Source organism: Heloderma suspectum, chromosome 3 (genome assembly GCF_057233095.1).
Source record: "Heloderma suspectum isolate Gila_16-S chromosome 3, 16-S_ref, whole genome shotgun sequence".
NCBI lineage: Eukaryota > Metazoa > Chordata > Lepidosauria > Squamata > Helodermatidae > Heloderma > Heloderma suspectum.
In genome coordinates, this window is record NC_139460.1 from 167688823 (window position 1) to 167977180 (window position 288358).

General features: G+C 42.5%; 1 protein-coding gene across 2 annotated transcripts; it reads left to right on the forward strand.

Moving 5' to 3' along the window:
- The first annotated feature begins 42905 nt into the window (after window positions 1-42905).
- Window positions 42906-216284, forward strand: DIAPH3 (diaphanous related formin 3). Of its 2 annotated transcripts, XM_084844874.1 has the most exons (28): window positions 42906-43309; window positions 53648-53680; window positions 57930-58106; window positions 65060-65164; window positions 72548-72678; window positions 74826-74900; window positions 75007-75076; window positions 80517-80653; window positions 81088-81193; window positions 90941-91051; window positions 91414-91532; window positions 92375-92491; window positions 94822-94940; window positions 96138-96202; window positions 98175-98243; window positions 103114-103413; window positions 105226-105340; window positions 108360-108452; window positions 111164-111258; window positions 114571-114672; window positions 116294-116533; window positions 117635-117764; window positions 123359-123483; window positions 128419-128583; window positions 129595-129730; window positions 134905-135000; window positions 136749-136808; window positions 214761-216284. In XM_084844874.1, exons 1-28 carry the CDS (start codon window positions 42926-42928, stop codon window positions 215018-215020), a joined length of 3735 nt encoding a protein of 1244 aa, XP_084701000.1. In that variant the 5' UTR covers window positions 42906-42925; the 3' UTR covers window positions 215021-216284. The 2 variants fall into 2 exon arrangements, with proteins under 2 accessions (XP_084701000.1, XP_084700999.1); XM_084844873.1 differs by lacking the exon at window positions 136749-136808 and having other exon boundaries at window positions 42915-43309.
- Window positions 216285-288358: the final 72074 nt, after the last annotated feature.

Genomic DNA, 288358 nt, shown 5'->3' on the forward strand with positions numbered 1-288358 from the left:
TCCGTGGCGGAACTTTCGTACATCCCTACTGTGGACAAGGCAGCAGGAGGAACTGGAAGCCTGTCCACCTCCCCTCTCTCATTGGGTGGTGTGGGGGAGAGGGAGCGAGCAAGAAGTGGTTGCGGGCTCGCTTGCCCTTCTCTCATGGGGCGATGTGGAGGATTAGGCTAGTTGGCCCCAATCTCCTCCACACTGTCATGCAGAAGCAGAGTGCAGGTGAGTGTGTGGATGAGGCAGCTGTTCCGTTGATGTCCAACCCAATGGCAGGGGTGCAGAACCAATTGTCTCTGCTGTGGTTCCCACAGACCATGAGCAAGAGTTTATTGTTTAATAGCCTCTCCTCACCCAGTTGGCTACTTTCCCTTCAAAAAGGTGGCACCTTTTTTTTCATTTATGTGAAACATGCTACTTGTAGTTAGGCCCTGAGAAAGGGGCATACAGCAACCCCACAATATAATCCCATGATACTGTTGTCCCCATGTTGCAGCTTATGGAAGCTCTGCAATGTAGCCCATTCTTAATATTACAGTTAAGAGGAAGGATTGGGGCTGGTTTGGATTTCCAGCCAGAAATCTGTATACACCATCCCTCAAATTGCAATAAAGGTCATTCTACTTAAATTGCTCCCTTGGACTTCCACCCAACCCAAATCCAGTGTTTAGTTGCATGTAGAAGCAATGTGATTCATTGACACATGCAGACAAGTTGCATTTTTACTCATTAAAAAAAAAATGTTTTATACAGGCTACCATTAGACCCAAGTTAGAATGAGCAGGAACTCTTGTCTCTGCCTCCACCTTTTGTTTGGCAGTGGGGGGGACGACACAAAACTGCTGGCTACAAAACCTGACATCTGTATACAGAAGTGAAGGGTATAGGCCTACCATGGATGGGCAAGTACAGCAGCTGAACCATGGCAGTTATGGGCAATAAGACAAAGAAAGCAACAACCTGCCCACTAACTGGCAGGAATCCCTAATCATGTCTCACTTTTTAACAGTTTCATTGGAAGTTTAATGGAACTATGTACAAAACATTGTTGTACTCAAAGCAATCATTCATGTCTGTGGATGACAAGATTATTAACACCTATGACCTCTGCTCTACTCCTCCCACCCCACCTCTGGAATACCAGTGAGGCATATACATTTTTCTGTTTATGTACTTCCTACAAAGATCAATATAATCTCATAAGTAATAATTTCAACAGCACTGTATTCTGTTTAAAATATGAATGAAATAAAATATAAAGAACTAAATAAAAAGCACTAAATATTATATATATTATATATAAATCCACAACAAATAATTGAAAATTAATGTTTTATTATGCTATTGTGTTTTGTGGTTTTAAGTTTTGTTTTGTGAACTACCCAAAGAGCTTCAGCTGTTGAGTTGTATAGAAATATAATAAATTAATTAAGTTAAGGAAGGGATCATTTCTGTCATTAGCAAAATAAGGGGCATACTAAAACAAATGACAGCGAATGGCTATTAAAATCTCCCCCCAAATAATCCAGAAGTAAATTCCAGAGTCCAAAGTGTTCTAATTTACTTCGGAAGCAATCCTATGTGGACTGACAGTCGCCTCCGACCCCAGGGGTGACCACATATCCAGTGCAGGGCAGGAGGAGTGAGGAGCGGATTTCCTCCTCCCTTCCCCACCCTTCTTACATGGCTAGACAGCTGATTTCAGCTGTTTAGATGTGGGACCTCAGGGTGTGGGAAGTGGTGGCCAGGCAACACATAGGACGTGTCGTACCAGCATTTCCGACCTCTCTGCCCTGGCCTGCCCCCGGGAACGCCCCGTTTTTGCTGCTCCGCACTGCTCTTATGAGTGTGGCGCACGGGGCTGATCCGTGCTGCCTATGCGGCGGCATCGGACAGGGTAGGGGTCAGTTCTCTGGGAACCAACCTCAGAGCACAGGCTCCAAGGTCAGTTCCTGGGAACCGACCTATCCTAAGGCCGTCTAGCCACTGACTAGCGGCCATAGGATTGCGCCCTTCTTTTCTCATCAACTAACTTTGTTTCTATTGCCAGGTCCACCACTCGCACTAAACACACGTGGGTTGAGGACATGTTTTTAATCTTTCCTCACCCTCAAAACTTGGTCTTTACTGTTTGAGCAATCAAATAGATAAATATCTATGTACAAGTAGTTTCAATTTGACATCTATTGCTGCATTCAGAATCAGAAGTTTTCAGTTTAATCTTTCCATAGTTAATAAACAAATTTACATAATTCATAGCACGTGCACGAAATGAAAACACAACCCAGAGAATCTCCAACATGCTAATGGGTAATTGGATTTTCTATTCACAAGTTGCTTAGATGTCCAATAAGTTCTCACATAATCAAAGCTTACTGAGGATGCATATGCATATCATACATATGGAATCTATTTCTTGATGAATTTGTTGGAGGTAGAGGTGATACCCTCTTCCTCTATAAATTAAAGATCTCTGATTCTTATCCATGGATTTTGTTGTTTTGCTTTTTAAACTACTACTTTAATCTTATTTTAAAATTAATCTTTATAGGCAGCTGGCTTAGAGCAGATCAAACTGTCCATTTAGCTCAATATTGTTTACTCTGATTGTCAGCAGCTTTCCACAGTCTCAGGCAAAGGTCTTTCCCATCACCTGCTACCTCGTCCTTTTAACTATAGATGCTGGGGGTTGAACTGGGGCCTTTCATTTATTTATTTATTTATTAAATTTATTAATCGCCCATCTGACTGGTCACCCACCATAAAACAATTTAAAACAATAAAATTTTACCATAATTTTTTTTTTTAAATACCCTAGCCCACCCCAAATGCCTGCCTGAACAACCACGTTTTTAATGTGGCCTTCTGCATGTGCTCTACCACTGAGCTATAGCACATCCTCTGTTCACTTGCATCTTGTTTTAAATTAAATATGCCAAATACATATTAATAAAAATCTATGCCTCGTTGAATTAGAGCAGGGAGAATCAGTACACTCTAGTCATTTATGTTAATAATGTTGATGTTAGCCAGTATGAAATTGTTTTCATTATGATAATTGTTTGTAAATTGTTTCTTTACACCTCAAAAAAAATTAATAACAAAAACAAAATGCAGTATGCCTGAATGCATGGGGTGGTATTCTCCATGGCATTCTTTCCTTCTTAAGCTGTCCAGTCACAGTAAGGGTATATGTAATATCTACATGTCACAGAGGTCACAAGGTATCACAGTCATTCTTTCACCCCAAGGAACTCTGGTAATTCTAGTTCCGTAAAGAGTGGAGGCCATTAATCTCGAAGAGGAGTCACCAAATATGATTTCCAGGATTCTTTGGAAGAACCATGACAGTTAAACCACTGCTTGTTTTTGTTTAAAAAATTCACCTTTCCATCATTCCCGATCCACAAGTCAGCCAGTACAAGAGCCAAAGAGGGTTTTGCATCAGGTACACACGCATGGTTAAATGGCTTCGGTGTTCTCTGTAATATTCTCTCAGCTTTGGTGCGAAGGATTTTAACATGACCACATTGGGAAAATGTTAATTCATCTTTAAGGGAGTCAGTCCTGTCAATAGCTACAGGCCAGTTTTTAGGTGGATGAAGAAAAAGGTTTAGAGAGCTAATTTGAATTTTTATGTGGAAATACTGCTTTGAAAGGCAACATGTAGAATATTATTTATACACCAAACGTAAAGGCAGGTGGCCTTTAGGTGCTTTGTGGCAGTTTTTGAATGTTCTGCCTTGAGGGTATAATTTTGTCATTAATTATTTTCTTGCCTGGCTGTCTATACATGCAGGACAATGAAGTGGTAGGATGTGGAGGTGGTAGCATGGGCTGGACCATTTTGGTCTGTGGTGGGGCCCTGGGGAATGGGGGAGGAAGAGCACCATTATTTTGACAGCTTCCCTGCATTTAAAAACTCCATGCAAACAGGAAACTGACACAGCAGGCAAAGGGCTGGGTTAGATCCTTCCTCCACCCCTATGTGCTCATTTGGCGGGAGGTTTTTTTGTTTTTACATGGCAGTCCAGTCAAAGGTGACACCCCCCCATTTGTAATTTGAGGTGCTATCGTCCATTCTGCCACCTCCTTCTGCCACATGTTTAGACACAGCCTTTAAAAAAATATTGATTTTATTTTATGTTACACTTGTACAAACTCCATTTTACTTTTGCTGCTTTTCCCTCAGCCCTCCCACTGCCCTTTATATAGATTACAAAAGTACAAATTTTAAAAACCTATATGTATGTATACTGCCCAGAGAGCTTTGGGTATTGGGTGGTATAGAAATAAATAAATAAATAAATATAGAAACTCCATTTCCATCTTCTCGTATCAGTCTTGCTCTGTGACTCACCAATACAATGTTTACTCTTACATTTCCATAAAAGTTAACCTGGTTGGTTTTGATGGGATTAATATACTTCCAAGTAAGTATGCATAACATAGCAACCATAGCCAACATGAAAAGTTCCCAGCCGAATTACTATAAATATTGAAGTTATATGAAAAGGAACAATATTTATCATTTAGTTAGTTTGGAGTGTCTGCATGTCACAGGAATCCTTGTATCTGTGCTCGCTCTTATGCAGTTACCACATGCGCTTTTTAGCTGTAATTGCTGAGCACTGCTATATTTGTCACCTCGCTGAGATGGGTTTTGACAGGTTAAGCTCAAAAAAGCAATAAAATTAATTTAGAACTGAAAACAAGATTTGCTTTTGATTTTATCTGTTGCCATATACATTGTAGCTTTCTTCAGATGTCAAATATGATCATGTTAGAAATGCAGGAACTCATGCATATTTACTTAGGAGAAAGTCTTACTGTGTTTAGAGGGGCCTGCTCCTAGGTACAGGTGCATAAAATTCCAGTCTTGCAGCCCAATCCCACGCATGCTTAGTTGTAAGTACGATGACTGTGGAAAATGGGACTTATTCCTAGGTAACCGTGACATAGCTCAGAGCACCTGCTTTGCATGCAGAAAGTCCCAGGTTTGATCCCCGGCAGCTCCAGGTAGGGCTGGGAAAACTCCTGCCTGAAATCCCGAGGAGCTGCTGCCAGTCAGTGTTGACAATACTGGGCTAGATGAACCAATGGTCTGACTCAGTATAAGGCAGCTTCCTAATGTTCCTATGTCTTGAATGAATTGCAAATTTGTGCCTTCCTGTCTTCAAATGTGAACATTTCAGTTAACATAATTTTATTTAATTCCTCAGGATATAGTGTATATAAGTGGGCTACTTGAAACCTTCAAGAAACAGTGAAAGCAATGCAAACATTTTACACGTTGATTGAACTCTGCAAGACTGGTTTCACCTACTTCTGTCTCTTGATGTTATTTATTTATTTCATTTCTATACCGCCCAATAGCTGCGTTGCCCTTATTTTCGCCGTAGTCTACGTAAATCTTTACGTAGACTAGACGTGTCAAACTAAGGAACGCTAATGGCGGCGCCCATGGGCCGCTGCCATTTGCGTACGTGCTTTTTTTTTTTTTCCCCCAAAGTCACCCATGATAGGCTACGTGACGATTTACGTAGCCTATCACGGCTGACTTTGAAAATCTAGCCGTGATAGGCTGCGTAAATCATTACGTAGCCTATCACGGGGCTTTTTTTTTTTTTCTTTTGAAGTTCGTGGCCAGGGAGATGGGGTGCTTCTCCCCGGCCTGAATTTCGGCCGGGCGAGGTGGGAAGCCTCCCCCCCCGGCCTGAATTTCGGCTGGGCGAGGCGGGAAGCCTCCCCCCCTGGCCTGAATTTTGGGGGGAGAAGCAAAGCGCCTCCCCCCCACCGCGAAGCAAGCTGCGAGACCAGGTAAGTGACTTTCGTACATCCCTAAGCAGCAGCAGCAGTAGTAGTGCAAAAGAGAAAACATTTTAGTCCAGCAAGGATCCTTGTTGCCTATGGCGGGGTGGGGGTGGGGTTCCTATGGTTTTATACCAAAGGGAGTGGAAGGGGGAGAGAAGAAGAGACTGCTGACCTCTTGACTCTGCTGGTTTTTCTTGGCAAGAAAGGAAAAGAAAATAATGTTTTAGGCCAGCAGGGTCCTGCTTCCTATGAAGTAAGGGTGGGAATCTATTTTAGGGAAAAGGAGTGGTGGAGAGAGGGTGAAAGCCATCCCCTCCTCTGCCTTACCTCCCTGTACTCTGCTTTGAACCCTGCTCTGCTGTACCCTGTGCTTTGAACTCCAGTGGTCTCCATGCTTAACTCAAGAAATCTGCATTCAAAGCAGCCATTTATTTGTTCTTGTTTAAAAACACACACAGAAATTGCAGGGGCTTCCTATAGTAAGCACCTGAGAAATTTGAAAGTGGAACAAAGAGCCTCAGTACTCTCCTGCTGCTTTCCTAGCTCTCCTGCTCCATGGAAGTCAGAGAAGGGAGAGGTTGAAGTGGCCATGCAACAGGAAATACATGGCAAGCAACAGAGAACAGTGGGACATCTCCAACATATCATCCCTGCCACACGGAGCTCTTCCCACCCAGATCCTCAATTCCCAAATGGGCAGAGAGATTGTGCTGCTATTCCATTCTCCCCCACCCCTGTAACAACATCGGATGAAAAAAAGGCTGATGAAGTACAGAGAAAACACGGTGGATCCATTATTTAATGATGACTTTGTGTGGTTGCCCTGTAAAAAGTGAGTGAACAAATCATAGCTGTTCCAGAGTAAACCGCTAGTGTAGAAGCAACCATAGAAACTGCTCCCAGCATCTTCTTTGTAAACAGTGAACAGCCCCTTCTAAAACTACTAGTTTTGGAGTCAGATGTCTTTTCTGTTTAAGGTCTATTAATCATCAGAATATAGATATTTACATTTCAGGCAGCCATCAATCACCAGTGACTAATGAGGCAGGAAATAGAAGAAAAACAACAATGAGGACACTTTGAAAAATGGAAGGGGTGGGGAAGAGCTGAAGATGAGGCTGAGTATGGAAGGACAGACAGAAGCAGATTTGTCTGGGGACAGAGCATGTGAATTATGGATGTGTTGCAGGAGGAAGGAAAGAACAAACATCAAAGGAAAATATGAAGTATTGGTTAAAGCCCAAATCAAACAGCACTTAAGAAAAGTCATGTGATGGGAGCAAAAGGTCCATCTAGTCCAGTATCCTGTTTCCTACAAAATCAATAGCCCTCTCCTATTGTTGTTCCCTAGCAACAGGTATCCAGAGGCATTTCAATGCAGCCGAGCCTGCATTGGATTAAAAGTGAAACATCTGAGCTTCAAAACAGAGGAGATTCCAGAAGTTTGATATATGCACTGGATGAAGCAGTGTAGGCTTTAAGGAAACATCCAGAGGTTTCAGATTTGAAATTAGGCCCCCTTTAGTTAGTGAGTCATTAAAAAAAGGTCCACCATTATAAGCCTCCAGATGGAGAGGATGGAATGCTGGGATGAGCAAAGATGACCCGCTGCCTTATGAAGCATCTGAGCCTTTCTGTGTTGCAGTTCAAAACATCTGGAGGGCACCAGGTTGAGGAAGGCTGGTTTAACTCATGCTGCCAGTTACTGAGGTAAGCAACAAACAGGTTTGGTCAACTCACAGGAGGACTCCTCTAGAAATACAGTGAGGCTCAGGTGCGTTATAAGGCAATACAGGACCAGGCAGTGCGTCATCTTTGCTGGTTCCAGGCACTCCATCTTCCCCATCTGGGTTGCAGGCTGAAAGACCAAGGAAAAGCATGGGTACATAGAGAGTAAGTTCTAAACACAATTTGTGACATTGCACAACATCATCACCAATCCCAGGGCATGCCTGTTAAGGCATTAAGCTACCAATTTCCAATCAGCCTTAGCTTCCCATTTCCTGGCTTTGTGGAGCTTGAGCCAACATGAGATAGCCTCAACTCTGGTCTTAAACTGGCAGGGGTTTTGATTGTTGAATCTGCAAGTTGGGGCTTGTTCCCTCTGGCTCTTGTGTGTTATGCTATTTGTCTTCTCAATAAATTGCAGTTGAAGTTATTCAAAGGAAACCTAGTCCACTCAAAATTTTGCACAACCATTGAATCTTAAGCTGCTGTCCTCAGCATACATATTTTGAACTAAGGTTCCCTACACACACACACATACACACACCACTGAAGAATGGGAACTGCTTCCCTGTGATACGATCATGAGCAGCACAATAAGTGTGCAGTCACAGTACATTTCTGGGCAGTGCAACCATGCCGGTTGAGTCAGTCACAGTTCCCCATTTGTCACCTTTCCTTCTGCTGGGGGAATAACTGGATGTTTTCCACTCAATTATGCCTGCCCTACATGACTGTTGTGTCCTACCAAAAGGGAAGTGACATCTATGCAGCTGTGGGGTGTGTGAAGAGGGATTTGTGAGCTCCTGAAATCAGTAGATTTTACTCCTGATTAAATGCATTTACTGTTAGGACTCCAACTGAAAAGCTTTCATTGTCTCATGTGATTTAACAGTTCATTCATAAATAGCACATTTAAAAACAGAGTTTTAATTCACTTTTAATTATCCAAATGGAACATTAATCAGCACTGATGGCCCTGCTGCAAACAATTTATGCATGCCATCTATATCTGCCAATTTGTTTAGGATGACTTGCCAAACAATAAATAGTCTGTGTTAGTCAGGAGAAACTGTTAATAGCCTCAAACTATCACCTGCATGAGATAACTGATTAACTTATGTAATTATCTGAAAAGTTTAAATTGGCTGAAATAACTGACAGCTTGCTTCTCTAGGACTGTCAACCAATTAAAATGTTTTTAGTTGATTATTTGCCTTTTAACTAATTATTAATAATTCAAATTAAATTGCATATTACAAGACCTCTGTATGTGCCCCTGAAACACCAGAAAAAATATATTAGACAATGTACAATTTAATACACAAATACTACCACATATTAAAAATAAAGACTACCTTTCAGTAACACACCAGAAGCAACATAGCTTCCCCTCCAAAATGTCCTCATGAGACAGTGACTCTGGGAGGGCACCGGAACCAGTCCCTGGTCCTTCTGAAGGGGGCCTACTGCCTCATATCCCAAGTCTTATTCATGCTGAACCCTAGGAGGTGCCACTGCCCTCTTACGCTGAGGAGTGGACTTCAGAGTCCTCTAGTGAACAGCAAGACTCTGAAGAGCAGTCCCCAACTGGCTCCTCCAACCTTCATTCCTTAGAAGAAGCCAGTGTCTGCAGGAAAAGGCTGCTGGCCCTTTAACAGTCAGATGAAACACCTGAGGGATGGCTGTCCTGGCCTGACTGTAAAAGCCTGCTGGTTGCTTCCAGACAGGGCTGGAGTAGCTTGTTCTCTACCTCCAAGATCGCTGACCAAGGTCCTGATATGACTCAGCCGTCTTGAACACATCATGCCTCCTCTCCAGACGCCGGGTTCTCTGATGCAGTACGACAACTAGAGCTCTTCAGTGCTGTTGATACATTGCTTTTCATAACTGGCTGGAAACGAAATTAAAATGGAGCAATTAATATAGCACAATATTATCCAGCAAAGGATAATTTGGCCATTATCTTTCTATAATGTTTACTCACAACTACATCCCATTCAGCGAAAGTCCTTTCCAATGTAAATGACAAGTTTCCTGTTTGTAAGTTCTGCCCATTTTATTGCTTCTTGTTGATCACAGCTGTGGAATCAGTGATTAATAACCTCTTATTTGCTGCAGTGTCCATTTCTATTCCTGTGGGTGTAGGGAGCTTTACAAAGCAATCCTATGCACCAGCTATGCCAGAGGGAGTATGATATGCTGCCTCTACACCCAGGGGTTGGCAGAAAGTAGATCTCCAGATGTTGTAGACTTCAATTCCCAGCATTCCTGACCACTGGCCATTCTGACAGGGGCTTCTGGGAGGTGAAGTCCCAAACATCTGGAGATGTACCTACTGCTCACCCCTGCTCTACATCAGTGGAATGGCCACTATATCCTATACTTACCCAGTTTAGGAGGGGATACACACACTTCTCAAAGAATGGTGGGAAAATACCAGACATGCCCACAACATCCATCAACAACAACAACAACAACAAAACATTTCTATACCACCCAATAGCCAAAGCTCTCTGGGCAGTTTACAAAGATTAAAGACATTAAAAATACAGTATACAGTGGTTAAAAGCCATTTACATAGAAAACACATGAACAGACAATATACCCAAGAGAACATATATCTAAAACAACTTCAAGCAAGCAATCTCAAGTAATCAACTATATAACCATAAGACAATCCAGGATCGATTAAAACTCATCATATGCTGCCAAATGCCTGGGAGAAGAGAAAGGTCTTACCTGGTGCCAGAAAGATAACAATGTTGGCACCAGGCAGGCCTCATCGGGGAGATCATTCCATAATTGGGGGGCCACCACTGAGAAGGACCTCTCCCTTGTTGCCGTCTTCCAAGCTTCCCTTGTAGTAGGCAGCTGGAGGAGGACCTTATATGTTGAGTGTATGGGTAGGTTCATGTCAGAAGAGGTGCTTCATCAGGTATGGTGGTCCCAAGTTGTGTAAGGCTTTATAGGTTAACTCCAGCTCCTTCAATTAGGCTCGGAAACATACAGGCAGCCAGTGCAAGCAGGCCAGAGTTGGTCTTATATGTTCAGACCTTCTGATCCTTGTTATCAATCTGGCCACTGCATTTTGCATGAGCTTCAGCTTCTGAACCATCTTCAAAGGCAGCCCCACGTGGAGTGCATTGCAGTAATCTAACTTGGAGATTACCAGAGCATAGACAACTGAAGCCAGGCTATCCCTGTCCAGATAGGGATGTAGCTGGGCCATCAACTGAAGTTGGTAGAAGGCACTCCGTGCCACTGAGGCCACCTGAGCCTCAAGTGATAAAGATGGCTGAAGGAGAACCTGCAAGCTACAAACCTGCTCCTTCAGGCGGAGTGGAACCCCATCCAGAACAGGTTGAGCACCCTCCATCCAGTCAGAAGAACCACCTACTAACAGCATTTCAGTCTTGTCTGGATTAAGTTTCAGTTTATTAGCCCTCATCCTGTCCATTGTCATAGCCAGGCACCAATTTAGCACATTCACAGCCTCACCTGAAGAAGATGAATAGGAGAAATAGAGCTGGGTGTCATCAGCGTACTAATGACAACACACTCCAAAACACTGGATGACTGCACTCAACAGTTTCATATAGATGTTAAATAGGATGGGGTACAAAACCAACCCCTGTGGAACCCTGTACTGGAGAATCCACAGAGCCAAGCAATATTCCCCAAGCACCACCTTCTGGAGCTGACCATCCAAATAGCAGTGAACCCACTGCAATGCAGTGCCTCCCACTCCCAGCTCAGACAATCATCCCAAAAGGGTATCATGGTCGATGGTATTGAAAGCTGCTGAGAGATCAAGGGGGATCAACAAGGTCACCCCCCCATCTCTCTTCCAACATAGGTCATCGTACAGGGCAATCAAAGCTGTTTCCATGCCAAAACCTGGCCTGAACCCTGACTGAAACGGATCTAGATAACCGGTCTCATCCAAGAGTGTCTGGAGCTGGTTGGCTCCATGGAACATCATCATCATCATCACCACCACCACCATCAGGAGCAAAAGAGGCAACACATACACCTGCCATGTGGAAACAGAGGGAGTTAATCATGTCACCACACCCCCAACACAAAAGAAACACAGAGAACCTGTCAACGGATAGAGGTACAACCAAGAGAACTCCATGGTGCAGTCTGCAAAAGAGGTACAAACATAAGTTTCCCATGAGTGATGGTTCAAATCCTCCCAAGGACAAAACATGTTGCTCTTGCAGATAAACATACAACCAGACAGCGACAACAAGCAAGGGAACACCATTTGTGCAGTCTGCGAAGCAGGCACAAATACAGGCATGAACTCCTAGGGTTGCTGGTTCAAATCCCCCCTGCCTCACAAGGGGAAAACATATTACCTGACTATGGAATTGGATGCTAATTTCAGATCCACAAAAGCAGTATAAAAGTAGCATGTGCTTTTCTTGGAGTATTTATTATTAACTGAGTTGCCAAAATGCCAAATATTATCCAAGATTCAGTTCTAAACCTTTTTGCACCTCAGAGATAATGTTACTTTACAGGCCCAAACTTCTGTTTTAGTGAGCAAATATTTAGCATACAATGTAGAAATAACATTTATTACAATAATGGGCCTCTAATTGCTAGGTCACATTCTATAGCCCTTCTTGTAAAGATAGATAAGAATATAAGTGGCACATCCATAGGGGTTTTACTAGAAAAGCTGATAGCATCAAAATGTTTAACAATCAAAGAAACCCACAATTCCAGGTAATTTTTAAATAATTCAGGAGGAAATCTATCTTTACCAGAAGCATTATTTTTGGCCAAAGAGCCAATTAAGCTTTATACCTCCTTGACAGTTTTAGAATCAGGCCATGAATCAATTGTCTTGATTTCAAGACAATTAATATGAGCTACAGAGGCCTGAGCTTCACTATGGAATACAGAATAAAAATTATTCCTCCAGACACTATTTGAGACTATATATCATTTATCCTCAGTTTGCATAATACGTCCTGGCTGCAAAGAAACAGGCAACTACTTCAACATGCCCAAAGAATATTGGACTTGATTTCTTAACAGCAGCTGTCCCCCAACCCATGCTGCCAAGGCAGCTCCCTTGAAAAACTTGAGGGGAGATTTTAAAGCAATCTGTGATATGGCATGGCAGGACAATCTGCTGTTCAACGAGGTGGGAGAATAAATGAGCATTCCCAAGCCTTTGGTTGCATGTAAAATAATTCTTTACTAGGGATGGTAACAGAATCTGCTTGAACTGGATTCCGCCCTGGAGTCTGTAGCTCTGTACTTATATAATGGTTTCTGATCAGAACACGACAGGTGGAATCCAGTTGGACTGCAGAGGAGTGTTTAGAAATTTTCCCCAGGGACAACCTGAACAGCAAAATGTTGAAATAAATGCTTGCCGTATTTTCCTCCTGTTTTTTAAAACTTGCAACTTTGTGAAATGATGAACCATTGCACAATTTTGCAAATTAAAAAGAAAGGATATGGGAATGAAAGAAGCTTTTATTTCAACATTATTTTTATTCAAGGTTTCCAGAAAAACCAAGCTCACTATCTGAAGACTCACTACCACCACCACCAAAAATAACTGATGTCAAAAGTTCAAATGAGGGAGAGTCAGATATTTCCACAATTTCACAACTGCACAAATGCTATATAGATTTTTTTTTTTTTTTTTTGAGAGAGAGAGAGAGAGAGAGATTTTGTCTTTAGGTAATGGTGCATTTCAACTGGCTGCATTCTGGAATCTGAATTTCCACCTAGAATTAAACTGGGAAGGAAGTAAATCAGGTGTCAGAATCCCTGAACAACTGCAGAATGGAATATATTATTCTCATTAATTCCTCTGAATTAATGGGGGAATTCCTCTGAATTTTCCCCATTTTGTGGGAATGGTGCACATCTGTGCATAATGAAGGTACCACAAAGCAAAACAAATAAAGTGAAATCCACCTGAGTAAAGAAGATTCCTTTTTAAACCACTGCATGTAATATTTGGAAACCAAGACTATTATCAGTATGAGGAAACAAGGCCATTGTCAGTATGAGTAAGCTTTTAAGAAGACAAGAACAGAATAAGTCATCTTCTGTAAACAAATAAACATAAAAATAGGAAGTAGTGGCAAAAGGTCAAGGGGAAGATACTGATAGATCCACATGAATGTAGAAGGGCCCAGGATCAGTCCCATGCATCTTTAGAAGGACCTCGGGTAGTAGGTCAATACCTAGGATGACCATGTGCCCTCTTTTACAGAGGACAATCCTCTATTTCATGGTCTGCCAGAGGATTGACCTTTACGTTGAAAGTGTCCTCTATTTGAAGAGCTGTCCAGTCCAAGGGGCTGTCTTCACAAGCAATTTAGTACAAAGTTAGAGCAGTCTGAATTCCTTTGCAACAGATGATGTCACTAATCTGCTGCCAACCAGCTGCTTCCCTCTTGAAAAGCTGCATTTTCTGAAACTCCTTTTGCTCTGACTTTTTTTTTTTTTTTTACTGAAAGCAGCTCCCTGGTAGTTTTACCACAGTGTACCATGTCCCCCCTGCCCGCATTAAATCCTGGGCATGCCTCTGCGACCTGGCAGTGACGTGGTCAAGGGGTGGGACACCCCATTCCCTCTTGTTTTCCTAGTTGAAGTAGTTTTTTCCATTGAGAAAATCCCCAGGAGTGCAGCAGTGACCCCTCACATTACCACAGTAGTGGGGACACTAATTCACCTTAGCTAGCCTGCTTTGAATAATTAACACATCCCCCCCTTCTCTGCATGTTTAGTCAGAAGTAAGAAATAAATCTTGCTCCCCAGCAGTGAAAGGGTTAAAGGCTAACTTTAGTAACTCACCCTAAAGCGCTCTTTTGTTTCTCCATTGTTCTCTTTAATCATTGTTGTGATGTTGTGCTTCTTTGATGTGCTGAAGTTTCTCTGATGTAAAGTCATTTCTCCGTTAAAGTCCCTTCTCCACTTTATCCAGTAACCATCTTTCAGGTTTACAGGAGCTTCTCGTTGTGAGCAGGAACAAGGAGAACGGGAGAAAAGGGGGTTGGAAGCAATAACTCTGGGGCAGAGTGCTGGAATGGGGCAAAATTGAGGGGCCGAGTTGCTCCCAGTGGGGGCCTTCAGATGCTGCACTGGAGAACTGGGGATTTTGGCTTCTTCAGGAAAATCTGCACACATGAGGAAAATTAGTTGCTCTCCATTCATAGTAATGAAGTAGCAGGGGGGACCCTGGACAGGGGCAGGAAACAAGCCTCTCTCATTGGTTGAGCAGCCCCTGCCAGTTTGATGATGTTCAGTTCTACTCCCCCCACCCCACCCCACCCCACCTAGAAGTATAGTCCTTCCAAGTGCTATGTGACTCCTGAAAACACTTGGCTTATTTTGCTTCGTGTGTTCCTGACAGACCAAAGGTGATTCCATAAAATCCAGGTAATAGTCCAACGTGCTTCTCATTCCATTGTCATGAAGATTCTCCCTGTCCCCCCCGCCCCAGTCTCTGCCCAACAAGTGTAATACTTGATCCACTGTGCCACACTGGTGATAAAACTATGCAATGACAAGGCCTTGAGTGGAATATTAGTGAAGCTGCATAGTCCTAAATGGAATTATTTGAGTGACAAGATGCCAATAAGGCTGTACTCTTGTGCATACTTACTAGGAAATAAGCCCCACTGAAATCACTGGAATGTAGTTCAAAAATAACAATGTTCGGTTATTTATCAATTAAATGTATGTCCCACCTTTCCACTACAAATACTGCTCAGGGCAGCTAATCATTACAGATAAAATAACAACAGTATAGTTACAACATTAAAATGCATCAAATAAAACACGCAATTTAAAAACATCAATAAGAAAGCAATAATGGCACCCACCAGATTAAAATCTACTTCAGCAGCAAATCAGCTTAAATGTCAAAAGCCTGTCTGAAAAGAAGCCTGTCCAACCATCTTGGCCTGTTGGGGGAAGAACAAGAAAGATGGAGCTAGCCTGGCCTCCATTGACTGGTTGTTCCAGAGCCTGAGAGCAGCCACTGAGAAGGTCCTTTCTCGTGTTCCTGCTAAATGTGCCTCTGGTAGTGGTGGGACAGAGAGAAGGGCCTCTCCTGAGGAACTTAAAATGCAGGCAGGTTCATATTGGAGAATGTGGTCTTTCAAATACCCTGGTTCCAAGTCGAGTAGGGCTTTATATGCTAAAATCAGCACTTTTAGCTATGCCCAGAAACTTAAGATGCTTAGTCTTGCATGTGGGCTACTTCATACATCATCATAATCGTCATCATCATTATTTAAGTGTATATTTCATTTTAAATGTACAATAAGAAAGCAATAACAGCACCCACCACATTAAAACCTACTTCAGCAGCAAATCAGCTTAAATGTCAGAAGTCTGTCTAAAACCCCCCCAACCATCTTGGCCTGCTGGGGGAAGAACAAGAAAGATGGAGCTCAGCTAGCCTCCATTGGCAGGTTGTCATTGACCAGTTTAAGTGTACATTTAAAGTATTTTAAATGTAAATTTGAAATTATAAAGTATGAACGACATGTGACAACTCATGTTTACAGGCAGTTGTATCATACCCATACATTTGTAAGGAACCCAGGGTTGGCTGTGGCTCCCTATCATGTACATCTCAATGGCAAACCCAAGTTTGCCACTGTTAACATGTGAAATGGCTCTACAGATATCAGTGGAAGGATGGGGGTCTAAGCATGGCAGAGTCTTTAGTGGAATATTAGCAGAATGACACAGAGCTGAGTGGAAAACTCAGTGGAATAATAGGAGGCTTGTGAAATCTCACTGAATAGATAGGTCAACACCAAAGACTAGAGCAAGGACAAAAATCAAGGGTCAGGAAGGCCAGTGTGTACCCAGCATGGGGCTGCCTACAAGCAATTTAAAATGTATCTTCTTACTGAATATATAGGCCAGGACAGATGTTCCCTGGTTCAGCTCCTTGGGAACACACACTTTCCTGCTCATTGTAGCTTTCTTCACATGGAGCTTTTATCCTGGGATTGAGATTGCTCTGTCACCGATGTTTGTGGGCTCTTTACATGATGCCATGACCTTCCAGGGCATCTCCTGTACTAAATGACTTTGTTCTGTTTTAAAATAGATTGCAGATAATGAGCTATCAAATTACTCCATTGTGTTCGGCTTGAGATCCCTCCATGAAAAGAGGAAAAGTGGCAAGAAGAGGAGTGAGATCAATGATAGATAATGGAAGACTCAGATATGCAGAGAAGGAGGGGGAAAGGGGAGGGGGGAAAGGAAGCAGGTGAAAAAGGGAGTTATTGTGATCCTGTATTTAAAGCGGAAGCAGAAAGCCCTGTTTTAAATGCAGGATTTTAGGCTGGTGTAGAGATGCTCCCCCTTCATGGATCACTGCCTTGTCGTGGCGAAGGCGCTTGCATAACTCAGTGAAGCCATAAGCTATGTCGTGCAGGGCCACCCAAGATGGACAGGTCATGGTGGAGAGTTCTGACAAAATGTGGTCCACTGGAGAAGGAAATGGCAACCCACTCCAGTATTCTTGCCAAGAAAACCCCATGGAACGTAACACAAGGCTAAAAGATATGATGCCGGAAGATGAGCCCCTCAGGTCAGAAGGTGTCCAATATACTACTGGGGAAGAGCAGAGGGAATTTCCAAGTAGCGCCAGAAAGAGTGAAGCAGCTGGGCCAAAGCCGAAAGGACACTCAGCTGTGGATGTGTCTGGTGGTGAAAAGAAAGTCCGATGCTGTAAAGAACAATATTGTTTAGGAACCTGGAATGTAAGATCAACGAATCAAGGTAAGCTGGAGGTGGTCAAACATGAGATGGCAAGATTGAACATCGACATCTTGGGAATCAGCGAACTAAAATGGACAAGCATGGGTGAATTTAAGTCAGATGACCTGAATATCTACTACTGTGGGCAAGAATTCCTTAGAAGAAATGGAGTAGCACTCCTAGTCAACAAAAGGGTGGGAAAAGCAGTGCTGGGGTACAATCTCAAAAACGATAGAATGATCTCAGTACGAATCCAAGGCAAACCATTCAACATCACAGTAATTCATGTCTGTGCCCCAACCACTGAGGCCAAAGAAGCTGAGGTTGATCAGTTCTATGAAGACCTACAACACCATCTAGAACAAACACCAAAAAAAAGATGTCCCCTTCATCATAGGGGATTGGAATGCTAAAGTAGGAAGTCAAGAAATCACTGGGATAACAGGCAAGCATGGCCTTGGTGTACAAAATAAAGCAGGACAAAGGCTAATAGAGTTCTGCCAAGAGAACACAGTGATCATAGCAAACACTCTTTTCCAACAGCACAAGAGGCAACTGTACACATGGACATCACCAGATGGTCAATATCGAAATCAGATTGATTATGTCCTTTGCAGCCAAAGATGGAGAAGCTCTATACAGTCAGTAAAAACAAGACCTGGAGCTGACGGTGGCTCAGATCATGAGCTGCTTCTTGCAAAATTTCGGCTTAAATTGACGAACGTAGGGAAAACCACTAAACCATTCAGGTCTGACCTAAATCATATCTGTTATGAATATATAGTGGAGGTGTCGAATAGATTTAAGGGATTAGACCTGATAGACAGAGTGCCTATGGATGGAGGTCCATAACATTGTTCAGGAGGCAGCAACTCAATCCATCTTGAAGAAAAAGAAATGCAAGAAAGCAAAGTGGCTGTCTGATGAGGCTTTACAAGTAGCTAAGGAAAGAAGGGAAGCAAAAAGCAAGGGAGAAAGGGGAAGATATACCCAACTGAATGCAGAGTTCCAGAGAATAGCAAGGAGAGACAAGAAGGCATTCTTAAATGAACAATACAAAGAAATCGAGGAAAACAATAGAATGGGAAAGAGTAGAGATCTCTTCAAAAAAATCGGAGATCTCAAGGGAACATTTTGTGCAAAGACGGGCATGATAAAGGACAAAGAAGGCAGGGACCTAACAGAAGGAGATGAGATTAAGAAGAGGTGGAAAGAATACACAGAAGAACTATACAGGAAAGATCTTAATGTCCCTGATAGCCATGATAGTGCGGTCACTGAACTTGAGCCGGACATCCTCGAGAGTGAAGTCAAGTGGGCCTTAGGAAGCATTACTAACAACAAAGCTAGCGGAGATGAATCAGAGGAACTAGAGATTAAATCGCCAACATTCGCTGAATCATGGAGAAATCAAGAGAATTCCAGAAAAATGTCTATTTCTGCTTCATTGACTACGCTAAGGCCTTTGAGTTAGTTGTGGATCACAATAAACTCTGGCAAATTCTTAAAGAGATGGGAGTACCAAACCACCTTACCTGTCTCCTGAGAAACCTGTACAAGGGTCAAGAAGCAACAGTAAAAACCGGACGTGGAACAACCAAATGGTTCAAAATTGGGAAAGGAGTATGACAAGGCTGCATATTGTCACCCTACTTATTTAACAGAATACATCATGAGAAACACTGCAATCACAGGTCGGAATTAAGATTGCCAGGAGAATTATAAACAACCCCAGATACGCAGACGATACCACCCTAATGGCAGAAAGCGAAGAGGATCTGAAGAGCCTCTTGTTGAGGGTGAAAGTGGAGAGTGCAAAAGCTGGTTTGAAACTCAACATTAACAAAACGAAGATCATGGCATTTGGCCCCATCACTTCCTGGCATATAGAAGGGGAAGAAATGGAAACAGTGACAGATTTTATTTTCTTGGGCTCCAAGATCACCACAGATGGTGACTGTAGCCATGAAATTAAAAGACGCTTGCTGCTTGGGAGGAAAGCTATGGCAAACTTAGACAGCATAGTAAGAAGCAGAGACATCACCTTGCCGTCAAAGGTCCGTCTAATCAAAGCTATGGTTTTCCCAGTAGTAACGTATGGCTGTGAGAGCTGAACTATAAGGCAGGCTGAGCGCCAAAGAATAGATACTTTCGAATTGTGGTGCTTCTGAAGACTCTTACGAGTCCCCTGGACTGCAAGGAGGTCAAATCAGTCAATGCTAAAGGAAATCAACCCTGACTGCTCATTGGAAGGACAGATATTGAAGCTGAAGCTCAAATATTTTGGCCACCTAATGCAAAGAGAAAACTCACTGGAAAAGACCCTGATACTGGGAAAGATTGAAGGCAAAAGGAGAAGGGGACGGCAGAGGATGAGATGGCTAGATAGCATCACCAATGCAATGAATATGAACATGAGCACACTCCGGGAGAGAGCGGAGGACAGGAAGACCTGGCGTGCTATGGTCCATGGGGTCACGAAGAGTTGGACATGACTTAACGACTGAACAACAACAAGAGATGCCCTGTGACTTCCTCCCACCATTTGGAGGAGTTTGAGCCAGGATGATCTGCCCAAGGCTTAAGACACTGGAAGGCACTTGTCCCAGAGTAAGAAACATCTGGGCACCCTACCCTTTTTCTCTGCAAGGGACACTAGTCAGCTCATTAGCAGTTTGTTGAGTGGTGTCAGGTTTCCCGATCCCCCCAGCAAACACTCTCAGGCAATCTGACACCGGAGACCCAAATCAATGAGTTTTCCTTATTGCAGGAAATCTCACGGCAAAAGCTTAATGGTTACACTCTTCAGAAATCATATAGCTGATATAGTAGGTATAGGCTCCATGTAATTCCAGAACAGTCCAAAACTAACGCTACTACCGTGACCGAGATCCTCACCAGCTTGGTTTCCCCATTGCCATCTCCACGGTTCTGAACACAAGGGATTCCTAGTGTATCTAACCCTGGCAATCTAAACACAGGGTTCCAACCCCAGATAAGGAATGGGAATGATTCAGCAATCAAGGGATAAATTCTTGAGAGGCCTAAACAAAACCACACCCATAGAGAATCCAACTTTGAATCTTTTGTTGATAACTCCAGGCTACACGGTCGAGGACTTTCAAGATCAAGGGAAGGGTAAACCCAGACACACAAGGAGTTCCATGCCACTGCTTTTGCATTGGTAACACCATACTGCATGCATCCAGGCAGAGGAAAGCCCAAAGGTCATAGATGAAACCCAGCCTGCCAGTACGCTGGAGCTGACAGCAAACAAAGACACACAACCCACAGCAACAAGAGTTGACATCTATGTAAAGCCTCACGGTACTTTTCATGGCATGTCTTTAGCAGTCTAAAGTTCCAAGTAAGGGAGAATCCATGTGCAGAGTGCCTCCAACAGCCCAGATGATGATGGATCCTAACAGAGAAGGCTTCGGGCAATGAAGATGAGATGTTCCTAGCAAAGACTCTTTGCCTTTGCATCAGCTTAAAAGGGAAGGCATGACTGCAAGACACCCCCTCCGGATCCCTTGACATACAAGGGCCTTTAGCCTTTCAGCAAGGCCCCTGTCTACACAGAGTGTCACTGCTCAGCCCTCCAGCATGGACACTTCAACCTGGGTGACCCTCCTGCAAACCCCACCCCATCTGTGTCAGGATCTCACAGACAGCTTCCAGCCTCCCTGCTTGCCAAGGCCAAACCAGCAGGTGGACAGGGAGTTGGGCGACTCCCCCTGGCTCCACTCTGGGAACACTGGCAGAGATAAGCTCACACAGACTCTGACATTCCAGAGGCTGAAATGGCCCAAGCCCTTCCAGGCTACTTCTAATCAAATCCTGGCTATAACCTACAAGGCCCACTGCAGTGCTGAAGCTGGGCCCTGCCAAGTGGTGCTGTTGGCTCACCTAGGAAGTGGCAACATCCACTGATTGCTGAGACCTCCAGGGTACCAGCACTGGGATGGCTGAGATGCTGGTGGCCCAGCAGTGAACATAAGAGCCTTCTTCATAAGACCAAACGTCCATCTAGTCCAGCAATCTGCTTCTAACAGTGGCCCACCCAAATTACCCTGGGAAACCAACAAAGAGAGCATAAAGGGAATAGCCTAACCCTGTTGCTGCCCCCTAACAATGGCATTAAGCAGCATACTGTTTCTCATCAGGGAGATTCCATATTGTCACATTCTGTGGGTACTTGAGGCTTGCAGGAGAAGCTGGTAGCATCTGATCAAGGCAGATAAAGAGAGAGTGAGATCAAGGCAGGTCAAGTCCAGTCAAGTGGACAACGTTAAGTCACAGAAGGCAAGTTCAGGTCAAGCAGATAAAATCTGGTAAAAGTAGATAGGTGAAGGCAGACAAGGTCAGACCAAGTCAGAAAATTGGTTAAAATAGTTAAATCAAGGCAAAGGCAAGGTAAAAGCCCTCTTATGCGCAGGACAGAAAACAGGACCTTGGACAGCTCCAGATACGCTCTGCTGGCTAAAGCTCTCTTGTACTACAACAATAGGAGAATGTTGTCTCACCAGGGAGCTACAGCCAACTGAAGCTTTATGTAGGCTGATTTGACCTGTAGTTTGGCCATCTCCATCCCCTCGTCTGGAGGAGCTGACTGGACTTGCCTGATTTTGCAGTCTTAGACTTCTGTGAGGCTGGGGAGATTCTGCCAGGACTGATCTTCTGAGTCAGGGGATAGTGGCAGAATTTGTCCTCTGGCTGGGTGGGCCCTGAATAAGGTACAGCCCGTCCTTCCCCTGAGGAAGCAACCTGAGCCTCGTTAGAGACTTCTGCTGCACGCTGAAAGGTCTGAGAGCTAGGGGTCATGGCGCATATAGCCATCATAACTAATAGCTATTGATAGAGCCATCGTCCATGAAAGGGCTGGATGCACCTGATCCTGAATTATCTTGGAAGCTAAGCAGGGTTAGCCCTGGTTAGTACTTGGATGGGAGACTGCCTAGGAATCAGGCTTCCTGCATTGAGCGGGGGTTGGACTCGATGGTCTTGTAAGCCCCTTCCAACCCTACGATGCTATGATTCTATGAATAAGTCTAATCCCATCTTTAAAGCCATCTAAGCTAGTGGCTGTCACCACAGCTTGTGGCAGGGAATTTGATAAATTAATTAGGTGTGGTGTTTTTTGTCTGCCCTTCATCTTCTGCCAACCAATTTTCATTGTGTGACCCCCACATTATGAGATGGGGGAGTTCACAAGGACTATCTATTAACCATCCCTGGTATAGGGAATACTTAGGCATGCATGTATGTAAAAGGACCCTTGCAAATGCTTTACTTGGGGAACAGAATTGGAAGGCAATACTTCTATTTCTTTATTCCACGTTCTCATAGGAGAGATTCAAGGGTAAACACTATAAGACTGGACTTGCACCAACATTATTACTACTGCCTCCCAGAAGAGCCTTTTCTAATGAGCAGAACAAGTTAACCAATCTGGCAGATGCTATGCTGAAAAAGGAGCATCTGCCATTCCTAATCATTACTTGACTATCTAGGCTTATACAATAATTGTTTTGTTCCACGAGTCTCACAAACCTGTCACATACCAAACATCAACATTTGGGGGTGGAAATCCCACTTGTTCAAATTTCTTTGACCAAGATGTTCTTTTCCTGCTAAATTATACTTTTAAAACATCTGATTACATAGTAGGGAGAAACATGTTTCAGATTTTACATTCCACCCTCGATGAGTTTCAGGTGCATCATACTTGCAAGGCAGATGGCCTACAAAATGAAAAATCTTAACCTACTGTTCAGGGAGAAGAAAGATAATACTGTGGAATCATGACCATGTTACTTGTTTGTGTAATATTCTACAGACCGAAGCCCACATAGCTCCATGTACAACTGTTGCGATAAGATACACAGAGGTGTGGTGCTGATTGTACTGACTTCCCTCCTCGCATTTCATAACTCTGTTAGCATCTACAAACTTTAGACCACCTGCACACTGTATCTCTTTTGTATGTGTGAACAAGCACAAGGTTGCCTTGTTAATTCAGAATCTATAACTCAGCAGTGTTAGGGTCTAACCATAGCTCAGTGGTGGAATACATGCTTTGTATGCAGAAGATCCCAGGTTCAATTCCCAACATCTCCAGGAAGGGCTGGGAAAACTCCTGCTTGAAACCCTTGAGAGCCACTGCCAGTCAGTGTTGACAATACTGGGCTAGATGGAACAATGACTCAGAATAAGGCAGCTTCCTATATTCCTAGCAGGCTGCTTGGTGGTAGGGAAGGCACTATAGGCTGCCATGATAGTTGGTAACCATGGCAGTGGTCACCTCTGCCTAAGCAAAGCTAGGTAGAGGTGGGAAAAGTGAAGCACAATGGGATCTTGCCTAAACCCCATGCAGGTCACCTACTTCAGGCAGCACCAAGCTAATCAAAACTACATATATTTGGGAGTCCCTAGATCTCGCAAATGCTAATTTAATTATGCATGCATATGCCAGCCCTGAAATTATCTCCCCAGGTATGATTAAATCAGTGGTGCAAGACTGGAAATTCCTTAACTTTTGGAAAGTCACAGTTTTGAATAGCTGTAGGCTTAGTACATCATTGATTGGTTTGCCCATCCCAAATGGTCTCTTTTGACACTCCTGATAGCTCCGGCCAAAAGTTGTTCCAGCCCTATCGTTTCAGGGGGAAAGGCTATTGAAGCCATCTGGGAATCATTTGGGCATCGTTCCTCTAACCTCTTTGTGTTTTTGTCATGTCAGACCTGGCCCTCATTGTGCCTTTGAAACCTTTGTTTAAATGGTGTAAGAATCAACCAACTGGTATTGAAAGGCACACTGCTTCTGATACTGGAGGTAAAATACAGCCATCATGACAAGTAGCCAGTCATAGCCTTATCCTCCAGGAATAGAGCCAGGGAAAAGTTCCCATAGCACTTGAGCTAAATTCCAATCAGTCATTCCTATTCCGGAAGGGGCTTATTCCCTGAACACTGAGAAGTAGTTTGCAGAAGATCTGTATAGAGACACATGTCCTGATCATTGCACTCAGTGAGACTTACTTCTGAGATTTGTACTGCAACAGTAGTTTCTGAGGTTCTCTTAGCGCTCTGCAGTGCCCTTTGGCCTCTCCCTCCTTCAACGTCTAGTTCTCTCCCTTGATTGTTAGAGCAGATAGGGATCAGAATGATGTTCATGAATACAGCCTATAAACTTTAAAAAATAAACATGACCACAAAATGGCTACACATAGAGTCACTTAAAACTGGATACAGAAGTTACCCAGCACCAAGGACTACACAGGAAATACATAATGAATATATGTTTTAATTTTATGAGGTTTTGTGTGGAATCTGGATTCTACACTGTCCACCCCTGATTCTGAAATGATAATGATGCGCATTACCCAGAGTCAAAGATGAAGTAGCAAAATTAGGCCAAACTACTGACTGGTAGCTTATTGCTTTACAAATGTTCATTCTGTCATAATGACCCACGCTGTGCTAAACCACTTCTAATTTTTACAGTGTAATTCATAAGTATTAAAACAGATTATCTCATGATTTTAAAGAGTACAGAAACTGTGAGTTAGATTGGTTTTCTTTAAACTTCACACAACCTTTTAAAATTATTAGGAAGAGAGCTTTTTCCCACCCCGTCTTTGAAATAACTTCTCTTGTACATGTACCAAATCCACATATAACTCAAACATGCAGGAAAAGAGATGAAAGGGCAGATGCGTGCATTTAATGAAACTTTGGCACAATATCTCCACTTGTAAAATGTTGCTATGGATTTCTCAGTTTGCAGAATGCGAGCCAAGAATTGGTCAACCTTGCGACAACTAAGAATTGCATACAAAAAGTTCCTCAGAAGTTTTAAAATGATAAAGCCTGAGGTATGTTCTGCTTCATGTAATTTCAGGAAACAAAACTAATACAAAGCTGCTTTTAAATAAGCAGAAACTAAATTGATATTTGGCACTGACACTCTTAACAGGAGGAAACAGCACTTCCTAACACCTTTGTCTTTTAATTTTGCTTACGTAATGCTGAAGTTCTTCATATTTGCACCCTTGAAGCCTATGTATAGTTTCAAACCTGATTGCTAACAGTAGTATCTAAAGTTAGTCCTACAAAGAGTCATTTAAATCAATGGGACTTAAGTTAGTCATGACTAACTTAAGGCCTATTCATTTCAATGTGTTTACTCTGTGGAGGACTAACATTGGATACTGCCCTAAGTTTGGTCCCATCAGTGGTGTGTACGCTCCTATACCAGTATCACTCATCTTGATGCTGATATGGGAGGAGACAATGTGATCAGCATGGCCCCATATAATTCAAAGCTTTGTAGGTTACCGCGGTAGTGTCTGACTGAACCACGGGTAGAATTATTTATTTAAAATGTTCTATTTTGATTTTCAGCCCCAAATAGTGCCCAGGGCAACTTTCAAATTAACAGTGCAACCCTATGCCTGTCTAATCAGCAATAACCACATTGTGCTCAATGGAGCTTACTCCCAGGTAAGTCAGTAATACAACACAATAAAAAAAACTAAGAATATTACATCAATTAAAACAGCAGCAAGGAGGGACCATAAAAATGGCTCAGTGCATAAAAACGAAGATGTAGGGCTGCTGCCTTCACACCTTTCTTGTGGGCTTCCCAGAAGCAACTCACTGGCCAATATAAGAGACAGGATGCTGGACTAAATCAGTGATGTGGAATCTCCAGCCCATAGGCCAGTGTCAGCCACCAGCCAAAGCCCCTCCACAAAGCCACACCCATCAGAGAACAGTGAGGAGAGAGGTTATGCTGGTTTAGTCAGGATTCTTCTCCAAACTCTGAGAAAAGGGGTCCCCTTTCTCTGTGCATGGAGAGGAAATGCAGCCAGCTGATGATCCAGGAAGAAACCACTCTCTTCCACGATCATCAGCTTGCTGTGTTTCCCAATTGGCTAAGCAGTGGCAAGGAAGAGATAGTTGGTTTTAAGGAGGGCTGTTGAACCTCTTTCAGCCGAGGGTGAATTCCGGGGGTGGGGGGGGGGCAGGGAGGAAGCTCTTGGGAGCTGCACTCCAGTGGTGAGTGGGGCCAAAGGCAAACAAGGTGGGGCCAAAATACTAAAAGTACCAGCATATTTTAGCATATAGCTCTTACTGCTAGTGTCTAAACCTTAGGAGGGGCATTTCATTCTTTTATAATGTGTGTGGGGGGAAAATGTGCAAAAACTGGAAAACCACCAAATAATCGGCGGTTAGGGGAAAGGAAGCATAGCCAGGAAAAGGAGTGTGGGCAACTGAGGAACCCTGGAGAGCCAGATAGGAACCCCAGGAGAATGAAGCGCATGTGTAACCCACTAGTATATTTTTCTTTAAGAATTCTGAGTGGGAATATTCCTGCACATGCTCAGTAAAGGAGTGAGAGAGGGAGCGGCCACCATTTTAGGAAGTTACCAAAATACAGTGTGGAAGAGGCTTGTTTTCTCCTCCCTGTAAGATCCTGAACCCTTGAGACAGGGCTGTTTTACAAAGTTGTTCCTGTGTTGCTGGATCCTGATCCATTTTGAGAAGATTGACGGAGCTGGAGTGAACTGAGTAGAAACTAGTGTCTTTCTAGTTTCTTCAGCCAGCAGAAAAATCAAGCTTCAGGGAGTTTTATTTATATATTTTTTGTTGTGGACTCCAGCTGACAAAACTTTGGGAGGGCTGTGCTCTGTTTTATTGGTTTGGTGATAAGGGAATTGTTATGCATGCAAAATTATTATATGTGCATTATTATTGTTTTTAATTAAGAAATTAAAATGATATATGTTAATTGTCCCTATACAAGGCCTTTGCTGTGAGTCCCTTTAGAGACCCTGAAGAAAAGTGTTACACATGGGCCCAAGGTTCCCCACACCTGGTTTAAACCTCCTCTCCCACGATCTCTGCTGCCCCCTGCATTGTCCAGCTGGTTATATATGTGTGCATGAATGGTGAGAGAGTGTGGGGTGGCCCATTCACTGCCACTGTGCCCACTTTGATTTTGGCCCTATCCACCTTAGGCAATGGTTCCACTTATTGCTGCCATGGAGCCCCTGATAGTCTTCACCAAGGCAATGTGGCTCTCGGGCCAAAAAAGGTTCCCCATCCCTGAACTATATGGACTGGGCCTCATGTGGACCACAGACTGTATGCAGCCCCTGAGCCCCCCTGCCCATGCACCCTGAAATGAATTTTTAAAACAAAAACACAAAGTAGTGCTCTGTAGTGGCTACAGAATGCTAAAGTAGACAGATTTAGGTTGAGAACAAGCAATACTGAGCACTACCATTCTGGTTTTTAGAAGTTTATTTTCCTCTCCCAGTGCAATGGTGGGGGGGTTTCTGTGGGCAAAAATGGCCTTGGACCTCTTTTAGTTGCTCACCCCTGACATGGACCCTTGTCCTCCTTCCATCTGGTTCTTCATATGTTCTTATAATTAATCTTTGGGGAGGGAAAAATCCCCCCTCTCCAAAATTTTGTAGGGAGATGCTTCAACAATTGTTTTGCTAGAACTTTGCCTTGGATACACACAACGTAGGGAGAACTTTGATATATAGCTTCCACAGCAGTTTGTCTCTAGTTCTTTCACAGTCTGCCTCCCTGTGCAATTTTTCTTCCAGGATTGTGCCTTGATCCTCTGACCTTGAGCTTCCATTAAAGCTATTGACTTCAAATATAAGTTTCAGGCTCCCCCATAAGTTGAAAAGAATAAGTGGAGTTTCACTTGCCCACACATTGTACAGCTTCACTTGTTCAAGAATTTATTGTGTTAATATCTCAAATGTCTCACAGCTTATTATTAACCACTCAGAATACACATTTGTGATTTGGCACTCATTTATAATGCTTTGGGGCATTTATTTAACAAGAACCACTCAATCTTATAAGAAGAGTGTTTAATTTCCTTCAGTGAAAGAAAATAAATGATAAAAATGGCTGATAGGGGCTGTGGAGGAATTCTGAGCATCTCTATTGTCTGAAACACTTTGCAGACTAATAATTGGAAACTGATCATTATAAATGCCAGTGCAGAAACAAAAATAGCACATGCATGTGCTGAAAGGATGGTAATACTGTTATTTTTTTCATAACAAACTATATATGGGAGGTTATTTCGACAAACGCTTCACAAGTTTTTAAGAATCTGCACAAACCTTCCCCAACCTGATGCTCCCCAGATCTGTTAGACTACAACTCCCAGCATCCCCCAGCCAGTTAAAGTCCAATACATCTCGAGGGCAGCAGGCTAGGACACACTAACCTAGAGCATAGTTCAAACAGGATTTAAGTGAATTCCAGTTTTACTATGCATAGCATCAAGTTGATATCAATAGAGCTTTAAACAGAAGTTACCAATATGTAAATATGTAGTTTGTTCTAGGCCAGGAGTTTCCAACCTTTTTTGGTCAGAGGGTACATTTGGAATTTTGGGAAACTGTTGTGGGTGTTTTAACAAAATGGCTGCCATGAGGGGGTTTGCCCATTTATAAAATAGCTGCCATGGAAGACATGGCCAGCCATAAAATGCTCATTTCCCAGAAGGCAGGCTGATGAGGCTAAAAGAAAAGTAACTAGCCCCCAAACCTAAGTACAAGCCAGAAAGGGTCTGACTTCCAAAACACAAAACCACACTTTGATCCCAAATACAGATGATGCTGGAGGGCAGAACTTTACTTTGCATCCACCCAGTTAGAAATAAATAAAATAAATCTTAAGGAATAAAATTAAAATCAGGAGGGGCAGGGAGCCAGGTCGGGGCCAAGAGTGGTGTTCATCCGCACACATGCTGGAGACCCTGTTTCTAGGCTGAAGCCCACAGAGGGGAGACTGCCCTTTGGGAGGAACTACAGCAGGGAGTACCTAAAGTCCATCATGAGGCAGATTCAATAGTCAGCAGCAGTGTGAGAACCCAGTGCTTGTCTAGGATGACTCACATCTGATCAGAGCATTGGAACCTGGAGGCAAGGCCTATGGCCTGTAACTGCCAAGCCAAGCCAGGTGTGGACGGCACAGGATGTGAGCTGAGATACTGTTGCAGGGAGTCATATGTTCTTAGCCCCACCTCCCTAGAGAAGTTCAGCTCCCAGTTAAAAAGGAAGCACTCTGTTTCTGAGCCATGCACTTCAGTGATGCTAGTTGCTTGCTGGCATTGCTGGGACACTGGCATGGTGGTGAATGTGGGAAACCACGAATGGTGGGGGGATGGGAGATAGGTAAGAATCATTATCACAGGATTTGACCAGCAAGATATTTTCAGGGGCACATCATCAAGAAAACATGGTGCTTGGGGGATTCCACTCTACACTCTTTGGAGTTTTCAGCAGGAAAACCCATGGCTTCATTCTGAAGTCCCATTTCAGGATCCTTAGTGTTCCCAGGCATCTCCAATGCAGAGATTGGCATGTTCTGGGTCATGACACACACACATACACGTACCTTCAGGCAATAGACACACATGTATATACACACAGAGAGAGACCTCTTTCAAGGACAGTCAGCATTTCTGTTCCTGTCTTCTTAATCCTTCCTTCATATTGGCTGAGTTTGAGAAAAGGAACTTGTTGCCACAAAAGACTAACATGGTTACCCTTCTGGAAAATATTTAGAGATGGTACTAACATGTTGTAGCTTGATCTCTGGGTATATTGAGATCATTTAACTCAAACCATGTAGCACCTGTTGCCATAGTATGCCAGTTATTATTGCGGTTATTGTTAAAAAAAGGAGCCTGAAAAAACTCCTAATAAAATAAGCATCAGATTCGGTACGTACAGATAAGCGATAAGAATTCTTCTGTAATACCGTACACAGCAAAGTAGAAACTCTATTCTCATAAACAGAAGGTCTAAAAGGTCAGAACTGAAGTTGATGTGTAAAATATGAACAGTTAATTGACAGGTTTTTGAATATGTGCATGTATTTAGCTAATTAATATGTATTTACAGTCTTCATGCCGTTAATAGTGCTTGCTTTGAGATAATATGCAGTTACACTGTGTCAAGCAGACAACCGAGACTCCCTTGCATGTGAACAAAAGCTCTATTGTTCTGCCAGTTCTGAAGTAAATGATAAAAATTATAAACTAATTTGCATAACAGGAGATTAGAAAATTATCCCTTTATCCTTATTAATATATTTGCCCTTCCTAATTATAAAGATTCAAATCTTTCTAGAATAACTTCACACAAAAATATTCTTGGATATAAACCGCACGTCAAGCTCAGTTTTGGAAGATAATTTGCATAATGAAACAAAAGAGATAAATGGCTTCTGTTTAATAATAGCTAGTTTTAAGAGAATATCTTGCCAAAATTGGAATCTTTGGGAGCAGAACTTTCCCCCTGAACTTAATTATTGAACTTTTCAACTAGATGTTATTATTTCCAAAGATACTAGTCAGCATGGAGAAAGAGTCATGAACCAGGCCTATCTTTGCCATCAGTTCTAGGGCCTGGTCTGCATCCATTTTAAAAAAGGACCAGATTACACACTCAGTTTTTATTAAACTCTGTGTGTCTCACATACATAGCAAAACATCCCTGCCTTTGACTCTCTGTCTATCATCAGTCATTGCTGAGTGTCATGTAATGTTCAATACTAGAGGAATTCCCTATGTGGGGAACGTTGAAGGAAAAACATGGAATTTGATAGATGTTGGTATGATTGAAATGTGGGGTTCATATGGTTGTTGTGTCTCATCTGAAGATTGTCTAACAAGAAATCTCTCTAGAATACAATCCTATGCATGTTTAGACAGGAAAATGCTGGGGAATGCTGGGAGTTGTAGGACTTTTTTTTCTGTCTAAACATGTATAGGATTATGTCCTTATAAGAGTGAGTTGTATTAACCTCTTTATTCAACCCCCTTTCTAGCTCTCGATTTCCTAGCTGCCTTTACTTCCCGTAGTCCTTACACAGACAGCTGGGAACTATAATATTGCAGGAGTATCTATAAAGTGATTACAATACAGTTGTTGTGAAGATATCAAAAGCAAACTTGCCAGACAAGCTCCACAAGCGTTTGCCTGGATCACCATCTGTGTGTGTGCGGGTGGGGAGGGGAGTGAGTGAGTGAGAGAGTGAGTGAGTGGGTTTGTTGCATGTAGCAGAGTACACAGAGCCCAGTGCTTCTTGGGACTATCTCTGTCTCAGGACAATGGCTGCTATCCAGAGGTGGGCAAGCACCAAAGTCATTCCTCTGTCACTTGTGTCTTCTCTGCTCACCTCCTGAACTTGGACCAAGTGACCTGGTATTTGGTGGTTCAACATGAAAGTTGCTCTACAAGAAGCAAAACAAGCACCAGTGGCTGCAAGCATCCTATATTATATCAGCCTATAATAGCATATTAAGCAATCCCACCATCCATCCACCCACCCACCTCAATAGCTATCATCATCATTGTCGTCATCACCACCACCACCACCATCATAATCACATAAGAATAGTGTTACTAAAACTCAGGGCTACCCTATGAACTTGACTGGCAGACGATTTAGGACAGACCCCCAAAAGTACTTCTTCATACTAAGCATTCATATAATTCACTGCTACAAGCTGTGGCTGTGGCCATAAGCTCAGGCAGCTTTAAAAGGGGTATTAGACAAATTTATGAGGGTAGGATGATTGGCAGCAATATGCCATGATAGCCAGAGAGAAGGTGCACTTCTCAATGTCAGTGTAGAAAACGAATAGCTCCCTAGAAGCATTTAGGTGGCCATGATTAGTCAGAGGATGCTAGGCTGGATGGATCTTTGGAAACTGTGGCTGAGGTAGGGTGGGTGGAGTTTATATCTTTAAGGAATAAATAAATAACATGAATGTTCTTCTAAGAACATTTATATCACACTCTTTTGCAATTCAATATCTACAGACCCATTCAACATCACAGTAATTCAAGTCCATGCCCCAACCACTGATGCCAAAGAAGCTGAGGTTGATCGGTTCTATGAAGACCTACAGCACCTTCTAGAATTAACACCAAAAAAAGATGTCCTCTTCATCATAGGGGATTGGAATGCTAAAGTAGGAAGTCAAGAAATCACCGGGATAACAGGCAAGCATAGCCTTGGTGTACACAATGAAGCAGGACAAAGGCTAATAGAGTTTTGCCAAGAAAACACGCTGATCATAGCAAACACTCTTTTCCAACAGCGCAAGAGGCGACTCTACACATGGACATCACCAGATGGTCAATATCGAAATCAGATTGATTATGTCCTTTGCAGCCAAAGATGGAGAAGCTCTATACAGTCAGTCAAAACAAGACCTGGAGCTGACTGTGGCTCAGATCATGAGCTTCTTATTGCAAAATTTTGGCTTGAATTGAAGTATGTAGGGAAAACCACAAAACCATTCAGGTCTGACCTAAATCATGTCCCTTATGAATATACAGTGGAGGTGAGGAATAGATTTAAGGGATTAGACCTGATAGACAGAGTGCCTGAGGAGCTATAGATGGAGGTCCGTAACATTGTTCAGGAGGCAGCAACTCGATCCATCCCAAAGAAAAAGAAATGCAAGAAAGCAAAGTGGCTGTCTGATGAGGCTTTACAAGGAGCTGAAGAAAGAAGGGAAGCGAAAAGCAAGGGAGAAAGGGGAAGATATACCCAACTGAATGCAGAGTTCCAGAGAATAGCAAGGAGAGACAAGAAGGTATTTTTAAATGAACAATGCAAAGAAATGGAGGAAAACAACAGAATGGGAAAGACTAGAGATCTCTTCAAGAAAATCGAAGATCTCAAGGGAACGTTTTGTGCAAAGACAGGCATGATAAAGGACAAAGAAGGCAAGGACGTAACAGAAGCAGATGAGATTAAGAAGACGTGGAAAGAATACACAGAAGAACTATACAGGAAAGATCTTAATGTCCCTGATAGCCATGATAGTGTGGTCACTGAACTTGAGCCGGACATCCTAGAGAGTGAAGTCAAATGGGCCTTAGGAAGCATTACTAATAACAAAGCTAGCAGAGATGACAGTCTTCCAGCTGAGCTACTTAAGATCCTAAAAGATGATGCTGTTAAAGTGCTGCACTCAATATGCCAACAAATTTGGAACACTCAACAGTGGCCACAAGACTGGAAAAGGTCAGTTTACATTCCAATTCCAAAGAAGGGCAATGCCGAAGAGTGTTCAAACTACCATACAATTGCGTTTATTTCACATGCCAGCAAAGTTATGCTCAAAATCCTACAAGCTAGGCTTCAGCAGTATGTGAACCGAGAACTACCGGAAGTACAAGCTGGGTTTCGAAGAGGCAGAGGAACTAGAGATCAAATAGCCAACTTTCGCTGGTTCATGGAGAAAGCAAGAGAATTCCAGAAAAGTGTCTATTTCTGCTTCATTGACTACACTAAAGCCTTTGATTGTGTGGATCACAACAAACTCTGGCAAATTCTTAAAGAGATGGGGGTACCAGACCACCTTACCTGTCTCCTGAGAAACCTGTACGATGGTCAAGAAGCAACAGTAAGAACCAGACATGGAACAACCGATTGGTTCAAAATTGGGAAAGGAATACGACAAGGCTGCATATTGTAGCCCTGCTTAATTAACTTATATGCCGAGTACATCATGAGAAATGCCGGGTTGGATGAATCACAGGTCGGAATTAAGATTGCCGGGAGAATTATCAACAACCTCAGATATGCAGATGATACCACCCTAATGGCAGAAAGCGAAGAGGATCTAAAGAGCCTCTTGTTGAGGGTGAAAGAGGAGAGTGCAAAAGCTGGTTTGAAACTCAACATTAACAAAACGAAGATCATGGCATCTGGCCCCATCACTTCCTGGCATATGGAAGGGGAAGAAATGGAAACAGTGACAGATTTTATTTTCTTGGGCTCCAAGATCACCGCAGATGGTGACTGTAGCCATGAAATTAAAAGACGCTTGCTCCTTGGGAGGAAAGCGATGGCAAACCTAGACAGCATAGTAAGAAGCAGAGACATCACCTTGCCGACAAAGGTCCGTCTAATCAAAGCTATGGTTTTCCCAGTAGTAATGTATGGCTGTGAGAGCTGCACTATAAGGAAGGCTGAGCACCAAAGAACCGATGCTTTCGAACTGTGATGGAGAAGACTCTTGCGAGTCCCCTGGACTGCAAGGAGGTCAGATCAGTCAATCCTAAAGGAAATCAACCCTGAGTGCTCATTGGAAGGACCGATACTGAAGCTGAATCTCAAATATTTTGGCCACGAAGAGAAAACTCTCTGGAAAAGACCCTGATGCTGGGAAAGACTGAGGGCAAAAGGAGAAGGGGACAGCAGAGGATGAGATGGCTAGATAGCATCACTGATGCAATGAAAATGGACTTGAGCACGCTGCGGGAGAGAGTGGAGGACAGGAAAGCCTGGCGTGCTATGGTCCATGGGGTCACGAAGAGTCGGACACGACTGAACGACTGAACAACAACAATCTACAGACGAGTCTCTGTTTTTTCTGTACTTTCCTTTTCAGCAAGCCATTTTAATGACTACGATACGGTGTGTGCCAACAAATGCCTTGATATGCAGAGCAGGGATAAAATGAAACTCCTAGAGTACATAACTGATGTAATGGCATAGCTTATGACAGATGGATATTGCTGTTATGCCAAGAAAATTGCTGCATAAATATAAAAGGAAAGTATAGTATTTGGATATAAATCATCTTCGTATTTAGAATTCAAGATATGCTTTAAATGGCTAATGCAAGAATAATTTTCTGCAGTCTAATATCAACTCAAGTACAAACTAAGCTTCCCTCAACTTTGACAAATGATATAATATTCTACCCACCCACACACCCCAGTAAAGTAAAAGATGGAAACAAAATTAATTGTATGCATCTTAGAGCAGGGATGGTGTGTATATAGAGATACATTACATCATGGGCTTAATGTAATAAAATTTTCATCTTGCAATGAGATAAAGTGGGATGCATCATCATCAACTGATAGCACATGAGACTTATCAAGTGATGAAAAAAAAACCCTTTCGGAGTCCATCCTCAAGGTCTTAGTAGCAAATGTAAGAAACGCATGTGACTAATCATCTATTATAGATATCTGCAGTATGGAGATGATTACACTGTCCTACCTTGCAGGCTTTTTGTAAGGATTACTAAGAATGTGTGACTCACTTTTACACACTTAGAATCTGCTATATAATTTACAAGTGGGGCCTGCAAAAAAATGTTGCAGTGCTTCTGTTCAGAGTTCCTCCCAGCCAGACGTGCCCTTTTCCAGGATACTCTATTCCATTCCCCTTCCCAGCCACATACCCCTCCGGTTTTCCTCCCCCCACCCCCCAACAATCAGTCAACATTTTATGGTGGTCTTTGGGCTGTCATCATTGGGATGTTTTGGAGTTCGCCCTTAGGGTTTTTTCCCTTAAAGATGTTTGGTATTTCTCCAAGCCTTATAGGTTCTCCGAGCTTGCTTATGTCTTCCTCTTGTGTGTGGATGGTGCCAGTTTGGTTACATAAGGATCCATACTCTGAGAATGAGTTTGATGTTAATATTGCTGGGCTCACTCCACTTCTCTGAGCGCAGTGCTTACCTGGTTTGGTTTTCTTTGGACAGAGGTCATGGGAGGCATATTGGTATTTTGTTATATTTATGTTTATTTTCAAATGTACAGGATGAACATTGGTGGGGGCACACAGCTTAAACACTTCAAAAGACAGCAGAGGTCTACTGCTCCCACATCACATCTCCAGGGAGCCAGCAACACCCTATGTTGCTTACAGAGCCAATACTCACCTTTCTGTTTCTTCCTATGTGTTTGACTCAAATCACATTCTGTTGTTGTTTTCACACCTTGCCCCTTTCCCTAGCTAGAGGGTGGGGGGATCCAGAAGACTTTTTTCTGCCCGTCACGAAGACTTCTTAGCTCCTAGAGAGACGTATCATCACCAGAGCATCACGGGTTATCAACACGCCTTTCTCAAGTCCAGGTATTGCCTTAAGGAAACCAACACTGATCACCCTATGCACAGAAATCTGAAAGGAAATGTGTAACCAGATTAGTGATCTGAGTTTCACACATCCAAGGGTTAATTTCACAAGGAGCAGCCCTCTTTCTCCCCATTTCACCCTGTACACCCAATTGCTTGCTTTAAAAATAGAGAGGAAAAGCAGTTTGAGAGATGACATAAGGCTCTGCTGCTTAAAGTTAGTCAAGTAGCGCAAGGTTCATAAAAATCCTTGGGCATGCCCAAAGTAGCCCTTTGGATCCTGACCAATATTCTCAAGCACAAATCCTTCTCAGTTCCAGCTTTTGGAACTCCTTGCCACGGGAGGTTTGTTTGGCTTCCTCTCTGTTGTTCTTTGGCCTGCTTTTGTTCAAGCAGGCCATTGGTATGTAAGCTGGTCTGTTGGGTTGGGTGCCGTTTTTATTCTTTATTGTTGCATTTTCATTGTATTTATTTTATGATTGTTTAAGGGCGCAATCCTATCTAGATAGGTGGCAGCCTCCGAACTCGGAGGTGACCGCCAATCCAAAGCGAGGCAGGAGAAGCATGGGGGGATCATTCCCTCCGCGCCTCTCCTGCCCTGCTTTTTCTGTTAGACAGCTGTTTTCAGCTGTTTAGCCACGGGGGCGGGGGGAGCGGGAGAGGAGGCTGCTGTATGACATATAGAGTGTGTCGTACATGCAGATCCGCTCTCCCCACCCCGGAACGCCCCCAGCCTTGCCCCTTTTCAGCAACTCTGCACTCCTCTTCCAAGTGCAGAGGACAGGGATTCTCTGCGGTGCCTCCAAGGCAGAGCGGACGTGGGGGAAGGTCAGTTTTCAGCATATCCTATGGCCATCTAGCTTCTGTCTAGCAGCCATTGGATTGCTCCCTTAATTATGTTTTTATCTTAATTTTTGTCTTTTGTTGTTGTTAGCTGCCTTGAGTGCCATTTCCTGGTAGAAAGCTGGGGTATACATTAAATTAATGAAATAAATAATAAAATACCTTCATTAGTATAATCTTTCTTAAAAGGCATTTCCACATTCAAATGTATGCATCCTTCAGTTTCTTAAGCAATAAGTATTTTGTTGTTGTTTTAATTACACACACACACGCAAAGAATACAGTGAAATCTTATGCATGTTTCGTTTCACTTCATTTCTTATATTTCTATATTGCTCCATAGCCAAAGTTCTCTGGCCAATTTACAAACATTAAAAACCACTAAGAATACGTTATACAAAGTGCAAAACTATTTACATAAATACATATAAACAGACAGCACATGCACAGACAACATATATCCAAAAACAATTTTTAAACAATCAACCAGAAACAATCCAAGACCTGATTAAAAACTCATTTTATGCGGCCAGATGCCTGAGAGAAGGCAATTTTAAGCTAGTGCCAAAAAGATAATGTTGGCACCAGGTGGGCGTGGGCCTCATTGGAGCAATCATTCCATAATTGGGGGGCCACCACCAAGAAGGACTTCTTCCTTATTGCCATCCTCTGAAGGGAATCCCACTGATTTCAAAGAGGCTTTGAAGTTTGCATTGGCTTGCAGAATGAAAGTAATTTAATTTGACAAACTGTTGGGATAGGTTCACACTTGAAGAAATAGACACCTTTGGCTGAAAGGTGGTCTGAATTTTTAGAATAAACAAACAAGAAACAAACACCATTAAAAATGCTCTGTGGGTATACATCAGGAACTGGAGATGGTTGGGTCAAATGGACTTGAAGATGTATGGTTTATGAATTGAAGTGGAGGAGGTGTCCTTTGCTGCTGTTGCTCTAAAGAAATGTTTGAATTTTTTATTTTCATATCTTTTATATTCCATACTGGGTGCTGAAATGTTTGAAATTTGGACAAACATGAATGAGAGGCACAAGAGAAAACTATGAGAGACAAAGGTTGAGATAATATTGGAAATAAAAGTGGAATAGAATTAAGCTTTTAAGGCCGCAATCATATGCATATTTAGACAGAAAAAAAGTTCTACTTTTTTAGTTCTACTAAAAAGCTTTCCCCCCGCCCCCAGCATGGCTTGCTGGGGGATGCTGGGAGTTAAAGGACTTTTTTCTGTCTAAACATGTGTGGGATTGTGCCCTTAGTCACTTTTAATTTTTCTCTCTACAAAACATATATTCTTCAATTTTTTAAATCTCTTTTATCGCCTGTGAGATGAGGGGGGAAAAAATAAAAGGAGCAAAATGGTCAAAAAAAAAGAAAGACACATAGATAAACATGAAAAATAATGAGGTACCATGTTTCAGGTTGGGGTTTAAGTTAGTCCTTGTGTCTGGAAAGCAAGTTCTAGTACATACATGTCAATAATAATACCCTCTGTCAATATGCTGAAATACAGCGGCAGTTGGTGCTCGTCTGAAAATAAGACGTTAAATGTGCAAACTATTTGCCAGATTGTAAAAATGTTAATAATGTAAGACCAACCCCTTGCAATATTGTGTTTATGTTGCAGTGCCATTTGCTGTTTAGTAGAAACATTGAAAATGCTTGTGTTCCATCTGTTAGAAAATGTAAAGACAAACACTTTGCAAACATGGCAAGTAGCTTCCTGGCAAATTAAGTTTAATACAGCCCAAACATAAAGCAAGATTTACAACTTTTTGGTTTCTTTTTTTTAAACTTTAATTGCTCCACAGTTTTGAGTAAATACATAAATAAAATGCACAATTTTACATTTAAATGACTGCCTTATGAGAATGAAATATACATATGTATGCACAAACAATATAAGCGATAAAACAGAAAATAAAACAATATTGCAGCTGTGAATCACTGCAATGTGCTGCCGAGTGTGTGCGTTAACCAGTTGCAAAGGCATGTTTTTGTATTGGGACACAAATATGAAAAGTAAACAGCAAGTGTATAGTGATGAGCTTTACGACAAAGCAAATCAGTTTTAAGACCATTGTTTGCTCCGGATGATATCATGGATCATACTGTCAGAGAAATTCAAACAATAAGCATACTCATAGATTTGGATTGCCCATCTGGCTAAGGTGGAATGAGAACAGACATAGCCAATTTCAAGATATCAAATGCTTGCAAGCCACATGGTGGACAGCAGCTGGGCAGGTGGCATGCAGGCAGGCCGAAGGTCAATAGTCCAGTGACGTAGAGAAAAGACCTGATAACTTCCCTCAGCAGCAGGTTGCCCAGACTGAGGTAAGGAGCAATCAGCCAATGACACCAGATAGGCCCTCTGCTGTCTGGTCCAGAGGGCTCTTGCCTTGAGCCTGGCAGCGCCTGGCATATAGCACAAAGGAGTGTATGTGGGTGGAGGTGGTAAGCTGTTGTTGAGTTTTCTTACATAGACGGAGACACTCCCCCCCCCCCCAGAAACAGAGCTTCTTGATGCTAGCACTCAAGAAAAATGGTCCTTGAATGTTATGAAGCTACAGTATACTGAATCAGACCACTGGCACACCTAGCCCAGTGCTGTCTCCTCCAACTAGGGTGGCCACTCATAAATCACCCCCGAAGAGGAAAGGCATCACCCAAAAAAAGGTAAAGGTGTCCCCAACCAGTCGTGTCCGACTCTAGGGTGCGGTGCTCATCCCCGTTTCTAAGCCGAAGAGCCAGCGCTGTCCGAAGACGCTTCCGTGGTCATGTGGCCGGCATGACTGAACACCGAGGTGCACGGAACGCTGTTACCTTTCCCGCCGAGGCGGTGCCTATTTATCTACTTGCAATTCCTTGCTTTCGAACTGCTAGGTTGGCAGGAGCTGGGACTGAAGATGGGAGCTCACTCCGTCACGCAGCGCTCGGGTCTCGAACTGCTGACCTGCCGACCTTCCAGTCTGCAGTTCAGCGTCTTAACCAATAAGCCACCGCAAACAAGAGGACAAAAGAGGATGCTGGTCTGCATGCTATTTGTATCTGATCATTTATACATATAGATGCAAATTTAGAAATTATTAAAATTTAAATAGACATACATAGTATGGAAAACTGTGATCTGTGTGCCTTGCTCAGTCTGCTGTCCTGGTGCTGTCGATGGGCAACTTCAAGGCCCAGCTCTTTCTTCTGATGATTTTTTATCCTGCAAGCAGACTGAGTAGAAATTCCTGCTCCTCCGTGGAGCCCTCTGACTGCCAAGTAGCCAGAACTTCATTCTGCTCGCCAGTTGCCAGAACAGGAGCCAGCAAGGAAACAACAAACAATTAATGTGTCCTCAGTGTTTTTGTTAATTCTCTACTTTACATATTTCCCAAAATAAAGTAAGGGCGCAATCCTATGCATGTTTAGACAGAAAAAAGTCCTACAATTCCCAGCATTCCCCAGCCAGCATTTTTTTCTGTCTAAACATGCATAGGATTGCACTCTAAAGGTACTTGCTTTTAAACTTTTTTTTTTTTTTAACATCCTTGTTTTCCTGAAGGAAAAGGCAATCTATGTATGCTTGGAAGCTATCACCCTGGTGTGCCAGAACTTTGAAAATACACGTTGATGACTGTTCTCATCAGATAGACTTAGGCACGTCACTATCTCCTGCCTTAATCTAATTGAAGTCACACAGGATAACCCTACATATGCTGCCCCGAGCTCCTTGGCAAAAAGGCAACATACAAATGCAACTGTCAGATAAACAAGCTTTACAACTTACGACTCCCCTTACCCTTTAATTAAAATTACACATCTTGTGAAGGTAACGGACATTTTATTTCTCTGCTTTTCTGAGAAAGCTCCTACTGCTCCAGCTAGTTCTGTGCAATTTGTCTGCTCTCATGATTTAACTGGCAGTGGGTCGGAAATATAGGGTGGTATCCGACTCTCATGGTTACAGAGTGGTGCCAATAATGATCCCACGCCTCCTCGTGGCCCCGCTGGGTGAGTCTCTTCGGAGACTTGGCAAAGTGAGTGATCGCACCCCCCCCTTGAAGGGAAACTGCCCCCACTTGGAAGAGTGGGGGAAACTGTCCTCCCATAAATGGGTAGGACAGTTCGGACATGACTTAACGCTATAAGCTGGACTGAGATTGGCGAACATACATCTTGTGGGCCCCGATCAGACCCGATATATCACGGTCATATGAGAGAGACAAGTGATGGTGGAAGGTGACCGGATGTGACTATTTATTTTGTTGATTTGTTTTATTTTCTCCTTTCTCAGTGGGATACAATCTTGGGATGATTACCTCCCAGTGCGTCTCGGTATATTCCATCATTACCATAAGAGATGCCAAGAGCATGTGACGTTCACAATGCTATGACTTGACCATAAAAACGTGGGCGGATGGGCCGCTGGGGTGCTGGTCACACCCCAACAACTCAAAACCAGCTCCCTGCAAAGGGAGTGTTAAAGCAAGCCCTCTTCCTTTCAATGTGTCTACTGCAAGTGGGACTAACATTACATACAATGCTTGGAACTCAACAGGCACTGTGCTACGCAGGAAGAGCTAGGGTGTGCACAGGCCTTATTCGTCCTTCCGCAGCCTTTATACCCCTTTATTTCCGAGTTCTCACAAGGTAAAAACAACAAACCCGCCCCCGAATCTCTTCTCTCCAATTAGCCGCACGCAATGCCTGTCTGTGTGCTATCATCTGTCCTGGTGTTGGAGGAAAATGCTGAGAGTGCCTTGGACTGCAAGAAGATCAAACCAGGCCATACTCCAGGAAATCAAGCCAGACTGCTCACTTGAGGGAAGGATATTAAAGGCAAAACTGAAGTACTTTGGCCACATAATGAGAAGACAGGATACCCTGGAGAAGATGCTGATGCTAGGGAAAGTGGAAGGCAAAAGGAAGAGGGGTCGACCAAGGGAAAGATGGATGGAGGATATTCTGGAGGTGAACGGACTCGAGCTTGGGGGAGCTGGGGGTGGTGATGACCGACACGAAGCTCTGGCATGGGCTGGTCCATGAAGAGTCGGAAGTGACTGAGCAAATAAACAACAACAATCATTTCCTTATCCTGGGGGCTGTAGTTCTGCAAAGGGAGCTCGGGATCTTTATCAGAGAATTCTGAGCAGCCTCAGCAAGCTTCAGTTCCAAAGATGCTTTGAGGGAAGCAACGTCAAATTAATATAAAGTTAATATACATTGTACCGTAGCGCAGAGCTGCCCTAAGCATTCAGATCGGCATTTACAAGTAGGTTACCCAAGTTAAGCCAATTAACAATTGATTAGTTCCAGATGACTTATAGATGATTTATCTTGAAGGGATCAAAAGCCATATATTTAAAAGCTAAGATTTTTGTTTGTTTGTGGAAATTGCTTGCAGCTGCGATGTATTCTTGTAGATTCCATGCAGTCACGAAGAGTCGGAAGCGACTGAACGAATAAACAACAACGACATGGGGAGAAACGCCTGTGATCCCCCTCCCCACGCTCCAAATTACGTTGCACTTCGCCCAGTTAGGCATTCTCTCCCAAATAATCATAGCTGGGCGTTACCCACGGACTTCAGTTTCTACAACTGAGCATGCTCGCTCCTTAGCAAGCCCGGCGCTTCCAACGGGGTCGCTGCCAGGAGTTCTAAGCGTTGAAGAATTGCCGGATCCTACGGCCGTTGAAACTGGCCTATGAGAAACAACTCCGCCTCGATCGACAGCGAACGCATCTAATAAAAAGGCGGGATCCCGTTCCTGCGGCCGCGGATTGGCTGCGCGCAGAGGGGCAGGGGGCGGGACGGCCGTGGCGGGAGGATTTGGATGCAGGCTGGGGGCTGGGAGGCGTTTCGGCGGCGGCGGCGGCTCCAGCACCTCTCGGGGGGCGCCAGGGGAGAGAAGGGCGTGAGGGGAGCGGCGGAGGCGCGCCAGCGGCCCTCGGCGGCCTTAGCCGAGCGTCGGGCCAGGGCTAAGCGGGGGATTAGTGAGGAGCTTCCCGGGCAAGTCCTCAGCCCGCCCTGCGACCTGCTGGCCGCCATGGAGCGGGGGCCGCCGCTCGCTGCTCGAGGGAAGGCCAGAGCCAACAAGCCGCTCCACAGGAATCCTGTCGTGGGAGGCAGCAACGGCGGGAACGGGCCCGGGTGGGAGCCGGCGGCGGCGGGTGACGGAGCCGGCGGCGGCAGCAGCAGCAGCAAGAAACCTAAGTTTGTGAGTATCTGAGGCAATCCTAAATCGTTTAACTGGGAAATTAACTTCCTTGTTTGTTTGTTTTTAATGGATCCGATTATCTCTCCTCCCACCTCAGTTCCCATATAGCAGCTTTTTCCCAGGGTGCGTTGGGCTGCAACTCCCATAATTCCCAGCCGCACTGGCCATACTGGCTGGGGATTATGGGAGTTGCGGTCCAACACATTTGGAGGGCGCAAAGTTGGGAGGCTGCCATATAACAATAGGGGTCAACAAGCTGGATGAGCTTACTTGTGGTTCTCCGAGAGGTACCACCTGCCTGCCTTGCCCTGTTGACTGATATCTCTTACAGCAACAACTTGGTAACTTAATGGGCCTGCTTGACCCAGGTCCAGATCAGTCAAGCTCTTTTTCCAGTCATGGGAGGGTTAAGCATGGGATGTAAACTTGATTCCACGGGGTCCATCTATCAGCGAACTGCTCAGCACTTGAATACATGATGTCACCCTTTCCTCTCAACGGTCACTTCACAAGCTAATTTAAATATCGCAAAATCCGAATACTAAATAGCCTGGTCAACTTGTTCTCCTGAGTTTTCCATTGCCCACAATTGTGGCTACTGATGCCTCTGATTAGGAGCTTCTGATCATACTCTCATGAGAACAGAGAATTGCATTGTACATGCTTCAGCAACAGTGAGTGACACTGAGAGGAAGTATTAGTCTTGTAAAGACACTGTTGTGGGTGGGATAAAGGGAAGTGTAGAATTTACATGTGAGACCATACATCTGAGAGGGTCCAACAATCACAGTCCCTGGATAGCATTACTAAATCTAAAAGTATTATGGAAAGCAGTAAACCATGTTTCTAGATAATCAATAGGATTTCTTTATTTTAAATAACAAATACAGGCTGATTTGGAACTGAAAATTGACATGCATCTCATTGCCATTGCTAGATACTCCCCAAAGGTGGATTTCGTATTTGCACCCTGAGAATGTTGAATGTTCTACAAAAAAATAAGAGCAGCCTGCTTGGCATATCCAGTTGAAACATCATGGGAATTGTGATTCATAGACCATCTGTTCACCACAGGCTTAATCCATTTTGCCTTTCTTGGTTTGGGAGTTTATCTTGCAGTAAATTTTGGTTTGGTTTATCTTGCAATAAATTTTGCCCGCAAGATAGATTCTTGCTCTGAGGTACTCTGGATCGCTTTTGCTAGATTCAAATCAGGCCGGATTCTCAAGAACCCAACCTGCGAAGTCTGCAGTGGACCGCCCCAACTCACCTCCGGGTCTGTTGGATTCCTGTGGGGTGGCTCTCCTCCATTCTAAGTGGCGCTGGGGCTAGAGCACTGGGGTGCCGCTGAGGCTTCTATAACAGCGTGGCCAGCCCCCATGGAGGAGAGCCACCCTGTGAAATCTGACAGATGCAGTAAGGCTCCAGGGAAATCCACGAGGCCCCAAGCGGCCTGGATTTCCCTGCTGCCCCCTCCCTCTGGACTGGAAGTCACGGGGTTTGTACACCCCTAGTTGTGCTTGCTGCTGCCCAAAATTTATTTATTTATTTATTACAGATCTATGCCACCCAAAGCCAAAGAATAGCCGTTCTCTGGACGGTTCACAAAAATTAAAATGCCAAAATACAACATGATAAAATATAATATAAATCCTTTAGAACAGAATAAAACCAGAGTAAAAGCCAGCAGTGGGGAAAGATCTAAAAACGCAATAACACATTTAAAAACAAAAGGCCTGGGAAAATAAAAGGTCTTCCCTGGTGCTGAAAACACAGACACTATATATGCCAGGTGAGCCTGAGGAGGGCATTTCAAAACCAAAAAGGCCATCTCGACTGGATGTGCCGGATCTCGGAAGCTAACCAGGGTCAGCCCTGGTTAGTACTTGGATAGGAGACTGCCTGGGAATTAGACTTCCTGCACTGAGCAGGGGGTTGAACTCGATGGTCTTGTAGGCCCCTTCCAACCCTATGATTCTATGATCGCCTTAGTCACCTGTCAGAATTACCAGCCCTCCACTGTGCAACTCACTAGGCAGAGACCTGATCTTCAAGTCAATAGACTTTTAATATGGTAATTGCTAGTCTTTCAGACAATACAGGCTCAGTACTTGCCCCAAAGTGCCTTGGGCCTAATTAGCTAATTTTGAGTTCTTTAATAAAGACTTCAGTGGAGTGAGAGAGAGTTGCTCCTAAACTAACATTAGGTGACCTATACAGAACTTGAAGGTCTTCCTCAGTCCCTCCCTCAGGGAGGATTCTCCCTCTGTTGACTCCAGTGAGTGGGCTAATCTGGCAGAGCTGTCTCAGTTCTCTCATATGCTCCACCCTCTTTGAGTGATGGTGTGCTCTTGCATCTTCCAAGTCTTGCTCCTCCACCTCTATGAGTTGCTGGTTTCCCACAGAAGGGAGAAGCAGTATCTGTGCCTGGCCCAACTGCTTATGCCCCTGGGAAGATTCTTCCCTGACTCCTGGAGTCTCCTGGAGAATTTCCTCCCCTGCTTCCTGACTCAGCCCTTCTCTGAACTCTGCCTTTGAATCTGATTTAGAATATCCAGACTCCACAGGGAGCCTGGGCCCAATTCTGACATCACCTGCCTGTCCTAAATTGGGTCAGAACATTTTCTTTGAGAACTGGAAACTATAGTTAGTGCAGAAAATGGTAGATTAGTTACTTACTGGGAAAGGGCATATGGAACATACCTCACCAGTTTTGAAATGGCTAGACTGGCTTTCAGTCAGTCTCTAAGGTAAATTTCAAAATCATAAAGCCCTTGTTATTGCTTTATGTGTCTTTGTTTACATATGTATGCAAACTCACATATGCAGTTGTACAAGAATACCAGAAAATATTAGGTCTTTTGCAGAGGTTTGCACTGTTCTAGATTATAGTAGGGAAATTAGCTCAAGAATACTGATGAAGATGAGGTTAAAATCTTGTTGGTGAGGGTGGGTGGCTGGGGTGTTTAACAAACCACAGCAACCCTGGGTTCTGGGTGGGTTTGCTACACACTCTTTCTGGGTGCTCACATAATGACAAGCTGTGCCTGGCGAGGGTAATTAGGGAGCCTGGTGAGGGTAATTAGGGAAATCGAGTGGCACACATGCAGGTGGTTAATAAGCCATGGTGTTGTCTGAACCAGGCCAATAGACGATTTCCTGAGGTTAATAAAAGTCTTCTACTCCTGGCTTTTTGATTGAATTTGGGCTGGCTGACTAAACATTACAAAAGCCATGCTTCAGAGGGAGAAACAGGTAGAGATTCCCAGAACACAAAAAACTGCAAAGGATAACTGGTGCTTTAACCTACTGATATTTCTGGAGGTGAGGTTGCTTCAGGATTAGATCATATTTCTTGCCAACACTTTAGATTGGCCAGTTTAAGTTACCTTCATGGATTGCTTGACTAAGGTGGTGACCTGGAAGTCAGGAAGGTGTTTGCATATATCCAGAGTTCGTATTGTTTGCATATTTATATGTGGGCAACTCTTATTAACATTGTTACAGTACAGAAGGGGCAGGTCATGAACATTAAATACACCAGGTGTTAGTAGTATGCACATTTCCATCAGGCTCCTAGCTCCCATGTGACCTTTCTGGAACAATAATGCACATTAGATAAAGATGTCAACAAAATACTTGTGTAAAAGCCATCCTGGCTAGGTGAGCTTGTCAGTAACATCCTAAGCAATTTGTGGCCAGGGCAATTTAAGGATCACCATCTCTTGCATGAAGATGCCCAGGTACTGAGACTGGCCTCTGATGCCCTGCTCAGTGTCCCACCATTGTTTGAGGCAGGGGGTGATTAGAAACAGGGTCCATGTTCAGACGATCACAGTGGGGGGAAGAAGTCATTGTGGCTGCTCCCATGTGTGCCGCACCTGTGCCTACCATTTGCGGCACTACTGCATCCCCCCCGCCCCACTACCCGGTTTGGACATGCCAATCTACGCTGCAGCCCAGGGGATAATGCAAATGGCAGTCATGTGCATAGCACATGCGGTGGGAGCAGCCATGATGGCTTTCCCCCCACTATGATCATCTGAACCTGGTCATGGAATTGAAACTGTGTCCATTTGCAAAACTACCTCCCCAGGGAGGTCCAACTGGCACTGTCTGTGGGGTTTTTTGATGTCCTGTGAAGCCCTTTTTTTATTTGCCCAGGCCTTATAGATTCTTGGTTGCTTGTGATGCAGTATTTATCTGCTGTGCTGCATCTTGTTTTGTTGTATATTTTTGTCATATAGTGGTGATTCTATTACTCTGAGCTCCTCTGACAGCTTTTACTGAAGAGCAGCCTATAAATACACCAAGAGAGCAATTCTATGGTCCTTGGGCAAACATTCTAGGGACCATAGGATTGTTCAGATTCTCCCTTCTAAGGTCAGAGATAGCACTCCGACCTTGGAAGGGACAGTTGGAGATCCGACCTTCCTCCCCTGGACCCTCACAGCTGGCGTGGAAAGAACTGCACCGGCTGCCCTCTGAGGTCAGGAAAGCAACCTCAGAGGAGGAGGAAAGGCGACATTCTGGTTGGCGGGGAGGAGAGGAGACTGGAGAGGCCAGGATATGAGTTATCCTGAGCCTCTTCCAGCCTCCTTCCCTCTTCCCATGGAGCGCACTCACTAGCTGGGCTGAAAAGCCTGTCTAGTGAAATCTGCAGGGGAGGAGGATGGGAGATGAAGATCACCGCTGCCTCTCCTCCCACCCAGCATTGGATGGTCGGAAGCCTCAAACTTTGGAGGCTTCTGAACAACGAGGGTGTAGTTGATAGGATTGTACCCAGAATAACAGTAAATAATTATAGGGCCTCTTAATGCTGTGAAATTGACTTAGCGTGCAGTCCTATGCATGTTTGGTCAGAAAAAAAACCCTACAGCTCCTAGCATTCCCCAGCCAGCTATGCGCTATGCTGGCTGGGGCATGCTGGGAGTTGTAGCATTTTTTTCTATCTAAACATGCATAGGATTGAACCCGTACTTGCTATCTTATAAAGGACAAATTTAGTAAATGTCTTGAAGTAGCTGTTACATCTTTCATAATCTCTACTAGAGGAATTATTGCTATATCCAGTATTTGAGAAGCGAAGAAAATCTGGAAGAACTGTTGTCTGGACAATGCTCCTCAGCTTATCTCTCCAGAGTTGGTGACCTTTCAGGAAGAGATGAATATTATGCTCAGATCTGTGTGTTGCTTTGCATGAGTGGAGGAAGTGAAAGTTTCAACAGAAGCTGTGACATTTGATATTGTTAAGCTAAAGTAAAAGCCTGGACAATCTTAGCTATTGACTGCATGTAGAACTCTACAGCTCCATATATATCCCCTTCAGAACTACTGGGTAGGGTAAATGAATACTGAGCTGAAGGTTGCTGGATTTGTGACCTTAAGAGTTTCATGAGATAGAAATAGGAAGAAAACAGGATTTAGTAATGTGGTATATCAAAGAACCAAGTCTCAAAGTGAAAACAATCTGCAATTGTAGCTAAAGGAAAAACTAGCTTAAATCTTGGGATTTAAAAGTGATGCCCAGAAGCAGTTGTCTAGGTGTGTTTAGGGAATGCAGTTGGAGATGGTGACTTCATCCTTTTTGCTACAGGCACCAAAGATGAGCTATGAGACAGTGGCTTTTAAAGGGACTTGTTGGGATTGTTTGTCATGTAGTTGCTATATAGTTGTCATGCTATGTCATGTAGTTGTAGTCATGAGGTACTGTATATTCATGTCCTGCCTCAATATGAGGTATTTAACACAGCTCTACAATTGATCAAAAATACCTAAATATATCCATTTTGTTCAGGGGTCTACAATTCCAGTTAACACACCTGCCATGGCAAGGGCCCCCCTCCCCCAAGAGCATGATGAGCCCACCTTTCCTCTCAACTATGGAGGTGGAGAGTGGGTGAGATATTACCCCCATAGTAGCACTTTGTTTCCAAGGTATTCTGTGTCCCAGAACCAGATTGAGACAAGCACATGCTCCAGATCTCCTCTATGTCTTGGAGCTTGAGAGAGGAGTAGATGATTATCCCAGCAGTCAGACTAAAATTCTGAGGGCCTCAAATTCCCAGCATAACCACAGGGATGACCCAGTCCTTCTTTCCCACTCCAAGCTCAAGAGAGTAGCTGGGGCTTGTCCCTCTTGCTCCAAGTGCCTCAAGAGTACTGCATCTCAGATGCACAGCATAACTGTGGGAATGATCCCATGCTTTCTTCCCCAGCTCCAAGTTTGGAGCTGGGAAAGGAAGCAATGAACTGTCCCTGACCGTGTGCTGCACTTTGGATGTTTACACCAGCCTTCCCAAGTTTGGGAAACACAATAGTGAAGGTCCAGATGTAGGAAGTTGAGGTAGGACCATATGATCGTATACACTTAGAACTATTTACCATGTTTTAAAGTTCTAAAATCAATATGAACAGAGATTAGTTGCTCAGTTGCCTGATGCAACACTTCTGTAGTGCAAGTGTTTTTTTTTTGAAGGGGATAGCAGTTCTGTATACCAGTGAGAGGAAGCAGAGGCAAGGATCCAGACTCACAATATCTAGACAAATAAACACTAGTGTGCGAATGGTTGTGTTAACATCTAGTATGGCCTTCATACAAATTTTCAAATCTTTCGACATGAAGAACCAGTGGGTTTGACCCAGACTAAATGAGTCAAACTTAAGTCTCATTGATTCGTATGGGATGTGAGTTAATCATGATTAACTTTTCACAACAGATTTCAATGAGACCCAAATTTGACCAACTGGTCCATTCTAGTGTGTTTTCCTTTACATTTTTTCATGAACATCCTGCAGAGGTATCCTATGATTAACCCATGGTTGGTCATTATGTGCAAACTGAGTCACTATGTCATTTAAGTGGTAAATATATTCTTTAAAATAATGGCATAGCTCAAGTCCCACCCACGCATCATTAAAATAAATCTGGAAGATCCATAGTTTCTTATAATAAGAGTTGTTAATACTGGGCCTTGGAGAACAAATTTTGAAATATCTAGTGGGGCTGAATTTTCATATAAACTCTACTTGGAAGATATTAGACTTGGAGACTTTGATATGGCATTTACTGCATTGCATGTATTATGTTCCCAACTTAATTGCTACCATCAGCTTGGCACATCAGAAAAAAATATTGTTAATTTTGAAGCAATTTCTTGTGTGTGTGGTTACTTGTATAAAAACTTAATTAGATGATGCTAATTATTAAAACAGATGTTGCCAGAAACACCTTCTTGAACTTTGAATAGATAGAAGCATGAAACCTGTATTTTTGTTTTACTTATATGTCATTCTGGTGTCAGTGTTTCAGCTTTCTATATATTGCTTTATAAACTCTTGCAAATAAGCACACTTCATGTCAAAAAATAATCTTAAATGAATGTTCAAATTAACATCTTAAATTTTCAGGGTTAATTTGAACAAACTTACTCAAGGATAAATTTTCTATGGCTTTGAGACACACTTCCTCTCTGGATGCAAAATGTTGTCTGATTTTAAACAAACAGTGTAGAAGAAATTGCTTATTGTAGTTTCTCTGGCATCAGCGATGGGATAAGACATTAATTCGAAGTGGATATGGTTGCTAGAAGCACACTAATTTGATGGTTTCATATTGTGTCTAGTGATCTAGATGAGAGAGAAAAAAGGCCAGTCACTTTGTAGTAATACTTCAAAGAAATGGTAATGAACAATACATTGTTTTCAGACTTGGAAAGGTATCAATATATTCAAAATCAAACTGGAGTAAGGCTGCCATTTTGGGGCACCAGAACCGATTTTTTTTTTCTGAGTGTTATGAACTTAGAGCCTCTGAGGTTGAAGACTAACATTAAACCTGGTCAGGAGTCAGGGAGATCAGACTATGGAACGATTGGTTATAAAGCCATGGTGGGTTGTTGTCTTATCTGAACCCGGGGCATTTTCTGCAAGAGTGGCTTATTTTTTGGCAACAAGCGACACTGAGAACCCATGGCTTGTTGTAGGGTTATTCTTGGCTACGATGGGTTGTTGTGTCATCAAAACCTGGGAGACTGATTTTATCATGGATTACAGTGATCAGCAATAGAACCACTCCGCAAAAGTGGCAAAAAATCCAATGCCACTCCCTTTTTGTGATCTTGCCAGCCACTGCCGTTCCACTGATGACAAGATGGCACTCTGGAAGTACTGTCACTTGTTCCCTGGCATTTTAAAATTTATTTTTCCGTTCCCTAAAAATGCGCAGTTGGGGTCGTATTTTTTTTAATTATTATTTTTGTCAGTCTGTCAAAACACGACTGTCCCATATGTGTATTATTATTATTTCTATCCTAGTCCTTCACAGCTTTACGCAGATACGCCTATATGCAACATCGTCTTGTAAATGTCCTTGTATGTTACCTATTTCACTGCTCCCTTTGACAGCTGAAACTTACAAGGAAATTGACCAGGCAAGACCACATATCAGAAAGCCACAAGAGCGCAGTTGCAAAAGACTGACAAAATAATAATAATAATAATAATAATAATAATAATAATACTTTAAAAATAGTTGTGACCCCAGTTGTGCATTTTTAGGCAACAATTTTTTTTTAAGAGCTGGTGAACAAAAAGCAATAACAATTGGAGCAACCCCAATTGTGCATTTTTGAGGCACCGAAAAAATAACTGGGGAAATGAAAAGGGGTAGCGATTGGAGCGGGGGTGTGGAGACAAGACAGTTTTTACCACAAAGTCCCCTGGGGTAGGTGCCGGAGCCAGCTGGAGGACTGAGGGGGAAGGAGAGGGAGAGCAAGCGTGGCAAGCCTGATCATCTGTTGGGCGTACTGTGGGTTCTGCGAACAACCAACCTATTTGCTTATTTACAGGATGGGTTAGCGTGATGTGCAAACCCAACCATTGAGTCCATGGACGTGTTTGGATGATCACAGCAAGGGAAGAAGCCATCGTGGTTGTTCCCCCTGCCCATGCTGTGTGTGCGACTGCCATCTGCATTCCCTGTGCCTCAGCACGGGTTGGTGTGTCGTCCAAACCCAGCACACGATGTGGCGGGGTAGGCATCATACCCATCCTACAATCTCTACTGCTCATCGCAAGTTGTAGGGTGGGTACGACGCTCGCCATGTGCCAGGTTTAGATGACATGCCAACCCGTGCTGCAGCTCAGGGAATAATACAAATGGTGGTTGTGTGTTGAAGGCAGCCACAATGTCATCTTCTCCCTGCTGTGAACGCCCGAACCCACTCAAAGCGTACATTAATGCTAAAGTCTTGCATGGTTGCAGGAGAATCTTAGCACTTGCATGGAATCATAGAATAGTAGGGTTGGAAGGGACCTATAAGACTGTCGAGTCCAACCCCCTGCTAAATGCCGGAATCTAAGTCAAAGCATCCCTGACAGATGGCTGTCCAGCCTCGTCTTGAATGCCTCCAGTGTGGGAGAGCCCACTACCTCCCTAGGGAATTGGTTCCATTGTCATATTGCTTTAACAGTCAGGAAGTTTATGTTCCAGCTGAAGTTTATGTTCAGCTGGAATCTGGCTTCCTGTCACTTGAGCCCATTATTCCGTGTCCTGCACTCTGGGATGATCGAGAAGAGATGCTGGCCTTCCTCTCTGTGACAGCCTTTCAAGTAGTTGAAGAGCGCTGTCATATCTCCCCTCAGTCTTCTCTTCTCAAGGCTAAACATGCCCAGGTCTTTCAGTCTCTCTTCATGGGGCTTTGTTTCCAGTCCCCTGATCATCTTTTTCGCCCTCCTCTGAACCCTCTCCAGCTTGTCTGCATCCTTCTTAAAGTGCGGTGCCTAGAACTGGACACAGTACTCCAGATGAGGCCTAACCAGTGCTGAGTAGAGGGGAACTAGTACTTCATGGGTTATGGAAGCTATACTTCTATTAATGCAACCCAAAATCACATTTGCCTTTTTTGCAGCCACATCACATTGTTGGCTCATATTCAGCTTGTGATCTACAACAATTCCAAGATCCTTCTTGCTTGTAGTATTGTTGAGCCAAGTATTCCCCATCTTTTCACTGTGCATTTGGTTTCTTTTTCCTAGGTGCAGAACTTGGCATTAATCCCTGTTAAATGTCATTCTGTTTTCTGCCCAGCACTCCAGTCTATCCAGATCACTTTGAATTTTGTTTCTTCCAAGGTATTAGCTATCCCGCTCAATGTTGTGTCATCTGCAAATTTGATCAGCATTCCCTGCACTCGGGAGTTCTGATGGTGGCAGGAAAGTGAAGTGAAGACTGTCACTTGTATGTTGAAAGTATGAATAGAATTGCTTTGCTTCAGGTGAGATTTTTAGTAGACTTTTTGAGCCACCTTAACTGATCATTTGTTTCTTTATTTACAGCACTTGCACATCAAGACACTGACAGATGATGTGGTGAGATTATTTTGCTTTTGTTCTGCCGTGGATTGATATAAAATGGCTAACAATGACTTATTTTGGAATACAATGCTTTGCTTTTTGTCATTCTGTTTACTGAAATGGTGTAGCTCACTTCCAATATAATGCCAAATAATGGTTCCTGCATGAACTTGCCTCGGACTCATATGTTCCCTCCTCCCATCATGCCATCTTCCACTTCCTCTTCTGTAGCAAACTATAGTTTGTGTTACATGAATCAACCTGGGGTTGCTTCAGGCTCATGCACTACTTCCCTTCTCTCATGGCATTGCTGGGAGGAGGAACTCAGAAGCTTTCACCAGGGTTCTCAGTTAACCACAGTTTAGCATTATGTTCACATCCTAAGTTGTGATTAATCAGCTATGGCTTATTGAATGAAACAAGCCAGTTTCATAAACTGCAGTTTTGAAGCTGTCTTGCTTCAGTACGCTATAGCTAATACTAACTACAGATTGTCTGAATTTGCACATAATGCTAAACTCTTAAATGGAAGCAAAAGCTTCTGATTTTTTCCTTGCAGCCATACTGGAGGCGATGGGGAGAGGGGAAGGGTTAATTGCCTAATGCTGATTTGCCTGATGCTAAACCATAGTTGTGCATTATGTCTGAATGAGGCCCATGTCTCTTAGTAGGACTGGTAATTTCACAGGGAGGTGGTAATTTCTGCTTTTCTCTGTTAGGAAACAAAAGATTCCCAGCATCTCCAGGTTGAGCTAGGAAAGAAATTTATTTATTTGTTTATTTATTTAATTTCTATACCGCCCAATAGCCGAAGCTCTCTGGGTGGTTCACAAAAATTAAAACCAAAAAGTACACAGTAAAACCATACTGCCTGAAACCCTGGAGAGCTGCTGCCAGTCAGTGTGGACAATACCGGGCTAGATGGACCAATGTTATAACTCTGAATAAGGCAGCTTCCTATGTTTCTATAAGTTTTATTATCTGGGCTTAGAAACAGTTTGCAGATCTTGCCATTATTATGCAGTTAAAGGAAAAAAAGTCATTCTCATTTATGGACAAATGCTTCTTGGCTCTTTCAGGTATTTGTTCTTTAATTATATGCATGTGTATTTTCAGTCATCAAGTTTATTTCACTTGATGTAGAAGGTAGAGGAATCTGAGGCAAGTGAGAAGCACAAGGAGTCGGTGCTGTACAACGGCCTTGCTACCATGTTGTAGAAGCAATATGCCTGGCAGACTCCCAGTTTACACCAAATACCTGAAGATACATGAGGAGGCTTTATTCACCAACAACAAAAGAGGGTGGCTGCACAATAGATACTGTTTCCAATGTGATGAACTCCTTGAAACATATTGGGAACTACATATGTTGTGGATTTTTCTATGGCTGTTTTGTCTCTATTCATGTCCTTTTTCTTTCCCATTCATGCCCCCACCCTGGGCCTCCCCATCTCTAAATGTGGATGATAGAGAAAACGTAAGACTATCTTTGCTTATTGGTGAGAACTGTATCTAGTTGATGGTGCTTTTGAAGATCTCTTATAGCAAATGGCTCTTGAAACTTGAAACAAAGCCATATGGAAGAAAACAAGTTCTGTACCCACACACTTCTTTGATATACTTGCCATAAGTAGTCAAACCTGCATTACCTTTTGTCAGGGATGAGCCCAACCCCCTTGAGATTTCTGACGACTGATTCTAGAGAACTTCCCCCAGAGCTCCAAGACTCTGGGAGAGATTCTTCCCAAGGCCTTGACAAACAGATGGCCCAGACTGAGTTGTTGCCTCCTCCCTCCCTGCCCCCATATGAATTCAAGTTTCCAAGGAGGGGGAAGAGGGATGTGACTTAAGAAATGCTAGAGAGCTCTGCAAGTCAAAGTGGGAGGAGTTAGGGATGGGGCTAAGATACTCTGCCGGGATAGCCGCTTTTAGAAGCCAATGTAGAAGGGAACTGCCCTAAGGGAGGGGCGTCATTGGGAAACAAGTTGACCTTGAGTGACCCTCTGAATCGTCTCCCCTAATAGACATCTCAGATTAGTCCTTTAGAGCCAGGGGCAGCATACAGGCTTCCTTTAATCTGCATGTAGAAAGGCTTGTTCAGTCGTTAAGTCATGTCTGACTCTTCGTGACCCCATGGACCATAGCATGCCAGGCCTTCCTGTCCTCCGCTCTCTCCCGGAGTGTGCTCAAGTTCATATTCATCAAGTTCATATTCATTGCATCGGTGATGCTATCTAGCCATCTCATCCTCTGCCGTCCCCTTCTCCTTTTGCCTTCAATCTTTCCCAGCATCAGGGTCTTTTCCAGGGAGTTTTCCCTTCGCATTAGGTGGCCAAAATATTTGAGCTTCAGCTTCAGTATCTGTCCTTCCAATGAGCACTCAGGGTTGATTTCCTTTAGGACTGACAGATTTGACCCCCTTGCAGTCCAGGGGACTTGTAAGAGTCTTCTCCAGCACCACAGTTTGAAGGCATCAATTCTTCGGCGCTCAGCCTTCCTTATAGTCCAGTTCTCACAGCCATACGTTACTACTGGGAAAACCATAGCTTTGCTAATATGAATCTTTGTCGGCAAGGTGATGTCTGTGCTTCTTACTATGCTGTCTAGGTTTGCCATAGCTTTCTTCCCAAGCAGCAAGCGTCTTTTAATTTCATGGCTACAGTCACCGTCTGCGGTGATCTTGGAGCCCAAGAAAATAAAATCTGTCACTGCTTCCATTTCTTCCCCTTCTATATGCCAGGAAGTGATGGGGCCAGATGCCATAATCTTAGTTTTGTTAATGTTGAGTTTCAAACCAGCTTTTGCACTCTCCTCTTTCACCCTCAACAAGAGGCTCTTTAGGTCCTCTTTGCTTTCTGCCATTAGGGTGGTATCAACTGCGTATCTGAGGTTGTTGATAATTCTCCAGGCAATCTTAATTCTGTCCTGTGATTCATCCAACCCGGCATTTCTCATGATGTACTCTGCATATAAATTAAATACGCAGGGCGACAATATACAGCCTTGTCATACTCCTTGTAGAAAGGCTAGTCTTTAGCATAGAATCATAGAATAATAGGGTTGGAAGGGGCCTACAAGGCCATCGCTTCAAGCTATTACAGTATAATAAAGCTGTAATAGCTTGAAGCTTTGGTGTTGATTGCAAAGGGGGAGGACAATCAATCCTGATGTTTTTTTTTTTTTAAAGAAAAAAGTTAAATACTATAACCTTTCCAGGTTAAAGGGGGTGAGGGAGTTAATCCTCGTAGTAAGCTCTATTACTTGCTGCTTTTTCAGCATGAGTAGCAGTTGCTGTTCTGTGAGGACCTGAGTAGCAAATTGAACCAGACCCACCCTTCCAACCCTACTATTCTATGTTTCACCTAGGGCAATTATCTTCCTTTCCTAGTCTTGGAGTTTAGCAGGAGAAAAAGCTGAACCATGTAGTTTTGTGATAGTGAGGGGAGCAGATGGTGGGCAACTGCTCCCGAAGAACTCGTTTATATGGTGGCATACATTTCCAGGATACTAAAAACAAGAAGTTATAAGTAGCTGTGTTGCTTTTGAAAGTTTAAAGAGGTATGACCACAAGCGCAAACAAATTTAGGAATGAAAGTGTGTTGTGGTTTAAAGTGTGTTCACTGTTAGTTGAGGGAATTAGTGCTGAACATCTGATAAGATATATGATGCAGGGAACTTATGTATTTATTTTTGTTAGGAGGCATATACTTAAAAACATGTTGTATAAAGTGTCACATATCGGGCAGCTGAGTAACTAGTAGTAATATCTTCAGAGATGACTGCTATATATCAGCTGCTGGAAATACTACATGGATGAGCAGGATTCAGAAGAAGGAGACCTAGTAGATAAAAACATCTTCTTAATTACTAAAGGAAAGATGGCTAAGGGAATTTCTCCTAACTCCAACTTCAGATGCAACTGTGAGATTGCTGTTCAGTCATACATCAAACGAGGGTTTTTTTGTATCTGCAGCTTGTATATTCCATTTCATGGTATCCTTAATAATCATGATTGTAAACATCAGAACAAGATGTAAATTGGCTATTGCTACTGGGTACACCAAGGGCAACTTCTTTCTTTGAGACTGGTGGAAATAAAATTGTGCTAGACATACCATCTATTCAGCACTTTGGCTTTTAAAGACTGTTGATCACATGTGAGAGCTATTTCGGTGAGTGTTCTCCCTCATGCACACTATACATATCTATGTTGGAGATTAAATATAAACTTGTTGAGACATGCTCATTCTTGTTTTTTGTTCAGTTTGATAGATTTTCCAGCATACGGATTCCAGGCAGCAAAAAAGAGAGACCAGCACTACCACATCTGAAACAATCACATTCCTCAACTAGTGACTGGCCTACCTCTGCAGATGTAGATGACTTCATCCCTACACCCTTGTCAGACAGGGAGGTTCTTGCTCTATTTGAAAAAATGATGGTAAGCGTTGTTGAATTTTATTTATTAAATTTATTAATTGCCCATCTGGCTGGTCACCCAGCCACTCTGGGTGATGTACAACAATAAAAACAGTTTAAAACAATAAAATTGTACATTTAAAAACATCAGATTTCTAAAAATACTCTAACCCACCCCAAAGGCCTGCCTGAACAACCACGTTTTTAATGCATGGCAGAAGCTCATTAAAGAGGGGGTATGGTGGAGTTCCCTAGGGAGGGAGTTCCACAGAGTGGGGGCCACCACAGAGAAGGTCCTTCCCTCGTCCCCACCAGTCTAGCTGTCCTGGCTGATGGGACAGAGAGAAAGCCATCCAAGGCTGATCTTGTTGAGCAGCCTGTCTGGTGTTGCTGGAGGCGCTCCTTGAGATAGGCTGGGCCGGAACCATATAGGGTTTTAAAGGTCAAAACCAACACCTTGAATTTGGCCCGGAAAACAACTGGTAACCAGTGCAACTCCTTCAGCACTGGAGTGATGTGATCCCACCGGCAGCTACCTTTAATCAGGCAAGCCGCCGGGTTCCGTACCACCTGCAGCTTCTGAACAGTCTTCAAGGGTAAGCCCACGTAGAGCGCATTACAGTAGTCTAAACAAGAGGAGACCAGGGCATGTACTACCAATGGGAGCAGATGGTCAGGAAGGAAGGGGCGCAGCTGCTGTATCGGATGGAGTTGGAACAGCGCTGTCTGGCTCACAGCTGACACCTGAGCCTCCATGGACAGCTGGGAGTCTAAAATGACCCCCAGGCTGCGGACCTGGTCTTTCAAGGGTAGCCATACCTCATTCAACACCAGGTCAACATCCCCCAACCTCCTCTTGTCTCCCACCAAAAGTACCTCGGTCTTGTCAGGGTTCAGCTTCAGCTTATTCCTCCCCATCCAGCCACTCACCGTCTCCAGACATTTGGACAGGGATTCTACAGCCAACCTTGGTGAAGATTTGAATGAGAGGTAGAGCGGTGTATTGATGACACCGCACCCCAAACCTCCTGATAATAGCCCCCAGCGGCTTCACATAGATGTTAAATAGCATCGGGGAGAGGATGGAACCCTGTGGCCACAGGTCCGAAACCTCCTCTCCCAGAGCTACCCTCTGGTACCTGCTGGAGAGGAAGGACCGGAACCACTGTAATATGGTGTCTCCAATGCCCAACTCCTCCAGGTGGTCCAGGAGGATACTGTGGTCAACAGTATCAAAAGCCGCTGAGAAGTCGAGGCGAACAAGTACGGAGCATTCACCCCTATCCAGAGCCCTCCTCATATCATCCACCAAGGCCATTTCTGTCCCATGCCCAGTCCTGAAGCCCGACTGAAATGGATCTAGATAATTGGCTTCTTCCAAGTGTGCCCTCAACTGCATCGCCACCATGCTGTAATGATTTCTTAAATGGAATACTAAAGTTTCAATTGTGCTATGGGACTTTTCCTGAAAAATAACAGTACGGATAAAAATATATCTGTACGCCAGGTCATCAACTTGACGATTAGGACCATAAGTGAATTGAAATAAAGAGTCATGTCCAGTTATTCACTAAACACCACAAATCTGATGCAAGTTTTAACTCCTGCCCTTGGTGGTTCTATTGCTTCCACCTTATTGCAGTTTTGTTCTTGTTGTTCAGTCGTTAAGTCGTGTCCGACTCTTCGTGACATCATGGACCATAGCATGCCAGGCCTTCCTGTCCTCTGCTCTCTCCCGGAGTGTGCTCAAGTTCATATTCATTGCATCGGTGATGCTATCTAGCCATCTCATCCTCTGCCGTCCTCTTCTCTTTTTGCCTTCAATCTTCCCCAGCATCAGGGTCTTTTCCAGTGAGTTTTCTCTTCACATTAGGTGGCCAAAATATTTGAGCTTCAGCTTCAGTATCTGTCCTTCCAATGAGCAGTCAGGGTTGATTTCCTTTAGGATGGACTGATTTGACCTCCTTGCAGTCCAGGGGACTCGTAAGAGTCTTCTCCAGCACCACAGTTCGAAAGCATCGATTCTTCGGCGCTCAGCCTTCCAGCTCTCACAGTCATACGTTACTACTGGGAAAACCATAGCTTTGATTATACGAACCTTTGTCGGCAAGGTGATGTCTCTGCTTCTTACTATGCTGTCTAGGTTTGCCGTAGCTTTCCTCCCAAGGAGCAAGTGTCTTTTAATTTCATGGCTACAGTCACCGTCTGCAGTGATCTTGGAGCCCAAGAAAATAAAATCTGTCATTGCTTCCATTTCTTCCCCTTCCATATGCCAGGAAATGATGGGGCCAGATGCCATGATCTTAGTTTTGTTAATGTTGAATTTCAAACCAGCTTTTGCACTCTCCTCTTTCACCCTCAACAAGAGGCTCTTTAGATCCTCTTCGCTTTCTGCCATTAGGGTGGTATCATCTGTGTATCTGGGGTTGTTGATAATTCTCCAGGCAATCTTAATTCCAACCTGTGATTCATCCAACCCGGCATTTCTCATGATGTACTCTGCATATAAGTTAAATAAGCAGGGCGACAATATACAGCCTTGTCGTACTCCTTCCCAATTTTGAACCAATCGGTTGTTCCATGTCCGGTTCTTACTGTTGCTTCTTGACCATCGTACAGGTTTCTCAGGAGACAGGTAAGGTGGTCTGGTACTCCCATCTCTTTAAGAATTTGCCAGAGTTTGTTGTGATCCACACAATCAAAGGCTTTAGCGTAGTCAATGAAGCAGAAATAGACGTTTTTCTGGAATTCTCTTGCTTTCCCCATGATCCAGCGAATGTTGGCGATTTGATCTCTAGTTCCTCTGCCTCTTCGAAACCCAGCTTGTACTTCTGGTAGTTCTTGGTTCACATACTGCTGAAGCCTAGCTTGTAGGATTTTGAGCATCACCTTGCTGGCATGTGAAATGAGCACAATTGTACGGTAGTTTGAACACTCTTTGGCGTTGCCCCTCTTTGGAATTGGAATGTAAACTGACCTTTTCCAGTCTTGTGGTCACTGTTGAGTGTTCCAAATTTGTTGGCATATTGAGTGCAGCACTTTAACAGCATCATCTTTTAGGATTTTAAATAGCTCAGCTGGAATACTGTCATCTCCACTAGCTTTGTTGTTAGTAATGCTTCCTAAAGCCCATTTGACTTCACTCTCTAGGATGTCCGGCTCAAGTTCAGTGACCGCACTAGCATGGCTGTCAGGGACATTAAGATCTTTCCTGTATAGTTCTTCTGTGTATTCTTTCCACGTCTTCTTAAACTCATCTGCTTCTGTTAGGTCCCTGCCTTCTTTGTTCTTTATCATGCCCGTCGTTGCACAAAACATTCCCTTGAGATCTCCGATTTTCTTGAAGAGATCTCTAGTCTTTCCTATTCTATTCTTTTCCTCCATTTCTTTGCATTGTTCATTTAAGAAGGCCTTCTTGTCTCTCCTTGCTATTCTCTGGAACTCTGCATTCAGTTGGGTATCTCTTCCCCTTTCTCCCTTGCTTTTCGCTTCCCTTCTTTCCTCAGCTACTTGTAAAGCCTCATCAGACAGCCACTTTGCTTTCTTGTATTACTTTATTACTAATCACCCACCTTCCCTGTTTAAACTGATTTCTTCCCCTCTAAACAACTCTCATCAGCCCACACCATTGAATATGCTGGTTATTTATTTATTTACAACATTTGTATACCGCTCCACATCTAAACAGCTTCCGGAGTGGTGAATAACAAGAGATAAAATGAACAAAAGATAAAAAGAAGAAACATGATATTAAGATTATTTTTTAAAAGTCAGAGTGCCAATAAAACCGAGGCTGGTTAACCAAGGAAGGCTTCCTGGAAAAGAGCTGTTTTCAGGAGGTGCCAAAAACAACCTAGTATTGGCACACACCTGACCTCCAGAGGCAGGCTCTTCTCCAGGTGGACTCCAGTTGGTCTCCTAGTGGCTCCATGTGGAACCACTAGGAGCATGCCTTTTGATGACTTCAGTGATTGAGCAGATTGGTAAGGGAGAAGGCATCCGGGTTCCAAGTTGGTTAGGGCTGTGTACACTAGTACCAAAACCTTAAACCTGGCCTAGTAGCGAATAGGCAGCCAGTGCAGTTCCCTCAGCAAAGGAGTTGCATGTTGAAAAGGGGCAGCTCCTGATAGCAGCCGAGTTGCTGCATTATGCACTAACTCCAGCTTCCGGAGCAGCCCCACATACAGCACATTGCAGTAGTCCAATCTTGAGGTTACTAGTACTTGGACCACTGTGGCCAGGCCACAGTGTCCAGGAGAGGCTGTAGCTGGTGAACCAGCCAAAGGTGGTAAAAGGCACTCTGAGCTGCTGCAGCCAGTTGGGCCTCCAGCAACGGTGATGGATTTAGAAGTAACCTCAGACTACCAACCTGATCTTTCAGAGGGAGTGCAATCCCATCCAGAAAAGGTAATGAGCTGTCTCCTGGATCTGGGAACCACTCACCCGCAAACACTCACCCGCAAACACTCACCCCATCTTGCCAGGATTCAATTTCAGTTTATTGGCCCTCATCTAGCCTATTACTGCATCTAGACACTAATCCAGGACTTGCACAGCCTCACCTGATTCAGATGTCACAGGGAGAAAGAGCTGTGTGTCATCAGTGTACTGATGGCATTTGGCTCCAAGACCCCTATTGACCGCTCCCAGTGGTTAAGGGTAATGGGAATTATAGGCTAAAACATTGGAGAGCCACAAGTTGCCCACCCCTAGTTTAAGTCTTGATAGCTGCTTTAAAACATTTTATGCCACACCTCTTAAGGCTCATATTTAAATTGTCTGAGTAATATATAACAAGTAAACTTGAATCACCAGATGATTCCTGTACACATGTGTGAAGCTGTAATACATTCTGCAAACAACCTGCTTCTCTGCACTCCACAGTTCCTTGAGAGATCCACTATGTGGATGGTAGAGAAACAAACTGCAGATGCTAAACATTAGCAGAGACTCATAGCTTGTATGGATGTTATATCTGAACTGGCTTTAAGTAGCAAGGGTAGTTTAGATACATAGATCTTCCTAGACAACAGTTCTATTGGATGCTTAGCAAGGATGGGGTAGTGTTGGGGAGGGGGCCTAGAGGATGACCCTCCTCTTCTTTTAAAAGGGTTATTTACACACTTGCTGTGGGCTTGGAGATGTGTTCTCTATATAATAATATTTTTGCATAGTGCTTTCAAGTGTTCAAAGAACTTTACCTGCATGATTTATTTGTAATCCTTAAAACGACCCTGCAAATTAAGTCAGTAGTAGTATCCCTCATATTGCAGATGGGGGACTGAGGCTGAATGTGTGGCTTGCCTAAGCTAGCAGGTCAGTGCAGAAGTGAGATTTGAACCAGGGACTTTCTAACTCATAGCTCAGTCTCACTAAATGGAAATAAGTTTTGTATTTACCTTTTCTTAAAAGAGAATACATTCTGGCAATATGTGAACAGGTTATTGGTAAAGGTTTAGAGAATTTGGAAGATGTCTTAGTCAAAATACTTGGAATATTTAAGTTTTGTGTGTGGGAAGGGTGTGTGAATATGGAGGCACTGTATGAGGCCAATGTCAAGTTGATTCATGGGTGGTTTGTATCAAGGGAATAACACAAGTGCTTAGCTGTTTTCTTCTTGATCCAGATAAATGAGAAAATATGGGTGAAGGGTATAGGATTTAGCCTTAGGGGGATTTTACATCAAGTGGCTAGATAAAAGAAAATAATAAGATTAATAACCGTAATTTTCATATGATGTAATAATCTCAATGTTTGGACATGCATGTTTTCCCAATTTAACTGTATCAGTTAAGTGTTTTTGGTTTGACTCCCTATTCAAAACGTACACCAGTGAGCCCTTAAATGATTAATAGTGCAGTCCTATGCATATCTTGCTCAGGAGTAGGTTCCACTGACTTTATTGTATGTGAGCAAGGGGCACTTACTGACTTCTGAAGCTCAATAATGCATTGCTTGAAAGGGAGTATCCAGCATCTTTGGATTGCAGTGGAAGTGTGCATGTGGTACTGTTAAACAAAAGGTTCCCCAAAGTATTTTATGTAATGGTTATGATTTAGGATACTGTGCACTTTGACAGTTACAAGAAGTTGCTCATATCTTTATTTCCTATGGAGTTTCCCCAAAGCTGAAGCCTGGGATTTTTTCTGGAAGCAATTCAAGGCATTATTTTGGCTTACACAAATACTGATGCTGGGGATAAGGAAGGGCCTTGTAAATCCACAAAAGTTACTAGCCTGCAGACATCTGTACTATCAAGTGAAGAGGCTTGTATCTTGTGTTGCCTTGTTGACCATAGAGGAGGGGAAGCTGTCACCCCAACAGCCAGCATGGAAATGCAATATACTTGCCTCTTAGTGGGCAGTAAAAAAGTTGAGCTTTACCAAACAGGCTGGGAGAGGAGGGATGGAGCTGAGGGATGGGCTTCTCTACCTCTGCCAGGCAGCATGAAAACCAAGAGGACTGGTGGAGTTGGAATGGAGTGATCTGACTGTCCTCTGCCAGCCCATTCACCTGCATGGAATTCTGTGTTATGTTCTGCAAAGAATTCCTGCTTGCCTGTAATTACCAGGCAAGTTGTTAAATACAAGGCTGGTTTGAAATAAACATATCCTAGATATTCTACCTCAAAATAACCATTTAGTCTTTAGCCCCACTAGAAAAAAAAGCCTTAAATGTATGTAGCTGCATTCATGCATATTCTTTTATGTTTACCTTGCCCTTGTCTTTTGCTATCTCTACTCCCTTTTCTTGTTGAAATTCAGATTGTAAGCTCCTTAAGGGAAGAGACTTGTTTTTCTTTGGTACTGTGTGAAATGCTATGTATGTCAGTGATGCTGTAAAATAGGGGGGGGAAGATCTTGTCCTTTTCCTGGCTGCTCTGAAGTAGTTTGCAGTAAGAAGTGATTTTGTTCATAGAAGAGGGATGTCATAGGTCTGGAGTGTCTAATATCTGTATTGCCTTTTTTTCCTTAGGAAGATATGAATTTAAATGAAGATCGAAAGGCTCCATTGAGAGAAAAGGACTTCAGTACCAAAAAGGATATGGTTATACAGTACATTAGTACTGCTTCTAAAGCAGTAAGTACCCTTGGAGAGGGGAAATTAAAAGTATCCTACACATTATTGAGAGAAACTGATACAAATCGGGAAGAAAAAATGTACAGAAAATAAGCTCACCTCAAGCTCTTCGTTGATTTTCATCAGCAGTTGCCTTCACAACTCTGCAGACGCAGCCCAGTTCATGCCAATCTGCATGTGGTTGTATACATGATACCACTAAGGAACATGGCAGAATGACCCAGCTTATCTTACCATTGTAATGTTTATGTCTGTGTGAGTTTTGCTTTCAAACTGTTCTCTGTAATTACCAACCTGATTCTCCAGCATAGTGATATGTGGACCCCACATTCTTTTAGCCTAGTGTGGTTTTGATAATGAACAGGAAGCACAACTGGAGTGGTTGGCATATGTGTCACATGTTGGGTTCGGTGACTGAAGTTAAATGAAGGCTTGTACCTATTTTCTGGCCCTGACTTTGTGCTGCCTTTTGCATCCTTTGGAAAAGATGAGGAAGCCTACAGTAGCTTAGAGCAGCTGTTGTATGGGATGCAGGAAAGGGATGAAAGGCTGACTGTCAGTGGGGAGAAGCACCTAGATGCGAACCAGTATTTTGTGTTATTTCTTGCCCCTTCTCAGCATTGCATGCTTGCCCATACGCAGTAAAACTCTGCTGGCTGTGGGATTCCAGGAGTTTTACTCCAATACATTTGGAGGGCACCACATGGGGGAAGGCAGCTTTAGGCTTTTTCTACATGTGCAGCACTTTTCTGTCATGGCATTTTTTCCTCATTTCATGGATAGACTTCAGCATTTACATTTCTTAAAGGCAGGGGAGCAGTCACTTCTGGGAAAGCTCCTTCTCCTGGACTTGGAAGGCAGGTTTAGGGTGCAATCCTATGCATGTTTAGACAGGAAACAGGCCTACAACTCCCAGCATTCCCCAGCCAGCCATGTAGGACTTTTTTCTGTCAAAACATTCATAGGACTGCATCCTTTATTCATAACTTGGTTGATCAGGCTTTTTTCCAATTAACTTACCACCTTTAATGGAGGATTGCATGGATATTGAGCACCATTTTCTTGGTACAAAGGTGACGTTTACATCAAATGAATGAATAAATAAATACTGTGTAGAAGGAAATGCCTATCAATGATATTGAAGTTAAGGACTAACAAGTAAGTGTATGTATCTTCACTACTGATATTTGAACATGGACAAAAAAATGATTAAGATTCTTCATATAACTTTGTTCAAGTTGTCCAGGGACAGGCTGTATGGTAGAAGGAATGGGAAAGGTTTTTTGAAGGTTTGTTTGAAAATTACTGTTCTAGAATAATACAAACAAATAGCCCTGCATTGAACATATGGTAACGTGTCATTTAATTTTCATTTCTCTATTTTAAGCATCACCTTTTAATCTCGTTGCACTTTAGCAGTGATGCAAATAGAAGCACCTGTCTTGGAGCAGATCACATTAACCATTAGTTATGTCATCCATATAATTAACCCTGCTTGGACCAATTGTTGGTTAAACAATTCAATTGGTTCAATGTTGTTGAACCAATTGGACACAGTGACCACAGTGCTGTCAGATTTAATATGTATTGGAGTGGAAAATTGCCCAGGAAGTCCAACACAGTCACATTTGACTCCAAAGGAGAAATGTCCCTAAAATGAAGGAACTGGTGAAAAGGAAGTTGAAAGGGGGAGTCAAGAGGGTTAAATCCCTTCAAAATACTTGGCGGGTACTCAAAACTGCAATAAGAGAAGCTTAGCTAAAATGTATTCCACAGGTTAGGAAAGGTAGCACTACGTCCAGGAGGTCACTGGTGTGGCTAACGAGCAGTGTCAAGGAAGCTATTAGAGAAAAGAAGGCTCCCTTCAGAAAATGGAAAGCTTGCCCAAGTGTGGAAAACAAAAGGGAGCACAAGCTTGCACAAAGGTGATGCAAACAGACAATAACAGATGTAAAAACGCATTTTGAAAAGCATATCACTAACGATATCAGAGCCAACAATAAAGAATTCTTTAAATATATCAGAAGCAGGAAACCAGCTAGGGAGGCACTTGGACCATTGGATGACAACGGAGTTAAAGGAGTACTGAAGGAACACAAGGAGATTGCAGAGAAGCTGAATGAATTCTTCTCATCAGCCTTCATTGCAGGAGATAAAGGACAGATACCTGTGCCTTAAGTGATGTTTTTAGGAAGGGAGTCTGAGGAACTGAGGGAACAGTGGTGACAAAAGATGATGTACTCAACCTTATTGATAAATTGAAAGCAAAAAAATCACCGGGCCCAGGTAATATCCATGCTAGAGTTCTCTTCTTTTTTGAAAATACTTTTTATTCTATTATCTTTATAAATGAAATAAACAATACCAACAACCTAGTCATTATCTACAGTTTCCAACAATACAGTATCCTTAGGAGGACACAGCAATAATGAAAAAGAAAAACAGCAGGAAAAGGAAGAAGAAAGCAAGCAAGAAAAAGGAAAAATATAAAGAAGTTACTTAAAAGGATTAAATTTAAACTCCATTACACACAAACTTCAAATATCATTCTACTTAAAAGTTATACCTATAACATTGCCAATATTACAATTCATTACAGCGTAGATTATCAATCTTACATTTCAGTGTCATATTATCAGTCTTATAGCAAGGGAGCAAGCCTACAATTCATTTCCAAAAACCATATATTGCCCTTCAGTTAACATATAATAGTAATGCTTAACAATTTAACCAGCTATTACTAATCAAAGTCTCATAATAATGATAGTAATAATAATAAAAAGGAAGGAAATTAAAAAGGATAAGAAATAATAACAAATCACTAATAAATTTTATGCTATCTATAATGATAGTGTAATTTCTAAATCTATAGATGTATACATATCTATACACACACAAACAGGAATGTTATTATACAGCATATTATGTCTAATATAAAAAAAAGAGGAAGTAAGAAAAAGAGAAAAGGGGGATATATGTAAACAGTCTTCTGGACTGGCATACTGCCCGGACCTTATAACCCAAACAAATCTGAAAAACAATAATTGAAAAGTTCCCAGCTCATGAGTCTGGGGAAGATGTCTCCCGTGCCTTACTTTGAACGCCAGCTAGCCAAGCCTCCGCCATTTCATGATTTAAAAACTTTTTCATCTGGCCTTCAAAAAGAATGCAAAATATAGCAGGGTATTTGATATGATATTGCAGATTCATTTGTCTTGCCTGATTTCTCGCCTTGGTAAATTGCATTCTTTTGTTAGCAATTTCTTTAGTGTAATAATTGTGTCTCGTGTTGGCCCCCCAAAAAGTTCTCCCACTTCTCTTGACAAACACAAAATATGATTTTTTTGTAGATACTCTTGCAAATTGAACTATAACAGTATAGGCAGTCCCTTTGATGCCACGAACTGGACCTGGAACAGGGTATGCATGCTCAATATCGAGTAAATAATCAGATGGCAAAGCGAGTAGGTCACGCAGAAATTTATCCAAGAATTTAGACAGACTTATATCAGCAGGCAGATCTTTGATACCAAGGATACGCAGATTTGCTCTATGAGTATGTGCCTCCAGTTGGGAAATTCTCGCAGACAGGATATTATGGGAGGCATGCACAGCCATCCCTTGCGCAGACACCTGGTCTTGGAGAGCATTAACCTTCAATTCCATCTTTTGCAAAGAGCTATTAATTAAATCCACAGCCCCTTGAAGGTTAGTAATAGAATCTTGGATTGAATCCAGCCTCTTAGCCTGTTCTGCTAATTGAGAAGACAAAGTTTTTATCAGAGCCAGCAACTCCTCTACATTTCCGGCATCTCTAGAAACCTTTGCCAAGGGAGGGTTGGGGGAGTTGGCGGTGATCCCGCGGCTTTTTTCCTTCCCCTTGATGCTGCCATCTTCCTCTTCCGTAAAGAAAGCAAGTAAGTATAATTACAAACAAACAGTCACTTCAACAGATTTTGCAGGTCCTCAGGTATTGTTGGTATTTTTAATTCATAAATACTTTTGGAGCTCGTCAGCCCTGAAATCTCCTAATTACATAGGAGATTCAAAACAGCTTTGAGTAGATGATGCTCTGGAAAACTGACCTTAGAGACCAGCTCTTCTGCTGCTCCTCAAAAGGAGTGGTTCTTCCAAGTTCTTATCCAGATGGTACTCTAGCTTCCCCTTTTAATTCCAGGGGAAGATTAAAAGGTTTCTCAACCTTTTAAAAGCTGTTTGAGGAGGCGACCTGCGGAGCCTCTGCAGGACGCATGCCAGGGTGACATGGCTCCTACTGGAAGTCCATGCTAGAGTTCTCAAAGAACTCAAATATGAAACTGCTGATCTTTTAACCAAAATATGCAACATGTCCCTATGATCAGCCTCTGTACCAGAGGACTGGAAGATAGCTATTCTACACCAATTTCTTTAAAGGGATCCAGGGGGGATCTGGGAAATTACAGGCCGGTTAGCTTAACATCTGCCTCTGGTAAATTGGCTGAAAGCATCATTAAAGATAAAATTAGTAAGCATATAGAAGGACAAGCCCTGCTGAAAAGGAATCAACATGGCTTCTGCAAAGATAAGTCCTGTCTCACTAACCTTTTAGAGTTCTTTGAGACTGTCAATAAACATGTAGACAGGGGTGATTGGGTAGACATTGTTTACTTGGACTTCCAAAAGGCTTTGATAAAGTCCCTCACCAAAGACTCCTGAGCAAACTTAGCAGTCATGGAATAACAGGAGAGGACCTCTTATGGATCAGTAACTGGTTAAAGAACAGAAAGCAGAGAGTAGGAATAAATGGTAAATTCTCCCAATGGAGGGAAGTAAATAGTGGGGTCCCACAGGGATCTGTATGCTTTTCATCCTATTCATAAATGATCTGGAATTAGGAGTGAGCAGTGAAGTGGCCAACTTTGCGGATGACACCAAATTATTTAGGGTGGTTAAAACAAATAGGGATTGTGAAGAGCTCCAGAAGGTTCTCTCTGAATGGAAGAATGGGCATCTAGATGGCAAATGTGGTTCAATGTAAGCAAGTGTGAAGTGATGCATGTTGGGGCAAAGAATCCCAACTTCTAGTATAACCTGATGGGATCTGAGCTAGCAGTGACCAACCAAGGAAGAGATCTTGGAGTTGTGGTGGACAGCTCAATGAAAATGTCAACCCGCTGTGTAGCTGCTGTAAAAAAGGCAAACTCCATGTTAGCCATAATTAGGAAGGGGATTGAGAATAAATCTGTCAATATCGTACTGCCCCTATACAAATCTGTGCTGTGACCACACTTGGAATACTGTGTACAGTTCTGGTCACCACACATAAAAAAAGATACTGTAGAGCTGGTAAAAGTGCAGAAAAGGGCGACTAAAATTATCAAGGGGCCGGAGCATCTTTCCTATGTGAGAAGCTTGCAACAGCTGGGATTGTTTAGCTTGGAAGAAAGGAGGGTAAAAGGAGACATACAGGTGTACAGAATTTTACATGGTATGGAGAATGTGGGTAGGGAGACATTTTTCTTCCTCTCTCACAGTACTAGAACCTGGGGTCATCCCATGAAGCTGACTGGTGGGAGATTCAGGACAGAAAAAAGGTAGTATTTCTTCACACAGTGCATAGTCAAACGATGGAATTTGCGACCACAAGCTGTAGTGATAGCCACCAATTTGGATGGCTAAAAGGGGGCTAAACAAATTCCTGGAGGAGAAGGCTATCAATGGCTACTAGTCCTGATGGCTATGTGCTGCTTTCAGTGTTAGAGGCAATAAGCTGATGTACACCAGCTGCTATGGAACATGGGGGGAAGGTGCTGTTGCACTTGTGTCCTGCTTGTGGTTTCCTTGTCGACAGCTGGTTGACCACTAAGTGAACAGAATGCTGGACTGGATGGACCCTTGGTATGATCTAGAATGGCTCTTCTTATGTTCTTATAACCATACTGTTTGATCTCTTGCTTTTTTGTTCGCAATTCCTTAAATTTAAAAAACTAGCAGTTGCCTGTGATCTGCAGTACTCTTTGTAGCCTGAAAGGACAGCTTCATTAGGCTCAAGGGCCATCCAGTCAACAGCCTGTTCCCAACAGCTGCCAGCCAAATGCTTCTGTAAAACACCTCCCCACCCGCTGCAGTTTGTCTTCCAGCAAATTGGAGGTGTTTATTTATTAAATCCTCTGAACTTGGAGATTCCTTTTAACTGTCATGGCAAATCACCTTTAACAGACATATCCTTCGTGAATATGTCTGATGCTTTTTAAACCCAGCTAAGCCAGTAGCCTTCGCCACATCCTGTGGCAGTGAACTCCAGCAGTTAATTATGGGTCTGACCTGAATATGCAATATTATCCATGTACTTCTTAACTGCTAGTAATGATGATCTTTCTGAGGAGGTATTTTGGCACCACCTTTGTTTTGTCGAATCCTACCATGTCAAGAAGGCTTTGTGCTTCCCACCAAACCCTTCAAGTAAAAATGATGGATGTAGGAAAAGTTCAGGGGAGGTCTGCATGGGGAGAGAATCTCTTTGTGCAAGAACCATCAAGAGTCTGTGGCCTTGCCAGTTGACTACGATGCATGGATGTTAATGGAACCAGCTGATCAGTACCTTTTTGGATTATTGTGTTAAGGGTGTATGTATTGATTTTGCCACACTCTATTAAGGGTATACTAACTGATTTTGCAATAAGCATTGGAAGATTTTAATATAAAGCTAAATAAAGCTGCTACATTGCCTAGAAAGGTACTGCCAAACATGTTGCTTGTGCAATCTTCATAGCTTTTGCTGCAGTAGTCTATTATTTAGTGACAGGAAATGACAAGTCCAAAACCCCAATGGGAGGATGGAGCCAGTCACTGGTTCTGTGGTAGTGGCCACTGTGTGTTAGACCATTATTCAGGTTAAAGAAGTGTGGGCTTTAGTATGCTGGTATTCATATTCAGTTTTAAATGGTATTGTATTCAGTGTGCAGATGGGTGATGGCATGTTGGAATTGGTTGCTGTATTACAGTCCCCTTCAGCATGCAGAGCTAGTACTTTTGTGAGAACGTATTACTTCTGCAGATGTAGGGAGTTGTACAGTGGGAGATAGTGCAAAAAATTTAGGTTCCCAAAATCATATTAATGGATGTACAATCCTGTGAGACACAATGCCCTGCAGAATGCTTGAATAAGCTCTTGCTACTTGTGTATTTGCTTCATTTTTATTATCAGCCAGGCATATTTTTAAGATGGTTATGTTGTACATCCCTTATTCTGGATTATGGTTTAGAAAACGTCATATGTTGATGAAGTATTGGATTGGTTTGCAATTAAAAATAACTGTTCAGTGAGATTGCCACCGTGCTGAAAGGCAGTGAACTGAGAGATGTGAGCATAAAATAACAATAACTGTGACTGTTGCCTTTCAGGGAAGCCTCAAGAGTACCAGGCAGATTTCACCACAAGAGTTTATATATGAACTGAAATCCGGATCAGCAGATGAAAAACTTGTCAGTTGCTTAGAATCCCTTCGTGTGTCATTAACGAGTAACCCTGTCAGGTAATTCAAGTAGTTAAAAAGGGTTGTTTTGTAAGGAGCTCTAAGCTTATTTAACAATGTTTGTATATTACAAAGTTCCTTCTTTGTTCCTTAAGAATGTGTTAGGATTTTACAGGGTGTTCTATTTACAAGGTGATTATTGATTATCTCTAAATGCAAGTGTTCGTGATGGTCACTTTTGTCTAAATGTCTGTCCTAGGTGTCTTGATCCCCCCCCCCCCCCCCCGGTATGCCCAAGTTTACAAATGATGTATATCACTTCACAGAGTAACGTCTCATTCATTGTGTTATAAATAACGTCTTACAATCCTAATAATTTTGTGTAAGGAGATAGTAGAACTGGCTTTCAAGATGGAATAAATGGCTACCATTTGTGCTGTAATCAAGAGAGACGATTTAATTTTTGTTTTATAGCAGCTCAGTAAGGTGCTGTCATGTGTGCATTACTATGCTACTGGTGTACTTCATCTGTGTTGCTCATTCACTTGTTGCTAAATTAATCTCCATATCATTATGATGTTGCCAAAAGGTCTCTTGAACTAAAATTAGAATTTGATTAAATCAACAATTAATATGAGCTGTAGTGTTTTATGGCAATGTCTACATATAAATTGCTTACATGAGTTTATGAGCACCAAATGTTCATACATTTCATAACTTACTCTCTAGCATTATCTAAAGAACTAAGTAAGGCCTTATATTCGAATGTGTGCACTTTTGTTACCTGCTTCTTATAGGGAACACATACTTATGGTGCTGGAGATGCACCCTTTTGCAAGTGGGAGTAGAATACTATAGTGGGGAGCTCTAATACTAATTAGGTATTATGTTCTGCAATCTTAATAAATGCTATAAAGAAGGAATACAATGGAGGCAAATATTTTGTGGCGCTAATCTATGTACAAATCATTGGCTACCAAACATTAATATATGGGCAACAGATTTCTATTCATCCAAAGTGCTATCCATGATACGTGTTGTGATCAGACAAAAGCATTCACTTCCACAGTTCACTGTTGCTAGAAGCTGTAACTTGCCCAAGGTTAGCAAATGACTTTGGGTCAAACTAGATGTGATTGGAACTCCCAGTTTTTTCTTGCACAAAACAAAGCTGTGGAGGCCCTCCCTGGTCCAGATAGTCACTGTGCCATGGGAGAGGAGTTTAGCCCTTTGTCCTGCTAAAAATAGCTTTCCTGCAGCTGTGTTTTGCCCTGATTAGAGCAATATATGTCCATCAGGGTTAAATAGCGGCTCTGAGTGGAGGGGGTGAGCGTAAGCAGAAAAATGGTGCAGCCAAAAACATTAACCCCGATCCCCTGTGCCACAGTCCCAATCTGGATTGGGTGTTCCACAGCTTTTTTAAAAATTAAAAAGACATTCAGTCTGACCTTTCTGTAGCTGAGTTGAGGGGTGTAAACCTAGGTTGTTGTATAAATGTATATGTCACCTTTCTACCAAAAATAACACTCAAGTTGGCTAACAATAAAACAATTAAGATTAAAAGAAGAACGTAATTAAAAATCAAAACACACATTAAAAAAACACGAATAAAACAAATAGACAGCAACCAATCAAATGAAAACCCCCTTAGCAGCAGAGCAACTAACATGCCAAAGGTCTGCCTGAATAAAAGTGTCTTTGCCTGCTGGCGAAAGGACAACAGAGAGGGAGCCGACCTAATCTTCTTCAGACAGGGAGTTCCAGAGCCTGGGAGTGACCACCGAGAAGGCGTTCTCTCATGTCTCACCAAATATGCCTCTGCTGGCGGTAGGAACCAAGAGGAAGGCCTCCCTGGTAGATTTTAAAACCTGGGCAAGCTCACTTGGGAGAATGCAGTCTTTCAAATAGCGTGATCCCTAGTTTTATAGGGCTTTATAGGGCACAACCAGTAGTTTTGGCATCCTAATGACAATGGAAGAGTGAAGTATATTGTATCTGAACTAAATATAGGTTAAGTTGGGATTGTTTTTATGGAGTTCATTGACAACCAAAAGCCAAGGGGGTAAGTTCTGATTCCTTCCATGTGAAAAGAAAGACGCAAAGTGATGCCAGTGTATGGATGTGCTCAGTAACCCAAGTGGCTTACAGGCTTTGACAGGCAGGATCAAAAAACCTATTTTGTTTAACAGTAGGTTTTTTTCTTGCAGTTGGGTTGAGAACTTTGGACATGAAGGACTTGGCTTATTATTGGATATTTTGGGAAGACTGGTCGAAACAAAATTGTAAGGATTCTCTCTCCCACCCCCATATAAATATAAAATGTTCAGTAAGAGTAGAAGAACCTGTGTTTATGGTATACATTTCTTGCCCTTAATTTCTTGCATTTAGGGAGGACAAAATTCTGAAGAAGGTACAGCATAAAATCATACAGTGCTTGAAGGCTTTTATGAATAACAAGGTCAGTAAATTCATTTGCTTAATTATTTAAGGCTGCAAACTTATACCCAGTTATCTTGGAGTAAACCCCATTAAATCCAGTAGGACTTCTCAGTAAACATGCATAGGTTTGCACTGATATTTTGCTAGATCCAACCTTGCCTCCCTGAAGGGAAGGACCCCTCCCATTTATAAAAGGAATCTGGATTCATTGTAGGCTTCCTACTTGAGGAAAGGCATGGGTTGGTGTTTTTTTGCTGATGCTTCTTTGCCCCAGTGCCATTTCCTTAGCAGTCATGCCTGGATTTTTTTTTTTTTTTTATAATCAGATATAGGTGATCTCCAGGGGCACCCCGTCCCACAATGCCTGGCTCTGAAGAAAGACCTCTTCGAGCCAAGTATTTGGGCCTGGCCAGCTCCCTGTAGAGCCATGCCAGTTGCTTTTTTGGATTGATGTGGCTTTTCAGAGAGCAGCTATAGGATGGGAAACATGGCACCAAAGGGGTGAGTGGGCAGGGAGGGAGGCTGACGGGTGGGTGGGGAGGAGTGAGACAGATGTGGTTGTGGCAGTGGGTGGGTATAGGAGTAGGATGGACATGGCTGGCGGGTGGGTGGGAAGATGGGGGGAGGCAGATGCGGCAATAGCAGGCGGTGGCAGCATGTGTGTGCTCTCCTGCCTCAGGTGGTGGGACCTTGTGCCAGCATTGGTTGTTGGGAGCACTTTTTTTATTAGAACAAGGTGAGTGCCCCTTACACACCTTGCTTTAAATTTAAAAAATGCAGCCAAAAATTTCAGTGGTGGAGAGTGCCTCTTGGTGGGTTCCGGAGGGATGAAATTGGCCCCCGGACCTTCTGAAGTTGCCCATCTCTTGTATTTTTTAAAAAAACATTTTATTTATTTATTCATTCATTCATTCATTCGTTCATTCATTCATTTCATTTCTATACCACCCAACAGCTGAAGCTCTCTGGGCGGTTCACAAAAATTAAAACCAAAGAGCACACAATAAAACAATATAAAATATATAAAGCATTAAAACCACAGTATAGCAATACAACCAGAATAACACCTAGCAGCAATGCAGAGATTTAAAATACAGATTTCAAACAGCAAAGATAAAATTCTAGAAAACTAAAATGCTAAAATGCCTGTGAAAATAAAAATGTCTTCACCTGGCCCTGGAAAGAATACAACGTAGGTGCCCAGCGAACCTCACTAGGGAGCTCATTCCACAGCCAGGGTGCCATAGCAGAAAAAGCCCTCCTCCCAGTAGCCACCTGCCTCACTTCCTTTGGCAGGGGCTCACAGAGAAGGGCTGATGAGGATGGTCTTAAGGTTCGGGCAGGCACATATGGGAGGAGGTGTTCCTTCAGATATCCTGGTCCCAAGCTGTTAAGGGCTTTGAATGTTAACACCAGCACTTTGAATCGGGCCCAGAAATGGACTGGCAGCCAGTGCGGCTGGAAAAGTACCGGCATAATATGAGCTTGTTGGCCAGTCCCTGTTAACAATCTTGCTGCCCTATTTTGGACCAGCTGAAGTTTCCGGACTGTTTTCAAAGGCAGCCCCACGTATAACGCATTGCAGTAATCCAGACAAGAAGTTATCAGAGCATGGATACCTGTAGCTAGGCTATCTCTGTCCAGAGAAGGGCGTAGTTGGTATACCAGCCTAAGCTGATAAAAAGTGCTCCGTGCCACTGAGTTCACCTGTGCCTCAAGTGACAGTTCTGGATCCAAGAGCACCCCCAAACCACAAACGTGATCCTTTAGGGGGAGTGCAACCCCCTCCAGAACAGGTTGAATATCACCTAGCTGGGCAGACGAACCACCCACTAACCGTACCTCCGTCTTGTCTGGATTGAGTTTCAGTTTATTGGCCCTCATCCAGTCCATTACCATGCCCAGGCACTGATTCAGAACAGCCACTGCCTCACCTGGCTTTGATGAGAAAGAGAGGTAGAGCTGGGTGTCATCTGCGTATTGATGGCACCTCAGCCCACACCTCCGGATAACCTCCCCCAGCGGTTTCATGTAGATGTTGAACAGCATGGAGGATAAAATAGAGCCCTGTGGAACCCCATGGCATAATTGCCATGGCACAGAGCAATAATCCCCAAGTACCACCTTCTGGAATCGGCCATATTAGGAGCAGAACCAGTGCAGTGCAGTGCCTCGAACTCCCAACCCAGAAACCTATCTTGAAGGATATCATGGTTGATGGAATCGAAACCCGCTGAGGGGTCCAGGAGAATCAACAGGGTCGCACTCCCCCCTGTCCCTCCCTGCAGAGCTCATCCCACAGGGCGACCAAGGCAGTTTCTGTTCCAAAACCAGGCCTGAAGCCTGATTGAAATGGATCTAGATAATCCGTTTCATTCAAGAGTGCCTGGAGTTGCCCTACAACCACCCACTCCAGCACCTTGGCCAGGAAGGGGATGTTGGCCACCGGCCTATAATTGTTAACATCCTCCAAGTACAGGTTAGGCTTTTTCAGGAGTGGTCTGATTACCGCCTCTTTTAAAGAGGCGACATCACTCCCTCTCTCAAAGAGGATTTACAACTTCCTGGACCCAGCCAGACATCCCCTCTTTGTTTGATGTAATAAGCCATGAAGGGAAAGGGTCAAGCACAGAAGTGGTTGATTGGACTTGGCCAAGCACTTTGTCCGCATCCTCAGGCCTCAGTAACTGAAACTCATCCAATAAAACTGGACCAGACGGTGCTCTGAACGCCTCTACCAATGGAACTGCATTAATGGTGGTGTCCAATTCATGACGAATCTGAGCGACTTTATCTTCAAAGTACCGTGCAAACTTGTCACAGCATGCAACTGAGGGTTCCACAGTCTCTCTCCCAGGCCCAGAATGTAACAGGCCGCAAACCACTCGGAAAAGCTCTGCTGAACGACAGCGAGAAGATGCAATGCTGGTGGAAAAGAACTGTCTCTTTGCCACCCTCACTGCCACAGAGTAGGCTCGATAGTGGGCTCTTACCTGTGTTCGGTCAGACTCAGCACGAGTTTTCCTCCACCTGCGTTCTAGCCATCTCCCCTCTGGCTTCATTGCCCTCAGCTCAGGTGTATACCAAGGAGCTGGCTGGGCTCTGCTCAGAGGGAGAGGGTGTTAACCACCCGAGTCCTCTCTGCATTCCACAGAGCAACCTGGGCTTTGACAGGAGCACCAGCCATACCAGCAGGAAAATCCCCCAGAGCCTTTTGGAATCCATCGGAATCCATTAGCTCTGGGGGCAGACCATTTTAATAGGTCCCCCACCCTTGCCGAGGGGGAAGGCTGCCAGGAGTCGTAAACAGCAGCAGGAAGTGATCTGACCATGACAAAGGGACAGATGTTAATTCCTCCACTTTCAGATCACCATCCTCCTGCCCAGTCGAGAAAACCAGATCAAGCATGTGTCCTTTTATATGTGTTGGGCCGATGACATGTTGGGTCAGCCCCATGGTTGTCATGGTGGCCATGAAGTCCTGAGCTGCCCTGGATACAGCGGCCTTGGCATGGAAGTTGAGATCCCCTAGGACCATCATCCTAGAGGTCCTCAACACCAAGTTTGAGACCACCTCTGTGATCTCAGGCAGGGAGTCTGATGGGCAGCAGGGTGGATGGTACACCAACAGAATCCCTAATCTGTCCCGGGTACCCAACACAAGATATAAGCATTCAAGATTTGCACTCGAATGAGCAGGAAGCTTAGAGAGAGGGATTGGATTCCTATAGACTACGGCAACCCCCCCTCCCCAACCCTCAAGTCGGTGTTGGTGCTGCCTTGAGTACCCAGGAGGGCACAGCTGGGAGAGAGTAACCCCTCCCAGTTCCCCCACCCAGGTCTCAGTAATACATACCAGGTCAGCCCCCTCATCCACAATCAAATCATGGATGAGGGAGATTTTATTTTGGACCGACCTGGCATTCAGCAACAGCACCACTAGACCTGAGGGCAAGCTGGTAAGGCCACCAGGAACCTTCAGGTTGGGGGAACTACCAGAATTGGGGATAGCTATAAGGTGCCTAGCCCCTCTTCTCCTCAGCTGGCCTGTTAATCCCCCAATGCCATACCTCCTCCTATCTGTGACTACGGTTATGGTGACACCTCCCCGGCCCCCTGAGTTGCTCAATGGACTTCCCAGGCACATATTAAAATGTTAAGATGTAAAATATAAAACAGTATAAAATAATATAAAAGAGCAGCAGCTAAGAAGAAGCAGATAAGATCTGCGTTTGCTCCTTTCTTCCTGGTCTTTAAAGCTGCTGTCCTCTGCTGCTGCTATTTGCTGCTAGTAATATTTTTATTATATATCTAGAAAACAAAAAAGAGAAAAAACCCAAAGACAACATAACAATGAAACCCCCGTGAGAACAGTCCCCTAACAACTGTGGCACAATGGGTTCTTACCAGAAACTTAGTAATGCAATTAATATAAAAAAATAAAATAAGTAGGCTGTATAATTTTCATTTAGTTGTTATAATGTCCACATGCTCAGGGCAGAAAATCTCTGCATTGCTGCTAGGTTTTATTCTGGTTGTACTGTCATATTGTGGATTTAAGCTTTCATATTTTATATTGTTTTATGTTGCGCTTTGTGATCTTAATTTTTGTGAACCACCCAGAGAGCTTTGGCTATTGGGCGGTATAGAAATGAAATAAATACAATAAATAAATAAATAGAAGCAGGCATATATTATTGTAAATCCGATTGTGATGTATGTTGAATAGAACTCCATATGGCATAAAATGCTAGCAGTTCTGACTTTTCTTGAATCAAAAGTAAATGGTGAGTTATTTTTCTGATATTGTCATAGACTATATATTCTAGTACCATGCAGGTAAGTTCAAACTGTCCAGTTTTTTTTACCACTGCTGTGCAATTGTCTGGTGAGCAGCAATTAATAAGAATGATGCAAATCTTTACAGTTAATAGTTCCATTAGATCCTTTATATAACAATAATAAAAAAGTTCTGGATCATATACAGTCGTTTCTCTGGTAATAGTCATTATTTCTCTATGTACCAGCAACCAAAATCCCTGTGTTTGTGGGCACGTCCACCATAAGTGAAAGTATGTGCCTTTTGCCCTTCAGCCCCTTCAACAGAGGGGGCTGCACGTTGAAGTAATGTGTGCCTGCTGGATTGGCATGCGATACCATCCGTGCAGAACTTTCAAGGAAGTTACTTGGATAGAGGCTGATGCTGATCTAAATGCATCATTATGCTAAATGCAAATTATGGTCTGTTGTCCCATAATTTGTTCCAACTAGTACTTTCTAGTTCCCTTCCGAAATCACCTTCCCACACTTTCTTCAAGCCAACCACTGAACCCATCTGGGCATCTATTACGATGGTGTAAAATAGAGATACAATTCCCTTCCCTACCCTTGTATGAATGAATCTGGCTTACTGTCGCCTTCTGCTTTCTGTTAACCTTCGTTTCTTGTTTTTTTTTTAGTATGGTTTGGAAAGAATAATGGGTGAACACAGAAGCTTTTCATTACTGGCCAAAGCAATTGATCCCAAACAAATCAACATGATGACAGATGTAGTTAAGCTTCTTTCTGCGATATGTATTGTTGGAGAGGAAAACATGTAAGTACAGCACTGAATGCGCAAGTTGTCCATGAACTTTTTTTTTTTTTAAGAAGGAGGTGAGAATTTTAATTGGAAATAATTTGAGTTAAGAACCAAAGCCTCAAGCTTAGTCTTGAAAATACTAATGGTGTTGAAACTGTGTTTTTTGTTTTAGTATGTGGGCAGTTTGTTTAACTGGCACCTGTGTATGTTGGAGTCTTTCACAAACAATGGGTTGTCCAAGCTTACAGAATAAAGGCCTGCTTTACCAGCATCTGTGCAACCACAAGGGCTAAAAAGGCTTTACAAAAGCGATTCCATGCTTGATTGCATGCTTTGTGTAGAATTCTGTGGATATGGATGTGATCAAACATGAGTGTAAAGCTTAAGCATACATTTCTATTTACCTGTCAAAATGATGTGTTTTGGTTTGGTTTCCTTACCTGTTACAGTCTTGAAAAAATTTTGGAAGCGTTGACTACAGCTGCAGAAGAGAGGAACATTGACAGATTTTGTCCCATTGTGAAAGGCCTTCAGGGGAATTCAGTCCATTTGCAAGTAAATGATACTTCTGTGGCATTTTATAGCAAACAAGTGCAATATATCTGCTGTGTGTTTACTTGTGGAAAAAAATCCTGGGATATACACCTCAGTTCTGGATGGAGATGGATATGCAGAGAAATTTCTGCAAAATCAATTATGTTGACTTTGTATGGCTCTGTATGTTTATGCCTGTTTGTACAAATAGTATCAAATCAGGCTTTAAATGTGTGTAAACATTAGACATCTCATTTGTGTTTAATCTATTGTACAACTCTGAAAACATTTTTCATTGAGAACAAAGTCCAGCTGTAGTGGATTTAAAGAACAGCAATTTGCTCATATTTTGCAGCGTGTTGTAGAGTTTAGATGGTCTAGACTAGGGCTGTGCATTGCTTCGGTTCTGAATCCCAAAGCGAATTGGGGCACTTTGGGTGTGCCTTGGTGCGATCTGAAGCAAATCAGACTAGCGCTGAGGTGCTCTAAAGCAAAGCGGTTCACAACAAAAGTGCCTTGGTCCGCCTTGGAGATTCAGAACTATTCTGATGCCTTCTGAAGCCTGACAGCCTGTCTCCAAAATGTATCAACTTAAGAAAGATCAGGGAGGGGAAGAGGAGGAGAGGAAAGGGGAGAGGAAGACGAGGAGGGAGGGAGCTTTGGCGAATGGCAACTGTAGTTGCCAAATTAGGGCTGAAGGTAACCCAGCAGTCTCCAATCAGTGACAGTGGTGGAGGAGGGTGGGGGGAATACTGGATATATCGGCCATCAGCCTGTGTTCGTTTTCTTGTGAGAAGGAGAGCTGGTAGTTACAGTTAGAGAGAGCTGTGTTGGTTAGTTGGCTAGATCTGTGGGGTGTGTGTGTATTTGTTGCACTTCAGCTTTGTTCTTATTTTTTTCCCACCTCGTCCTTTTCAATTCAACTATTCCCTTTCTTTCTTTTCTAGATATTTTATTTAAAAAACCAAAACCAGTTTCTTCCTTTGCTTGCCTTGTTCTTTGGCTACACCCCCCCTTCTGAATTATTCAGCCATTCTTACTAGTTCTTTCTTTCTTTCTTTCTTTCTTGATTCTTTTTTTCTTTTAAAAAAGAAACATTTAAGAAGTAGTTTTAGTTCCCGTACCTTGCTTTGTTCTTTGACTCTTCTCCCCCCTTTCTCAATTCAATTCTTTCTTTGCAGTTTTCCCTGTCTTTCTTGCTAGATCCTATAATATATATAGATAGATAGAGAGAGAGAGATTGAGAGAGAGAGAGAGAGAGAGAACTTTCCTTCCTTCCCTTGATCTTGGCTCTCCTCGCCCCCCCGCCCCTCTCAATTCCTGTATTTCTTCCCATTTTTGGACTCTATAGCGTTTCCCTAAAACAAAACAAATTAAAAACCATTTTCGTTGCTTGTAGATAGTTCTGTATTTGCTTTTCTTTTGTGTGTGTGTATGCTTGTGTTGTGGTCAAGCAAAGCACTACACACGTCCACATTTCAAAATAGAGTGGGCAAAGCACTACATGCATAGGATCTATTATCTAAATAATACTAGACTCTGTGGCAAAGCAAGCCCAATATGAGGCATCTTCGGGGTCTTGGCATTGTGTCTGTCTATTGCCCAGATTTCATGCACTTCTGTGCAACCAGTGAACTCTTCGCTTTGAGAGTTTGCCAGCCTGTTTTCCCAGGTAATATGTGTATTCCATTCAGCCAAGAGAGCCTGTCATCCACTGTGAAGCTGAATAGGAAAAAGGAGAGGGGTTATTTGCACCTCAGAGAAACCTACAGTAGAGAGTAGGTAGTGACCTCCTCCTAATGACTGCTTAATCACCTAACTTCTCTGATTATTCCTTTAAGACCTTTGGTTTGAGTTTCTGAGAACAGCACATTTTATCTGTGTCTAGCACAAAAACTACTGGCCCAAACTGTCTGAACCTTGGCAGATGGAATCCCCTCCATGGGGGCTGACAAGTCCCCAAATTTCATGCACTTCTATGGAAACAGTGAAAAGTTACAGCGCTTTGCTTTGAGAGCTTTGTTGAAAAAATCAAATTTTACCTGGCAGGTAGAGTCCCTGCTATGGCGGCTGACATTCCCCCCCAAATATCATGTATTTATCATGAAAACTGAAAAGGTCATGGCCGTTTCTGTTTTCCAGTGCATGTGGGAAATCGGAAAATGTCAAATCTGAATAATTCGGATATCTGAATCTCGCTTTGATCCGAATCCAAAGCAATGTGAATTGGATCCGAATCAGTCTGAAGTGAAGTGCTTCAGGCCTGAATCGACATCTGAAGGGAAGCAGCTGGTCTGTGCACAGCCCTAGTCTAGACCAGTGGTCTCCAAAGTGTGGTGTGCACACCTGAGGGGGTACGCAAGACGATCCACTGGGGTGTGCAGGCTGTCTCCCGCTGCTCCTACGTGCTGCCCTTGTGTGCAAGGAGGATGGCAGCAGTGGTGGCGGTAGCTGAAGGAAAGCAGGAAAGAGCTTAACCCTTTCCACTCTCCTTTGGCAGATTGAAGCCTAGAAGGAAGCGGGCATTTTCCTCATCCTGCCAAAGGAGAGCGGTAAGGGTTAACAGCCCAGGCCAACCCACCAGTTGGCCAAGGAGTGGGGACTCTGCACAGGGTGTGGGGCTGGCACCCAGGACTCCTGGCTGTGGCGCAGGCAGGAGCCCAGCCAAGCACGCCTTTCCCCTCCTTGCAAGTTGACAGTGGTGCCCTCGCTCGATCGTCAGTGTACAGCAACGACATGTGCACAGTTAAGTGGATTTACAGATTATATTAATAATAATTTTTTTAAGTGAGAGCAAAAAGAGCTTTTGTACCCTTGATAAATTTTAAAAAATTAAAATATTGTTTTTCATCTTTATCTCACCCTGGTTAATTTTTTTTATGTATGTTTTATAATGTACATAATATATTAGTACAGTAGTACATGCATATAATTTATAAATAAATATGCATATATTGGAGGTGTGTGCTCAAAATTCTTTCACTGATGGGGTGGATGATCAAAAAAGTTCGGAGACCACTGGTCTAGACTACTGTAGAACATGTGTACTGAAAGACCTACATGCTGCTACAACATATTCTGCCTGGAAAAAATAAATCTCTGGGTAGTGGTCGGGCTCTCCATCTTGATCTTTTAGGCATAATGGTTCTCAGCTGCGACTTAGGGCGAAATCCAATGCATGATGAGACAGAAAGAAGTCCTACAACTCCCAGTAGTTGTAGGACTTTTTTTTCTGTCTAAACATATATAGGATTGCACTTGAATTTTTTCTTCTTCTTGGTGTTAGACTATTTCAGTGAATGATGTAATCAAATAATAGTGTTTTCTTGTGCACTTAAAACCAGGGGTGGGCAACCTATAGGCCCCATGTAGCCCCCAATGCAGCTCATGCTGTTGAAATTCATGGTGGCAGCAAAAAAAAATAATTTTTTTTTTAATGGTTTGCTATGGAATTTCGGTGGCAAACTGCTATGGAAGGCTAAAACGGACAAATCTAGGTTGAAAACATTCTGTATTTTTGGTGTACTTGGCTGTTTGTATTTTTGTTGTAAGCTGCTGAGGAGGCAATGCTGGCTAACGCCCCCCCCCCCCCCCGTTCAAATATAATCTAAAATATCCCTGATACAGATATTTTAGTTCAAATGAACCCTCATGTCATATTTTACAAGAAAATGAACTTTCCTTTTACAAGCCATGTTGAGATGTATCATGGTTTTCACTGTTATGTAAATCTCATATTGAAATATAATTAATTCTAGATATCAGTCCATTGCATTTTAAGATAATATTAAGGCTTCTTCAAAGTTAGTACCCTCGGTTCATGTCCATTACTGGGCATTTACAAATCAGGCCCATTACTAATAATATATCTATCAACTTCATTCTGAAATGAAACTTGTTCCAATCAAGTCAGATAAAGAACTTTAAAATAACTCAACAGCGTGCGTGCCTATCATCCATCCATCCATCCATCCATCCATCCATCTATCGGTGTATACAAACTACAGATTTTTTAAATGCAGCAGTCCAATCCAACAACATAAAATTTTAAACATCTCAAAAGCAGTTGTTGACAGTATAATGCTTGGGAAGCCTTAAGCGAGCTTTATTTTAATTGGTACATTGTTCCATGGGGCTTCAAATCAAACCCCTACTTCTGAAAAGTCCATTTTGGTTGTAGTGTGTTAACAGCGTAACAGGAAATTAAGCAAGCTTCTACTGTAACTGAGTGGTGGCTTTTGTTACACTTTCAGTGTTGCACACCACCACCTCTATTGATATGCAGACTTATATAAATTAAACCCTCTATTAAGAGAAAGATGAATAATCAAATTAACTCTTGAATTGATGCACCAGTTCTTATCTGTCATCTGAAGCAATACAAATGTGGCCTGGTGAGTGCGGCAGTAACAGTGCCATCACTGAAAATATACTACTTCCTGGGTAAAATGAAAGAACCCAATGTGAGGCCTTTCATGTAGATCTTACAGCAAAGATTCATGTGCGATGAGGTATTCCCACCGCCCCGCCAATGAGCCCAAACTTTTTGTGACATTGAAGGCAATAGCCAGCAATTGGACAAGGGCCATGAGCCCTTTGGAAGCCAACTAATTTGGTCAAGAGTTGTTCTTAATGAGTACCCTGCACTTTGGTCGGAAGCCAGGGAGAAGATTCCTGAACTAGCTGAAGCATTTCCACAGTCTTTTAGGGCAGCTCCACGCTGAATATATTGCAGTAGTCTATTCAGGGGTATGGATGGCAGTGAACAAGTTCTTATTGAGAAATGGATGCAGAAGTTGTGTTGCTTTCAATTAATATAAGGAGTCCTATCCATAGTCTGCAAATCAGTAGTACGAGCACACTGCAAATCTCTTTCTTGCACGGGGCAGGGAGTGCTACTCTGTTCAGAGCAGTGAATATCACTACTTTTAAGTGAACAAACCCCTGACTTTCCTTATTTCTGTGTCTTCTAGATTTTGATTTTCACTCTGTTAACCTTCATTTAGTTCTTAATAGCAGCCAGACACTGGTGCTGGAGAGTTTCAATTGAAGCCTCATCTGGTGACTGAGGACAACTGAGTTAACCTAGCTTAACTATGCTGTTTGGAAACAAAAATACTCCCTAGGGTTTTTTCAGGATAAGGCTCAAATTACCTCTGCCATGAAAAATTAACAGTTACTTTGTCAACTGTTGATGTCTCTTTGCGTTTTAACCATGAAAGAACTCAAAGAGGAATATTTAAGCAGACTGTTTCAAGCCCTGCCATGAAAAATTGCTTTTCTTGTCAAACTAATAAGCTAATGCTATTAAGCATGCCATTAAGAATAAGGCTATTAATTCTTACCAGGCTATTAAGTGGGATGTGCTCCATCCAATCATGGTGAACCTTTTTTTGAAGCAGGATTAAAAATTGACAAAATCTTAAAAGAGAATATTCTGGAAAATGGGTTTTTCTTGTTTTTGTCTTTTACTATTGCTGCTTGACCCCCTTACAATACTTTCATTTTATTCCAGTTACATAAGACTTTGGTTTATTTTCCTAATCAAAAGGAAATCATTGGTATTTTATAGATATAAATTTGCATTTCTTCTGAGAAATATATTCCTAGATAAATATTGTAAAGCACTTTATATTGTTAACACACTTACAGAGCAATCGTATGTCTACTCAGAGGTAAGTCCCATTGAGTTCAATGGGGCTTACTTTGAGCTAAGTGGGTATAGGGGAGTATAGTGGCTATTAACAGGCCTCTCTGCTCAAGCTAATAATCCAAAGATGGGAGCAGAAGAAGCAAGGGAATAGCCTACAGAAGAAAGTAAGCTTAGTATCATGGAGAAAATAAATCTTCAGCAAAAGTTGACAGCAAGGGAAGAAAGGGAAAACATGATATAGAAGAGATCCAGGTTTTAAGTAGGTTGGAGACAGTGTGGAAAAAAGATGGAGAAGCAAGACCATGAAGAACTGTAGGAAGTAAAAAAATAAATGAAATATGGGGAGGAAAAGGAAGCAAATGAAGGTTTGTGAGTTGGGGGAGTGGGGAATAAGAAAGAAGGTCATTGTACTGACTAAGGAGAGTGATTGCAAATTTGTCACAGATATGGAAAGTACAAAATCTAGTGAGAAAATGCTAAATCTAAACACGAAATAAGACCCTGAAATTTTTCTTTTAATTAAAATCTGACCCCCTCCCCCTAGCACACATACATTTTGGAAATAATGAATGAACTGGCAAGTGCTAGGAAAATGTACACCAAAAGGGAATAGATGAAAGAGAGGAATCAAAATACTAGGATTATATGAGGTGAAGAAGGTGAAACTGAATTAGCAGAAGAAGAAAAGGAATGTTTGGAGGGAAACTAACATGTGTAACTTCAGACAAAGATTGATTTACCACATAGGTGAAAAAAAGGGAGAAGGCAGATTAATAAGGCCATTCTTATAATGGAGGGCAATTTGAAATAACTGGATAAGATTACCAAGGAATCTCATAAATATTAGGGAAGAGGACTGAGAACCAAGCATTGTGAAGAAGTAATAGAGAGCAAAATGGCAAAGAAAGAGCAATCTAAACTTATAAACAAAATCTGGTAAGAACAATACCGTGACAACCAAGTGGAAAGAGAGAGGTCAGCTAGAGTAGAATTATCAACTTTGTGTAGTGCATCTGATAGGAACAGAGGAAGCTGCCTAATACTGCCTCAGACCATTGGCCCATCTAGCCCACTATTGTCGACACTGACTGGCAGCAGCTCTTGAGGGTTCCAGGCAGGATTCTTTCCTTGCCCTACCTGGAGAAGCCAGGGATCGAACCTGGGACCTCCTGCATACAGCGCATGTGCTCTTTCACACTAAGCTATGGCCCTTCCCTGATGAGCAAGATCAAGAGTAGAAGAGACACTAGGTTGGATTAGTCGTGCTTGGAATAGACCCGCTGAAATCAATGAGACTTAAGTTAATCATGATTCAAGTCTCATTGACTTCAGTGGGTCTACTCTTAGGATGATTAAGTCTGGATCTGACCCAATGAGATTAGCTTGGAGAAGGTCCTTGATAAGTTGTTTTACATGGAGTGCAATGGATGGAACCCAGGCATACAAGGATCAAACAGAAAAATTTAAAATCTGATTTAAATGTTTAAAATCCATTTTTTTTTATTTTTTAAAACAATCATTGACTTTTGTGCAACCTGATCCCTCTTCTGCTAACCTGCGCACTTTGCATGCATAGAATTCTCTCATGTCTGGCTACCAGGAGAGTTGTTAAATAGAAGGCTGATGTACAAGATGTTTCCTGCATCTCTCACAGGCAAGGGTTTCTTTTTTATTGTAGCTGTTGCACAGTATTGCTTTCTCCTTTAAGGGTAGGAAAGGCATAAAGGTTTATATTTTTCTCTGACAAAAGGTAAGGCCAATGAAACATGACTTCTGACTGCTGAGGAGAATGCTCCTAGTTCATGACTCTGCATGCCCGGTCAGAGGAGCAGTGACTTCAGACGAAAGGGTTTTAGGTCTGCAGCCTCTGCACACAGGTACAAATGCAGAGAGAGAACAAGGAAAATACTATTTTCTTCCACACTGTTCTTGTTTCCCAATATATTTTAGAAGCAGTGGAAGAGAATAGGTGCCATAGGTTGACTGTGATGGATCTGGACATTTTCCTTTCACTGTCCCACCGAATTCTGGGCCTTGCAGCTCCTGCAACTTGGTGGAGTTGTTTTCTTTCTACCTGAAGCAGCCAGTCACTTGGCATGCTTCCTCTCCCCCTTCCTCTTTCTGCTTAGTCACATTGCAGTTTTTAGGCACAACACCATGTCTTGCTCTGATTTGCTTCTCAGCCAAGCCAAAGAGGCTGATAGTTCAATATTCAGTTGGTTTATATCCTACTTCTTTTCAGTGGAGCTCCAAGGTGGTGTACTCAGGGTTCTGTTCAACAGGACAGATGGCCAGCTTGGAGGTATTTATTTAGGTAGGGTAAATTTATTTGTTTAGGTAGGGTAAATGACTCCTGCCAGTCGACTGTACACTAGGTCCAGAGTCAGGAATAGCTCATTGGTTATTGTGGTCCTGACAGAGCCAGGAGCACAAAGTCCTATCGCCAGTTAGGAAGCTGTTGAGGTTTTTGAAATAGATCAGCCACATCACTGTTAGGGATGTGGTGGTCAAATTCCATAAGTGTGGGGGCAGCCACACCCACAAGCACAAGTGAGAATTGTCTCACTTTTCAGGAAATTTCTCATGCTTTTCCAAATCCAAGCATAGAGCCTAAAGGGGTTCCAAGGATGTCAAAACCTCATTGTGCTGTAAGTCAGCTTTCACCAACCTGATGCCACCCAGATGTGTTGGACTACAACCTACATCATATTTAACCATTGGTTATGCTAGCCAGGGTTGATGAGAGTTGTAGTAAAAAAAAAAAAAAAAAAGGAGGGGGAAGGATGCTGTAAGTGATCCTGAATCCTTATGGCTGGGGACTAACTTTATATGTGGCCTAGATCCTGTCGATCAAGTTCTCCCATCTGGCTCCAAGTTCCTGGATGGTGGTAGTGGGGAGTCTAGGAAGTGGAGACACCAGTGTATCCAAATTGACTTCAGCTGACAGGGTGGTGGAGGTTGGGGAAAAGTTCCAGAGTGAGCAAATAATCCTTTTCCAGTCAGTCTGCACAAGATGAAGGCAAACTCTCAGAGGAAGGGAAGTGTAGTCTTTCTTCCCACTTATGAATAGATGTTTCCAGCCTGAGATATTCTGTATCATGTTATCCATGGCTGTTCATATGTAGCACCTCCACAGCAGGCTCCCCCAAGACTCCCTCCAGCAATTTGCCCCATGGAGCCTCAGACATTTTCCCTTTCTCTACCCAATCTGACTCTACCATTTTCCTCTAGTTTTCCAGAAGATCTTGACCCAAGAGTGGCAAGACCTGGCTGGGCCTAAGATTCCCAGAAATGTAGCCAAAAGCTTCTACTGTCTTTCCTTTGTCACCATGTACAACATATTCTCCCACTGAATCTCAGTGTTGCTACCCTTTATCCCAGGATCGCATACCAAGGAGTGTGGAGGAACTACCCAAGATAAAAGCATCCATGTCTTAAACTACTGATATGTTACTGCCTAATAATGCTTACATCTGAACAGTTAATTTTAATAGCATAGGGTCTTCAGGTTTTGTGTATTATATTGTGTTTTGAATAGCTAAGAGAAATTCATTTGAATCTTGCAGGGTGAAAGTATTTATGTAGCTTAAATATTTTGGATTTGAAATAACGTATCGACTGTTTTGGCTGTCCTGTTCCTCTTTTGTTCATTCTAAAACTTAAGTTATAAGTTCTTAAGTGGTATACATTTCTTGATATGTTGATTGTGCACAATTTGAGTTTCTTTTAAAGACTAAAATTTACTTAATTGTCCTGAGATTTAGATACTCTCTCTTTAGTTACAAGATTTAACATTAACACGCTAAGGTCCGGTTCGAACATCACAGTGGCAAATTATGGTTTAATTAACTAATCATAGGTTAGCTCTGGGTTGTTTAACTGATAAACAACCCAGGGTGTTCATATTCCTACATCATACAACAGCCTATGAACGGAGCATTGGTTGTTTTTCAAACCGAAAATGGCTAGTGTGATCCGCATGGACCCATCAAACCATGGATTAATTAACCCACAATTTTCTGCCCTAACATACAAAGAACATAGTTGTTACTAATGTCTCTGACATAAACAAATGAAAGCTAAATGCTGTAGTAGAAAAGTATAATCTCTTGCAGGTAGCCTGTATGCAACTTATCAATGCCCTAGTTACATCTCCTGATGATTTGGACTTCAGACTCCACATTAGAAATGAATTTATGCGCTGTGGATTGAAAGAGCAATTGCCGGTAAGTGCTCTGTACTGTGTGTGTAAATGAATATTTAAATTAGAAGGTTTACCTGAGTTGAGAGGAAGTTGAATAAAGTCCCGTCTGGAATAATTTATTAAGATGGAGAATGAAAAGTTGCATATAAAAATTTATTCACAAATGGATAGCTTAACATGAAATAAAGATAAGCAACTTCAGTACCAGATTTGTTTTATGTAATGTATTCTACTTTAGCTTGAAAATATATTTTGTGTATTTGAATAATTAATAGACATTCTCTGAAATATATACCTTGCTATGTTAACAATTGGACTGTTCAAAATCATTCATTTTAATATGCAATTATTAATTAGGCACTATTGTATTATTTTCCTCTGCAGCAATTGAAATGCATAAAGAATGATGCTATGGATATCCAGCTCAAGGTGTTCAGTGAGCACAAAGAAGAAGATATGATTGAATTTTCTCATCGTTTAGAAGATATCAAATCAGAGTTAGAATATCCTTTGAAAGAAGCCAGACTCCCCCCACCCCCTTAGACCTGGGGTTGGCAACAAGCATCCCAATTGCGTGTTTCACTGAGATGCATACTAAGTTACGTGGGCAATTAACATCCTTTACAGCTAGTTCTCATTCTCTTGGGGTGTTTAAAAGTAGTAGGAGGTCTTGATTTGGAAAATGAGGTGTACATATTCTCAGCAATACTGGGAACAGGCAATTTGGGCAAAATGCATGTGGCCACCATACATCTTTGATCCTAGATTAGTTTGTTTTTAAATATAGTAGATCTGTGCACAAATGGCGTCTTGAAATTCTCCGCTTTACCTGTGGGCAGAGAAACTGGGGGGACAATTTCCCTGAATTTCTCCAGAGGAAGGAGAAATTCTCAACAGTTTCTCACAGATAGGGGTTGTGGCACAGCTTCTTTCTTTTTTTCCTAAAGGGTTTGGGGGGCTTTGTGTTGTCACTGCAAGTGGGAGCAACATTACCTGTTGGCAGGCTGGCCCCCATTTTGCATCCACCACAATGCAGGTGTGAGGGGGGCAGTGTTGTGTATAGTTCCAGGAAAGAGGTGGTAGTGCTGTGCCAATATCTATCCTCCAATTCCCTGAAATTTAGTCATCTGAACCCAGCCCATGAGTATGTCTCCAAAAATTTCTTTTTCTTTGAATTTCTTTTCAAAAGCAATTTCTTTTCTATCAAATTGAGTGAGAATGGTCAAAAAATGTGGGAGAAATTTTCAGCACAGCACTAATAGTAAATATGTAAATTCTGTTCTGGAAGCATAAAATACTTGTGACTTAGAATGGAAATTAGTTGTATCATCCTTGACTTGATTACTGAAGCCAATGATGTTTACAATGTAGTGTGGAACACTGTCAAGGACACAAGTGCAGAAGGCTATTTCCTTTCTATACTTCAGCATCTCTTGCTAATACGAAATGACTATTTTATACGGTAAGGAAAACTTGCAACAGCTCCTGCTCAGGTATTTATTATAAAAGATTGTATAATGTTGATCAGTTCAATTTTTTTTCTTGGAGAGAGTAACTGTTGGTGAACTGATGCGAGTGAGTTAGTATTAATAGGAGGAAGGACTCTAAGGGAACCTGGAGTTTATCTAGAGCATCAAGGTCATAATGGTGCACAAGCTTGCCAAGGAACACTGTCTTTGCTCCTAAGATGCATCAAATGTTGGAGCGAGCTCCCCCTTGTAAATCAGGGTACATAAGATTAATTTACTGATGTGAGCAATGTAATTTTGGAGGTGGCTTTTGAGAGGTCTCCCCTCCCCTTTCATAATTAAAAATAATAGTGTCATGGAAGAAGAGCTGATTTCTGAGAAGTACCCACTTCTGGCATTACACTACTTACACAAGTAGATTATTTCAATCACCAGTTATTTGTAGAAGGGATCTGGCTCCAGTAGCACATAAACTGGCTCTTAGATTGCCAGTGACTCTGAAATAACTCATGACACTGTAATACCAGAGGTGTAATCTTTTTCTTAAAAGAGTTAGGAATGTCCATGTATTGGCTCATTGTTCAGGTGGAAGTGTAAATATTCACTCCTGGATGTTTGTCACACACATGTTCTCTTCTGAAAACTGGCATAAAATAGTTCTTTATTTCATGTACTCATTTTTATTTTCTTTCTCTTTGAAGTGATTTTCTACACAAATATTTAGCCTTGGTATGGGCATTTTTGCTAGTACAATTGGAAGCTGAATGACAATATAAAATATTGCAGGGAGAAATTAGCAGAGGAGTGTGTTTTTATATAAACATTTCCATTATGCCTTTGAGGTCTAGCTTATGTAGTTAAGGTACATAATGACAACCCAGAGTATGGGTTGAATCGTGGGTTGTTCTTGAATCGTAGGCTATCATTACATGTGAACCCTGCACTATGGTTTAACTATGGGTTGTTAACCATAAACAACTCAGTTCACAAGCCAACAACAAACCATGGGTTGTCTTCCTGGGTTGTTTGTGGTTAATGACCCACACTTAAAACTGTAGTGCAGGGTTCACACATAATGACAACCCACTATTCAACGGCAACACATACTCAGGCCATACGCTGGGTTGTTGTTATGTGCAAACCAGTCCAGTGTAACACTAACCTTGAAATCTGTCCCAGTTATGTAGGTTTTTATGTTTCAAAAGTAAATGAAAACAAGGAAGAGCTAAGAGATTTCTGCTCAGTGGTGAAGAGAACTTGAATTCAAAAATCTATATTTGTGTAATACCTTTACTTGGCCAACTGATCACAAAAATATATAAGCTTTCAAGATCTCCAGATCTCTTCATCAGGCATGATGTTACAAGATATTTGTAACACCTTACCTGAAGAAGAGATCTAGAAAGGTTGCAAGTTTTTGGTAATTTTTTGGGTTGGCCTAATAAAGGTATTATACTATGGATTCTGGAATTTTTCTTAAGGTTAACATGGCTACTGCTGCAGGTTTTTATTTAAATTCAAAGGGAAACCTAAGAATACAAGAATATAAGAACGCAGGCCCTACTAGATCAGAGCAAGCTCCATCTAGTCCAGCATCCTGTTTCCAGCAGTGACCAGCCAGTTTACAGGAAAGCCACAAGAAGGGGCAGGAACATGACAGTCCTAATAACATAAGAAGAGTTGTGCTGGATCATACCAAAGGCCTAACTAGCCAGCATCCTTTTAGCCACAGTGGCCAAGCAGATGCCCATGGGAAGTTCCCAAGAAAGACACAAGGACAACAGCTCTCTTCCACTGTTGCCCAGCAACTGGTATTCAGAGGCATATTACCTCTGATCCTACTAGTAACGTACAGCCATCAAGGCTACTTGCCATTGGAGCCTTAGCTTCCATGAATTTGTCTAATATTGCAGACAGGACACAGTCTGCCCCATAACCATGGTCAAGGGATAGGAAGTGGGCAATGGGATTCCAGACTCCCATTCCACTCAAGCATGAATCCTCTTCCCTGCCTTAACAGGAGATAAGTGCTATATCAGTTCAACAACTTGCATTAACCAAGCTTCAGTCTTGACGAGCTTTTGATGTAGGTTTCAAATCCTGGTTAAAATCAAGCCTGGATTAGCATCTGCATGTATGAGGCAGGATAACAAGCACCATTGTGTCAGAATTTTTTAATCTTCAAGAGCACTATTTTCCGAAATGAGGGAGTTGTTTTAATTTTCCCCACATAAAATTGTAGCATCAAATGTTTGCTTCTCTTGCTTGTTCATAGAGCAATTCTATAATAAATACAAATTTCCCCCCTCCTCCACTTGTGTAGGCCCTTGTATTTCAAGTTAATTGAAGAGTGCATTTCACAGATAGTCTTACATCGAAGTGGAGTAGATCCAGATTTTAGTTATCGTAAAAGACTGGATGTAGACTTCAGTCATTTAATGGGTAAGTTTTTTCTATTACTACTTCATACAAAAAGCTATATTACAAATAACATTCCAGCCTATACTCTGTTATCCATAGAGCTGTCTTTGGTTTCCTGTAATCCATTGTTGTTGTTCAGTCGTGTCCGGCTCTTCGTGACCCCATGGACCATAGCACGCCAGGCTTTCCTGTCCTGCGCTCTCTCCTGGAGCGTGCTCAAGTCCATATTCATTGCATCAGTGATGCTATCTAGCCATCTCATCCTCTGCCGTCCCCTTCTCCTTTTGCCTTCAGTCTTTCCCAGCATCAGGGTCTTTTCCAGAGAGTTTTCGCATTAGGTGGCCAAAATATTTGAGCTTCAGTATCTGTCCTTCCAATGAGCACTCAGGGTTGATTTCCTTTAGGATTGACTGATCTGACCTCCTTGCAGTCCAGGGGACTCGTAAGAGTCTTCTCCAGCACCACAGTTCGAAAGCATCGATTCTTCGGCGCTCAGCCTTCCTTATAGTGCAGCTCTCACAGCCATACGTTGCTACTGGGAAAACCATAGCTTTGATTAGATGGACCTTTGTCGGCAAGGTGATGTCTCTGCTTCTTACTATGCTGTCTAGGTTTGCCATAGCTTTCCTCCCAAGGAGCAAGCGTCTCTTAATTTCATGGCTACAGTCACCATCTGCGGTGATCTTGGAGCCCAAGAAAATAAAATCTGTTACTGCTTCCATTTCTTCCCTTTCCATATGCCAGGAAGTGATGGGGCCAGCTGTCTTTAGTGGGCACTGCCTTAACCCCAAACTTGGCTATGAACTGACATCAGTCTTTATTTATTTATTTTATTTATACCCCGCCTTTTTCCCTCTTGCAAGGAACCCAAGGTGGCTTACATTATCCTCCTCTCCATTTTATCCTCACAACAACAACCCTGTGAGGTGGGTTGGGCTGAGAGTGTGTGACTGGCCCAAAGTCACCCAGTGAGCTTCCATAGCCGAGTGGGGACTAGAACCCGGATAGAATAAGAGAAGTCTTATTCTTCAAAGGCAGAGAAGTAAAAGTGGGAAGCTGAATCACTGTTAGGCATACTTCCATCCATCTTCAATTGACTCCACTGAAAGAACCCTTTGGGAGGGATGTGAGGGTAGTTCTGTACTCCAAGACTGACTGGCTGTTGAAAAACTTTTTAAGACCTGGAAAAACCAACCAACCAACTTGGTTTTCTACTAGATATCTGTATTGAGCAGAAGAAAATAGAAGAACTTGAAGAGAGAGCTTCAGAATTTTCCAAAAAGGTCAGTAATTTTAGAGCAGTTTTATTCACAAATATGTAACTTTTGACATATGTATGCATGACTTTCAGTCTGTTCTGAGACATGAACAATACAATATCTGTTAGGAGGAAAACAGATATAATGCACATGGTCCATGACTGGATCTCAAAATTTTAGTTTTAACTTGACTTAAAAAGCAGCTTCATGGTCCCCAAATTAGATTGGAGCAGTGGTGTTGTGGCAGAGTGGTTTTAATCCACCCCATGCCATTTTCCCAATTGGCACCCCCCTCCCCAGCTGCTTTTAGCCCCACTGTGGAAAAAGATGGGTACTTGTATCATGCTTGTCTTTATTTTTCCCAGCAGGGCTGATAGCAGCTGAGGAAGATTTTGACTGGGAAAGTGAAACAGGGGCAGGGGGGGTGTTAAAATCTCTTTTCCCCAACGTTGCTGCTCTGATCCAATTACAGAACCCATAGTTGCTTTTTAAATGTCATGAGATCAGACCACAGATTTTGTGCATTACATCTGTGTGGCCCATAGTGCTGTATGTTGAGGTGTAATATTGTAAAAAAACATATTTGCGCATCAAATAAAATTAAATTAAAAACGTTCATGCTTGCTTGCTTGCTTGCTTTTAATTGAAGCAAAATAAGGTGGTGGCATTTCCTTTGAGGAAATGGCGTGAAGATGTCTGGACTGGTGCATCTAAATATTATACCTAACTGTGGCAAGTAACACGGAACCATCCAACAATATCCTGTCCAATTTGCCATTAAAGCCCTGATGTTTGTCAAATTCCAAAGTGTTGTGTTTCATCAGTGCAAGAGCATCAGGCCTGTGTACTACATCAGAAAAGCAGTACCAATGTGGAAGTGCTAATAGCAGCTGCAATGCTATGGCTGGAATTGCTGCAGGATAAATTGTGTTCTCGTTCTGTCATTGGCATCCTTAAGCTACGCCCTATGTGGTCCTGTCTCTGTGCATCAGTTTATAAGATAGGCTGTAGCCATCACTTATCTAGTTCTATATTTTTCCTGGGCAAAGGAAAACTGGCTAGTGTGACCATCTGCAGAGGTCAGCACACCTTGTACATTTTGAAAAAATGAAAACTGCATACCTAAGTGTCTTATTGAAGCATGTGTCTGTGCCTTGGGGAATTACCTGTTTCCTATATTTGATTCAGTATCATTTTAGAAAGTGGTTGAAGGACATTAAAATCAGTGGCTTGAAAATGGGAATCTGGGTGTCTGGGCTGTCCCCCATTTTTAGTTCTACTTCATAGCAGTCGTTTTATGAGAAAAGAACTGAATTAAATTTAATTGGCTCTTTCCCAGTTATAGTAGTAGTTAGTGGAGATGAAAGGGTATACTATACTGTAAAGATCTAATCAGTTAAATATGAGCAGAGTTTTGGGAAATGGTCTGTTCTTAATATTTCATTCTTTTATTTTTTCTTGGTCACTTTTCTTGTAGCATTTCTCTCATTGTAACTTAAATTTTAGCTCTTAATGGTGCAATTTTGTATATGTCTGCTCAGTTGTAAGCCCTATTGAATTCAGTGGGGTTTACTCTCAGATAAGTGTGTATAGGATTGCCCTTCTGTTGGTGGAGTGGAACTGGGCCCTGGAGGCCCCAATTATATCAGTGCATAATATGGGCGTAGCTGGTGGTGGGCTCCAAAACAGGTCCTTGGATCCACTGGATTCATTCTATCCATCTCAGAGGCCCGAAGACCAGGATTTTCCATCTACACCAGCCTGGAGCTGGCATAACTAATTTCCCCTGATTGGACCCAAAGCTGGGGGGCGGGGTGTTTAAAAAAACAAACAAACAAAAAACACTACCAAAGATCTCTACCAAACCTCACTTAGGATTGCACTGAAAATGTATCTAGGCAATACAAGGTAAAACACTTAAAGCACTCAGGAGTTATACCAGCAGCTTTGAAAGAATGAATGCAATGTGTACAGCACTTTCATGTTTGTGTTCTAGTTTGAAAATGAATTTGTAGCTCATCAGGAGACAAAGGCACAGCTTCAGAAAATTGAAGCAGAATGCAAGGTAAGGGAATTCCTTATTCCTAAAATATTTTGTTTATACAGTTGTAGTAATTGAAAACAAACTTGAACATCGTGCTACAACTAGCTGCTATTTTATAAATTAATAAAAGGTGCCTACTTTGTTATGAATATGTCTAGTTTTTTCCATTTCTGTATTATGCACACACACACACACACACACACACGTACGTACGTTATCCTGCCAAAGCTACTAACTTTTCAACCTCTGGACAGAATGACCCAGTTTGCACGTAATGACCAACCATGGGTTAATGGGTTGGTAGGGCCATGTGGGAGCAAACCAGCATGCTGCCTCCTGCTTGTTTGCCGCTTCCCATCTGATTTTCAACAACAAACCGTCAACAACCAAGAGTGCCAGGTATGCATGTGAGAACAACCCAGGAACTGAGTGTTCCTGGGTTGTTCTAAACTGGATGCAAAGCAGAAGTGATGATTGGACAGGAGGCAGTGTGCTTGCTCACTCCTGTGCAGCTGACAATCCATGGCAGGGATATGCATGGCAGGTGTAAGTAGCAACCATAGCTGTGGGATAGAAAGTGTCCAGGTAGGTGCTTGAGCTAGGAGGAAGTCCTCCCAAAATGAGATTGCACTAGCTAAGGCTTTTTCTCAAACTTTTGCAGAGAAGAGGAAGGAGCATGTTGTTGTGAGATAGAGCAGAGTATCTCAAAGAGTGGGCGATGTGGTATAAGTTCTTATGGTCAGGCATGATTGACCTTGGAAGAGGGGAAGGCACAGCAAACACACAGCAACATGGGAACAGGTCTTCAGGCTCATTGTTTGGAGTTAGACTTTCCCAGCAACAGAGCTGGGAAAATATTCAACCCATGAAGAAAGGTAATAACCCTTTCTTCCCTTTTTATCTTGAGCAGGGTATCCCACTAGGAGTTAAGGTGTGCTTTAAACGTGCAGTCCTGGAGAAATGTTAGTAGATTTGGCAGAGGTCGCTTTACATTTTCCTTTGTTTACAAAGATGTGGTCCACCTTGAGAGGGAGGGCTGTTCAGGGAAGAGTTGGGCAGGAACAGAAGCCTGCTCCCAAACAGACTGAGGAGGGAGGGCAAGTTTGGGGAAAGTGCCACTGAGAGGTTATAGAACAATTAGGTTTTAGAGAGGTTTGATTTTCTAGCTGATCTTCCCTTGTGCCTCTGGTGAGCAGCTGGGGGACAGCACAGAAGCAAACCAGAGAGAAGCCAGGACTCTAGTTCAGACGTAACAAAAAGCCAGTTACAGAAAGCAGGGGTGTGTAAGCCAACAAACTATGCTTTCAAACTGGGGTATGTTGCTGAAAATACACCACACTTTGTTTAGGTTAAACAAATCCTGACTTCACTTTACATGTCAATAAAGCCAGTGTCAAGTATTGTTTTAACTAAGCAACTATATCTTATGTTCAGTCTTGTAAATAAGGCCAGAAAAGTTACTAGCCTTAAAAAAAAGGCTACTAGCCTCTTACCAGCCCAGTAAAAATGGCCTTCTATCAGGAGAGCTGATAGAGGAGGGAGGGATATTTCCTTCTATTATCTGCCAGGTTACTTGGTTTCCATGCAGGCCATGGAGGAAGGGGCTTCAGCAATCCATCTCTCTTCTACCAGACCTCTCACTTGTCTGGATGGAATTCTATGCACATGCATTGAATTCCTTGTCATCTGTGGCGACCAGGAAAGTAGTTAAATTCAGAGCTGCTTGAGATACTTCAAACTTGAGGCTCTCTTTAAAAGAATTTGAAAAATCTCTTGGGATAGTCTTGCTTTAAAAAAAGAAAGAAGTTACCAAAGTATCACTTAGCTCATGAGAACTTGGCCAGTTGGCTTTCAGCAAAGGCTTGACCTTATGAACTTGGCTGACTATCTCTGCTGAAAGATAAATAAGAATAACTGTTGCAGAACCTGGTGGACACTTGGGGAGCTACTTTTGGTGTGAGTGGAAGGTCCAGTTTGAGCATCACAATCTGATAAAATAGTGGTTTATCAGACCAGGAAAGAGCTGTGTGCTCATGCACTCTCTCCTTCCCTTCTTGTCTCACACCCCTGGTTTGGGAGAAGATTTAATGGCTTCTTAAACCATGGTTTCCTGTGACATCCAAACTGGGTAACTGTGGTTTTAAGGGCTCCTTCCAAACCAGGATATTTTAATGCTCTTTATTTATTTAAGATATTTATATACCACTTTTTAGGTGAGCCTCACAAAGCGGTTTACATAAAAATATTAAAAATAATAAGCACCAATTAAAATGTATATAATGAAACAGCAAAGACAAGTTAAAAGAAAAAAAATCTTTTGAAAGGAAGTTCTCTCCTCACCCTGGAGCAAGATGGTTCTTGAGTAGCGTTGTGGTGGCAGATGGAGAAGCCACCTCAGCTGGAATACTGGGAGCTAGATGATGGGATGTGAAACCAGGGAACTCTTAAACTTCAGGCTGCCCAAACCTAATCATCATAATCTCTTCAGGACAGAGATGAGGAATGTGTGGCCCTTCAGGTGTTGATGAATTGCAACTCCCATAGGCCATCACCATTGGCTATGCTGGGTAAGACTGAGGGGAGCTGTAGTCTGACAACATCTGGAGGGATGCATGTTCCACAAGCTTGCTCCAGGCCTCGGTTGCAGTAGATTACAGACGCTCGACTTTTCATATTTTGTGTATGGGTAGAAACTTTAATATGGCCTTCTGTTCTCTTGGCCATAGCAATTGATCTTGGGCATAGCAACTGATCAGGCCAGGGGTCGGCAACACAATGTCCTCCAAGACCCTTAAGTATGCTTGTGATTAGCTTTTCTCTACCTCTGTTAAAGTCAATGGAGCAATATTGCTCCATTAATTTTAATAGAGGTCGGGAAAAGGGTGCCTACTGAAAAATGGCTTGAGTGGAGGTGAAGACCCTTGGGACAACAGAGCCCTTGGTGAGGGTGGGCTGCCCCCCCACTTGCTTTTCAAAAGAAGACCCTTTTTCACAGCTCTATTAAAATCAATGGAGCAATATTGCTCCATAGACTTCAAAAGAGCTGGGGACAAAAGTCACATGCAAAAGTGTGGTGGGGGGATGCAAGAAAAGTGAGGATCCAGAAAGGAAGGGTGGTCCAAACATTCCCCCCCCACACACACACACACAGCAAGCAGCACCCATGACAATTTTTCAAAATGTCAAATGTGCCTGCAGGCCCAAAAAAGGTTGCCTACCCCGATTTAGGCTTTTCAGATGGAATTCTAATGCTGTTCATGCCCTACATTTTTCTGCTTTTCATTGTAATATATTCATATGATTACATTCTCATATTTCACTGCTACGTTGGTTGTGTATCCTCCTCATTGTAGTACTGTATTTTTTAAAAGGATTAGATAAATTCATGGAGAATAGGTCTATCGATGGCTACTAGTCCTGACAGCTAAATGGAATCTCCAGATTCAGAAGCTGGATACCTCTGATTACCAGTTGGTTGGGGAAACAAACTAGATGGAGTGGCAGCTGTTGCCACCAGGCCCTGCTCATAAGCTTCCCAGGAACATCTGGCTGGCCACTATTGGAAATGGGATAGTAGACCACACAGAACCTAATCCAGCAGGGCTCCTAAGTTTTTAGGTCTCTGAGCAGGTAACACAAGCTTCATTTGAGAAAAATAACAGATGCAGGAGTTATTGTATAGCAGCACTGTACAAATGTCTGATCCAGGCTGCATAAGGCTTTGCAGGTAATCACCATCTGTTTGCATTGTGCTTAGGGATGTACGAAAGGGACTTACCTTGTCCCGCAGCTTTTTTCGCGGTGGGGGGGAGGCGCTTCGCTTCTCCCCCCGAAGTTCATGCGAGCGGGGGGTGTCTTTCCACCTCGCCCGGCTGAAATTCAGGCCGGGGGGGGGGGCTTCCCACCTCGCCCCCGGCCAAAATGCAGGCCGGGGAGAAGCGCCCCGTCTCCCCGGCCGCGAACTTCAACAGAAAAGTAAAAAATAAAAAAAACGCCCCGTGATAGGCTACATGACGATTAACGTAGCCTATCACGGCTAGATTTGCAAAGTTAAAAAAAAAAAAAGTACGCAAATGGCGGCCCCCATAGGGAGCCGCCATTCGCGTTCCTTATTTGGTCGCTGTAGTCTACGTAAAGATTTACGTAGACTACGGCGAAAATAAGGGCAACGCAAATAGCCCCCTATGGGGGCCGCCATTAGCCGTACGCGCTTTTTTTTTTTTAAGTCACCCGTGATAGGCTACGTGACGATTTACGTAGCCTATCACGGCTGACTTTGCAAATCTAGCCGTGATAGGCTACGTTAATCGTCACGTAGCCTATCACGGGGGCGTGTTTTTTTTTTACTTTTCTTGGAATGGCAGCGGTGGCAGCCGGTCGAAAGACTGGCTGCCGCCCCCTCCCCTGTCGAAGCCCTGCCGAACCACCGCTGCGACCCGCCACCGGGAGCGACATTCGGGAAAGGTAAGTCCCATCCGGGGGTGGGCGGGGGGGGGGAATTTCTCCCCGAAACTACTTCGGGGGGCCAAATACGTCGGCACTCGGCCCCCCGAAGTTTCGGCGAGAAATTATCTGACACCCCTAATTGTGCTAGGAAGCAAATGGCTAGGCAGTGCAGTTGAGTTACATGCCCTTGGTGAACTCTGGCATTCCATAATTATTGGGTGGAGGACAGAATTGAATCCCAAACTGGCAAATTAATTGGCACACACAAATATTGCTGTATAAAGTGAATCTGTGTAGGCATCTTATTTTACATTTCTATATTGAATTTACAACTGAGAGCGGTTATGCAGGGTTTAATTCGCATTTCACTGTTGATTAAGAGATGCAGGATTTGCGTTCATTCTACAGAATGTTTCATTCATAAACTCAAAACATTTCTTTTCAGAATGGCTCAGTAACCACTGGGTTAGGTGCCTTTCCACTCCCATCAGCTGCTGCAACATCTGATTTATTACCACCATCAGCACCTCTCAGTGGAGCTCCGCCCCCACCCCCACCGCCCCCATTACCACCTTCATTTATGAATGGTTCAGGAAAGCCTCCTCCTTTTGGTGTTCCTCCACCTCCTCCACTACAGACATTGCCTGGAGCTCCTCCTCATCTTCCTCATGTGTTGCCCTTTGGATTGAAGCCTAAAAAAGAGTTTAAACCTGAGGTCACTATGAAAAGATTCAATTGGTCAAAGGTAATCAAGAATGGAAAGTTTGTTATGCAAAGCTCTATGTAGAAATGAATTATAAGGCCTTGGCACTGAATTAAATGCTAGTTAATATGCGAGATGCAATCAGCAGTACCTAGTGAGGTGGTGTGCTAGGAAAAGGCTGCTGCAGCTGAGCAGTGACAGAGGAAGAGGAACCTGGTTCTGTTTCCGGTGGGTATTGTGTGGCAGAAAAGCCATGGGAGCTGCTAGATAAGCACCGCGCAGGTACATAGCTGCTAATGGGCCAGCAGTACCTAGCACAGACCACTGGCAATGCCCATGTTGGACACTGATGGCTTGCTGTGTGCCTGCATGATGCTAACTTAAAAGCTCTCATAGCATAGCTGACTTGTCATGTCTGCCAGTAAGAGTGTTGGTTTCCCATTACTTTGGTTACTGTTCAGCTTCTCACTTCCTAGTGCACCATCACACCAGCTGCCATTGTACTGAGCCTCTTGTGTCATTTTAGAAGGCAGTTGCTTTTTGTGTGTTTAAAGCTTTAAGTCATTTGATTTTTAGAGATACAGAGCTCCACTTTGACATATCTAGTTAAAGCTGATGATTTCCAGGCTACTATGTTTAAATCAACCTTCTCTAGCCTTGCTGGATCGGGATGATGGTAATTGTAGTACAACAGATCTGGAGAGCAGTAGGTTGGGAAAGGTGGGTTTAGGCAGTACTGTCTCTGATGTGCTTGAGTGTACAGTGCAATTCTTGTCTGCTGCTGTCCTAGTATTGAGATGAATAGTGTTCAGTTGTCAGTCGATGGTTGTTGCATTTAATGTCCTGAAATTTCTCTCAGCAAAGCTGGAATGTGAGTATGATAACTGTAAAACAAGCCATGGGTTATTTGAGGGTTGTCTAACCCTCAAACAACCCCTGCCTCCTGGGTTATCACGACAAGCCACAGCGCGTTGGGTGCCTGCAGGCACTGTGCAAAAATGGCACCTGCAGGCACCCGGCACAACATAACAGCACCCCTGGGTAAGTTAAGTCACAGTGGGGTGACATGTTGTGAGAACCAGGTCATTGTCTTGCCAGATACAACCAACTGCATTAAAGTAGAATTCACTGTTTTCTGACTTAGGGTTTTGTTTTTTAAATAAAGGAGGATGTAAAAGTACAGTTTGTCATTTGCTAGGAATCTACTACTTAATTCCATCCATATATAACAAAACTCTTCCTATTTAAATACCTGAACATCAAATGCTAGTAGCCTAGATGATCCACAGTGAACACAGTGATCCAGGATTAGAAGTGTCACTGTTAGCTATCCACATTTCACTGGCAGTTACAAATATACTGAAAAAAATGGACTTGTTGCTTCACATTAGGCATGATTACGTCTGTGTAGGCTCATCACAAAATGAGGTGCCCCAAGACCTGGAAAAGTTAGTGAAAGAGGATGGTTGAGAAGTACATTTATATGAGGGAGTAAGGAGACCTAACCTGGAGGATACAACCCTGATATATTCTGCTCCCATTGTGCAACTTAGTCCTTCCTATTGATGCTCCTGGGGTTTTTTTGGAAACACTTGGTAATGCTATCTACTCCATGTGGTCAGATCTATGTAAAACCAGTTCTGCTCATTTAGACACCACCAGTCACTACTGAGTAGCCTTGAACCAGAATAAGCCATTAGCAAAAACAAATATTACTTCCTCTTAATAATCATTGTTTAATTATCAGCTTCCCTATTATGTGCTTGACTTTCACAGTAGTATCTCCCTGTGGCTGATTAATATGGTGCAAGTATAGACTTATATTTTATTTCAAGGTTATGGTATATTTTGCAGATTGGACCACATGAAATGAATGAGACCTGTTTCTGGGTAAAGGCAAATGATGGCAAGTACGAGAATGCTGATCTGCTATGCAAGCTGGAGCTTACATTTTGTTGTCAAAAAAGTGGTAAGTAAATAATTCTGATCTAAATTACCATTTTATTAGAAAATCAGCCTGTTTGATTTTGACTGAACCGTCAACAATTGTTATGATTCCAGCTGAAGAATACCTACATATGTCATTTGAGAACAAAGCTAAATAATACTTGGAGTTAAGGGGCAATGTCTGACACTGCCAGTCTGCTTAGGCTGTTGATGTACCACTAGCGTAAGTGACCTCTAGCAATACGCCAATTGTTGTTCAGTCGTTCAGTCGTGTCCGACTCTTCGTGACCCCATGGACCATAGCACGCCAGGCCATCCTGTCCTGCGCTCTCTCCCGGGGCGTGTTCAAGTCCATATTCATTGCATCAGTGATGCTATCTAGCCATCTCATCCTCTGCCGTCCCCTTCTCCTTTTGCCTTCAGTCTTTTCCAGCATCAGGGTCTTTTCCAGAGAGTTTTCTCTTCGCATTAGGTGGCCAAAATATTTAAGCTTCAGCTTCAGTATCTGTCCTTCCAATGAGCACTCAGGGTTGATTTCCTTTAGGATTGACTGATTTGACCTCCTTGCAGTTCAAGGGACTCGTAAGAGTCTTCTCCAGCACCACAGTTCGAAAGCATCAATTCTTCGGCACTCAGCCTTCCTTATAGTCCAGCTCTCACAGCCATACGTTACTACTGGGAAAACCATAGCTTTGATTAGACAGACCTTTGTCGGCAAGGTGATGTCTCTGCTTCTTACTATGCTGTCTAGGTTTGCCATAGCTTTCCTCCCAAAGAGCAAGTGTCTTTTAATTTCATGGCTACAGTCACCATCTGCAGTGATCTTGGAGCCCAAGAAAATAAAATCTGTCCCTGCTTCCATTTCTTCCCCTTCCATATGCCAGGAAGTGATGGGGACCCATCGCATATGCAGTGTTGGATACTGTCCAAGCAGTCTTATGAGTGTGGCATATATTTATTAATTAATTAAATGTACATACCATTCTTAAACTAATTGCAAAGCAGTTTACAAATCAAGTGACAAAACAAAACACAAGCAATATTAAAATACTACTATTAAAACTCTAAAAATTCATCAAATCTAACCAGCAGAGAGATACAACATCCTCAAAAGGACCCAACGACCTCAGTGAAGAGGTGCGTCTTAGTCAACTGACGAACCTGGGTTACTGAAGATGCGAGACGCACCTCAAAAAGCAGGAATTACAACTTAGCCAACAGCACTGTCTTATTATTTCTATTAAGCTATCTTTGTTCAGTACAATTAGGAAAAGAAGTATATAGTCTGCGATGCCATATCCAACCATTCAACTGCTCATAATATTATCCTATAATAAGATAAACAGTAGCTTCAGAGCATGGAATATAAGACACAGAGCTGAGAAAATTTAATTTTGCAGTTGAGCCTACAAAGAGAAAGTGAGAGAGAGGGGAGTCAGGGAGACTGCCAGCCTACCAGACTAAGTTGGTGGACCAGAGGCACTGGGAAAATAAAGATGATGGACAGCCACCCTGTCAATAAGTAAGTTTTTAAAAGCCATCTTGAGAAGAGCAGGGAGTCAAGTCCCTTGTGGGTGCAGTGGCTGGTTTCTGTGAGCAATGTGGTTCCCTTCGGTGCTGCATGGCAGATTGGTTTATGTTACCGGAATTAGCCTGCATTTGATCTAAAGAGGAGTTAGCTAAAACAAACCAAGATCAAATGGTTATTATCCTGGTTAGTTAACTAACCATATAATAAACTGTGCTGAGTGTCTGAGTGACTGGAGAAGATTTGCGGGCTTTTGTAACTTTATATATAACAGTAACATATATCCTTCATTTTTGCTGACAAAAGGATGTGACCTGAATTCTTCTAAAGAAATTTCATGTAAGTCTTTGCTCATAATGAATCTAACATGTGGTAATATCCCAGGTATTAAATGCACTTCCATTCCAGGTATTAAATGCACTTCCAACACTACCCAAGAAAAAGGCATCTTAATACTATGAGTGTATGCATGAGAACTTGTAAAGTTTTGTATGGATCTGGCCAACAATTAATGGAACTTGAGTACACATTTAACATGAAATTCAATTAGTTTCTATGGCTCGTGGGCATGCTATGCTTATTCCAAATGTGTTAATTACAAATGGGACTTGCAACAAAATGTTATAGTGTATTCTTGCCTCCTAACAGGAGTGGTCCAGTTCAGGGTTCCAGCTAGTCATGCCCTCTATTCAGTAATCCTTCTTCCTGGTTTTCCAGTCTCCCTGCACCATCTGACATTCAACATTCTATGGTGACTGAGCATTCTCAGTATTTATTGGGATGGTTTGGGGGGCGGGGTGTGGCCCCTTAGGTTTTTGTAAACATTTCTTTGTACTTCTGCAAACGTTAGGGTTCTCCCAAGCACACTGATTTTTCTCAGTGGCCCCATTTTGACTAGATAGTCGCTGGTGCTCACCACCTGAATTCGCTATTAGAAGAAATGGGAGGCTCAAACAAGAAAAGGAGATTGGTGCATGGAAGCAAGTTTCTGCTCAAACAAGAGGATCTCCCTGTAGGATTAGGCACATAAATCCTCTGCCTATATCTCTTCATCCATCTTTAAGCTATTTTATTTGTTGAATTAGTATTTTGTTTAGTTTCCTGATTCTGGTTTGGGGCTGCATATTACAGTCCCAGGCAGATGGGCGCTGTCAAAGCTGGTAACATAGGCAATCTCCTTTTTTGTTTTTTTGTTCTGTGGGTGAACAATCTTTGCCCCCACCCCCGCCCTGGTCACAGGTAGGTGTGCATGTATGTGATGGCTCCTGATGTATCGGGACTCATGTATATGGTGACAGAGCACTGCTCAGAAGGTTTATTGTTTGATTCTAAAATCTAATGACAAGGAACTTTCTAAGTGCTTTTCATATGTAGTGGAATTCTGTTCATCTGAATAATGTTTATTTTTGTACAGATAAAATTTTGAAATCCCACTAAAAGTCTATTTTTTAAGGAAATGTGTTAATTTAACACTGCTGTATACTGAAACACCATTTTACCATTTTCTTAATAGTAAGAAAAGATGAAAATTTTGAAGAGAAGAAATCTATGAAAAAGCGAATCAAAGAACTCAAAATTTTGGATCCAAAGATTGCCCAAAACCTTTGTAAGTAAATGTTTTTCATTATTTAAAATACTTGGAGGTATTTGCTGATTTCATTTTTTTAATGTTTGGGTTCTAGATATCAGAGCACTACTTCTCGAATAGTATTTTTTAATATAACTCTCACTCTGTAATGGTTGTTGTTGTTTATTCGGTCAGTCGCTTCCGACTCTGTGACTTCATGGACCAGCCCACGCCAGAGCTTCTTGTCGGCCGTCGCCACCCCCAGATCCCCCAAGGTCAAGTTTGTCACCTCCAGAATATCATCCATCCATCTTGCCCTTGGTCAGCCCCTCTTTGTTTTGTCTTCCACTTTCCCTAGCATCAGCATCTTCTCCAGGGTATCCTGTCTTCTCATTATGTGGCCAAAGGACTTCAGTTTTGCCTTTAATATCCTTCCCTCAAGTGAGCAGTCTGGCTTTATTTCCTGGAGTATGGACTGGTTTGATCTTCTTGCAGTCCAAGGCACTCTCAGAATTTTCCTCCAGCACCACAGTTCATAAGCATCTATCTTCCTTCGCTCAGCCTTCCTTAAGGTCCAGCTCTCGCAGCCATAGGTTACTACGGGGAATACCATTGCTTTAACTATGCGGACCTTTGTTGTCAATGTGATGTCTCTGCTCTTCACTATTTTATCAAGATTTGTCATTGCTGTCCTCCCAAGAAGTAAACGTCTTCTGATTTCCTGGCTGCAGTCAGCGTCTGCAGTAATCTTTGCGCCTAGAAAGACAAAGTCTGTCACTGCCTCCACATTTTCTCCCTCTATTTGCCAGTTGTCAATCCAGCTGGTTGCCATAATCTTGGTTTTTTTGAGGTTTAACCGCAACCCAGCTTTTGCACTTTCTTCTTTCACCTTTGTCATGAGGTTCCTCAGCTCCTCCTCGCTTTTCAGCCATCAAAGTGGTATCCTCTGCATATCTGAGATTGTTAATGTTTCTTCCAGCGATTTTAACTCCAGCCTTGGCTTCATCAAGCCCAGCATGTTGCATGATGTGTTCTGCGTACAGGTTGAATAGGTAGGGTAAGAGTACACAACCCTGCCGTACTCCTTTCCCAATCTTAAACCACTCCGTTGTTCCGTGGTCTGTTCTTACCGTTGCTAATTGGTCGTTATACAGATTCCTCAGGAGGCAGGAAGATGACTTGGTATCCCCATCCCACCAAGAACTTGCCACAGTCTGTTATGATCCACACAGTCAAAGGCTTTAGAATAGTCAATAAAACAGAAATAGATGTTTTTCTGAAATTCCCTGGCTTTCTCCATTATCCAGCGGATATTGGCAATTTGGTCTCTAGTTCCTCTGCCTTTTCTAAACCCAGCTTGTGCATCTGGCAGTTCTCATTCCATGAATTGCTGGAGTCTACCTTGCAAGATCTTGAGCATTACCTTACTGGCATGTGAAATAAGTGCCACTGTTTGATAGTTTGAACATTCTTTGGTGCTTCCCTTTTTTGGTATGGGGATATAAGTTGATTTTTTCCAATCTGTTGGCCATTCTTGTGTTTTCCAAATTTGCTGGCATATGGCATGCATCACCTTGACAGCATCATCTTGAAAATTTTAAACAGTTCAGCTGGGATACCGTCATCTCCTGCTGCCTTGTTATTAGCAATGCTTCTTAAGGCCCATTCAACCTCACTCTTCAGGATGTCTGGCTGTAACTCACTGACCACACCATCAAATCTATCCTCAATATTATTATCCTTCCTATACAGATCTTCCTTATATTCTTGCCACCTTTTCTTGATCTCTTCTGCTTCTGTTAGGTCCTTGCCATCTTTGTTTTTGATCATACCCATTTTTGCCTGGAATTTACCTCCGATGTTTCTAATTTTCTGGAAGAGGTCTCTTGTCCTTCCTATTCTTCCTATTCTATTATCTTCTTCCACTTCCGCGCAAAGATTTTATTGCTTGTTTAAAAATAATTGCTGATCTCTTCTGGCTAACCTCTGGAATTTTGCATTTAATTGGACATATCTCCCCATATCACTGTTGCCTTTTGCTTTCCTTCTTTCTTGGGCTGCTTCCAGTGTCTCAGCAGACAGCCATCTTGCCTTCTTGGTTTCCTTTTTCTTCTCCTTTCTCCTTGTTAAGGAGCTGTTCAGATGACACGACAGCACACCATGGGTTCTTTAACCCGCAGTGAGGTTGTGGCAGATGCAGGGTGTGTGCAGCCATCATTTTGAATATGCAACCCCCACTTGGGCTGTGTTGTGCAGAGCTGGCGCGCATGGGTTACGTGAGAGTTAAACAATCCATTACAGGCCCCCCACCAAGGACCCTTGGGGCAACAGGTTCTTTGGCAGTGGGTGGGCTTCTCCCTCTCTCCTCACTCTGCTGAGCTGAGCATTTCTTGAGGAGACAGAAAGAAGGAGCTGTTGTGAACCTGTGCAATATGTTAGGAGTTCACTCTCTCCTCTGAACACCACATGGGCACAAGATCTGGTATGAAATTTTATGCCTCCCCATCCTTATCAATATCATTATTGTCCTATCTTTCCTATCTCCTTTCTCCTCATTGAAGCTCTTGAATTTGGTTTAGGCTGTTGATGTGCCACATTTCTAATGTGACCAAGCAGTCTAGTAACTTTTTGTATATGTCTTGGCAAGCACTATAGCTGGACAATTTAGCTCAGCTGTTTTTTGTTTAAGTAAAGCAAAAGTACAGTCTTAAATCTCCCGCTTGATATGTTTTCTGTGTGTTTTTCTTTAGCTATCTTTCTAGGTTCTTTTCGGGTGCCTTATGAAGAAATAAAAATGATGATACTGGAAATAGATGAAGCCCAGCTGTCAGAGTCCATGGTTCAGGTATGATGAATTGACAAGCAATCTTATTTTTTAGTTATTTTTAATCTGCCCAATAACAAATGTTCTCTGGGCAGATAATCAGGTTTTTTTATTTTATTTATTTATATATATATATATATATATATATATATATATATATTCCTTCCCTGAATACTCAGCTTGATTAATAATTAATTTCAGCTGCATTTGTAGTAAATACAACTATCATCTACAAAGTAGTCAGGAGCTATATCTGAGCAACTTGGATTTCATAGGTTAGTGACTCCAGATGCTGCTCAGGAGTACCTGTGCCTGGAACTCCCAGTTTTTAAATTTCTCCTTCCCGTATGTCACTCTGTCTGTTGTCACTTGGAAATGAGTTCTTACATGATTGTGCTGTGCTTAAAGAAACATGTACTTTGATTAGCCAGTTATCAGTAATTTCATCTTTGGAGATAATTTGTATGGTACATCATGTTGCATAGTATTTTTTCCAAGTAAAAAATGTATGCAGCTTTATTTTGTATTCAAAGAGGTGTGAAAGTTACAGACTTTATTTCCTGTTTAAGGAATAACATAAACAATATGTGTGTATGCAGGGGAATGCATCGGGGAGAGCAATCCCATGCCCCCTAGGAGAGTGTTCCAAGGTCTTAGGATTTTTTGGATTCCCCCTCCAGAAGCCACAGGGGATTCTGAGATCCAAAACCTCTCCCTGCCCCATCACTCCCTCTGCGGAAAGAACCACAGTGCTGGCTTTCTGAGGTCATAAAAGTGACCTCATACGACCTCAAAGAAGTCAAAAAGTTCCAGTGGGCAGGGAGAGGAAAAGTCAGTATTGCTTTTATCCTGTGCCCTCTCCGGCTCCAGCCCCAACCCCAGCACCACCCTCGGCAGTGTGACTCCTCTAGACAGCCTTTAGAGGCCCATCAGGGTGGTGGCCGGAATGTAAAGGAGGATAGAGAAGTGAAAATTCCCCCTGTTGCTCCTCCTGTTCTGCTGGCAGAAGCCCAGCAGGACAGGATACATGGAAGCCTTCCATCTAGTGGGTGGCAATACCATAGAAGTGAGCCCTTAATGAGTAACATTGCAGCCCATTCCACACTTGCCTAGAAAAATGCCAGTTTCATTCACACATATATGTATGTATGTACGTATGTATGTAGTTCCAACAAAAATGTTTTGGATAAAAATATAATTTGTCCAACAAAAATTAATGCAGTCGTTTTTATTTTGAAACCTTCGATGACCATTTTTATATTTGTCTGCTGATCTACCCCGCTACAGAATTAAAATAGATGAAGACTAAATTATCCTATAATTTCATTTCAGAGTTATTTTTGTTTTAATAAATCTCAGGGCAGACCACAGATTCTCTTGCGCCCCACCAAGTCCTGTTAGCAAACAGTGCCGACTGCTTGCGGAACAGATTTAGCACTTCCAGGGGCAACTGGAAATGAACCAAAACACTTGTTTCTTGCTGGGGAGGTTGGTGCTTGCATAAGACAGCTCCACCAACCTGTCCCAATCCAGAAATGAGTATTTCTGCTTGTTTCGGGGCTTCCTCTGGGAAGTGCTAAATTTCTGTTGCGCAAGCGGTGGGTCCTGCTTTTGCAATGGAACTGGTGGGACTCACCACTTGTGCAACAGAATCGGCGTGCTGCAAGAGAATCGGTGGGGCCATAAGCACCCCATTGGATTCTGCCCTCAATTTTACGTGTGTGTGTGTGTGTGTGTGCGCGTGTGCGTGCATGTATGTGTGTGGGGAGGGGGGGGGGAGAGAAAGAGAGAGAGTTTGCCTGTATCAAACAGAAATGGCCGGATAGCTGGCCAGATGGGCGGCTAATAAATAAAATAAAATAAATAAATAAAATAAAATAATTATCATAAATTTAATTTGTTGTAGTTACACCATTTCAAGATCACTAGAGTAGATTTTTTCTGTGTATGTGTTCTCTCTACATTTCTATGTGTACCTCCCAAACAACAATAACAACAAATATTATAAAGCACTGCAGGGGTCCACTGGACTCGGGAACAAATTTTACTCTATGCGGTTAATTCTGCCCCTAGTAGGCTTTATCTTGACACAAGAGTTAGCCATCACATCCTAAAAATAATACTGATTTCTTATTTGTAATGTCCTTGTGAAAAAAAAATCCTTTTAGGTAATTGCGGTACACTGGATTTCTTTCAAAATTTTCTAGTAAGCCCAGTATTTCATCTATGCTTTTCTTCTGGTTTCTTCTCCTGGGCTTACTGATAGCCTAATGAGAAATTTATTTTAACATTGTTAGCTCCAGTGTCTTGCAATAACTTCTGTGGCTATGTTTTTGGATGAGATACTAATAAAATTATTTTAATGTTAAACTGGAGTCATTTTGAGTTAAACTGTTACTTTATTTCCAGGTAGGACTTTAAAGGGGTCCATTGGACACGAGTAGCAAATGGTGTGGAAGGGCAAAGTTAGAAGGATGTAATATTGTACCTTTCAATTTCCAAGTTCTTTACTTTTATTTGAAAGTTATACTTTTATTAAAGCTTCTGTTTTCTTAATACCATGCATTTTTCTCCACACAGTATCATACGAACTAAAGGTGTCCAAAAGGAGTTTACCCAGATTAACAAGGCACTAACTGATGAAAGGAAAAACATGTTTATCACAAAAATATATCAAGCAATTTGAGTTATACAACACTGTAGTTATACTTTTGTTCTGATTACACTATAGTATATTTAAACTATTTATAAAGTCACATAAAATTTTAAGAAGTACTCACTGTGGTCTGGAAATACAGCGTTAGTGCTTTCTAGGACTTAGAAGCCCCGTGTGCCAGTAGGAGGCCAGTCTAGTAACCCACTTAAGGTTTCCCATATTAATGAGGGAAACACTAATTTCATTACCAGCATTTGTTTAAAGGATCCCCCCTTCATATTCTCATGTGCTTTCCCTTCGTTCTGAAGCCTTTTACAGACTGGCAGTTTGACAGCTTTTTTCTGGCTCTTGGCATTAGGATACAACAGTTTTCTGAGCCTCCGGGAGAATGGAATATCTGGCTGTTGAATTATTCAATTCAATTCTGAATTAATCAATTGAATTCTGCAGTTACTTCTTAACTAGAGTAAGATTTTAGTTTTCAGGTATTTAAGTTCTTAGTGGTAATTTTTTTTTACTGTGTTTATTTGGGCAATCACTTTTGGATACCTTGTGTGACCAAATTGAACTTTATCCCTTTTGTATTTTTACTGATTATACAAAATAAAACCTCATAGATGAATTGGTCAAGAAAAAGCCATAAAAGGTCTAATTTCATGTCTTTTTATGATATGTAGAATTTAATAAAGCACCTTCCTGAACAAAAACAACTCAATGAATTGTCCAATTTAAGGAGTGAATATAAGAACTTGTCTGAACCAGAACAGTTCACTGTTGTGGTAAGTAGCACTGCTTTTTAGCTTTTGCTTCATAATCACATGATCTTCATGCTTTCTCTGTTTTAACTCTTGAAGAAAATGTGGGCTTTTCCTCAGAATGCTCTCTTGAAGAGAGCCATTTATCATTCAAATATACAAGACCACATGGAAAGCCTTTCTGAGATGATGCAAAGAATTGACTGCAGGTCAGCAGGCATTAAACACCTCCTTCAGTTCCTTTAGGCTGGCCTCAACCAAGATCTCAAGCTCAACATATTACACAGACAAATGGTGGCTCTCTTCAGTTTTATCCAAGCCCCTCAGATTATATCCATACTTAAAGAGATTCCTCAGAGGGGCATCACTCAGCAGCTCCTCTAGAGTGCACAGGTATCCTTTATGGAATTTATACATAGTCCTCCAAGTCCTCACAAAGCCTCCATTTGAACTGTTAAGACAATGTCACTAAGAGTCCTTTCCCTCAAAGTTGCATTTCTTGTAGCCGTTAACATCAGCCAGAAGAATCTTAGAGTTGAGTGCAAGGACCTCCTGTGCATATTCCACAAGGACAGGGCTATCCTTTGGATGGTCCCTTCCGTTATTACAAAAGTGAATACTTGTTTTCACTACTCTATCATATATCTGACCTAAGTGCTCTCACCCTTCTGAGAGGGCCTGGTACAAACTGGATGTGCAGAGCACTCAAGTGCAGAGCACTCAAGATACACATCCAGTGTACTAAATCAGACAAACTGATAACTCATTGGGGAAAAAAGCCTCATGCTGCACCATAGCCAGGTGGTGAAAAGCAATTGCATATGAGTTCCAATACTTACCAAAGTCTCTTCACATTACAGCTCACTCCACCAGAACGGTGGCCATGTCGATATCCTTTTCCACCCATGCCCACCAAACAGAATACATTAATTAAATATTACCAACTGGACATGTTTGCCTCCACAGAGGTGACCTATGGGAGAAGGATGCTACAGCATGTGCTCCTCCTGTTCATATACTTGTTCTCCCTTCCTACATCTTGGATAGCGTGTGCACATTCCAATTTTGGATGCCTCCTTCACACCAAATGGAGAATGGAATATTGTTACATGGATGTTCCGTATACAGTAGTGTGAAAGAACAGGCAAATCACGAGTTATAATTCCTAGAAATGTCGCCAGTGTGGCAGGTTTTATTGTTTCCTGTTTATGATTGTTTACTCATTTTACTACATTTAATTTTAATACATTTAATTATACTACAGTATAATTGTCTTACTATTTATACTAAGCAGCCCTTCAGATGTTGTTTCAGAATAAACACTGTTCACTGTGAGCTGTTTATTAGCATTTTCTATCATTGGGTGTTTATACTATATTTAGCTTAAACTTGATGTATGACAATACTTTATCTTCCTATTTACACATTCCAATTAGCTTGAACAGGGCAATGCTTCTTAATAGTGTTCACAACTGGATTTCAGTTGCTTGCACAAGTTTTCCTAGTTCATTCGTTTTGTCATAACATGTAGGTGTGAGGTTGCAGCTTTAAATCTGCCATACCTATAAATCATCCAAGATTATATTAACTTACGCCATGCTAAAGCATAGTTTTAAAGGAGCTTTTTCTCCCCCTTTTCAATCAGATGAGCAGTGTAAAGAGGCTGAAGCCGCGGTTGAATGCGATACTTTTTAAGCTTCAGTTTGAGGAACAGGTGAGCAACATCAAACCTGACATCATGGCTGTCAGTGCTGCCTGTGAAGAGATACTGAAGAGCAGGAGCTTCAGTCAGCTTCTGGAACTAGTATTGCTAATGGGGAACTACATGAATGCAGGATCTCGAAATGCACAGACATTTGGATTTAACCTCTGCTCCTTATGTAAAGTGAGTGTTTTAAAGAACTATGGATGCTGAGTTCAGGACTGCAATCATTTCCTTTTCATATTTTAAATGCTATTTAAATTGCTTGTTCTGTTTTTTGACACTTAACCTCTTCAATAATTTGAGCTTAAATATCTATTCACTTCTGCACGCCCACATACAACAGCCATTAATTTTCTTTGAGCTAGACAAAAGTAGACTTTGCACATCAGGTAAATGTGTACGCTCTGTTTTGAGATCATTGCACGCTCTGTTTTAAAAGCTTCTGTGTTTACCACCAAGTGAAGCAGACACCATGAGCATGATGTAGTGAACTACTATTCCTTCTTATTGTCTCAAGTAGAATATTTTTAGTAGTATATCAAAAATAAAATTTGAAAGCCTATGTCAAATTAATACTGTTAAGGATTCAATTGGGAAAATAATTGGCCCCAGTCCTACAAATACCTCAGGTTTGTATAGCATACAGTGCATTCAGCTCAATTTTTTCTCCAGATCTTTAAGGCCGATATTCTCCCAATACTAGTTGGATGTGTACATCTTTGGCCATTATTTGATATTGAACCTCAATATTTGAAATCATATTCTGAGGAATCCATCAATATTTAGCCATATGTGAGTGTTACTATGCAGTCTTAACATCTTTTGCACTAACCTTATACATTCAACCAGCTGGGAAATCTATCTTGAATAGGCACCTAAGCCAAAGAGTTGAATTTCAAATTTAGATGTCAAAACTAGTTTTTGACCAATTTAAACATTATTTATTTATGACATTTTATATTCTGTCTTTCTTTCCTCATAGAACTCTGACTATACTCAGTCCTGCTTAATTTCAGCAAGGTTGCTGTATCATGTTCCTTCATGCTATGTCCTAGGACCTGGATTAAATGCTACTTCTAATTCTGAATTAGAAAGTGAAATTCAAAATTGCAGTTTAAAATGACGCGATTTTTAATTGTTCTGAGCCTTGTTTCAGTCTCCCACAAAACCTGATTTTCAAATACAATGCAAGAAAAATGAGTCACTTCTACAATGTAAAAATTATGCAAGATGCAACTGAAATTTATTGATGTTTCTGAATATTTTCTTAATAATTTCTAGTTAAAAGATACCAAATCAGTTGATCAGAAGATAACATTGCTTCATTTTCTGGTTGAAATATGTGAAGAGAAATATCCTAGTGTCCTGAGCTTTGTTGAAGACTTGCAGCACTTGGATAAAGCAAGTAGAGGTTTGTATTAAAAATAGGCTCATGTGTTTTGTTTTATTAAATGTTTGTCCAGAATGAATAATTTTTGAATGGATGGTGGAACATTTGTAGCATGCATTAACCTCTGTCCACAGTTAAGAATTTGCATTAAAATGTTTCTGCTTTTTCAAGCTAGCTGCCACTTAGCTTAACTTGGGAGGGAAAAGCAAGGAGGATGTACGGGGAAAGTTAATATATTTCCTGAAATTTAGTTCATATCACACACAAAAAATGTCCAGAGCTCCACGGCATTACCCAATGAGAAAGCAGCAATGTAGGTATGAAAATGTTTTCCATGATACTGATATGTAGTCAATAAGTCAAATCTGAAAAAAGATGAGCAGACACCTGATTTATTAATAGCCTTCATGTTTTCCAAACCTCTATATGAATATCTTCTGCACTACAAATTGTTTCTGCAGTGGAGCATGGAAATACACTGACACCAAGAGGTCACCAATCTTGAAGAAAGAGAGACTGCAGCTTAGTTAAAACTTAGAACTGTAACAGAATACTTGCATGGATGAATAGGGACTTGTGCACTGTAATAGCTATTTCTGGTCTGATTGTCAGTTTGGAATTGCCAGTGACCACTGGATTTAAGAGGAAAGACATCTGAACCTCTTTACTGAGCTGTTCCAACAAGTTGTTTAAAATACTTTGGCATCTGGGTATTGATAATATTTAATTCTCCTACAGAGGCAAGAATATTCCATTCGTCCAGCAGGAGGCATGGCCATCTTCAGAACTGACTTCTCCTGGGTGTGCTCCCTATTTCCCAAATGAGCACTGCCATGTAGGGGCCATAGCTTAACTCCCCAAGAGCAAGCCATGGAGATAAATTTTAATTAATGTTTTTATCTCAACTCCCTTCTTCTCCATCCCCACCCCTGGCACCTCCTAGAAGGGTTGTTGGGGGGGGGGGGTTGGCCTGGAGGCCTATTGCTCATGAGGCTTTGGAGAGTATCAAAAAGGGGTGACACATTTCTGCCCCCTCATCTCTCCAATGCTTTTCTTCCCTGTGGTACCATGTTTCCTTAAGGAGGCCCACCTGCCAGCACAGGTGGAAGGGAAAGTGGATGAGTGACAGATAGAGGCAGCCCACACCAAAGTTTTCTGTGCCACCTATCTCCTCTCTGTGTAACTGAAGATGGGTGCTCTGACTGAGCTGAGCTGCATGGGGGGAGAGTGGAAAATGTAGAGGGAGAAGCCAGGTCATCCCTGCTACCATTTCTGGCCTGGGCACTGCCAGTTAGAGGAGGAAAGAAGCAGCTTAGGCTCAAGCCTCCTAACATTGTGCCTTTTCTCCCAGGCCATACTGACAAAGGGAGGGCTGAAACTGAGCATTCAGCATGTCTCCTCACTGCCTCAGTGAGCAGCATGACTCAAGCAGGAGGAGCATCAGAAGCAACAGATGCTTCTGCAGGGGAGCCCAGAAAACGCAGTATGTGATAACGAGAGCCTTGATTGGTTAGCAGGGGTTAAGGAAAGACAGGAAGAGCCTGTTCCAAGGATCCCCTCTCTTCCAGTGAATTGATGGGTTAGTGGCATTAGAGATGAAGGAGCCAATGCATAAGGGTGTGTGTGCTTGGATAACTGATCACACCCCTAATCACATTATGCTCTCAAAAAAATTGCATAAAAGGCACATTAGCTCCTGGGACTGGAACAAGTACAGACATTGTCTGAGAGGTCAGATTTTCCCAAAGCTGCAGTTCCACTTCTAGATGATCAAACAAGGACTTTGCTCCTCTGCTTTAACCTGGTTCTAAATCAACAGACAAGTATCTCAGGCAAAAGGCCAACACCATACCACCTGGCCATAAGAAGAGGCGTAGCTTTGAAGTGCCACCTGCCAGACTCACTATTCAGAAAACGTGTAGGGGAAAATGTGTAGGCTCTCATCCTTCAGCCACGTCCAAGGCATCTCTTTGCCTGAATAATCAGGAAGACTGAATTGTCAGGCAAAAAATAGGGCCACAGTTGTAGAGAACCAATTATGAAACTGCAGTTAGTACACAACTGAAAACTGGTCTAAGTATATTAATCTAATAATGTAACAATATTAAAACACACTTACAATCATTTATAATTTTTGCTGATTTATCTTTTAGTGAAAATAATCAGTGCTTAAACAGAAATAATATAACTGTGAAAAAACAATATAGGTATAATATTATACATGTGATAGTACAACACTTAAACAACTATATAGAAAAGTATATTCAAAAAGTATTTCTGAAAATCTTTTTCCAAGAGTCTTTTCTGAAAGTTTTACAGGAACCCGGTGTGATCTTGTTTCGTGCATATATAGCTTCTTCAGATTGAAAAAAATGCCTCAGGCTCAATAAAAATACTGTGGCAATAATGCAAACTGCAAGGTTTTTTTTTAATGAACTAGGCTGCTTTATCTGTTGGCACTGATTGCATTTTGTCTTGTACAGCTTCATAGAGCTCAAACCACAGGCTGATAATTTCGCATACTCTAAATGGCAGTAAGTTGAGTTGACAGCTTTGTAGCATCAGCTGCTTCACTAAGAACTTCAGCCACCAGCTCTAGCTTTTCTTGTGCAACATATCTGGATGGAGGAATGTACATGTGTGGAGCCCAGTATCTCCAAGATGCTGAAGGATGGGTTTAAGATGGCCCTCTTGACTATTCTTCTCATAGAGTCATCACTAGATGCAATTCAACTCCAAGGGCCATAGTTTCCAACGTGGCATCAGAATGCATTTTTTACTCCAAAATTGGGATGTAGATGTTTTGCTCATGATGAGTTGGCAACTTTCAAGTGCCAAATTCTTTGGGGAATTAGTAGGTGTTGTTCTCGTGAAGACCAAAAACAAAGTCCATCCAACCACAAAAAAGACCAATAGCACCAGAGGGTCAAATAAATACATGTCCAAACAGACAAGAAACAAGTCATCCTTATAATCAGTTGCTGGGACCTCTTCCTCCTTCCATCAAAGAAAACTACGCTCTACATGATGCCTCCCTTGCTTTGCACCACAGTGAGAGCAGATTAACATGAATGCATGGGTTGAGGAGATGGTCATGCATAGATATGTACTGGAATTTGTCCAAGGAACAGATTTGTGGTCTCCCTGTGGTTTAAGGAATGAGTGCAATCATGAACTTACTTGCCTAGCCATTAAACATTTACTAGACATCGTTCTACTGGATACTGAACTAGTTTCACAAGTCCAGAAGTATGCTGAAGCATTTTTTTTCTCAGTGCCAAAGGGACGGTAATGTATGAATGATTCTGATCGAAAGTGTCTTGGTTTCCTGAAAAGAAAAAGAGGCAAGATGGAAAGATTGAGGTCCTTTGTGTCAGTGCTTGAACAAGTGAACATGCTGGCACCCAAGATGTGTTGAAAGCATACTTACACATTCTCATGTGGCTATCTTTTTGAAAGTTCCTGTACTTCGCCTACTGTCACAAGTACTTAAAGCATAGGACGTTACCATTTGGTCTCATGGCTGCCCACATAGTTTTAAGGTACTAGTAGTGTTGGTGGCATATCTCAGCATGCAGGTGGTGTTCCTCTACCCAGATCTCATTGACATTCTGATTTGCTAATGCTCACGGAATCAAGTGCTTCAGGACATTCAAGTCACCCTAGCTTGTAGTAGGGATGTACGAAAATCACTTACCTGTTCGCGGATTATGCTGATGGTGGGGGGGGAGGAATTCTGTCCCTCCCCCCGGAATCCTGGACGGGGAGCGAGGCGCTCCGTCCCTCCCCCCAGAATCCTGGACGGGGGGGAGGCACGCCGTTCCTCCCCCCCCCATGGAATCCTTGGCCGGCTGTGCTCTGTGGCGGCTCCGCGGAGCAGCCGGCCAGGCCCAGCCAGGCCAGAGCCCTCTGCAGCCGGATTTCTGGCCGCGGAGGGCTCTGGGGGGGGGGGAACACGTACACAAATGCCGCCGCCATTTGTGCTCCTTATTTTTGACGTCTTAATCTACGTAAATATTTACGTAGACTAAGACGGCGAAAATAAGGGGAACGCAAATAGCGTAGTGGACGCTATTTGCGTTCCCCTTATTTTTGCCGTCTTAGTCTACGTAATTATTTACGTAGACTAAGATGGCCCAAAATAAGGAACGCAAATGGCGGCGGCCATAGCTGCTGCCATTTGCGTACGCCTTTTTTTCTTCTTTTTCACCCAGACGTTTTAGGCTACGTAAAAACTTGCGTAGCCTATCACGTGGGTGTAAAACAAAAACCTGCAAATGGTGGCAGCATCAGCCGGTCGGAAGACCAGCAGCCGGAGCTGCCGCCGCCACCCGGAATATCCACCCCAGGTAAGTCTCGTCCCGGGGGGATCCGCGGGGGGGGGGCGGGGAGGCAGGCCGTTCCGCCACAGATTTCGGGGGGCCGAATGCACTGGCATTCGGCCTCCCCAAGATCCGTGGCAGAATTCTCTGCCATCCCTATATAGGAGTCCACAGATTCATGGTGAACTGGGAGAATTGTTTTCTGGAGCCAACACAAGTTCCTGGAACACCTGAAAGTGAAACTAGGCACTCAGGAGTTGAGCATGTTACTGTCAGAAGAACCAAGATTGGCATACTGGCACAGGAAGTCAGGTATTCTGCCCAACTGAACCTCATGGTTCTTGTTTGACTCCTGGAATGATGGTGTCTTTCCAGGATATGGTGAACCATCTCACCTACATGAGGACTCTTTAGAATCCTTCATCCTAAAGAAAAGGATTTCAACCTCCTCTTTAGGATGAAATATCTAGACCAGGGGTAGGCAACGTAGTGCCTATAGGCACCAGTGTACTCTCACACACCTTTCTTGGCACACGTGAAAGTGCTCTACCTCTCCCACGTAATTATAAAAAAAAACAGTGTTTGAGAGGGAGCATATAAATGGGTAGTCATCTGACGTGAGAGACAAAAAGAGATATGAGGAATGAGTTGTCTGGCAGAGTAGGTGGGGCTGCAAGACAAAAGTTTGCCTTCTGTGAGGCAAAACCAAAAAAGTTTGGTTTCTGTTGGTGCTGAAAATTGACTTCAGAGGGGTTGTTTAGTGTGTTGGGGATCAGACCCCACCTCTGCCTTGTACTCAGTCTTTTGGGCAAGTTACTTGTCCTTTGTGACTAGTCACGGCTCCCAAGGCAGCCATTCTGTGGTGGTGCACAGGGCAACTTCTTAAATTGTAAAATGTGCCCTCAGGACCAAAAGGTGTGCCTACTACTGATCTAGACAGAAGCATACGTTCCTCACGGTCTCCCAGTGCTGAAACAATCTTTAGTTCGCTTGTTACAAGCTTTATACCCATATCCTATCTTAGTTGTGAACAAGACTCTCCTTGCCCAAATAACTCAACGTATGCAGTATCTAGCCTCAGTCCATGTGAACTTGCTTTCTGCTTCTAGTGACATGATTTTTACCCTGGTAAGCTATTAAAGTGATCATGGAGTAGGTTGTCTGCCCTACACTTGGCACATATATCTTCCATAATGTACATAATGGTCTTGTACATGCCTTCTTGCAAAGATTAATCTAAACAGTATTAATCTTCTGGCATACCTGAAGTTTTAATTGTTAATATATGTTTAGTTTCTGCAGAAAGCTTGGAGAAGAACCTAAAGCAGATGGAAAGACAGCTTGAACAACTTGAGAGGGATTTAGAGACCTTTCCCCTTTCTGAGGATATTCATGACAAATTTGTGACAAAGATGTCCATATCCTTTCTCTGTTAAATAACTTATCTGGCTTTGTCTAAGGTTCTTTTACACTTTTTAAATGTATTTGCATAATCTTTATTCAACGTACAGCCATCACTTTTGACAACCCTAACCTCATTTCTAACTTACATTATTAAGAATGTAAAACAGCTTAATAAAGTTTCACCTATAATTTATAATCTGGAGGTAGTACAGTGCCTTCTGTAGTGACTTTAAATTTTCTTCATATAGGCAAGAAAGTATATCATTTAATGAAAACACACACAAAGCCATAACATTTTGAGAAGTTGCTTGGTTAAGCATGGCAATTTTCAACTGGAGAGTAAAGAGTTTAGTGTAGAAATGAGAGAAGACTGTCCAGCTAGGAATAACCATTCAGATTGTCCATTTTGATTGTGGTTTTTCAACTTGAGCTGATTAGTTTATAGGACAAATAAAGTGTTTTTGAATTTCTTTAAGCTTCTTCTTTCCCTCTTATTCTCTTGAATAGTACCTGCAATTATTCCTCTGAATTTACAGGAACCATCATAATTCCCTTCAATAAACCTTACGTGCAGACATCTCTTCAGGCTTTTTTGATCTGAAATTGTTCTGTGCTCACTTTGTAGTTTGCTAAGAAGCAAGTAGTATGAGCATGGAGGAAGAAAGCACAGAATTGTTTCACATAAAAGCAGATAGAGTGCTACTTGTGTTTTTGTTGGTCTATAGGAAGGTCTAATAATATGAAAGAACAAATCGTCTACAACTCTAAAATGTTATGGTTCACATTCCAGTTTAGCTTGCGCTTCTTGTTGCTGACAAGGGTTGCAGGACCTTCAAGAGGGATTGATTGATGTTGGCTATTTGAGGCCAAAGAACATATTTTCACACACAAATGCATTCACATTTTAAAACAATTCTGCCTGAAAGTGCTTTATGTCATACTGAATGCTAAAATTTCTACTGTGGCAATTGTCAAGGTTTAGCTGCACTTCTGTATATATCTCTGCCTTCTAGTTTACAGGTGTTTCTTATGAAGCTTATAGCTGTTAAGTAAGAATTGCCAGTTGGTCTGTTGTACGAAAGGTGGTTTGAAGATAGTAGAATAAAGACAGAGGCTCGCTGCTTCCATATGAAAAGGTGGTTGTGCATGCATGCGAAAAACTTTGTCTTTCCTTGCTTGCTTAATTGTCCTATTGTAATGTGCACATCTTATAAGAGTGCCTTTTAAGACAGTACTTAATCTGAAGATATGTACATAGCACAATCTACAGGCTCACACACAGGTTTCTCTTGCTTATAAGATGGAGGGATCTTGTTTATAAGATGGTGAAGTTCCCATTATTGGGAACTTCACAGAAATGCTTCACCATTTTAGCCAAATCCACATGTGACACTTAAACAGATGGTTTGATCTTTAAATACTGTTAACATGCAATAGTTAGCTGACTCCTGTTAGCTCTCCCTATAGGCAGGGAATAATTGAGGAACAGTGGAGTTACATGTGGCTTCTGGTAATGACTGAGCCTGCTAATTAAAGAAACTCACTTTCAGGAAAACTGAAGCTATGACAAATTACAAACCAAAAGAGTCTTGATGTAAAGGTTAGATAATCCTGCACAGCATGAAGAAGTCAGGGCCCGTCCTAGCTCTTATTGTTATGGCAAGGGAAGTTGAGTGATGCCCATGTCTTGAAAGGTATGCAGTTCGTAAAAAGCAGTTGGCAGGAAAGTTGAGACAGGAAGGACGAGGCTTCGTGAAAACCAATTTTTCATTCTGCATACAATTATGCTCCATAGGCAACTCAGCTATTACATCCTGTCACTAAATATCACAACCTGGAGCCGGCTAATAAATTGATTAGAATTCATATTTCTTTTTGAAGTCAGTGCACTTTATTATTGATAGAATTTATAATTATATAGATGGGCTCTTTTATTGGATTATTCTACTTGGCTGTCTATTATAGTTGTGTACTTTATTTTACATGTAATTAAATTCCTTTATGTGGCTTTGTTTGCTGCAGATAAACATTCCAGAGAAATCAAATGTAGAACATAAATCCATTTATGCAAACATAATGGGGAGAGACAATTAGAATTACTTTAGAGATATTATACATGTGCAAGCAAGTTAAACTAAGATTTGGTGCTTGAGCAGTCTCAAAGAGCTCAAATTTCAAGATTGTAATATGGATATACTATTATCAAAGTAAACTACAGGCACTGGAGCTGTTATCTACTGAACACCCAAATGTATATTTATTTATTTAGAGAGTATTATAGGGATATAATAGTTTGATGCTAGCCATTAGATAATTATTTAGTTTTTTCAGTATTTTCTTATAGCAGTTTTCTCCTTTAAAAGGCCATTTGCAGATATATTGCAGAAGACCAGAAATCCATATTTTTAAGAAGTTGAATATTTATTTTATGAACAGGTTACCAAACTGCATGTTGCACTTCATTGCTTTTTCAGAATAGCAGGGGAAATGGTGTCTCAGTTTCTTAATAAACTGATAATTTTGGAAATAAAGCATTTTAAAACTATATGACCAAGTTAGATTGGTAATTTTACTTTATTAATCACAGTAGTGTGTTTAATAGTGTGCTTAACCTTAAAGGGATTTGTATAGATCTTCTCTGTAGGATAGTATTGACTTGGTATGAAGATCTATTGATGTAAAATCAAATTGCCAGTGAGACTTAACTACTATAGTCATTCAGTGAGTAGGAAACTGCCATCTGAAATATAACTTTCCATTATGTTTCGTGAAATAATAAGGGCTGAGTATCTAAAAACATAGGAAGCAAGAAATTTAAAAATATTGCTTCAGTAGTAACTAGCACCTTTTTATGCCTGCTTTTCATTGTTTGTGGACTAGCATGATACATTAAATATCGAGAGGCTTTTATGATACTCAAAAGGAAATTCAGGCAAAAAGTGCAAAAAAGAAGAAAAATCAGCTCAGGTTTGTTTTTCATCTAGGAAGAAGCTCCAGCATGAAATTGCAAGGAGGACTGGAATATTGTGGTGTACTCGATAAAATTAAAAATGTGTCAGATAGTAATTATGAAAGCTATAGATTTTTTTTTTAAAAAAATAGGCCACCGATGTTGTGCAGTATACAGAAAACGTTATGTGAAGTTGAAGTGGCATGGAAGTAGACAATTATGTGAGTGAACAGAAGGAAATGTTTGGTTAAAATGTTCAAGTCCTGAACAGTTTCCCCCCAAATAACTTTATTAACATTCTTTCCAACAATATTTGAGCATTGATGAAATATTGGTTAGAGAACAATATTCTTAAACATATTGAAAAATACCAATAGATTTGGTGTTTACGAACACTGACACCAACATGCAGGTTGGGCATGCTGCTGTGTCACTACAACTGCATTAACCTCAAATGCTAGTTGAAATTGTTCTTTATCTTGAATATACTAATCATTCACGCCCAATAAAACTTCTGTACTAGATAAATATGTGCATTGATGTTGTGGCATTTGCTTGAGGGAAACACCCCCCCCCCCTCCCCGTAGTTATAGCAACTATCATGGGAAGGAAAATCTCTTTTGGAAAGAATGGCTAGTAAATTTGGTACCAAATAAGTTCGATTTGAGACATTTTGTCTGAATGTTGCAGAAGACTAGCATTTGAGTGGCTTGCTTAAAAACACGCTTGAGGAATGCTTAATTTGTTGCATTAGCCCCATAGGAGAAATACTTCCCAAAATCCATACAACTTCAGATGATGAAGTGGGACTGTGCAAAGGCAGTTCATTGTTGATTCATGAAAAATCTAGAAAGAACAATTCGGAGAACCTGACAAATACTGACTATAGGCAGAACCACATGTTATGGAAGAGATGTGGCTGATGTTAAAAACAGCCTCTTTTCCCCCTAAGCCTGCTCTGCTTCATTTTGGTACTTCATAAGTGAACATAAGAAGGCTGCTTAAAGCAGGGCTCTTCAACCATTTTGGGACCATGGGCACATTTGGCATTTTGAAAAAGTGTCCTGGGTGCCACCACAAATTGACTGCTATAGGAGGGTGGGGGCAAATCACACAAATGTTAAAAGTGACCGTTATCTGTGTTTGTGTGTGTGCATGAATGTGCACCCTGTGTGTGCATGAATGTGCACCCAGAGCTACCCACTCTGGCTTCTGTGTGTGTGTGTGTGTGTGTGTGTACTTTCCCCCCATTCCTTCCTTCTGTCTCTCTGACTCCCCCCCCATCTCTCTCTCTCTCTCTAGCCCTCCCTCCCTTCTATCTCTCTGTCTCTTTTTTCCCTCCCCCCCTCTTGCTCTCTGGCTCCTCTCTCTCTCTCCAGCTCTTTTTTCCTTCTTTCCTTCCTTCAGTCTCTCTGGCTGCCCTTCCTTCCTTCCTTCCTTCCTTCCTTCCTTCCTTCCTTCCTTCCTTCCTGGCTCTTTTCTCTCTCCCTTTCTTTCCATCCCCATGCAACTGAATGGACCAATTTCTCTATTCATTTGCAGGGGGTGAGAAAAAGCCCCCCTGCTGAAAAGTGGCTGGAGGAATGGTGAAGTCCTCAAGGGTACTTGGTGGTGGTGGGGGGGTGAATTTCTCTCCCTGCCCCCAGCCATTTTTTGGCAGGGGGGCTTTTTTGCTGCCTATAGAAACTAAGGATGTGATCTCGATATGCTTCTATAGAGAGCAACTCCCCACCCCTGTTAAAAATCAGCTGGAGGGGGTGAAACATTTACCCCCTGCCACAGCCCTTGTTGCCTCAAAGGTCCTTGGTGAGGGGTGCACATAGGGGGAAATAGCTTAGTGGGTGCCTCAGGCTGGTGTTGCAGGTGGACAGGTGCCTGTGGGCATCACAATGGGGAGTCAGTCTCATGTGTTTTTTTTAATGACTGTACTCTGGTTCTATAACTCTGTAACCTTCACAAACCTAATATTCTTGTTCTGTAACCTTAACAAGCCTAATACACCTTTGTAGTTCAAGTGAAGGAGCAGTTTCAGAAACTTTCTAGGATGCATGACAGTATGGAAAAGCTCTATCGGAATGTGATGGAGTTTTATGCTATTGATTTGAAGAAGATTTCAGTGGAAGAATTTCTAACTGACTTGAACAACTTCAGAACAATGTTTATGGTAAGTATATGTAACAATAAAATGTTAGACTCAGCAGGAGTAGTAGCACTGTCAATATGCTTATACTTACAAGGGTCAGCTGCCATTTATATCACTTTAAGAGGAAAGATAAGAATATTCTTCAGTGGCCAGATTGTGAATAGGGGCAGGTACAAGATGGGCTATTCACTCAAAGGAAGGCGTGGTACTCATGAGAAATTTATGCAGTTTAAAACAGCAGCTGCTAGTGTAGGTTTAAAACTATGCTACATATCATTCCCTCTATTTCTGATGTTCTGGGGTGAGTGCTGTTCCTTATGCAGCCTTAAGAGCATCACCCACACACGAGAGGAGATCTTTATGCACAAATGCAATTTTTTTAACCTAAATAAGTCAGAAGAGGGTAAAAAACCACCCAAAAATAGAAAAAAGGAAAACTGGTCATATGTATGCTTGCGTGGAGGAGCAGGGAAGGTACAGGGAGTGAACACAGAGGTGAAGAGCCTGGTCTGCAAAGTTGCCAACTCATAATACATCTACCTTAATATTGAAAGGCAAATTGTGAAAATGATTTATATAGCAAAAATATTCATCAATTTCTAAAACAGGGTTTATAAAAAGAGAAAACCAACAGTAAGTAACTGAATGCATACAGATCTGTTATACAACATGATACTGAAAGCCCAGTGTGTTTCAAGCTGCATTCTCTTCTTAAGGGGGGCAAAATGTAAATAATGTATTAAGTCTCTTCTGACAAACAGATTAAGTTATTCCAGGGTGGGGTGGTCTCCAGTATTCAGTATTGACAGGATAAGCTTGAAGCAACACAAAGGAGAAGCTTCCCTGACTATCCCTATCGGGTTAGCAGACAACAGGATCTTGCCAGCATTTATAATCAAGCTTAGCAACACAGTAATTTTTAACAACAGAAGAATGACGATCTTTCCATATGGTAAGAACTTTTTCTATAGTCATGTAGACTGTTGTTTGAATTCTTAATATTTTATGCTGATGAAACTTAATTTTTGTTAGCAAGCAGCAAAGGATAATATGAGAAGAAAAGAAGCAGAAGAAAAGCAGAGACGTGCTAGAATAGCTAAAGAAAAAGCAGAAAAAGAAAAACTAGAAAGACAACAAACGAAAAAGCAGTTGCTTGAAATTAAAACAGGTAAAGTGGACAGCAACCTGATTCTTCTAGATAGTAACACAAAGCAGCTGTTCTAGGTGCTATCTCACTGGATTTTTAAAGACAGAACTGGTTGATCACATAAACTTCACAGGCACTAAATAATACAAGCAACAATAAATGACCAGCAGTTGTGCATCTAATTCATTAAATTTTTTGAGAACTTTGTTTTTTATAAACAGATTTTAAAATGTGAAATGTTTCAGCATAACATGCTAGTTTCAGTCACAAATGGGAGTATCCTGCAATGTTTTTCCTTGATTTAAGAGGTCTCATACTCCTACATTTCAGTTGTGCAGTGAATATCTCGCATCGTATGTAGTAGTATATAGCTGCTTTGTTCGCTTGAAACTGGAAAACACAACAGCATGCTCACAACAGTATTCTAGGCAAAAGCAGCTCTGGGTCATGAGTTTTCAAGCTGTTTGATGTTCCTACTGAGTTTTCAGGTGTCCAGGAAAAGTAAATGCCCAAGGTTCTCTTGCTGATCTGCGCATGGTCAGAAGCAGCTTACTGTTTGAGTTGAAGAACTTCTTGAATACATGGCGTTGTGTTTGTAATGCAGCCCAAGGATTATCAGCTGGAGAAGTTTGTATTCCAAGCCAACTAGATAATGAATTTCAGTGGCATCTATGTAGCTGGCATACAGTAACTTAGTCCAGACAGTGCACAAACTTGACTCCCAGTGTGTGATCATGCTCTATAGTAAAGATTAGGGCTGTGCAGAGACCCCCCAATTCAACTCAGAAGCCGCTTTGCAGCTTCCGAGGCAGGCCCGATCCGTCTCGGGCAGATTCGACGGCCCCCCAACCTGCCTCAGCCCCGAACCTGAAGCAGGGTTTGGATGGCGAACCTGCTTCGGGGGCCCTCCCCGACGCTCCCACGCAACCCCCCAGCTCCTTACCTGGGCTACCGCCTCCTCCGCTGCTGCTGCCGCCTTCTCTGTCACTCCTTCTTCTTCGCTGCCGCCCACTGCCGCTGTTGTCTTCTTCTTCTTCTTCACCGCTGCCATCTCCTGAGGCCTGGATGCACAGCGACTGGTCTTCCACGGAGTCACCATTTTTAAAATGGCAACCTCCTGGAAGTTCCAGGAAGTTGCCATTTAAAAAACGGCGACTCCCTGCAAGAAAAGTCGCCATGCGTCCAGGCCTCAGGAGATGGCAGCGGCGGTGAAAGCAGGAGAGGAAACCAGTAGAGGAGAAGGTGGTGAAGGAGAAGGTGGTGGTGCGGCAACAGTGAGGAGGTGGTGGTGGCAGCAGAGAAGGCGGCTCAGATAAGGACCTGGAGGCGCCAGGGGGGCTAGCCTGGGGGCTGAAGCTCTGATGAGCCCCTGACCTGCTCCAGGCCACTTTGTGCCCCCTCCACTTCACCTCAGAAGAGGCACAAAGTGGCCCGAAGCAGCCCGCTTTGACTTCGGGTTCGGGCCAAAGCGGTGCACAACCCTAGTCAAGATGCCATTCTCTAGCAGTAATGGCTTCTGTGAATGTTCATGTTTCTATTACAGTGCCTTACATAAGTATTCACCCCGCTTTGACTTTAACACATTTTGTTGTGTTACAACCTGGAATTAAAATGGATTTAACTAGTATTTCTTGACACTGATCTACACAAAATAGTCCATAATGTCAAAATGGGGGGAAAAATCTATATTTTACAAAATGATTTACAAATAAAAAACTGAAAAGTCTGGATTCCATAAGTATTCACCTCCTTTGCTAAGACAGCCCTAAATAAGCTCTGGTGCAACCAGCTGCCTTCAGAAGTCACATAATTAGTTGAATGGAATCCACCTGCATGCAATTCAAGTGTCACATGATCTCAAATTAAATACACCTGTTTCTGGAAGGCCCCAGAGTTTGTTGGAGAGTATATCTAAATAAACAGCATCATGAAGACCAAGGACCTTTAAAAAAAAAAGTCCAGGGTAAAGTTCTGGAGAAGCACCAATCAGGATTGGTTTATTAAAATAAAAATCCCAAACTATGGACATCCCCCAGAGCACTGTTAAATCCATTATTACAAAGTGGAAAGAAGATGGTACAACTACAACTCTGCCTAAAGAAGGCTGTCCACCAAAGCTCAGTGACCGGTAAGGATGACATTAGTCAGAGAAGCAACCAAGAGACTAATGCTAACTCTGAAGGAGCTGGAGAGATCCACAGCTGAGATGGGAGAAATTGTCCATTGGACAACTATCAACCAGATGCTCCACAGAGCTAGGCTTTATGGAAGAGTGGCTAGAAGAACGCCATTGCTGAAAAAAACCCATATCAAATCCCACTGGGATTTTGCCAAAAGGCATGTGGCAGACACAGCAAACATGTATTTTTTGCAATGATCTTTGGAATGAGCAATAAACATATTACTCACAGCAACAATGTGGGAAAAGGTTCTCTGGTCTGCTGAGACCAAAACTGAATGTTTTGGCCTTACTGCAAAACTTAACGTGTGGTGCAAAGCCAACAGTGCTTATTGCCCTGAAAACACCATCCCCATGGTGAAGCATGGTGGTGGCAGCATCATGTTGTAGGAATGCTTTTCATCGGCAGGGACTGGGAAGCTGGTCAGGATTGAGGGCAAGATGGATGGAGCCAAATACAGGGCAATTCTAGAGGAAAACCTGTTTCAGCCTGCAAGGGACCTTGGACTGGGGCGGAGGTTCACCTTCCAGCAGGACAATGACCTGAAATACATAGCAAAGTTACACCTGAATGTCTTAGACTGGCCCAGTCAAAGCCCAGACTTCAATCCGATTGAGAATCTGTGGCAAACTTGAAAATTGCTGTTCACCAACGGTCCCCATCCAACCTGACCGAGCTGGAGCAATTTTGCAAATAAGAACGGGCAAAAATTGCAGGATCCAGATGTGCAAAGCTGGTAGAGACTTACCCCAAAAGACTCACAGCTGTAAATGCTGCCAAAGGTGCTTCTACCAAGTATTGACTCGGGGGTGAATCCTTACGCAACCAACAAATGCCAGTTTGTTTTTGTTTAACTTTTGTGCCACAATAAAAATATTTAGCACCTTCAAAGTGTTAAGTATATTCTGTAAATCAAATGGTAAAAATGCCAATTAAATATATTTTAATTCCAGGCTGTAACATAACAAAATGTGGCAAAGTCAAAGGGGGTTGAATACTTATGCAAGGCACTGTAAATATAAATGAACAAACTAATATATGGAGGGAGTCAGAGCCAATCAGGATTATTTTCTCTTTTGTACTGCATTTTCTTTAGTTGGTTTTAGAGGCATATGTGAATACAAGAACTGATTTAATCCACATCTAACATTTCGGTTAGCCCTGATTTGGAGTTTCAGAATGCTTCTGGCATATACTTTTCACAGTTTTAAATGCTGTTCAGAATGGTAAATCTTCTGTGTAGCAAACCAGCACCATTTAGTTTGTACTCTATAATGATGACTATGGTAGAAACTTACATTTTTAAAAAATTTCCCCACCTTCTCTTCCACTAATATAATTTCCTGCGCATACAGAAAAACTGTTTCAACACGTTACTTACAGGTTCAGGGATATGTAGAAGTTAATTGAGCATATGCCAAAGAATTTCCTGAAGTTCTTCAAAATGTGTTTGGCATTTTATTAGTTGGCTCAGAAAGCAATTCAGTTTCCTTTCAGCTGAGAAGAATATTACTGTAAACTTAACAGTCAAAATGGGGAGAGTAGTAACTTCTTATTGCTTATAAACTACCATTTGATCAAAGCCTTCAAGGCAGTTAGCAACTAGAAATACAGTAAGCATCACACAGATTTTATTTGACAAACTAACCAAGTTTTTCTCCAATTATTTGATATGTATGTATGGATATATATTTTTTAATTTTTTGTTGAATTCATATATATATACACACACACACACACACACAAACCCACACACGCGCGCTTCAGCAAACATCAAAACCAAAGTATTACAACCGATAGCAAGTATAAGCCATCGCATTCAGTACTAAATGCATTCACATACAGTTTACAAAGAAGTTGTTGAATCTTATCCTTGTTTGTTTGTTGTATTATTTGCTTCCCCACCCCTTACTCAGGGAGTACGTCCTGAAGGATGAGACTGCTGTAAGTGGTGTAGGAGCCTGTGAGGTGGTACTTGTACACCTGATAAAAGGATATCAGGTCTTCACAAACTTGTTTTTTAATAAGATCCACCCTCCCTCAAAAATCTAGATTAGGCTGTTAAGTGTTAAGCACTCAGCTATGGCTACATCCCAAATATTCTTGAACCAATTCCTCAGTCTGAACTTGTGCCTAGTGATGACTAAGACGTGCTGCTGCAAGAAGCAGTGCAAGCAAATCTGTAGGTAAGGTTGGCTTTGGGGTGTCAGAATAAATGTATGCTTGCATGCGCACATGTGTATGTGTATGTGTGTAAATATATATATATATATATATATATATATATATATATATATAAACAAACTATCATTACAACTAGGAAATTATTGTCAAGAGGGCAGTGTATGTGCATAATTGCTTTAAGTAGCTCTTGAGAATATGTAAGTAGCTTTATAAGACCCTGTTGTGTTTTAATAGAGAGAAACAGTTTGTTTCAAGCCAAACTGTCCTGTGACAGAATTCTGCTTTGTTAGTGTAGTTTTACGTCTTTTAAAAAAATACAGAGGATCAAAGTATAATGAATGACATAATGAGTGGGCATTCAAAAGATCCATAATGACATGCAGTTTTTATGATCCATTCAGGCAAGCAGAATCTGAAGAGCTAATACACTTCGTGCAAATAACCATCTTAGAAGATGGTTTCATACAAAGCAACCAGCTTTTGCAAGGGAAGCAGGGTTTATGATGATCTGTGGTTTCATTCAGGGTTCAGAGGGATGTAGAAGCATATGAATGGTGTTGCACTGCATTTAAAGTTACTGTTCTATCTCATTTTAGGATGCAGTGGTATAAAGTGAATCAAATGAACTTTGGTCTGCTTTAGTGGACACAATATGAACACTTAACAGGGCTGACTTCTTGGAGATCTGATTTATGAGTAAATTAAAGGCTTGTCTGAATTTGGAATTGCTAGCATTTTATTGCTACTGTCTTTTCTCGATCCCTGTAAATCCTCTGGCATTGCTATGGTAACCCTGAAAGCTGAAGGAATTCCCACCATCTCTTTTTACAGAGGGTGATGAGACAGGAGTGATGGATAGCTTACTGGAGGCCTTGCAGTCAGGTGCTGCTTTCCGTGACCGAAGAAAACGGACAACAAAGTTTAAAGGTAAATACTTTTTTCCTTGTTGGTTTCTATGGAATTATGGTACAGAGATATTTTTAAAAGAATACACTCATTGGTGCAAAACCACAGGCCAGAACTGTTTTAAAGTGTTGTTAGTCGATTTAATCATTTTCCTTGTAAAGACAAATGTAGCAGAGGTATGAGTTTGGGGTAGTATCATTATATTTTACAAATCAGTGTACTGAATCTAACGCGGCCTTTGAAAATGAGGTTCTTTAAATGTTCGAGTGGGTAAGAAGGTCTAACGAGAGATGACCAGAGGCTATTCACTGGTGCAGTAAATTTGAAAGATTTATTTAAATCATAGCAGATAAACAAGGGATCAGGTTTATGAGAAAAAGACAAGAAAATAAATCAATTTTAGAGGAAATACAATAAAATTATTAAATGAAAAGTACAATGTGGAACCACTTATATTAAAGAATAAGGTGAAATTGATCTTACATCTAAAGCTTGGGGCATGAAATATTAAGTACAACTAGCCCATTATAGAACTCTACATTTGCCCTAGTCTTCCACCAGTTCCCTAGTTAGAGCATACTACATTCCCAGTTGAACAGCAGTTTGGCCTGAAGAGAGAGAGACTACTTATTCCAAGCAGAGGAGATAGGCTCATGTAGCCTTACATCAAAAGTGACAACACTTTTTCAAGGGCTGAATTTCACTTCAGAGAAGCTCTGGAGGCACATTCCAGTGGCTTATAACTCTGGCTTGTGTAGGAAGAGACAAGCCGGAGTTCCCAGTTTGCACGATAAACAATCCACAGACAGAAGGTCCACGGTTTGCTTAGCTGTTCCCACAGAAGCATGTACAAGCATCCTGGCTCATTCACAACAACCTAGAATTCTTTAAAATGCAAGCCATTGTAAAATTATTGCAAGCAAAAACATGAAATCTAAAAGCAAAGTTCCCTTCACTATGTGTTCTAGAGGAGAGAAGATTTGCAACACATAGAAGGCGTCATGAAAAAAACTCTGCATGTATGTGAAAAATAGAGCTGAAGCTAAGAAGGAGTCCAGTAAAAAAGAAGTGAGGCTTCTCTCTGCTCCCCCAAAACTCTTCCTGTTCTCGGAATGGTTTTGTCTCCCTCCACCATTCTATACCCCATAACTAAAATTTGTTTCTGTGTTGTTAAATAGCAGGTCTGGAGACAAAGGATTCATCAAACCAGTTTCCCTTGCTGTCAAGAAACAGCTTTACTTGGTCTTGGGGTTACAGATGTAATCCTAAAGTCTTATTGGGGTATACCGTGTTGCCAGAGCCATTGAAAGTATCCAGCTTTGTATCTTTTCCATATTGGTCCATTGTGCCACAGCTTGACCAGGGCCTAGTCACCACAGCAACTGTTAATCTGTCTTTTCTCACAGTAATTAAGGGTTCAGGCTGAGATAAATCTATGACCTCAGAAAGGATGTTCAGACCTCCCTTGCAAACTAAACAATGGGGCAAGATCCTTTTGGTTAAAGTTCTTCTTCTGTTCTACTCCATAGCTCTAGACCTTGTCCTCAATATCCCAAAACGGGACCTCAGTAAAAGTCTGACTGGCAAGACTCTTCTATGGACTCATGTTCATCTTATAGTAACAACATCACATGATAACTTGTAAAATGTACTAAGTGCAACTTTTCTTCCCGAGACATATAATCTGAAAAAAGTCCCTTTGGAAATATTCTTGTGTGCAAATGTTAATAGAAATAGATTGTTTCTTTGCTTTTTTTTTTAACTTACAGATGAGCCACAGAATCTCAGCCCAACCTCTGAGAGACCTGTTTTGAAAACTTGTAGCCATGGTAATTCATAAATCACATGTTCTTATCTCTGATTCCTATTGATTTATACTTCCATAAGAGGCAAAGATATTCCTTGTTTTCTCTCTATCAGGAATTGTGAAATAAAGCATGGGATTAACATCAAATAGAGCTCTTGCTTAGTATTTGCATGCTTAGATATTTTCTTCTATCTTTACCTATCTGGCCTGCATTTTAACTTTCCCTAAAATCTGAGGAATTGTGGATGTCACTTTCCTTAATTCAGGAAATTAGCAAAGCATGTCCTTGGCTCTTGAAACAAAATATACAAGTTCATGAACTAAAGGAGAGGATTGCTTAATTTATAAATTGGACAGACATACTGTTCATTTCACTTATAAAATAATTTATTCATCCTCTCTGAGCAGTTTCACAAAATTAGACTTTATATATGTGCACAAGCCATAGGGGAATATGGTATACATTCCACAGGCCCAGTGATCTGAAAACACATAACACAGCAGCCTTGGGACTGATCAGTCCCTGGTTGGAAGACTACCTGGAAATCCTTTGTATACTGCCATAGAAGAAAGGCAGTATATATAGGTAATACAGTTCATTGTACTACTATAAGAAATATATGTCTAAGCTATTTTATTTTCAGTGATTTTTGTGCAAGCTATCCAAGGTTTGTTCATTTTGTTTTATTACCTAAACACTTCTTTGTAGTAAGGTCAAACCCAATTACTACTAAAGCTGCATAAGAATAAGTTAAAGGTAAGCTGACTTTTACATTTGTGTTGTTTTGTATTTTTTTTAATTTTGTTTTAATTCTAGAAATGTTGAGTCACTAAACAACACACAGATTACTTTGCTGGGTCAGACCAAAGTGCATCTAGCTCAACATCTCAGTGGTCAGCCAGATGCCACTGAGAACTCACAAACAAGGGATAATGGTGATAGCATTCCTCTGTCCCCTGCACCTGATATTCAGTATACTGCCTTGTAAATGGATGTTCCATTTAGCTATCCTGGGTAAGGCTTGATAGCTTGTGGCCATTACCTCAGCTTGTTGCAGTGAATTCCATAAGCTAATCATGTGCGTAAGTAACTACTTCCTTTTCTGTCCCACCCATATTGCTGGTCAGTTTTCTATGGCAGGAGCTTTAATTCACCTTAGTATTTGCTTGAACCTTAAAGAAATGTCAATATGTGAGCATATCATGATCTTCCTAGATGGTTATTCTTTTAGCTAGAAGAATGGAGGCACTGAAGGCTCTGTCAAACACCTTTTACAAGATTCCTATAGGTCAGGGATAGAGAACTTCCAGCCCACAGGCAAAATTTGCCCCAACAGGCCAGGCATTCTAGTTTGCGGGGCCTCAGTTGAGGCCCCTCCCTAAATCTTAACCCTATGTAGGGTAGTGGGGAGAGGAATTTTATTTAACTTTATTTTATTTAAAATATTTATAAGCCGCCTTCCAGGACAGGTGCGACCCCAAAGCAGTTCAGCCCTTCCAAACCCTCTCATAGCCCCTGATGAGAGATCACAGCAGGGATTCTCCATAGTGTGCCACCCAGTTGAGAGGCTGAGTGGCATGCTAAGTGCAATGGAGGAAGGCATGGGGCAGGCGAAACTACCCTTGCCATAGTCTTGGAGGAGCACTCCTCCAGCAGACGCCTTGTCAGGGTTCACTTCACTGCACGTGGGCTTTCCCCAGGCCAGGAAAGCCCGTGTGCAGCGAAGCTGGGTCCCCGGCCAAGGAATGGGATGGAGGAGTGCTCCTCCAACTTGGGCTATGGCTGGGGTAGTTTCACCTGCACCTCACCTTCCCCCATTGCACTTAGCAAGCCACTCAGCCTCTCAACTGGGTGGCACACTCCTCCGGTGCCTTGGCAAGAGTGGCTTTGCTGTGTGTGGGCTTTCCCTGGCTGGGGAAAGCCCATGTGCAATTAATCTGGGCCCCAACCAAAACACCATCTGCAGAAATCTACATTGAAGGACAACAGCATTCAGCAAAAGCTGCTCAAATTCTGAGTAAATGGTGTAAGGTGAATCAACTGTGAAAGGAAGGAAAGGTCTACTGAAGCAATCTCTCAACTGAATGTTGTTGGGTTTTATGAACTCAGAATTTGCATAGAAGTGCCTTGAGTTTTCATTTGCAGATGAATGGCAATAAGGTTTCCACTGAGGAAAAGGCATAAGAAAACTGTTGTAAAAGAATAATTCCAGACATATAATCTATTGTGGTGATCTCATCTACTAGCAGTCATTCCACCCATAACCCTTTCTGTCTACGCTCTCAGCTAATGGTTTTCAGAGCTTCATTAAATCAGAGACAGAAGATTGGTGTCAGGTGTTCATCACTACATTGTTACATAATCTATGTAGGCAGGCTGGTTAGGAGTTTCCCAAACAGTCTTCCGTTTTTAAATTAGCAATACTCTAGCAAACAGGTTCAGGACGGAGAACATGGCAGAGTGCGCACATACATTGCAGAGATCCCATAGAATCCCTTTCATGGCTGCAAGGCCACCCATTGTCATTGGAGTTGGTGATTCCCATGCATCTCTCTTTTTTCCCCCATATGAGAGACAGGTTGCCATTCTCTCATATGGGAGAAAGTAAAGGTGGTGGGGAAGACAGGACTTATGGGGATAGAGGCTAAACATGCCCCTGTCCCTGGTGTTACTTTTTTTTCTTCTTTTTTTGCAAAGAGGTAGATTCTCTCTCTCTCTCTCTCTCTCTCTCTCTCTCTCTCTCTCTCTCACTCACTCTCTCTCTCTCTCACACACACACACACACCCCACTGTGAGTGATTTGTAGCTTTTTAGTTTCCCCCCACTCTGTACATCAATATAAAGAGGCTATTTTAGTCACTCTATAAAGAAAAGGGCCATATCTCATTGGTAGAGCACATTCCTGACATGTCCAGCCAGGGCTGGGAAAGATTCCTGTCTGAAACCTCTGCCAGTCAGTGTAGACAATACTCAGCTAGATGGATCAAGGCAGCTTCATATGTTATTTTGTTGGCCAGGAAGTGGGTTGCTGGGTTCTGCTGCTTTAGGAACCATGGCAGCATCACTCATTTTAGCCAGTCAGTAGCAATCAGAGCAGTAGTTCACCTGCTACAAGCTGTGGGACATTGTATAACTCATGTTTTGAGAAGATGCCCAAGTAACAGTATTTATCCATTTCTTGTCTTTATCCATTTGTCAGCAGCTCCAAGAAGAGCTCCATTAGTAGTCAGACAAAGGCGAGTGGCTGCATCAGTAGGAACACCAAGTCGCACTACTACAAAGCTTTCAGTAAACAGGCTAAATTGAGTAGACTAAGAAGCAGAATGCTAGCCTAATTATGTTAACTCAAGCCTTACCAAGAGACTTTCCTCCTGAGCAATAGATCCATGATTTGGAAACCTGATAGGTTCAACAGCTGTCTGTCTCTCTAAGGAATAATCTCTTCTAGTGGTGGCAGGAAGTTATACAATAATTTTAAGTATAGGAGAATGAGCTCTTGTTCAAAAGTCTTTCAGACAGCCATATTTTCTCTGAGCATTTCACACGTACACCTGGAAAAAATAAAGCAATTCTTTGAGAGTAAGGCCAGGCCCAAAGAGGATTGCTCAAAACCTTTGTTTAGAGACCACCAGACTCATGGGCTGTCGTTTGCAGCCCCCTAATCATGAGAAATGTGGCCAGCCACCTGCAGATATATCCAGAAGACTCTGCCCTGTATTCTAACACTAGGGGGTGCCAGTTATCCACTGTTAGGTCCTGGACCTGACAAACCATTGCTTTGAAAACTGGTGAATACAGGTTGCAACATTTTCTGTTAAATCAGAATGAAATTAATACCATAATGATTTTTTTTTTTTAACCAGGGTTAATGGGTTAGGAGCTAGGTGGTATATTGTATAAAGACCTCCTCTACCTAGCTGTCCTTACTGCCTGATCAAATTAGTACTGCTGTCTTAGTGGTATTTCATAGCGAAATATACATTAATGGAGAGAATATGAGCAGTAATGTTAGTTATGCCATACATTTTTTAAAAAATTTGGAAAAAGTGATATTATTTGCTTTCACTATGCTGTATGCTAGAACAGTATTGGTCAATGGAACAGTATTAATTCTGTTGAAATTTAGAACTAATTATATAGCTTTTAGTTGAATCAGTTTAGTCATGTGCCTTAGGCACTTCAAGTACTTATAGCTAGCAGAAAGAGCACTTAAGTGGCATAATCTTAAAGAATACTTTGGTTATTCAGTACTGGATGAAGCATGTTAAGGTATCAGGTAAAATGTCTAGTTTCAGAGTTGTACTGTAGATGGTACTCTTTGCCTGCTCCTACCAGAGGAAAAAAACTAAAAATATATTTAATTCAGTGCGATCCATCATCAGGCAACTGTTCAAAAAGTAGCATTCTTAAATGCTCTCAAATGTCCAGTAGCAAAAATAAATGAAGGGCATAGTGCATTAAGGGATTTCCAGTGGAGTCTCTCAGGGCAGAGAAAACTGCTGTGTGAGAGAGCTCATGGGACAGCTTGTGCTCTTACTGCCTTTAGCAATAGCTTCCTAACTAATCAGTCTCCAGGCTTACACCCTGCTTTAAGCTGAACTGCTTTCTGTTTGCTAGGCACTGACTGAAAACGGGGCACAGCCAATTACTCTGCTGAGTTAACCCTGTTCCACTTTATCCAGCGAACAATCATGATGGTCTCCTTATGGCAGCTTATTCTTCATCTTTCTCCATTTTTAGATATCTCTCCACCACCAGTTAGGATAAGGTACATTTTATATCATATGAGCTTCAGTTAAAAACAATCACAAATGTATGTGATGCAATCAGTCAGGAGTTGTGTGGAGAATGTAAAGACTCTGGGGTAAAAGATAAATATTGCGTATATTAGAGAGAAGGATTCAAAAGGGCAAGTTTAGATAGGTCATTTACAAACATTCTATGGTTCCTATTGGCTTATAGCTGGCTGATATTAAGGAATTATACATCAGAGGGTCAGAATAAGCTGTATACAAGAGCCAGTTCCAAACTGTCAGGGGATCAGTTGGAGCAGCGTAGTTCTGTGTTCAGGAGAGCCTAGGAAGGAGAAGCCTAGGAAGGCTTCAGGAGAGCCTAGGAAGGAGAAGAAGGAGAGCCTAGGAAGAAGCAGAAGACTAGCTGAGATAACTGAAGGCAGAAGCTCTGAGAATTAGCCAGAAGACAAGGACTTCAGAGGTGGCTTTCCAGGATAGCTCTGGCCAGAGTGACAGCACAAGGCAGTTGGCTGCCAGAATTAAGATTTCAGAAGAGGCAACTGTGACAGCTGTAGCCTGGTCCTCAAGTAACTGACCTGAAGGAAGGAAGACTTCGAGAAGCTGAATTAGCCTGCCAGACGGAGTGCATCACTCTCAAAAAGCCAAGGGTCCATTGTGAGTGACTAGCTTTAGGGAGTGACGATGTTCAACCCAGTATCCTGTCAGTTCAGGACCAGAGAGGGAACTTCAGAGTTTGTCCTCTGTGTCACTCTTAGATAGTTAATTGAGGAGTTGAGGAAGTGGAATTGGCATATGAGTTTTATTTAGGGAAATGAACTTGTTCAGGATATAACACCTTCCTTAAAGTGACAATGCACAACTTATTGATAACATCCAATCTTATATAATATCAGTATGCATTATAAGTAAACAAGGTTTTAATTACATATATCCTGTAAATATCCATGTCTGTTCATCCTATCCCACTGTTTTATTATTGATGGTGTACTTGCTGCCTATTCGCTACTGGGCCAGGTTTAAGGTTTTGGTACTAGTGTACAAAGCCCTAACAACTTGGAACCAGGATACCTGAGAAAGTGCCTTCTCCCTTACCAACGTGCCCGATCACTGAGATCATCATAGGGCTCACTCCTGGTGGTTCCACATGACCTATGGCCCAACTGGAGTCCACCTGGAGAAGAGCCTTCAGTGTGGCGGCCCCCTTCCTATGGAACTCCCTGCCTCTGGAGGTCAGGCATGTGCGAACACTGGGTTGTTTTCAGTGCCTCCTGAAAACAGCTCTTTTCCAGGAGGGCTTCCATGGTTGTGTGTTTTTTTGAATATATTTTCATTTATTTTTTCTTTATAAATGAAATATACAATACCAAACATATCAACAACCTGATCGATACTAGAATTTCCCAACAATACAGTCTTCTGATTAGGACACCATAATAACAAAAAAAAAAGGAAAAAGAAAGGGAAAAAAAGGAAAAGGGAGGAGGAAAGGAAGTGAAGAAAAAGGAAGATGATTCTTTCCCCTCCCTCCCCCTTAAAGAATTAAATTTAAACTCCAATACCTGCCAGCCTCCAATGCCATTCTATTTTACAAACTATATCTATAACCTTAACGATCTTACAGTTTAATAAACAACCTTACATTTCAATATCATATCAATCTTATATCCAAGAAACAGGTCTACAGTTAATTCCCAGTAGCCTAGATTACTACTACTACTACTACATTTTTTTAAAGGAATATAGTGTTATCTCATATATATATATATATATATATATATGTCAAAAATTGTTTGTGGGTTTGTGTGTTTGAGGCTGGCTGCAGGGCCGTCTGTAACGCAGAGAATAAGGGGGAGCTGCCCTGGGTGTAATCACACTGTAGGGGCCCTCTGAGCCTGTCATTTGGGCCCTACAGTTGCTGCCCCTTTTACTTCACATTCTCACTTGCCAGAGTGTATGACAGGAGTCACTGGGTTACATTATTACTTTGTTTATACTTTCCTTTACTAACAAGTACACCCTCTCAATCATGGTACAGGCCAGGTTTCTGATTTCAGCTATGAGTCATCCTATTGGCCATCTTTCATTCTATAGGTCTCTCTCCCATTCACTCTGACTTCTTTCACCTTGGATTGGCTGGCCGCCGTTTGTTCCCTCCCCTTTAGTCATGGTTTCTTTTCTGACTGTGCCTTGCGTTTAGTTTCTCTCCCCTCTTCCTGCAATATCCAGCGAGCAAGAAAGTTCGTGTTAAATATCTTTACCCCTTTCAATGCCAGATGTATCTGTTAGTAGTGTGTGATTAACACTAATGAGAAATGTGGTGCGGTGTGTGCTCACCTGTCTGAGGGGCTGGGATGACACAGTGGAGTGGAGACTTAGGGCTTTATTCATAAAAGAGTGAACTGGGGGGAATTGAGAAGGCAATTGCAAAATGAAGGGCAAAATAGCAGAGTTTTACATGTATCTGAATGGAAGATTTTTGGGTTTGTGTGTTTGTGGATGGCTGCAGGGCCGTCTGTAAGACTGGGCATAAGGGGGAGCTGCCCTGGGCCTAATCACCTTCAGGGGTCACTGAGCCTGCCATTTGGGCCCTAGTGTTCCTGCTGCTTTTAGTATACATTCTCACTTGCTGGAGTGTATGACAGGAGTCACTGGGTTACATTATTACTTTGTTTATACTTTCCCTTACTAACAAGTACACCCTCTCAATCATGGTGCAGGCCAGGTTTCTTGTTTCTGCTACCAGTCATCCTATTGGCCATCTTTCATTCTGTTGGTCTCTCTCCCATTCACTCTGACTTCCTTCATCTTGGATTGGCTGGCTGCAGTTTGTTCCCTCCCCTTTACTCATGGTTTCTTTTCTGACTGTGGAGAGCATTTAGTTTCTGTCCCCTGTTCCTGCAATATCCAGCAAGGAAGCCTCTGCTGAACATTTTAATAGTGGTATGAGATTCAGTGTGGATTATATTGTAGCAGTGCTTACAGATTCAGTCTCTTGCATTTTTAGTAGTGTTATTTATTCAATCTGCTCGTTATAATTGTTGTGCTTTTTAAATCAAGTCTGGTGGATTCAACTTCTCACCTTTCTTATGGGGCCTTTCCGAGAAGCGTAAACCTACCTTAATGTGTTTCTAACAAATAGTGCCTATGACAAAATTACATCCTGGGCAACGCCAGGTATATCAACTAGTATAATAATAAAACTTAAAATAAACCTTCAACAGTCAGTAATATATTTTATACTAGATATATAAGTACACATGTACCCTCAACAATTAATTTAAATACAGCATACCATATCTATTTTGAAATAAAAAATATAAAGAAAAGCAAGAAAAAACAAAAGATAAAAGAGAATAAATGAATATATATATATAATCATCTATCTTCTGACGTAGCCTGGATTATGTAGATTAAACACAAACAGTTAACAAAGCTTGTTTAAAGATTCCAGTTAATGGGGTTGTAACAGGAATCTCACACATTTTTATGTTCAACCATGCCTCTTCCATTTCATGATTTATAAACTTCTTCATCTGACCTTCAGGCACAATACAAAGTGTAGCAGCATATTTTAAGTAATACTGTAAGTTCATTTGTTTTGCCATATTTTTTGCTTTGATAAATTGCCTTCTTTTATTTGCCACCTCTTTGATGTAATCTGGAAATAACATAACTTTACCTTGTTTCCAGGAAAGGCTTCCACCCTCTCTTGCAGGATATAATTCTTTGTAGAGACTTTTGCAAATTGGACTATGATGGTATAGTCAGTCCCTTTGGCATTTGACACACGAATTGCCTGCTCAATATCAAGTAAATAATCAGATGGGATAGGGAATATCTCATGCAAAAATAGGCAATTTTACATCATTAGACAGATTTTTAATCCCAATAATACGTACACTGGATCTTCTTGTGAAGACCTCCAGTTGAGAAATCCTGTCAGAGGTATTTTTAAAACAAATTTGTGTCGAAGTTTCATTCGCTGCTACTCAGTCTTCTAGCTCGTTAATTCTTGTCTCCATTTTTTGCCATGACGCATTAATTAAATCGACGGCTCCTTGCAAGGCGGTGATGGAATTTTGGATTAAATCCAACCTTCTAGCTTGCTCCATAAATTGCGAAGATAAAGTCTTTATCAGAGTAACTAATTCCCCTATATCTTCTGTTTTCGAAATTTTTGACACAGGAGGTATGGGTGGAGTTGGCAGTGAAGCCATCCCTTTTCTTCTCGGTGCATTCATGTTTCTCTCAAACATCTTACAGGTCCTCAGATGTTCTTAGATGTTGTTAATATTTCTTAAATCATCCCACAGGAGTTGTTGATATTTATTGAAGCATATATTATTATGGAACACGTCAGCCCAGTTTTCTCTTATGAAATAGGAGTCTCATCACAGCTTTTTGCATTGAAAGCTCTGGGGAGATAATCCTGGAATCCAGCCCCCCCACTATCTCGAGGGGGGTACTTTTCTCCACGATGTTGTCCAGATTCCGCCTTGCCCCCCCTTTAATTCCAAGGGGGAAATGAAAAGGTTTTTCATCCTTTTAAAAAGCTGTTTGAGAAAGCTCCCATGGGAGAACCCGTGGGAAGCTGCCAGAGCGACATCAGTTCCAACCGGAAGTCGAGGAGGGCTTCCATGGTTGACCAGCCTCGGTTTTATTAGTACTCTGTTTTTTAAAGAATAATTTTAATATCACGTTTCATTCTTCTTTTTATCTTTCGTTCATTTTATCTCTTGCTGTTCACCACTCTGGGATCTGTTTAAATGTGGAGCGGTATACAAATGTTGTAAATAAATAAATACGAAGGAGATTGTTTTATTTGAGTTTTATGCGTATATTAGGCAGAAGGGCATACAAAAATGCATATATCTGGAGAATACAAAAAATCTATACACATTTCTGTGCAAACTTGTTTTTTGTTTGTTTGTTTTAATTGCAAACTGATGCAGAAACAGGACAGAATTAACCGAAGGCTGGAAAAAGAGAAACTGAAACTTATAGATTTGCTTATCCCTACTGATATAACCCTTCCAGGTTCTTTTCCTGAGATGTTGATTGAATTGATATGTGGTTGTTCACACTTAGGAAACAAGCCCCACAGCTTCAAGGAAACCTTGCTGTTTAGCAACACTTCAGTGCAATAAATTGAGTATACAATGATAGTAATGCCAGTGTGCAATCACATATCTTGTAGCCTTGTGATCTGGTGACCTTCCAGGATTAATGGCTGCAAGAGCAGTATCCAAAGAGGTTGGGAAAGAGAGTGGAAGTAATGGGCACATGTGAAGAGATTATGACAATACTTTCTCATGGGATCATTGTTTCTTTCTGGGGAGAAATTTGTGGGAAGAATCCTGAATCTAAAAAATGAGCTGGATAACCAAAAAGTGATTTCATTGATGCTAAATGTTGCATCGAAAGAGGCAGTTAGCCTGCAAGTTTTCAGTCAGAACTCCTAATAAAGGAAAAGCTGAACAAACGTGTGTCTTCCAAATGCTGTGACTGGGAAGAAGTCAACATAACACAAATTAGGGATACAGAGAGAGAAATACCTCCAAAATAAGGCTAGCCTTGCAAGATAATTTCATTATTTTGTTTTGAAATATGGCATCTCCTAGGCACAATTGGCATTCAAGTGGTAAGCCTTCTGTTGAGAAGTAGGGGTTCTTCAGACCTTGAAGACAATATTTAGGGTGGGTTTTCTCAATATGCTTACAGGCTCAGGAGAAAACCAGAGTGCCAGGATGCTGCTCTTGAAAGAATGCACTCAGCATGATCATGAAGGAAGCAGGTATCCCTGTTGTGTATCTATCACGTTATACAATAGAATTAGACTAAATTCCTGTGTCAATGTTGAGTCAAAATGAAATACACAATGGCTTAAAACCAGAGGGATTTCACTGTTCTTACATCTGCTTTCTATTCTAACCAGAGGAACCTAGTAGGTCTGGGACAACTGAATCTTGTCCCAGGGTTTCACTCTTGTGGCTGGTTTCTGGCAGTGGTTTCTGCGGAGTTTGTGCCACTATCACACGTTTAATTTGGATTTTATACTTGTAAGTGACAATAGCTGAGTAATATCAACTAGCTTTCTAAAAGCCTTCTACCAGGAAATTGGTACAGTGTTGCTTGTTCCTGTGTAGCCTATTATGTGGACTAGGATACTGCGCTTATTGTGGACTGGTTGTGTTCTGTTCCTGATTTGCCTTTTTATGAGATATATGTTTGTCCTAGTCCAGAGTCCTTAGACAGACTTTTAAAGTTATGAGCAATCCTTGAGAGTAGTATTAGGTCTTGTGTAGGGAGCTGCCACAGTCAGAGTGTTTATCTGGAGAGCCATCTGGTCTCAATCTCTTCATATATCCTTCCTTTTTACAAACTAAATAGTGTACTTGTATGTTATTTATTTGCTGCTACCTTGCAATGTCTCTTATAGACGGTGACAAGGTTCCTTGTTAGACTGAGCAGACTCCCTTTTCCAAGGGGCAGTCCTATTAGTCAGTTGCAGCAAAAACTGATTCTTGTGCTACCCTATATAGAACAGATTTATTGTAGCATAAGCCTTTATGGACTGCACTTCATCAGATGAGTGAAATGTTATCCCCAGTTGGCAGGTATGTGTGTGGGTAAGTAAGCAAAGAAACTGTTCACAGCAGCAGTAAGTGATAACACAATCATCCTAGTCTTATTACCTTAATTAACACCTGCACTGAGACTGAAAACCATTGTCTCAATTCAAGCCGAAACAAATAGAATTAAACTTTCTGATTAATTCTAATCCAGCAATTTCACTCTGGAATCTCCCACTGAAATGACTTTGTTGTGGAACGGTAATGTTCAGGTTGCCATTAGAATGTCCTGAGAGGCAGAGATATTTTCCCATGGGTTTCTGAATCAACAGAGGTCTTGTAGACTAACATATGTATTACAGGACAAGCTTTCATGGACTAGACTCTAGTCCACAAATGTTTATACCATAATAAATGTGTTATTCATTAAGCTTAAAGTACAAGTTAGTCATAACTTAAGTCTCATTGATTTCAATAGCTTACTCTAACCATGATTAAGTCTGGATCCATCCCAAAGAGTCTTGTACCTTAAAGACTTGTAATAGAAAAAGACATTCTATTATATTCCATAGACCAAAAAAATCTTTATAAATCGACCTCTTATCCTTTAATAGCTCACTTGTAATGACACATCTCAGCCCAATCTTTGGCCCTTCTAATAACTGCCTAGGGAAAACCTCTTTCTTTCAATTGTTGTATATATCTATTTCAGTATTGATTACACATATCTGAATGAGTAGTGTTATGTTTTATCCTTAAAAATAGTCCATATAATAAATTATCTCTTAGATGTATAGAATGATTACTAGTATAATGTAATGTACTATTCTTACCAGTAGGGTTACTATAACTTTTAACATAAATTTGTCCACCTAATTTATAAGCTGTAACATCCAAAAATGGTTTCTGATGAAAGTCCATATGACTTGTGAACTTAATAGGAGGATCAGCTGTATTCATCCATGTAAAGAAGTCAACTACTACACAATCATGATAAGCAACAATATAAATTATCATTACTGTATCTCCCATAATATTTTGTATACTGTGCATATGGATTTTTCTTTTGATTCAAAATAACAGTTGTTCCTAAATAGGACATGTAAGTTTGGTACACTATGTTTATTTATTTATTTATGAGAATGTATGAACCATTTACATCTACAGATATTATTAATTAATGAGTATTTATAAATTGCTTACATCTAAAGATTTCAAAGCAGAGTACACAGTTCATAGAAATGTAACAATAAAGACAAATTCATAGAACATATTTCTGCATAAGATGGTAGGCTACACTACAAATGGGAAGTGTGCTTAACTAGATGGGTCCAACATACTAGGGGCAACTCGACTTCCCATGGCAACTGTTTATTTGGTAATTAAATTGATCATCAAATCTATTTTTTCAAGTATTATATCTAGAATATCTCAAATCCAAAAATGCTCTATCACTTGTCATCCTCCTTCATGAGGAACAGAGAATTATAAGGAATTAGCACCCATAGTAATAAGATATAAATCTTTCTGTACTGCTAAATATTCAATAGCTTCTATGAAATGTTAGTTACCTTGCATATAAAATGGATTGTGTTTAACAAAGTCTCATAAAAAAAGAATCAATATATTGTTCTACAATACTCTGCGCCTGAATCCAGACTTAGGGCACAATCTTATGCATGCTTAGGCAGTAAAAAGTCCTACAACTCCCAGCATTCCCCAGCCAGCAAGTCTGGATCCAGTCCTTTGTTTGTTTGTTGCTTCTACAAACTTAACACAGTTGCCTCTCTGGAAGTTGGTTTCTTAGGCTGAAATCCTATACACATTTATCTGGGAATAAGACTTTCCTGTAGAAGTACATAGGATTGCATTGTCAACGTTTTTGTTTTTTTTATTGCATTTATATCCTGCCTTTTTTTCTCTTGCAAGGAACCCAAGGCAGCTTACATTATCCTCCTCCATTATCATTTATATACTGCTCCATATCTAGATAGATTCTGGAGTGGTGAACAATAAAAGATACAAGATAAGATAAAGAAATAAAACTCCATGTTAAAAATTGTTATTTTTTTTTAAGAAGAAACAATGCCGATAAAACTGTGCCTGGTCAGTTAAGGAAGGCTTCCCAAAATAAAGTTGTTTTCAGGAAGTGCTGGAAACACTGGAGTTTTGGCACCTGCCTGACCTCCAGAGGTAGGGAGTTTCACAGAAAGAGGGCCACCACACTGAACGCTCCTCTCCAAATGGACTCTAATTGAGCCATAGGCCCATGCAGAACCTTCAGGAGCATGCCCTCTGATGACCTCAGTGACCGGGCAGGTTGATAAGGGAGAAGGCGCTCTCTCAGTTATCCTGATCCCAAGTTGTTTAGGGCTTTGTACACTAGTACCAAAACCTTAAACCTGGCCTGGTAGTGAATAGGCAGCCAGTGGAGTTCATTCAGCAAAGAAGTTGCGTGCTTGAAACAGGGCAGCTCCCAACAAAGGCTGAATTGCTGCATTCTGTATGGATTGTTCCTGTGTTTGTGTCTTTGGTATGTGGCCTCTGCTAAGTTGCTGATGAGGAGCTGTTTTAGATTAGGGGCTGTCTATAAGAAACAGCAGGCTTACCACCAAAGACTTGTGAGAAAAAGTATAATTTTCCACTTGTACTGTTAATGGTATTGCTTTAGCAAATGTCATGACAGATGGAAACCTGGGGTAGTATCCAATAGGAGAGGTTGCACCTCTTCCAGAAACCAGTGTTCTCACGCACATTGGGGCTTGCCCCCAGAAGTGCGGTATCGCAGCTGTATTGGATCCTATCCCTGGACTTCTTATTTTTATAAGAATGCTTATGTTCTTCATTTCACTCTGAAAAGGGCCCCTCAAGCAACTTACAAGAACATACCAAACTTGTTGTTGTTGTTGTTGTTAAGTCATGTCCAACTCTTCGTGACCCTATGGACCCCATGGAAGCCAGGCCTTCCTGTCCTCCCCTCTCTCCCGGAGTGTGCTCAAGTTCATGTTCATTGCATCGGTGACGCTATCTAACCATCTCGTCCTCTGCCGTCCCGTCCAATAAATAGATTAATAAAACACAATCACCAACAATAGGAGAAAAATTATTGCATATTATTATTGCATTGAGTTTTGTTTTCTCCATGCAAAGTTAGCCTATCCAAGATGTCTGCCCACTTAATTTGGAACAAAGGGTACCAAATATTTAATTAAGCACTTTCTTTAATATCTGATAATTGTGCAACCTCAGATTTAGAACTGAAAGTCGCCCCACGCTTTTATTGGTTTTGTAGTTCAGTTTTGACTTGTCTGTTTACCCTGTACCTAAACTTTTCCTTCCCTTGAGCCACTGAGATGGGCAGGAGATGAACTTAATATACTTATTTATTTATTTATTTATTTATGCACACTTTCTAATCTTAAACATCCTCATAGTTTTCATCTAAATGTTTTCCTGTTTGTCAGCATCCTTTCTGAAATGAGGCTCAGGTCTCATAATGTGCTCTTACCAGAGCTTGGTATAATGGTCACATTCTTTACTGGAACAGTAGTGATAACGTAAACCAAATTGCATTGTCTTTCCTGAGAAAGCATTGCATTGTCGACTCATCTTCAGTTTTAATCAGCTAAGATTCTGAAGCTTATATTCTCTACTCTTCTGGATAGCTGTTAGTCCTGAACATATGCTTGAATAGCTATTATTTGAGTAGCCATTATTTGCTTTTCCTGACTGACTAATCCCATTTGCCCATGTTCAGTTCAATTTTGTTCTTGCTAATTCAGTGCTCTAGTTAGTTGAAATCATTTTGACTGTGGGACACATCCTTTAAAATGCTTGCTTTATTTCCTGGCTCTGCTTTTTACCAGAAAGCTCTTGCAAGATGCTAGACGTTATAGAAATTAGAAATTCATGGTAGTGTTCTGTTAAGTGTGTGCGTGCGTCCAAAAAATAGTACTACTAGGTTCTCAGATTTCCTTCGTTCAACAGAATTTTGTCAAACAAATGGCGATTTTATCGTTTCCTCATTCCTGATACATTATTTTAGTTAACCTGAATTCATTTCAAATTAGCAGCTTGCTATGCGCTTTGGGATAATTAAATTGCAGTGTTCTCTTATCTTGGTTTTCCAAGCAGACGACCGCCCACCTATATAGAAGCCTGTAGACTACTGTTGGGCCAGGTCTATTGCTTAAGAATAAATCTCCCCATCTCACCCCCGCTTGTTCCATCAGTTGCTATAAAATATTAGCCACCTGTGAGAATTTGCATATTTGAAAGAACTTCCTATTTAGCTTTCTGGCAGTATTCCAGGGTGTATTTTTAAAAATTCTTTTAGAAAGGAAAGCAGAAATTGAGCCATTTCAAATGTTTCTAGTTAATTACTCTTAAAGGTACTGTATGCTGGGAAAATAGACACAATTACTTAATTAATCTTGAAAAATAAAGCAAACATTCTGAAGTGCCAGTGGGCAAATACATGGGCCAGAACCATGGCTATTCTGCTCAGTAGCGATTATGTTGTACAAAAGCTGAAGCCAAAGCCTTGTGTCGTCTGGGCAACTCCAGTTGCCATAGCAATGGAACTCTGTTGCAGGAGCAGGGTGAATGCTAATTGTAGCCATTTGTTGTTCCCTTCTGTGTCTCTCTCAACTTAGCACAGTGGCAGAGCAGCCAGAGTTGCTGGGTGAGCAGTACTGAATGCCCCCAAAAGCATTGCTGCTGAAGGCAACCGGATGCTTGGCTTTAAATAATTGTTGAGCAGTCAGCAGTGTTGACAGTGCCACGGTGTGGGCAGGAATGCAGTCTGACTTGAGATGGAAGCAGCTGTTGACTGGGAAGGGAGGATTTTGGGGAAAGAGCGCTGTTTAAAATCTGTTGTGAAAAGTCGGATTATATGGAGATTACTTTCACACCCAAACTCTGACCCAGTTTGCATGATAATTGTTACCCGTGGTGACTTAAATAAGCCACCGTGGTTTGCAGCATGTGTTGGCTGTCCATGGGTGCCCGTTCTGTGACCCAACCCCCACTCCTAGGTTGTTGTGTCATCCAAACCCTGCAGGGTGGGTTGTTGGTATGGTTAACAAACCACCCACAACTCTAAAACAGCCCTTGATTCTTGGAGATTTGTTAACCATGCCAACAACCCACCTTCACTGGGTTCTGACGACACGACAACCTATGAGCGGGAGCTGGGCTACAGAATGGGCACCTGCAGGTGCCCAGCAGATGCCACAAACCATGGTGTCTTACTTCCCGTACCGTGGGTGCCACTGATCGTGCAAACCTGGTGCATGTCTGGTTCCACATTAGGGTAATATCTTTGCTAGGCCAACTCAGAGTGCAGTCCTATAGGTTGAGCTCCTGAAAGATAGAGGACTCTGAGTTCGGAGCCCTCTGCCTATCTTATGCCCTGCCAGCAAGACCCAGGCAGGGCGAGAGGAGGGTGAAGGTGATTTCGCCTCCATTCCTCTGTTTAAAATTTGAAAAGCATCTAGACAGGCCTCTGAGTCCATCTAGCTGACTTACCTTTCTGTGGGTGGGGAAGGGACTGGAGAGGCCATAGGATACTACACATCCCGGCCTCTTCTCTCCCCTCCCCTCCCCTCCGCACCCCACCCCATTTTCTCCCTTTCTGACTTTGCTTAGAAGGTTGAAGTTGCAACCTCGTAAGAGAAGATTTCTGTGACAGCAGGGAGGGACACAGCCACGATCGGATCTCCATCTTCATGCCATCTCATCCTCCTATGGGTCTGTCTACAGGTGTGGAGGAGGAGATCTGCAGCATCCTATGATGCCCCAAACTCTGTCTATGGGGCCACAGAATTGCTATCTTAACACCACACACACACACACAAATTTACAGATCCATCAGGCAAGATGTTAAAAAAAGGCAGAGGAGAAAGAGGAGGGTAAATTATTGTTTTTTGCTACGTATGTTTCTTCATCCCAGCAGTCCTAGTGTCAGTCCCAGGTGCACCCTGAATCCATCCACCTGGGATAGCTTAAATTGAGTGTCTGCAGCCTCCTTCTGCATTTCATCTGAATTTAGTTTCCACCTGCTTCACCTTCCCCATCAAATAGCTGATTGGCAGGATTTTAACTCTCTTTTTTTGGTTATTAACTATTTATTAGATTGGCCAATAAAACACAAACAAATACTTCCCCCAACCTTCCCCGCCCTGTTCTCACTCTCTCCTTTAGCTTTCCTCCTCTCTTCTTCATATCACCCTGTATTTAAAGACTAAATGTTTCATGTCTATAAGCAAGTGTAGTGAGCCAGTGTGGTGTAATAGTTAGAGTATTGGACTGGGACTTGGAGGACCCGGGTTCTAGTCCCCACTCGGCTGTGAAGCTCACCGGGTGACTTTAGGCCAGTCACTGACTCTCAGCCTAACCTACCTCACAGGGTTGTTGTGAGGATAAAACGGAGAGGAAGAGGCGGCTCATGTATGTCACCTTGGGCTCCTTAGACGAAAAGATAAGATATAAATTTAACAAAATAATAAAATTTAATTTTAAGTCTCTAACTATGCAGACTTCATGACTTCAACATCAAATCAGCCTTTCCCCCCTTCTCTTTCCACCCCCTTCACCCAACCTGCCTGATGAAGAAATACGGAGATCTTGAAAGCTTGCCCATTCTTTCTGACTCTGAGTTGGCCTAATAAATATATTCCCTAATATGGATTTTGACATTTTTCTTATGACAGGCAGGGCTACCTTTGCTTTTTGTGTTTCATAAAGATACTAATGTTTCACTCAGAGCAGGGATGGGGAACGTGTGGTCCTCCAGATGTTTGTTTGTTTGTTTGTTTAATTTCTTAATCGCCCATCTGACCAGTCACCCGGCCACTCTGGGCGATGTACAATGGTACAACAGTTTAAAACAATAAAATTCCACATTAAAACATAGTATTTCTAAAATACTCTAACCCACCTCAAATGCCTGCCTGAACAACCATGTTTTCAATGCGTGACGGAAGCTCATTAAAGAGGGGGCATGGCAAAGTTCCCTAGGGAGGGAGTTCCACAGAGTGGGGGCCACCACAGAGAAGGCCCTCTCCCTCATCCTCACCAGTCTAGCTGTCCTGGCTGATGGGACAGAGAGAAGGCCATCCAAGGCTGATCTTGTTGAGCCCCCTGTCTGGTGTTGCTGGAGGCACTCCTTGAAATAGGCTGGGCTGGAACTGTATAGGGTTTTAAAGGTCAAAACCAACACCCTGAATTTGGCCTGGAAAACAACTGGTACCCAGTGCAACTCCTTCAGCACGTAGAGCGCATTACAGTAGTCTAGATGAGAGGAGACCAGGGCATGTACTACCGATGGCAGCAGATGGTCAGGAAGGTAGGGGCGCAGCCTCCGTATCTGATGGAGTTGGTACAGCTGACACCTGAGCATCCATGGACAGCTGGGAGTCTAAAATGACCCACAGGCTGTGGACCTGGTTTTTCAGGGGTAGCTGTACCCCATTCAGTACCAGGTCAGCATCCCGCAACCTCCTCTTGTCTCCCACCAAAAGTACCTTGGTCTTGTCAGGATTCAGCTCATTCCTCCCCATCCAGCCACTCACTGTCTCCACACATTTGGACAGAGATTCTATGGCCAACCCTAGTAAAGATTTGAACGAGAGGTAGAGTTGCATGTCATCTGCATATTGATGACTCCGCACCCCAAACCTCCTGATGATAGCCCTCAGCGGCTTCACATAGATGTTAAATAGCATCGGGGAGAGGATGGAACCCTGTGACACACCTCAAGTGAGCAGTCACGGGTCTGAAACCTCCTCTCCCAGTGTTACCATCTGGTACCTACCGGAGTGGAAGGACCGGAACCACTGTAATACAGTGTCTCCAATGCCCAACCCCTCCAGGCGGTCCAGGAGCATACCGTGGTCAACGGTTTCAAAAGCCGCTGAGAGGTCAAGGAGAACAAGGAAGTAGCATTCGTCCCTATCCAAAGCCCTCCTCATATCATCCACCAAGGCTGTTTCTGTCGCATGCCCAAGCCTGAAGCCCGATTGAAATTGTTGGACTGCACCTTTCGCCATCCCTCACCATTGGCTATGTTGGCTAGTGCTGATTGGAGTTGCTGTACAAGATCATCTGCAGGGCCACACATTCTTCATCTCTACTCAGCCCTACTTCTACACTGTGAAATCTTAAGAGATTTCATCATTTAGCCCTCATTCAGCAAGTTGGATTGCTATTAATTGCCATCTGCAACTGTACAGCTAAATTGAAAATTACTCAGGCTTGAGTATCTTTCTGTACTCAAGAAAGTACAGTTTCTTGAGTACTGCATGCCACTGAAATGGTTAAATGAGATTGCTGGTAATGCATTGGAGGAACCTGTAGTATATGCCTTCAAAAAGAATAAGGAAGTATATTGCTATAGCATTTCTTAGTATGCTTGTTCAAGCATTGCTAATTAGGTGAGGCCAGATATTTTGAAAAACGTACATCTGGGATTGTCAGCGGTAAATAATGGCTAAACAGTGGCTAAATAATATAAATTAGTATCTTTTTTTGGATACACTTTAAGTGTAGGGAGTTGCAGGCTGTGCAATCTACACAGAGGAATCAGTGGTGTGGTTACAGAAAACCAGGTGCCATGGTTGTCCTCCCTTTTCTGTCATACTTTCCTTTCCTGTATATCTGGTTGTACAGCAGGAACAGAAGAATTTTTCTAATACAAGGATACCTATGTGATCTATACAGACAAAAGCATCATACTGTATGACCCAGTTGGCTCAGTAGGGGATGAGAATGCAGTAGGGAAATAGAATACACAGAAAGCTCCCCACACATGTCAAAACCTTTGTGCCTGTTAAATGCTGGCATACCAGGGAGATGGGTCCCCACTTTTTCCCTGTCATGCTAGCTTTGTACAAGCAGAGTTTTGACATGGGGGAGCATCAAACACAATCCCCTACTTTATTGTGAGGCAGTATAGTCCTGAGTAAACTACCATGCAGTGCTTCTGAGTGTGCAGAGTACTTCCACATTCAACACAGGAATAAGACCCCTTAGGTTCCCATAACAAAAACACAGAAAGAACTTTGCTTGTGTGAATATGTATCTGATAGCCAGCAGCCATAACAACAAAATTTGAGGCATTTCAGATAGCATAGTATATCAATTTATGTAGACTTAAAATGGAACGTCTCTGTTTAAATTCAGTGGCACTATAATGCTTATGTCGTAATTGATGAAATGTGCAGAGACTATACCAAACGTACAATATATCTTTGCTATAAAACACTGAGATACTACAGAATTTGAATAAAAATTAGATGGTTCTCTGATCTGACATTAATATGCCCTTTGTGTGTGTTGACTTTATTTCAAATAAAACAAAGTAGTTTCTATCATTTTATACTTTGGATTTCCTAAGTACACAGCCTCTTAAAATGAAATCACACTACTTTTACAAAAGAAGATCTAGAGAAATAGAAGTTTTGATGAGGTCTTCATGATGCCTTCTTCCCCGCTCCTAAATCTCTTCCTTGCACTTCCATTCCATTTGTCCAGCTGCTTCCTATGGATCTAAAGAGCCCTATAAATGCACTTAAAGCACTCACACATGTGAACAACTGTTCTGCTGATTTTCCTCCTTTGATGCTACAACCCTTCTCACTGCATTGCATGCCATTCCAAAGGGGCCCTAACACTCCAGAGCACCTATGGGGCAGGCGCATCTGAATCTCTTAGGAGTCATTTGCGGCCCTTGGAATCTCAGCCAATATCTGAAATAGTATCCCACTCTATATTTGATAAAGGCATTTACTTCTTTTATCACTCCTTTGAGATCCACTTCTTTAACAAAGCCTATGCTGAACTGCCTCACCCTTCATTTCATTTGTTATATTTCTATACTGCCCCATAGCTTGCCATCTACCCCTTTTCTCCTATTCATTCGCTAATTTCAGTCTACTCCTGTAATGTCTGTAGAAAGCTTTCTAAGGGAGGGCCAGGTCACTTCTGAGTTCTGTGCATCTCCTAACGCACTATGGACATGTTAAATAGTAGCATTAATTTCCTTATGGTCTGTATTGCACATGACAATCCTCAGCTTGAAGTTGACTCAGTTTATTCCTCATGAATAGCTTTTGAATAACCTCTATCCTCTTCTTGATATATATGCTAGAAGACTCCTTACTGCATTGTAAAGTGATCAACATATTATGGAATGGGACTCTAAAGAGTGAGTTTATTAAGATAAACTGCAGCTAGTTAGCCCACTGAAGTTACTTCTCAAATATTTCATCAAGATCCCTGCCTCCAGCATTTAATATCCGCATGTGATATCCCAATCACTCCAACCTTTACCTCCTATGAGAGATCAATAATCTTCTGCCACAGGTCGTTTGGATATTAAATGCAGGAGGCGGGGACCTTAACAAAGAATCTGAGAAATAACTTCCTCCTGAAGGCAGGTCTTGGTTTATTTAAGAATTTTATCCTACCAAATCTGTATCCATTATGTATTATTTTGGCATATTTTACAGGCAATGCAAGAAGAGTTTCTGTGAGTTCATGGCCTCATGTCATCTACCAAGGGCAAGCCACAGGATTACAGCTTTTCTGCAGGTTTCATGGGGAATGTCAGCATAAGCATAAGGTTTAAGCTGGTGTACCGTCACAGGGACCCTTGGAGATTTTAGTAACAAGCCTTGTGTGGTTGCAAGAGCTTCAGCTGCTCCATCAGTCTTTATCTTCCTCACATCCTTTGTAGTTAATGAGAGGATCATTTGTGGATGGTTACACAAATAGGCAAAATGCTTCAGGTAGTTTTCTTGTGCTGAAAAACCAGAAGGTGGCTTTTTATTTATATGTTATGCAACAAAGGCAACAATAAATTTCACAGCCTGCATTATAAAGGCATCATAAACGAATTTTTGAGACTCTATAGATCAGCCCTCATTCATCTACACTCTCACTCCTAGAAAATAAACTTATTTCCTCCTTTTCCAGGTTCTAACAGTTTAAGAAACATTGATGTATGGATTCAAATGAATCCATATTCAGATTTGGCAGATTTAGATCCTCCAACTACCTTCTCAGGGTATCAGGAACTCATAATATTTCTGGGCATACAATATGGCATGCAGGGAGAATTCTTTTTTCTCAAAATGTATTTATTTCAAGTCTTTATAATACTACCTTTCAACAATCAGCTTTCTAAACTTGAAAATTATATCAGTTATAATTTCATTTGAAAGAAGATGTTCCTTTAGTCTTGTAGGCCTCATTCAGTAGGTGGTATCAATGGTCCTTGGAGCTGTTTTTGGAGTAGAGTGTTGGAAGCACTGTGATATAAAATGCTGTCTTAGCCCCATTGTTGTTGCCTTGCCAGGCCCACAGTGGCCACAAGAGAATATGCCCCCCTCTTTCAGATGTGTTACCTAGCACCAGACCCCAAGATGTTAGTGCCCAAAGGAGCTGGGAGCTTCTCATCCCAGACTGGTGGTATCTTACCTCTCATTATTCTCTTATGAGGTTTTTCGGGTGGTTGCCCAATATTTATGAGATCTATTTTAGTGTTGAGCACTTTACATGCACGGAGGCATTCAAATGCTTCCCAACTCAATATGGGTAGCATTCCACTACTGTAACTCTTAGAGTGCAGTTTCCCCATGCTATATAGTAGTTTTAGTTCTAGGCTGAGATGAGGCATGGGTAGCAGTGTAGCACAGGAGAAGTGGGTTAGAGTGCTGGTGTGACTATGCCATACCCAAGCCTATGAGGCCTCTTGTCCTTGCCTTGGCATTTGAGACCCTTCCTGCCACTGCAGACACCCATGCCACAGTTGTCTACCCATGGTTTAATCTAATAGGTAGAAAATGTTCTTGTAAGCTGGGCACTTCAAAGGTATCATACATCCCACTAGAATTTTCAGCTGAACCTGTATGTGGGTTTCCTATTCCTATTTTAAAATTACTTCCAATCTGAGGAATCTCTACTGTAGTTTTAAAAATTTGGTTCTATAATTAGGGTAACTTAAATGGGAGCTCATGATTAGTGTTGGACTTCTGGATACTTGAAATATGCTTGCTGTTTTCTTTAACAGGGTTTAAAACCCCAAACCCATAAAATGCTTATATGCTTCATCCTGGATTAAGTATTTGTCAATGTATTTGCTACTGATCTTATTCTAGACATAAGCAGTGAAATACCAAGGTCATACTGGCATTAAACACCATGAGATGAGGTAGGTGGAGTGCTGGACGGGACAGATGCCAAATGAGTGTACTATACATGCAAATTTTTCTCTCCTCTCCCTCCCCCCAAGTATCAAATAAGTTTGTTTCTCAATTGAGTCATGCTTAAATAGTCATCACATATAATATTGTACTGCCTTTATACAAATCTGTGGTGTGACCACACTTGGAATACTGTGTAGGGTCCTGGTCACCACACCTAAGAAAAGAGATTGTAGAGTTGGCAAAAGTGCAGAAAAGGCAATTAAAATTATCATGGAGCTGGAACAACTCCCCTAGGAGGGACGGTTACAGCAGCTGGGATTGTTTAGCTTGGAAAAAAGGCAAGTAAGGTGAGACATGATAGAGGTGTACAAAATTGTGCATAGTGTGGAGAATGTGGATTGGGAGACATTTTTCTCCTTCTCTTAATAACTAGAACCTGGGGTCATCCCATGAAGCTGATTGGTGGGAGATTCAGGACAGATAAAAGGAAGTAGTTCTTCACACAGTGCATAGTCAAACTATGGAATTCACTACCACAAGATGTAGCAATGGCCACCAGTTTGGATGGCTTTAAAAGGGAGAGAAATTCCTGGAGGGGAGGGCTATCAATGGCTACTAGTCCTGATGGCTATATGCTATCTCCAGTATCAGAGGTAGTGTGCTTGTGTACACCAGTTGCTGGGGAACATGGGCAGGAGGGTGCTGTTTGACTCATGTCCTGCTTGTGGGTTTCCTTTGGGCGGCTGGTTGGCCTCTGTGTGAACAGAATGTTGGAGTAGATAGACTCTTGGTCTGACCCAGTATGACTCTTCTTATGTTCTTTAAAGTGCTGAATTAATGTTCCTTTATAAAACATAATGGGTGGTATCCAGTGTTGTCCCGGGCCTGGCGCTCATGACATCCTGCTAGCATAAACCAACTGTTGTGCAATATAACTAGCACAATGGGAAAAATCAGTAATTTGCCACTGAAATGTGACAGTGTGGTGGTAAAAAAGGAATGATTTTTCTTCAAAATAAGGTGTGCAGGAGCAAATCACCACTTCTTTCCATTGAGCTAGTTATGAAACATAAGTGTTGGTTTATGCTCGCGTGCCACATCATTCACATCAGCACCAGGACAATGCTGGATGATGCCCCCTAAGTTAAGTTACATGTTTAAGTAAAACTGTTAGTCAGTTCTAACAGAAGGTGCTAAGGTTCTCCATCTCTATATAATGGCGTAAGCTTCTGCTGGGTCTTAATAGAACAATGAAATGTTGGTCTTAATAGAACAATGAAGAGAGCACCTAATACATCTGCAGCTTCTTAATATTTTTCCTCATAACAAATGTTAAAGTGTAGGTGATAACTTCTTAATTATAAAACCTTTTTAAGGCTGCCATATGGGAAATGTAGACTCGCAAGACATTCTTATTTCATAATGTGAGCAAAATTAGAAATACCATAATTTTAACATGTGCTTTACATCCTTAAAGCATTTTGTGACAAGCAGTGACCATAGATGTCAGGAAAATGGAGAGGGTGAAAAAGGCTACATGTTGTCTCAGCCTATTTCTGCTTAGGGTGCTTCCTCTGTTGTGGCATCTCATCAGTTAAAGTTGTAATATTACCCCTTAATATGAGAGACGCATATTAATATCATAGTCACTGGAAAGGCCCGACTGCTGATTTGTAGTGTTCTGTTTCTAGCTGCAACCATCCAGGGAATTGCTCTAGTTCCTGGCAGTCTTTTCCAGGACCCTCTTTTCCTCACATGTATCTGCCTGTGTGTTGAGGTCACCATTGAGGACCCTGCATGTGGAACACAGGAAGCTGCCTTATACTGAGTCAGACCACTGGTCCATCTAGCCCAGTGCTGTCAACACTGACTGGCAGCAGCTCTCCAGGGTTTGGGGCAAGATTCCTTCCCAGCCCTACCTGTAGATGCCTGGGATTGAACCTGTGACCTTCAGGCAAAGCATATGCTCTACCACTGAGATATGGCCTCTTGGAGCACCATAGTTGGGATGCTTTCCCCAGAGAAGCTTGCTTAATGCCAACCTTGTCTTTTGAGTGTCAGGGAAAGATGTTATTATTTGACCAGGCATTGTAGCATTTTGTATAGCTAATTGTAATTACTGTCTGTAGTTTGGCTGACTTTTATTGATGATGCTTTTCTCCGTGTACCTCCTATTGCTTTTATGATTTTTTAAATTGTATTCTAATATTGTAATTGCATACTGCCCTGGGAGCTTAGTCTGAGGTGTGGCCTATAAAAATACTAAATAAGCACTGGTCAAGGATGGCCTTGCTGTCCTGCAGAGACATAATATTCTTCATCAGTTTCCCAAGGTCCACAAATGTATTTGCCAGGCCATGACGGCTTTTTATTCGAGCAGTAGTTTCCCATTACGTCTGAACCAGACCAATATCTGAGCAAGTCATTTTCTCTTGTAAATCTTGATGAACTAGAACTAAGCATAGCACACGCTGCATAGCTGATTTCAATATTTTTATACGTGTGTGTGTGTGTGTGTGTGTGTATGTATATATATATATATATATATATATATATATATATAAAAGTTTGGAGAGTAAATGAACTATTTTTTACACTTTAAATGGTTTTTAAGGGCACTTATGCAGATTAAAACTCAGGTTTGGCCTTTCCTAAGGAAGGAAGAGGGGTTGTTGTGGATAGATATGCTATTAGCTAGGAAATCCTCAAACAGAACATCAAACTTGCTTTACTTATAAATTATTAATGTTAATGTTTTTGATTTGGAGAATTATAATTTTTGCTTTGGAAGTCTGCATCTAAAGTTCAGTTTAAAATACAATTACTCCAGATTTGTTGCAAGGTTACTAGTGTTCATTTTTTTATTACTCTGTTTCTTATAGCCTGCTAGTTACATTTCAGCTTTGTTCCATGTATTGATGTTGCTAGATGGTGTGTGTTTGAAGTAAATCTTCTATAAACCAGTTAATTATGCATAAAATAAAGGTATTCAGTTTAATATTTGTGCAGTTATTTTTACAGTATAAGTCAAATGATTGCATTTAACTTTTTATGGGGCAATAACACTGAACACTCCCTTTGCATGCCTGTTGATCTGTTCTTGAGTAGAAAATGTACCTTGTTTTAACCAAATGTTTTATATCAATCATATTTGAAAAAAGACCTGTCATAATATCAGAATTTTCAGATTGGATCTCATGTTCTGCTTTCATGTTATTAAAACAGTACCATGCAAATGGGAGATGCTGGTACATAGTGTAGGTATGCAGGAAATGTAGACACTAAACAGTGTGAACTATGACCTGGAGATCCTGATCACAAATATTAGGCCAGCTGTTCATTCTCTCTCTCTCTCTCTCTCTCTCTCTCTCTCTCTCTCTCTCTCTCACGCACACTCTGCAGTATGATAATAGAGGTGTTTGTTTGCTTGCTTGTTTGTTTGATTTATACCCTGCCTTTCTACCAAATAGTGGCACTCAAGGCAGCTTTCAAAAACAATGTAAAATAGATTAAAACAATAAAGCAGATTAAAATACAATAAACACATAACAGTTACAGAATAAAAACAGCACCCAACCCACAGACCCACTTACAGGCCAAGGGCTTCTTGAATAAAGCAGTCTTTGCCTGCTGTCAGGATAGCAGAGAAGGAGTAAACCTAGCCTCCTTGGGAGGGAGTTCCACAGCCTGGGAGCAGCCACCAACCCCCCCCCCCCCGTTGGGTTGCCACCAAATGCACACAGATGTTGCTAGTCTCAAAAGAAGGGCCTCTCCAAAAGAACTTAAGGACGGGGCAGGCTCGTGTGGGAGAAGGCAGTTGTTTGGGCAGCCTGGTCCCAAACCGTATAGGGCTTTATAGGTCATAACCAGCACTTTGAATTCTGCCCGAAAACACAGCAGTAACCCAAAAATGCACTAGTGAAGCTGCTGTAACAGAGTCACATGCTCCCTGTAACTGGCCCCAGTCAGCAGTCTGGCCACAGCATTCTGGACCAGCTCAAGTTTCTGAACAATTTTCGAAGGCAGTCCCACGTAGACTGCATTACAGTAGTCCCAACAGGACATAACTAAAACTTGTGTGACCATGGCCAGATGAGACATCTCTAGGAACGTGTTTGTTTTTTTATTACATTTCTGTACCGCCCAATAGCCAAAGCTCTCTGGGTGGTTTACAAAGATTAAAAACATTTAAGAATACAATATACAGATTTTAAAAGCCAATTCCATAAAAAACACATGAACAGACAATATACACAAAAACATATATCTAAAACAACTTCAAACAAGCCATCTCAAAGCAAACAACCATAACCATAAGCCATTGCAGGATCAATTAAAACTCATCAAATGCTTGGGAGAAGAGAAAGGTCTTAACCTTATCATATAGGACTGCTGCAAATATTACTAAGATAAAAAATGTTTTGGCACTTCAGAAAAGTGCTATATAAATACTAAGTACTATCATTATTAAATTCAACAGTAATGTATATGTGGAGAAAAATGCATCTTCATGAATTGTTGTATTCAAGTTTTTATCAGAGCTCAAGAACTGAAGTCTAAGCATTAATGTTGTTGAATAGTTTTAGTTAAAATGGAGGCTAAAGTAAAATCAGATGGACTGAACAGAGTTGACAGCACCTTTCTGTATGATGAAATTGCTATTGATTTATGACAAATACCAGTAAGAGTGGTTGGGGGCTGTTTTGCTGCTGTCATTTGAGAACTGAAAGTAGGCAGGTTTGTTATCAATCATCTCTTGTCAGTATAAGACAGCAGCAAGCTGTTATAATTGATTTGATGGCTACATCTGAGTTGAGCTCTAGTGGGCACCATGGATTGATGCAGGGTAGTGGTGCAGAGAATTGACATGGAAAGGATATGGCATGACTCTTCAAAGGCACAGTTATATGATGTGCAGGAAGTGTGGATCAAAATGCTCCTCATGAAAAAAATTCCAGGTTGACATGTAGATATCCATGATTTTGAATTTTGTCTAGCGAATGTTTACTGTGTCCAGACATTTACATGACTGACATTTAAAAAGGTACATCCTGAAAAGCACTGCTGACCATCAAACTCCCAGGGTTTCTGGGAAGGCTATCATTTCCCTAGATACTTCGCAAGTGGCTGCCAATGGCCATTGGCTATTTGGAAGTTTTCCATGGGTTACCAGGGCCAATCATAATAGCTGAACTCACTTTATTTTAGGAAGAATGTGGGATTGAGGAGGAAATTTTATTGGGTGCAGTCATAATGCTGGACCATATTTTGTCTCTACAAATGTTAAGTGTCCTTAGGAGTATTTTTCAATTTTAATACCTTCAGGAAACCATTCCCATATTAAGTTGGCTACATGTCTGCCACAGAATACCAGTGCACTGAAGAGGATTCTGAGCCAAATGCGGGACCATGTATTAATTGAATGCATAACCTAGAACCTAACGAATGCTTTCTACCAGCGGCATATTTCAGGGAAAGCCAATAGTAATAGGCAGGCTGTCTTTCAGGGAAGCTTGGTTGACTTTGACTTACAAACTTCTCATAAGCTCATATGGAACCTTACCCTGTCACATGCTCCTAAACACCCACACACTGCTACCTTTTCCAACCGAAAAAGGCAGTTTTCAAATTAATCGCTTGATAGCCTGCTGTCCAAAAATCATAGCCGATCTCCATTACTCCTTGAATTGTTGTGCTCATTAGATAGTCTGTCTCACCTGAAATGTCTTCACAGCACTGACTCTTAGTTAAATTTATGTGTTCTGAAATGTGTTCTAGTAGATGTAGTTGTGTGGTCTTCTCTACACCGAATGTTGAAAACAAAGAATTTGGTGTATGCATGGTTCAAATAACTTAATTTGTTATTGGAGAAAGCAGGACTATTGTCCCTACTATTGCAATCAGTTTGTACAATATTTCAGTATTTTTAAAAGGATAATCTCTTGGGAAAACGGTATAAACACAGACAAAAAGCAAGGACATGAAACCATAGTATGCTCATGGGCAGTGACGCTTCCCTTTGAATTGTAAGCATATTCCCCAGGTAGAAGTAAAATCATTACCAAGGCATGCATGCATTTTTAAAAGGATTTTTGTATAGTTATTCCTGAGAGACTGAAAACCCCATAGGGAAACACCCTCAAAATAAGCTGTTTGTTTGTTTGTTTGTTTATTTTTCATTTCTATACCTCCCAATAGCCGAAGCTGTCTGGGCGGTTCACAAAAATTAAAACCAAAAAGCACACAGTAAAACAATATAAAATATAAAAGCATTAAAACCACAATATAACAATACAATCAGAATAAAACCTAGCAGCAATGCAAAGATTTAAAATATAGATATAAAACATCAAAGCTAAAAGACTAAGAAGCTAAAATGCCTGGGAGAATAAAAAGGTCTTCACCTGGTGCTGGAAGGAATACAATGTAGGTGCCAGGCGAACCTCTCTAGGGAGCTCATTCCACAGCCGGGGTGCCACAGCAGAAAAGGCCCTCTTTCTGGTAGCCACTTGCCTCACTTCCTTTGGCAGGGGCTCACAGAGAAAGACTGCTGAGGATGAACTTAGTGTCCGGGCAGGCACATATGGGAGGAGGTGATTCTTCAGATAACCTGGCCCCAAGCTGTTAAGGGCCTTGAACGTTAATACCAGCACTTTGAATTGGGCCCAGAAGTGGACTGGCAGCTAGTGCAGCTGGAAAAGTACTGGTGTAATGTGATCTCATTGGTCAGTCCCTGTTAACAGTTGTGCTGCCCTATTTTGGACCAGCTGAAGTTTCCGGACTATTTTCAAAGGCAGCCCTGCATAGTGATGGACGAGCGCCCTCCTGTCTGGGTTCTTCGGCCGCCTGCCCAGCCCCTGCTTGCTGGCCCTCTTGGCTGCGCTTGAGCCCCCCTCCACACTTGGTAAGCAGCCCACAGCTTTCCTGGGCCTGTCCATCTCTGTCCCGATCCTCATGTTTTTAAAAAACACGGGGATCGGCAGCCCATGCCCATAGACTTATACACAAAATAGCACTGTGAATCTAGAGTATATGGGCGATTCACAGCGGTTTTGCATATACGTCTATGTGCCCCGACTTACTAAATGCGGGAGGGTGGTCCAGGGATCGGCGAGCGGAGGGGAGGGCTCAGCGGGCACAGCTTGGGGGGTGTGGGCACCGGGAGTCCGACAGATTTGCGGACTGAAACAGGTGCCCACACCATCACTAGCCCCACGTATAACACATTGCAGTAATCCGGATGAGAAGTTATCAGAACATGAATAACTAGCTAGGCTATCTCTGTCCAGATAAGGGTGGAGATGGTATAAACCTAAGCTGATAGAAAGTGCTCCATGCCACTGAGTTCACCTGTGTCTCAAGTGACAGTTCTGGGTCCAAGAGCACCCCCAAACTACGAACATGATCCTTTAGGGGGCGTGCAGCCCCCTCCAGAACAGGTTGAATATCATCTAGCCGGGCAGATGAACCACCCACTAACAGTACCTCCATCTTGTCTGGATTGAGTTTCAGTTTATTGGCCCTCATCCAGTCCATTACCATGCCCAGACACTGATTCAGAACAGCCATTACCTCACCCGGCTTTGATGAGAAAGGGATATCGATGGCACCTCAGCCCACACTTCCGGATAAACTCCCCCAGCGGTTTCCTGTAGATGTTGAACAGCATGGGGGATAAAATAGAGCCCTGTGGAACCCCATGGCATAATTGCCATGGCACAGAGCAATAATCCCCCAGCACCACCTTCTGGAATCGGCCATCCAAGTAGGAGCGGAACCACTGCAGTGCAGTGCCTCGAACTCCCAACCCAGAAACCTATCCAGAAGGATATCACGGTTGATGGTATCGAAAGCCACTGAGAGGTCCAGGAGAATCAACAGGGTTGCACTCCTCCTGTCCCTCTCCCGGTAAAGGTCATCCCACAGGGCGACCAAGGCAGTTTCTGTTCCAAAACTAGGCCTGAAGCCCAATTGAAATGGATCTAGATAATCCGTTTCATTCAAGAGTGCCTGGAGTTGTCCTACAACCACCCACTCAAGCATCTTGCCCAGGAAGGGGATGTTGGCCATTGGCCTATAATTATTAATATCCTCCAGGTCCAAGTTAGGCCTTTTCAGGAGTGGTCTGATTACCCCCTCTTTTAAAGAGGCCGGCACCACTCCCTTTCTCAACTTCCTGGACCCAGCTGGACATCCCCTCCTTGTTTGATGTAATAAGCCATGAAGGGAAAGGGTCAAGCACACAAGTGGTCAATCGGACTTGGCCAAGCACCTTGTCCGCATCCTCAGGCCTCAATAACTGAAACTCATCCAATAAACTGGATCAGCGGGGCTCTGAATGCCCTCTACCAATGGAACTGCATTAATCGTGGTGGTGTCCAGTTCATGATGAATCTGGGCAACTTTATCTTCAAAATATCATGCAAACTCATCACAGCGTGCAACCAAGGGTTCCACAATCTCTCCCTGGCCCAGAATGTAACAAGCCGTGAACCACTCAGAAAACCTCTGCTGGACGACACTGAGAAGATGCAGTGCTGGTGGAAAAGAACTGTCTCTTTGCCATCCTCACCTCCACAGAGTAAGCTCGATAATGAGCTCTAACCTGTGTTCGGTCAAACTCAGCACAAGTTTTCCTCCACCTGCGTTCTAGTTGTCTCCCCTCTTGCTTCACTGCCCTCAGCTCGGGCGTATTCCAAGGAGCTGGCGTTATATACATTTGCAATATGTAAAAATATAGACTTCAGAGGTTTTTGTTTTTATGAAGCAAGATTGTTATAACTCAAGTTTGCAGTTGTATGACATTGTATTTCTATATCTGTTAACTGCCCAAGAACCTTATCACTGAAGGTGTGGCATAGATTATTCTTAAAAATAACTATACAATATGAGTATGAGAGCATACATTTGCAGGATGTTGCTTTGAAACAGTTTAGACTTTTTAAATAAGCGTTTATTCTCTCTCCTCTCTTTATAATCCAAAACGTTAGTATATTTAGTACTGAATTGGTTCAATAAATCTTCCATGGAACTTCTAGAATTCTCTGTGTAACAGCAGAATTCATTGCTAGGTTCACTTCTGTCATGCAGACAGGACTCTTCAACTGTTTACTTAATGTTGAACTGTTCTGAGTGTCCTGTTTTGTAGCCAAAAGGCAGATTAATGATGAAAAAAAATCTGATGGTTCATGATGCACAGCTGGGTTGCACCCCAGCATTAGGTGGGTCATACAAGTAGAATCACTGCTGTGAACAAAAAAACAACAAAAAAACTGCTTTTTGTTGTTTATATTTCCTATAAGACAGGGGTTCTCAAGCTTTCTACCCCCAGTACCCACTTGAGAAAGCTGAAAAGTGCTGAAGCCCACGAGGTGGCTCACAACGACGCCAGCTACAAAAAACAGCTGCAGCGTAGATCAGTACAGACTGATCAGTACCAGTATGCGTAGTTTCAATTTAAAAAAATGCTCCCCAAAGGCATTTTATTATTTCAAATAAGCTAAAATGCATATACTGGACTGGGATGTACAAAGCTATTTTAAGTGAGATTGGGCATGCCCAGGTAGACTTTGGATCCCACCACCCTTTGAACCACAGATACCCATGCCATATTATGAACATCCCTCCATTTCAAAAATGTAGCTTTGTGGTATGGAGGACTGTTGATTCAAAGGAGATACATATGAAATGGGTTATGCAGTTCTCTGGAACCCAGCCTTCATTTTGTATTAAAAGAGAAAATCTCATTCAGCTTCTAATATTATAAGTCTCCAGATAATGAGTTTTGCTGCCTGCCCAGCACATCCCATCCTAACAGTCACCACTGACACCTCCACAAGCAAGCTCTCATTCCCCTCAGGTGAGGCAGATCCTTCTTTCCTGTCCAACAACTTTTATTCAGTTCCACCTCCTCTTGTTTCCCTGCACACATGTGTACACACATGCACCAGGCCCACCCTGTCCTGGAATTTCTATGTCTCCCACCTGCCTTTACTCAGTTATAATCTCAAAAGAGGGTCCCAGGTTTGAGGGGCTACAAGATTGGAAGGACTCTGTGTGTATGCAGCCAGACCTAGGATAAATAGCACCCCAGGTGAGGAGTGCCTTCGGTGCCCCCCCCCCCGGTCAGCTTTGCAGGGCCACCCAGAGGGTTTATGGGGCCAATCATAAACCTGCCTGACCAATCTTTGTTGCCCAGACATAAAGAAAGGTTTTACCTTACCATGATCGGTTTAGACTCCCTTACAGTTGGATTGCAGGCCTAGTTAATAAGCAGACTCCTCCCTTCCATCCTCAGAGGATACATTTTACAGCCAGCTTAAGCCTCAAATGAGCATCTATTCTGTTTCATGCACAACTATGTAAAATATTTACTTCATCATGGCTGGGGAGAGATCCCATCCTGTCACAATTACATGTGGAGATTCAGTGTCATCTTACACTCTAATATACAATTTCTTCGTTTTTTATGAAAATGTTAAACAAAATACCAAGAATTATGATGAGAAATGTGGCAGGGTTAGGGCAGGGGCAAGTGATACACACAGGAACTGAGGCAGGGCCCCCCTTGCTTTTTGGGGGCCTGACACTTCCAGTTACAGTTGCCAATAGCGAGCATAGCTTCTCGAAATTGAAGCTCATCAAAACATGCTTGCGATGTATCATGTCAGAAGAGAGGCTCACATCGCTTGCTATCCTCTCCACTGAGAACGATATTGTTCGAAACCTTGATCTCCCAGCCACTGTGCTACAGTTTGCACAAGACAAAGCTCGAAAAGCACATTCTGAGCGGTGGCGGTGCACTATGCAACACAGCAGAACTAACACAGGTTCACTTTGTTTTGTTTTGTAGCAGTTCCTATCTTTTAGTAAGCATTCTTTATGTTAGAATATTCATTATTTTTATCTTTAACAATAATAAAGAAAAGTTAGAAATAAAAAAGATATCCAGCTGACCTCTTACAGCTTACGGCTTTATGTTATTATTTATACAGTGCTTATAGTGTTTACAGTATTTGAAGTGCTAAGCGCTCGGTAACGTTGCCTCAAAGTAAAGCTGTGTTCCACTGTTTTTTACCTAGTGCAAATGATAGCAAAGTGGAAATTGAAAAAGAAACATACTGCCAGGCTAATTGAAGGAAGGTCATTTTTGTAGTTAGTACCCAAATAGCCTGTAGAACCCTGAAAAAAAGGCTTGCTGTTTGCCACCCTAGCTCACTGCAGACAGTACATTAAACAACACTGCCACTGAGCTCAGCTTGGTGCCCCCTTCAGTTCGGTGTCCTGGATGACCGCCCAGCTCGCCCACCCCTATAGCCAGCCCTGTGTGTGTGAAGCAGGTGGGTAAGAACGTGAAACAGCCCCAGGAACTTTTCCTTTTCCTCTCTTCCTCCATCAGTCCATCTCTTGCCTTACTTGTCCCTTTCTCCTCCTTCCTTCATACTTGGCTTCTCTGGCCATTGTCCGTTTTCCCTTCCTTCCTTCCTTCCTTCCTTCCTTCCTTCCTTCCTTCCCCTCCCACTTTGCATGCTGCAGCTGTGCTCCACCTCATTTTCCAGCCAGCTCCTGCCTATGCCTGGGAGCTGTTGCTGTGCCAAAAAGGTACAGAGTGCAGTTGGGTGGAGGGGGGTGGGGAGGGCAGGCAGGAAGATGGGCAGGGGTTCCAGCGCAGGGTTGAGTGAGAAGGGACTGGGTGAGCTGCAGACAATGCCAAGGCCCACTTGTGGTTCATATGTTCTACAATTCGAGAAAGGCAGCTATAAGAGAAGCAGAAAGATGAAGTGAAATAAGAAGAGTTATTTTCTCTTCTACACAGAATTCTAAAAGATGCAGGGAAAGTTTATTGAAAAAAAGACTCCTAGATAGCAGCCTTGGGGTGAAAGGCAGGTCCCAGGTGTGTGGTGATTGGAGACTGTGCAGTCTAAAGAACTAGATAACATGGATGGTATAGTTGCAAGCACATCTGACTTCTGAGGAGAAAAAGTAGAGATATGCCCTTTATTTTTAAAGTTATGTCCTTACCTGCAGCTATTTTCTTGAGAATATTTTTGAGTGATTTTATGAGGGGAGCCAATTATACCAACTGAGATTAACTTGATGTAATTTTATTTCTATTGTTTGTAACAGCCAAGGGAAGCTTGGTCTTGCAAAGAGAGTTGCTGAGCAGTTAGGTTTGATTTCCTTAGATTTCTTAAAAATCTGTCCTCTGTAGTTCAAGGCAAGCAGCAGTAGAAGGCATAGAAGAGACTGTTTCATTACAGGTATGAGTATTGCACTCAGTTCTTCCTGTCTTTCTAGACACCAGAGGTACTGAGATCTGTAATAGCCCCGTGATCTAGACTTTTTAAAATATAAGATTTATTAATTGATGAGTATCTTGAGGAATAAAACTATCAAGCTGGTTTTAGGACTATTATGACATGCATTTGCACTGTTACAGTTGAAAGTAATTTTATAAGAACTGGCTACATGTGATATACCCACAGAGTCCTTATCCCTGTCTGTATCCTGGTACTCCGGTGGTGGAAGAGGGGAGGGTGTCTCAAGGAAAAGCAGTCTTAATGGGGCATTTAAGTGCCCCATCTTTCTCATCAAATGAAACCCATAACAGAATAATCTAATGCAATGTTCCCCAATGCTGAGGTCCCCAGATGACGTTGGACTGCAACTTCATCATCCCTGATCATTGGCTATGCAGTCTGGGGATAAAGCGTTATAATACAACAACATCTTGAGACCCTAAGGTTGGGAACCACTGGTCTAATGGATTGCTAGCTCCTGCCACTTACTGAATGCAGTGCAGTAGGGCCCTACACTGGCTTGACTAAAAGGCTCAAGTCAGGGATGTGGGGTGAGATACTATAGGATATTCAGAATCCTTTGGATTAAGCTGTATTTGCTTTCATAACAAAATATTCAGAACATGGTATTGCAGTTAATTTAAATACATGAGAAAAGTTTATTCTAATTTCTGAAGTTGCCTAATTGCTAATACAGGCAGGTAGCTTCTCTGACATGCTGCAACAATAGTTGAATTTTGAAATCATCAGACTCTCTTGACTTCATTTGGCCTTCCCAGATGACTCCAGCAAAGGCTGAGAGGGCCTAATAGCAGCTAAAAGCTACCTATTAACGGTTTCAGTAAGGAAGACTTGCTTATCAGAAGGTTTTTGTATATAATGTCAGGACTTCAGTGAACAATGTTCTACTAGTAATAAGAACTTAAGATTTATTTACACTGAAGGTCACATTTATTGCATCCTTATTTTACATTGTCTGACTTTATAACATGCTGAACAAATTTTAAGAAGTGTAAGCACTCAAGAGAGTCTTACTATTAAAATGGTATGTCCCATCATAGCTATCTCTGGCAGTCATTTCTGGTACTACCAGTAATGCATGGTGTAATAAAATTAGAATGTGAAATATGCAAAGTTGGTTTAATTGGTGATATGTAATTAGAAAATTGCCATTTTCTGATATGATCTCCTTGTGAACCATGAAGAAGCTGTCAAACTCTAAAAGAAAGCATTTGTCCTTCCCGGCTCCCGTACCTCCGCATTAAAATGATGTGGCTGGTGGGATTTATGAAAATCTGCTGATATTTCAATTGTTCTAAGCTCAAAAATGTTCTCATGCAGCTCAGCAACCTTCTTTGCCCCCAGTCTACTTCTCTTGAACATCCATCATAGGTATGCATGTCACTTAAGAGTTGTGTTACATATCAGACTAAAGTTATTAATACCACAACCGGTATAGCACAGTTATATCTATTCATCTTAAGTTTTGACCCCTAACGATATAAAGTTGCTAGTAATTTGAAATTACAGTTGGTGCTTTCTGCCACAGAAGCTATCTGAGCCTCCAAAAACAGCACCTAATCTAATAGCACCCCCCAAAACAGCACCTAATTCAATAGCATGTGATGGGCCATGCTTGGAAAACTGTATAGCAATGTGTTGGGGTGCATCCAGCTTTCTATCACCACCTGTTTTCAGTTCAGTGTGTTGCCTTTCAAACAAAGTTCAAGATTCTACTAATAAGAAGCTGTAAGATGAAAACAGTAGGAGATTGGATAACTGGTAGAACCTTCCACTCAGTTGTCTTGTCTTGTCTTGTCTTGTCTTTGCTGCTTTAAAGTTTCCTGTGTAGTGGCCTCAACAGCATGGGCAGCCTGTTATACATACATTCTGGCCTTGCAGTAATCCAAGCATTCACATGTTCCTTCAGCCATTTACAAAACCAGGGAAGCTGGACTGTGGTAAAATGTAATTCATGACATAACTGTAGTTTACAAGTGGGGCTGTCTACATCCCAGAAGATACAGCCTGATGTGTTCTTTTGCCTTTAATAGCAGCTTGATGTGCAGAAATCAGCAAGTGAAGGTTTTGACAGCATGAAGCGAAGCTTCACCTACTAATGTCTGTACTTTAGAGTGCTGTTAAAGACACAGCAACAGTGGCTGAATGAAAAACTGGCAACCTTATCTTCAGATTTTTATTAAAATGGTTTATATCCTGCCTTTCAATCCCTCAATCCCAAAGTGGCTCACAAACATAACTTAAACCAATATATAATCCACAAAATAGTAAAGATTAAAACAAAGAGCCAGAGTAAAAATCAGAATCCAGATGTAAAAATCTATTGTGTTGGGGTTAAACCAAACGTGCAGTGAAACAAATCACAGAAGGCAGGGGGACGGCACTAAACCAGACCATCCCTCGGAACGTTAATAGTCCCAGTGTTGACAAACTGGGCACAAAGTTGAAAGCAGTAACCACACAATAATAGGCTATTAGTTTCCACCCACAGAAATCTGAAGTTGAAAAAAGGATTCTATGAGTTGCGAAGTTCAACGTCTTTTTCAAAAGCAGTAACTCTGATATCCAGTGCATTCTGACAGATTCCTACCCATTTTAAAGGGGGACCATTAACATTCTTGCACTTGCACTATCTAAAAAGTATATAGTACAAGTTCACCTATAGATACTGTTACTTATTTTATATGCAGTGTTAATTTTCAAGAAGTAATTACAGAAATTTGAGATACCATAAAATTTGAATAGCAAATTACCTCTTAAATTCTTGTTTGGCTCCCTTTGTGACAGAGCCATTACTGAAGAAGTTACTTCAGAAATTTTTCATTGAAAAACAAGTTCTTTCCACTTGGAGGCTGCTATAGGGATGAGGTGGGGGACAGAAATTTGACGCCTTGCAGAATGCTGTTGATACCACATTTTTTAAAAACAGGCCAACTCTGTGTTTCAAGTTTGTTCTCGGAAAAATTAAGTGCTGAATGATGTCAAATGGCCTCTTCTACAAGTTCAGAATCTTCTTGCATGATTATAACATGAAATTCTAATTATTTGCAATAGGAATGTAAATAAGGTGGCACCAAGCCTTATTTGTGATGACTAATGAAAGCTGTTGACTGTAATCAGAGAGATGCAGAGCAACAGGGGCAATTCATTAGGAAAAATGTGGCTGCCAAACAGCAACTGCATGCCAGTTCTGGCCTTTCTGTTTTTACATCAAAATATATACCGTATTTGTTACTGTAAATGATGATAAATAACTCCCTTTATGAGGAGAGTAAGTAGTGATAAGACTTTGCAGCACAGTTAATCCTGCCAACTTCTGCAAAATATCTACAGGGTAGATGTCATTCTTGGCTTCGCTATGGATAGCTAAAGATGCTTGCCATATTACATTGATTAAACACATTTTAATTGTGGATTGCTTGTGCTGGGTTGCAGTTCAATATATTAAACACATGCTTAAAGTCTTGTTACTTCAAGCAATAAGCATTTGCTTCTGGAATTAATCAGCTCCTGGTGTGTTGGTTGTACATCTTAGATTTAAGATGTATTTAACCTGCATGTTTTATTGTATGTGTATGTGTGACCTTATTAAAATACCAAGAATATTTATATGACATCTTTTTTTTAAATGAGGGCATCTCTGGAATACTATTTTGGATTTTTTAAAATTGTGAGCCTCCTGTTTCCAGACAAAGGAATATTACTGTATTTGTTTATAGAAAAGATACCAGGATTTCTTAACCTGAGTTTCACCAGTACCATTTCCTTATGAAACACGCATACTACAAATAGTAATGTAAAATATTATTTCCCATAAATAAGGACCCAAACAACCAGTCGTTTAAACAACAGACCTCCATGGCATATGACAACCCTCTTTTGAACCTTACATTCCTATTATATTTTCAAAACATGTGGCAATATCCACTAGCCTTGTTTTAAAGGATTATCAAATTCTTGGAGGGTAGTCTGACAATAGATATAGTTTAATACAAACCAAATGGAGGCTTCATGGTTACAGGCTGTGTGTCTCTGATAGCTGACTGAATGGGATAAACAGTAGGGCATGGCTATTTAGATTATGGCAAATTATATCAAGTTTGGCTTGATGTATGGCTGGCCATTGTTGGCAAGAAATTGTTGGACTAGGTGAACCCTTGGTCCAGCAAGGCAGTTCTAATAATGGAACTTACAACAGCAGGTTGGAGGTCATGAGGTGATAGTGGGGGAGGTGCCCTTCAAAGAAAGCACACTGGTTTTTTTTAAAGGTCTCTGGATTCTGAATTATTTTTCCAGCAGTTCAGATACCGATGTTATTTATTGCTGCTGCTATGTTTTTATCATGCTTTTCTTCCAAGGAGCTCGGAGAAGCAAACAGGTTTCTTCCCCCATCCATTTTTGTCTTCTCAACAACCCTATGAGGTAGGTTAGACTGGAAGTGTGTGAGTGGCCCAAGGTCACCCAGTGAGCTTCATGGCTGAGTAGGGATTTGAAGTTGGGGCCGCCATGGTTGTAGTCCGGCACTCTAACTACTAAATGCAAAGAACAAAAGGCACTACATTTCCCTAAACCAAAAAAAACCAGAGTTAAGGCAAAAAAGAATAAACAGATACCGCACAGGATCCTTTATTACAAGAACTAGTAGTAACATATAATAGCACACAAATAAAAAAAATCCCATTAGGCCTATAAAATATATTAGAAGATAAGCCAAGCACATTTCAACGTAAATGTTTTCATCATCAGTGGCCTAATATCGTAACAAGTCTGTAAAAAACACACACACAAACCCAATTAGCGCTACCAAAATAAAACAACAACGATATATTCAAAAAAGCAACAGGCTGCAAGCTCCAGCCATTAATCATTCTGTAGACTTTAGACACAGTGAGAAAAACCTGAAGCTTTGGAGCCTTGAAAAGGTTACTTGATATGGTGAACAATTAGAAGCGAAAATAAGAAGAGCAATACTTTGGATTTACTCCTTACAATTTACTGGCTTTACTCTGAAGAACAGAGATTTTCTATCACATGGAATCAAACTAGTCCCCACCTACAGAAAAACAAGATTAGATTTTTTAATTATTATTTCTGGTTACTAAATAGATTTTGTTCTCTCATATTGTGATATGCCTTAATACATGGAAGACGAATGGGCATTTACAGAACTGGGCAGAAGGAAGTGTGGGCAAGTTGGTGGATGGTGCCTGTAGGGGGGCCGTGAGGGAGCCGGCTGGCTGACTGACAGCTAGATCGGTCGGTGCCGTTGGCGATGGGCCCGGAGCTGTGCCCTCCTTCTCTCCCGCTCCCGATGGTGCCTAGCAACTGAGGCAGCCAGCCCCAGGTGCTGTCCCTTCAGTCTCAGTGTGGCGGTGGCAGCCACGGCCGGGGGAGCCGGGCATGAGAAGCTGCTGGTGCTGGCCTTGCTCAGCTTCTTCATCTACAACCCACAGCTAGGGCCCAAAGAGGGGGAAGAAGAAAGAAAGGTTCTTTTATTACCCAAATGAAGCAGAAAAGAATGATAAAATTAGAAGTGTCGGATTATGTGAAGCTCTCTGTTTATATTTAAGTGATTTGGCTTTGTACCCGTTCGCGTAACTTGCTACTTCCATTCTTCCCTTTCCCTCTACCCCTTTATTTTGATCTTAATAAACCTTTATCCAAACTTTAGTTGGTGTGGTCTCTCTGCATAACCTCAGTGCTAATTTCAGTGCCTCTTGGCTTAAGAAGGTGGCTACTGGGTATTGGGGGGGACTGGAAAGCTGGGTTTGGCCAGTCCTATTTTTGGAAGGAGAGCTGGGATCGGATGCTGAACGGTCCTTGCAGGGAGGTTGGGGCCGTCCCAGCAGATTTTTCACATAAGGCCAATATAAGGACAAAGTAAAACCAACAACTAGGGATGCCAGTGAAACATGTTAGGCTTGGACCTGGTGACAAACTTAATGCTCACTTCAAAGAAGTGAGTGTTATTAGGCACCTGAATTCTTTTCTCCAGCTTAGAATACAATCCAAGTCAGAGAAGAATTCACAATATATCACTTGGCTCCCCCAATCCACCAAACCCCTTCCTTTTAAACAACAGTTACTCAGCTGGAGCCACGGGAAGAGGGAAAGCCTCTCCCATCCCCCTCCAGGTTTCTGTAACATGCCAGGAAGAAACACCGCAGTGGCTGTTGGGAAGCATTGGGGAAAATTAATACACAACATGGAAGACACTGGCAAAATAATGCAAGTCTCTGTTAAACAAGAGAATGTCAATAGCAAAGGGGCCAAATGGAACAGGGAGTGGCAGAGACTGGGCATCACAACTGAGAAGGCAGTGTCCTGTGCATCCACTAACCATACTTCTGTTGGTGGTGTGACATAGCTTCAGGCTTCCTTAAGGATGTCAATAGACAGAAGGGCTCATGTTGAAGAAAGTGATCTAGGTATTCCATTCCTAAACTACTGAGGGCTTTAAATGTCCATTCATGTTTGTCTTTTCAACCCGTGCACTTCTTTTCTATCCACCCAGTCTCGATTTCATTCAGTGGGAATAGTGTCTCCTATGAAATGGGAAGGAATGCTGTTGTGCTTCTTGAATTGGTGGCAGTGTGGTGTAGTGGCTAGAGTGTTGGATTGGGAGTTGGGAGATCCGGGTTCTAGTTCCCACGCAGCCATGGAAGCTCACTGGGTGACTTTGGGCCAGTCACAGACTCGCAGCCTAACCTACCTCACAGGGTTGTTATTGTGTGGATAAAATGGAGAGAAGGAGGAGGATTATGTGTGCTGCCTTGTACTCCTTAGGAGGAAAAAAAGGCAGGATATAATTGTAATAAATAAATAAAATACATTTTCTTCCAAGCTACTTCAAATGTTTACTTAATTTTAATAAACAGTATTCATAACTTAATTTAATTTTAATATTTAAAATTTTGAAGACTTTGTCTAGAAGATTTATATAAAGCTCTTTATAATATATGTCTGAGGACAGTTTAAATGTTAAGCGGCAGCAAATGCACATAACGGCACCCATACATGGAGCATGCACGCAGTTGAAACCCTGCTCTTTCTTGTATGCCTGTGTTACATTTTTATGTTGTACAAGTAAAACACTTTAGGTGAGCACCTTAAAAATGTAAGTGTGAAGTAGCTTATTCTAGTGGCAGACTGACTGAACTCTAATTCACTTTTTAAAGGCCAAGGGAAACGAGAGCTTATTGCTGCTTGTTCCTGGCCATTTGAATGAATTGTCAAAGTTACCTGAATGATGGTTCTAGTTATTTAACCAGACAGCTCGAAAGAAGGTCAAGTTTCCATGAATCTCAAAGGGAAATGGTACCCTGTTATACATGTCTACTTGACTCAACCTGACATTTGATACCAGGCTGTACATTTGGCTCTGGGTAAATCCTGAAGCATCCCTACTTCAGGTTACTGATTCAGACTTTTGAACTTGCTCACAAAGCTGGTTCACAGCCAGCCACAGTTCTGCCCACTATTGCATCTCTTTCACCCACATTGCTTTTTGCCTCAGGTGCCAACAATACTGTCCACTGCCACCACTGTGTTAGGTGGTTAAATGTGCATGTATTGTTGTTGTTCAGTCGTGTCCGACTCTTCGTGACCCCATGGACCATACCACGCCAGGCCTTCCTGTCCTGCGCTCTCTCCCGGAGCGTGCTCAAGTTCATATTCATTGCATCGGTGATGCTATCTAGCCATCTCATCCTCTGCTGTCCCCCTCTCCTTTTGCCTTCAATCTTTCCCAGCATCAGGGTCTTTTCCAGTGATTTTTCTCTTTGCATTAGGTGGCCAAAATATTTGAGATTCAGCTTCAGTATCTGTCCTTCCAATGAGCAGTCAGGGTTGATTTCCTTTAGGATTGACTGATTTGACCTCCTTGCAGTCCAGGGGACTCATAAGAGTCTTCTCCAGCACCACAGTTCGAAAGCATCGATTCTTCGGTGCTCAGCCTTCCTTATAGTTCAGCTCTCACAGCCATACGTTGCTACTGGGAAAACCATAGCTTTGATTATACGAATCTCTGTTGGCAAGGTGATGTCTCTGCTTCTTACTATGCTGTCTAGGTTTGCCATAGCTTTCCTCCCAAGGAGCAAGCGTCTTTTAATTTCATGGCTACAGTCACCATCTGCGGTGATCTCGGAGCCCAAGAAAATAAAATCTGTCACTGCTTCCATTTCTATATGCCAGGAAGTGACGGGGCCAGATGCCATGATCTTCGTTTTGTTAATGTTGAGTTTCAAACCAGCTTTTGCACTCTCCACTTTCACCCTCAACAAGAGGCTCTTTAGATCCTCTTCGCTTTCTGCCGTTAGGGTGATATCGTCTGCGTATCTGAGATAATTCTCCTGGCAATCTTAATTCCGACCTGTGATTCATCCAACCCGGCATTTCTCATGATGTACTCTGCATATAAATTAAATAAGCAGGGCGACAATATGCAGCCTTGTCGTACTCCTTTCCCAATTTTGAACCAATCGGTTGTTCCATGTCCGGTTTTTACTGTTGCTTCTTGACCCTTGTACAGGTTTCTCAGGAGACAGGTAAGGTGATCTGGTACTCCCATCTCTTTAAGAATTTGCCACAGTTTGTTGTGATCCACACAATCAAAGGCTTTAGCTTAGTCAATGAAGCAAAAATAGACATTTTTCTGGAATTCTCTTGCTTTCTCCATGATCCAGCGAATGTTGGCGATTTGATCTCTGGTTCCTCTGCCTCTTCGAAAACCCGCTTGTACTTCCGGTAGTTCTCGGTTCACATACTGCTGAAGCCTATCTTGTAGGATTTTGAGCATAAGCTTGCTGGCATGTGAAATTAGCACAATTGTACGGTAGTTTGAACACTCTTCGGCATTGCCCTTCTTTGGAATTGGAATGTAAACTGACCCTTTCCAGTCTTGTGGCCACTGTTGAGTGATCCAAATTTGTTGGCATATTGAGTGCAGCACTTTAACAGCATCATCTTTTAGGATCTTAAGTAGCTCAGCTGGAAGACTGTCATCTCTGCTAGCTTTGTTAGTAATGCTTCCTAAGGCCTTCAGGCCTACAGAGACTTCACTCTGTAGGATGTCGGGCTCAAGTTCAGTGACCGCACTCTCATGGCTATAAGGGACATTAAAATCTTTCCTGTATAGTTCTTCTGTGTATTCTTTCCACCTCTTCTTAATCTCATCTGCTTCTGTTAGGTCCCTGACTTCTTTGTCCTTTATCATGCCCGTCTTTGCACAAAACATTCCCTTGAGATCTCCAATTTTCTTGAAGAGATCTCTAGTCTTTCCCATTCTAATGTTTTCTTCGATTTCTTCGCATTGTTCATGTAAGAAGGCCTTCTTGTCTCTCCTTGCTATTCTCTTGAAATCTGTATTCAGTTGGATATATCTTCCCCTTTCTCCCGTGCTTTTCGCTTCCCTTCTTTCCTCAGCTACTTGTAAAGCCTCATCAGACAGCCACTTTGCTTCCTTGCATTTCTTTTTCTTTGGGATGGATTGAGTTGCTGCCTCCTGAACATTGTTACGGACCTCTGTCCATAGTTCCTCAGGCACTCTGTCTATCAGGTCTAATCCCTGAAATCTATTCCTCACCTCCACTGTATATTCATAAGGGATATGATTTAGGTCAGACCTGAACGGTTTAGTGGTTTTCCCGACGTTCTTCAATTTAAGCCGAAATTTTGCAAGAAGCAGCTCATGATCTGAGCCACAGTCAGCTCCAGGTCTTGTTTTTACTGACTGTATGGAGCTTCTCCATCTTTGGCTGCAAAGGACATAATCAATCTGATTTCGATATTGACCATCTGGTGATGTCCATGTGTAGAGTCGCCTCTTGTGCTGTTGGAAAAGAGTGTTTGCTATGATCAGCGTGTTCTCTTGACAAAACTGTATTAGCCTTTGTCCTGCTTCATTTTGTACACCAAGGCAATGTTTGCCTGTTATCCTGGTGATTTCTGGACTTCCTACTTTAGCATTCCAATCCCCTATGATGAAGAGGACATCTTTTTTTGGTGTTAGTTCTAGAAGGTGTCACAGAACCGATCAACCTCAGCTTCTTCGGCATCAGTGGTTGGGGCACAGACTTGAATTACTGTGATGTGGAATGGTTTGCCTTGGATTTGTACTGAGATCATTCTATCATTTTTGAGATTGTACCCCAGCACTGCTTTTCCCACCCTTTTGTTGACTATGAGTGCTACTCCATTTCTTCTAAGGGATTCTTGCCCACAGTAGTAGATATTCACATCACCTGACTTAAATTCGCCCATGCCTGTCCATTTTTGTTCGCTGATTCCCAAGATGTCAATGTTCAATCTTGCCATCTCATGTTTGACCACCTCCAGCTTACCTTGATTCATTGATCTTATATTCCAGGTTCCTAAACAATATTGTTCTTTACAGCATCGGACTTTCTTTTCACCACCAGACACATCCACAGCTGAGTGTCCTTTCGGCTTTGGCCCAGCCGCTTCACTCTTTCTGGCGCTACTTGGAAATACCCTCTGCTCTTCCCCAGTAGTATATTGGACACCTTCTGACCTGAGGGGCTCGTCTTCCAGCATCATATCTTTTAGCCTTGTGATAGGTTCCATGGGGTTTTCTTGGCAAGAATACTGGAGTGGGTTGCCATCTCCTTCTCCAGTGGACCACATTTTGTCAGAACTCTCTGCCATGACCTGTCCGTCTTGGGTGGCCCTGCACGGCATAGCTTATGGCTTCACTGAGTTACGCAAGCCCCTTCGCCGCAACAAGGCAGTGATCTATAAAAGGGTGTGCATGTATGCTTATATGTAAAAACAAGACAGCATAAAAATCATAGGAGCTACAGATGTAACACTCTTCAGTTTGAAGACTGATATGAATTGATCAATGATGATATAAAAAGTTGGCTTCATTGTCCATTCTGAGTGAAGACATTATTCAGTGTTAAGAGGGGAAGATTCAAGCAGTCTTTATGGCCCATGCCACTAAACCAAATTATTTCCTTGTTCATCTTTAATCTTTATTGACTGTTTAAGCTGAATGTTCTTGTTGTATTGCAAGAATCCCAAGACACCAGAGACAGCTACTTAAATGCTTCTTTATTCTAGGCCTTCTTAGGCCTTTCTTAAAACTGAAACTCAAGCAAACAGTCTCCCTCTCCAATCCTCCTGACTCCTCCCTTTCACTTGCTCTTCCTCCCCACTCCTTTCCATGCCTATACTACAACTCCCAACATGCAGCTCACTTACCACAATACCATGGTTTTGTATTAATTGAAGTTGGGCAAGGATTGTATAAAGGGTTTTGGTTGCTTGTTCACCTGAGAGCCAGAGACATTCTGTACATATGAATGAATATTTTATTGATGTAAATGACTAAATTTCCATTAATTAAAATGGACACAGAAATTCATATTGGAACCATTACCAGATCAGAACTGTTCTGCATTGAGAAGGGTAAGGTAGAAGTTTGCACTGCCCTTGTTTTTGTAATTCCCTTTTTGTGTTTCATAGAGAGGCTTCCAGAGTTTTGGAACTTGGGCTATTTACAAGAACCATAAGAAGAATTGCTGTTGAAGCTGGACCTTACAATAGTTTTATATAAACTATAGGTGATGCCAGTGGCACTTTGCAAAAAATTCCAACCAGTCCCCAAAGGGTAGTGATGATGTACTTTAACCTCTGTGGGCCCTGAAGGCCTGTAGCTTTGAGATGCCATATAAGTCTGTATTATATGACCAGATAGTGTCAGTGCCTAGTCATGTGAACAGTTGTTATCAGTGACGCCATGAATAACCATTTTAGTTTTGAGCAAAGGCAAAAGAGATCAAAGATCTAGCCCTCATAATTTGAGATATTTCAAATGAGAGGAGCCATTGTCCACCTAAATGTTCTGAGAACAGTTAGAGTTAGAAGTGTAATAACTGGAATACATCAGATCTTTCCCCTTTCTTTTTAAAGAGAACTTTACTCACTTTTAAAAATGAAACTTTGGGGGCAATTCTGAAAATCCCAAATGGACAATTATATATTCCTGAAACCTGGATTCATCATGAATCCTGAGTAAAAGCCAGAGTGTAGCTTCTCTAAATACTGTGGCAGAGTTTCAATCATCTAGCTTGAAAAAACTACATTTGGGAAGTAGACTGTAGTCTATGAAAAATCATGCCAGGAAAAGGTTTAATAATTTAAGGACTCCTGCTATTATTGTTGTTGTTGTTGTCCCATCTTTTCCTCAATACTGGGACACAAGGTGGCTTTACAACATTAAAACTTATACAATTAAAACCTATAAATAGAAGTATAAATAGAAGTATACAAAAGTAAAAAATATAATTAAATAATCAGTATTAAAATTGTATAAAATATCAAAATGTTAAAAGACAACAAGAAATATAGTAGCCATCTGTTCTATTCTCACAGGTCCAGACTAGCTATCCCCAAAGGCCTGCTGGAACAAGTACGTTTTTACATACCTGTGAAAACAAATCAAGGAGGGCGCCACTCTCACCTCCCTGGAAAGGGAGTTCCAGAGCTTTGGGGCTCTGAGAAGGCCCTCTCCCGTGTTCCCACCAGGCGTGCCGGTGATGGTGGCGGGATGGTGAGAAGGGCATCCCCTGAAGATCTCAGGGCATGAGTAGGCTCATAGGGGAGAATACAGTCTTTCAGATAATGTGGACCCGAGCCATATAGGGCTTTATAGGACATGACCAGCACTTTGAATTGTGCCCAGAAACAGACTGGGAGCCAGTGAAGCTGTTTTAGCAGGGGAGTTGTATGCTCCCTGTAGCCAGCCCCAGTCAGCAGTCTGGCAGCAGCTCTTTGAACCAGCTGAAGTTTCCGAACACTCTTCAAAGGCAGCCCCACGTAGAGTGCGTTACAGTAATCCAAATGGGATGTAACTAAGGCATGTGTTACTGTGGCCAAGTCAGACATCTCAAGGAACGGGTGCAGCTGGTGCACTAGCTTTAACTTTGCAAATGCACTCCTGGCCACCACTGTAACCTGGACGTCCAGGCTCAGGGCTAAATCCAGAAGTGCACCCAAGCTGCGAACCTGTGTCGTCGGGGAATGTAACCTCATCTAGCACAAGCTAAATCCCTATTCCCTAATCTATCTTTCGACTGACCAGGAGCACCTCTGTCTTGTCTGGATTAAGCTTCAATTTCTTTGCTCTCATCCAGTCCATTACTGCTGACGGACACCGGTTCAGCACCCCAGCAGCTTCTTTGGAATTAGATGGAAAGGAAAAGTAGAGTTGGGTGTCATCAGCATACTGGTGACACCAAACCCCAAAACTCTGGACAGCCTCTCCCAGTGGTTTCATGTATATGTTAAATAGCATGGGGGACAAAACAGAACCCTGAGGGACCCCACAAGCCAATGGCCAGGGAGTCGAACAGGAGTACCCCAGCACCACCTTCTGGGTCCGCCCCTCCAAGAAGGAACGGAGCCACTGTAAAACAGTGCCTCCAAGTCCCATCCCAGCGAGGCGGCCCAGAAGGATACCATGGTCGATGGTATCGAAAGCCGCTGAGAGGTCCAACAGAACCAACAGGGACACAGTCCCCTGTCTAGTTCCTGGTGTAGGTCATCCACCAAGGCGACCAAAGCTGTTTCTGTCCCATAACTGGGTCTGAAGCCAGATTGAAATGGATCTAGATAATCTGTCTCATCCAGGAATCCCTGGAGTTGGGGGGCCACCATGCCCTCCAATATCTTGCCCAGAAATGGAATATTGGAGACTGGCTGATAATTATCCAATATGGTGGGGTTCAGGGAGGGTTTTTTAAACAAAGATCTCACCACCGCCTCCTTCAGGCAGGCTGGAACTCTGCTTTGCCTAAGGGAGGCATTAACCACTCCCCTTACCCACTGGGCCAGTCCACCTCTGGCTGCTTTTATGAGCCAGGAAGGGCAAGGATCTAGACCACACGTGGTGGCTCTCACCTCTCCCAGGGTCCTGTCCACATCGTCAGGCTGTACAAATTGAAAAGCATCCAACAACACTGGACAAGCAGGGGCCACAGTTACATCCACGGAGTCTGCATCAACTGTAGCGTCCAAGTCAGAATGGATCTGAGTGATTTTGTCTGCAAAGTGCTGAGCAAATTGTTCACAGCGGGCTGTCGAGAGGTTTAAATTATCCTCTTGTGGGCTAGTGTGTAAAAGACCCCTGACCACTTGAAATCAGCTTCGCTGGATGGCTCTTTGCAGGTGCAATAGTGGCAGAAAAAAAAATTTCTTTGCTGCCCGTATTGCCACAGAGCAGGCCTTCAAATAGGCTCTAGCCCGTGTTCGATCGGATTCACTCCGAGTTTTCTGCCAACATTGCTCTAGTCGTCTTCTCACTTGTTTCATCGCCGCCAGCTCCCAAGAAAACCGGGGTGCTGGTGCAGCTCCACTTCATGAGAGAGAATGCTCAGGAGCGATTATGTCCAGGGCCCTGGTCACTTCTCCATTTCAGAGATCGGCCAGGGCTTTTGAAAATCTTTGTCATTCTTTCTAGTGTAACAAAAAGAAATTTCACCGGGAATTTAAAATGGTACTTTATACACATGGAGCTACTTTCCACCAGTGGAGAGGCACCTCTGCCCCGCCCTTAGATGGCTGCCCAAATGGGTTAAGATTGCTCTGCCTGATTTTAATAAAAACTATCAAACAGAGCCAGTTTCACATGGGTTGGAGTAGCCCTTAGTTTGATACAGTGAAGTCTTCAATGAGATTTACACAGCGGTCAAAGTTGGACACATTGTGCCCACAGGTCTCTAATGCTGTCCCTTAGACTCCTCCTGTCCCTTAGACTCCAAAGCTTTGCGCTGATTGAAGAAGTCTGCTACCTAGTGCCTGAAGATAGTATTGCAGGCTTCAAACACATGGACACATTTACATTAATTTAAATTAATGCATTTTAATGGGTGCTTCAGAGGGGGAGGGGAGGAAACTGGAGGAGGGTCAGGATAACTCGTATCCTGCCTTCCCTGGTCTCCTCCCCACCCACCAGAATGTCCTGTTCTCCACCTCTCTGAGGTCAGTTTTCCAAACTCGGAGAGGCAGCCAGCTCTGTCCTCTCCACGCTGGCTGTGAGGGGGCAGGGGCAGATTTCTGACTCTCCCTTCCGAGGTCAGAGCGCTGTCTCTGACTTTGGAGGGGATTCTTTTAACTGTCTTATGGTCCCTGGGACACTTGGCCAGGGACCATAGGATTGCTGTCCCTGGCACCAACATGTTTTGGGCAGTATTAGGACAGCCAGTGTGGTGTAGTGGCTAGAGTGTTGGGCTGGGAGCTGGGAGATCTGGGTTCTAGTCCCCACTTGGCCATGGAAGCTCAGTGGGTGACTTTGGGCCAGTGGCAGACTCTCAGCCCAACCTAGCTCACAGGGTTGTTGTTGTGAGGGTTATGTCTTCTGCCTTGGGTTCCTTAAGGAAGAAAACAGGCAGGATATAAATGTAATGAATGAATGAATGAATATTTGGTACAAGTGCAGGAGCTCGTAGGGTTTCCAGTTTTGTTTAATGTGGGATGTCTAAATTTTTGTATGGTATCCTTGGAGTGCCTGTCTTTCAGTAAGAGGCCAATTCTGCTGATGGACTTAGTAATGGTTGTGAACTTAGTATTTTTTTTCTTTAAAATTATGCTATGTCAGTAATTTTCAGCCTTCATTTCAATTAAAGGGATGTGCTTTCAGTTAAATTTAATATAAATTCAGCAGGCCTACCTGTTTACATTAAAACCGAGAAAACAAAGAACTTTGTCAAATTCAATTTAGCATTACGGAGATTACTGCAGCACAACAGCGCTTTATCTATAGTAGTGTATAAAAGCACTTCGAACAGTGCATCAATTTTCACAGCCATTTAGTAGATTAGAAAGCAATTGTAAGCAAAATAAAACCCACATTAACTCCTGTCAACAGCCTGCCTTTTTCTCAGTTATGGATTGGTTTGAAATAACGGTGTGGTCTGAAGTGATTGCATCAACAGTGCAGATGTATTATAAATATGAATGAACCCACTGTAAGGAAATTCAGAGTTATGTGGCAGATATTTGTCCTCCCTATCTGTGTAGCAGCTTTCATATGTGTGTTTTTAAACGAAATCCAAACAAAGCTCTGACATAAGGGAACATGTCACTGTCTCCAAGAAGCAATTCCTTATGTTTTGAAACAGTAATTATATCTACTGACAGCTTTTTAAACTGTGCTCAATTTTCTATTCTAATAGTATTCTAGTAATAGCTGTCTGGTGCTCTGTATGCAATCAACCAAAAACTTATATAAATGTAATCAAAGGGTTTTGTTCTTTTTTAAAATTTGTTTTTTTGAAAATGAGCATTCCCCTAAACAAACAATTGTTCTGATACATCATTTTTGCAACATTATTTCCTGTTGTCGCCTTGAAAGCAATTAGAGTCACTAAAAAGCATACTTTATCTGAGTAGAAAGAAGTCAATTAGCTTAAAGGCAATTAAAATAGAATTTACTTCTAAATCACAGATGGAAAATCACCTGTATTTAATGTTCATGGTCCTTTATATAATTTAAAATAAGGTTTGCTTTTTAAACTAAAAACAATGTACCTCTCTTGTTGTTTTCTGGGCAAATTTAGAAAGAGATTTTTGAGAAGAAAAAAACCCACAAATACTGAAGAGGGTACTAGTGCATATCTTTTTAATTGCTTCCTTAAGTTAGAAGAGTATTTTTTGTTCAGATAAGGGGCAGTTCTATGCTGCTAATTTCCATTTTGTTAAAAGAAAGCAAGCCCTGACCTTCACTAAAGTTTTACCTAACAAGCAATGTCTGTCTTGCTATGGTATGTATAATCACGGATTGGTATTTCTCATTAGGGGAGACTATAGTATTTTATATTTCAGTATTAAGTACCTGAATAAAGTGAGAGTTGCTCAGAGAGAACTATTTTAGATTTTGTTTTTTAGGTCATCAGCGGGGGGGGGGGGTTGCTTTAGCCTATGCTATAGGCTTAAAGCTGTACAAAGGAATAAACCATACGCCAGCGTTAGAAAGATACAATGGCAAGTAATGGAAAAAATTTCCTGAAAACTTTACAATTTTCCAAAACTTCAGGCAGTTCAAAACTGAATCCCTTGGATATGTAATTATGACAATTCCACTACATCATCTCCTTGCCCCAGCTTGTGTATCATCTTTAAAGCTGCTAAGGCAAATTAAACTACTGCCTTGGTTATATTAAAGTACTTGCCTCCTAACAGATACAATATGTTCAAAATACTGAGGTACAGAAGTTTGGGTATTTAGGTAAATGGCAACAGCGGTGTGGCAGTGGTGCTACCCACAGACAAAGGTGAGTTCGTTGCTGGTGTTAAGGTTAGGTCCCTGAAAAGACTTAAACAGATAATGAGGAATAGAGTTTTAAGGATACTGGTTACCAGTCCAGCAGGCTGTAGAAAAGTTTCAGAAGCAGCCTTCAACTTGGCACTAAGCGCCAATGGGAAGTAAAATGGGGCAAACCCAGCATATACATTCAAGCCTTTGCATGCACTGAAGGGTGCTTGTAGATTGCTGCTATTGAATATTGAATAAAGATACTGCATATGTTCGGAAGAAGCTATGGTTAATGGTTCACATGGAGCAAGATTTTTGTTCCCAGAAAGTAATAATGTTAATAATTAGAAAGCGATAGCTGTGATTTGCTGGAAATTGAGGGGATGATTAAGGTATTTATCTTTATATTAGCTACTGCTTTTTATGATACTTATGGAAATGCACTTAGTAAATTATTCAAACTGAATAAATTTTGCATGAAATTCTGCCAACAACTAAAAATACTTCTGAATTAAGTCACAGATGTGTGTGTTTTTTTCTTCAGGTATTTGGCATTCTTAGCTAGATACCCTATTTGGAATAATATTTCCTACTCTAAAAAATATTTAAATTTCAAGTCTTGCATTGCAGTTAAAAGTTCCAGGATTTGGTACCAGTTAATTTGCTTCTTATACTTGTATCTCTTTCAAATCCACTTACTGGGGGTTCCTGGTGGCCTCTCACCAAGGCTCTCACAATGTCCACAGCAAAGTTTTAACGATTTTGCACGTTGTGTGCTCATGGACCTTTCTTTAAAACAACAACAAAAAACACATTAGCTAGTTCAGCTGAGTTAAATCTGAAAGCATTAATATTTTTTTTCCATTTTACACATTTGTAATGTCCAACACAGACAAGATGAAGAAAAAAGTGAAATTAATGTTAATTGGAAGCTATTGGAAATGAGGAAAGTCATCAGCTGGGTTAAAAAAACACTATGGAGCATGAGAAGGAAAAATGACTGGGAGGCAAGGAATTCATCAACAGTATAATTGCCTGTTCTTCCCTGATCTTTTGAGGCCCAACTATCCCCATTATTTCACTAGTGCATCTTAATTAATGGAGAATAGTAAACAAGCCATCAACCATACATTGCTTACATCAGGATAAAGCTGCTGATCTCTTGGCAGCGTGAGTGATCTGACTAAGTATTTGTCCCTGTGGTTTTTGCTTGTTCCCCTGTACAAAACTATGATTACAAGGTAGAACTGCCAGAAGGCAACCCAGTTGCCAGTTTAACTACAATTTGCAAATACAATTCAAACTCGGGTTTAAATCCTGGTTAAGATGTGTCCTATATACTATGGGTTTGTTTTTGCAACCTAAAATGGCTGGACCATTTTTAAATAAGATATGTTGATAGCTATCTGAAAGTGATTAAGAGCACAATCCTATCAATTGCGTCCTCAGTGATCATAAGCCCCCGAAGTCAGAGGCTTACGGTCATCCTATGCAGGGTGGGAGGAGCAGCAGAGGTGATCTTTCCCTCCATTTCCTCCTGCCCTACATTTTTGCTAGATGGGCTTTTTTGCCTATCTAGCGAAGGCGTTCCAGAGGGGGAGGGAAGGAGGCTGACAGAGGCTCAGGATAGCTCATATCCTGGCCTTTCCAGTCTCCTCCCCACCCACCAAAAAAAACCCCTTTTACCCTTCTTTGAGGTTGGGTTCCTGACCTTGGAGGCCAGCTGGCACAGTTCTTTCCGTGTTGCCTGGGAGGGGGTCCGATCTCCTACTCCCACTTCCGAGGTTGGAGCGCTTTCTCCATAGTCCAGAGGAGGGACTCTGAACATTCCTATGGCCCCTCAGATGCTGTCTAGGGGCCATAGGATTGCTTCCTAAGTTTTACTGAGGTCTGGTAAGCCAGCATCTTCTCAATATTTCTGTTTCCATCCAATCATCCAAAGCAAAATGGGATCTTATTACAGTGGGATTGAGGACTGGACAATGGAGGGCAATGTAAACTAGTTCCCTGCACAACTCTAAGGAACTAACATAAACAGTAGATTAGGAAGCAGGTGTATTCTAGAATCAAGACAACTGACTCCTAAATCAATTAAGGGTGCTTCCAGATGAGGCTTTTATGGTGCAATTACCCTACCTCATTCATGGAATGTTATGGGGGTCCAGATGTCATCGTCTTCCACTAGTAGCCCTCCCATGTTTTCCCACTGCTTCTTCCATCTTTTCTGTTACTACAGAAAATCTGTTAAGGAGAAAAAGACAGAAGAGCTACACAATACCTTTTGATTGGTAGTGCTAGGAGCCCTCCATCTGGAAGCATCCTAAGGTCAATTTCTCTCCCGTGGTATACTGTATGAGTCATGAAGGAACTGAGATGCTGCAGCAAAGTTGTGGAAGAGTTCTTTTGAATCTTACTAGCTCTTTTCGTTGAGAGAGTTGGGGCTGTACAGATGCTAAAAAATGTACAGTAGTTAATGACATCTTTCTACGGAAAATAATTTATCTGTTACTTATCACATTTGTGTGTGTTTTGTCTTCCGGCCAGTGTTCTGAGCAATGTTCAACCTAGGTCAAAATACTAATGCTACTCTTTGGACTAGAATGCTGGTAGCATTCTACCAGCGTCACAGCCAGGTTTGTGAAGTCCAGGATACTAAGATTTCAATAGCTAAACTGTATTTTGGTAATTTGAGTTAGTTTTATGTGTGTCTGTTAAGGAAGGAGAAAAGTTAGGTGTCAGGAAATATGAAAAAGACCATAAATTGTGTATTTAAGAGCACAGTCCTGATGTCTGAGCCCTCCATCCAGCCTAAGCCCTGTCAGCAAGAAATTTGCAAGGCGAGAAGAATGGCTATGGGGTGGGGGGGGGTTTAGCCTCTCTTCCCTGTTTGTGCTGTGTTCATTAGATGGGCCTCTGTAGATGGGCCTCTGTTCTCCTACTTGTTGTGGGTGGGGACAGGAGCTGAGAGGTTTTTAGATCCATCAGATCCATGACCTCTCCCCTCCCTGCCCACTTGCCCATCCCTGGCACGTCCATTTCCTCTCCCTCCCCGAGGTTGTGACACCAGCCTTGGGAAAAGAAACTGCTGTGGAGCTTTTCATGGTGGCTGAGAGGGGCAGGGATGAGTTTGTGTGTATGTGTGTGGAAATCCCTGCTTGGATTTCCCCCTCTAAGGTCTCAACATTGTCTATGGCCTTGGAAGCAGAAAACTCCAGCATCCTTTGACCCTTCAAACACCATCTAGGGGCAATAGGATTGCTCCCTATCAGTAGTTCCTATACTTAAATTGAAAACACAGTTCAATATTTTCAGACCTATGGATTGAGCTATTGTTCTACGCATTGGCTGGATTCGCACGATTGCGGGAGTAAAAGAAGCCATCATGGCTGTGTGTCCTGTCCCCCCCGCTGCCCATTCATGTGCTACGCAAACACCTGTTGTTTACATAATTACATGCACTGCAATGTGGGTTGGCATGTTGTCTGAAGCCGGCGTGCAGCACAGTGGAGGTGGTTTTGTATCCAACCTACAATGATGTGCAGTAGCGCTTACCCAATGTGCTTACTACTAGGTATATATGTATGACATTCTGCTGTTAATGTCTTAAATGGTCTGGGCAAAATCCTTGTGTTCATATTCAAAGTTTTAGATGTAGATTCTTTTTAAAAACCTGCTTTGACTCCCCACCCCCACCCCTGAGAATTTTTTTAAATTTAATTTCTAATCTGGTTGAATTTTATAGCAAATGATGATTGAAATGTGACTGGAATGGTTCAGTTATTAGTGTTGTCGTCCTGCAGCTTTCCCAGTAATCAGCAGGTGCTCTGGTATTAACATAAATATTTTCTTCTTCTGATGATGATGATGATGATAATTAATCTGCTTTATGTTGGCTGCTTCTGATTGAATCCAAATTGTTGCATAATTAATATCCTGTGATGATCTCTTAAACCTTGGTTTATAGCATTAGCTCTTGGTCTAGACACCCACTTTCCAGGGCTCCTAGAACTAAAACAGACACAGGGAAACCAAATCAAGTGGTATATAAACGTTTTTTAAAAAAAGCTTGTTTGTTTGGACTTCCTTTACATTTTTAACTCTTTGGATTGTTAAAGGCTACTGAATGTTTTGAATTCCTTTTAATATCTTTGGTGGATAAGTTCTCTGTTCTGTTACTTTTGGTTGCTTGTATACATCCCTTTTTTATAATTGGCTGTCACTTAAGATTCCTGAATTAGAGAATTTGCCTTGCCTATATCAGCAAATTAAGATAAAATTAAGCACAAGGAAAAAAATATCTTAACTTATCTAGCCTTTGCATTTTAGTAACAATGAGTGTTGTTTCTTTGTTTTGTTTTTTAAGTTGTGAACCTGTGGACAGTACCTCTCCATTTTATCTTATGTAAAGTGCTTATTTCAAGTTATATATTGATAGTGCTGTTTTTAAATAAATCATAGGGCTATATCCAGTGTTACATGAGCGAACTTGTGTAACAGGATTTTCCCTTCTCTCTGCATCCCTGCACATGCCCCCCAGATCAGCTCCAGAGGGTGCCCCAAACCTTCAGACCTGATTCGGGGGGCAGCAAGCAGGAGGGGAATCTGTTCCAACAAAAGTGTGTCTGTTCCAGTGGACACTATTGGATACAACACATAGTTTTGCCTAATGGCTGAAAAAAGCAACAAATGCATGCAATAAATGCTGAGGCTGCAGCAAGCAAATGACTGATTTGGGAGTAAGTACCACTGATTGGTACTTGGCGCCCAGTGTGCCATTTGCAGCCGTAAAAGTCTTAGTTTAAGGTAAATGCAGCCGTACTGGGCACCATTTGCATCCGGAGACAGTCCCCCTCAGCCAGCGATACGGCAATGGCAGCTGTATTGCTGGCGCTCCAGAGCCGGCCAGCAGCTCCTCAGGATTGCCGCAAGCAGGATCCAGCCAAAGAGGATTCTGGAGGGAGGCAGAGGTAAGTGCTCCATTCTGCCATGGACTGTGTCATCTTTTTAGGGCAGAAGCACGACAAGGCTGTATATTGTCGCCCTGCTTATTTAATTTATATGCAGAGTACATCATGAGAAACGCTGGTTTGGATGAATCACAGGTCGGAATTAGAATTGCCGGGAGAATTATCAGCAACCTCAGATACGCAGACGATACCACCCTAATGGCAGAAAGCGAAGAGGATCTAAAGAGCCTCTTGTTGAGGGTGAAAGTGGAGAGTGCAAAAGCTGGTTTGAAACTCAACATTAAAAAAAATAAAATCAAGGCATCTGGCCCCATCACTTCCTGGCATATAGAAGGGGAAGAAATGGAAGCAGTGACAGATTTTATTTTCTTGGGCTCCAAGATCACAGCAGACAGTGACTGTAGCCATGAAATTAAAAGACGCTTGCTCCTTGGGAGAAAAGCTATGGCAAACCTAGACAGCATAGTAAGAAGCAGGAACATCACCTTGCCGACAAAGGTTCGTATAATCAAAGCTATGGTTTTCCCAGTAGCAACGTATGGCTGTGAGAGCTGGACTATACGGAAGGCTGAGTGCCAAAGAATCGATGCTTTCAAACTGTGGTGCTGGAGAAGACTCTTACGAGTCCCCTGGGCTGCAGGGAGGTCAAATCAGTCAATCCCAAAGGAAATCAACCCTGAGTGCTCATTGAAAGGACAGATACTGGAGGTGAAGCTCAGATGTTTTGGCCACCTAATGCAAAGAGAAAAGTAACTGGAAAAGACCCTGATGCTGGGATAGACTGAAGGCAAAAGGAGAAGGGGGATGGCAGAGGATGAGATGGCTAGATAGTATCACCGATGCAATGAATATGAACTTGAGCACACTCCGGGAGAGAGCAGAGGACAGGAAGGCCTGGCGTGCTGTGGTCCATGGGGTCGCGAAGAGTCGAACACGACTGAACAACTGAACAACACTAAAATTATCAAGACAACAAATAAATACATCTCGGCACCAGACGGATTGCAACTCTAAAGTCGTGGTGAGTTCGATCGCCCTGTGGCGACATGCGTGGCTTTGATCATCTGGTCTTCCCCAGATGAAGGGGTCCGTGGCGGAATTCTCCGCCATCCTTAGGCTCATCGTATGGGTTTTCTCCTACAGGAGCAACAACAGCCTAGACATCATCATTGGTATCAGTCTCCGAAACCCTGATACCAAACTTACAACCCTGGCCTGGCTCAACAGCACCAACTGCTCTCAATCGAACAGGCAGGGAAAGTCTTTCCAGATTTCAAGGCCCCATGACTGCCGTCGGAAGCCTGATAGCAGGGGCAAATGGCACCTTTGACTTCCTCCTCCTCCTCCTCCTCCTCCTTCTTCTTCTTCTACAGCAACGACTGACATTTGGGACACATCTGGAACAATTCCATCTAGCCTGGCAAGACATCACAACAGACTCATGGGTTCTAACCATAGTATAACATGGATACCAGATCGAATTCAACACCATCCCTCTGCTCTGTACCATGAAGGTGACCGCTCCATCATTGGATCTTTTAACCAAGGTGCAGACCCTCCTCGACAAAGAGGCGATCCAGCCAGTCCCACACAACAAGCTGACAGCCGGTTTCTATTCCCGGTACTTCACAGTACCGAAAAGGGATGGTGGCCTTCAACCAATCATGGATCTCAGGCAACTCAACAAGTACATCTTGCCCAGGAAATTCCCCATGGTTATCCTGGCATCTATTCTCCCGCTTCTCTCCTGAGGAGACTGGTTCACCTCTATCAACCTCAATTCAGAGTTCTGCCCTTTGGTCTCACCACCACTCTGAGGGTATTTTTGAAGTGCATGGCAGTCATGTGTGCTCCTCTCCAATTCAAAGGCATGGAGGTCTATCCACACATCGACAACTGGCTTCTAGTGGCGGCTACAAGGACTCAGCTTCTGAGGTCCATAGGGGTGACCTGCAATCCTCTTACAGGTCTGGGAATTTACATCAACCTGGAGAAGTCTCATCTTGTACCTATCCAGGACATAACATTCATAAGGGCATTGTTCCCAAGTGGGCCATGCCTTCTTGCCTGAGACCAGACTACAAGTTCTAGTCATCTGTGCTTCCAATATACTGGTGAGAGGATCGTCCACAGCACACAAGATTCAGTGCTTATTGGGGTTGATGACCACGATGACGACGGTCATTTGCTATGCACATTTCCAGATGAGACCTTTACAAAATTGGTTCATCTATAATTTCAACGAGCTTGATGCTCACCAAGTAAGACTAGCACTTCCTTCTGACATCAAGGACTCCCTGCGGTGGTGGTGGTCGATACCAGACAGTTTGAATTGGGAGCTCCCATTCTGTCAGCCCCCTCTGTCTGTGATCCTGTCAACAGATGCCTCCCTTTCAGTTTGGGGAGCACATTGCAGATCTCTGACGGTACATGGCAGGTGGTCTGCCAGCGAAATGACTCGCCATATCAATTTTCTTGAGCTGATGGTGGTAGAAAAAGCACTTCATGCTTTCGAACTGGACCTGAGAGGCAGGCAGGTCCAGGTAACATTGGACAACATGACTGTGATTGCGTACCTCAACAAACAAGGGGGTACCATTTCGCTTCTTCTCCTGGCCCTTACACTCAAAATCTTCAGTTGGTGCATACCACATCAGATAGGCTTAGTGGCTACTCATGTCGCAGGTGTAGACAATGTGCTGGCAGATCAGCTCAATTGAACAATGCTGACCTCCCACAAATGTTCTGAGCAATCTCTTCAGGTGTTGGGGGACACCAGAGATTGACTAATTTGCCACTGTGAGCAATACCATCTACCCCAACTTCCGTACCAGAGCAGGTTCGGGTTCCGGGTCGATGGGAGATGCCTTTGACTTCCAGTGGGAAGGAACTCTGTCCTGTCTTTTTCCTCCCTTCCCACTAATAACGAGAGTGCTAGCAAAGATCACGACAAATGGCACCAACTGCATTCTTATAATACCTTGGTGGCCACGCCAGCCTTGATTCACTCCCCTGTTGTGGATAGCTCAAGGTTGATTCCAATGCCTCCCATCCACCCCATCCCTCCTCACCAGGGAGAATGGCTGGGTTTCTATCCCAACCCCTCCGCATGACAGTGTGGAGGATCAACTCACTAACATTTCAGTAGCCCTGGCTGAGGTACAAAATTTTTTTGACGCAGCACATAAGCCTTCCACACAGTGCTCCTGCTCGAGGAAGTGGCCTGTTTTTGTGGCGTTTGCTCATCAGCAGAGCTTTCATCCAAGACAGTGCTCTATGCATCAGGTTCTTGAGTTCCTCTTATCCCTTTTTGAGAAGGGACTCAAACTTTCCTCCTTCAAGGTTTATTTATCAGCTGTTTCAGCTTTTCAGTTGAAACAGCCCTCCAGTTGAGGGATTTTCCGTTTTCTCTCATCCAATTGCAAAAGATTTCTCAAAGGGATCAGAAACTTGGCACCCCTGTTCCGTTCGACAGTATCAAGTTGGAGCGTTTCTGTCGTATTGAAAGCCCTTTCATCTAAGCCCTTTGAGTCGCTAGCAACTGTGGACTTACACCTTCTTTCCTGGAAGGTGGCTTTCTTGGTAGCAGTAAACATCTGCACGTCGAGTGGGCGAACTTTGTGCGCTTTGGGTAGATCAGCCATATCTCAACTTCCATCGAGATCAGGTGGTACTTCAACCTGATCCTTTTTTTTTACCCAAAGTTGTTTCCGATTTCCATTTAAATTAGGACATTGTTTTGCCAGCTTGCTTTGCTTCCCCGTCCATGCCTCTGGAGTCAACCCTGCACACACTTGATGTGCGCCGTGCCCTGGTTTTCAATAAGGCGAGAACTGAACATTTTAGTTTGTCACATCATCTTTTTGGCCACTATGGGGACAAGCAAAAAGGCCAGCCTCTGTCCAAACAGCGTCTTGCCTCATGGATTGTCAAGACTGTCAAGTTATCGTATGAACTGACTGGACTCAAACTGTCTGCCCCAGTTTCAGCTCACTCTACTTGTGCTGTAGCAACGTCTGTTGCATTTGACAAAGGGATCTCCATCCCTGAACTGTGCCGTGCAGCTACCTGGTCGACACTGTGAACATTTGTAAAACACTACAAATTGGACACTCGGGCAAGAGCTAACTGTGCTGTCCTTTCATGTTTTGTAATGGGACACTGACCCACCTCCATTGTAAGTAAGCTCGCTAATCGCCCAAATGTGTGATGCGCAGAGACCACGAAGAAGAAAGACAGGTTGCTACCTGTAACTGTAGTTCAAGTGGTCATCTGTGCGTTCACACAACCCGCCCCCCGTCCCTACTTCGGCATCGTACTTGAGTTTGATGTTGTGTATCAAAGTTTAGTTACTTTTCTCAGTTACAAGGCTGCAATGTCGGTCTCAAGGAACTGAGGGGAGAGGTGGCAACCCACTAGGGATATGCGCACCAGATGGTGGGGGAGGGGTTCCCGCCCAAACGTCTTCAGCTTTAGAAGTTTCCCGACTCGAGGCTCTGCACAGGTGCAGAGCCCATATGTGTAAATGCGCAGATGACCACTCAAAGAACTATAGTTATAGGTAGCAACCTGTCTTAGCACCAGAATGTACTGGGCCATAGCTGCCCTTGCCCCTCAGTTTGCTATTCTTACAGAACATAACAAGCTGGTGGCAGTTACACTCATTTGTGCCTCCATAAAATACCCAGAGGCATACACACAGCACATGACACATAGGTGAATGCTAGAATGTTGATGAATGTTTTGTTGCTCTTCTTGTTGTGTAACAGATTGAGTAGGCCTCCATCTATGTCAAAGGTGGGCAACTTGTGGCCCTCCAGATGATTTGGCCTACAACTCCCATCACCCCAAGCCAGCATAGTGAATGGTGACGGCTAATGGGAGTCGTAGGCCAAAACATCTGAAGGGCTACAAGATGCCCACCCCTGATCGACACAGATGGAGATTTCTTAATCTCAGTTTTTCCAAAAGGTTTAAAAATATTTAAAGTAGTTATTGGATACATCTGAGCTGTTTAGTCGTTATTCTGTATTCTCCTTTATTAAAAAAGAATGAGCAAATTGCATGTATTTCCTATTTGTGGATAATGCTGATTTGATTCTCCTTACTTTTTTGGCAGCTGTATTCAGATTTTGAATGTTTTCCAAGAACTGGCTTCGTTGTCATTTCAAATCAGAGTTTCTCTTTCCAACACCTCCAGAAGAAGGTGACATAGCTAGGCCCTTACTAGTAGCCATGATGCTTCAAGGGTGCCCCTGAAATGCAGCCAGAAAATGACAAGTGAAGTGAAGGTATCCTAGAGCTATTTTTTTTAAGTTTTTAAGCTATGCACAAGGATGTAAAGGCATCAGCACATTGTGAATTAGGCTAAATTGGTTTATAGTAAATTGGTTGAATAAAAGAATGGTTGAGATACTAATATATAGTTTAGAGAAGCCTTCCCCAATCTGGTGCCCTCTAGATGTTTGGAACTATAACTCCCAGAATTCTTGACCATTAGCCATGCTGGTTGGGGCTGATGGGAGTTGAAGTCCAAAACACCTGGAGGTCACTAAGGGAAGGCTGATTTAAAGAGATGGATTTCAGTACCCAAAGAACAATATGAATTTTGAGGTATCAAGTCCCTCCAAGAGCAAACACAACATACTAATCTAGTAAGAGAAATTGTAGACACATGCTTTGCATGTGTGTTTTTGTGAGGATGCATATCCAGAGAGATTAGCTGTACGGTACTAGACTTGGTTCAGGGCTAAAAGCTGTTTAGGTTTTTGGTAGCGGGGAGACATGGCTCACGGTATAGATCTGCCTTTTTTGTACCCCACTGTTCGACTAGCTTCATCTTTACTGGGATGGATGCAGCTCTCTATAGTTGTTCCTACTCTCATATAAAGTCTTCTGCCCTTTTAGTTTAGTTTCTGATCTGTTTACATATACTCAGGGGCCGAGTGTCAATAGCACGGCTTGTAAGCCTGTCAGAGAGGCAAACAGTATGTGTCTTTCCACATACACCCATGGGCATGGGAGAGCATCAGAGGCAGCAGCAACCACGTCGGGCAAGATATTTGTAAATGGGGCCTCTATTTGGAATAGAGGAAGCAGCGTCTTGCAATTCAGTGCAGGTTCAAATTGCAGCACCTTGAGTGTGCTCATTTGACTCAGTAACTCACTAGGAGATGTGACTTCCAATATTTTGTGAATGAATCACATTTTAGCATAGGAAGTCAAGTATACAAAATACATTGTCAAGAGTACATTTTAGTTCTTCAACATGGTCTCTGTGCATCACACATATGGGGCTCTGTGCCTGTGTGGAGTCTCATTAAGGAACATTCTATAGCTGAGGACAGCATTTTTGGCAGGAACCCTCCCATACTGTCCACTGCGCATGTCCTAGCGGGTTCCTGTCCATCTCCTCAATTCTCTTTTGACCACCTTGTTGAAAGGATGCCTCCTTGGATTTATTGCTCTTTAAGAATTTCATCTGAGGTAGTTAGGAATTTTCTTCTTTTTTCTATCTTTTTGTCCTTTTTCTTTTCCTTTCTAAAAAAAAAAGAAAATTAGATTAGTTATTTATCTTTCACCATCTCTGATTGCCAGAAATCTCTGGGTTTTGACAAAGGACTTAAGCTTATCTCAGTTACAGTCTATTTAGCGGCAATTTCAGCATTTCATCCTCCTCTTGAGGGTTTTTCGATGTTCACTCATCCGTTTTCCTGTCAGTTTCTTCGGGGTCTCAAACATTAGGCATCCCTCCGCTCAAACTCTGGTCCCAGAATGGAGTCTGTCAGTCACCTTGAAAATGTTAACTTTGAAACCCTTTGAGCCCTTGGCTAAAATTGATTTTAGACTTCTCTCCTGGAAAGTGGCATGCTTGATAGCAATTACCATAGCGTGGAGATTGAGTGAACTTTGAGCACTTAGAATAGACCCACCATACCTTATCTTTCACAGGGATAAGGTGGTGCTTCGTTCTGATCCAGGATTCCTTCCAAAGGTAGTATCTGGTTTTCACTTGAATCAGGATATTATCCTTCCTACTTTTTTTTCTGGCACCCTCTTCCCAGTTAGAGACTACACTGCATGCTTTAGATGTAAATCGAGCACTAGCTTTCTGCAAGGCTAGGACGGAGCCATTCAGAAAGACTCAAAGCCTGTTTGTCGGCTATGGAGGGCCTAAAAAAGGTTTGCAAGTCTCATCTCAAAGGCTTGCACCTTAGATTGTACATCCTATCAAATTAGCTTATGAGCTTGCTGGACTAAAACTAGAGGGTCCTATCAGGCCCATTCTGCAAGAAGCGTATCCACCCCAACTGCTTTCGGGAGAGGAGTGTCACTGCCAGACTTATGTAAGACTGTGACATGGTCAAAGCCATTGACTTTCATCTCACATTATGAACTTGATGTTTGGGTGAGAGAGGACTGCAGCTTCATTCGTGCAGTTCTGTCATCGATCTTACAACAGGACATGACAACAATCCTACCCACCTCCAGTAAGTCAGCTTGTTAATCACCCATATGTGTGATACACAGAGACCACGATGAAGAAATGCAAGTTGCTTACCTGTAACTGTAGTTCTTCAGGTGGTCATCTGTGCACTCACAAAACCCACCCACTGTTCCCACTTCAGTGTTGATGTCGCTATTGTTGTCAATACTGAGGTGATATTCTTTCCCTCAGTAATGAGGCTATTTAGTCAGTCTCAAGGAACTGAGCAGGTGGGTGGGAACCTGCTGGGACATGTGCAGTGGACGGTGGGGGAGAGTTCCTGCCGAAAATGCTCCTCAGCTATAGAACGTTCCCAAACAAGGCTCTGCACAGGTGAAGAGCCCATATGTGTGAATGCACAGATGACCGCTCAAAAAACTACAGTTGCAGGTAAGCAACCTGATTTTCTCATAAATACCCTGGTTATTGCCTTTATTAGCCTGTCCACTTTAACTCTCAGGTGCTCTGCTGTTCTAGGAATCCATTTGTTTTTTGCTTCTCACTCGCTGTGTGTTTCACCTCTTCATGTTCCCCATCTCTACCACCTCAGTTCTCCTGCCTTCTCTCTGTCAACAGCTTACAAAGCTTCTTCCTTGAAGCACTTTGACAATGTGACCCTACTCTGTCACATCAGCTTAGTTTAGGTGAAGGGTGATTGCTGAATAACGTAGGGAAAATTACATTACGTTAGAGGAAGAGGTTCAGTCTAACATTTCAAGGTTGCAGAAGCTGACCTGGCATCAAACTTAAAGCTCCAAGTGTTAAGTGACTGTGTAACTGCTACCTACACATTACAGTCGTATTGTCTGTACCATAGAAATCTTCATTCTTTTCAGACCCAGTCCCACCTTTAACTATGCCCTGGGGCTGACTTCTAGTTTACTGGGGGGGGGGGGGTAACCACACCTGGCCATCTTGTTCCTTTTCTCTGAAGGGTGACTAGATGTAAGGGAAGACAGGGCTCCTGTACCTTTAACAGTTATATAAAAGATGGAGTTTTAGTAGATATTGCTTGACAGACAGGGTTGAGAAAATCTGCACCTGCTGAAATGTCCTTTTTCTGTTGTCTTCCTTTGCCTGTGGTCACGCTCTCTGTGTCTTTTTGTTTAAAGAAAAAAAAATGGTGGTGTGTGTCTGTCCCACCTTAGGTTGGGCTATGATCCATTTGTGCATTATGTTCCACCAGCAGAAGACTGATGCTGGCAATCATTGACTACTGTAATAGTACAGAACTATGGAAATATTTTGGTATTTGATCACAAACTTATCAGGATGTTTGGAAAGGAGGAATGTATAGATAATAAATTCAAATGTGATGCACTTGCAATTCCTACATCAAAACCTGAGCATCAGGTGTCAATAGTTGGTATTGAATATTTGGGAGGAAGAAGAACTGTCAGTTGAATTATTTTATAATTACCTGAATATTCATTGAATGCATGAGTAATCTATTTAAGTACAATGGAAGTGGTAAAGGATATGGAAGTCTCGCTCTTGGATAGCTTCTCTCCATTTTCTTCTATGAAAGGCAAGTTGGCAGTTTTGTCTTTCTATGTAATAAAGTTCCAGCTGAGCCAAACTTGGTGTCTTCAGCATCTGTGGGATTTTGTGCCAAAAGGAAGAAATCTGCAGTGGAGAGAGACTGATCAAGGCTAATAATAAATTTGCTTCCACAGAAGAAGCTTGATTTTACTGGGCAGCCATGTTTAAGACATTGTTCCATACATACATCATATTTCCAAGTCTTTTCTCTAAATCAGTGCAGATTAGAAACAAAAGTAGGGATGTGATTTTTTAAAAAATTAACACATCATTATGCAGAACAATTTAGTTTTAAGGAGTGTTTCAAACATAGGATTTATGCATACCAGTCTTTAAGGATTCGCCATGCTAGATGTCACATACAAACCAGCTTTGGAAAGCATTGTACCATCATCAGATTTCATAACAGTTTGAAACATCACATCTGTAAGTGCCCTCTCACTCTCACTGCCCCCATTGCTATGAGGGGTGGATGTACAGCCATTGTAAGCTTAGCAACAAGTACCTGTACCCAGTTGATTATATAGCACTATTTTAGGTGTAGTGCAGGTCTCCATACAGGCCACATATCTGACCCAAGAAAGTTGAGCTCCAATAAGCATGGTCTTGATGCTGGGAATTTGATACTTTTCCAAAAGCCCTATTTAGGGATCTGTCTCACTATTTTATATTGTAAATGGATTGTGGATATCAAAGATATTAATCTATAAGTAATGATACAGGTATAGCTGCTTTGGAAGTATACTTCACTTTTCCCAACATGAAGATTAATATTCATATGGAAAAGGCAAGTAAGTGGTAATGTCTGGATCACAAAAAAGTATCTATTTCTCGCCAGGTAGGCTTGTTGGGAAGTTATTACATTTATCTGTTTCCGGATGCATATACCCGGAGAGAAACACTCACAGTTCCTTGCACATTACATTTAACACTCTCTTCTTGACATGAGTAATTATATCCAAGTCAGAAAAAATAATGTGAATCAGTTCTAAGCCATGTAGTCAACCTGGCTTTCAAACACAATTTCCAGAAATCAAAAGTGAAGTGGCAGGAAAGAAAATTAAAAAAAACAACAATACAAAGATCTTTGAACAGAATGCGTAGAGCTAGAGGTACTCTGAGATGCTGCTATCAACTTAACAAAGTGGAAAATGTCAGAATTTACCACTCAATATTAAGAATTAGAATCTCAAACTGAACCAATACTATTCAAAAGCATAGCAGAAAATTCATTTTCAGTCCTGTACATCCAAACAGAGCTTCGGAACTGGAAATCATTTGCATTTTTTCTGCTTGAAGGAAGTAGGGGATCGGGTGTACCCATGTTTTGGAACACATACATTTGTTATGATCTTGCTGTAGTCATTTCACGTAAGGTCTTTCACACTGTTGTTGTTGTTCAGTCCATCAGTCGTGTCCGACTCTTCGTGACCCCATGGACCATAGCACGCCAGGCCTTCCTGTCCTGTGCTCTCTCCCGGAGTGTGCTCAAGTTCATATTCATTGCATCGGTGATGCTATCTAGCCATCTCATACTCTGCCGTCCCCTACTCCTTTTGCCTTCAGTCTTTCCCAGCATCAGGCTCTTTTCCAGAGAGTTTTCTCTTCGCATTAGGTGGCCAAAATATTTCAGCTTCAGCTTCAGTATCTGTCCTTCCAATGAGCGCTCAGGGTTGATTTCCTTTAGGATGGACTGATTTGACCTCCTTGCAGTCCAGGCTCCTTGCAGTCCAGACTCGTAAGAGTCTTCTCCAGCACCACAGTTCGAAAGCATCAATTCTTCGGCGCTCAGCCTTCCTTATAGTCCAGCTCTCACAGCCATACATTACTACTGGGAAAACCATAGCTTTGATTAGACGGACCTTTGTCGGCAAGGTGATGTCTCTGCTTCTTACTATGCTGTCTAGGTTGGCCATAGCTTTCCTCCCAAGGAGCAAGCGTCTTTTAATTTCATGGCTACAGTCACCGTCTGCAGTGATCTTGGAGCCAAAGAAAGTAAAATCTGTCACTGCTTCCATTTCTTCCCCTTCTATATGCCAGGAAGTGATGGGGCCAGATGCCATGATCTTCATTTTTTTAATGTTGAGTTTCAAATCAGCTTTTGCACTCTCCTCTTTCACCCTCAACAAGAGGCTCTTGAGATCCTTTTCGCTTTCTGCCTTTAGGGTGGTATCGTCTGCATATCGGAGGTTGTTGATAATTCTCCCAGCAATCTTAATTCCGACCTCTGATTCATCCAACCCGGCATTTCTCATGATGTACTCTGCATATAAGTTAAATAAGCAGGGTGACAATATGCAGCCTTGTCGTACCCCTTTCCCAATTTTGAACCACTCGGTTGTTCCATGTCTGGTTCTTACTGTTGCTTCTTGACCCTCGTACAGGTTTCTCAGGAGACAGGTAAGGTGGTCTGGTACTCCCATCACTTTAAGAATTTGCCACAGTTTGTTGTGATCCACACAATCAAAGGATTTAGCGTAGTCAATGAAGCAGAAATGGATGTTTTTCTGGAATTCTCTTGCTTTCTCCATGATGCAGCGAATGTTGGCCATTTGATCTCTAGTTCCTCTGCCTCTTCGAAACCCCGCTTGTACTTCCAGTAGTTCTCAGTTCGCATACTGCTGAAGCCTATCTTGTAGGATTTTGAGCATAACCTTGCTGGCATGTGAAATGAGTACAATTGTGCGGTAGTTTGAACACTCTTTGGCATTGCCCTTCTTTGGAATTGGAATGTAAACTGACCTTTTCCAGTCTTGTGGCCATTGTTGAGTGTTCCAAATTTGTTGCCATATTGAATGCAGCACTTTAACAGCATCATCTTTTAGGATTTTAAATAGCTCAGCTGGATAATGTCATCTGGACAGCTGGAATACTGTCATAGAAACGGCCTTGGTCGCCTTGGTGGATGATATGAGGAGGGCTCTGGATAGGGGTGAATGCTCCTTCCTTGTTCTCCTCGACCTCTCAGTGGCTTTTGATACCGTTGACCACGGTATCCTCCTGGACCGCCTGGAGGGGTTGGGCATTGGAGACACTGTATTGCGGTGGTTCCGGTCCTTCCTCTCCGGCAGGTACCAGAGGGTAGCACTGGGAGAGGAGGTTTCGGACCCGTGGCCACTTACTTGTGGGGTGCCACAGGGTTCCATCCTTTCCCCGATGCTATTTAACATCTATGTGAAGCTGCTGGGGGCTATCATCAGGAGGTCTGGGGTGCAGTGTCATCAATATGCGGATGACACGCAGCTCTACCTCTCATTCAAATCTTCACCAAGGTTGGCCGTAGAATCCCTGTCCAAATGTCTGGAGACGGTGAGTGGCTGGATGGGGAGGAATAAGCTGAAGCTCAACCCTGACAAGACCGAGGTACTTTTGGTGGGAGACAAGAGGAGGCTGGGGGATGATGACCTGGTGTTGAATGGGGTACGGCTACCCTTGAAAGACCAGGTCCGCAGCCTGGGGGTCATTTTGGACTCCCAGCTGTCCATGGAGGCTCAGGTGTCAGCTGTGAGCCGGACAGCGCTGTATCAACTCCATCTGATACGGCGGCTGTGCCCCTTCCTTCCCGACCATCTGCTCCCATCGGTAGTACATGCCCTGGTCTCCTCTCGTTTAGACTACTGTCATGCGCTCTACGTGGGGTTACCCTTGAAGACGGTTCGGAAGCTGCAGCTGGTACAGAACGCGGTGGCTCGCCTGATTAAAGGCAGCCACCGGCGAGATCACATCACTCCAGTGCTGAAGGAGTTGCACTGGTTACCAGTTGTTTTCCAGGCCAAATTCAAGGTGTTGGTTTTGACCTTTAAAACCCTATATGGTTCCGGCCCAGCCTATCTTAAGGAGCGCCACCAGCAACACCAGACAGGCCACTTAACAAGATCAGCCTCGGATGGCCTTCTCTCTGTCCCATCAGCCAGGACAGCTAGACTGGTGGGGACGAGGGAGAGGGCCTTTTCTGTGGTGGCCCCCACTCTGTGGAACTCCCTCCCTAGGGAACTCCGTCATTCCCCCTCCTTAATGAGCTTCCGTCGTGCATTAAAAACGTGGTTGTTCAGGCAGGCATTTGGGGTGGGTTAGGGTATTTTAGAAAACGTTTTTATTGTAGAATTTTATTGTTTTAAACTGTTTTTATTGTGTGTTGTACATTGCCCAGAGTGGCTGGGTGACCAGCCAGATGGGCGATTAATACATTTAATAAATAATAATAATAATAATAATCTCCGCTAGCTTTGTTGTTACTAATGCTTCCTAAGGCCCACTTGACTTCACTCTCTAGGATGTCCGGCTCAAGTTCAGTGACCACACTATCATGGCTATCAGGGACATTCAGATCTTTCCTGTATAGTTCTTCTGTGTATTCTTTCCACCTCTTCTTCATCTCATCTGCTTCTGTTAGGTCCCTGCCTTCTTTGTCCTTTATCATGCCCGTCTTTGCACAAAACGTTCCCTTGAGATCTCCAATTTTCTTGAAGAGATCTCTAGTCTTTCCCATTCTGTTGTTTTCCTCGATTTCTTTGCATTGTTCATTTAAGAAGGCCTTCTTGTCTCTCCTTGCTATTCTCTGGAACTCTGCATTCAGTTGGATATATCTTCCCCATTCTCCCTTGCTTTTCGCTTCCCTTCTTTCGTGAGCTACTTGTAAAGCCTCATCAGACAGCCACTTGGCTTTCTTGCATTTCTTTTTCTTGGGGATGGATTTCGTTGCTGCCTCCTGAACAATGTTACAGACCTCCGTCCATAGTTCCTCAGGCACTCTGTCTATCAGGTCTAATCCCTGAAATCTATTCCTCACCTCCACTGTGTATTCATCAGGGATATGATTTAGGTCATACCTGAATGGTTTAGTGGTTTTCCCTACATTCTTCAATTTAAGCCGAAATTTTGCAACAAGAAGCTCATGGTCTGAGCCACAGTCAGCTCCAGGTCTTGTTTTTACTGACTGTATAGAGCTTCTCCATCTTTGGCTGCAAAGGACATAATCAGTCTGATTTCGATATTGACCATCTGGTGATGTCCATGTGTAGAGTCGTCTCTTGTGCTGTTGGAAAAGAGTGTTTGCTATGATCAGCGTGTTCTCTTGGCAAAACTCTATTAGCCTTTGTCCTGCTTCATTTTGTACACCAAGACCATGCCTGCCTGTTATCCCGGTGATTTCTGGACTTCCTACTTTAGCATTCCAATCCCCTATGATGAAGAGGACATCTTGTTTTGGTGTTAGTTCTAGAAGGTGTTGTAGGTCTTCATAGAACCGATCAACCTCAGCTTCTTCGGCCTCAGTGGTTGGGGCATAGACTTGAATTACTGTGATGTGGAATGGTTTGCCTTCGATTTGTACTGAGATCATTCTATCGTTTTTAAGATTGTACCCCAGTACTGCTTTTCCCACCCTTTTGTTGACTATGAGTGCTACTCCATTTCTTCTAAGGGATTCTTGCCCACAGTAGTAGATATGATGGTCACCTGAATTAAATTCGCCCATGCCTGTCCATTTTAGTTCGCTGATTCCCAAGATGTCGATGTTCAATCTCGCCATCTCATGTTTGACCACCTCCAGCTTACCTTGATTCATTGATCTTATATTCCAGGTTCCTAAACAATATTGTTCTTTACAGCATCGGACTTTCTTTTCACCACCAGACACATCCACAGCTGAGTGTCCTTTCGGCTTTGGCCCAGCCGCTTCACTCTTTCTGGCGCTACTTGGAAATTCCCTCTGCTCTTCCCCAGTAGTATATTGGACACCTTCCGACCTGAGGGGCTCATCTTCCGGCGTCATCTCTTTTAGCCTTGTGTTACGTTCCATGGGGTTTTCTTGGCAAGAATACTGGAGTGGGTTGCCATTTCCTTCTCCAGTGGACCACATTTTGTCAGAACTCTCTGCCATGACCTGTCCGTCTTGGGTGGCCCTGCACGGCATAGCTTATGGCTTCACTGAGTTACACAAGCCCCTTCGCCACAACAAGGCAGTGATCCATGAAGGGGTCTTTCACATTAGGGGACTGCTAATCCAGGTTAGCTGCTGAGGCTAAATTCAACAGGAAGCTATTTTCAACCCCACACCCAGCTCTCTGAGGAGTGAAATTGTGTTTTGTGTGTGTTTTTGCTTTGTTTTTAAAAGTGTTAGGTGCTAACCATAATGTGTGAAGCAGTGTCACTAATCTACTGAAGGGTTTCTAATATGGAAGACTTAGGGTGCGACCCTATGTATCTTTAGACAGAAAAAAGACCTTCAAGTCCCAGCATGCCCTAGCCAGCCATGCTGGCTGGGGTTTGCTGGGAGTTGTAGCACTTTTTTTGTCTAAATATGTGTAGGATTGCATCCTTATTGGAGAGCTATATGTCTTTGTTTGGAAGAAGAAGAAAAAGATCAACTTAATAGACTTGAATTGGGAGATACCAATGATTTGTTCCACTAACAAAGGGGAAGAAATATTTTGTTTTATTTGCATCCTTTCCATTTTCCAAAGACTCAGAGCAGTGTTGATGGGTTGGTTAGGTTGAGAATTTCCTGAGGCCACTCTGTGACATTCAAAGCTGAGTGGAAACTAAAAATAGGGATATTGTTTTTTAAAGCAAATTATTAAGCCATCAGAAGGCTCATCCACTGATGAATGCAAATAGTGTAGTCTGTAACCCTTGTGGGTAGTCCTGTGTTCTTTTGTTTGTTTGTTTTACCTCGTGATGCACCTAATATCTAATTAGTAGTAGAACTAGGAGAAACGTAATTCTTGTTAGAAAAATATTCTATTTGCCACTGGAAGAAGCATGGAAATTGCATGCACACTATACACACTGTTTAACAAAACAAGGCAAGTCTAATTTTAGTCAAATTCAGGTTTGAATTTGCTGCTACAGCCAGTTCAAATTCTTATATTTGGGACAGGCCTCTTGTAAGAATGTACAACCATAAAATGCATGCAGCGGGTTGCATGTTTATCCTTCTTAGACTTAGAAAAAGTACTTTACTAATCTAATACTCAGATCAAATAGATCTCGATTAAGCCATAGCCTTAAAATGAATTGCATGTAGTAAACAATTGTTCCAATTTAATTTAAAAACTCCATTGTGTGTCCCAACATTGGTTCTTAGAGCCAACATAAATCACCAGGGTATAGTGGTTAGAGTGTCAGCCTTAGCAATGGGAAGACTCAGGTTCATCTTCCCACCCAACCATGGAGCTCACTATTGGTGATCGTGAGCCAGTGTATCTCTGTGTCTAACCTATCCCACAGGCTTGTTGTGAGGAAATATGGGGTGGGGTGGCCTGAGTTCATTGGAGGAGGGGTGAGATATAAATCTAATAAAATAAACTAAATCTTCTAGGTGTGTCAGATCCTATTGCTTGCTAATGCTAATTGCTAATTTCTGTAACTCAAACCCACCTGAAGGTATGGCCAATATTGAATGGCTAACGCTTCCATGTATTAACTTTTGCATCAATGTAAAGCGGCTGTTATTAAATAAGAGCTTTCACCTTGTTTGGAGTCATTTGGAGTGCAATCCTATGCAGATAGGTGACTGCCTATCCAATGCAGGGCAGGAGAAGCACGGAGGACATCGTTCCCTCCGCGCTTCTCCTGCCCTGCATTTTCAGCTAGACAGCTGATTTCGGGACCGGGGAGGAGGCTGCCTCACGACACATTGGATGTGTCGTACCAGGATTTCTGCCCTCCCTATCCTGGAACAGCCCCCTGGATGGCCCCGTTTCGGCCTCTCCACATGCCTCTTGTGAGCACAGAGCACAGGGCTTTTCTGCACTGCCTGAGAGGCAGCGCGGAAGTGGGGGAAAGTTGGTTCCTGGAAAACAAGTTATCCTATGGCCGTCTAGCTGCATACTCCTTTAGATGCAACTCAAATGCCCTTTTAATAAGCCCCCCCCGCCACACACACACACACACACACACACACACACACAATGGGGAGAGGGGATTGTAGCACCATGGAACAACCAGTTTCCATATTTTATGAAGGGAACATGTACATGAAGTGGCACAGGTTAAGTTTACATATTTTATACTACTATGTGTAGGAAGTTTAAAATGCCGTCATGTCAAACATTTCTTCACGTAGGAAGTTTACATGTCGGGAAAAAGAAATAGTTTTTTGTGCAAGAACCACACTAGGAGCCTTTTGAAGTTTTGAATTGCCTCTAATATGGCTATTCTTCTTTTTCAGGCTAACATGACTATTCCAGAATGTCTCTCTCTTCGAGTTATACATTTAAATTCATCTATGTAAATTCAAAAAGACACATCATCTTGCTCGTCTAGTGCCATTCCTTTCAGCCTTGTGTGTGCCCAGTTCTGGTTATTTATTTGTGTTATTTTCTCATCCAGTAAACTGAGCTAAATGAAAATTGCTCCTCCGTTATTAGGTTTTAAGTAACAATTGTCCCCCTGATGCAGGAAGAGATAGAAGGGGGTATTTATTTTCTCCTAACAGCCAAAAGGTGATCATACTTCTAAAATTCGTTGAGATTGCCCAAGAAACTGTGTAAAAAACTCATCCATCATTGTGAGCCCCTGGTCAGGGAATGACAGTGCAGTAAATATCTTCAGCAGCAGCCTTTTAATGTACAAGCTGTTTTCGGTAGGGATTTTCAGCACTCACATAAAACACACTGTCATGAGTGACTGCCTGTGCTCCAAAGTCATTACTATTGGGATGATGGAACATCTTTCAGCGAATAACCAAAAAACTCTAAATGTCATGTCAAGTTTGTTGAAGCCATTTTCAAGCCTTGTTCAAGGTTACATGAATATTGAATATGACTTTTTTTAAAAAAAATTTGAGATCTCTCAGAAGGTTCACTCAGAGAAAGATAGGTGGAAGACTAGCTTGATTGTTTAAAAATTGCCTTATGCATTGTTTAAGGACCCAATTCTAAACTGAATTTACAATTCATTCAGCCTCTTAATTTATCACATTCTGGGAACAAACAATAAGGGATGGATTCTGATATTCCCTAGCATCTGGCTAGGCATTATTAAAGACAGGGGCTCTGGTCTGATCCAGAAAAGCGATTCATAGTTTGATTGGCAAGGTAAGGTTCAAGCACTAGTTTTTACTGGTAAATGGCCATAATGAACTTTTTAAAAGGAAACTGTTTTTGTTGGATAACTAAATAGCAATACTTATTTACTTCCAAGTGTGAAAACTTATAATTAAACCATGAACAAAAATACCCTGGGCACAGCCTCATTCCAATATAAAAATCTTGGGACTCAGGACTTCCCTCTCTCACAGGTGAATTGCGGAAACCTGATTAATTGGCTCATTGAAATGGTAATAAGCTCATTATTGGAGAAAATATTTTTCTTAATGATGGTTGTTTCTAAAACAGGCTGTTCCCCAAAGGGGTTAAAATATGCTTAAACCTATGCTTTGTTCATGCCCAAAGCTGCTTAATAAGTTGTACTACATACTATCAAATATCAAGCCCTTGGTAGTTATTCATCCTCAGGGCAATTGCTGCCAGTTAGGATCAGCATCCCAATTTTATATACCAGTGTAAGTGCTTTTCATTCTCACCTGCTTAACAGTGCTCACTTTTAACCTACCATTTCTTCCAGAAATTCAGGACTGCCACATGTTTCTTCCCATCGTATCTTCAGCAGAATTCTGTGATGTAGTTTAGACTAAGAGTGAGTGTGACTTGGACCATGGCAATCCAGGTTCAAATTCTTATTTAACCATAGAGCTCATTGACTGACTCTGGCTAAGTCCAACACTATCCACTGTGCCATGGTACCTTTAGTGTAGTTCAGCCTTCTCCAATCTGGTGCCCTCCAGATATGTTGGATTACAACTCCCAGCATTCCCCAGGCAGCGTGGTTGGCAGGGGTGCTGGGAGTTGTAGTCGAACACGTTTGGGGGGAACTAGATTGGGGAAGATTGTTGTAGTTATGGGGAAGGGATTCTTTACTTGAGTTTGAAATGAGAGGCATCTTTCAAATCCCTATCATACTTCTAGAAGATTCTTAAGCTCCCACAATACTATAGTCTCACACATCATTCCTGTTATACTAGGGGTTGTCTATGAAGTCCTTGGAAGGTTTATTCATCTATCAAGTCAAAGAGAAAGGAATACTGTCGATGTGGAAGCTGCTTGGCTCATTTTCAAGAGTTAATCCATGTAAAAACTCTTGCTATGTTTTGATTTTAGCCACAAGTGTACTCTGATGATTTAAACTGTTATATGGTGGCATATAACATGGTAAACTGTTATATGGTTGAGCACAAAATGGTGCTCAACCTTCCCTTATTTCCTCTAGGACTAATTCTTCAGTCAGAGGGGTTCCTAGATGTTATTGATTTCAGTGAGTGATGAGTGCTCAGCATTCGGCAAGCACTCCTGCTTTGACTTTATGAAATGTAGGTCGGGATCTAAAGGACTATGCAACCAGTTCCATGTACCCAAGAGGACTTGGGACTTGTGTTTTTTTCAGTATCACCCTCCTTCCACCTAGCAAATGGTTTCTGAAATTGATGGGACTTTTCACCAGAAGTCTATGATACACATGGGAGTCTGTTGGCCTCACGAAAAAATGGTTTAAAAATCCCACTGGGCTTGCCTAATGTGGTTCTTTGGATCCTGACCATACAGTGTGCTGGTATATGGGTAGATTTTTTTTGTTTTTGGTAACTCTTCATTTTCAAGGTGGTTTTGTTTATATCACATCTTAATCTTTGCTATTCTGGTCTTTTAATTCCTGAGCCTCAATAACCACACACTGTCCCAAGTTATGTTTCCTTGGCACGTAGAATTGCACCGCTTTGCCAGTTTTCAAGAGTCAGGATACTGACTGACATAAAAAGTAACTGTGATTTGTCTGTTTTCTTCCTTACAGAAAACCAGAAAGCACCAACAGAAAAGTTACATTTGCACCACAATATCAGTACAGTGTCAACAAGGAATCCAGTGAGCAAGGAGCTTAATCATGAGATAGGAGCTAATTCATCTGTAGAAAAGAAGAAAGCTCTAGGGAAGAAGGATGTCCGCAATGGAGGAAGCAGCAGAGGGAAGGAAATGGAGCTTGCTGGCTTTGTTTCTAAGGGAGAATCAATTCCTGAAGTTGAGGCTTTGCTAGCAAGATTGCGAGCTCTGTAAATTATTTCACCAGTTAAACAAATACTGCAAGTCCCTTTAGAAATTTCAAGAAAAGTGTGTTACAATCTTCATCAGACTGTACTTCAGAATGCAGCTGGAATGATTCTCTACATCAGAAATACCTGTAAACAGAAAATAAACACATTCCTAACTTTCAGGGAAAAGCTTTCCACAAAAAGGGAGTCTGTGATGTGGAGGAGCTTTCAAATAAACACCTGATTTCCACTTGCTTTCTGAAGTGGGACCATCTTGGTACCGTGTGTATTTTATGAATCTTTGAACTGGCACCATAAATAAGATTTTCATGGCTGTTACATAATATATATGTACACTTTGTGTGATAGGCATATGCACGCATATATTCACTATTATACTTTAAAGTACACATACATAATGGCTTTGTGCCTGAATATAAAATTATTTGTTGTGCTATTATAATATGGCTTTGACAACTTAGTAGGTAGGCAATTTAGAGATACTCAAAAGGGAGAAGTTTTCTTGATTCATAGATCCATGAACTGACATGCTTTCATCACTATGTGCTGCATTTTAAAACAATTTTAAGCTATTGTCTTGAATTTTAAAAATGCAAATCACACTGTATACTATATATTCTCTTGCTGGTAGTTTGAAATTTTAGTTGGTAAAAAGCGTGCAATACAATATTCTACACTAATAGATTTTATAGATATACTGTGATTGCTTGTTGGATGGGTGCTGAAGATGGCACTGCACATCTATGCATAAAGTAGTCTTTCATATATGATAAAATGTATATGCAACATATAGTTGCTGCTCAAACTTGAAATGTAAAACACAGTTATGACATTGTTTGTTCATAGCGCAAACTATAACTACCAAAGAAATTACTCTTTGGCCATGAGTGTTCTTAAACTTTCTATTATGCATAGAAAGACACCTAAGGAAATAACTCGCTTTCTAACTCTCTTTGTAATAGGGAGTGTTCTTGGATTTGATTGAGATCTTTCACATGATGAATCGTTAATGGCATCTTTACTAATTCATTTGTCAATTGCATAGCTCTACGGAGATGCCTAATCACTTGTAATAGTATGTTGCTTCCAGTTTTAATTGTGTTGAGACAGTTGATCTGTTTACAAGATCCCTATCAAATCATAGTTGCAAGTTATTTGAACATGCTGAATAGTAGTTTTCTTCAAAATGCCATGTAAGAGCCCTTTAAAAAAACTTGTATTGCCTTATTTATTTCTGAACAAATAAAAGCAGAATGCTGTAACTCGTTTTATATAATAGAGGATATAACTTCTGTTTTAAAATTCCTTGTCAGGACACCTTAGGCATTGCTGAATTTATAAATTATTTTGTTACACTTATTCTTGCAATGTATTTATCTACTCCCCTTCATGGATCACTGCCTTGTTGTGGCGAAGAGGCTTGCGTAACTCAGTGAAGCCATAAGCTATGCCGTGCAGGGCCACCCAAGACGGACAGGTCATGGTGGAGAGTTCTGACAAAATGTGGTCCATTGGAGAAGGAAATGGCAACCCACTCCAGTATTCTTGCCAAGAAAACCCCATGGAACGTAACACAAGGCTAAAAGATATGACGCCGGAAGATGAGCCCCTCAGGTCGGAAGGTGTCCAATACACTACTGGAGAAGAGCAGAGGGAATTTCCAAGTAGCGCCAGAAAGAGTGAAGCGGCTGGGCCAAAGCCGGAAGGACACTCAGCTGCGGATGTGTCTGGTGGTGAAAAGAAAATCCAATGCTGTAAAGAACAATATTGTTTAAGAATCTGGAATGTCAGATCAATGAATCAAGGTAAGCTGGAGGTGGTCAAACATGAGATGGCAAGATTGAACATCGACATCTTGGGAATCAGCGAACTAAAATGGACAGGCATGGGCGAATTTAATTCACATGACCAACATATCTACTATTGTGGGCAAGAATCCCTTAGAAGAAATGGAGTAGCACTCATAGTCAACAAAAGGGTGGGAAAAGCAGTACTGGGGTACAATCTTAAAAATGATAGAATGATCTCAGTATGAATCCAAGGCAAACCATTCAACATCACACTAATTCAAGTCTATGCCCCAACCACTGATGTCGAAGAAGCTGAGGTTGATCGGTTCTATGAAGACCTACAACACCTTCTAGAACTAACACCAAAAAAAGATGTCCTCTTCATCATAGGGGATTGGAATGCTAAAGTAGGAAGTCCAGAAATAACCGGGATAACAGGCAGGCATGGTCTTGGTGTACAAAATGAAGCAGGACAAAGGCTAATAGAATTTTGCCAAGAGAACACGCTGATCATAGCAAACACTCTTTTCCAACAGCACAAGAGACGACTCTACACATGGACATCACCAGATGGTCAATATCGAAATCAGATTGATTATGTCCTTTGCAGCCAAAGATGGAGAAGCTCCATACAGTCAGTAAAAACAAGACCTGGAGCTGACTGTGGCTCAGATCATGAGCTGCTTCTTGCAAAATTTCGCTTTAAATTGAAGAACGTAAGGAAAACCACTAAACCATCAGGTATGACCTAAATCATATCCCTGATGAATACACAGTGGAGGTGAGGAATAGATTTCAGGAATTAGACCTGATAGACAGGGTGCCTGAGGAACTATGGATGGAGGTCCGTAACATTGTTCAGGAGGCAGCAACGAAATCCATCCCCAAGAAAAAGAAATGCAAGAAAGCCAAGTGGCTGTCTGATGAGGCTTTACAGGTAGCTGAGGAAAGAAGGGAAGCGAAAAGCAAGGGAGAATGGGGAAGATATATCCAACTGAATGCAGAGTTCCAGAGAATAGCAAGGAGAGAAAAGAAGGCCTTCTTAAATGAACAATGCAAAGAAATCAAGGAAAACAACAGAATGGGAAAGACTAGAGATCTCTTCAAGAAAATTGGAGATCTCAAGGGAACGTTTTGTGCAAAGACGGGCATGATAAAGGACAAAGAAGGCAGGGACCTAACAGAAGCAGATGAGGTGAAGAAGAGGTGGCAAGAATACACAGAAGAACTATACAGGAAAGATCTGAATGTCCCCGATAGCCATGATAGTGTGGTCACTGAACTTGAGCCGGACATCCTCAAGAGTGAAGTCAAGTGGGCCTTAGGAAGCATTAGTAACAACAAAGCTAGCGGAGATGACAGTATTCCAGCTGAGCTATTTAAAATCCTAAAAGATGATCCTGTTAAAATGCTGCATTCAATATGCCAACAAATTTGGAACACTCAACAATGGCCGCAAGACTGGAAAAGGTCAGTTTACACTCCAATTCCAAAGAAGGGCAACGCCAAAGAGTGTTCAAATTACTGCACAGTTGCGCTCATTTCACATGCCAGCAAGGTGATGCTCAAAATCCTACAAGATAGGCTTCAGCAGTATGCGAACCGAGAACTACCGGAAGTACAAGCGGGTTTCGAAGAGGCAGAGGAACTAGAGATCAAATCGCCAACATTCGCTGCATCATGGAGAAAGCAAGAGAATTCCAGAAAAACATCTATTTCTGCTTCATTGACTACGCTAAAGCCTTTGATTGTGTGGATCACAACAAACTGGCAAATTCTTAAACAGATGGGAGTACCAGACCAACTTACCTGTCTCCTGAGACACCTGTATGACGGTCAAGAAGCAACAGTAAGAACCAGACATGGAACAACCGAGTGGTTCAAAATTGGGAAAGGAGTACGACAAGGCTGCATATTGTCACCCTGCTTATTTAACTTATATGCAGAGTACATCATGAGAAACGCCGGGTTGGATGAATCAGAGGTCGGAATTAAGATTGCCAGGAGAATTATCAACAACCTCCGATATGCAGACAATACCACCCTAATGGCAGAAAGCGAAGAGGATCTAAAGAGCCTCTTGCTGAGGGTGAAAGAGGAGAGTGCAAAAGCTGGTTTGAAACTCAACATTAAAAAAACGAAGATCATGGCATCTGGCCCCATTGTTTCCTGGCATATAGAAGGGGAAGAAATGGAAGCAGTGACAGATCTTACTTTCTTGGGCTCCAAGATCACCACAGACGGTGACTGTAGCCATGAAATTAAAAGATGCTTGCTCCTTGGGAGGAAAACTATGGCCAACCTAGACAGCATAGTAAGAAGCAGAGACATCACCTTGCCGACAAAGGTCCGTCTAATCAAAGCTATGGTTTTCCCAGTAGTAATGTATGGCTGTGAGAGCTGGACTATAAGGAAGGCTGAGCGCCGAAGAATTGATGCTTTCGAACTGTGGTGCTGGAGAAGACTCTTACGAGTGCCCTGGACTGTAAGGAGGTCAAATCAGGCGATCCTAAAGGAAATCAACCCTGAGTGCTCATTGGAAGGACAGATACTGAAGCTGAAGCTCCAGTATTTTGGCCACCTAATGCGAAGAGAAAACTCTGGAAAAGACCCTGATGCTGGGAAAGACTGAAGGCAAAAGGAGAAGGGGACAGCAGAGGATGAGATGGCTAGATAGCATCACGGATGCAATGAATATGAACTTGAGCACGCTCCGGGAGAGAGCGCAGGACAGGAAGGCCTGGCGTGCTATGGTCCATGGGGTCACGAAGAGTCGGACACGACTGAACGACTGAACAACAAAATTTATTTACTCTTTAAAATATTGGACTCAGGCCTTTGTAGCAGTGTGAAACAATTAATTAATTAATTACATTTATATCCCGCCTTTTTTCCTCCTTAAGGAACCCAAGGCGGCATACATAATCCTCCTCTCCATTTTATCCTCACAACAACAACCCTGTGAGGTAGGTTGGGCTGAGAGTCTAACTGGCCCAAAGTCACCCAGTAAGCTTCCATGGCCGAATGGGGACTAGAACCTGGATTTCCCGACTCCCGGTCCAGCACTCTAGCCACTACACCAAACTGGCTCTCGTATCCTTTTAATGTAGAGAACCTGTCTAGCTATTCTATATTATATACTTAGATTATTCCTGTGGCTTTTCCTAACATGAAGGGCCAAAACACACATTATGAGAGAACTGATCAATCACTTTATTTGTTTACCTTTTTTCCATACAGTATGCTGAAAGCAGTTCACAACAAAGCATTGTGAAAAATTCATTATTAAATTGTTCTCACTTTTCTTTAACATGTATAGGAATACATATTAAAGAAAATTCCTATAAATATTAAAGAAAAGCCAAATATTTTTGGAACAGGTACATAATAAAACATCAACATCAAAACAATTAATGACTCCATTATCAACAATAACAAAATGAAAAATGCCCTCTGACCTTGCTAGTAAGATTAGCAGTAGAAGACTTTGAAAGAGCTTCAGAGTGAAACATGGGCTGTTGTCAGTCCCAGGTGTTAGTATGAACAGGATCAAACATCCCCTGGCCTAGATGACAAACAGTAGTTAGCAGCTCTCTCTTCTCTAGTGATGGCACAAAAAGCAGTGGAAGAATGAGCCCATTTGAAGCACTGCAAAGGGAGATGGGGCCAGTCCCAGATGTTAGCAGGAATGAAACACCCTCTGGCCAAGATGACAAAACAGTAGGTAACAGAGCTCTGAAGATGGAAACTGAGCACAATGATACCACATTATGTGTCATCTTTTAATAGATGTTATGTAAGAATGAGATAAGGTCATAGATGGTGTTGGTGACAGCCACACATACCTCATGATGTCTAAAATACCCCTAAAGAGCAAAGGACAAAAAAAAAATATTTTTACACTACACTTTCCGTGAGATTACAATTATTGTTTCCAAAATGATTTGTATATAGTAACTGTATTATAACTGCATTATAAGTTCCGCTACACATTCTGGGTTTTATCTAATGGTGTCATTCCATTAGTGCCAAGCATTTACTGCTTGGGGAATCCCCATTCTCATCTTTGCACAAGTGTCAAATCCAAGACTTTGATTCTGCTTGTGCAAGCCGTTGTACACAAGGCATTCCACAAGGAGTTACACAAACCTTTCCATAAGCCATTGTGCAACAAGGTGTTCCACACCTCATTTAAATTTCATTAGGTTAAGTGTTGCTTGTGCTAGTTGTTCTGGTAGCAGTTGTGCAACTACTTGCATAACAATGCTAACTCCTGCCATTTTTCCTCTAGTGTAACATTAGCTATAACTCACTTTTATAAAGATTTTTTTTAGTTTTATGTACCTCAGCTACTACAATTCCCATTTTAATAGCCATGTGCAGAAGCGTATAGGGTTTTTTGTGTGTGTACAGAAACATCCTCTTTATACAGCTGCAGAATACTTCCCTCAAATCCTGTCTCCTGTGTTTTTTTTTAAAAAGAAAAAACCAAATGCGGGGTGTGAGAGAGCGCACACTCTAAATATGAAATAGAAGTTTTGCCATAAGGGGGTGGGGGGATCAATACAATCCTAATACAGATCTGTCCAGTCAATCTAAATGAACAAAACATTTTCAAACTATAGCTGGCTTTGTGCATTTTACTTTTTGTAATTAAGGCCTGTCTCATTAAGCCAATGTTTATGGCAGATCACATACACATTTTGCTATGGTAACAGTCTTGTATTAGCCCATAGTGTTGCTTTCTTTCTAGAGCTTTTTATTTCAGGTAAATTTGAGATCTTGCTGTGTTTTTCTTTAGTCTTTGGATAGGAGAGGCCTCCCTTTACATCTGAAATTCACGTGCGCTGTTTTCTACTTCACTTTTTCTGAAATCTGCATCTTCCAATGGTAGTCACTAGACGAAGCCATCTTAGCCTACTGATTCTTCCAAAGATTGGCCGGATCATTGTCTGCTTAAGCCAATGTATCTCAAGCCTCTAAAATGAAAGAATTTTAGGGAGCAATCCTATGGCCTTACACACTGTCTGAGGGGCTACGGGATACTGGGGATTCCCTCTCTGAGGTCAGACACAGCTCTCCAGCCTCAGAAGGTGGATTCAGAGATCCAGCCCCCCTCTCTTGCAGCTGGCATGGAAAGAACTGTGCTGGTTGCCCTCCAAGATTGGAAACTTTACCTTGGAGAGGGGGAAAAGGAGGCGTTCCCATGGGCGGAGGAGACCAAAGAGGCCAGGATACGAGCTGTCCCAAGCCGGCCTCCTTCTCTCTCCCTCTGAAGCACCATCACTAGATGGGCAAAAAAAAAAAACCCATACAGCGAAATGTGGAGGACATGGAGGAAAAGATCAACTCTGCCGCTCCTCCCCTCCTGCACTGGATGAACGAAAGCCTCCAAATTCAGGGGCTTCTGCTCATCAATAGGTTTGTGCCCTTAGAATTGGAGCCATATTCCTGTATAACAGAAAGCATATAGGGTATATGCATGTGGGGGGGACAGGGACAGAACTGCCTGTGCTGCTCCTTGTGTATGCCAATGTTCCACTTAAAAAAAAATCCTGGTGCGACATCTTCAGATCTCTTTATATATTGTGCTGAAGATCGTAGTGAAAAGCAATCTGTGCAGAATTGCTGTTCTTGCCTTACGGCAAAGCCTATTGTATTTCTACCAAGAAATTGTGTTAGTAGCCTAATTTGGGCTACTGCTAATGATAGAAATTGGGTGTTGTGTCTGTTTGGCAAGAGCCTAAAACACAGTACTTAGTCTCCATAATACCCTTGTCTTTTCACATCACAAATAGCTGGGTTAATATTAAAGATGATAAATCACAATCAAGTGGAATCAAAGGGAAATTTTTTGTCTAAGTTTTGTAATAAGCAAGGAGAGGCTAATTTGTTTTGTGGAAACCCACACTCCTATTAATGAACTAAAAGTTTAACTGAACCCTGCCAAAGCAGGAAAAAGTCAATTAATTGTGCCCACCTTGTAAAAGAAGAAGAGTTTGAAAATTATGTTCACAGCCAAAATCTGAACTACAAGCAATCTTAAACTAGGATCCAAACAGCTGCTTATTCTCCCAGGGCTTGTGTGCACCTAGTCTAACACTAATGCATTTTTGTAGATTCATGCAATCTTATTTTTGGACAATTTCTGAAGTGAATACCTTCAATTACATGAGCATGCTCCAACTGGTTTATCATGCTACAATGGCTGTAAAGCATGAACTTAAACCTTCTAAAAGATAGATAAAAGCATTTCGTCACCAAAATTGGTTCCCCCCTTCCTCCTGTTCTTCTGAACAGGCATACCCTGATGGTGATGTAAGAATAAAATGTATTCTGAAAGGCCAGTATTTTCCTGTTTTTGAATGTGTGTTATACCACAGAAAAGAACTATAAGCATGTTGGGAGTCTAGAAAGCAGAGCTGATAAATGTGCTACTTCATTTCACTTTGGGGACCTGAAATTGCATCTTGTGCAGAATGAAGCACCTGGAAATAAAGTAGTTTCAAATGACATCTTTAAAGGTCATGAAGGAAATGATGGTAGGTGATCCAGACTTGGTATGGCCACAGGTGTCTTGTGTACTGAAAGAAATATACTAGAACACCTATCCTATTGCACTTATTTTCAGGCTGTTCAAAATGAATAGAAGGATAGGGACAGGACTCCATGAAATCGAAACAAAACTTTAATTTTGTTCAAATTCATTTATTGTGTTGAAGAAGGGAATCTGACCCAGAAGCAAAATTATACTTTATTTCAATAAAATGAACACAAAGAAATCTGAGATGGGTCAGTACCTGAAACCTGATTTAGACAAGCTGTTCATCATGTGATAAAACTGTTCCTGGCCAATACTATTTCAGACTGCAGGTGAGAACCAAATGCTTGCCTTCACAACCATTCAGTCCCCACCTGTAGTGGGGACCCCATAAAATCTAGACAGACAGACAGAGATAGACATACAGTCAGGGCCAGAAATATTGGAACAAGGATAACTGTTTTGGCAGTTGGCTTCTGTACACCACCACATTGAAGTTGAAAGGAAACACACCCAGGTGGGAGCAAAGTCAGGACTTTCAGCTGTAATTCAAGGGGTTTGACAAAAGTGGGGCACTAACCATTCAGGAAGGACAGCCAGTGGCATACACACACACCCATCGTTGGTGGCTCATAAGTAATGGAACAAACCAACATCATTTCAAACTTAAGGATCGCCTTTAATACCTGGATGAAAATCCTTTGCAGTCAATGACTGCCTGAAGTCTGGAACCCCTGGACATGACCAAATGCTGAGTTTCCTCCCTCGAGATGCTTTCCAGGCCTTTACTGCAGCTGCCTTCAGCTGCTGCTTGTCTTGTCTTCAGGAAGTGAAAAGCATGCTCTATTGGGTTGAGGTCAGGTGACTGACTTGGCCATTGAAGAACAACCCACTTCTTTGCCTTGAGAAACTCTTGGGTAGCTTTTCCTGTATGTTTTGGGTCATTCTCCATCTGCAATATGAAGCGGTGTCCTATCAGTTTGGCAGCATTCGGCTGAATCTAAGCAGAAAGTATAGCCCTATACACTTCAGAATTCATCCTGCCGCATCATCAATAAACACCAGTGACCCGGTTCCATTGGCAGCCAAACATGCCCATGCCATAACACTGCCTCCACCATGTTTGACAGATGATGTGGTCTGCTTCGGATCATGAGCTGTTCCTTTCCTTCTCCATACTTTTCTCTTCCCATCATTCTGGTACAAGTTGATCTTGGTCTTATCAGTCCAAAGAATCTTATTCCACAACTGGGCAGGCTTTTTTAGGTGTTTGCTAGCAAAGGCTAATCTGGCCTTTCGGTTCTTGAGCATTAACACTGGTTTGCACCTTGTTGTGAAGCCTCTGTATTTACATTCATAAAGCTGTCTCTTGACTGTAGATGTTGACAATGACATGCCTACCTCTGCAAGAGTGTTCTTGACCTGGCTAGATGTTGTGAAAGGGTTTCTCTTCACCATGAGCAGAATTCTGCGGTCATCCGCTTTAGTTGTCTTCCGTGGGCTGCCAAGCCTTTTGCTGTTGCTGAGCTTGCCAGTTAATTCCTTCTTTTTCAGGATGTTTCAAACTGTTGTATTGGCCACTCCCAATGTTTTTGCTGTCTCTCTGATGGGTTTATGTTGTTTCCTCAGCCTAATGATGGCCTCCTTCACTCGCATGGACACCTCTTTGGACCTCATGTTGGGAGTTCCAGTGAACAGCTACCAAATGCAACTGTAACACTCAGAACCACCTCCAGGCCTCTTATCTGCTTGATTGGTCATGGGATACCCAGGAAACAGGCCACACCTGGCCATGCAGCTGCTTCTCAGCCATTCGTTCCATTACTTATGAGCCACCAACGATGGGTGTGTGTGTATGCCACTGGCTGTCCTTCCTGAGTGGATAGTGCCCCACTTTTGTCAAACCCCTTGAATTTACAGCTGAAAGTCCTGACTTTGCTCCCATCTGGGTGTGTTTCCTTTCAACTTCAATGTGGTGGTGTACAGAGGCCAACTGCAAAACAGTTATCCTTGTTCCAATATTTCTGGCCCTGACTGTACAGATAGATATACACAAGATTAGGCACAGGCTTAATCTACACATAGCAGTTATACCCTTATGATACCTTTATCATAACTATTGGTACACATGACACTGATGGGCACCAATAGTTATGATAAAGGTATAACTGTTATGTGTAGATTCAGCCACATTTAATTTATGTTGTTTTAAATCTGTTACTGTATTTTAAATCTGCATAGCTGCCAGGTTTTATTTTGGTATTTTTATTTTATACTGTATTTTTAAACTTTTATATTGTATTTTATTGTGTTCTATTTTATGGTTTCAATTGTTGTGAACTGCCCAGAGAGCTTTGGCTATTTGACAGTACAGAAATGTAATAAAATAAATAGATCTATAGATACCTATCTATACCTATACACACATACCTCTACCTGTTGAAAGCTAAGTGTTGGTAGTAGGGCTGTAATATAACCTCTCAGGCATTATTTGTTTGTTTATTTATTTATTTATTTATTTCTATACCCCCCAATAGCCAATGCTCCCTGGGTGGTTCACAACAATTAAACAACATGGTGGTTTTGTATATGCAGAGTTGCCCCAGGCCGACTGGGGACTATTTAACCATCCAGTCCCACATCTGCTGTCTGAAGTGGTATGGTCCAAAAACAATTTTTCCACAAAATCTGCTTTTTATGTAGACCAACTCTTAATTGTTATGGTTTATAGATAAAACATGGGTTCAGGTGCAGTCACAGGTGATACTCTGTTGGATCCTTCAGTTTGAAAAAAAGTAGAATGCATTCATGTGGGCAAAAAATAGTTCCAGTTCTCTTTATTCAAAAGAATAACAGATTAACATTGGTCAGTAGTATACCCAGCTACTACTAAGCAAGAATATGGTGTTACTATGGCAGAGAGTGATTTACTAGCTTGCATCTATTTTGGACTGGTCAGGTGATCAATACTTCATCAGCTGCACTGGCTTCCAGTCTGTTTCTGGGCCCAGCTAAAAGTGTTGGTGCTGATTTGTAAAGCCCTAAATAGCTTGGAGCCAGAGGATCTAAAGGAACATGTTTTGTATGTAGCTGCTTGGACCTTTAGGTCATTTTTGCAGGCCATTTTTGCAGGCCCTCCTCTGCGTGCCCCCCGCTGAAGGAAATTAGGTAAGTGGCTACAAGAGGAGAGGTCCTTCTCAGCCCCATTTATGGAATGCCCTCCTCAACAAGGCTAACCTGGCACCTACAATGTTCATCTTTTGGCACTGGGTGAAGACTTTTCTCCCAGGAATTTTAGAGACGGCGCAATCCTATGCATGTTTAGACAGAAAAAAGTCATACAACTCCCAGCACTTCCCAGCCAGCCATGCTGAATGCGAAATGCCAGGAGCTGCAGGACTTTTTTCTGTCTAAACATGCATAAGAATACACCCTCAGTGTTTGAGATGTCATGGCTGCTTTTATTCATCTTTAAATTTATTCCTGCATTTTTTGTCATTTTGTATTGTAGTTTATTCTTTCAGCTGTTCATAATCCACCAGAGAATGTCTGTTATTGGGCAGATTAAAACTATAATCAATAATCTATTTGCAATCTTCAGTGTCCATGTGTGGACACTGAAGCTTACAAGTTGGGTAGGGTGGAACAGTGTTTCCACCCATAGTAGAGACCCTGTACTCTTACTGAAAAATAGAGTCAGAACAGTCATCTGCCTTCCAAATTGTTGCATGCCACCCATTAGTAGAAGGCAGTGCACAAGCCATCACCCCTAAATTCCAGGGAATAATGACAGGAGAAAGGATTTCATTCAGAAAAGGTTTGCCCTGAGCCCAAGTCCCCCCTCAAACACTGGCAGTTCAGGGGCCACCCCTTCATTGCCGAAAGGATTGCAGGGCAAGGAAACATTGGGTTCTGAGGGTTTCTCTTTTGGGGATCTGTTTTGGTTTAGAGATTATACCTTCACGCCTGAGATGATTGTGTGGGGAGGAGGGTCCTGTCCTATAAGTGTTAAAAGGATGTTCAGTGGAACATTGCCTTGTCCCTTTTTATTTTATTTTAAATCAATTTTCCTGATGTGATGCAAAATACATTTGTCTTTGTCTCAATAGTAACATTGAAAAGTGGTCCACCCACACGATCTAGAGGCATTTAAATATTAGTTAAAGCAGTTGGTTCCCAAATTGTGGGGTTGGGAGAAGTTTGTGGGCGGATCCTTTTGCAGCTGCAGTATTATGAAACTGGCATATGCTGGGCAGAGCACATTTGCAGGCACTCGATCTTCATCACCAAGCAGATCCCTCGTGGGTTTAACTTGAATGCTGAAGTTAATACTTAGAGTAGATAGAAAAGCAGATTGATGTCGTTTTTAAGTTAAACTCTAGTATATCATTTGCCCATGGTATGTTTGTCAGTTTCAAAGACATCTTGACACTTTGCAGTGGTGGTTTTCGTACAGCTGGCACCAGAGGTCTTTTTTTGAGTCAAGAGGGGGCTCCCTCTTCCTTTTATTGCCCCTATTCTGTAATACATCTCCAAATGACATAAACATGACGATTCTGAAGTAGACACGATAAACTGTATTGCAAAGTGTGAACTATGTGGCCTTCAGCCAGTCTGTTACACAACAGCATGGATATGATTTCTACCGCCACAGGTGTATCACCCAGGCATGCAGAATTTCCAGCTCCTTACATATAAGCACAGGTCTACCTGTGGGCAACGTTAAAGGCTGTTGGGAGAGGGGGAGAGACATGCTTCCCTATATACCATGCTTCAGTTGGAGCAAGTTATGCATGCTCTGGAGGACAAGAAACTCCTACTGAGACAGGAGGAGAACTTTGGAGAGGCCTATACTGGATAGCTCCATTCATTCATTCATTCATTCATTCATTCATTTCTATACCGCCCAATAGCCGAAGCTCTCTGGGTGGTTCACAAACATTAATTAAGCTCTATTGAGCCTATGGGAACCCTTTCCATGTAGATGCAGCAGCCATACTTAGATCATGCCCTATGCTCACTTCTCAGTAATTCATGCATTCTTTGGTCATGTCGCAAATCATGCTTTCATCAGTGGAAGCAACAGATGTTTATTTCTTAAGCATGACCAGTTTCCAGTTGGTAAATGTGTACTGCCGCATTCTCCTGTTGAAACAGAACAGTGGCCAGATTGCAGCATTTCTTTGGCCCTTACAAAACTGCACCGAGAGCATTCTATTTGATATAATATAGCAGGATGACCTCTCATTAACTTCACCTTTGAAATAGGGAGGCTTTTCCCTTCATGATTATAGAGTCCCCTAAGAAGGATCAGAGCATCTTATTCTTATTCTTTTTCCTGGAAGAACTGCAGTGCAGTAAATCTTTTGACACAAACTGCAGAAACTGGTAAACAGCTTCAGTATAACACTCCCCGAATAATGCATCAAAAATCAGGCATGAACAGGAATTAAATTCTCCTTGGGAAGCATTATGTAGCTGTCATCCTTCCACCAATCCTGCCTTTTCACTATCTAATGCTGAATCTTGGTCAGATAAGCCTCACCCTTGCTTAAGCAGCTAGGCACAAGGAAACATCAGTATTTCAGCATTCCCAATTTAGTTTGTATTAGCCTAGTCTGAAATCAGAGCTTAGATTTGGTTAGGTAAACACACAGAGCTGATCCTTAAAGGCTCAGTGCCTCAGATGTATTTAGCACTTTGAACTGCTTTGGATAACCTGAGTATGGAGGTTTCTGAAATGCCATTTTCAAACGAACATAATACGCAAAAAAGTGATGAGTGAAATCAGTCCTTGGTGTACTGACAAAGGGTAAATTTACTTACTCCTTTTGGAACAACCTGATTCTTTCTGCCCTTGACAAAATAAACCAGTTTTCTCCAAACTTGTCCCCTCCAGATGTGTTAGACTACAACTCCTGTGCTGGCTGGGGATGCTGGGAGTTGTAAACCATCACATCTGGAGGAGGCCAGATTGGGAAAGGCTGAACTATCCAGTGCATTTGTCCCTTAAGCTTCCAGTTTATCCCCCTTTTCCGGTATATTTTGACTTCTTTATATACAACAAAAGCTGAAGCAGAAGAACAGCAGCCTCATGTGATGGATCTTGTGCTGGGCTGCACTGTTTTGAACAGTACGTGGGAGTTTGAGTGTTTCAGTGTTCCCTCCACATAAAATACATCACAGACATACAAAACAAGCTTAGAACCTACTCTCCAGCATCTTACTTTTGTATACATAGGTATTTATGACCATTCAGTTATTCATTTTCCAACTGATGGCTGAAAAGGTACAACCCAGCAACGCTTGGGTTTTCTGCTAGTCTAGAGGTTCTCAAACTGTGGCCTCCGCAAGCCCCGATCAGATGGTCTGTTTAAAGTTGGGGAATGTCTGTGCTTATCTCGGCACTCCATTTATTTTTCCTGATAATGGAGACTGAGAGCTTCTCTACACAGGCGGTTTATTGCACCCTTGCGATTGGTCATTCACGGAAGTTTGTGGGTCCTTTACATGACACCATCAACCTCCAGGACATCTCCTGTGCTTTCCCCCCTTTATCCCGCTTTCAAAAAGAGTGGAGATAAGCTGTAATAAAAGGAAATGGCATGATATTGGCAGTGTGTAAAGCTGGCACAGCACTTTAATTCAGCCACTAGATGGTGGTGTTTTGTTGAACATATAGAGCATTGCTGAGCAGGGAAGTTTTCCATTCCAAATCACATGTTCACTGTCTAAAGGAGTCCATTGTGAATCCAGAAAGACTCTGGAAGAAGAAAGCCCTGGTAAAATGCTAGACTTCTGCATAATGTACAGATGCCCTGAGGCCTTTTCCCCCCAAGTCTGGGTTATCAAACAGGCAAACAAGACCCTGGCCTAAGGCCTGTCATAATATGGCACTGCTACAGTCTACTAATCCCCCTCCCCGGTTTATTAGGTGATCTGCTGAAACCCCCAATAATTTTCAAGTAGTCCACATACAAAACAACACAGAGTTTAAGAACCTTTGTGAGCTACTCTATTTTACCTTCAAGTGCGATGCACAGATGCCTGAGTGGGGCTATGTAAGTAGGGTCCAGCTCAGACCTCAGTGACTCCCATTGAGTGATGTGATACCAAGTAAATACATGCAATGACAACTAATAATTTTGCATGTGTGCATGTCATTGGCATAATATATTCTAGGTACAACGTTTTAAGATCTTTGCAGGCAGACACAATTTGTTGGTTAAAAAACAAGCAAAGCCAGGCGTAGTGGACTAGACTAGAGGATAGTAGGGGAAGGAGGACAGGGATTTAAAATCACAGGAATGCGAGAAAATTCTTTAGGGAACAGAACTTTCAGCCAAAGCTGCTTCTGGTTCCTTTTCTCTGAGAAGGGAAAGGCTCATCTCTAACCCAAGCGGATGTATTCCCAGGCAGTTGAGCAGAGGATTGCAGCCCACGTGCTCCTATTTTTCAGGATTTATTTATTTTATTAAATTTCTTAATCGCCCATCCGGCCGGTCACCTGGCCACTCTGGGAGATGTACAACAATACAATTTAAACAGTAAAATCAGGATCCTTGATACTATACCCCGATTAGGGTAATTTTAATTAGAGTGATTCTCATTAATCAATTGTTTGAATTGCCCTTGTTGTTTTTGCCTTTGTCCACATTTACATTGTAAATTCCTTGCAGCAGGGCTGGCCTTCTCATAAGGCAGAGTGCATCCTCTGCCTCAGGTGGCAGCATGGGGGGAGAGGCAAATTGTGCACTTTCCATGCCCCCACCAGGAGAGCCCCCCCCCCCCTGCTGCCTTGCTCCAGCAAGGCAGCACTACAGCGGGTGTTCCACAGAGCCCTGCCAGCCACTCTCCCACTGTGGCATTTGCCACAGTGGGAGAGCAGAGCCAGTGGGGCTATTCAGAGCTGCCACCTACCTGGAGCACCTGTTGAGGAGCTACCAGGTTGGCAGGAGCTCCGGAAAGCCCTGCTGGCTCCACTCTTCCATGGCAGCAAATGCTGCAGCAGGAGAGCAGCCACCCACCCACCCTTGGCACACTCTGAAAATCTCAGAGTGAACCAGAGGGCAGGCAGGATTTAACAAAATCTATACATGCGATCTCCTGGGACACACCTCCCACAATGCCTGGCTTTGAGAAAGGACCCCTCAGAGTTACACATTTGGGCCTGGTCATGGCCAGCTCTCTGAACAGCTGCACTGTTCAGAGTAGCCAATGCAGCTCTTCAGAGAACTCTACCTCATTCTGAGAGGATTCTCAGAGTGAGCCAAATGGCAGGCAGAGGTGGAGGCAACCAGGTGAGGGACGGGCACAGGGTGATTGGGAAGGACATGGTGGTGGTGATGTGATGGGGGTAGCAGCAGGAATGGGTGGGTGGGACATCTGTGCTCTCCCACCTCAGGCAGTGTGAGAGTTTGCACCAGTGCTGCCCGGCAGCCAGAGACCTGGCTTTTTACTTATGAAACTCTGTCAAGCATTAGTGCTGTATAAGTACAATATTACTAATAACGGCATTGTACATTGCCCTGGGTGCTTTTCAAAGCAGAAAACAGGTCTGTATGAGAAATTTGTTTCAGTTCATTTTTGATGAGGACTTACTCAGTTTGCACTTTCCAGACCAAACAGGGACTTGAACACAATCTGTGGTTGACGTCTTTTCATTTCCAGTAATGTGAATGACAGACCAAAAAAATATGCATTCGACAACATGTGTACATTTGAAAAACGTGGATGAAAAAAATGGCTACTTTTGAAAAACGCACACAAACCCACTTTAATCAATGGGAGAAGAATGCGTACATTTCAAAGATGTGCACAACTGATGTGCACATTTGGAAAAATATGCACAAAAATATGCACACATTTTCCAGAAAAAGATTGCAATCTGATACAGACATGAGATGGAATGAGCTTCAAGGTGGAATCTGAAGAACTTTGATGAGCTTGCGTTTTGTTTGTACACACATCCCTAGCTGAAAGATTATTGATACATTTTTTAAAAATACATTGCTCCTCTATGGGTATTGATGCTCACATTCGCCTGAAAAGGACAGAGACATTCATGGCTTCTACTGAAATGTACACTGGGGACATTTAACTTGGCTCACATTTTAAGCTTTTCTTGCAAATGGGAAGATCTTTTATTTTAACTGAAGCCAACGGCTTGATGGAAAGAATCCTGACAGGAACCCCAGGCGAAGGCTTATAAAGCTTACACTTGAGTCTTCTCTGATTCTGTTATATTTGTAGTTGTTGTTTTCTTTCTGTAGGTTACTATTACAGAATTAAATATCAAGTTCTGAGCTGGTCTTTAAACTCCTTCCACCCAAAGTTCTCTAAAGAGGCTGAGACATTTTCCTAAGGAATATGGAAGCTCTTCTTTCCACCAGGAATCTATATGTAACATTAATGAGCAAGGAGGTGGAATGCTACTTTACCCACAACCAACAGTTGAGTGGGCAGTCATTTTTTTCCTGATGAAGAGTGCTGAAGCCCATAGAAGTGCTCCCTCTTTCTGATGGCTGCTTGTAATGTTCCCAGCTTCCTCTTTTACGGCTCGAAAGCAAGCTAGAGGTACGAATTACTAGAGATGCTTCAACCCTCCCAGGAGAAATCCATTTCCAAATTCTGTTCACCTGAAGGCCCCCCCCCCCCAATAGAGTTCTGCTACAACGTTTGGGTCCAGGAAAAACTGTATCAGAAACTCTGTATATTTCCCATCATTTAAATGACACTTGTGTGTGAGTCTCAGAAGATCTGTGCATACATATTAGCTTGGGCTGCACTGCAACTTTGGGCATGATGAGATTAGGAAGATTTTACACAAGAGGGTTTTAAAAAATAGCATAAGAATACAGATATCATGGGAATTCTGATGAGATAGTTTGGTGTCAAATACCTTTTCAAGAAAATAACACAAAAGTACAGAACCTTGTAGTAGTGTGATACCTACCCACCTCGAACTTCAGAAAGAAATTTGCAGAGCACATTCAGTAAAAGGACTGTAGATCTTGTCTGTGCTTCCAATATTTTGAATAATTTTGGGGATGTTCAGAATCCCTGTTTCCAACCCAAGTTTTGCTAGTTGTGCATTTGGTATCAGCGTTGTTCATCCTTTGTGTCTTTGTATCTGCCTGTCCTTAGGTTTAGTATAAGGGCCAAATGAGATGTGATGGTAATTGCATGGATACAATTAATGTGCACATTTTTTAAAAAATGTGGGAAGTAGCCATGCTGGTGTCCCTGAGCACCATCATGGCCAAAGAGGGTGGGGAGGCTGAGTTTAATCGCTTCTCACTTGTCATGCTCCCCTTCTATTTGCATCAGGAAGGAAGTTGCCATTGGCAGCCTGCCCACCTCTTCCAATTCCAGTGCTGCTCACCATCCCTAGTGACTGCAATTTACATGTATGTTAACTGCATTCACACAATCCACACCAGATCTAGTTTGGCCCTGAGATTAAGTGCTGCCCAACAAGCCGGCATGAAATTTTTTTCTTTCCTTGACTTTTAATATATGAATCTTCCTTAGCCTGAGTTAAACCATTGCTCCATCTAACCCAAGACTGTCTATTACAAGGGTTGGCAGAAAGTGGGGCTTTCATCACATGGAACTTTTATCCTGTAATTGAGATTGCTTCTTCACGGACGTTTGCGGGCTCTTTACATGACGCCGTGACCCTCCTGCACTAAATGCCCTTTGTTCCATTTTTAAATAGATCGCAGATAATGAGCTATCAAATTACCCTGTTGTGTTCTGCTTCAGTTTCCTCCATGAAAAGAGGAAAAGTGGGAAGAAGAGGAGAGAGATCAATGAAAGATAATGGAAGACTCGGATACAGGGAGAAGGGTGGGGAGGAAACGGATGTAAAGGGAGTCAGTGGTGATCTTGCATTTAAAACGGAAGCAGAAAGTCCCATTTTAAATGCAGGATTTTAGGCTGGTGTAGAGATGCCCTTGATCTCTAGATTTTTGGACTTCAACTCCCAGAATCCTCTACAAGCATGACCAATTGTCAGGAATGCTGGGAGTTGAAGTCCAAAACAAGCTTTCTGCCCACCCCAGTCTACTCTGCTTGGCAGTGACTCTCCATGCTCTTTCCCACTCCGTTGTGTTCCTTAAACTGGAGTGCCAGGCAACGAGTGTCAGACTTTGGGCATGCTCAGCAACATGTGCTCCAGGAATGAGCTATGGCCCTCCCCATTTAGGAAGCACACTAGGTCAATGTTTGAGGATCCCTGATTTAAGCCAATGACAGAACAATAAACCTCTGAAAATGGTTCATTAAAGAGAAAAGAGCTTTCCAGAAGGTAATGGCAAATATTTTCTGGCTGGCCCACACTAAGGCAAGGACAGGTCTCCTACTTGGCCTAAAGATATTCACAATAAATAGTTTCTGCAAGAAGCTCAGCTCCCATTTGCCCCATTCAATCCCCCATAAACAGTATTTATGGCTTCTTTCACCACCAGCCAAGACCTCCTTCCCTTAGAGAAAATCACACAGAGAAAACATAATATGCAAGGATGTACTTTTTATGTCAGAGTTCTGGTAACAAAGACACTCTTCGATGCGCTCCTTCAGGTTATACAATCCGCCAGTAAGCATCTTGCGTGGATATAGTTTATAATATTGCACACCGACACTTTCTGCCAGTAAGTCTTAGAGACGATATCACTGGAACTATCCCCCCGCCGGCCCCCAGCAAGGATGTATCCAGGCTTAGCGTACCATAGCTCCATTTTAAATGTTTGTGTGTGTTTTAAAAATCAAGGCAAATATACATACCCTAATGATCCCTTATGTTAGAAAATCTGACACTATAAATCTGAAGTATTTAACTACAACTGCCTTTTGATACAGGATCTGATATGTCACATTGCCGTGAAGCTTCAAAGTCTCTTCCTCAAGATTTTTAAAATAACGAGTGAAACAAACTGGTGTTTGAAGTTGTATGGATCATACAGTTACTCTAGTCAGAGAATCTAGACTGACTGTGGCCACTCAGTGTACATACAGTGGCAAATCCAGGTCTTTTGCTATGTAATGTGTGAAACAGCTCTCAAAGCTGTTGGTGTATGGTTTTTAAAGAGACGATTTACTGGCTAGAAAGCAAACTTGTGTGTGCCTTCTTTGCTTTCCTCAGATTACATTACATTTATTGCAAAAAATGAAATACTCAAGGATTCATATGCTGCAGAAGCTATGTACACTGGATCCCACCCACCCCTATTAACAGCTTCCCTATCATACAACATTTAACTCCATTATCTCTTACGTCAAAAGTTAGACATTCCTCCTCCACAATGCAATTAGGGTGCAGTCCTATGCATGTTTAGACAGAGAAAAGGCCCACAACTCCCAGCATTCCCCAGCCACTATGGCTGGCTGGGGAATGCTGGGAGTTGTATGCCTTTTCTCTGTCTAAACATGCATAGGACTGCAGCCTTAGCGGCCTTGTTTTTGGTGTGTGTGTGTCATGCATATGTATGACAAACGTATAAATATAGCATGTTTCTATAAAATCAAGACTTTATTTATTTATCATATTTTAATCTACCCAATAACCAATGTTCCCTGGGCAGATTACAAACAGTTAAAAGACTAAAATGCCATACAAACCTTTTTGGGTCAATAGGAAAAAGTGGCAATTTGCTGCTGAATTTTGGAGAGGCAGGTGAATTCTAGGAATTTTCAGGGGACAGTGGTCTTACAGAGGGAAGACCCTTACAGAGGTAAGACCCTCCTCCAAACAATCTTTAGGTGAAGTTTTCAACCCCCTGGAACATATGAAAATTGCTTGGCTCAAATATTTTGGCCCAGCACTAGTAGTAATCATGTCAGCCAAGCGGAAGCCATTTTAAGTCTCCACTGTTTACATGCAAACTTTAAAGTACATTTTCTTGAAAACTGTAAAATCTACAGAAACAGTTCTTGTCCCCCTGCCTACTGAGTATGACATTGATACAATTATAGGACATACTGAAATCTGAGAGTTAGAAGTGGGGGGGTCCTAGAGAACAAAGTGTTTATATCTTTTTCTTCACAGAAATGATATTTCTCTCATGCATACAATTCCCATCACTTCCTCACAAAATACTTCGTTCTCCTCACAGACATTATTCAACACATGTACTGACACGTAGCCACTTGGACGTAAACCCTGAACACATGTAAGGGATCTTTTAAGTTTGAGCCACTGCACACTGTTGAAAATAGGCACGTCAGTCTCAGATGAATCAGAAGGTCAGAAACAAGGATTGTGATATAATTGTTGATTGAGAATTAAAACATGGAAAGGGTTATGTACTTTATAGCATGAAATGATGTCTGACAAAGAAGTAAAACATGCGGTGTATAATTTTCTAATGAGCGTCTGTGCTTATTCAAATATGAGAGGCAGAAAGGAAGATGGACAGTATTATGATCCAATTGGGATTTTAAGGTTTTGGTATTGCAAATGTGTGAAATCCTGTTCAGAAATTCAAAAAAGGGTTAACAGCAACGCATGAGAAGAAGGAGCGCTCCAGCCCCACCTCTCCTCCATTGCAGAGGATGACTGTCTGCGGTGGGCAGCTTCCTATATCTCTGGTGGCTCTCCACACAAGCCAGAACACTGACAAATCCATGTTCCGGCTGGCGTAGAGAGCCCCCACAGATACTGAAGGCTCTCCTCTTCAGACAGACATGCTCCGCAAGTACGGAGCGACAAACGTGATAGAGGAGAAGGTTGCGGCTGGAGTGCTCCTTCACCTCCCACTGTGCTGTTAACCTTTTTGTGAATGCCTGAACAGGGCTGGAGTTATAGGGTGACGTGGGCAGTGGAGTTAAGGATGGGTTTTAGGGTGCAAAAAGGCTCACAGACTGAAGCAAAAGGGGAAACAATTTGAGGGCAGAGGGAGAGGTGTTCATGAGAGGAGGAAGAGTAAGGCTAGACCTACACTAGTGTTTTTAATTGATACTGAAGTGCACTGATAACTGTTGAGGCACATGAGGCATTCTGTATTTAGTGCCAACAATTTTGATTCTTCCATTTTCGGCATTTTGGGTCGGGGGGGGGGAATGAAAACTCTGGTGAAAGAGGCTGGGAGAGGTGAGAAGTTTGAATAACTTTCTCCTTGGGGAGGAGAACAGGGTTTCAGTTTACCTTTTTAACTGTAGGCAGCAGGATGTTTATATATATACATACACATAACATACACATACATACATATATACACACACACACATACTCCCTGCACTTGCAGGAGCCCAGGACTCTTCTCTTCTCCAGCCCAACAGCTCTTTCTGAACTCCTAGGAGACCACATGACCTCACTCTCTCCAATAAGCATTCAAGAGAGGCTCCGGGGCTGCAGAAGTATCTTTGCAAAGCACGAGCAATCAAGGATTTTAGAGCTGTAGAGGAATTCCGCTCTTCCTTGTAGCAACACAGAGCAAGCAAAATAAGCATTTTTCTAAAACTTCAAACGTCCCATGTGTTCTTTCCAAAGAAGCTTTTGGCAAAGAAACTTCTGCAACCCAGGAGTACTTCCTGAATGGCTATTGGAGAGGGTGAGGGTGAGGGTGAGGTCATGTGGTCTTATCAGAATTTAAGAAGTGCTGCCGGGCTGGAGAAGCCTCTCATGCTGGGGGCCTTTTTCAAGTAAAAAACCAAATGTTTTTAGAAAGATCCTTCAGCCACCTCCCAAACTTAAAAAGGTAGGCAGAAACCCTGCCCCCTTCCCCAAGAAGAAAATTCTCTGAAATTTCCCCCCTCCCTACAAAAGAGGCAGAAAAAACAATGCCTCTTTTGCAGGGAGAGAAAGAATTCCCGAAAACAGGGTGCAGGATGCGGCACAGCACTATTCTGTATATTGCTTTTCTAGCATTATTTCTCACTTTTTATTCCATATTATTCAAAATACCACAACAGATGTCACTGTGCACTACCAGATATAAATGCACAAGAGGGATATAGTGTCACCATGATGGATCATATTGATATGACACAAGGTGTAGATCTGGCCTAAGTCTTAGTAAGGAAGAAAATGTGGGGGAGTTCCTTATGGATTTCCAGATTTAACAAACCCTTAGGTTGTTAGAGCTTTGACAAAGGACTTTCCTTCCTGATTACTGAGGGAAAGGCATGCTCAGCCATTGTGACAACTTTTTTGAATAGCCCCCCAAAATACACAATACAGCCATAATTACCATGTTTTGAAAGAACCAGAAGACGGGCTGTTTAAAAGTTCCTTCTTCCTTGATAATTGGGGAAGTATGTACTCCTCAAAGCAATGAAAACGAATAAGTGAAAATCAGTGCTCCAGTCACAAAAACCTGGTTAAAAACGTAGAAAAGCTTAACAATTTTTTATGAAAAAGCAGAGAAACTGAGTTCTAGCTCCCTAACTCAGCGGTCCCCAACCTTTTTGGGACCAGGGACTGGTCCGTGGAAGACAATTTTTCCACGGACTGGGCTGCAGTAGGGGTGTGGGAACCCCCTTTACCTTGGGTCCACGGGGGAGGCGATCTGTCCCCCCCCCCAGAATCCTCATCGGCCCTGGACTTGCCGCGGAGCTACCGGCCGGCTCCGGCCAGGGGAGGACTTCTGGCCACTGGACGCAGACACCATTTGCGTCCCTGTTCTTTGGAGTAATAGGCTATTACTGCAAAGAACAGGGCCAGAGCTGGCTGGCAGCTCTGCGGACTCGCCGCAGAGCGGAGCTGGCTAGGGTCGGCGAGGATTCCGGGGCAGGGGGGAGGGACAGATCACTTCCCCCCCGCATAGACCCAAGGTAAGGGGCGGTTCCCACACCCCTCCTGCGGCCCGGTCCCTAACAGGCCACGGACCGGTACCGGTATGCGGACTGGGGGTTGGGGACCCCTGCCCTAACTGACCAGTTGGGAAGGCAACAGGGGTTAGTAAGGGAGGTGCACGTTTTCTTTAGTCTGCACACCTTGGGTATGAAGTGTAGGGGAGAGTGAGGCTTTCTTCACACAGAGCTTTTATCCTGTGATTGAGATTGCTCCTTCACAGAAGTTTGCAGGCTCTTTACATGATGCCGTGACCCTCCAGGGCATCTCCTGCACTAAATGCCCTTTGCTCCGTTTTTAAATAGATCACAGATAATGAGCTATCAAATTACCTTATTGTGTTCTGCTTCAGTTTCCTCCATGAAAAGAGGAAAAGCAGCAAGAACAGGAGTGAGATCAGTGAAAGATATGGAAGACTCAGATACAAGGAGAAGGAGGGGAAAGGGGAAGGGGGAAAGGAAGTGGGTGAAAAAGGGAGTCGTTGTGATCCTGCTTTTGAAACGGAAGCCGAAAGCCCCATTTTAAATGCAGGATTTTAGGCTGGTGTAGAGATGCCTGGAGTCTGTCAGGAACAAAAAGGGAGTATAAATAAGGGGGGGGGGTAGGGTGCTACAAGACTTATTTTGCAGCATGCAGTAAGGTGTCTTGGGGGTAAAGATTCCTAGGGTTCAGTGATTTCTAATTCCACCTTTTATCCACCTTTGCAGAAACACCTCAGATGGCTCCTTTAGAGTTCTAACTGGTTGTGACTGAAACCTGGAGCAGATTCAGTGCCTGACTGATATTAGAGCCACCAGCCCCCACTGGACAGGATTAGTAAAGTCAAGGAGATGACAAACAAAAGACTCAGCCAGGGATGATGCAAAGGTTATCGCATGCACAGACCTTGAAAGGACATGCTGAATCACTGGAATGGCAGACTTCTTCTTTGTTCTCTTTGAGACTGGAATGGCAATTCTTCCATTGTAGTCAGTCCTGACACTGCATTGGGGTATAGGCATGTGGCAACACAGCCGAAACCTTGGCCTATTTCTGCCTTCCCCAACCTGGTTCCCTCCAGAAATGTTGGACCATAACTTCCATTATCCCCAGCCACCATGTCCAATGGGTTGATGAAAGTTGCGGTTCAAAACATCTGGAGGGTACCAGGTTGGCCTATCTGAGCTATTTTCCAAATTTGCTCCCACTCATAATGTTACAATATAGGTGTATCTTTGGACATTTTGAAAACAGTTTGTGTGGCCCAAGGAAATGCCACCATTCAGCTGAAAGATCCATAAATTAAATTCACAGGCATTTCATTTCCGGGCTCTGCAGCAGCATAGGCAAAAGCTGACACAAGTGGACAGGTTTTACTCAGAAGGGCTGGAAAGAATAATGTGGAGGTGGAGAAAGAATGGATTCAAAATCACCGTGGAAGATTAATTGTGTGACATGCGAGCAGTTGGTTAATGGGACTGGGTCAGTACCCAGTGACAGATGCTTTGACAAAAAGGACCTTTGCATTGCACTTCAAATGATGGCAGAGATTTGTTTTCCTACACTTGTTTACCTCACTATAGTGAAAAATGTAATGTGTGAAGCAGTTCTCAGAATACCATTTCGGTTATTTGAAAAGGGACTTTACAAGCCAAGATATTCTCCGCTCTGTAGCTTCCATGCTCTGAAAAATGAAACAAATCTAAATGGAAATTACAGGCTTAGCTGACAAACTTTGCTTTGGAAATTGACATTTGTACGCTCTATGCATGAAACCATTGTCACATATGAACGGCATCAAACACACCACAGGGGGGGAATGGTCAGAGCAAATAAGCCTTTTATAGGTTTTGTCCACTTTTGCATCCTCTGACACATTACAGCCACTTCTCTATTAAGCTTGCCAATGCCCCCACGGGGGGGGGGGGGGGAGGTGGACAACAACCCAGCCTAGTTTGCTCTTGTGCTTTTAACAGTAGCTTAATGTATAGAAATCAGCAGGTGGGTTTATCTCACAGGACAGAGCTAAACATTATCATCTGCTAATGTCTGACCTTCAAACTGCTGTTAAAGGCAAACCTACAGTGGCCACCAGAAAAGTTGGCAATTCTGTTTTCTATTAAACAGAGCCTATTGCAATCAAATGTCATTTCTCCCTAGGGATTCTGCTTTTGGTTAAGAAGCCAACATTCATTTACTGAGAAGTGAATTTCATGCTCCCCTCCCAACAAGCATCTCAGGATATCCCCTGTGGAGGTCAGACACCCCAGGGTGTCACACCTGGTGCCTACATTGTGGTCTTTTCAGTTCCAGGTGAAGACCTTTTTATTGCCCCAGGCTTTAAAGTTTAAAAACATGGCATAGGGTTGTTTCAGTCTTGAGCACTACTGTTGCTGGCGTTATTCAGATGCTGGTCTAACTTATTTTTAATCTTATGTTTGTTTTGTATTTTTATATTTTATGGTTTTTCATTTCTGTGTGTGCCATACAGAGAAGTTATTTTAATGGGTGGTATAAAATGCTGCAAATAAATAAATAGACAATGTAAGAAGCCTAACTATTAAAGGATGGATCACTGGATATGAGGGAGGATTGATTAGTTTGGCAACACTTTTTGAATGATTTTAATGGAGTGGAATTTTGGCAGTAAACTCATGTACTAAAAATCAAGTTTCTAGATCCACATGGATGCAGGCGAGGGCATTGACTGTGGCTTTCCTTAACAGGAACAGATGGTCAGTGGAAGATGGCAGGCAGCCATGGTATGCATCTGGATTTTAGAAGGCACCACCCTTTCAGCATTTTCCCACCAGGATGGGCAAAAATCTGATTTACTACAATTAATAAAGATGGACAAGTGTTTCTAAGTCCACAATCCTAAGCACACTTACTGGACAGTACATCCCACTGACTTGCATGTGAGTAAAGATGTGTAAGATCAGCATGTTTGCCTGCAATCCCTGCTTTCTTGAAATTAAGTTCCATTGAAATAAATGGGACTTGCTCCTGCATAACCATAATTCAGGCATATTTTTGAGTAACCATATTTCTGCAATTGCACACAGTGGGTTTTACTTCTGAGGAAACATACATACATAGTGTTCAGCTGCAGGAGAGACAGTATGAGCCTCTTAGCAGGGTTGCCAACTTCTTTTTAATGGCCCAGCTCTTGTGTATCTAGACAGCCTCAGCTATTGGGCAGCATCAAAATGAATAAATAATACAAATAATGCAGAAATGCTGCTAAAGCCTTTCACCATCACTGTATCTCCACATAAAGAAAAGCTTGCATGTCAGGCTAATGTCAGACACAGAAGCAGTAATTTTTTTTTAAAAAAAAATTGGCGATCTTATTGCTGATACCCTGGCAAACTTTCTACACCATGCCTCTGTTGGCCAGCTCTGTTGACACCATCTGGATTACTTCTGCAATGAAAAGTGAGCAAGTTCTCTTATCCTTACAGGCTAATAGATGCTAATTAACTGCAGCTGGAGCATGCCATGTTCAGCAGCCATCTTTGGAGCACCTTTCGGTATACTGCCTAGTATACTGCCTAATCATCCCCTTCTTCCTTTCAGTGTGTTGGTGGCAGAGGATTCCTTACTTTCTGTTTTCTGCTGTGAAGCTTGATTACCAAGCCCAAGTCTGAATGGGTACTGGTGTTTGCCAAAGAGAGGAAAAAGCTAGATGGAAACTCTTTGGAAAAGCAATCTCTTCTCACTCCCTCCTTCCCAGAAATCCTAGTTTTGTGGGGAGATGGAAGGCTCCAACTAGTATCAGGCTAGAAGGCTCTGCCCCATTTCTCCTGTAAGGAGAAGCCATTCTGGGTAAATTTCACCATGGGTTCTCATCATGGCTGCCATTTTGAATATTCAGGGCATGAACTGTAGCTTGTCATTACATGTGAAGCCAGCAAGAGTGCGTTGTTGGGGTGGGTGATAAACCACCTGCAGCCCTAAAACAGCCCATGGGTTTTGTGTGACTTGTCAGCCACCCCAAACAACCCACCCTCTGGGTTTGCATGGGATGACAAGCTACTGTGCACCCCTGCTGAACTTGAATATTCAAAATGGCAACTGCCTCCGTGATGAGACACCCCATGGGGAAATTCACCCATGGTGGCGTCTCATTACGTGCAAACCAGGTCACTATTCTGTCCTGTCCTCCTTAATGGATATTCCGTGGAAAGAAAAAAGACAGAAGAAGCAGTGGGGAAAACATGATTATTAATACAAGTCACTGACATCTGGATGTCCCCCTATAAAATTCTGTGAATGAAGCAGGGCGATTGCACAATAAAAGCCTCATCTGGAATATCACAATGGATGAGCTGAGGTAGAATTATTGTGGAATCTGCACAGAAGAGATAAAAGGTCAAGTGGAAGGAGATGGTGTTTGAAGTTTTGCCACAGTATATTATTAGTGTGTAGCTCTTATTCTTGATAGTTGGGAGTGTCTTGTGGTTTACTATATTTACATGCTTGTTTGGGGGCCTCATTCATGTGTGCAATTTGAGATGTGTATTTTGCTTGGGAATGGGAATGATGTCTTAAGCTGCAATCCAAAACACACTTACTAGGGAGTAAGCCCATTGAAGACTATGGGATTTACTTCTGAGTAAATAGGCATATGATTGTGTGGTTAGAGCAGAGGTGGGCCACTCATGACCCTCCAGAGTTCTGGCCTACAACTCGCAACATCCCTCACCACTGGCAATGCTGGCTAGGGCTGATGAGAGTTATAGGTCGAAACATCCGGAGGGCCACAAGTCACCCACCCCTATATTAGAGGATCTGTACTAGACTAGCTGCATTAGAATAAGTTTTCTCCTTTGTTTTCGGCTTCATTTTAGCTCTCAACCCAAACTGTGAAATTGTTTCTGAAAAAGCTATTGCATGACTTACCTAATTTTAACAAGTGTAGCTTTCTACCTTGTTTGAGCAAGGTGGCAAGCCTTATTTGGATCCTTTCCAATCTGTTTCCAGCCAGATGTCAGAACCAAAATGGTCTTGCTCACCCTGGTGGACGACAGGGCTGAGAGATGGAAAGACAGAGAATATGACCCCATTGGTCCTCCAGGCCTCTCAGCGGCTTTGGATATAATCCATCATGGTAGCTTTCTGGGCTGTGAGGCCTGAATGAGATGGGGAACCACTGTTGGAAGATGGAGTCAGTATTTCCTGGTGGTAGGTCCCAGAAGGTGATGTCCAGACAATTCTGTTCCACCTTATCACCTCTAGAGTGCAGGCAGGGTGCCTCAAGGATCACTCTTGTCTCCTGTGCTGTGTAACATCATCATGAGATTGCTGGGCAAGTATATCTACAGATTTGTGCTAGGATGTGGATATAGGATATAGGATTTGGGCCAATATGCAGATGGCACCCAGCCCTGTATCTTATTTCCATCTCCTGATCCTGGGAACAGAGAAGAAGCTCTGAACTGGTGTCTGGTGGCAGTATTAATTTGGATGAGGACAAACAACAGCTTAATCCAGAGAAGGGTGTGAGGGATGGTGGACCAGAACTCCATCTCCTGCTCTGTGCAACCTCCTGTCATCTAGTTGTTGGCACAGATGTCACTTCATCCATATCTCTTTTTGTCTCTAGGTTGGCAAGTTGGGATGCAGTAGGACAGGCAGCAAACCTTAGGGGGCTGGATTTAGCTCCTAGACCTTCCGTTCTTGAGCACTGCAATGTACAAGACAACATACTGGAAACAATGAGCCAACACCTTAGTTCGAAACATATTGCACACAAGCAATTCCTGCTGAAGTCAATTGAATTTTTTCACTGAGGTGACTTTATGGCCATGCCCAACACATAGAGATTATGTGTGGTGCCTATGTATCTTTTATACTCTGTCTCATGTTCAGTACTTGAACCAGTATGTACAATAAAAATTATTTGGCATTGCTCAGTGCATTACCTTGATAACGGCAGTCCGCTAGCACAGTTTCTGAGTTGCACAGGACAAAGGATTTCCTATTTCAATTTTGCTATTTAAAAAATGTAGCTATAATGAACATGGACTTTGGGCTTTCAAAGCCATTTTTCTCTTAGAGAAAAAGTTTTGAAAAGAGAGAGAAAGAAAGATGACTGAGAGAGCTGCCAGGTGTTGGCATGAGATGAAGAGACATCTCACCTACAGAACAATTATCCAGAGTTCTTCTTTAATTAAAGGGAGAATACACCAGCAAAATGGACCAGTTCATTCTATCACAGGCAATTCCTTTGTCCAATGGGCAGTCGTCTTGTGATGAAGAATAGTGCCATGAAATGGTGTGAGAATTAAAAGGCGAAGCACAGATGGGAAAGAGAGACCGATGCTTTCCTCTACCTTGTGAAAGTCTCTTTTCCACACAAGATTCATCCAAGGATTGAGGGAGGTTATAGACGTGATGATCCTCTTGTGCCCACTCAAGTCTAATAATCTCCTTAACCCCTTTTAGCATAGCTTGGAGCTAGAGCTCAAGAAATGTCTGAAACGTGCTGAAATTTCTGATCTTGCCATTCAATTTAAGAATGTGGGATTCCAAATACATGTGCTGAATGTGACGTTTTACCTCTGCACTTGAATGCTTTGGACTTGTTGGTGTCTCTTGACTTGGTTGGCATGAGTTATGAAATCTCACAAGCTGTCAACTCTCAAATGCTGTCAAAAACTAAATTTTCATTATGTGCTAACCCAAACAGTTTGAATATTACAAAGGTATTGCATGGCAACCATCCAATATTGTTAAATAATAATTTTTACATGCATCCATACTAAATACCATTACTTTGCAGTATTAAATACTGTCCAATATCAATATAAAACCAGAGGGTACATAAAATATAAATAGCAACTACTTGGAGTATATGAAGTACATTCAGTGTCAATATTTGCAGTGAAGACTTGGGGAAGAATTCTTTTACAAATTATGTTTGGTGAATACAGTTTTGTAAAATTGGGATGGGATGAGACATAATAAAAGCAGATACATTGCACACTGCTTTTACTAAGATAAATCTGCTCTCCATGCCCAAGAACACAGTAATGCTAATTATTTTGAAACTGATGAGAGTTAAGAGAAGTGATCCAATCTGTCTGTAGCTCACATGGGTTTCCGTAACCATCAATATGTGATTTTCCTTTTAACATTGTGTTTATGATGGAAACGAAATTTTAGTTCCATACTTATAAGCACATGAGCTGGCAATATCAGATTTTATTAAGTAACGTAATTCATAACAAGCATGTAAAACTTGCCAAGGCAAAGCTGGGCTAGTAACTTCTGGGCTTCCAAATCAGATTAAATTTGCTCCTCATATGGTTTGACACGGTTTGCACGTCACAATAAACCATTCTGAAAATAAGCTACTGTGGGTTGTTTGTTTGCTCACTAACCCACGGTATTCCTGGAAAGTGGTGCTCTGTGGCTTGCTATAACTTATTTCCACCTCAGTCTTCTTGCCTGCTCCTGACACGTATCCCATGGGCCTTTATGACACAACCTCAGCAGCCTACTCCATTTCTCTTCTAATGAGTGCAAATGCACTGATTAGCAGAGTAGAGTTCAGTTTGTAGAATTCATTTTCACCTTCAGGGAGATTTGCACATATTTAACTCCCCCTCCCACACCTTTGGGAGATTTGTGCATATTTAGCTCTTTTTTTTCACGTTTGGGAGATTTGCTGAATTCATTTTTTAAACTTTTTGCAGAGATTTGTGCAAATTCACTAAAGCTTAGTAAAAGGTTTAGTGAACTTGCATAAATATCCCTGAAAGTTAAAAAAAAATTCCTAACAGGTTAAATTTGCACAAATTTCCTGAAGGTAAAAAAAAGAAGTGTTGCTATCTAGAGAGACAACGAAGTGGAGGAGTAAACTGACTAGTGTCATTTTAAGATGTAATAGAAAGGGGATATCATTAGCAAAATCATGTGGAGCAACACTTTTTTTTGCCACTCTTGCTAGGGAGCTCCATAGCCCTTTCTAACAAGCCACACAGAAGCCAGTGCGCCGAGTTCACACGTTAAGACAAGCCATTCTAAAAACAAGCTGCCCAGAACAACCCAACAGCAAGCCATGGGTTCTCAGGGTGGCTTGTGCATGGTCAACAAACCACACTGAGGAAACCGCGTGGGTTTGGACATCACGAGAAACTACCCTGAAACAAAAAAGGCTGACAACCCACCATGGGTTGTCATGTCATGCAAACTAGGTCCATGTGTGATAGAAAGGCTGAAGAGAGACAGACAAGCAGAGACAACATTGAAAAGGCTTTTTGTAGCTTCACTGAAATACTATGTCTATACAACTTTGAAACTTGGTACGTAGAACTGGTTATCTGTCTGCTTTTATGTCTGTTGTGGGTAGAGATCATTGCACCACAGCTCAATAGTGTTAACCATTCCTGCCCAGCGTCCTGGTAGGATTTTATACCATACAAATCTTGACATACAATGTGGAAGGCTATGGGAAGGGCGTGGGGTTAAAACTCTTTTAAAACCAAGGGAGCGCGATGAAGTGGTGTCACGTGCATTGCAAGGAGTAGCTGATGAAGGCAGATGGAAAGATGTTGTAGTAGAGCTCTGACACAGAACACCAGTACAGCAAGTTTAGTAACTAGTGACCCCTAGACTGAATCTGGCTCCCACTAAAAGGTGCTGTCTGGTCCTCCACCTGCCAGCTAATCGGTTGGCTCCCCTGCATAACCCCAAGCCCTTGTCTTGTAGCTATTGGTGCAAATGAAATAGAGGAACAACCCTAGGATGGGGAAGAAATAGGTGAGCTTATCATTGGAAGATGCACATCAGGAAGGAGTGCACCATGAAGACAGAGGTCTAATTGCCAATCTGTAAAATAGCTACATTATTAAAGGCATCCTAGGTAAATGTGTGATGTATAGCAAATAATACAGCATTGCAGCAGAAATGGTTGGTTGGTTCAAACCAATGTGTGAAATTCTGTCTCAATCCCCAGTGCTTGGCCCTTGTAACTCAGTGAGGGTTGCTGGCTCAGGATGTGTCAAGGGCTCCTTGGAGGGCTCTCTCAGTCTAATTCAGTAGCCAAGTCCAGACACAGACAAAGGGATTCTTTTCAAAGCTTTATTCTTCTTTTACAACTTAATAACTCTACAGGTAGCAACTAGATCTGAGCATCAGCATCCCTATGCCCTAAGTTGGAACAGTTGGTCCCCGTTTGAAAGGCAATTACTGGCAGACCCCTGAATATAAGGACTAGGGAGAATCCCTCCCCTTTTCCCTTGGATCCTCTGGGCGCAACCGTTCTTTGAGCGCGAACCATTTGGCGCCGCTTTCTGCGTCTGCGCCGCGCATCCCCCCCAGTCTGCTATCTGTGCTGCGTCACTCCCTGGACTGCTTTCTAAACTAGGAATGTGGGTGGGAGGAATCTCCGTCAGCTGTTGGTCCTGGGAAAAAAGGAGCGCGCTCCTCTCCCGAAGGAGCGACTGCTCTTCCTCAGCATCAGAACTACTCTGGGATTCTATGGGCTCAGTGTCCACCTTGACAGGATGCTGCAGTGACAGTAGACACCACAACAGGGCAGAAATCCCTGTCAAGGGCTAAACTCTGGGTTTAGCAACCCCATGCCCCTCGGCTCCCTAGTCCCCAGCCCTCAAAATCTTGCCTGGCCACTTTCTTCTTGCCAGTAGTACACTGCCCTTATCCTCCTTTCTCTTTGGCTTCTCCTTTCTTCAACTCTATGTCTCCACCATCCAGTGTTTCCGTAGGCTCCTGCTTTTCACTCCTCTGTCTACGTGATCCTACCTCCTTTAGCTGCCCTACTGTCATGTCCCCATGGAGGTGTCCTCTTTGGAGGATGATCTGGAGTGTTTTGAGCTGGATGTCTCTGGGGAACAAGCTGTTCCAGGGACCCTGGGGCTGACCAGGAAGCTCCTGGGACTTTGAGAGAGATGGCTTCAGATCTCCCCCCTCTAAAGATGGAAAGCTCTGCTCATGAATCAGAGGGGGATGCTGAGCCACCACCCAGCCCACAAGAATGCTGGCCCCTAAAGATACAGGATAAGACCATGGCCAGGCAAAGGAGTGCCCACTGGCAGAAAAAAGACGCCTCAAAGGTAAAGGCTTCCTCATGAGCAAGGCCCTCATTATTAGGACTTTTGCCAGAGAGCCTGTGATGAACTGCAGCTGAGTCCTGGGTGGGGCTCTCGGAGCTCAGGCTACGTAAGCCTTCAGTTCCACTCTAGCTATTGTTGGAGCACTGTCTTACTATCAACTCCAGTGCCCTGAATGCCTGTTTCTCTGGCCTTGCTGCGTGACTGAACCGCCACGCTCCTGACCTGCTTGACTCTGCTTCTTGGACTGCTTATGTATTTAATTGCTTACCTGCACTTGGACTTTAGCTGTGTCTCAAACCTTTATTCTTGGAACTCTTCTTCTTCAGTGGTAATACTGAGCTTTTGGCCATTGCCTGGCTACTGACTACTCCTGCCTTGAACTGCCCTTTTGCTGGACTGATACCATTGTACTTGACATTTGGCCTGTTTACTGACTTCCCACTGAATTTGCCCTAATGCTGAGTCTCACCCAGCCATAGTAGGACATCTGTCCCTTTACAGCCAACCTACCACACCTCTCTCCTAGCACCTCCCCCTCCCCGAGCATAAGTCTCTCCTGCTTGTTTGATTTTCTTTGGATTCTCTTTCTGATAGCCTGTTCTTATTTAATCGCTTTAACTTAAAATATGTATGTTTTGCCCAACCTTATGAGCTGCTGCTCCTAGTGCTGGCTGAGTCTGTGGCTTTGCATGGTGTGCCTCATCCCCATGCCGGCAGGCAGCACATGTCTCATCAAGGCACTCAGCTGGGGAGAATGGTGCTGGATGAGTTCCTTGCTGCCTACATCCTCACTGTTATCTCCAATCACAGATTGGAGATAACAGCAGGGATTCCTCCAAGGGGTGGGGTTTGGAGGCCAAGCCCTGCACCCTGGAGGAACCCAAGGAGGCTCCCTGGGCAGGATGCGGAATTTCCATGGGGTGGATGAGGCCCACGGGCCAGAGGTTTGGCATCCCCTCCTGCATGCAAAGAATGTGCTCTACTACTGAGCTATGGCTGCAATCCTAAAGATGCTTCCTGGAGAATAAGGCCCATTGAATTCAGAGGGAATTTCTTCTGCATAATCATGTTCAAGATTGTCAGTACCCATTAAAGCTTATCTCACAATAACTTTGTTGATATTTACTGTGCCAGTAGATTCTTTGTTTTGTTGTTGGAGGTATTCACATTTAGAGCCAGATGATCCCAAGAAAGAACAAATGGGAGCCGAGTTGAGTAAATGCATGGCTTCCCCTTCCATGCAGAAATTTCCAGTGTTGTTTTCAAATAATCGGAGCAGAACATTTAAACAATGCCAGTTTCTCATTAGCAGGGAAAAGCCTCTTTTTTCAGGATTACTTTTATGGGGAGCTGCATAAATCAGGAATTAGCTTTAAGATAAAGTGGCATTTTGACAGCAGCACATTACAATTAGCATTAACAGTATTGATTGGCCTGTAATGCTGTGTCATTTACCCAAGCAATCTCAAAACATCTGCTCCCCTGTAAAAGCTTATTTAGGTGGAAGCTTATGAGTTTTCTATGCTAAGTATCTTTCTTTAATTTTTGCATTTTTCCTTTGAAGTTTGCTTCCAACAGAAGCAATTCCACCTTCCCTTTTATTTTAAGTAGTGTGGGTAGCAGAGAGCGATCAATAAGATACTAGCATCAAGGTGGCCTTTTATATCCAAAGAGTGGTAATAAAAAGGAGGTTGGAACTATTACAATGCTTGGTCGCCACCAAATAATAGAGCCATTATAAAGAATCTTGAATTGTACTTGGGAAGAGGATATTAGAACTGCTTTAAATCAGTCTTATTATGCTTGTTTTTAATCTCTAAATTAGGATTGTGCTATTGATCCATGAGATGTTTTGTTGAGAGTTGCCATCTAGCTGATGTCTTTTTCATTCCAGCGTATGCAGTTTTGCAAGATTGGGGGGCAATGGAAAAAGTTTGGAAGCCTGACTTGGCTGAGGCACAGCCCTCCACTGTGCCTAAGAGATGAGCATGGTGGCAGCAACGGTGAAGTTATGATGAAGCTGCTAGATTTGTCCGGGAGTCCCCCGGACAAAGCAATACCATCCATTGGACTTTGGAACTTCCTCTCGAGGAAGTTGTGAATGGAGAGATGGGGGATAACATAGTTATTTAGGATGGTGTTTGCCCCTTAGAGAGCCTCGTGTGGCGCAGAGTGGTAGGCGGCAGTATTGCAACCGAAACTCTCCCCACGACCTGAGTTCGATCCCAGCGGAAGCCGGGTCTCAGGTAGCCGGCTCAGGTCGACTCAGCCCTCCATCCTTCTGAGGTTGGTAAAATGAGTACCCAGCTTGCTGGGGGAAAGGTGGTCACGACTGGGGAAGGCAATGGCAAACCACCCCGCTACAGTCTGCCATGAAAACGCCAGCGCAAGCGGCGTCCCTCTAGGGGTCAGTAATGACCCAGTGCTTGCACAGGAGGAAACTTTCCTTTCTTTCCTTGCCCTTTAGAGGCTGGGCAGTGCTCTTTGGCCTTGTCATAACTGAGAGGTAATCTTCCTGGTCTCTTAGATATTTTTATGGCTCCTGTACTTAGCTGCTGGCAGGGCCAGTGTCAAAGACATGCTTGGGCACTTGCTGTGGGCCCACTGAAAAAAGACTTGCTCTTCCTCTTCACCATTGCAACCCGCTTGTTCACCTGCCTCTCTCTTTGGCCCAGACAAGATGGCGGTGAGAAGGAGAAACGGTAGATGCCACTGCCTAGCACTGTGCTGAAAATTTCTTCCACATTATTTTCAACCATTCTCATTCAATTTAATAGAAAAAAATTGCTTTCAAAAAGAAATCCAGAGAAGAAATTTCGGAGAAATTCTCATGAGTTGAGGTCAGCATTCTGGTGTGTATTGTACTTCTGAAGTGGCCAAGGAGTGTGTACGAGTGTCCTCTCATTCACTGTACAATAATGTCTCTACACCTTCATTAGGGGCAAGATGTAGCCACAACCACCCCTCAGAAGTTTAACCTTTGGAAGATCCTGGGAAAAGTGCCAAGCCCTAAAGAATGACAGCTAGAGCTGAGCCAAAATTTCTCAGAATATGTTTTTTCAGAAAAGTCCAGAGATTTTTCTTTTCTTACCCCCCTCCTGTGGAGTGGCCTTTTATTTCTAGAAATTCTCAGCATTTTCTTCCCCATTTTTGAGTGGGTTTCACCTTTGCTTTGATGCTATCTATGGAGTATTGTAGGAATGCTAAATGGAGGCCAGGCTGCCAACACAGTTGCTGCTGTTGCTGTTTGCAATGGCAGCACAAAACAATTCTTTAGGGAAAAAGAAGCCATGCTGCAACCCCTGCCTGGGGGGAGCCCGCCCTGGAAGAAATTGTTGGAGACTTTCTCCTCCCCCTGGAGAAATTCAGTGATATTGTCCCCCCAATTTCTCTGCCCACAAATAGGGTGGAGAATTTCAACGGGTCATTTGTGCACAGCTCTATGATGGCCTACTTGCTCACTGGCTCTCTGCTTGTCAAACAAGGAAGTGGTAGCAATGATGAGAAAGAGGATGAGGAGCAACAGCTGTGGGCAACAGTGACAGAGAGAAGGTAGACTCACTGAGGGAGGGGGGCCGCTGAAGGTGTCTTGCCCAAGGGCCCTCGAAAACCTTGAGCTGGCACTGTTCGTTGGCTTCCTATTATTAGTTTTTCTTTTTGCATGTCTCTTAATTGTATTTTATGATTTTTGTGAGCTGACTTGAACTGCACAAGGAATGGTGGGGTATGGGTATGTTAATAAATAAATACAGTTGAGGGAGGACGGGCCACCAAGGTTGAGCTATACTCAAAGGAAAAGGCAATACCTACTTTGCTAGAGTCATTCTTGCAGCAAGGTTTCCTAGCTGCCTGCTTAGAACCTCCAGTGGCTACAATTTGTCTTCCCTTGCCTGGGATTTAGACATTCAAAACTAAGCACAGCACTCGGAATAAACTTTCAGCCCTTGGAATACTTGCAAGAGAGGAGTTGGGGGAAGGGCCACTGATTCAGTACTGATTATGTGCTTAAATTTGCTCTATAATCCAGCTAGCCGCTGTGGCCTTGGGATTTTTAAACAGGGTTGAACCCCATGTTGCAGATGCTGGTTGCCGATGAACAGGTGGGGCTATTTATTGAGGGAGTGGAGAGGAATCTTCAATGAGGTGTGAGAGGGTTAGGGACAGGTTGGCATCAAAGGCAGGCATGGTTGGGCACCTGCTGAGGGCTCACACCCCAACAGGGGCCCACTGACAAGAGTTGCTCCTCCTTTCCACCACTGCAACCTGCTTATTCACCTGCCTCTCACTCGGGCCCAGACAACAGAGCTGCTGTGAAGGAGGAGCAGTAGATGCCACTGCCTACCTGCTCACTGTCCCCACCAGGAGGTCAGTTGCACAGACAGTTTTTGGGCATCTTACAGAATCGGAGAAAGAGGCTCTGGGAAAGGTGCTGGGCCCCTTAGATGCTGGACATTTGTTTTGATGGGCTGCTCTGGTTTAGTCCCAGACACAGCTGGAGGAGCAGGATGTTGTGGATACCATTCCAGTTTGTTCCCCAGGTAGAGGAAAAGTGATGCAGGCAGAATTGGAAGACAGAAGAGACTGGGAAAATAAGAGGCAAATTGGAATACAGTATAAACTGAGCTATGTTGGAACGGTTGAATGGTCTGAATGAGGGTTTTGGGGATACCTCGCCAAAGACCCCAGGCTCATATTTTTAAGAAGACCCCATATTTCCATTCCGAGCTCCTGCCCTATGGGCAAGAAGACCCTGAAATTGTGATTCTATGCTAATTATTATAGCATTAACTAACCTCTAACTAAGACTTTGCAGGACTGGCTTTTAAGAAGAGGGAAAGATGCAACTCCTATTGCAAATGGCTTTTCAGAGCAAGAACAAACTCGCAATGAACTGTGCTTGCAGGGAAGTTGATATGAGCAAACAAACCAAAGAACTGAGCATGCTCAGGCTCTCTCTACAGGAAGCTAAAATCCTGCAACTTTGCCTGGGTTTCTGCTTCTGGATTCCTTGCAGGATTATGCTTGGCTCCCTTCCACGTGTTGTTTTTCCTCCCCTGCCCTTTCTGGGCAAGTTCTGTAGGTTTCATTATCAAGCCACTAGATGGTGCTGTGCTATTGCTGTGATAAAGTGCCATTTCATCAGTACAGCATAGATTTACTGTGGTTCATAGCAGGAGAAGGGAAGATGCTGGACTTTTGTCATCATGAAAAACTGCAGTAAAGCTTGCAAAGAATGGGAGGTGCCCTGGAGGATGATGATGTTGTGTATAGAACCCACAAACGTCCATGACTGACCAATCACAAATGCACAATAAATGCCTCGTATAGAAACGGCCTAGGAGGAGGAAAAGCACTGTTAGACATCTTGTGTTGTACACCTGCAGATACGAAAATGTCCTTACTCGATGCTTGTAGGGTGGGGGGAGCCATAGCAATGAGTATGACCAATGTTTGGGAGGAGGTGTTGGGGCAGATATGACCAAAGATGGCCATGAGTTCAAGGAAGATGTACTGGGGAGAAACATGTCAATCAAGATAACTTGCCCAGTTGGTAGACCTTTTAGCCTCATTTTAGGAAGTTTCAAATTAAGCCATTAGTGATCATCCCAGAGATGTTCCAAAACACATGGGCATATAACCCCCCCCCTTGGGGGTTTTATGCCCATGTGTTTTTGGAACACCTCTGGGATGATCACTAATGGCTTAATTTGGAAGAGATATTCCCAAGACACATGGGCATAAACCGGGAGATAGTTCGGGGATAGATACCTCACTTCTGATTGGTGAACGGCTAGTCTAACCACCCACACCCCATTTTTGATTGGAAGATGGTTGTCTCATCACTCATTTGGGCCCCCACCTCTGGCCAGAACAAGTGTATAAAAGCACAGGTAGCGAGATCTCTTCTGCTTCACTTCGCTCTCTTGTTGCTTCGCCTCTGATTTCGACCCAAGGATCTGTGTAACTATGGACCTCTTTAGACTCTTAGACTTTTGAACCTGCAAATAATTTTAAACCTTTACTTTCTGAAGTAAGAATATTTTTTGAGCTTAGGACTTTATTTTATTTCTGAAGATGTATTTTGGAATTGTTTCCAAGTCTTTTTTTCTTTAACTTTTACATTTAACCCAGTTTACATGCCTGGAAGAACTTAGAAATGCTTTAGCTTAGCTTTTTTTATTCAAGTAACATGCAGGAGGAAGTAAGAGGGAGAGTTAACAATTATTAGCATGTCTTAGTTTAGCTTTACAATGCAAATAGAATGCAGGAGGGTGTGGAGGAGTAGTCATAATAATAATGTTAGAAGCTCAGTTTGTTGTCTTACTTGCTATTCTTTTGTTTAATCTCATATTTGTTACTTTCTGTTTCACTGCCGATAAAAAAAAATCTTCTGACACTGATATAACCACCATGCTACCTTTCATAGTTTTTGTAATTTTCTTAAAGTATTTAATAGATTTCAATTTACTTTTTAGTCTTTGGTGATGTTTGCCTGTTTGGACTTAGCTTGGTTACCCACCAGGGTATCTAGAACCTAACTAGAATTAGTGCTGTGCCAAAAATATAGATTCTTCCATTTTTGGCATTTTGTGTGGGATGGGGGCAAAGTGAAAACTCTGGAGAAAGAGGCTGGGTGAGGTGAGAACTTTCTCCCTGGGGAGGGGGACAGGGTTTCCACATACCTTTTTAAGTGTAGGCAATTCTTGAAGGGTTCTTCTATTTATTTTTAACCCCTCCTGCACTTGCCTGAATCCAGGGCTCTTCTCTACCATGGCAGTTCTTTCTTTCTGCACTCCTGGGAGACTGTGACCTCACCCTCTCCAATAGGTATTCAGGAAGAACTCCCAGCTGGAGAAGAGTCTTGGGGTCCTGCAAGTGCAGGGGGTGTTTAAAAAAGAAGAAAAAGAACAAAGACCCCTTAAGAATTGCCGACACTTAAAAAAAAAAAAAAGTATGTAGAAATCCTGTCCCCATCCCTAAGGAGAAAATTCTCTGAAATTCTCCCCCTCTCTTGCAGGGTGAGAAAAAGTTCCTGAAAACAGGGAGCAGGATTCAGCACAGCCATAAAGACTATTGGTTCTGAAATTAAACAGGACCAAATTAACACCTGTCAAGTAAGCAAAGGATAGCAGTGATAAGAGGATGATGAGCATAGCAGCTGGTAACAATGGTGGTGAGAAGGTCGACTTACTGAGGGACGGGGCCCCACTTGAGGGTCTCTTGCTAAAGAGCCCTCAGAAACCTGGACTGGTACTGATTAGAGAGCTTGATGGATATTTTTCTGTACTATTTTTACATTTTAAAAAACAAATAGGGGAGAAAGAGTAGAGGAATGTCTTTTATACACACTTTTTCTTTAAAAAGTGTTTATTGTGAAATTTCAACAACAACAACAACCATTATACATAAGCTTCAGTATAAGCTGACCAGATATCCAAATAAGTATCCATTTGAAGGTGGTGTCTATATGCCACCCATTCAAATATTGAAAACGTTGTATGGTCCTCAATCCATTGCATTACAGGTGGTGAGTGTTTATCATTCCAGTGTTGCAATATCAGTCTTTTAGCAGTCAAAAAGGCATGGAGAATCCATTTACACTGGCCATCCATTAATTTCCAAGAAGCAGATAGATAAATTAAAAGAACATGTACATCAGCGAATATTAAAGACTGTTCCAATACAAAATTTATTCATATAATAACCTCCTTCAAAAAAGAAGCAGCTACCGGACATTGACAAAATATGTTTAAAAGACGCATTAGCTGCATTGCACTGCCAGTAATTAGGTGAATTAGATAAACCCTTATTAAAGAGATGTTGTGGCATCCAATAGAAACGAAGCAAATTTTTGTGTCTCATTCATTTTTGCTGAATGACATGCAGCCTAAGATCCATAGATGTGGCAGGCACAGATGCCAAGGTGGTGATGCATTGATTAGGCAAAATGGGGCAATCCAATTCCCTATTCCACTCCTGCTTAAAACACTCCATATTGTATTTATTCACCAATAACAAGTTTTTATAGACAGGGATTGTAGGTTGCTTTGCTTGACCAGGCTCAATAAGTGCTTCCAATAATGATGGAGACTCTGATGCTGTAAAAGTGGCAGGGCCAAACATAGATACTTACAATAACATATACAGGTTACATAATTCAGGCCTTTTAATGGTAGAACCTTGGCCGAAATGTCAATTCTGTAGTACAGCAGGATTTTGATTCTTTAGTATTAGCGGAGAAGGTTGGGGCAGCCTTGAATAAATCCATATATATTGCATTTGGCTGCCATGAGCACTGAAGGCTCCTTAAAGTAAAGCCTGTTAAGCCAATCTGAAACACACCAAGCAAGTACAGGTGAGGGTTTTAATGATAAGCAGGCAATGGGGAAGCATTGTGTGATGCAAAGCAGGTTTCTCTGAGTAGAGTGCTCATGGAATTGATGAGTGGAGGGAGACCGAGCAGGGCACAGTTTGATACTTCAGATCAAGCAGGTTGAGGATCAAAATGTTTTCTGTCCAGCTAGGGCTTGCCAAGACCACAATTAGTAATTATTTTACTGAGCTTGTATAAAATCTTACACCAGCTTCTCTTTTAACCTGGCAGAATACATGCATTCTATGGCCAGTGTTGTCATGTTGGCAGGGAAATAATTGGCATGACCTCCTGTTTTTGTTCCAGCTCTAGGTGCCTTCAGTTTTACAAGTGGTGTATGCTTCCCCACGGGTGCAAACCTAAATAGGCCAAGGATGCTTGAGGGCCCCATCTTTGCAAACAAAGTTGGTTTTGCTAAGTGGAATCTGCCTGAAAATGAACAAATACCTTTGTGTGCGAGGTGCTACTGTCATCTCTTCCTTCCACACTTTCCTGCATGCAGATGAATGTGCCAATTAATAGCACAGCCCTAATCATGTTTACTGGAAAGTAAACCCTGTTTGTTTCAGCAAGTATTGCACTTAATGCAGAGGTACTTAATATTGCGGTCTTAAGCTTAAAAAACAAAACTGAGATAACCAACAGAAGTAGTACATCCAACTGCACTGAAGCAACTGCTTAAATAGACATTCATCTTCCTCTTGCTCATGGGAAAAGATCACCGCCCCCCCCCCCACAACGATCATTCAGTAATGAAGTATTTAGACATGCTCAATATTTGCACTCAATTCCAGCTCCACTTTTTACAAGCTCTCCAAAGATTAGGCCCAACTCTGTCAGTTGCATTATTGTATTTTAGTGAAGAACACCCTCAAGGGTTGTGTAATTCCATTTTCTCATTGGTCATTCAGATGGAATGTAAAGCAGATTTCTTCAATCTGGCCTTTGGTTTGGCAGGTTAGTCTGTTTAGTTCCTTTTTAAATGGCGCTGGGTGTTTTCCTGTGTGTGGTATCAGTTTTTCATTATGTAAGCTGCCTTGAGACTTGGAAAAATAGCCAACAAACACATTTAATAAAATTAAACAAATTGCCCCAGAATGCTTTGGAAGCAGGGCTGTCCCAAGACATTGTGCTGCCTGAGACAAAGTCGCAAATGCCCCTCCAAGCCTCCCCCAAATCAAGATGTAGAGGACTCACAGCTCAGCCAAGATATTCTGGCACTGGAGGCAGAAAATCCCACAAACACCTTTCTCCCTCCCTGGCAGTAAAAATGAAACAATAATTAAATAATTATTTCGCTGCCCTTTCATGGCACCCAAGTTTAACTGCCTAAGCCATTAACAGCAGGGATGGCCCTGATCACTTTCAGAGGTAAATTTAATTATAGGGGGAATTTACACCATTGGCCTATTGTAGGAAGGGTGCCTGAACATCAAACCAGCACTAATGGTCAGGATCCTCAATGGTCAGGATCCTCTGCCATTAAAATAAAATAGTGCTGGCATCTACAGGACTGGTGGTGGTGGATAAAGAGAATTGAGTCCTTCCCCTGTCACATTTCCCCCTCTTCCTTTAGTTGCTGTTTGCCTTATGGGCAGGGTGGTGGAAGTTACACCACCACTTACTGTTATTTGGTTTAAGCCAGGAGTGAACTCCAGAGTAGGCCAAGTCTGTCCACCACTTTTCTGTTGCTTTTGACAGCGCTGTCCCTTTCCTTTTGAGAAATGAAGATATAACTAGTATTACAGTAAGAAGCTGACAGTTATCTCCCCCCCCCCCAATTGCTCTTGTTTCCCTTCTTGTGCTGTTCTTCTCACTGGTTCAGGCAGCTCCAACCCCCACCCCACCATCTTGTAGGTCACTCTCTCTCTTTCCACACAGCCTCACCCAACCCTAGAACACCCACCTGGACTCCCAGTCTGGTCCTCCAGGGGCCCCTTTCCCCTGACCAGTGATTGTTTGCTGGTTTCCCAGCGTTTGTTCAGTTTTTTCCCCATTCTAAAAGCTTGAAATGCCTCTCCTAAGGCTTAGTTTCTGGCAGTGAGAGCTTTAAGCTCCAATAGGCTGGTATGTTTGGTATTTTTGGCCCTGCCCCTTTTTGCATTTGGCTCTGCCCACCACTGGAATGTGGTGTCTAATATTTAATTGGATTATTTAAAATTGATTATTTAATTTATAATGTAAAATAATTTTAATGTATTTTAATTAAATAATTTGCACTGCCCTGAAGGTCAAAGGGAGACAACCTTGTTTGTCAATTTATCTTAGGCAGTAGGACTTCTCCGAAATGGAATTTGGCGCTTGGGCTGAAAGAGGTTCCTCACTCTTGGCTTACAACATTCTGAGGCCTGCTCTGCTAGGAGCGGGTTTTAGACATCAAGATGGAGATTTGACACCCCGCTGTGTTCAGCTGTTCATTTCTGTATTTATTTTAGGCCATTTTGAAGAATTAAGAATGAACACTTGTTCTCACATATATTTGCTTGGGAACTGTATATCGTTGTTTCCAAACATGGCCTTTCTCTCCATTTAAACTTTGTTTTATTATATTGCAATTATCAATTTTTGTAATTATCATTTTTTTTGGAAAAAATTATATAGCAGTAAGGCCCAACGTGGCAAACAACATGCTGATTATTTGTGAAAGTATGCATCTGGTAGGTACACCCTTGCCAATGCCTGTTTTTAATAATAATACAAACAGCGTTGCCATTTCCATTTCCTTTTGCAAACTGTTATTTTTGTGGTGAGCTACAAAATCAGATCCAGCTCTGCCATATTTCCCACAGCTGGGGGAATGACATCCTCTCCTATCCCACTTCAAGAAACCTACCACTGTTACCTGCCATCTGCAGGTCAAGGGCTTACCCAAGAAAGCAAAGTGAACGTAACCATTGTCTACATTTTAGGAACCATAAAAAAAGATCAGAAAGTATCAAACCTAATTCCAACAAAAATCCTTTATTACAACAATTAATGAATAATCTAATACTTAAACCGGTAGCCTATTTGAATGATTTCTTCCTTGCTTTCATCTTGGCCAGTGTATCAATTAAATTTTCAAAAGTGACTGGCCAAACAAGCGTTACTTTCTGCTGAGAACATAATAATGTTAAGACTTCCTTCCCCTTTAGCAATGTGACATGAACCACTACCTTGTGATTTAGGAGGCTCTTGAGTATTAATAAATCACTAATTATACCCCAGGCCTGTGTAGGTCAGGGGTGGGGAACCTCAGGCCCAGGGGCCAAAACTTAGCCTTCTGGAGTCCCAGTTGGCCCTCTGAGGTTCTGTAGATGGCCCTTTGCCCCACCTCCTTTACCCCAATTACTGATCATTTGGGGTGGTTTTCTGCAGATTTCCCCTCTTTCTAAAAGATTGAAATGCCTCTCCTAAGGCTTAGTTTCTGGCAGTAAGAGCTTTAAGCTATAATGTGCTAGAGTGTTTTTGTAAAAAAAGAAAAATTGGCCCCACTTCCTATTTGCCATAGACAAAAGGATGGTAAAACTTCTTGCAGTGGCCCTTGGGGCGTAGTCCTCCATCCTCCCACTGAGGGTGGTAAGTTGCTTGTCCCAGCTTACCATCCTCAGCCCAGGAGATACTGTAGCACTCCAGCTCATCTGCAGGGAATTCTGGGAGTAGGACTCTGACCTGATGAGGTCCGCCTGGCTCCAACATTGTTATCTTTTGGTGCCAGGTTAAGACCTATCTCTTTTCCCAGGCATTTGGCAGCACCTGATGAGTTTTAATCGGTCCTGGATGTGTCTTTACTTAGGACTGACTGTTCAAAGTTGTTTTTCGTTATATGTTGTTTGTGTATATTGTCTATGTGCTTTTATGTAAATGGCTTTTAAGCTCTGTATATTGTATTTTAATGTTTTAACTTCTGTAAATTGCCCAGAGAGCTAGGCAGTATAGAAATGTTAATAATAATAATAATAATAATAATAATAATAATTTGATTCTTTAATTTTAATTTATTAAAATTTATAATTTCATTTATAAAATTATATTTAATTAGAGTATTTAAAATTGATTATTTAATTTATAATTTAAAATAATTTTAATGTATTTTAATTAAATAATTTGCCACTGCCCTGAAGGTCAAAGGGAGACAACCTTGTTTGTCAATTTATCTTAGGCAGTATGAACCAGTGGGTAGGATCCAATGGTGCCCTACCACTGGTGGCCAGCATCGCTGTTCCCGGTGTGTGTGGCCCCCACTGCTGGCAGCTCAACATAGTGCTTCTGGAGGCAAGCCCTCAAACGACTGGAAGTGTAAGTTTCTGAAAGGGGCAGGTTGCACCTTCCAGAAGTAAACATTTCTGATCATTTGCCAGCAGTGGGGGCCAGCCGCATGTGCACCAGGACCAGGAGGGCACTGTTAGATCCTACCCAATATGTTAGGAGCCCTCAGCCTTGTGAGGTTCCAGAACAGTTTCCCCCTTTTTGCTTCCCCCTGCATCCCTGGGCACTCAACCACCTGAGAGTCAAACTGTACATTGGGGGTTGTAACAGGGGGTTTAACCCTTTGCACCCCATTGTGGTCCTGACCAGGATTGGGGATTCTACATCAGTAATTTACATTGCCAAAGAGTGATCAGTTGAAACAAATGGATCACTTGTTGGCAATATAAATCACAGACGCCCCCCCCCCTTCCGATTTGGATCAGGACTACAATGAGTGCAAAGGCTTAAAGTCCCCCTACATCCCACCCCAAAGCTAGGGCTCCAGCTGGGTCCCATGTGCTTACTTCAGAGTAAAAAAGAAAAGAATAGTTGCTAGCTATGTCTTTAAAGTGATGTGCCGTTTGGCCTTCAGTTCACTATTAGAGGAGACGACAATGTGGATGGTCCAAATGTTATGGTCTCCATGTGAGATCTGTTCCCAGTGCTCTCAATAACAGCACAAGAAGTAATGCTGAACAAGTTGGTTGGAGATGGTCAGATGGAGCATCTCCATGATGGCATTTCACCTCATGGTATGTGGGGTCTGGTATGTTGTTCTAGAGATGGTTCACGTGATTTTTGGGGTGGGTGGGGAATGGAAGAAGGTGGGGTAGGGCACAGACAGAAATTGGAACACCCGAACTTGTCTTTACTTGTAATTTCCAGACAGGAATAAGCATTTTAATCTAACATGGAATGTTAGTGCAAAGTTTTATATGCCTGCAGAAACAAGGAAATAATCAAGCTCTGTAGCAGTCAACAAGAAAAAAAACATGCTTGCCTGTGAATTCCTAATTTTATATTTTCTTTATATGACGAATTTTAACATTCAACCTTAAACACTTTAATTAACTTGCTATTTAGCTCAGCATGTGCTAGTTTTATCACTTTTTACTGGGAGTTGTTTAAGAATGCACAGCACTGAACTGATAACGTAGAAAATGGGCCAATACTAGTAGTGTTTATTCAGAAATACTTTTGTGGGGATTCTTTTCCAAGGAAGAGTGCTTAGGGTTGCAGCCAAAGGCTTGCCTATAATGTTTTGTGTAATTAGTAGGAGACAATTTGATTCCTTAACACTTTGTATGCAGTAGTTAGCATAACTAGACAATCTTTTTTCAGCCAAAATTCTAAATTAGAAGGATTTATTTCACCATGCATGATACTGTAATCAAGGATATTTACTTTTCAAGAGAGAGAGATGCTTCATGGTTCATATTGCTACTACTTTGCTGCATGGCATACACAGAAGGATATCTTGTCTACTATACACAAGTATCCCAGTCCTCAGCTAGGATTTGTGTCACAATAAAATGCCTTTAGTATTTCTGGGTTCGCAGCAGTAAATTTAACTGTTAGGGCTTCAGAAAGAAAACAGGGTTAACTAGTTGGTTGTTCCAGAAGTAATTAAGCATGAATTAAACATGATGAGCTAAAGGCTAATGCTAATGAAGCTGAAGATAAGTTATGGAAATCTGGTCTGAAATGTTAATAGTTGACTTTCCACATATGTCACCCATTGAACATATGTCCCTCTAGATTCCAAGCATGGCACAGTTGACATAGGGCAGCCAGAACAGGACACAATGGTTCTCAAGCTTAGAGGAAACAACAAACAGAAGGATTAGGACTTTATCTCTAGGTTTAGAGATAATTGCTTGCTCTTGACACTGAGGAGGAGGAGACCTTTTGCTTTTCCAGAAGATGATCGCAGCTATAGATATTACAAGAGCCATAGCAAGGATGGATGGATGACAGCACACATTTAACAGAACCAAGTATGTAATGGAGAGCACTGCGGTCCCTGAAAGACCCAGGATCCTTGCTGTGGTATATTGGTGAACTCCCTGGTATGGAAAGTAGTTCATTCCCTTGTGCTTGAATGTCTGAATGTCTTCGCACGGGCTAGAGCTGTATCTTCAGCCTATCACATGGCAGTGAAGGCATCAAAAAAGGAATATTATGCTGCCTCTGTCGCGTCTGTAGAGTGCTGTCCCAGGAGGCTGTTCCAAGTGGTCCAGAGCCTGGTTGGTCCTGTGGCTCTGGAACCACTGGAACATTCTAAGGCCTCCTGTGAGGCCTTGGCAAGGCACTTTGTAGATAAAATTGATTGGATAAGGAGTGTTACTCCGCATGCTGTGGATACAGCTAGTGAGCAAGAGGCGGCCTGTGGCAAACCGGTTTTGTGGGATCGGTTCCAGCTACTTCCTTCTGATGAAGTGGACAAGGTGCTTTCATTGGTACGGCTGACCACCTGCTTACTTGATCCTTGCCCATCTTGGCTCATTATGAGCTGCAGAGAGAAACTGGGTGAGGAGATCAGGGCGGTGGTGAACACCTCCCTTGAGGAGGGAGTGATGCCATCAGCCCTCAAGGAGGCAGTGGTAAGACCGCTCTTAAAGAAGCCCTCCTTGGATCCCCAAGTTCTGAACAACTTTCGCCCAGTCTCAAATCTGCCATTTTTGGGCAAGGTGATTGAGCGGGTGGTGACGATGCAGTTGAAGGGCACACTTGGAAGAAACCAATTATCTAGACCCATTTCCCTTCAGGCCTGGGCATGGGACAGAAACAGCCTTGGTTGCCTTGGTGGATGATATGAGGAGGGCTCTGGATAGGGGTGAATGCTCCTTCCTTGTTCTCCTCGACCTCTCAGCGGCTTTTGATACTGTTGACCATGGTATCCTTCTGGACCGCCTGGAGGGGTTGGGCATTGGAGACACCGTATTGCGGTGGTTCCGGTCCTTCCTCTCCGGCAAGTACCAGAGGGTAGCACTGGGAGAGGAGGCTTCGGACCCGTGACCACTCATTTGTGGGGTGCCACAGGGTTCCATCCTCTCCCTGATGCTATTTAACATCTATGTGAAGCTGCTGGGGGCTATCATCAGGAGGTTTGGGGTGCGGTGTCATCAATATGCGGATGACACGCAGCTCTACCTCTTGTTCAAATTTTCACCAAGGTTGGCCGTAGAATCCCTGTCCAAATGTCTGGAAATGGTGAGTGGCTGGATGGGGAGGAATAAGCTGACGCTGAACCCTGACAAGACCGAGGTACTTTCGGTGGGAGACAAGAGGAGGCTGGGGGATGTTGACCTGGTGTTGAATGGGGTATGGCTACCCTTGAAAGACCAGGTCCGCAGCCTGGGGGTCATTTTGGACTCCCAGCTGTCCATGGAGGCGCAGGTGTCAGCTGTGAGCCGGACAGCGCTGTATCAACTCCATCTGATACAACGGCTGCGCCCCTTCCTTCCCGACCATCTGCTCCCATCGGTAGTACATGCCCTGGTCTCCTCTCATTTAGGCTACTGTAATGTGCTCTATGTGGGGTTACCCTTGAAGATGGTTCGGAAACTGCAGCTGGTACAGAACGTGGCGGCTTGCCTGATTAAAGGCAGCCGCCGGCGAGATCACATCACTCCAGTGCTGAAGGAGTTGCACTGGTTACCAGTTGTTTTCCAGGCCAAATTCAAGGTGTTGGTTTTGACCTTTAAAACCCTATATGGTTCCGGCCCAGCCTATCTTAAGGAGCGGCTCCAGCAACACCAGACAGGCCGCTTAACAAGATCAGCCTCGGATGGCCTTCTATCTATCCCATCAGCCAGGACAGCTAGACTGGTAGGGATGAGGGAGAGGGCCTTTTCTCTGGTGGCCCCCACTCTGTGGAACTCCCTCCCTAGGGAAGTCTGCCATGCCCCTTCTTTAATGAGCTTCCTCCATGCATTAAAAACTTGGTTGTTCAGGCAGGCCTTTGGGGTGGGTTAGGGTATTTTAGAAAATGTTTTTATTGTAGAATTTTATTGTTTTAAACTGTTTTATTATATGCTGTACATCGCCCAGAGTGGCTGGGTGACCAGCCAGATGGGCGATTAATAAATTTAATAAAATAAATAAATAAATAAATAAATAAATAAATAAAATTAATTTATAGCATGTAAAGCCTTGGTCCATAATGACATCGGCCTGGTTTGCACACAACACTAACCTATGGTTTATTTAACCCAAGGGTTTGTCTGGCAGATGACCGAACAAACCATGGTTTGTTTTTTCAATCCCAAGGTTGTTTCCCTTCTCCTTTTCCTGCTCTCTCCCTGTAGCCTTTGTGGCGCTGTAGTACTGGCACATAGGGCGGGTGGTTTGTTTTTCACTCTGGCCCACCACCTCTGTATCCTGGCAAAACAACCCATGAACAACCCACGGTTCTGGGTTTACAAATAGCAATAACCCATGGTTAAACAACCCATGGGTTCTCTTTCTGTGTTGTTTGTGGTTAACAAGCTATGGTTTGGTAGCATGGTCATGTTCACACATCACAACAACCCAGAATTCAACAACCCATACCATGGGTTAGTATTATGTGTGAACCAGACCATTAAGTTGCCATGATGTTCACTTTCTGGGAAATTTAAAACAGTAGTGACCTCTCTAGCATGAGAAGCTAGATGGCTATGCTCTGATTTCCAGAGAAAGCTTTAGGGGCAGGAGTGAATGAGGCCTCAGTGTAGGAGCCCTATTCATCCTCCATAAGTTCTGCAGTCACAAAATTGATATTTTCCAGTTGGAATCAATTATGTAAATGGAAACATATTGCTATATGAGTTCAAAGTGGGTTATGTGTATCTTCTCACCAATCTGTTGGTGTGGTAAAAGGAGGTCAGAAGTCACAAGTGAAGCCTGAGGTGTGTGTTGTTTGAATTCTCCCGTGTACATGCATCTTGGGATCTGGACTCTATTGGTTTTCCTAGTGTGTTTCCATGGGTGATGAAAGATGTGTACACCCATCTTAATATAGGGCAGAATCCAACAGTGTTCTTGCGCATGGAGCCAGCCTTGCTGATTCTGGTCTGCAAGTGGCCCATCCTGCTTGTGGAACTGCAGTGTAGTGCTTCCAGAGGCAAGCTCCCAAATGATCAAAAACACTTGTTTCTGGAAGGGGCAGGTCAGCGGATCTCCATAACAATTGGATTCTGCCCATAATCACTACATTTATGCAGCGTAACAGCTGTGTACATATAGTATACACTTACCCTACCAAGTGTGAGGCTGCCCCCGTTCTATCAAAAGCAAGGAAGTGACATTAGCTACGGGGAACCTGTTATAGCACTGTGGATGCTCGGGGCAGGATTGTACAATGGGCAGAACATAATGTTGGAGTGCATTGTACAGAATTCTGCAGTAAAGTCTGGAAAAAGGCAGTGTCAACTGTGTGTGTATAGTTATATAAAAGAGAAAAATATGATCTGTGTAAATCTTAATATGTTAGCAATTGGAAATGTAAGGCAATTGGTGAATTTTTACTCTTTTTCTTTTCCCCCCTTTTGGAAGTATTTCCTGGCTGGAGGTGTAATGAAGTTACATATTTATAAGCGTAAGAAAGACTAACTGGAGTTGAACTCTGCATCAGACTCCAGGCTGTGCTTTCTGCTAACCTGGTATTGTTAATACCACAAGTAATTTCCATTGACTTAAATGGGGCAAAGCAAGGGTGCAGTTGGCTAGCTATGTCTGGAGAGAGGGAAATGGTGTGCGCATCTTTTTTCTTGCTGGATGAATGTGCAGCTGATGCAGGCAAGGAGAAGTTTCAGAAACAAAGCTGATAAACGATGACTGAGATTTTCTTTTTTAAGCAGGGGAAAATGAGCACCAGGGGCAATGTTAGACGGTGGCCCACCTGGGTATGGGCCCCGGATCTTTGTTTGAGCTGTGCCCCGGATCTTTTGAGCTGTCCTAATTGCCTTCTTTCCCCCCCCCCGCCCATTTTTCCATTGACTTGCATTAGAAAACAGAAAAGGCCATAACTTTTTTTTCTTTTATAAGATGAATTCTTAACATTTGGAGAGCTGGCAGCCCCTAATATAGAGGACTGAATCTGCCAAATTTTAGACAGGCCTGGTGGCTTTTGCCAGGAGGTTTGTACCTTGATGTTCTGCATGTTTACTCAGAAATAAGTCCTGAGTTGTGAGCATGGTATTGCAGGCTTAATACAGTGCTTACCCAATTCCACCTAATGAACTGACTACCCTTTCAGCTCAGTCCTATGCATGTTTTGTCATTTGTGGGTTTAGTTTTAGTTTTTAGTTTTTTGCATGAGCTCTAGCTTCAGTGGTGAGGGAAAGGCACTTAGTACATGCTCAGAGTTTCTCCATAACTTAGCTCTAGTTTTGAAAACAGACTCGTTGGCTGAATCCTGGTGAAGTCTTGGCACAAATGAAGTTATGGGGAAGAAGATACAATGAGAGCTTGTGCATAACAAGGAGGAGGTAGAGAGGAGTTGCACAAAACAAGACATCTGTTTTTATGAAGAGTTGCTGGAGAATGGTAGAATGAGGAGGGATGGTTGCATGGAGGGGAATTGAATTGGTAGGGGGAGAATGTAAGTGCTTAGTGGTGAAAGAAAAGCATTCTACATATGCTTAGAGGCACTCTCTATTTAGGAACGTAAGAAAAGCCATGCTGGATCATACCAAGGTCCATCTAGTCCAGCATTCTGTTCACATAGTGGCCAATCAGATGCCCATGGGAAACCCACAAGTAGAACATGAGTGCAATAGCACCTTCCCACCCATGTTCCCCTGCTGCTAACATTGGTGAAATGTAAATACATTCTAGTCATTCTAAATTTGCATGTATGTATATTCTTCAGAAACGTTGCAGGTTTCTTGCCTGGGAGACACCTCTAATGACCTGTGCATTTTCATACAAATTTACCCAAAAACTATTGGAGAAGGGGGGAAGGGAAAGCAAATTACTCCCTCCCCGAACTGGAGAACTCCCCTTCCACATGAACTGCTGCACTTATTCTTCTGAAACTTTGCTAGTTTCTTACTTAGGGACAACTCTAGGCTGTCTGTAATTTTCAGAACAATGGTCCACAAGGAAAATAAGGACAGAAGTATGTCCTCTTTTGGAGCCCTCAAAATGTCAAGGCCACTCTTGCACAAAAACCGTTGTGGCTATCATTCTGAAATTTGGCAGACATGATCTCCTCTGGTGGGGCAATGAATCCTGAAATGTGTATCCAATTCTTCCAAGAAATAAAACATTTATTGGCAGTTCCCGTTAAAATAAAATCAAAATATAAACCCTGCACCTATTTTTATGTCATTGGGCAGGTGTAATCCCCTTCTAGTGCGCTGCTATGCCTGAAATTATCATCCAGTTCTGACCAAGAGAAAAAGGTTACATTTTTTAAAAAAAATTCCAATGGTAGTCAACAGGACATTGCAGTCAACACTGCAATGCAGTGGAGGTGAAGAATAGATTTAAGGGACTAGATTTAGTAGATAGGGTCCTGGAAGAACTATGGACAGAAGTTCACAACATTGTTCAGGAGGCGGCAACAAAAAATGTCCCAAAGAAAAAGAAAATCAAGAAGGCAAGATGGCTGTCTGCTGAGACACTGGAAGCAGCCCAAGAAAGAAGGAAAGCAAAAAGCAACAGTGATAGGGGGATATATGCCCAATTAAATGCAAAATTCCAGAGGTCATCCAGAAGAGATAAGGAATTATTTTTAAACAAGCAATGCACGGAAGCGAAAGAAGATAATAGAATAGGAAGGACAAGAGACCTCTTCCAGAAAATTAGAAACATCCGAGGTAAATTCCAGGCAAAAATGAGTATGATCAAAAACAAAGATGGCAAGGACCTAACAGAAGCAGAACAGAGCAAGAAATGGTGGCAAGAATATACGGAAGACCTGTATAGGAAGGATAATAATATCAGGGATAGATTTGACGGTGTGGTCAGTGAGCTAGAGCCAGACATCCTGAAGAGTGAGGCTGAATGGGCCTTAAGAAGCATTGCTAATAACAAGACAGCAGGAGATGATGGTATCCCAGCTGAACTGTTTAAAATCTTGCAAGATGATGCTGTCAAGGTGATGCATGCCATATACCAGCAAATTTGGAAAACACAAGAATGGCCAACAGATTGGAAAAAATCAACTTATAACCCCATACCAAAAAAGGGAAGCACCAAAGAACGTTCAAACTATCGAACAGTGGCACTTATTTCACATGCCAGTAAGGTACTGCTCAAGATCTTGCAAGGTAGACCCCAGCAATTCATGGAACGAGAATTGCCAGATGTACAAGCTGGGTTTAGAAAATGCAGAGGAACTAAAGACCAAATTGCCAATATCGGCTGGATAATGGAGAAAGCCAGGGAATTTCAGAAAAACATCTATTTCTGTTTTATTGACTATTCTAAAGCCTTTGACTGTGTGGATCATAACAAATTGTGGCAAGTTCTTGGTGGTATGGGGATACCAAGTCATCTTGTCTGCCTCCTGAGGAATCTGTATAATGACCAAGTAGCAACTAGGGATGTAAGAAATTGGCCTTATCTGGCTCCTCCGGGTTCCGCTGGGGGTGGGGAGGCACTCCGCGCCTCCTCCCTGGAATCCTGGCCGGCCGGCTCCGCTCCACAGGGATTCCGCGGAGCTGCCGGCCGGCTCCGCCAGCAGCCAGACATCCAGCCGCTGGCTAGCAGGGACGCAAATGGCGGCCGTAGCTGCCGCCGTTTGCGTCCCAGTAGTCAGCCGTGATAGGCTACATAAATCTTTACAAAGCCTATTACGTCTGACTTTAAAAAACAAAACAAAACGCGCGTACGCAAATGGCGGTGTTTATGGCCGCCGCCATTTGCGTTCCTTATTTTGGGCTGTCTTAGTCTACGTAAATATTTACGTAGACTAAGACAGCGAAAATAAGGGTGAACGCAAATAGCGTAGCAGATGCTATTTGCGTTCCCCCTTATTTTCGCCGTCTTAGTCTACGTAAATATTTACGTAGACTAAGACGGCCCAAAATAAGGAACGCAAATGGCAGCGGCCGTAGCCGCCGCCATTTGCGTACGCGCGTTTGTTTGTTTTTTAAGTCAGACATGTTAGGCTACGTAAAGATTTATGTAGCCTATCACGTCTTTTTTTTTTTTTAACCTAGCCATGATAGCCTACATAAATCTTTACGCAGCCTATCACGTCTTTTTTTTTTTTTAACACTGGAAATGGCGGTGGCGGCTGCCAGTCGGAAGACCGGCCGCTGCAGCCACCGCCGCTGGAGCCTCCACCGCCGCCCGGAAGATCTGCCCCAGGTAAATCTTGTCCTGGGGGGGATTCGTGGGGGGGCAGGGGGGTGGCAGGCCGTTCCGCCACGGAGTTCGGGGGGCCGAATGCACTGGCATTCGGCCTCACCGAGATCCGTGGCAGAATTCTCTGCCATCCCTTGTAGCAACGATAAGAACAGACCATGGAACAACGGACTGGTTTAAGATTGGGAAAGGAGTACAGCAGGGTTGTATAGTCTCACCCTACCTATTCAACCTGTACGCAGAACACATCATGTGACGTGCTGGGCTTGATGAAGCCAAGGCTGGAGTTAAAATCACTGGAAGAAACATTAACAATCTCAGATATGCAGATGATACCACTTTGATGGCTGAAAAGCGAGGAGTTGCTGAGGAACCTCATGACGAAGGTGAAAGAAGAAAGTGCAAAAACTGGGTTGCAGTTAAACCTAAAAAAAACCAAGGTTATGGCAACCAGCTTGATTGATAACTGGCAAATAGAGGGAGAAAATGTGGAGGCAGTGACAGACTTTGTCTTTCTAGGTGCAAAGATTACTGCAGATGCTGACTGCAGCCAGGAAATCAGAAGATGCTTACTTCCTGGGAGGACAGCAATGACAAATCTTGATAAAATAGTTAGGAGCAGAGACATCACACTGACAACAAAGGTCCGCACAGTTCAAGCAATGGTATTCCCCGTAGTAACCTATGGCTGTGAGAGCTGGACCATAAGGAAGGCTGAGCGAAGGAAGATAGATGCTTTTGAACTGTTGTGCTGGAGGAAAATTCTGAGAGTGCCTTGGACTGCAAGAAGATCAAACCAGTCCATACTCCAGGAAATAAAGCCAGACTGCTCACTCGAGGGAAGGATATTAAAGGCAAAACTGAAGTACTTCGGCCACATAATGAGAAGACAGGACACCCTGGAGAAGATGCTGATGCTAGGGAAAGTGGAAGGCAAAAGGAAGAGGGACCGACCAAGGGCAAGATGGATGGAGGATATTCTGGAGGTGACGGACTCGACCTTGGGGGAGCTGGGGGTGGCGACGGCCGACAGGAAGCTCTGGCGTGGGCTGAGCCATGAAGTCACAAAGAGTCGGAAGCGACTGACCGAATGAGCAACAAAAAACAACAAGTCAACAGGAAGCATAAAGATTCATTTTTCCAAACCTTAACTCAGGTTTGGTGCTGAGCTGAAATGGTCTGACTACAAATTGGCCTGAGCAGAAGTGGGATGTTTTCCAAAATGCTGAATCGGGGTCTGAGTTGAAGTGGGGTGGGGGGGTCAGTGCACGCTTCTTATGTATATATGTATGTAATCTATGCACACATGCAAGCACACCACACACACGCGCATGCATACACACACACACACACACACACACACACAGAGATATAGATATAGATATATTAGAGGTGCGCTTAGACTCAGATATATTATAAAGATGATAGATAGATAGATAGATAGATAGATAGATAGATAGATGCAAATTTGTGTTATGGGCCTGTGCCCCGGATCTTTTAAGAACCTAGCAACACTCCTGATGAGCACCATTTCATGCAAAGAGGAGATACAAATTTAACAAATAATAACATAAATATAATACAATGTGCCCCTCTCATCAGTGCATAGAGAAGTTTATTCCATACTACAGGGTTCCACTTTTGCAAGACCTGAAGTTGGCGTGACACAGCTGCAATTCATATGTCTGTTCATTCATATACTGGTTTCTTTCCCCTCCATGTATGCTGGGGCGATTTGCATAATTACCCTAGTTGGTGCGGTTTGCTGGGTTAGCTGAACCCAGCCAGGATGGCTTGTTGCCATGGTTAACAAGTCACCTGGAACCCATGGGCTGTTTTGGGGGTCTGGGGTGGCTTGTTAACCATGGCAAAAAGCCACCCTGTCCGGGTTCACATGATGTGGCAAGCCGCATTAGCGAGGGTAAATATGCAAATACCCCACCCCACCCCACCCCAGCACGTGACCACTTATTTCCCATGCAGTGACAGTGCAAACCAGGCCATAACGTTTCTCTAAAAGTAAAAAGGGGTAGTAGAAGAGAGGTGCATAACTTTTCATGTATCCTTCCACTTTTCCCCACTGTTCTAATCTTGGCTTCTATATACAGAGCAAAACTGAAAATGATTCCGGTAGTCAACTGGAGCCTATATTAGATTCATAGCTGTCTACAAGATGTTTGTGACTTGTGCTTCACCTCTTTGTTGTCTGTTGCTCCAAGCATTTTTCTTCATTCCCAAATCACTTCCAATAATGGAATAAATAATAATAAATAATAAATATGAGACATAATAAAATAATTGTCCAATTAAAACCACACGACCACTCCTTAAAATTAAGCAATAGCAGTTAAAACCAACTGCAAATAATAAAAGCAGCAACACATAATAAAAAGCAGACAACTAAAAATATGATATGTTGCCTCTTAAAAGTTTCCAAATATGGGGCCACTCATATTTCTTGGGGTGCTTGGGGGGGGGAGAGTTCCACCAAACTTGTGGGGCCACCACCAAAAAGCCCCTGTCCCATGTTGAAAGATAGCTAACTCTGTGCTGGTAATTTTAATCTGCCTCGTTTAATAGTTGAGACTACTTGGTAGCCTCTCTCTTTTTAGCTGCAATAGTTGTGTATTGTTACAATGTTATTGTTTTAATCAGTTTTTAAAACTTGGTAGCCATCCTGAGCATTTCTTAGCAGAAAGGTGGGATAAAAATATTTGAATAAACAAGCAGGCACACATCTGTGGAAAGCTAGACATTTGTAGAGCTATGTAACTCCTGATCTAAGGCACTGATCTTTTCCTAATCTAATATATATATAGACTCCCATTTTAAATTTAATTGCATAACTTCACATTTTATAGAATGGCAGACCTGGACAAATTAAAGGTTATAAAGAAACTTAAAAATCTGACCTGCTCATGCAAGTATCGTTCTTCCCACTGTTCTGATCTAGACCTCTAAATTCAGACCAAAACTGGAAATGTCTCTATTATAGTCAACTGGAGCCTATGTTAGATTTATAGCTGTCTGTGATGATGGTTTGTGACCCGTTATGTTAAAGGCTATTCCTTTCAGGGTGAATGGACTCCCACACACTCCAATCTGAACAAATACACTGGCTGACAAAATTCAAATGGAGCCCTTTGCCTCTCCAATAAAATGAAAAGCAAAGTTGTCTGTGAAAAAACATTTGCCATCCATTTGTAAGGACTGGTGTCTGGGGAGGACAAAACAACAGCTTTCTAAGTGAGAGTCATGTTACCTGCAGGGAAATCAACAACGGTTTGGAGGACATATCTCTAAACTAATCAAAGAACAGAGGCTCCAAAGATAGGGGGCTCTGTAGGACAGCAAATGGGAAAAGCTTGTTTTGCTTTTCTACTAAAACCGTTCCTTCAAACTCTTTACAGTCTCTGTCTCTCCCCTTTTCATGTTTCGGTGATATTATACAGTATCCCTCCCATGCAGATGACAAATTGTACTGAATAGTCCCCCTCCCTTACTGCTTTTGTGAACATGTCTCTCCTTGAGACTCAGGATTCATTTATTTTTGATAGAGTAAATAATGAATTTATTATCTTTTGTCCAGCCCCTTATATTGCAACAAAAGAGCTGGTCTTCAGAATGAATGGCCTTCTTTTTATCACCTGAGTTTAGAGCAGGTGAGTCCCTTAACCTAATTATAAATGTATAATTTATCACAAATCTAGCCTGTATTGGTCCCTACTGTCCTGCCTAGTACGAGTAATATGTTGTTTCAGGGAGCGATGTAACACTTAAGACAGGGGCGGTCAGCTTCACTGAAAATGCACTGTTCAGCATGTATGTCTGCCTCAGTTGTTTTTTCACCTGATTTATTTCAGTAAATACCATGAGTAGCTTGTGCTATCCATACCAAGTTCCATGTCATGTTCCAACAGGTGCCCCATTTCTGAGTTATTTATTGTTCAGGTTAGTATTAGCATTATAGTTCTATGGTGCCATCAATGTATACCGTGTTTTTACAGAGAGTCAGAATGGGCTTACTGTATTGCACTCTATGTGGGGGTGAGATTCAAGGAGCTTGTTAAATCTATTCTTCAGAAACTGCCCTGGTTTTCTATGTTTTCCTGGGCCCGGTTCAATGTGCTGGTTGTTGCCGCCTAAGTCCTGAAAAACCTGGACCAGTGCACGATCTGTGCTAATGCTTTTTATAGATACTGAAGCTCACTATATAACTATATATATAACTCCCTGAACAGTTATCTAGAGCATCTTAGGGAGCAATCCTATGGCCACTAGACACTGTCTAGAGGGCCATAGGGTATGCTTATTTCTGGGAACCAACTTCGGAGCCCGTGCTCTAAGGTCAGTTCCTGGAAAACCAACCTTCCCCCTCATCCACGCTGCCTCCGAGGCAGCGCTGAGAAGCCCCATCCTCTGTGCTCGGAAGAGGAGCGCGGAGTGACTGAAAAGGGGCGTTCTGGGGGGCATTCCGGGGCAGGGAGAGTGGAGCTGTGCATACGACACATCCAGTGTGTTGTACAGCAGCTTCCTCTCCCGGTTGCCCCTCCCCACTGCTAGATAGCTGAAAACAGCTGTCTAGTGAAAAATAGCAAGGCAGGAGAGGTGTGGAGGGAACAATCCCCTCCGTGCCTCTCCTGCCTTGCTTTGGATAGGCAGTCAACTCTGAGTTTGGAGGCAACCGCCTATTTTGATACGATTGCACCCTTAGTTGAAGACCTCAATGAGGTGGACAGCAGGGGCATTGCTAGGTTCTTAAAAGATTCAGGGCACAGGCCCATAACACAAATTTGCACATTTCTATGTCTGTCTGTCTGTCTGTCTGTCTATATCTGAGTCTAAGCGCACCGCTAATACATATATATATGTGTGCGGTGTGTGCATGTGGTGTGCTTGCATGTGTGTATAGATCACATAAGAAGTGTGCACTGACACCCCCCCCCCACTTCAACTCAGACCCCAATTCAGCGTTTTGGAAAACATCCTGCTGCTGCTTGGGCCAATTTGTTGTTGGACCATTTCAGTTCAGCACCAAACCTGAGTCAAGGTTTGGAAAAATGAGTCTTTATGCTTCCTGTTGACTACTATGGGAAATTAAAAAAAACCCTGTAACTTTTCCTCTTAGTCAGAGCTGGATGATCATATCAGGCATCTTAGTCCCCTAGAAGGGGATTACACCTGCCCAATGTCAGAAAAATAGGTGCAGGGTTTATATTTTGATTTTCTTTTAAAGGGAACTGCCAATAACATTGTTATTACATGGAAGAATTGGCTAAACATTTCAGGATTCATTGCCCCATCAGAGGAGATCATGTCTTCAAATTTCAGAATGATAGCCACAAGGGTTTTTGTGCAAGGGTGGCCTTGATATTTTGAGGTCTCCAAAAGAGGACATCCCAGTAGTAATGTATGGCTGTGAGAGCTGGACTATAAGGAAGGCTGAGCGCCGAAGAATCGATGCTTTCGAACTGTGGTGCTGGAGAAGACTCTTACGAGTCCCCTGGACTGCAAGGAGGTCAAATCAGTCCATCCTAAAGGAAATCAACCCTGAGTGCTCATTGGAAGGACAGATACTGAAGCTGAAGCTCAAATATTTTGGCCACCTAATGCGAAGAGAAAACTCCCTGGAAAAGACCCTGATGCTGGGAAAGACTGAAGGCAAAAGGAGAAGGGGACGGCAGAGGATGAGATGGCTAGATAGCATCACGGATGCAATGAATATGAACTTGAGCACGCTCTGGGAGAGAGCGCAGGACAGGAAGGCCTGGCGTGCTATGGTCCATGGGGTCACGAAGAGTCGGACACGACTGAACGACTGAACAACAACAACAACAACAAAAGAGGACATACTTCTCTCTCTATTTTCCTTGTGGACCATTGTTCTGAAAATAACAGGCAGCCTAGAGTTGTCCCTAAGTGAGAAACCAGCAAAGTTTCAGATGGATAGGTGCAGCAGTTCATGTGGAAGGGGGGTTCTCCAATTTGGGGGAGGGAGTGATTTGCTTTCCCTTCCCCCCTTCCCCAATAGTTTTTTGGGTAAATTTGTGTGAAAATGCACAGGTCATTAGAGGTGTCCCCCAGGCAAGAAACCTGCAAAGTTTCTGAAGGATATACATGCATGCAAATTTAGAATGACTCGAGTTTGTTTACATTTCACCAATGTTAGCAGCAGGGGAACATGCGCAAGAAGGTGCTATTGCACTCATGTCCTACTTGTGGGTTTCCTGTGGGCATCTGGTTGGCCACTGTGTGAACACAATGCTGGACTAGATGGATCTTGGTCTGATGCAGCACAGCTCTTATGTTCTTAAATAGAGAGTGCCTCTGAGCATATGCAGAATGCTTTTCTTTCACCACTGAGCACTTACATTCTCCCCCTACCAATTCTGTTCCCCTCAATGCAACTATCCCTCCTCATCCTATCATCCTCCAGCAACTCTTCATCAAAACAGATGTCTTGTTTTGTGCAACTCTCCTCTACCTTCTCCTTGTTGTGCACGAGCTCTCATTGTATCTTCCTCCCCATAACTTCATTTGTGCCAAGACTTCACCAGGTTTCAGCTGATGAGTCTGTTTTCAAAACTAGGGCGAAGTTATGGAGAAACTCTGAGCAAGTACTAAGTGCCTTTACTTCACCACTGAAGCTAGAGTTCATGCAGAATGAACCCCCCACACACAAATGACAAAACATGCTTAGAACTGAGCTGAAAGGGTAGTCCATTCATTAGATGGAACTCGGTAGGCACTGTATTAAGCCTGCAGTACCATGCTCACAACTCAGGACTTATTTCTGAGTAAACATGCAGAACATCAAGGTACAAACCTCCTGGCAAAAGTAACTCTTGTTGGAATCCTGTGCACACTTTCCTGAAGGTAAGCTTCATTAAACATAATGGGGCTTCTGAGTAGGCATACATAGGATTGTATAAATGAATTCCGATTTTTATTAAAGCTTTCTGTTCATAGGAACATAGGAAACTGCCTTATACTGAGTCAGGCCCTGGGTCCATCTAGTGCAGTATTGTTGACACTGACTGGCGGCAGCGGCTCTCCAGAGTTCCAGGCAGGATTCTTTCCTAGCCCTGCCTGGAGATGCTGGGGATTGAACCCGGGACCTTCTGCGTGCCAAACATGTGCTCCACCACTGAGCTACAGCCCTGCCTATTGCTGGATAATGGCAACTGACAAACAAAACAGTCCCAGATTTGTTTCTCTGCAATGATGTGAACCCACTCTTCTCAAAGACTTGCGTGAGGAGAAGGAGAAAAACCAACCCTCTTGTCTGTTTGTATAAAGTCAAATACAGTTCAGGACTTGTCTTGCCCACCGAAAAGAATTATCTTTAAGAATTCCCCAAGATATGCTCTGGGTGGAATAAAGAAGATAAAGAAAGAACAGAAGAGGGGAGGGGAGGGGAGGGAAGAAGAAAAGAAGACTGGTGATTGGAAATGTGCGTGGGGGTGGGGGGCAGAGAGAATTCCCTAAGCCAAGTGACTCCTTTCAGAGAGGTGGTACTTCAGAGGAGTTTAGGAGGCTGTGGAGGGTTTGTAAGGATTGCACGTACTTTAATTAACTTCATGAGGTGAGGTGGCTGAGGGCTTTTTCTAGCTTTTTTTAAATTGTAGAACCTGTTTAAAAGCCTTAGAAGTTCCTTGATCATGATGCCACATAATCCTAATCCTCCTTTTGAAATAATTTGAGTCCTACAGCTATTTTGGAGACATTAAAGTGGAGGGGGAGAAAAGTTTGTGGAGGCTGATTGGATCCTTTGCTGTACTGAAGCCACTAAACTTCTGCAGAAGCCAAAAGTTCCACTTTGGGGCAGTAAAATCAGATGTTGTGTGAAATACCAGTATTTCACAATAAGATCTTCCTTCCCTTCCTTCTCCCTCCTCAAAATTTCATTGCAAGCAAGCTTACATACAGTGAGCATGTAAGAGCAGAAAAGTAGGGGGAGAGAGGTTTTTTGCACCTCAACCCCCCCCCCCCGACCTACACCAGAGTTTAGGGATAGTGACCTCCTAATAGTCACCATAAATACCTTCTGATTAGGATCTCTAATCCCCTGTGTGGCTTCGCAGTTTTTTCCTTTTTGTTTTAGTCTTTGAGAAAAGGAAACTACGCATGGCTAGCACAAAAACCGCTGGACCTAACTGTCTGAAATTTTTCAGGGTCAGTCAGCTCCATAGGGGCTGCCAGGTCCCCAAATTCATTGCATGTATGTGGAAACACCCCCCCCCCATAAGCTCTTTGTTTTGACAGATTTTCTTGAAAATAGCAAATTTTACCTGTGACCAGCACAAAAGTCATTGGACCTAACTACCTGAAATTAGGCAGGTTCAACCAGCTCTCTGGGGGCTACCAGGGCTCCAAATTCCATGTATTTATTGTACAAAATAAAAAAAATTATGGCCATTTCTATTTTTAAATGCAAGTCAATGGGAAAATGTAAAACAAATGGCAATTAGGGCAGCTCAAAAGATCTGGGGCACAGCTCAAAAATATCTGGGGCGCATGCCCAGGTGGCTTATGTTAACGATGCCCCTGGTGGACAGGTTCATATGGGAGAAGGATGTCATTTAGATACCTTGACTATGTAGGGCTCAATAGGTCATTGCTAGGACTCTGACTTGTGCCTGGAAAAGTGGAGCTTTAATAATCATGAAGCTAATGTAGGAAGCTAGTGTGGTGCCTTAAAAAGCCATACCCCTGCCCCAAGGAGCTTGCATTTTACCTTTAGACCAGGGGTGGGCAATTTGTGGCTCTCCAGATGTTTTGGCCTACAACTCCCACAGCCCTGGCATGGTGAGGGATAATGGGACTTGTAGCCAAAACATCTGGAGAGCCACAAGTTGCCCACCCTGCAGAAGGGAGGGAAGAAATAACAAACAGCTATATAACTGAAGGGCATTTTGTCTACCAGGTTAGTCACATTTGGTGCTTTCAGGCAGCATGTTTTGGCTGCGTCTTATAAGTAAAGTAAAGATACAATCAAACTGGAACACTTCAAAAATAATGTGAATTTATCTAAGCTCCAGAAACCTACTTTGAACTCATGTTGACAGAATGTGTTTGTTAATTAGCAGCAAAGCTATGTGTAGCCCCAAATCTGGGGAAATGTTCAAACTCCTACAATCACACAAAACACATGATAGCTCAAGGTCCTTGGAAGAAAAGTAAATTTCTGGAGAACTGGGGTCAAATCCAACGCTGCCCTTCCGTTGGTGGCCCAGGCATGCCAGTGGCAGCAGGCACACTGCCCCTACCACCGGCGGCCACGACGTAGCGCTTGTGGGGGGAAGTGCCGCAACAAGCAGAAATGTTCATTTCAGGAAGGGGTGTGACCTGCCCCTTCTGGAAATGGCCGACTCTGCTCATTTCGGTGCTTCACTCCAGAAGCGCTGCGTTGCGGCTGCCAGTGGCGGGGACAGCATGCGCTCCACCCCCAGTGGGGCCAACCGCCCACATGCCACCGCCAGCATGCCTGGGTCACCCGCAGAAGGGCGGCATTGGACTCGACCCCACGTCTCCTTCCAGTGTCATGCTGCTGTTGACAAAAGAGATTGGTCTAAACCTGACAGTGAATGCTGTCAGGGCCAAAACAGATGTTATTTTAAATCCATATCTAGCAGCTGCCTTTTTTTTTTAAACATGTTTGCTCTAGAGTAGGCACAGGGGACTCTTAAGATCCAGATTGGGGCCTCTTCACATACTTTAGAGGAAAAATGACAAAAGACACTGCACCTGGGTTGGTAATTAGGAAAATGGCGCCCAGCATGCCCCAGCTTGCACCAGGGATGAAAAGAAGCCACGGTGGCTTGTTTTGATCATGTGAACCAGGTCAAAGAGCCAGGGCTGCTGGAGCTAGAGAAGTGACTGAGAGAATGCCAGTAAGATATTGCTTGTATAAGGGGCCTGGATAGAAGAAGGATACAATTGAGTTAGGTTAGCTGGATCCACTGAACCCTTGTTGTTTTATTGTTGTTTTACTCCTCATATAAGTGTGTGTGTGGATATCCATTCAGTTGTTAATGTTTTTCTCCTGTTGATATTTTTCTTCAGTACAATATTTACTTTATTGTTTGAAAATTTATGCTGTCCTTTCTTTTGGGGTAACCTACCCCTCATCTAATAGCCAACCCCCACACTACCTTAAGTAGATACTGGAGACCCAGAGTTTGGGTAGTTTGTTTGGTAGAGGAAGCCAGGGGTGGGGGACTTCCACCAGGTGGCAACAGAAAGGGCCACAGGAAAGGAAGAGCAAAAAGGGACGTGGACATGCTATTTTGCCTGTTTTCCCTTCCACTCACAGAACAGGGCACTGCTGGTCCTTGTTGAGCACTAATACATATTTCATTCTGCTTAGGGTTCTTCAGATATAAACTAATAAAAACTAGGTTTTTTTAAAGGAAAGAACTATTAAAACTTTTGAAAATCTGAGGTTAGGATACCTATAACTGTGTAAGAATAAATTACTGTTGGCTGTCCTATTTCCACTACTGATCTCTGTTTGATTGTTTGTTTGTTTACACAAACAGACCAGGCAGCACATGTTTGGCCAAAAGAAAAAACCAGTGAAGACGAGGAAGAAGCAGTATAGGCAGTGAAAGGCATTGGCACCAGCAAAGCTCACTAGTGTGTGCAACAGCTTATAAACAGGGTGTGGCTGCTGAGTTCATTAATAATTCTTTCTCAACAGGCCTTTGACCTGTAGTCAATCAGTACATCATACCAGGGTGTCTCTGCTCTGCCCTCTTGAGTGGAAGCTGCAAATGGAGATATATCTCCATTTACCTAAACAACTCTCCTCCCCTCATGCTTGGTTCTCCCACAAGTATTCCTAGGTAATACTTCAGAAATCAGCTCAAGGCCAAAATACAGCTGTTAGATAAGGTGTACCGACTCTTTTGGATTTTACCCCTCCTCTTTGGCCCATAATTAGCTGAGAAGTTGAACAGTGATACACTCTCCTGGCAGCCACCTTCTCATGGCTGTATTGAAGTCTACATTATGCTTCTTAAAAGCTGAGCAAACTCAGAAGCAACGAGGCCTACTGCCTGGAGCCAAATCCCCACAATCACAAGCTTGCCCTTCCACACATCTGTCAACTGAACGCCTCAAAGAGTCTTGGTTGTACTGCAATTCTGGTGGAATGCAGAGAGGTGTAGAATTCAACTTCCTGAGAGCCAGACCAAACATAGCAGAGAAGATCTATAATTTAGACCACCTCCTGACTTTAACTTTTTAAAAAGGTGCATGGCCCAATTTGATCAGAATAGCAGTGCAGAGGCAATATTTAACCCTTTTCCCCATGCAGCTTTTCTGATTTAAATAGCTCCTGGCATCTGTTATTAACCCGACAGGTAGGGGATGTGAGGAAGATGGGATTTATTATGCAAACAGTCAAACATGATAGATGATGCAAATGGAGAACCTGCAAATTTGGTCTATTAGCATAATTCATGAGGCCACAGAATCCAGCTTTTCTTGTGCAGGCCTTTGCAGGGAAGTTTTAATTCATTAGTGTGGACTGTACAGGGCCTTGACTATATGCAAGTTTTGTTTCAAAGGCTTAATTTAAAAGGACATATTTTTGTATCTCTATTTACCTGCTTTTCCCAATTCCTTGGCAATTTTTCTTGTGCTCCTGCTGAAGTCATTACTTCATCACACACAGATTAAACTATTTTCCCCAGTTCCCATTTGAATTTCCTTTAGGAGAGACACAAGAATTTTAACCAAGTACAATATAGAAGGTATTGAGAGCCCTACAGGTTGATTCTAGGGCTAATGGGGATGGATGGTTTGGATTAAGCAGAATAGAACCCCACGTTCAAAGTAATATACTTTTGGTCTCTATTGTTGGAAGGTTGCTCTCTTCACCATTTCTTCAACTACAGACACAGCTCTGGTTAGAAGGGCCTGGTAATTATTTTGGAAAATTGCTGCTTCCCAGGAATAAAATGAATACGAGTCATTTCTTGATGTCACAGGTGGTGGCGCTCTTAGAGATGAGCCCGGTGCCTACTCAGATCTCATCTCAATGGCACACTTTCTGAGGAGAGATGTAGGCATCCTTCTCAATGAGCAAGACATTGAGGTAAAATCTGAGAAGGTGTTGGGAGCTGCCTAGGGATATTATTGCTGTTGCTTTGCCATGGTGAGAAACCAACATGGCAAAGTGATGGCGGTGGTGCTCTTAGGCAGTGGAGACTGGTGGTAGAGAGAGGCTGGCAGGCAGTGGAGGAAGGTTAGTGAGTGGGTAGCAGCAGGTGGGTGCCTGCTCACTCTGCCACCTGAGACAGAGAGCTCATTTTGACTCATGATAGAGCCAACCCTGTTCGCACATGTGTAGGGGCCATACAGATGGTTGAATGAACATGTGCAGGTTGGGGAGTGGGGCTTGCCATTGGGATCCTGCTCCTTCCCAGCATGTTCACTAGAAATAATATACTGTACATGTATAGGATTGTTTTGTATTCTTGTGTTGTGGCTGTGTTCTACCTTTGCCTGTACTTGGAATACATTCTTATTTTATTGTTATTTTTAGTACCGTAAGAACATAAGAGCCCTGCTGGATCAGACCAAGGGTCCATCTAGTCCAGCATTCTGTTCACACAGTGGCTGACCAGCTGTTGACTAGGGACCCACAAGCAGGACACGAGTGCAAGAGCACCCTCCCGAGTTCGCTAGCAATTGGTGTACCCGTGATGTCAGCTGCCTTGGGGGATCTTGGACTGAAGGTGAGGTAAACATGTTTGAATAAGTAAATAAATTCTGTCAGTCTTGTCCTCTACTTTGTGGGGATTGGACTGCTTGACCTTTGCTGGCACAGCAGCTTTCAATAGTTTTCCCTCTTGGACAGCCTTATTTCCAGCTCCTATTTCCCTTGTCTTGGTTCCTGTTGAGCTATGGTTACGCCTCTTGCATTTGATCCTCACTGTACCTCTGGGGTTTCTTTTGAATCAGTGCACTGTTTCACAGCTCCAGCTTCTGCACCACTACTTGCTTCATTCTCAGACTGCTCAGACCCTAGTAAGAAGAATTGACATTGAACATGGTTGTTGTTGTTCAGTCGTTCAGTTGTGTCCGACTCTTCGTGACCCCATGGACCATAGCATGCCAGGCCTTCCTGTCCTGCGCTCTCTCCCAGAGCATGCTCAGTTCATATTCATTGCATCAGCGATGCTATCTAGCCATCTCATCTCTGCCGTCCCCTTCTCCTTTTGCCTTCAGTCTTTCCCAGCATCAGGGTCTTTTCCAGAGAGTTTTCTCTTCGCATTAGGTGGCCAAAATATTTCAGCTTCAGCTTCAGTATGAAGGGTTGATTTCCTTTAGGATTGACTGATTTGACCTCCTTGAAGTCCAGGGGACTCGAGAGACAAGATAACATACAAAAATGTCAGTATCAAAGGGCAAAGCTAACCACAACTCTATAGGTTCTGGACAGACAGTCTTGGTGAGACCTTCTTCAGTCAAAGACCTAATCTGTGTTAACATTTTGTCTTCAGTATATTGCCCACAGCAGAATTTTCAGGAAGTGGGGGGTAGGGGGAATCATTTTCTTATTTTCAAGCCTGTTTATCTGGCTCAGAAAATAGCTGCTTTTAAAGAGAAGACTTTCTTCTTGTCTGAGTAAATTTTGTTCCAGTTTTGTTTTGGCCACCAGTCAAAGACAACAGCTGTACATTTGTGGGTTCACTGAACTTTATGTGATTGCTGGCTGCATTTGCCGACGAGAGGGAATAACCAATAATTAGAACATTTTGGGTCATCTTCAGAAGAACAGAGTTTTCGTATGTCATGTGATAACCCCCTCCTGTCTTCCCTTGAGTTCCCTGAATGTGGGCCTGGCAGCCATGGAGAATGGAGTGTCATAGGACTACTGCGATGTGAGATCAGTGAAAATGACAAAAGTATCACTCCCTCTAGATCTCATGTTGGGTGTATTTAAAGTGTTCTCTTTTTACAAAATGTGTTTAGTGCATCAAACAATGTTCATCTAGTATTTCCATTTTTGGTTTTGGCTTTGGAAATCCTTGGGTCTGTTTCATTAGGTTGAACTGGTTCAACCTAAACATTCCTTTGTTTCTGCAGAACCATTTTGTATTGATTCCCTGATGATGACTGAAGTAAAGGCTGCTTTGGATGCAAACAATAAGACTGAGTGCACTTACATAGCATCTGTTCCTAAATATCTTTATAGCTTGCCTTTGCTTTCCTCCATTCATCTCCCAGATTTCAAGTGAACTAACCTGCCCTATAATATCCTATTGCCTGTATTATTAATCTAGTCAGAAAAGAGAAAACTGGAAGAAATTCACACCTCTTGGAGGCAAACAGTAGTCTTATCAGGCAATTTTTGATGGATGTCATCCTGAAAGGCAGTTTAAAAATCCATTAAAGAAATATATTTTAGGGCGCAACCCTACTGAGATAGTCGGCAATCTCTGAAGTCAGAGGCCGCCCTGCATTTTTGGCTAGATGGCTGATTTGGGGGAGGGGGAGGGAAGGAGGCTGTGCAGTGCATAGGAAGCTGCATACTGCAGTCTCCTCCCTTCCCTGCCCCTGGGACTGCCCCCTCTTCCCCAACTCCGTGCTACGTTTCCAAGTGCGGAGACATAGCCAACACAAAGAGAACCACGCCAATGATGAGGGGGTGGGGGGAGGGCAGCACATTTTCTGGGAACCACGTTCGGAGCCCTGGCTCTGACCTCGGTTCCCAGAAACTGAAATATCCTATGGCTTAGGACAGCGTCTAGTAGCCATAGGATTGCTCCCTTAACTGGGGAAACTATTTTTTTTTTGCTGATAGGAAAAATAAATGGTGTTAACAAGAGTCCAGCAACATCTAGATTTTAAAGGTGACATAATTTTGAAAACTTAATTAGATAGGATAAATTTATTGCATATAAAGTGTATTAACAGGCTGGTGAATGATGATAATATTCCATGATCCTGAGGAGTCACATCTTTGGAGTTCCCTGGTTAAGGCATGGCAAGAAGCTAATTCTCCCTACACCCTTGACTGCTAGATGTGTTTTGGTTAAGGCATTAGTGGTGAGCAGGTCCACTTCTTTGCCAGTGTGGGGAGATAGATAGGTTCTTGTAGACTTTCTGGAGTATGCATGCAAGAGAAGAGAAGGCAGAAGGTGGTATCTTACTGATTTACTGTGCAGCTGAGAGAGAGAGAGAGAGAGAGACTTGTGTGAGGGCAAATATAGAGCTGGGATTTGAGTTCTAATCTTTCCAAGTCCAATGCTTACTCCATTGCCTCTTTAGGTTATGCTGATGCGCTGAGCTACCTATGAAGCAGATGAGGGTCCGTGGCACTGGAAAATCTTCATTGGAGAAGTTGTATAGTTGCTGAGAACTGATAGGAAGTGTCAGTTTGAGACCAGTGACCGTCAAGGATGAGTCCAAGCGCCTTGAGATGTCTGACAGCTCCGATTCTGAATCAGAGTTGGAGCAGCTAGATCAGAGGCCAGGGGAGGGACCCTCCCTAGTGAGCCAAGATGCTGGGAGAGATTTCTCCAAAGGCCTTGGCAAACAGATGGCTCAGGCTAAGTTCCTGCCCCCTCCCTCCACCATGGGAACTCAGGTTTCTGAGGAGGAAGAGGGGCGTGACTTGAGAGATGCTAGGGCACGTCACAAAGCAAAGCAGGAAAAGATAGGACCAGGGCTCAGATGCTCTGCCAGGATAGCCACTCTTGAAAGCCAATGTAGGAGGAAGCCACCCTAAAGGAGGGGCATCACTGTGAAGCAAGGCTGGCTGTGAGGTTCATGTCCCAACTGTTGGCAACTTCGCTACCTTCCAGACTAGTAGTTTAGGGGCCTGAGGCAGTCTGAGAGTTTCCTGGAATTTGCATTTGCAGAGAGGCTAGTTTCTAGCAAAATAAAGTAGTATTAGTGTGCTTTGTGTCCTCGTGGCGTTGATTGCGAAGGGGGAAGGACGATCCTTTTTTTGACAGTGACTTTGCTTGAGTTGCTATATTCTAGTTCCCCAAATCTGGGTAACTTGGTATGCAAGTTGCTGGTGATTATGCAAATCGAGTACATTAATTTTTGAATTGTCTACCAGTTGCTTCATCTGTGCCTGGCAAAGACTTTAAAAAAAGTTGGAAAATGTACTTTTAAAAAAACTGACAATTTGCTTAAGCTTTCTTTTCAGACAAGAAAAGGGGAAGTCCTCATAGTTGGATGAAATAAGGCTTAGGCTGCTGTCCTGGGTATGCTTACGTGTCAGTACATCCCATTGATTTCTGTGGAGTTTCATTGGTACTGTGAGACTCATAATGAAGTGTGAATCTGTTCAAATCTTTCCTCTGCCAAGAACTCATTGTGACTGTTTTTAAAGATTTCTGAGAGAAGATATACTTGGGTCCAAACTGCATGTAACAGTAGATGCATCTCTCTAAGTTGTGTGAATCTTTTTAGAAATGGAAATCGCACGTGGAGTGTGTGTGGATCAGGCTGTGGGTGGGGAGGGGGGGAATTCCCCCCTCTGCTGTGGTCCTGATGAAAACCCGACCCCCTGGTCTTTGCATTGGGAGGAAAGCTCCCATTGACCCTCATCCACAGTATAAAAATGCTACCATGATGAGCAGGGGAAGGGTTAAGCAACCCCCCAACCTAATAATTTTTAAATTATTATTCCAAGCCATCCCCTTTGCAGCAAGGAAAAAGGCTGCAGTGTTTTGCTTGCATACCTTTGCACTCAAGGTGTGGTTGAACCCTCAAAGCCTAAGTAAAATCTTAGGACAATTTTTATAGTGTAAGAAACCTGAATTTAACAAAATAATCCTCAACTTATTTGCAATGGCTGCAGTATCTTTTATCATCTGTCCTTCCTTTTCCCACGCATGGAAGTTCCCTATATTGCTAATGTTCATATGTCATTGTATGTAGCACGCACAATCCAATTGCTCCTTCCTTGACTGATGTTCTTCAAAAGCAAAAGCAAAGCTCTGATTGACAAGGAAGGGAGTTCAGAAATTGAATATTTTCTTCTTCTTTCCTGTATGAGTAGCCATTGCATCTGCACTAGGAGAGAAGAAACACTATCTTCAGAAGGAACCAGGAAGCGCCTTTCCAGAGTGACAATTCAGCTATCTCTATGGCTACATACATAGAATCATAGGGTTGGAAGGGGTCTACAAGACCATCAAGTCCAGCCCCCTGCTCAATGCAGGAAGCCTAATTCCCAGGCACTCTCCCAACCAAGTACTAATGAGGGCTGACCCTGCT

Coding starts and splice junctions, on each gene's coding strand:
- DIAPH3 (XM_084844874.1), top strand. CDS start 42,926: ATGCAGGCTGGGGGCTGGGAGGCGTTTCGGCGGCGGCGGCGGCTCCAG. Junction 105,341..108,359: donor ATTTTGTTGTCAAAAAAGTG/GTAAGTAAATAA, acceptor TTTTCTTAATAG/TAAGAAAAGATGAAAATTTT. Junction 117,765..123,358: donor CTTGGATAAAGCAAGTAGAG/GTTTGTATTAAA, acceptor ATATATGTTTAG/TTTCTGCAGAAAGCTTGGAG.